This window comes from Battus philenor, unplaced genomic scaffold (genome assembly GCF_028537555.1).
Source record: "Battus philenor isolate CCGP_79_NKW_IND1 unplaced genomic scaffold, ilBatPhil1.0.hap1 SCAF_23, whole genome shotgun sequence".
NCBI lineage: Eukaryota > Metazoa > Arthropoda > Insecta > Lepidoptera > Papilionidae > Battus > Battus philenor.
The window spans coordinates 2252642-2540999 of NW_027181686.1; the positions used below are offsets into that span (position 1 = coordinate 2252642).

The window sequence follows — 288358 nt, forward strand, 5'->3', positions numbered from 1 at the left end:
TCTTCGTCGACCTTAAAAAGATTGTCTGAGCTCTTGATTCCTTATTTAAGCACTAGAAAAATGGAGCTGTGTATCGAAAAGCATTCCATAAATAATTAACTTTTGAAATGTTTATTTAAAATTCAATATTTCATAGCTAGGACAGGACAACGATTGAGTCAGCTAATAAAATAACAAGAAAAAAATACTTGAATTCTCTAAAAAGTTTCAATATGATTATTTGAAAAAAAAAATAGTGGATGACAGAAGAATTATTATTTTAACATAATTATACGCTGTCAAACAATTTCTATCATAGTATACATTTATATATATACAAGAGAGGTTAATAATTTTTAAAAATGCCAACTCAGGTGGAACAAAAGGTCGTTGACCCTGAAGCAGAGCTTAGCAATGTTCAGAAAACGGTTAGTACTTATATCAATTACTAGCTGTCGCTCGCTTCGCGTAGCCCGCTTTATGCTTATAAATATAAAATTACATTCTTGGTATTTTATTAAAATGCCAAAAATATATTCAGGTCATATTATACACCAGAAGTAGCCAAGCGCCTTGATAACCATAGACGTTTTTCAAAATTTGAATAGCAAGCTGCAAGTAAATACGTATTTAACTGAAACACAGAAAAATATATAAAATTGTTCTAACAATAATTCTAAAATAGAATTTATTCTTATTAAATATTACAATTATTTTAAAGAACTTTTAAACGTACAAAGAACGATAGTTTTTTTTAAATATAACAATAAAAGCAAAGTCTACTCGGATACATTTGTCGCGAGCTACAAAAAAAACTTTAAAGAACCATGTATGTCTCACGTGTCCTATGTTGGCCCTCCCTGTTACATACTTTTAAGTATATATATATGTATAAATGGAAATTTAGAATACCCCCTCAATCCCCTTGCAGGTAAAATTTCGTAAAATCCGATCTTAGTTGACTTTTAGTTTACAAAAAAATATCGACTTTCTCATCACTTCTCTTGTTGTAAAGCAATTGTACGAAATGTAAAATGAACGAACGAAAGTAAAGAACGTAAAATGAATGAACTATATTATACCTCATCAGTTCATTTTACTTTATATTTTTATTATTTAATATATGTTAAATTTCAAATCTTTTTTCAAATCCAAAGCTTGTCTTGTAGATATTGCAGAATGCGGTAAAACCGCCAATTGTGGTTCTTCTTCATCTTCTTTTCACCCCCTGGACGCCCACTGCAAGGCATCCCAAGCGACTTCCGATCGACCTTTGATGCAGTGATCTTCACTGTTTCATTAGTCGAGTCACACGAACAATGTATCACGCTCATTGCCACCTCAGCAATTCTTTGAGCAATGTCGGTGATCATGGTTCTGTTGCGGATCTCCTCATTTGTGATTCGATCTCGCAGCGAAAATCCCAGCATAGCCGTCTCCCTGGATGACCTCGAGCCTTCTTATGTGCCAATAAATAAATTGAGCTGTCATACTTCCATTTTTACTATCTTATTGTTGTATATAATCATAATTAAGAAACGAACTAATACATAGCTACTTCCGGTGCTCCAACACCGAGTGGTTTTGGAGCACTCGGTGTTTGGCACTGGTCGATCTAACATCTCCTGAGGATGCCCCATGGAAGGGTGAAACACGTGTAGAGAAAATTAACAGTGGTAGTTGTGTTTCGCATTGTTTACCGCGGGCGCATTTATCAGAGGACTGGTGGGCGGACTTTATTGCACGACTACTGCTGCATAGCGGAAGTAGCTATATATTAGTCCATTTCTTAGTTAGGATGGACTTCCGCAAGGTAACGCTTGAATCTATTAGGTATATAATCTTATTCACTTTCTCTATATCCTGGATATGTTAAGAAATTAGAAGAATATCATTAAGAGACTTTTTGGTATGTGTTCCAGTTTGAAAAGCTCGCGCCACTATGCAGCGTGGAGAAGCGAGCCGGTGGTATACCGCAGCTGGCGCCGCAAGAGAAGCAGCTAGGCATCCTCGCGAAGGAGATGCGTGAGACTCTTCTCTGCATTAATGTGAGAAACGACTTTATTAATTTTAATCTTTTATACATAAACCAAGTACTTTAACAAACTTTTTTTATTCTTAATATATATAAATGAATGTTTGTATGTCCTTAATAATATCGTAAACTACGTATTTGATGATATAATAATCTGTCTCAAAGTTGTTGTGCATAAGTCCACAAAGGTTTCTAAGTCTGTATGACCGACTTTCGACAAATAGTGCGATTGTCAATCCAATGAATTTTATATGTTGTCGTGACAATTCATGCTTATTTTAATTGAAACGAAAACAGCGAACGAATGATGACGTTTCCAGTTTTGGGTGAAGTGAATTTACATAAATGTGAAATTCATGTCCGGCTCACATAAATAAAATAAAAACTAAGCAAACTAAATATTTTTATTCGATTCCAGGTGGACGAAATCGCGAAACACAACTTAATCTATAAACAATAAACGACAATTACTCACAGAATTAAATATTCGTTTATTGACTTTCTTCAAGAATTTAACAATAATGCGATTAAACTTACATTGTGATGCCATGCGATATTTTTTGACCCCACTATTTTGGTTACCTTGTTTAATTTTGATCTGTCTGTCGGTAATTTGAAAACAGATTCATAGATGTGATTTATCGGGGAAGCGTCTTCTCTTGAAGAACATACTATAGAAATAAACCTCATTGGTAAGCACACGGTTGTTCAACGAGAAGACGGCTAAGGTCGCTAATCAAAATAGGGGGGGAGGGTAAGGTAATTCTTAGAAATAACGACCATAATCCAACTGATTAGTAAGTTTAGTGGCGGTGAACAGAGCACATAAAGGAACTGATAGCCGCTGTGGTCTTAAGTTTCTGCAGTGAAGACCACGGATCGGCAAGGGACAGAAACGATAAATAAAGACGCAGATCATAATAAAAGGAAAGGTAACAAGACAAAGGTGTGTTACAAGTGATGATTTACCGCTCTGAAATGTGGTCTCTTACTTTAGACTTTATTGGATCAACTTATAGTCTAGCACGTACACCTATAAGACGGACACTGTGAGGGTCCCACACTGAATACAGGCAGTTAGTTCCCACAGTGGGGCCTACGTCCAGGAGTATACGTTCTTGAGCTGAAACGATGATTTTTGTTTGCTGCAGTTGGCCAAGAAGGGGATGCATGCACTCCGCGACAACAACATAAAGCAAGGCACGAGGAAGTCCATTGTGGAGTACGAGGACAAAGAGGCGCAGCTTCGGGACGAGCGCGCCCAGCAGGCGGAGCTGGACTGCCTGATCTACTTGGCGCAGAAGCAGATGGTGGAACTCTTGAAGAAAGTACCCACGGAGAGCGATGTAAGAATGTGATTTTTTCTCTCTATCTTATAATAGACCGTCAAGAACCGTAACTTAAAGCATGGGGGTCAAGCTAGCGGCCCGTGATGAACACTTTTGCGGCCCACTCAGGTTGTTTTTGAAAATAATGTTGGTTCCTTTGGCAAAACCCAGATAATAGTAAATTTTTTATTTTCCTTTCATGATTTTACAATAGGTCTTTAGTCGGCGAGTGCCGAACGAGACGTGACGTTTACCCACGCGTTTTCAATAATATAAATACATTTAAAAAACTTTTAAGTCAAACGGTTTTTTGATACTCATATTGTGGTGGTTGTGGAAAAATATGTACCTAGTCCGCCATATTGGAACGGCGTCCATCTTGAATTTTAAATTTTGACATAATCATCGTATTTTACTAGTATAGCCCTTTCATTTGATACCCATATTGAGGGGGTTAAGGAAAAATATGTAATCCGCCATTTTGTACCGGCGGCCATCTTAGATTTATAATGTTATTGATTTTATTATATTGTATTGTCATCTAAATTAAATGTGTGTACCAAATTTCAGATGAATCTGACAACGGGAAGGTGCTTAAATTTCAATTTCTAATTTTGATACAAATAAATTCCGTACGGGTCGAACTAAATAAAACCGTTTAATAAGTGGCCGCAAGATCTCAGCCAATAAAATTTCTCTAGAAATGTGAAAGATAGTATCAGATGTCAAGTAAATGTAAACAATATTATAGCTATGTTTATTATAATGTACAAGTCAAAATAAAAACATTTGTTTGTGTAAACATTGATTATTTAGCCTTAGTTAGCTTTTTAGTTTCAACAACAGTAAAACAAATATTTAATAGAATTCTTTAAATTTCCGTAAAGTCCAAGGAAGCTATGAACTTTCACAGCATTAAATATCACTTACAAATAAACTTATTAATAAAGACAAATCATGACTATTCAATGAGGACATATACTTATATGTTTATACTATCACAACTAACGTTGAACTTAATATATGACTAGTAGAATTGGAACCTTAGTATGTAAATAAACGTTTTGCTTAAATTTTATTAAACGTACAACCATTGTATTATATTTAGGAACTGTCCATGATTGAGAACGCTAACAACCGCCTTCGTCGCATGGAAAACCGCTTGGACTTGGCCACGAAACGCTTCTGCGTCGTCAATGCAAACAACAAGGCCGTGCGGGAGGAGATCCACCGCCTGTTAGTAGAGAGGTAGGTTAAAGCTCTTTATATTCATTTTGCGGCTTAAGGAGTCTATCCACTGATCGTAAGCAATGCGTATTATGATAAGAAAGACACCTTAAAACACACACACACACACACACACGTATATATATATAAATCAGTGGCACCGGTTTTATAAAATGAATTTTTGACCAAATTGTAATTCGAACTAGAAATCCTAATTATATCCTATAACAAAAAGAGAGCTATTAGCAAAAGCTAACAGCTTTAATTGGATAGATTATGGATGCACAGACCGCGGCCCGCCGGTAGAATACTGGTGGCACGCCGACAGCAAAAATAATACTCTCGTACATTTGAAAAAACATTGAATTCTATTCCTGAATAAAACCAAAAAAATTTAAATACCGGCCCGCCATCAGTTCATGATTTGCCCGAGTGGCCCCTAGTCTTAATAAGTCTGTGCAACCATGGGTTAGGTGTATAGCTCATTTTCTGTCAATTAATGTAACGTAGTCTTTAAAAAAAAAAAACTAAAGTAATGAGAAATGAATGAAAGGCGATGATACAGAGCGAAAGGGAAAGACAGTGGAATTGTAGAAAGAAAGAAATGAACAAAAGATAATATAAAGTATGAAAGAAGAGAAAGAAAATAAAAAAAAATGTATGTGAAAAAATAAAATAAATGTAAACAAAAAGTCCCTGTCCTATATCAGATAGGGGGTACATAAAAAAAAAAAACTGTTTCAGAAATAATAAATAACATGATCATAATATTGCAAGAATAAGCATTTTCTAAATTAATTTTTGTTTACTAATTGTTAAAAGTTAATGGCCTGTCGTATTTTAATACAAAAATATATTTAATGCGACATATTTCAAGAGTAGTCACTTTATACAAGATGATTGGAAATAGATGTAAAGCTTTACAACCTTTTCTGACAAATATACTTACTAATAACTTTAACCAATCACCCTGTATAAAAGACTGTTTAACGCTACAACCTCTTAATAACGATTTCCAATCATATAAACATACTATAATGGTTTCATGTAAATACATATTTATGTATTACTTAGAAACGACTTCAACATCCAATGGAACCGTACGATTGGGAAGCTGGTGAGGGGAAAGGAGTACCTGATGGATATCTTGGAGATCGCCACTGCTGCGTTCGGTGATCGCGATGAGTGCTGTCGGAAGTTGGAAGCGCTGAAGTGGAAGGGGCTGTTCCAGCTCAACAGAGACATATCGGTATATCCTTCAGTCGTTCTTGCGATGTCTTATAGCATATATGCGCGTACTATGGCTTTAGATATTTGTCTCTGAATAAAGCTATAGATGAAATATCTGACATTCACTACTGGACATATGGCTTCTTTGTATACTTCCAAAAGAACCAGCTGGAAGCTGCTTCTGGCGACTTACTACGACCTTAATAATTTCGATATGGTTTTGGGAGAACGCCTTAAGATGAGCTTGCCGGTCTGATGTCTCCACTTCGGAACCTTAAGAACCTAGTCACTGTCTCCAACTTTCCAATTGGAGTCTGCTATGTCTGTAACCTTCATGGTGTACGGATGTACTCATTCCTGAATCCATCAGAAGAGAAATCCCCAATACAGTTTAAAAGCTTAATAGCTAGTAACACTGCGAAGGTTTTGGAGAAAAGAATTTTCTGTACATAAGAAACCCTTTTATACTTGATCTTGCCATAGATATTGTTACAAAGAAAATCATTCTTGTTTATTGTACGAAACATTTATTACTATTACAGTGTGCTAGTTTAATAGATTAATATAAAACCATTTAAATAAATATAGCTGGTTCGTAGTTATCTCCGTTAGCTGCAATACAGTTATTTAAACATTAAGGCCATTAATAAATTCTACATTGCCAATCGTATAGATTGTTTTAGGGACTGAAAATAATAATGGCGCTAAAAGCAAGCTTTACCCACTAAAACCAACCATAAATCATAATCCAGTGGATTTAGATAGATAGATAAATAACACTAGATGACGGCCAGTCTTCAGCTCTGGTGAAATCTGGAAAATTCGTTTCTTTCGCTCTATGTGCCGCGTCGAATCTTCCAAAAAAAACCGTTCTTGGTTATAGAACAAGGTATTGTTAAGGTGCTTAACTACCTACGTATATATAAAGAAAATAAATTAATATTGATTCAATAGGAAATGCAAGCGTTTGAGGGAGAGCTAAACCATTTGGCAAAGCTGGAGGAGTTCCTCCGCGTGAAGGGTTCGCGGAGAATCTGCGAAGCTGATGAAAAGGAGGAGATGAAGAATCAAGAGGAGATACATCGTTGCGAGCAGGAAATCGCAAGACACGACGCCCTCCTTGAAGAGATATTTGTAAGGAAATACATTTGTATATACCAGTGGATCATATGGAACCGATTGGGTCGAAGTTCGGCACTCTTCGGACGCTCTCGATTCAAAATGTTAAAGACGATTCGAGTAACCCAACTTGAGGTTTTCTCTCAGAGTCCCGGTTAGTTCATGTCGCGCTAGCTTACGTAAAAATATCCTTGTTCCCCAATCCGGAGCACTACACGCTTATTGGTAATAGGTGTAGTAGTATCTATAAAGAGTTGAATTTACAACTCATTATCAAAGATATTTAAAGCTTTTACATCTGTTTTAAATCACCCTGTACAAGCTGAATCATCGTGAAGTATGTTACATTAGTTTATTGTTCTGAATGTAATGTGACAGGGCAATAATTTATGGCAATACAAAGTCAACTATAATTAATTTTAATACGCATTACTTTGAATTTTGAAAGCGATTTTTCTTGCTATGTTATCTCATTTTTGGATATTGGGTTGGATGTACCCTACATTAATTGACGGCATGTGAGGTATATATTTACTAATTTAAGGCTTTTACACCTATAAGCAACCTTGTATATAAACTAAGGGTCCTAACTTAGCTCCTTAGAATAACTCACACTAAGTTACTAAAACCTATCATCTTAAGTCTCTCATGATGTATCCGTATGGGAACGCCACACATCACACGTTGGACAAAATTCATGATTAATTTTTTACAGTTAGCCGCTACATGTTCTACCAACTAATTTAGCATTGACGTTGATTTATGGGATAACTTTATAAGTCTTTAAGAACTGTTTTCATACTCAAAACATGGTAAGTACACTCTAGATCCATCTAGAATGTTTTCAAACTAGAGTTGTAAACGCAGGGCTACGCTGGATCTGACCGAGTTGCGAACATCATCAGCAATTTCAATGCGACGGAGATCAATAATTTCTCGATGTTCGTGCTGCTGTGCGAAGTCCTGCAGGAGTCAATCATCATGCGACGTGAACTGGAGGTGTTGAGGCAGAGGATCGGTAAGTTTTTTTTCACGTTAGCATTCGCAGCTTTACTGTGTTTAACGTTGATCGTCAAAGCAGCTTAACCAAGGGCGTGTTAAGAAAATCTAGATGATCGTTGCAATACAGCTTAAACACGAATATAAGCATAATACCGGAAAATGCATCTAAGGAGGTATCGGTAGAATTGTTTGTAATTTTGGTTAGATAGGGACAGAAGTCTGGTCTGTCAAGATGGACGCTAAAGCATTGCACGGAGGTCTCCTTGAAGCTTGGATGCTGGCGTCAGCCCCGATCACCGTACCCAGCCCCTCTCCCTTCAAGGCATGGAATGCTGAGATGTTACGTCTCATTTTTTAACGACATGCTCACATGGAGGATGCGTGGTAGTTACGATAGATGATGTTTACAGTACGCTATCCGAACTTATCTGTCGATCGGCCGAATGCGGTGTGAATAGTTTCATTTTTGGAGGCTTTCCGTACATTCCTGTCTTGGGTACACAGGGACAACTTGAACTTAATAATTTTTCCATATTCTTTTTTATTTACTCACTCTTCTCGTATCCATCTTTATATATTTCACTCATTCTTCTTTTTTTATGTTATCTCATATTTCTATTCATTCCTTTACCTTCCACAGATCGCCTCTTTACTTCACCATTTCTTCCGGACTGCTACTTTACAATATTTATTTTGTTTTCTATAATTATTTAACTTATTATATAGATCTATATCACATTTATGTCACATAATTTCTTAGTCATAATTTATAATTTATCTCCATTTTCTTTTCCTACCATTATTGTTTTTTATGTTTGATTACTTTCCCTAAAGCCTTTTGGCAGTGATTTAGAAAGATCTGGTGATTTTTCTCTTTGATTACCAATGAGACTTGTCGCATGAACGTTAGAGAAATCTTTACTATTTTTTATCGGACATGTACGGTATTTCGTTTTGGCTCGATCGTATGGGCATTTATCATCGAACATCTAATATTCTTAACAATAGCTTTGTTACAATTTATGAATAGACTATAGTAGATGTTGAAATAGAGATTTTGCGTTGCAGTGGACCAACGCGATATTAACGAAGGTCGAGAAGAAAGAGAAAACAAGAGATTGGAAGAACTAACGGTTGCGTTGGAAGAACAAAGAGTGCGCACTCAAGACATGGCAGAGAAGAATAACAACGCAGAGGCTGTCATCTTGAAAGTTCTTAAAGGGATAGATGACTTAGTGAGGTGATGATTTTTTTATAATTTGTTTTAATTACAAGAAGGTTAAATCTATTTGATATTTTTATACATTAATATCCTGATAAACGAAAGACCAATTGTCATCATTTATCACGAGAGTTCTTTTTTTAAAGCTTTTTGATCGTATATTTTTGTTACCTCTTGTCATAAATGCATTTTTAATTATTAAGTAATAATTATCTATGTATAACAACGTAAATGATATGTGATGTGTGTGTATAAGATTAATTGCAGATGTACTAAAAAGGAAAGGATATATGATGCTAAAAGCAGTTTAAACAACTAATAATTAATTAACCTATCTGATTATTTGGCATATAAATGTTTTAACGCTATCTTGTCCCCGCTTAACCATCAAGTCTAAAGAATAGTGAGATATATTATAAAAATGAATAAATAAAACAAATGCAGGGTAACAGAAATAACGAAAAAGCAAAGATAAAATTATAATTAAATGTTAAGAAAATAAAATAAAGTCGTTTTTGTTGACATATTTTACAGAAAAACCGATTGTTTTTTACCGCTTCGGTATCGAAAATTTGTGTAGTAGATGGCGAAAGGTTGTTGATAACGAAGTCGAGTATATAGTATTAGAAATAAAAACTTGTTGAAAATGTAGTCGTGTGAATTTACTTTTACACTTTAATTTAACATTACTTTCCGGTCCCTCTGATAGAGTGAAAGAAGAAAGATTGGGGTACGTGAAGAATGTTAGAAAAGTATGGATATAAAAAGAAAAGCAAGTGAAAAAATTATTAAGAGATAAAAAACCTCCCTGTCCCATAAACCAGATAGGGGAAACAGAGGTCCCGAATAGCGAGGGCCATAAAAAAATAAAAATAAATAAACCACCAAGTCACCTGATTGAAAGCGACGATGGGGTCAAAGATGAAGCATGCAGACTTGGTAGATAAGAGACCTTGGTTATATTCTCGATAAATAAGGAAGCTTACAGATCGTTCCATATTCGGGCTGTACGGATCGTAAACAGAGTTCTTCTAGCATGTTAATAAATATAGAATCGTACAGCTTCTAGTTGTGGGCAGATCCCATAGCGCGGCGACCTGATACTCACTGGAGCCCTAAGATTTCGAAGCGAAACTTTGGACTAACAAGCGAAGTATAAGACATCCACCTACTTGGTACTTAGGTAACCTTGTTGTGATCATCGGAAGATGGTAGCCACTTTCAACCGTTCCTATTAGGAGTCTAAAGAAAGCCCAATATCCAGCTGTGAACGTTCTATGGCTGAAATTGATCATGATGAAGATGATAAGTATGTTTGGACTAACAAGCAGAGTGTAGGACATCGACCAACTTGTTAGATAGGTGAACTTGTTATGATCATCGGAAGATGCTAAATTCAGGCCACTATCAACCGTTCCTATTAGAAGTCTAAAGGAAAGGCCAAAATCCAGCTGTGGACGTTCTGTGGCTGAAATTCATCATGATGAAGATGATAAGTTTGTTGTGAGGTATCTCTTCAACCTGGACGGACTATTAAACAGCATTGTACACGATTTAAAAAAAGAGAATTTTTCTTATCTATTACAGACTCGCTCGATGTGATTGTACACCGCTCTTAAGCCTCCTGGGCAATCATAAAGAAGTGACCAGGTGGAACGTGTACAAATTCCTGAAGATCCTGGAAGCGGAGGTGAAGAGCCTCATCGAAGTAGCATACGGAGCGGTGAAGGTATGCGTTGTGGAATATCATTTTTACATACACGAAAAACTTTCTAAATCAATATGCTTGCAAAAAATAATTTACTTATACATTCTTTTCAAAGTTAATATTATTTATAGCACACGTTGGTAAATATATACATAGTAGCATAATAGTAAAGAAAAACATACAATGGGCGATCTTATTACAAGAGGCGATTTCTTACAACTAAAGTATAGAATCAGTAGATGTATAAATAACGGATAGTTAACGTGTACATATAAACAAAACATATATAAACATACTTATGCACATGTATATAATATATACACGTATAATAACCGTATACAATACCCGGTGATAAATATTGCACATCGAACTTTGGAAAGAGACAATCGGCTAATTTGGGCTTCGTAGAGCATCATCTCTTTCGCACGAAATACAACGACTGACAAAACGTCACATAGGTAGTGTGGGAGAGAGATAGTGCTCTACGAAGCCGAAATTAGCCGATTGTCTCTTTCCAAGGGTCGATGTACAATATTCATCGCCGGGTACAGTATACCGTTATTTCGATCGCACTAGCATCAGAAGGAATAAAGAAGCAGACATAAAAAAATAATTAAAGGATAAATACTCATTTGTCAAGCAAATATTTTACAACCATTTTCTTAAAAATAGTACAAGAAATATTTTATAGTATAACCTAATAATTTATTGCCTGTTCTTCTGCATCTAATATATCCTTAATACAAATTATAGTCTCAATAAATACAATACAAAATTATATAATACAAAGACGCATTAATATACTTCGGCAATGAGGGAGCAAACACAAAGTCCACACAGCCCCTCTCAATCTATACTATGTTAGCTAGTCCAGGAGTATATGTTATTTCCTCTGCGCCCAGGAACCAAGTTACTCTATCACGACGAAATAAGACCCTGACGCTTCTTGAGGCCCATTCCCAGCCCTCGGGCACGAGTCTGATCTTTGGCTCCGTCGCCAACAAACATATGTTCTATATGCCAATTTAATGTGGAACCCTGGATGGTATTTAGCTTTGAATCAAAAATATGAATATATATATAACCTTGTAACTTTAAGGAAGAATTTTCAAGTACCGATTTCGATCTATCTGAAGTCTTCGAACTTTCTATTAACATAGACTTAAAGAAAACTCAAACGTATATAATTCGCGTGAATTTCAGCCCCCAGCACCGACCCCCAAGGGGCGCAAGGGTCCACCGGCGCCCGCGGTCAAGCTGGTCGCGGACCCCTACGTGGAGTTGCTGAGACCGAACCGAATCGAGAGACTGGTACCGTACCAGCCGTGCGCTTAGTAAGTTTTAAACAAACTCTTTGTACAGTATCCGGCAATAATATTGCACATCGGCCTTTGGAAAGAGACAATCGGCTAATTTCGTTTCGTAGAGAACTATCTCTGTCCCACACTACCTATGTGCGATTCCAAAGCTCGATGTGCAATACTTATCGCCGGGCACTACTATGACTATGTTTAAGCGATATCAGCTTTTCACAAAACCCTATGAAGGTAATTAAAACAATCTTCTAATACAACACAGTTTCGGAAGATTTTATATTCGACTAATAATGTAACAACATCTTATGAGATCCGAACTCTTTAAGTTTAAGTTACAGAAATTCACGTCATAATTAAAAAAGTTATCCCTCGTTTACGTGAGATGTAATTGAAATTTTAAGTAATAAAACAATAATGGTAATTCAGCGATTCGATCTCGATTATGTCGTTGGTCCCCCTATTGAGGGACCTAAACATCCTGTGTCTGCCGACTTGTGATCTGATAAGTTTTCGGTTGTACCAGCGATAGGCCCTATCCACCTGCTACTTCAGACGTGCAATGGTTTCAGCCTTCGTTAACAGATGGCTACAGGGGCCGAAAGGTTCTAGAGTGGCAGCCATTAGCCTGTAGGTGGACGACATAGTTAAGTCTTAAGACCATGTTAGTCATATATCGGGGAGGTTGTATGCTTTGCAATGATCGTCTATTAGCTGACAAGTAGAAGAAAATTACATTATTTGTTAATTCACAGTTGTGTCGAAGATTACATCATGAATCTGGTGTTCGAAACACCACCTGTTCCGGCAGATGAAGAATACGTCCAGGGTATATTCCGCCTCGAGGACGTGAACACTAAGTTTGGAATATATACGTTAACTATACCGACGTAAGTGATATGCAGATATGAACAAATAACTATTATTTAACCATGTTTTAAAGCTACGAGATATACAAGCCCAAATTTGTGAAGAACCCACAATACACTAAGACAGATTTCAATTTAGCAATAACCTTAAAACAACTAGAGCAATTCATCCCCAAGCTGCAAACAATTAAAAATCCTTCACATTTATAAAAGGATTTTTGACATGTTTGTTATTTTTTTTTTACTACATCAAATCAAAGACATCCGTCACAAAATGCCTCCAGACCGCAGTTAAGTCCTATGACAATCGTTCCATAAATAGAGACTCGAAATTAATCCGATAAAAAACGCCACAATGATCTTCTCAAACCACACTTCCAAATCCCATTTCGCTCATGAATAGTCCAGAGCCATGGCTCAGCAAGTCCGTTTTTTAGATGTCGTTCTGGACGGCTAAATTGTAGTTTAGTTCGTCTGCCTCTGTCTGTTACGAAACAGACAGAGCAAAATGTCACTGTCAAATTGTGACACTATAAAGCTGTAATTAGACCCATCCTCGCATATGCAGCCCCGCGCTTTGCATATGTAAAAGTCATGCAAGACAGATTCATAAGCAGGGCCACGAGCGCACCGTGTTACACAATAAAGACTCTAACATCCAGGGGTGACTTAACCTAAAGAAGAAAGGCCGAAACTAATATCATACTTTAAGCTATACCTACTTATAAAATAGCTTGTTGTAATATGAAAAAACTTTCTTGTTACGACGGCAAAGTAAATAGTTATAGCGGTGGGAGGAGCAGCAGGCCTAGGGGGCGCCAGGGTTTCATAGCACCACGGGCACTACACAAGCTAGAGTCGCCTCTGCTAGCATCTACCTAGAACTGCCAAGAATTGCCCAGTTTCTAAAACGGGACTTGATTCATTACTTCGCTCAACACACAAATTTATTGATTGTGGGTGCACCTGTTACATTCAAACGCCACACCGTCAGGAGACCGAGATACGTATTCGAGTCTATTCGGGACGACACAAAGACCTTAAGACAGGCATCGTACAAAATATTTTACAGCCGTTCCAAAGCCAACCAGTCTTGTAAAAATCGACGTCGCGTGTAGCGCAAGAGTGACCAAACTCTGATCGTTCTAGAAAAAAACGTTGTTTCTTTGGTCACTCCTCCCTACGCTAAAGCTTTTCGGTACGAGGTTCGGCCTTCTTAGGCGTCATTGTGTCAAATGCTAAACCGATATCATCGACATTTAAAAAGTAGTACATTTATCACTTCTTAAGGAATAAAATACTAATAAAGGAAAAATTCTTCAGAAATGTACACAAAATAATATTTCGTTATGTAAATATTGCCACAAGCTACGATTAAAATGTAAATATTAAGCAAAATTAAATGAAATATTTTTTCAGGAAACGCCACCCGTATCGCGGATCGAAGAAAGATTAGAGAATATGCTTTTAATCTGTTTTAATCTCAAAATTATATATATATTTATTAATACCGATAATTGTACTAGATTTGTTTATTATTTTATTAATGTTTAATAAATTCGTTTTAAATTATATTGTTGTTCATAAAATTTAATTAAAGTAATAAGTAAATAACAGATTTTTATTTCTTGAAATTGCTCGAGGAACCTATTATGAAGTTCGTTACTTTTAGTTCTCTATCTAATCTTTAATTAATTTGTGTGACATTAATTCATAAATTGAAATTAAGGGGCAATAATATAATGCATTATGTTTTATTATATATTTATATATGTATAGTCTTAACTACACGCTAGATGGCGCGATTCAAAATTTAGGAATAGTGTATTACTGTTAAAACGTTGGTTTAAAATAACAAAAATAGTATAGTATAGTAGCATTAGATATGTCATAAGAAAAATCATGAGAAAAAGTGAACGTATGTAATGGTCTCTCGACGGTTATATTATTGTTAATCAAAAGTCCTAAAAAGATTATGCAAATTATGTTAAATTATATAGTTAAATAGTTGATACACCATTTTATAAAGTATTATTTGTAAACTAAAGAGTTAATAAAATATTTTAATTGTGTGATTTTTAGTAATTACTATTATTTTAATCTCCTAAAAATACTTATTATTACAGGTTATTAGGAAGCACATATAAGTATAAAAATGAGGCAAATGCTTTGTTTAACTTATCTTGCATTTTTTCTTTATGGTAACACTGAAACTAGAACCGATGCTGCCACTGCATTTTATTACCTACAATATGAGGTTTAATAATAAAGTTTAGGGCTTCTCTATAATAAATTTTTATAACCAATTATCAATTTAAATTATGAAATAAAAATATTTTTGACTTAAAGGTTTGGTTTGATGCTTTTTTGTATTCTTACGTTATCGTTTTACATTTATTTTAATATTATATACATTAACATCGTTCTTATTTATCGCTTATTATCCACAATTTTTTATGCAATTTTCACAAAGCCTACAATGGATAAGTCGACTTACTGAAAAGTTACAAATGATTTTTTTGGTTAATTTTATTATGTACATGGGAACACTGATGATGTGTTTCTCTTGTTTGTGTGTGTGAGTGATGTCTTCGCTGTTCGCCATTGAATTTCATATAGCCGAGAATTGAAATAGGTTGTATCCTCCGTAATCGGCTAAAATCCTTACAATCTTTCCTCCTTCACTCATTTTCTTCAGACATATTCCGTGCACAAACATTATATCCAATGGCAGACAGAGACACAGATGAGTTAAACATTGATAACGTAATAAAAAAATTATTAAAAGGTAAACTACAATTTTGTTCCTACAAAGTTAAAATACAAGTGTTTTCTGTATCCACAACAGTGAAATAATTTGTGTGTTCAAATTCTGTGAATGTATTAGTGAAATTGTGTTTAAGTGGTGCAGTTTTGTTTATATTTGATTGTTTTCAGTCCGGGGCGAGAAACCTGGTATGAATGTACAGTTAACGGAAATCGAGATTAAAGGGCTATGCTTGAAATCGCGGGAAATATTTTTATCACAACCAATTCTACTTGAATTAGAAGCTCCATTAAAAATATGTGGTAAGTACACGGACAAATGTAATACAAATATTAAATGAAGATAAACTTTCAAGTCTCGCCTGACACTTTCGAAATATTAGCATTGCATTATGTCCTTTGTTTTGAAAAGGCTTACAGGGAAAATCAATATATTGCAATACGTGTTTTAAACCACTGTTATTTGTTTTGTAACTTAATTTTTTTATTAAAATGGTTACTAATTTACTTATTTACACTTATTAGTAATTCATTTAAGTTATACAATACTATATATTTATTTGTAACTACAGTTTGGTTACCGGATAGATGCCAACCAAATACATTAATGCAACAATATTTTTTTTTGCCTAAAATTATTACAATCTTTATTACTATAGATAATTTCGTAATAAAACTGGCGCGTTAACGCTTGTTCCAGATAAATATTTCATCTTTGTTTTATAAACTGACTAGACGAAAAAACACGCAACATATAAGTTTTTTTTTTTAAATATAAAGGACAGTTGGGCAAAAATGGCAATTTACTTACTAACTTGTAAAATGGCCACCATTTCTTATTAAATGCGCTGTTTCCTGTAAAATTTCGATTTTGTTGATGTCTTTTTTTGTTGACATAAATAATAGTTATGGTATGTGCCATTTTTATAATTAGTACAATAATCTATGACAAATGTGTAAAAATAAATAAAATCGAATTTAACCATTGCTCTGTTTCCATGATAAGTGAAGGTATTTCCAACTGTATATATTTTATGTTTGATCTGACCAGTGTCAAATAATTATATTTGTTTATCTTAATATACAACTATATATATTGTTTATATATAAAATACTATATGTAAAAGATAATATGGTTGTGTAAACAGCTCAATTTGCAATTAAACTGATATATTTGTTATAAATCATGATTTGCCTTTATCTAGTGCTTGTTATTTAGTATACAAATATATGTTGGAGATAATAAAAGGGTAATTAAAAACTTATGTTAATTCTGTTTTTTGCAATTTTTCAACATAAGTGTTGTAAAGCTTAAAGCTTGCTGTATTTCTATAATGTGTATCAATTATAATTTGAATCAATTATTTTGAACTTTATAGGAAACTGTTTAAATGTATGGGTTTTTTATTAATATTATACCTGAATATAAATTAATAAGATGCTTATAATTACAATATGACATACCTATGTACATAGTATCAATTTATAGCTTGTATGTCATTGTATTATATACAAATATCCAATAATAGAATTAGGTTTTTATTTAATTTTGATTATTATTTTGAAACTATGAATTTCTGAAATATGTTTCAGAAGTAGTTTATTAATGTACACATATTATAAACCTCTTTGGATCATTTTAATAGAAACTAAATCAATTTGAGATATAATGGCCTGTTAAAATATGTAACTGCAAAGATCCTAAACAAATCTGCAAGAGTCTACAGCAAACTGTTGTATTAGGGAGACCAGAAAGTAATGTCATTTATGTAGACATATTTTACAGAAAAGCGGATTTATTTTTACCGCTCTGGCATTGATTTGTATACAAAATGGCAAAAGATTGTTGATAATGAAGTTGAGTGAATATATTGATTAGAAATAAAAACTTATTAAAAGTGTAGTCGTGTGAATTTAACTTAAGAAAGTGACATTACTTTCCAGTTACCCTAATATATTTTAGTAAAGTGGCCAGAGAAGTTCATTCCTAAGTTTTTATATTACTTAAAAATTCTTTACATTATGATAACATTTCTTTATTAGGTACTGTTTAATGAAATTCATTTATGTATTGCATAATAATTAAGAGGCATTACTTGAAAGTTTATTGTACAAGCCTACAGTGTCTTTAAATAATTTTTAGAAATTAAAAATGTTCAGAATTTGTTTAGTTTTAATAGGCTAATATCTCTCACTCACTGTTTTCTTCTCACCTGGTCATTTTCTTCTCTATTGAAGATTATGGCTCATTCCTTCTTGGTCAACCAACTGTCGATTGGTTGCATTTTGCTTAATATAGCTGCAATAATTAGTAGTAAATACTTGCAATAACTGATCTAACCATTACATCTTTTGGGACTTGTTTTTTGCCTTTTTCCTTCTATTTTCAAAGACATTTTTTTTAATGTAATGTTGTTTCTATAAGCAATGTAACCTAAACTATGTATTGCACATATTATATTTACTTATTATACATACAAAATGTCTTCTGTATTAAGTAGGCCTTTATAGATATATTGTATGGAGTGATTACATAAATAATATGTTGAAAAAAAGTTGTAGATGGACTTTGAGCGCTTTTGATTTTCATTTCTTTTAGTATTGAGAAAGCATACTGTTCTAGGAAATAATTATGTTTTTAATTAATGCATCAGTTTTTTTTAAAGAAATTTGCCTTAACTATTTTTGCATTTTTGGTGATTGAATTCTTATGATGTATTTGTTTCAGGTGATATTCATGGACAATATTATGATCTATTAAGGTTGTTTGAGTATGGTGGTTTCCCACCGGAGTCCAATTATCTGTTCCTCGGAGACTATGTAGATCGTGGCAAGCAGTCGCTAGAGACTATATGTTTGCTTCTCGCCTACAAGATTAAGTACCCAGAGAATTTCTTCCTGTTACGAGGCAACCATGAGTGTGCGAGCATCAATAGGATTTATGGGTAAGTGCAAATGCAATAAAAATATCAACTAACTTATTGTAAAGCATTTACTTGTGTTTTTAAGCAATATACTAATACAGGGTGTTTAAAATAAGCAGAAATTTACATTTAATTCAAACATTAGAGATATGCATAACTAATTATGGGTGTTGTTTTGTATAAATGAAATTATGACCTCTGTGTTACTGTTTATTGTAATTAAGATTGTAATGAAGAAGCTATTGGGGTTATATCCACTATTTACATAGGGTGCATATGACTTTATGTACTTTAGAAATTTATAATGGCATCTAATAATGGATCAATCAGTGATATCTCAAATAAACAATAACAAAAAATGTATAAAGATGCATCTGCCAAACTGATCAAGCCGAGGTCCCTTTGTGGGGGTCCTAGAGCATAACTTCCCAAAGAGCCCTCTATCTTGATTACCTTCAAAGGGGTTTCAGGCTAAGCTACCTCAATGCCCTGCCCTCTAGAATCCGCAGAATTTTCAAATGTCTCTTGAGCACCAGTATAAGTTATGTTAAAAAAGCGTATATGAGTAGTCATTACACATACATCTAATGTTCTTTATTTGAAATTATCGAATGATCATAAAAAACTTGTTACAAACATCATATCACCGTCATGGGAAATGAACACGAAATTTAAAAATACCCTTTTAAAATGGTGAAGGTGCGGACATGGGCGCGGGCGTTTAGTTCAACCTTGACATTGGCTAACTGTCACGAATAGAAGAAATTATTACCTTGAACTGTGCGCGCTTGCACGTAAATCACGTACCGTAAAGTAACGTAACGTAGTCGACGAGAAAATAAATCACGTAGTACGTTGAATCAATATTTTTAAGACGGCTACATTTAATTTTTTATATAGATGATCGGTTTTTATTGTAAAAGATAAAAGTGAAGGGGCGAATTTATTAGCTAAGTTAGATAGGTTTAGGGTAAGCCCCCCCCCCCCAGCTCTGCCTCCTCAAGCCTGACGTATTCGCTAGTAAGGCAATAACAGACAATGTATAAGAAGCTGTTGATAATAGTCGCAATTCAATTTTTATATATTTACTAGTTGACCCTAGTGTGTTGCCATATAAATTATTTCTGGGGTATTATATATAATAATAACTAGTTGTAATCGTGTGAAGGTGTGGTATGTAAGTCAAAGAGACGGGAAGTTTTGTGAACGACGATGTAATATTAAAAAAAAACAGACGGAGATATTTTTTATTTAAATAAATATATATTAAATTTAAATATAATTATTAATTGCCATAATAAAACATAAAATACATGAACCGTGAGTGATCCAAGAGGAGAAAATAATCAAAGTATTAATTTTACTATTAAAAATAGGGTTTGATAGTTGAAGGGTTGTGTTTTGTAATGCAAAATCCGATAAAAAAAGTAATCGTAAAAATAAAAAAATAGGGTGGCCGCGGTTATAATTTAGGAGTTTGAAGTTTACGACCCATTCTTAGGCATACTAAAGTATACACACGAAATTTCCTAAAAATCGGTAAATTTCACTATTTCGGAAGAAAACGGCTTTAGCAATTACATTGTGACATGAGAATCTTATGTGTATATATATATATATATATATATATATATATATATATATATATATATATATATATATATATATATATATATGTGTGTGTGTGTGTGTGTGTGTGTGTGTGTGTGTGTGTGTGTGTGTTTCGTTAAGATTCATTTATATACATATATAAATGAATCTTTCAAATGAACCACAATAAATTCAAACTCAATTTAAACATTGACTTACCACATATGCATGAAAATAAATAAGTATATATATATATATATTTACATGACCTGTGTGTTTGTGTGAGTGTATAAGTGCAATGATCTTAATATCACCATTCACAAACATATGTTTTACACATCGACAGTGTCATCCGTCAAAAATCTCATGTAATAGGATAAAATTTATTAAATTCGTCATTCAATTTTAGGTATTGTTGTTCTCACTGATAAATATCTTATCGTGCAATCGGTCGCATGACTAACGTATTGTCGATCGAACGATAGCTTAAATGTATGGTTTTACTGGATTATTATCTGTTTAATCGAAATATATCGTAAAACACTGGTAACATTTAACACGTTCCGTGCCACGTAAATTTTTGAAGATGTTCCATATAGGTCGCGTGAGGCGTATACCACCCACACTTTGAAAACCTAAAAAAGTCGTTTAAAACGCATGCTTTACACTTTCAATACTGCAAAGCTATGATTAACAGGAAAAAAGTTATAAATTTTAATATACATTACTGACGCGCATATGTAATGTAAATTTATCTATATTCAACCTTACAATTGATTTTTTAAGACTCCTTTGTTTTTCAACGATAACTGCATATGGCCTGAACGGAAAGTGCAGCGGGCGTCGTATACGCCCATGTCATGAAATGTGTTAAACATATTCTGTCCATCTGTGTTTGGCACTAATCGGTGTAACATAACACCTGAAGATGCCCCGTGGAGGGGTGAAACACGTATTGAGTGATTTAACGGTGGCAGTTGTGTAATTCGTATTGTTTGTCGCATGCGCATTTATCAGCGGGCTGGCGGGCGGTGCGCTTTATTGCACGACTACCACTGCATGTGCGGAAGTGGCTAAATATTGGTCCTTTTCTTACATATTCTGTCCATGTTACTGCTTTAAAAGTAAATTATCTTTTAACCTCATGTTCGCAGTATTATAAATATGAATCGAATAATCGGATGATATACTTACTTTAATTAGTTGATAATAAATTAGAAAGCCGTGTTCACATTAGCCAATCATAGTAAGCACTAAACGAAGGACGCATTTTACCTATTGACTGAAGTGCAATGCATAAGCTAGGTAACAACCTAGATTTACTAGAACAGAGCTAAGGTATTTCCTGTCTATTAGAGGCGATTAAAAGAGCATCAGGTTAGCTAAACGCAAACCTGAGAAGTACAGCAACGCGAAGTGGTCTCGTCTTACAGCGGTATAGCGAGGACGCGGGAGGCGCAGCTTCCTCCTGGGATGATGATCTAGAAGCCCCTATAAAAGTACCGAAGAGCATACAGAGGTGGTTTTAGTGGGTAGGAAGAAATACCACATAACCCTGTCGTTCCCCAGTGGGCAGGGTATCTTAAACATCCGGAAGATTTACGTTGCCGCGACTCTTTGTGTGGAATGATGGTCCACCTAACATTGAATCGTCGTCGTTGCAGTCCATTGACGCCCAATACAAGGCATATGCCCTCTCACAGGACGGTGATGCCCATTTAGAAAAAAAAACTTATTATTGAACAGTGGCAATCCACTCTGTGTTTGGCACTAATCAGTGTAACATAACTCCTGAAGATGCCTCGTGGAGGGGTGAAACACGTGTTGAGTGATTTGGCGGTGGTGGTTGTGTGATTCGCATTGTTTGCCGCATACGCATTTATCAGCGGGCTGGCGGGCGGTGCATTTTGTTGCACGACTATGACTGCATGTGCGGAAGTGGCTAAATATTAGTCCTTTTCTTACTTAGTGGCAATCGGACATAATTAATGCACATAGTGTGAATTACATGAGATTGATATCTCGGAAATCAAACCCGCGACCTACTAACACTGTCCGAATTATTAGACCTTAGATTTAATTAATGAATTTTGAACTTTTTTTTTTTTAAAAAATTATTTTACATAACCAAACTTTTCTTTACTATAGATAAGTATGATCACAGGTTTATGGCAGCTATGAATAATCAATCATCACCGAACATAACAAACGTGGCATTTTATAAACACAAGCGGTCGTTAAGGCATATCTTGCGGTAGCCCGGGCATTTCGGACCGTGTATAAACTTGAGTCACTAATCTGAATCATTGCGATGAAGGTCAGAACAATTCAAGTTCACTCGATTGCGTGTTGTGTTCGACAGTTTCACGTTAATTTCTGGTGTTTAGCTTCCTCTCATGCTAAAGTATGTACGAACATCAACGCGATATATTTTGTTATATATAATTGCAAGGTTCCGCAAGGTAACGCCTGATTCCGTTAAATATATATAATTGCCTTCAACCTAATTACTACATATAGTAACTAGCTGATCCCGCAAACGTTTTGCCATGTATGTTATTTCTAGAAAGCATTAAAAAACAAATAAAAATAAGGGTTGATCGAAGATGGATGAAAATTTAAGGTTGTATTTGTATTTTTTTGTTTGTATTTTTGTATGCTGTCATAAAAAATAAAAAAAAATTTTTGTCTAAAAATTAAAAAAAAATTGGGGGTGGACCACCCTTAACATATTTAGGGGGATGAAAAATAGATGTCCGATTCTCCACCCTGGCCGATATGCACGCTAAGATTCACGAAAATCGGTCGAGCCGTTTCGGAGGAGTTCAATCACGCACACCGTGACACGAGAATTTTATATATTAGATTAATCCGTGCTTAGTAGATTATCACGAACATGTTTGATTAGTTTATTTAATGACGTCATCGCTGTTTTCCTAGATAAACATTACCGAGGTAAAACATACATTAAGCCATAAAACAACATACAACAAGTTTTGATTATATTTCCTTTTTGGATAAAAGGCGTGAATAAATAAACACGTTTATTGTTTTTTAATGAGGTCGTTGGGGCCGAAAGGGTCTCTAGTGTCGACTAGAAGCGTGATTTACGATCTAGTGTACGTCTTGCAAGTAAGTAATGAGCTACCAAATGACAATTGAATATCGCTATGCGCAGGAACGACATTACTGTCTGGTCCACCTGATAGATAGTAAGAAAATAAATAAAAATTAAATATAAGTAAATTGTGATAATGATATAAATAATAAACATAAAATTGAAGAACTCTGTAGGTAAAGTGAAGGATGTGAGGCGATGTATGAAAAGGAATGAAAGATATAGTGAATGACAAAAGATGCGTATGGTAATAAAAACAAACTTTTGTTAAAAAAGACCAGTTTACTCATGTTGTGGTTGAACGGGAGGATCTAAAAACCGCCATAAAAACATGTTGATGGATTATCCGAACGAGACGTAATCAGGTGATACGACATTGTTTGCTTATCTCAAAACACCGACGCAAATCTGGCCTTGATTGGAAAATTCCGATTACCTTTCACACTAGTTTCCATTGTGGGTCGACGCGTATTAAACTTTGTTTATTTTAATAAAAAATCTATTCACTCGATGCTTTATCATATCTTTATCAGATCTACATATAAAAGTTAAGATGTCATCATTATTTTAGACGTCGTTCACTGCTGGAAACGGCCTCTCCCCCTGTAGGCTTTCAATAGGTTGGAAACAGGCCTGTGTTCAACGTGTTCAGACAATATTAACAAGTGGGTAACACCTACACTGTGCTTGCCGGTCGGTGGTCCCAACTATAAAACCTTGACATCCCAAAGGCCAAGTGTTATGTAGGCGTTTACTTTCTTTCGTGTCATTCCTGATTTGATCTCGTAAAGATATTTAGATACGCTTGATCTTTTAGTAGTCATTTATATTTATATATTTACAATATTTTTAATTAATTTAAAAAGATATGGGACGTCCATAGTGTGTTTATAAGGCATCGTGAAGACTGGCTGTATCAAAGTTTAGACTCCAAAATGTCTAACTCATTTATATAAAAGGAATCAAATTTTGTAATAAAATTTCGCAAGACCATGCTTTTCGCATATTAAAAGTAAATTGACGAAAACGGTATATCATTCAATGAGCGAATATGTATTTAAATTACAAGAATCCTTGGCTGTGATGTCGCTTGATTATTTTGTTTACATTTAGGCTATGTTTGATATAAACTATGTTATATACATAAATCGGTATTGTTACACTTTGTTTAAAAAACATGTACTGTAGATTTCTTCCTGCTTCTTTTTCACTACTACAACATTTGCAATTCAGGGTAATCAAAAATGAAAATACTATCAATAAGAGTCCTGTTAAGTTCCAATGTCCAATAAATGAATTTTATTTCATTTAGTCTTTTTTTTTAAACCTAGCGACGATTTGGGGTCATTGTTTTATAATCCAGATAATATATGTTTCACAGATAAATTATAATATTACTCAAGACACTGGAGGCGGGCAGTTTTTAATTAGACATATACAGTAAAACCCTATGTCCAACAGTGGGCGTTTTTAGACAGAAATGATGAAAATGATTACTTATTTTAGGACTAAACTATATTTAACGTGATTTTGTTTTTATTTTATTGGCAAAAATGCTTTTATAATTTTTTAAAAAAACATGTTGATTACAAAACTATTTGCTTTTGATTACGATAGTAATCTATCTAACTTTTTACCCTTAAATGCATGACTTTTATTTATACTTTAAAAAAACATTTTATTATAAATTAAATTGAAAAAAAAATGTATATAATATTTATTATACTTTTTTTAAAAAATTGCAGAATTTACTGCAAATTATGTTGCAGATAAACAAAATTATGTATTTACTTTCAAGTTTAGTACTCATTTTACGTTTAAGTGGTATGTTGCAGTTTTACATCATTATGCATTTGAGGGTTAAGTAACTTGTCTTACTAATATAACCTACAAGCTTGATATTAAAGCATTATTAGCTGTCTAAGTAGCTTGTGTAATTCTTATGTTATATTTTGTTCGCAGATTTTACGACGAGTGTAAAAGAAGGTATAACATCAAGCTATGGAAGACATTCACAGATTGCTTCAACTGCTTACCGGTGGCCGCGATAGGTGAGTACCTTATTTAATATCCAAACAGTTCGCCACGCACAGCTGGTGAATGAATGCAGCTGTCTCAAGGTGTATATACGTGTTTACACCTCTGTTGCGTGTACTGCAGTGCAACCGAAACCGCTATACCGGGCCTTAGATATTAACGCGGCGAAGCAAAGTGTGGAGTATCATCCGCTCATTACCCCCCCCCCCCGCTCCTACTCTTCGCTTTGCTTGTACGAGATCTGTAAAGATAAAATCATCACCTATCTCTATCGGCCCATATATCAATGTGTCCTCAACGTCTACCCTTCTATATATTTTTTAAATATTTATAAAATTTCCAACTCACCGACGTTGTATCTTAGCTGTGAATCATCATTATTTAAGCCGCAGGATGTCAACTCCTGGAGATGGTATCTAGCTTTACAATAAGACTGGTTAAGCCAGTTTCCAGTATTTGCTGACCTATAATCATGAATTATTAATTCGATCTTTATAGATTAATAAAATAATTTCATTAATCCATGACATGAAAATAAATTATTATATCTTTTTATAGTTACATGATAAGTTTGAATAGGATGACGATTATAGCTTTCATGCTTGGAGCTTGATCACGTATGGGTCGACCTTTTTACACCCACGTTCGAATCCCACAAGGGTACAGTTGCGTCGTCATTTCTTAGCGGTCACAATTTATAACATTCAAATACAGCGGCCTAAAAAGCAACTGTAGTAACCTAACATATCTGTCATATATATGTATGACGCACAAGAGTAATTAAGGTAGTTACTATGCCTCCACTACACGGAAAATCGATAATACATATAACCATCTCTAATGTGATTATAACTGAACCAATATTCCTTACACAACACACTTTCTATCATAATATGAAACATTGTTTTCGTAATATTTTGCGAACACTATACAGGCTGATTTTAAATTGGTGTAAAAACTTTAAAACATCGCGAAGATCTTTGAATAGTGTGTTGTCGGTGATGACACACGCTTTTCTGCTAGATCAAATCGGAAATGATTCCGTAGACGAACCAAGATCACCTATGTCAGTATTTCCCAAACTTTTTTATGCAATGCTCCACCTTAACTTTTTTAAATTCTTATGCCTAGCAGCATTTCAAATTTATTTTGTAAGCATTTATATTCAATTAAGAATTATATTATATATAAATAGAATATCAATTAAAATACTTTAAACTTGACACCTGGCATTGCATTTAAATGGCCCAGAGCGTAAGGCTTAAACTCATATTGATTCCATTTTCGAATCGCCCCCCTAAAAAACAAATTACCTCTTTGTGGGACGTGGGCCCCACGTTGGGAAACACTTACCTACTTACTATGTAGTCCAAAGAATTGCTCGGCCGAAGTGGCACTGGGCAGGGAATATTACTCGTGCAACCGACGCCTGCTGACAGCTGGTAAATGTGGCGCAATATGGCGTCATCGTGGCGATCCTTGGGAGAAAGCGTTTGCTTTTCAGTGGCCGTCTATCGGCTGGTGTGATGATTATAGTATGCAGTTATTAAGTATAACATCACTGTTTAACCCTTTCACTGCGGAGTGCCTAAAAATGAATTACTCTCTCAGCAGCTGGTGCGACAGTAGATTGTCTGTACAAACGAAGCGTATTTGGTTATGTGACAAAATATCCGCATAGAAAGCTGCCTATATGCAGCTGTCGCGTTGGTAACAAACAAATTAATGACTATAATCATGCAATTATTAACACGGTCATATAAAACAAATGTACTCCGCCAGAAGGCCATGTTCGCTATGAGAAAGCGCCTATAGCCGAGCGCCAGAAGGCGCTGTTCGCTCTGAGAGAGCGTCTATAGCCGATCGCCGGAAGACGCTGTTCTCTGTAAATAATTGTCTATAGTCGAACGCCAAAAGGCGGAGATCGCAGCGAAAGGCTTAAAAATATATTCACTGAGTAACGGCAATCATCGATTAAATAAATATAAAAAATATTATCGATTAACATAAATGTCAGGGAACACGAAGGGCTTCAAGCTGAAATTAGCGCATTCGCTTTTACAAAGCGCTATAAGCGTGAGTAATACGGCCTGCATCGTGCAGTTTTTCATTTAATGCGCCGATGTCAACGACCCATTTACGAAGGAAAGGAATTCTTAATAAATGAAACCACTCGACGCTCGCACGGCGTTTGCTGAATGTGTGATAAAATGTGATCGAAATAAGCGAACATATTTTTGGTACTTGCCTTTTTGTTTGGCAAATTTTTTTATCATAATTTAAAGATAAACATTAAAGTTAATACGAGATTAGCGGATAAAGGCGACTTGCCACACGAGCACGTGGATGAGGAAGATAATAGTCAAGAGTGATCGAAGGTGTATTCACATATGTACAAAAGCATTTACAATTCACACCATCCTAACATAACGGATAACCACATCAATTATGGCTTCCGAATTCAAATCGGCGTTCGAATTTCAATTCGAACTGAAGAATGATTTTACACAAAAATAATGTGGCCGTAGTGGCCAGTGATACGAGGCGTCAACGCTTCATAACAAACGCACACATTCATCACATTCGTACTTCTAGATCAGAGTTCCCGAAACTTTTTTGTGTCGTAGACCCCTTGCCATGTTTTTCCGATATACTTACCTGATATTGATTACCTGTAAATTTCTAACTGTAGTGAAGTTTAGTGTTAAAAACTTAAAGTAAAAACACATGTTAATTTATACATTTATTAATTCAATTTAAATTAAAACTACTCAAAATACAATTTTGTATCTGTTATGTAAAATATACGTAACATTAAATAAACTATAAATAAAATAACATAAGCAATAAGTCAATATTTTAGTGAGAAAGATGAACCTGATGCTTTAATAATAAATTATCAACATTTGGCGTCAATTTTGTAAGGGTTAATCTTAAATCTCCTCAGCTAATGATGTCCAGTCTGTGGACCCCCATTTTCATTTCATGGACCCCCAAATTTTTTTTCGCTGACGAAGACCCCTTGCAGGTTGTCATGGGCCCCTAGAGGTCGATATAGACCACTTTGGGAATCACTGTTCTAGATATTCACATAGTAATCAATTAAATAATTGATCAGACTAAAAGGTGAAGTTGATATTTGAAAGGGTTTTCCAGGAAATAGAAAATAATCATATAAGTGGACCGGAAAGTAATGTCGCTTTCTTAAGTTAAATTCACACGCGACTAAATTTTTAACAAGCTTTTATTTCTAATCAACAAAATATTCACCCTCGTTATCAACAACCTTTTGCCATCTAGTGTACAAAATCAATACGAGAGCGATAAAAATCAATCGGTTTTTCTGTAAAATATGTCGAGAGAAACGACATTACTTTCCTGTTCTCCTAATTTTTATACATCGCATGATTGCATAACAGGTGGGGTTGTTTAGCTCATTTGTCAGCAAAAAGCCTTAATTTTTTTACTATTATACGCTCGTATAAAATTATCACAAATTTATGTTACATCATTTTTTTTTATTTCAATGCGTCAGGCTAATAACTTCTGGCAGTAGTATATAAAGACAGATAATAAACAGTAATTAATTTTAATTTGTAATAATTCTAATTTTGTTTAATTGTCTAATTATCTTATTATTATACCGTTATTATTTTTGGATATAGCATACGATTCGAATTTTAGTAACATACAGTTATTAATTTTTAATAAAGGTTTATTAATTAAACTGGCCGATAGCGTCGGAATGTTCACGTAATTAAATACAGATGGACTGGCTGATAATTGGCTGGTGTAGATACGGAGAGTAATTGCCATTCGTATCGGCCGTAACCTTTCAGCGTGCCTCTCCCATTTCGCTGTGAGCACGATGCAACGTTACAGAGGAGGGGAGGGCGGAAAATCGATCGCTTCGCCTGCCAGACAAAAGGCTTTTAATTACACGGGAAATGGCTATCTATGTATTAAAATTTGCTGTTGGTAGATATATAACTTGAACTTAATATTAGTGCAGACATCTAGTGTTTCACTGTAAAAGACGGTAGTTACAATGCTAGAAATATTATGTCGTAAGTTAGCAAATGTGATTTTAATTTTAAAAATTTATCACCATGTTGTCATAGGCAAATCGATTTTATTTAATACATATTTGATACAATAATATACAGTAAAGTACAATGGGCGGTCTTATCACACAAGGCAATCTCTTACAGACAACCATAGTAAGAAAAAGATAATAGAACTTATAAAGGGTAGTTCACGTGTACAAAAAATACATATTCACAAACAAATGAACATAAATATACATAAACATACATAGACATACATACATACATACGTATATAACATTTATACTTATAATAAAAAATGTTTAATACATATTATATATATAATACAATAATAAATAAAAACATTTAACTGACTTCGATCAGTATTGGTTCGATCGCACTTGCCTCAAAAAGAAGCGAGAAGAAAAAGAAATGAACTAAGAGATAAATTTTACTTTTATTAGAAGATATATTGTTTAAAAAATTCTAAAGCTCTTTACAAACTAACAGTAAATAATAAACACCTAAGTAGGCATTTAACAGTGGTATATCATGTATAATTCACACTTTGAGCCTTATATAGGATTGTCACTGATCACAAACAAGTTTTCACCGGATAGGCAGAGCAGCGTCTTTTGCGCATATAATAAATACCATACTGCGATCGTCATCCTGTCTGCCAGGCATTGTGCTCAGGCTATAGCTCCCCCATAGATATCTTTAGGGAATACCTAAGTTGTACAGTAGGCTTCTATTGGCTGAAACGACGATATACCCTTATTCTCTAGCGTAATGAGTATTTATGACTCATTAGGTTTGCTTGTGCCAGAAGTCATTCAAGATTTGAAGGGAGAGTACTGATTGGGATTCACCAATTCCCGAGATGTACGAAGCCGAGTGTAAGTCCTGATATGAACAACTCCCGTCAGCAGCCAGTCTGCGAATTCCCCGATGGCACATGGGCAGACGAGACCAGTGCGACACCCAACTTCATATATTAGAACATATATCGTATATATAAAACTATTAGATACTAAATATTAAAATTATAGAGGTAGGTAAAGTATATAAACAGACAATGGAAAGATGAAATCGATTACAACGCAAAAAGTAAATTTTTCACTCAATTTTAGCGAAAAAAAAATTAAATTAATTTACACATTTTTCGCTTAGCTGTCTAAGAGTGTAAACACGGGGGTTTACCACCCCTTCAATAACGCGGGAATTCCCGCACTATGAATTATATACGTTTTTTTTTTTTTTTTTAATTTAAAATGTTCTCCGGTCAGTTTTAATAAAACATATGTCCACATAAATATTTGTTTTAATACCTCCTTAACAAGATACGGTCATCGTGAATAATTTTGACATATGCGTTAGCAGTCATAAGAGTTTATATGAGAACGCTGATGCAACGTGTTTTATATAACACTGAATTAATCAATCGTGTTATATTACTTTAATCATCATCATTTTATCTGTAAGTCCACTATTGGACATAGACCTACACTTATAGTGGGAAGCGATTCTAATTGCTTTAATAGATCAGAAGAGATGATCATCAGAGAATGAACCATCAGAGATGACGTATTTTATTTTTATTGTAATAAAATTATATACGGCGAATTTATTTTGAAATAGTATTGGCAGCTAATGTCCCTCCCTACCTCCTGAGAGGGAGGGCGACAATAAAACGACCTTCGCCTTTGTCGTCTACATTTATATCACGACTCTTACAGATAAAACTTGCTGAGTTTTATGTGTCTATCAAATTATATTGTATGCGAGCTATTTTTGCATTTGATGTAATTGAAGTGACACTCTGAGAGCCGGTTTTGTCTTTGTGCAGGTTTTGTATAGATCGAGCTGACAGAAACAGCGGTTTTTTAATTAAAAATTTTCCCTGGACGATCGTATTCCAGTTACAACGATACGTTTGCATGAAAAGGGACTATACAGAAGGAATATAAACATATATATTTGTCTTATATACAGGTTGATTGGTTATAGGTAATAAGGCTTTAAAAGAGTGAATATAGTGATATAGCATATTTTCTGTCAAATATAGTAACTTCTGATGGTACGCCCTTAAAAAAGCTGTTGTCGCTCGAATTTTTAAAAACTCGTTTTCTTGCTATAAAAATATTATGTTAGTTATTATTTTTGAAACCATTGATTTTTAGATAAAGTGTCGTCCTCGTTTTAACCCATAGACGTTTACTACAAGGCACAGACCTTCCCCAAAAATCCATGGGGGGATTTACAATAATCGCTACGCTTGGCAGACGGGTAAGGGGAGATTGCAGTGTGGTATTAACCAGTTGTGATATAAGATGCTGCTGCCCATTCTCTTGAAACTTGTATAAGGGCAGTTGCAATACATTATAATGCTATAATGAATGCTCAGTGTAAATAATATATAAGACTGAATCCTGGGATTCGAACTTACAATTGCAAGTCAATTATTTACCGCTTGGCTACCACTCGAAAGGGTGTACCATAGCAAATGAGCTATATACATTCATTCTTTAGCACCTACATTCAATTAACCTGTATTTCAATTTTAAGTTAAAAACTAAATGTAAATATAGTCTGATAAAAACATTTGGCATATATTGTAACGCCAAACTGTGCTATGCATAAAAGTTGAGCGCGGAATGCCTTTGAAATCGCCGTGAGATCGATTTATTTATCGCGCGATTCTAGCTTCAATGTGTTATAGCAGTATTGCAATACTATCAATAAGTGTAAGCTTTATATACTGAACACACCGGAAGGCTCTTGCATTATGTTTAACAACATTTGCACATTAATTTAACATGTTCTCTGCCAACGCGGTCAGTGCTGATCGTCAGAAGAGTTTCTATTTAGGCCTATTAAAAATCAAATCTTTTTAAAATTTACTTATTTGTTTTTTTGCTAAGTAAGAAAACGACCAATATTTAGCCACTTCCGCACATGCAGTGGTAGTCGTGCAACAAACAAAAAACACAGAGTCAGGCACTAATCGGTGTGACATAACTCCTGAAGATGCCCCGTGGAGGGGTGAAACACGTGTTGAGTAATTTGGCGGTGGCGGTTGTGTGATTCGCATTGTTTGCCGCATACGTATTTGCTGGCGGGCGGTGCACTTTGTTGCACGACTTTTCTTACTTAGGATGGACTTCCGCAAGGTATGTCTGATTCCATTAAATGTTTTTTTGCTTATACGCTTTCATCTTTTACTCAACCGTTACTTGGTTATAACGAAAGTGAATTGGAGCCATTATATATGGATGGTTTTTTCGATAAATTTTTTTGTATGATAATTGTAATTTCTTAAATTTTCAAAAAACCAACTTGATATGGAAAAGCTAGAGGGTCCACGCGGGTCAACTAATATGAGATTTAGTCTGACAGCACTGCCCAACAGCCTGTAAGAACGAAACGAAAACCCTCGCAAAACGCGGTCATCACTGACTGACGCGGCTTGAACAGAACTGCGACCTGGATAGGAAACTGCGTTTTTTTTTCTCGGCATAGAACGTGTCGAAAATTTTTTTTTAACGTGTTAAATTTTATGAATATTATTTTTTTAACTAGCATGTATAACTCGTTATAACCGTACATATAGCTTAGCTATATAATTATAAAAATAAATGAAAATTGATATTGCTATATGTAAATGTATATTTAATTTTTTGTATGTATGTTTTGTCTTTATGTTCATGTTACCCGTTATTTATCTCTCTACTGTCGTTTCCATACCATAGTCGTCTGGAAGAAATTGCCTCGTGTGATATCTACATTATCCATTTTACTTTTTTCTATACTATTATGCAACTATATATATATATATTACAAGTATCATCCTGTATATACGTTATGTAAGAAATAAAAGTATCAAAATATGCTTGAATAAGCGATAGTCATTTTGTCAAAGTATATACAGACTTCAAGCGAGATAGTAATAACGGCAGTTGTACCCACCCTCAACGGCCTTTATGATTCTGTGGGATAGGTTGACAACGTGGCTCACGCAGTTTCAAACTGAACTTTATTACAAAGCGTATAAGGTTCATTTTTATTAAGTTTCGTATGAAACGACGAAGCTTTAGTGCGAAGTGTCGGCTCGGGAGCGGGTTTATGCGTCTGGCTCGCTCCAATTAGCCCGCCCTTGGAGCTCCCTTGTTAGTGTCAAGGACTTGTGTGACATTAGTATCGATTTCATACTAAATTCGTCCTTTTTATACTAAAAGGTATATTCGCGTAACGGCCTTCGTTACATAAAATATATAGGCCGGTACAATTTGAGCATTATATAGATAAAAAAGAGTGGAGCGATTTATATTTTCATTTCAAATAGGCACGTGTACAGCAATACATATAACTTTACATTTAGTTTTATATAACAAAGTACACAATGAAATATGTTTGTATATCGTACAGCCCTGGACATCATTATCTTTGCATATATCTAAACGTGATTAACTGAATAAAACAGAAAACAATATTAAACGGTTCTCTAAGTAATAACATAACTAGCCGCGAACAATTGTATGTTTAATAACGCCAATAGATGAATATATAGGTCACCGAAGTAACTCGAAGAATTGCTCATCTGAAGTGACACTGGGGGGAGGGGGCACATCGCTCGTGTAACTTTAACTTTAGGTTGTGGCTTTTGGGGCTGGAAGGTTCTCGAGCGGCGGGTAAGCCCTTCACCAGGTGGACCGAGGACATAGCTAAGGTCGCGGGAAGTAGGGAAGAATATGAGCAGCGCAGGACCCGTCGTCGTGGTGATCTTTGGGGGCAAGGTAAAGCCTTGCAGTGAACATTGAAAAATGAGAAGTAAATGATTCACAGAAAATACTTAACCCTTAATAACCTATAGTTTCGATTTTGATACCAATCTTTTAAACCGAATGTTCACATTACTATTATTATTATTTTTATAGGTTGGATGTACGTATTTTACTGTTGTATAATATTCTTTCCAACGAAATTAAAAAAAATCTATTTTTCCCTTCATCTAGACACTCAAGCAAACACAGTAATATTAAAAAAAATCACTTTCGTAAATCAGGCTACTAAAGGTTAGGAGTTCTTCCTGTGGCTCTATGACCCTCTCTTTCATCTGAATATATCCTTGTTTTTTTGACAAAATGTCTTCTTTCCTATACTTCTGAGATCTTACTCCATCCACCTTTTCCTGGGTCTTTTGCCCGTAGTTCACTTGGAGATGTTCTTGACAACCCTAGTATTAGTCTTTTTTTTTTAGTGGCCTGTTACTCTGTCGCCTTTGTGACATGCAAAACCTGACAATCGTTTGTATATGAATCATATCGTTGGTGATACCTCCTTATACGGTTCACGCCCGTTTCTTCTCGTGTTGCTCCGAAACTTGTTTTTAAAATTTTCCTCTCCAACACACTTCATTCAACGAACGCATTCTATCACAAATCATTTCCGGAATATCCAAAATGATCATCTTTAATGTTTACGGATTAAATCAGTTATAGTATTAAATGTGTAGTAGATGCCGTCTAATACTCGTATTTATTATTCATACAAAAAAAAATTACGGTCATTCTCAGTACATATTCGAGTGTCGAAAATTCACGCTGACGCACGAACCGATAATGACCGCTTCGAGATCTGTGGGCAAGGCATAATATGTCCAGCTGTGGGCGTCCTAATAAGCAATCTAAATCATTCTGATTTTTAGGGAGATTAAAATCTGTTTATGGTTTTCTGTGTGTGTAACTCTTTGTGAGAGTTGTATCTTGTTTGCATAAGTACGACTAAATATTATGAGTTTTTATGCTTTCGATTTCTAGCACCGTAGAAGGATGTGCGGAAGCAATTTGACGTGCATACAAAACTAATGTCGGGAGATGTCGCCTCACGAATGCTCGTGATGGGTTGAATTTTAAACGCGTTCGAACCCCGTGGTCTTAGTCATGGTTGTTATTTTGCAACTATCTAGTTTCTTTTTTCACTTTAAATTTATTTTTCGAAAAAAAAAATATCTATACATTAATTACGAACTTGTTATTTCTCATGACGGTGTTGCCTTAATACAATATTTTATCTGATATATACAACCATAAAAATTAACAATTTAATTTGTCACGCGAATTCCACAGGAGTTACAACTAAATCAAAAGAAATAAATAGGTTGAGTAACAAAAACATATATAAGATCGAATCGTAGCACCCGTAGTTATTCGTTCAGAGAAGGCGACGTCAGTGAGGCGAGGTATGAAAGAAATGCAAAGAATGAGAGAGAAAGAAGAATTGATGGATGACATTAAGATCGAAAGAAGAAGAGAAATTGCAAATAAGAAATTTAAATAAATTATTATTGTAACTGTTGTCCTTGTGTATCCGGGTCAGGAGACGAATGTAATGTCTTGGTAAACCTACTCAAGGTTTTAAGACATAATCTGTCATTTATATTGTTAAATAAAATAAATAAAAGAAATTTCCAATATTCGCTCAAAGAAAATAGTAATTACAGAATATCTTATGAATTTTAAGAAAATTACATGTTGTATTAGCAAGATTGTTAGAGAAGGTAATGCAATAGTAGCGATGGAGATGAAACAGTACGTATTGCACTGTATAATCCCATGTTTCATAGCAATAAATCAATAAGATAATTTTGTTAGTAAATTCATGACAATCGTCTAAATGTTTCCCAACGTGGAGCCCAATCCCCACTGTGGGGTAATTCAAAAATGGACACGACACGTCCATAATCCTTTCCCTTTAATATAAAATTATGTATCTTACATGGGATTCGTAAAAATTTTTTGAGAAGCAATGGTACATGGCACAATAAAGATTGGGAAACATTGGCCTAAATCGATATCCTCAAAAAGTGCAAGTAACAGATATCAGTACAAGAACAATGTACTTTTCAAAGTCACAAGAGCCCCAAAAGCGCGTATCGCAACATCTTCGAATCGCTACCGGTCGATAATCTAGAGTCCATTCAACGAACGCTGAGAGAAACGTTCTCGTATAAGGCAAGGAGAAATCTTCAATGATGCCTTTACGAGATGCTGCTCCATCTAAATCGGATATTCAATAGGGTGACAATCATTTGATATACCGGTGGGCATAATGTGGGATTCTAATTTTTAATTTCGTCTTCATTAAGTTGGCCCAAAAGAACTATACCTTAACCAAGAGCAATGTCGAACTGAAAAACTACTCCATGACAGATAGTGTCATATTAAGCCTGCGGTCCAAAAGAAAAGTAAATATAGCGTATTTATGTAATCACTTTTTTTATTGATACCTAGCTTTGTCCGCGACTTCGTCGGCGTAAAATTTAACAAAAAAATTATTTAGCTTAGAGTTGTTTTTGGTTTAAGAATTTTTATAAAGTAAAAGCAGCCTAAGTTACTAATTACACCATATATTACATCGGCTATCTGCCAGTATAAATCCCGTCAAATTCGCTCCAGCCGTTTCAGAGATTAGCAGAAACAAACCGACAAAATTAAAAATAAACTAATTTTGTTGCATGTACCGTATGTCATGTGTATGTAGTAAAAAGGGGCTATTATAATATTACAAACAGACACTCAAAATTTATTTACTTGTAAAGATAACGCTTAGGATCTTATGAAAGAAAAAAATAATTGTCCGAAGTAATGCATATGATTGTTTTTATTTAACTACTACCGTTTAAACTATTAAATCAAAAACAGGTATTCAATCTTCAGAATTTGCAATTCATCGCAAGGTCAAATACAAGATTACATAAATAATGTTTCCGTACCCAAAGCGTTTTACATTCATTACATCGACCATAAGTTCGACGATACAAAAAAAAACATTCAAGGTTAATTGATAACGTAAATAGAATGTGACCTTGAAAATTGTTCACATAAATTATTTAGAAATGTCTCTTGTGAATTACTGCCGTTAATATAACACTATCGCCACTCCCACGTCAAATTAACTGACCTCGAGATATCGTTGTAACTGTTAATTTTAGAAGAAATGCTGGAATTATTCCCGCAAAATGTTCATACACTAAAATTTAACGTAGTGTTAATGTAAGCGGTTGAAATACTTGTAATGCGAAAGTCACGTTGAAAATACGCTCCTTAAACATTTCAACATGACAGCTATTACATGCCCAACGCAAGCTTACACTGCCCCTTACCTTGACTTTTTTCGGTTCGAATATGATAACGACGAAATTAGAATGCCGTGTTCACATTAACCAGTTGAAAAAAGCTACTGCGGGAACTTCGAATGTTTTGTCAATTTTAAAAACTAAATACCTCATCTATTGGCAGTCATTTGGATACCCTCGAGTTTAGGCCTCTTAACATCATTTCAGCCATGGATTATCCATGCTGGACATATCAGTTCCTCCATAGATTTACAAATAGACCTGTTTGAAATGACCTGCTGTTCACGTCATACGCTGAACTCGCCGGTCTGTAGTCTCTACTCCAGAACCTTGAGGACACAATGGCTATCTCTTCTGAGCGACATACAGCCTCCCACCGCCACATCAACTCGCCAATCTGATGAGCTACTTCAGTTACTTGCGTTCGTCTATTGCTCATTCGTAATTCTATCTCATATAAAAATTCCAAGCTAAACCCTCTATTTATGGCAATCCCCTAAAAATTAAATTAAAATGTAAATGTCCTAATTTTTCGATCAGACATATGGTGTCTCTAGTCGGCGTTATCATATAAGGAAACAAACAGACCAGAGACTAACGTCAACCTCGTTTTGTTTGCAATATTCATCTCAGCTGCCGCGACGTGCGGCGAATTATTTGAACGGGGATATGCAAAGCGCCAGTTTAGTTTCCGCATGCGCACATCTCTCTATTGACTCATGTCCCTCGTTAAATATCAAATCGGAAGTTGTAAATTACATGTAATTTAAATTGTTTATCATAATTTATTACAGGAAATAGATTATAGTTTTGTAAAAATTATGTCTAATGTATATTTTCACATGAATACATCTCCAGGATTCTGAAATTTCAAAATATATTTGGAGATTTGTTGTTCGATTAAAGGATATGTAGGCTTCAAGTCACAATTACTAAAACAGCTACATCTCTGATTCATAAAATATTTACGTAAATTAAATCGAAATGGATTTTCGATTACATTATTGGAATGTTGCTACCCAATAGAAGAAATAATCTTTAGTAAAAACAACAATAGATGAGAAGAACGGCGGCCCCCTTCCAGCGAATCTTTTTGCGCTTATTGGCCTCAGTACCGGTCATGTACGCGATCTTTGTGGGAGACTGAACATGATGACATTTTCTTCAAAATACTTTTTCTATTATATTTATCGTACGTTATATTAGTTTAATACTCGATAGATCATAGTAATTTTTGTTTAGTTACATACGTGCCTATTTTGGCTTTAATTGACTTCAAATATTTGAAAATTAAAGAAAAGGTATTTTAAATCGTTTTGTAATTTTCGAGAGTGGAAAAGTTTCGTTATTACAATTTTTCTGTAGAGTATCTTCCTCGTGTTTAAATGTAAATTATGAAAAAAATGTCGTCTTGTTCGAGCCGTTTTCAAACTTATGCGTTTAATAATACATTTGACGAAATGATCAAAAGAAGGAGTTTCATCTGCCACTTCATCAGCTCTAACGCTTTCCCAAGTGTAGCAACCGACCAAGTCAAGGATCGATCCTCTCGGGCATCCTTGTGGCGGAATGCTAAGGGTTAGTAATGACGTGTAACAGCCTAAGCGGAGGTTCTCTCTTGGAAGTCCTAGAGCGTAGTCTCTCTATGGAAGTTCCGCCAAAGTGAACCTCGCAATCCGGGAAAATAGTTGAGGCCCGAGCCGAGACTGCCCACGAAACACACGAGTTTCTTTACCTTAAGAGGTCTTAAACTAAACGCCCTCTGCATTTGCTGCTTCGAATGCGCGAAATATACAAATACCACGTGGGTAGCAGTGAGAGTGTACGTTCATAAAAATATTAGTGAAACGTTTTATTGATTAAACGGTTTTATTTAGTTCGACCCGGACGGAATTTGTTTGGGTCGAAATTAGAAATTGAAATTTAAGCACCTTCCCGTTGTCAGATTGATCTGAAATTTGGTACACACATTTAATTTAGATGACAATACAATATAATAATTCAATAACATTATAAATCTAAGATGGCCGCCGATACAAAATGGCGGATTGCATATTTTTCCTTAACCCCTCAATATGGGTATCAAATGAAAGGGCTACACTAGTAAAATACGATGATTATGTCAAAATTTAAAATTCAAGATGGACGCCGTTCCAATATGGCGCACTACATATTTTTCCACAACCACCACAATATGGGTATCAAAAAACCGTTTAACTTAAAAGTTTTTTAAATGTATTTATAATTCATTCAATTTCCCATACAATTATATGGCTTTATTTTTTATTTATACAAGAGAGACTTATCAATATGGATGTAAGCGTTCGATTGATCAAGATATTAAACATTAGATTCGTATTACGCAACATTGAATCACTGAATGTGTAAGCGAATTCAGTTTAGTTTCGCTCACTGCGGAGCAACGGCTCAGCCTTCAGCCGTGTCGGTGATAATAAGCCACTATCCGTGTATTTATTGATTATAAATCGACGTGTCATGATACGCGTTAAAAATATCTCTAGATAATGTTTGTTCGATCGCCACGAGTGCAAGCATTCAATCTGTTCGGCTTTTAACGTCTGAACAAGATACGAGAGTAACTATTTGCTGTGTAAATACGTTTCCCGTGACTTTGAACAAGGCTTTTTAAGAATAAAGATTTCTTGTTGAATGTATTAGGTTTTTGGGATACATATTACTGAACCATATATAGAGCGAATAGTTATATATGTATAAGCTTATACATATTTTTTCATATGGCTTGTATAAAATGTCCGCTAGCAATAGTTAATTTTAATTCGTAGTAGTTCAAATTTGGAATACGCAAATACATTTGGATAGAGTTCCAATCATTAGTTCACAACAAATGCGTTATACGTTCACCAATTTAAAGCCTTGTTGGCTATTAATGTTTGCCTATTTATGTTACATTTATATATATATATATATATGTATAATATCCTTTTTATTCGTAAACCGGAGCGCGCATGGATCTCACATTGGACATGTGTTTAAATATGAATAACGCAATTTCAAAAAAGCTCAGTCTATGCCGATAATAATATGGTAGGGGTACAGGGAGAGCTCTATGCCTTGCAGTGTACATTTATTAGTCTAAAAGAAGTAAAAGAAAAGTAATATTCATAACAAAATACACACATGTACAATGATATTTTTTCCACATACATGCGTGTCTTCGCCAAACCGTGTCTCACGGGATCAAGGCCCGCAAGACCGCCCGCGGGCGGCGCTCTATTTCCGTGGCGCGCGTGACGTCTGGAAACTCCGCTCGCACCGCTGATTCAACATTGATACGGCTCACGGCCTGACCACGGGACTTGTATAATTAAACATAGTTATACAAACAGCATCCAACCCACGCGGACAAAGATTAGAGAGAGAAAGCAGAATTGTGGTATAAAAGAACAGAATGAAAGATTATGTGAAGAATGAAAGAGAAGAGAATGAAAATAAAATAATTAAGTGAATAAATTAAATGCTAATAAAGTCCCTATCCCACCATAAATAGGGGTACGAGAGGCCCCCAATAGCGGGGGTCATAAAAAAAAAAGATTAGAGAGAAATAAGTTTGTAAAACAAACACTTGACGCAAATGCAAATAACTACTCCGTTGTATTGTTAACTAAAAAGTGTGCTATGCCTGTATGATTTTATTTTTAAATCTAGAACCTCATGTAATTATTTTAATTGATTAATGTCTGAAGATGAAGGTCTTAACAGTATGAGTTGTCGATGATGGCTTATGAATCAGAGGAAATCAGGCTCAAGGTCACCCAGGGATCAATAGAGAAGGCTATCTTCTGAGCTTCGCAGCGTGATACTAACTGAAAAGAGAAGAGTCGCAGAAGAACCAAAGAACGTAACTCAAAAAAATTGCTAACCTGAAGTAGCACGAACATTATTAAAGAAATCAAAGTCCATGTTATAATTATAAGAGAAAAGAATTTAAAAAAAAAACGCCTGCAACCGTACTTTTTTAAATTGTATGTACGTATTATATTGAAAAATAGTAGCATTTAATATATCATAGATATTCCAATTGATATCTATTAAAAATTTCCGTAGTATCACTAATTTCTTTAAAAATCACAGATGATTTTTAAAGTGTCCATAGCAGGTTTTTATTGGAAAATTTAGTCTGTGACAGAATCAAAATGTAAAATGTCAAAATGTCTGAAAGTACATCTGTAGTTCATTAATTCAAGTTCCATCAAATAGATACTTAAGTATTGTGCATTTATTTTATTTGTCCATTGTAAAAAATATCTACAAACTTGGCATGGAGTAAATATTTTTGTATCTCTTAAATTCTATAATACTTGCTAGAGAATGTAGAAAAATGAAAAATGTTTTCTCTCTGCGCAACTTTCAAAGAACTTGTTAAAGGTTCAATTCATTTTCGAATCGTATATGAAAATTCTTGTTGTGTTTATTATATCAAAGTTCTCGTTTCTCATTCTATACGGATAATATTTAGAAAAGTAGCGTCTATTAATTTTTTTAATGGAATCAGGCGTCACCTTACGGATGTCCATCCTAAGTAAGAAAAGGACCCACATTTAGCCACTTCCACACATGCAGTAATAGTCGTGCAACAAAGTGCACCGCCCGCCAGCCCGCTGATAAATGCATGTGCGGCAAACAATGCGAATTACACAACTGCCACCGTCAAATCACTCAACTCGTGTTTCACCCCTCCACGGGGCATCTTCAGGAGTGTTGTTACACCGATTAGTGCCAAACACAGAGTCTATTAAATTTGCTTGTATGTTATTTGTAATGGCTGAATCTTCATTTCAGAAGTCCTAAGATCAGGATCGAGACTAACACTGTTAAAGAATACATCAATTTATATATTGTAATCACATTGGGGTAGAAAGGTTCTCCAGTGACGACCAGGAGTCCTTAGACGCGGCATAAGTACGCCCTCTTCTAGGTGGACCGAAAACATAACCAATGTTGCTGGATACAGGCAGCCCAAGATGTCACCGTGCCCATCTTTGAGGCAGGCTTATGCCTGTAAATAAAATAATTACACAAGATCGCTCATTGATACTAGTCACGGCTATAAATCCATAATTATCCATTGCATCTCAAGATTTATTATTTTATTAACACTTTTTTCTCTATCATAGACAATAAATTGAGTGAAAAAAATAAACAATTCATATGGTACAAGAAGCGGTCTTATCGCTCGAGGCGATCTCAACTAAACATCCTTTGGTATATTGATTTTGAAATGAAAAATGTTAAGTACAGCTATATTTACGTTTGTAATATTGATATCTCAAACAACCGACAGGAACCAGATACCTGATAAGATTTCATTCCATTCAAACCTAAATAACATCTCAAACCACCTTTTCAACGTATTCGCTGATAAGCTGATAAATACTTCCCCGGTTGAAGTGTCTGGGCGATAGAGAAAAGATATAAAATCTTGTTTGTGTACAGAATACGTATAAGACAGTAGCGAAGTCATTATAATTTAATGTAACATACAGGGTGATTTCTATAGATGTGAAAGCTTTAATATACACCACAATTGTCGGCAAAAACCTTCTTTACACATATTTCCAATCACCTTACAAAGCGACCATTTTTTTTTTTTCATTATTCACGTTCCATTATTTTATTATCTCTATTCAAATGCGACTGGCCAATAACTTCTGGCGGTACAAAGTCTGCAATAGCAAATAATATATAGTAATCCGAATTTAAAAACGATATTTCATCCTACAGTATTTGACCAAACCATTGATTTTCGGACAGGGTGTACCAAATATATATTGACAGTAAATGAACTATATATTCATACCTGCAAAGCTTTTATACCACTAACTAGTCAGCCATACTATAGTTTATTCTATGATACGTATATTGTTTATAAGGTACTATACTTTTGGCCATTTATATTTATTTTTCAATTTATTATTTGACCTCACCTACCGTATAAGGTCAACACTGAGTCTCAGATTGCGAGAAATGACTTGACACCATGGCCATCCAGCTTATGTGAAGCAGTACAGTAACAGTGAGGTTTAAATATTAATTGGAATCAGGCGTTACCTCACGGAAGTCCATCCTAAGTAAGAAAAGGACCAATATTTAGCCACCCCTCCACGGGGCATCTTCAGGAGTTATGTTACACCGATTAGTGCCAAACACAGACTCTGTGTGTAACACGTGTTGAGTAATTTGGCGGTGGCGGTTGTGTGATTCGCGTTGTTTGCCGCATACGCATTTATCAGCGGGCTGGCGGGCGGTGCATTTCATTGCACGACTACCACTGCATGTGCGGAAGTGGCTAAATATTGGTCCTTTTCTTACTTAGTGAGGTTTAAATACCTTCAAAATATGATCCGGAAGGTCGTCTGAACCCTCCGGTATTATTATAGTAATAAACCTTTTACACTATAATAAACAGAGTTCACGAAATGAGGAATATAACGTATGAAGAAGTTGAAAAAAAATTTTTCAATCAACATACACGTTAATTACGAGGGTCAAACTGAAAGTTCTTAGAAAATCAAAAACTAAGCATTCTAGCAAGTTATTAGTTTTATTATAACTTTTCAAAATAGCGTCCATTTACATCAATACATCGCTGCATTCGATGGAACCATTGAGAAAAGCACCTTGCCCACTCGGCCTTAGGGGTCTCTTCGACGGCGTTTTGAAACGCAGCCACTGCTTCTTCGGCGTCCATAAAATGTTTTCCTCGAAGTTTTTCTTTTATTTTCGGGAATAAATAAAAATCGCAGGGTGCGAGGTCGGGGCTATACGGCGGGTGACCCAGTAATACCACGTCTGAGGTCGCCAAATAGTCGATCGTTTGCCTGGCGGTGTGCGACGAGGCATTGTCGTGATGAAGGAGGATCCTGCTGCGAGGTCGTTTCTCTCGAACTTTTTCCAAGACAAGTGGCAAACAGTTGTTAGTGTACCACTCTGCATTAACCGTTTTCTGATCCTCTAAGACAACTGTCGCGTAATGACCTGTCTTTCCGAAGAACGAGGCCACCATCTTTTTTCCAACACTTCGACCTCTCTTCACTTTAGTTGGCAACTCTTCGGAAGGAAACACCCACTGAGCAGACTGTCTTTTGGTTTCCGGATCATAACAGTAAATCCAGCTTTCGTCACCCGTTAGTATGTCGAACACAGCATTTGAGTCACCTCCGTTAAATTTTTGGATCATTTCTCGGCACCAATCAACACGGCGGAGTTTTTGAGCCTCGGTCAAATTATGCGGTATCCAGCGGGCACAAAGCTTCCTGACCGCTAAATGTTCATGGAGGATTTTGTGCACTTGACTCATACCTATGCCTAGACTTGTCCGAATCTGCTGATAGGTCACTCTTTTGTCAGTCTCTATCATACGCCGCACAACACTGATATTGTCTTCAGTCGTCGCTGTAGAAGGCCGTCCCTCACGCAAATCATCGGTGAGATTAGTTCGACCACGTTTGAATTCATTAAACCAGTTGTAAACTGTGGCACGAGATGGGGCTTCATCGTGAAAAGCCAATCGAAGTCTATCATAACTTTCTTGTTGACTTATATGACATCGAAAGTCATAAAAAATCATTGCACGAAAATTTTCTCGGCTTAAATTCATTCTGACGTGCACAGACAATTTTCAATTTGCCGCCAAATCGTAAAACAAATGACAAATGAATGAAATGTATACTCAATATTATTGGTAAAGAGTTCTATTTTCAAAATTTAAACTTATTTTTTTAATATAATGCTTTTAAGTTGCCAGTTCTAAAAACTTTCAGTTTGGCCCTCGTACCTTTAACATGAACAAAATGCTTTCGGTGATGACTCATGCGAATTTAATCCATGAGTTAACATTTATACTTGTCGACTATTGCATAATGCATATAAAAAAAAAGCTACAAATCATGACTCTTATAACACGTATTATCTCCCTTATAATGCGGCAGTTTTCTGTATTTTAAATTTTTACTTTTAATGTAATTTTATGTGTGCTGCGTGTGTAAGCACACATAAAATTACATTAAAAGTTAGCATATAAATAATGGTTTTGTTACGTGTTCGTTTATAGGTGACACAACATTAAAAATTTAATATATACAACATTGCAGAAAGATCAGAGCACGTCAATTCAAAATAAACTGATTGAAGAGAAAAGTGATCGCACGTAAGAGGAAACATCTGGCTTACGAGTTTAAACACCAAAAGAGCTTTTAATTTAAAAATGTTCCCACCGGCGTGCAATCTTTCAAGGCTAAGTGCTTAAAAATACTCAGTTATAATTAAAAATATGTTAAGGATACAGTGAATTACTAAGATGGTTTCTAGACTATAAGAGCCGTGAAAAATGTCGAAAATTAAAATTTAGTACAGTCATTTTGCGTAAATTTATACATTTAGAAGAAACACTAACATTAAATTGTTTTTCATTGTAAATAATAGTGATATAGTTAGAAGTAGACCGCTTACAGCACATCCTTTAAGAAATCTATGTAAATAAAAAATATAAGATTTAAATATATCTATATATATGAAGAAAGACTGGCAAGCAATAGACTTACTATGAATTTCAGCCATGATGACATACAATTTTCTTACCGTCAGAAGTTTACTTAGTAGTTTGTTTAGTGTAGTATGGAATATATTTTAGTATGAAGGTTCCTTTTTAATGCCAGTTTTATTGTGTCACCGTGATATCGTAACAGTCTAGCCTTTGACAGGTAGTTACCGGTTCCGGTTCAAGCAAATGCCAGAGGAAAGGGGTTGGCAGGGCTCCAGGCGTTACGTAAACCATAACGCCGGTGCAATTTCCTCATTGGCTCGTTGCTGTAGTAACTCGTTACATCGCGTGCGATACAACGTACTATAAACACTACAGCATTTAAGTTTAGACCTAATTTAACCCTTAAATGCATAATGATGTAAAACTGCAGCATACCACTTAAAACATAAAATAAGTACTACACTTAAAAGTAAATGCATAGTGTTGTATATCTGTAACATAAGGTTTTTTTAAAAAATAAGTATAATAAATATTATATACATATTTTTCCCTGCATTTTAGTGTACTTATCTGCAAGGTAAATATTTTTTTAAGTCTAAATAAAAGTCATGCATTTAAGGGTTAAAATGTAGTCGTGTTTTATTGCTTTAATTAGCCAGACTATTCTAGATAGAAGCGATACTGGAGTTTCTTGTTTAGCTTCTCCCTGGGTTAACGCTTTGCAAAATGGTGATAATGACCTGGTCATTGCTACCGATATACTCGAGGTTCAGCCCTTGAGTGATGATGTTTAACGAGAATTATTAACAAGTGACCACGAAAGCCAAGACTCCGCTTCGCTTATCAGGGAAGAAGACACGTCCTGAATTCCTTAGGTTTTGTTAGAGAATTGCTGCACATGTAATAAATAGGAATAAAAGTAACGAAATTGTAAATAAAATAAAAAATGAGGATATAAATTAGTAAAATAAAATTAAAATCAAAATTGTTAAAACCAAGGAACTAGGTGATAGATGAAAGGTATTTGAAAAGAGGGAAAATTGAATGTAAGGGTAAGACAGACGAAATGTAGAAAACAAGGAAAAAAAATGAAAGATCCTGAGATGCCTGGAAGAAGAGCACAAAAATGAAATAAAATGTGAAAAAATAAAATTCCCAATTCCATAAATCAGAGGTACGAGAGTTTCCTCTAATAGCGGGGGTCGTTACAAAAAAAAGCCAGACTCCTCAAGACCCTTGTGAGATCAGTCATTTCATGAAAGGTTTGCCTAAGCGATCTAATAGCTTTGCTGACTAATACGGCTCAATCCGGTAAAACGGTAGTATGTAGCATCTCGAGTCGATATTCCACACGGAGTCACAGTTTTTATACCGTAAAAGAGGTTAAAACTAGGCAACCTCTGCTCTTTGAACCCACGCAGTATGCAAATTGCCTGTTGGGTTGCAGTTCAAGCCAGATCAATAAAAGAATCTATAAATCTACAAAGTTAATAAAATATGTGTTTTATTACCTTAATTTGTAATATAATATATAATGTGTAGTGGTTACTTTGCAGTTATTGTTTTAGATTCTAGATTCAATGCGTCTATTGTTTTTGATTGCTCATAACGTACAAATTACCCTATTGTGTTGATAAATATTTCATTGTTTATTCAACTCGAGGATTCCGGACGTATAATCTAAAGTAACATAATTCATTATATCATGATTAATTCATTATTAATTGTATTTAGAATATTCATTCTAATTAATAATTGTTAATTGAAAAGTTGAATTCTATCGTAAGAGATAATTATGAACTGGAGAGTAAAGCCTTGTTCAAAATCAGTTCATATTAGGTTTTTAGAAAATATGGACACGTTTTTGTATGAATTTAGTCGACAGTTTCTTGTTATTCCTGTGGTTAAAATATTTATTTGTAGTTATATATATAGATGGTTTGTATAACAACAAATAAGTATTTATTGATTATATAAGATTTTTTTATATATATATAAATACATACACATGTAGATGAATACAGTACTATGAACTTAAACAATTTAAACTGTATCTAGTCAGTGATTGGTTTTGTAAAAATTATTTAAAAGAGATCAATGTACAATTCTATTGCGGACTATTAATATGTGGTACCCGATATAAAATGAATGATTTCAAAAATAATAAATAATGTAAAGATAAAGTTAATTTATTCAATATTGGAACTGTTAACACAAGTCGAATTGAACGTCAACTTAATATTTATTTACTTCTTTAATCTATTTTATTTTTGACTCTACTCTGCTTCGCAAGGTGTTGTAGTTGTGGAAAAAAACGGGAAGTAACACGACGTAATGATAACTATATAATTAATTATTGTTTATTATCAGTCCCCAGCAGAGTTTTCACTGCCAGAAGTGATTGAGCTATCGCATTCATATATAAAAAAAATATGAAATTTAGACATTTCAGAATGGTAACTTTATACTGGTTAATTGGAAATAGACGTAAAAGGTTTTTGCTGACAAATGTTCTGCACATTCACCTCTTTTAACCCTTAGCAGCCTGATTTACGAGTGATTTTTTTTAATATTACTGTGTTTGCTTGAGGGTCTAGATGAAGGGAAAAATAGATTTTTTTTTTAATTTCGTTGGAAAGAATATCATACAACAGTAAAATTCGTACAGCCAACCTATAAAAAAAAACTAATACTAATGTGAACATTCGGTTTAAAAGAATGGTATCAAAATTGAAACTCAGGGTATTAAGGGTTAAGCTCTTACACACATACCGAGCATCTTTATAAACCTACGTTTTAATATTAAAAGATTAGTAACTGTACTCGCGGGTTTATCAATTAACTAAGCCTATAATCTGAAACCGTGTAAGGCGACCGCTGTTTTACCGTTAATTATGACGTAAGCTCTCCGATAAGACAGGATAAGCTGGTCTCAATGTATTCGTCTGCGCGAATCAATTAATTATCCGTGTAATTACACGAATTTAGGCTTTATCTTCGCGTCGTATTAAGACTGGAATTAATTGTCATTTTTATAGCGCATTGGTAGATGGTAGATCTTATTATTTATTATTTACTTTATTGTGGAGATAAACAGTAACAAAAGGCAGTAAGAAAGTACAAACTTAAAAGCTTAGAAATATAAAATTAGTTACAGTTCTTACCTTATAACGATCTCACTGAGAACATATAATGATTTATAGTCAAACAATGAAAAAACAAATAAAAATATTACTAAACAGGGATCAAAGACTATAACAACAAAGAATATATATTTATATTATGTTTGTTTATATATTTATATTATGGTTTAAATTGCATTGTATGTATTCAATAAATTCGAACGAAATTGTTTTTTAAAAGATACGAGAGAGCACGAGAATATATCAATATCACTAATATATGAATTGTGGAGGTCACACATTCTGTATAAGGGTGCACGTTTACCGATATTTGTCCTAGGCGTTGATAAAAAAAGAGAGATCTAGAACGCGTTCTTGCGGCAGGAATTCAAAAGTTTACCTCGGACAACAGTTCCGAACAGTTAACATTGCCACCACAAATATTTTTAAGTGTAGTGGCGTCCATTAGAGAACGTCAATCCTTCAATGATAACATTCGGTATCGGTTTAAACACATTTCATAAGCATCCCGGGGGCAATGCATTCGGTAGTTCAGAAATATATACTATTTATATATATACTAAATATATATATACACTAAATATATATATACTATAGGGCCTTTAAATTCGCTTCAAATATAAGTGCTTAAAAGCATTGTTCTGTTTACCAGTTGACATTAACCTCCCAGTAATAACTTACGTTAGTAAAAGGGATTCGGCAAGCTCACGAGAAGGCTATGCTATGATTGAGGCAAGTTAAAATGACCTTGGTGGGGCAACAAGGTTCTGGAGTGGGAGACCACGGACTGACCGACATCGTAAGACGTCCACCCAATGGACAGAAAAACTTGCTCGGAAAGCTTTAAATGCTGGCAGTCTTCTCAAGGTTCTATTGGAAGTCTACGGTCTACGTCTAATTTTCTAATACATTTTCCACGACGCACCAGTATAAATAGAATGCAAGCGTCTAGTAAACATCCTGAGGAAACAGTTCGACGCTTCCTGCGCGGTGTTATGACAACAGCTGTAGGGCTGCCAGACGCTTCGTCGGTCATATCGATTGCGACGGAAATGGCCGTGTCGGTACAGCCGTCGTGGGCATAAATCAACTCTAGCGAATGCTTTTGTCTGTGAGATAAACCTCACTAGCATATATATTAATAACCTAATATAAAACATTAGTTAATTAAAATACCTCCTCTCACCTTTTGCTTATTTACATTTTAGGTATGTCAAATACAACGTATAATATTTATTCATAGTAAAAAATAATATAATCGGCAACGCAAATCGTGATAGTCCACGTGGAGTTCACTTTATGAGGGTCCTGTCACCATGAAACCTTCGCTTAACGTACTTGGCAGCCTCCCAATCAAGTGTAATACGTAACTTAAAGCCTAAGCCGAGGTTCCTGGGGTAGCTCTGGAGCTTAGTTATGAGCACTATAAACAGGTTTACGCATTTAACTGATAGCGGGGAGAAACCATCCGTGTACGTATTAGTTCCTTGATGTCAAGGAAAATGTAAGCCAAGTGTTATGTATGTACTGTATATTATATGTATACCAAGATTATTCACAAATTGGATCCAGATAATGGCAGCGACTATCTCACTGATGGCATCCGAATGGAAATCGTGCAAGAATAATCTACGTCTAAAAATATAGCGGCCAGTAACACGGAGCCTTCTCACGTGAACGATACAAAGGTCTAGGCTAAGTGCCTTCAAGGCTCTGACATCACAAAGCAAATGAAACGGTAAATATCAACGGACAAATAGTTAAAACCAAAGTAAACCTCTGAAAGTAATCTCGTAATATTTTCTTTTAATTTCTACATTGCCAAAACATTCTAAAATCTTGTAAGATATCTTCCCTTTTTTGGCGCGCTATAACGGATTGCTAGATCTTGTTTAGATTGCAGCAAGGGGTCGAAAAGGGATATTGCATCGCTTATGGACAACGAAGAGAGTCGCAGGATCTTTCTAGAATATTGCAGAAGGGTTATACGAGAGAACATAAATAGGAAGTGTAAAAAAACAAGTGTATAAAACTAGTACTAATATCTGTTAGAATATGTTGAAGATGGGAAAGTAAATTAAATTAAAAATGAATGTAAATGTAAGAAAAAAGCAAACGAAAAGATAAAAATAAAGCAGAACGGAACAAAATGTAAAATTGTAGTATTCTAGGGGGAAGGCGCCTAAAATAAAGTGATAAATGAAAGGATTAGAAAAAGATGAATGACAAAATTACACTGGAAAGGAAAAAATATGAAAACGCAAATAACATGATGAAAAAAAAATAGTCTAGAACGAAAGGCCCGCAAAAAACGGACGCTATGATATACACATCGCCACTAGGTGCCTGCAAAAATTTCCACTTGGAGGCTGTAAGGTTTCAGCGCGTAATTCGATATATTTTCGTACGTCGCCTCCATTAACCGTTCAACTCTGTAACGTTAGGTACAATCTGCGATCGCAAATTCTCCCGCTCGCTCCCCGACTCAGTTTATAGCCTGTTATAATACAACGACCTTAGCGGCGTCACAATATAGAAGGCCGAATAAAAGTACCGTTTTGTGTGTAATGGAATTTGCGACGAGGCCGCTTCGTTCGGCGACTTAGATGATGTTTACAACTTTATCTGTGCCACTTACCGCTTCCGTTGATAGCGCGGCTATGTATCCCATTCGCTTACCATTGCAAATTAAAGAACAGAAAAAGTCACAAGGTACAAGAGAAAGCCTATTTACAAACTGATTTACATTTTTTCAGCGAAATGCTAAGAAATGTTTTCGTAAGAGACTTAATTTTTTGATACGTTATTAACCCTTAGAAGCCTTATTTACAAAAGTGATTTCTTTTAATATTACTGTGTTTGCTTGAGGGTCTAGATAAAGGGAAAAATAGATTTTTTTTTTAATTTCGTTGGAAATAATATTATGAAACAGTAAAATACGTACAGCCAACCTATAAAAAAACTAATAGTAGTGTGAACATTCGGTTTAAAAGATTGGTATCAAAATTGAAACTCTAGGTTATTAAGGGTTAATATCAATAATTTAGCTATACAACCCATGATCATAACACCATGGCGGCGTAGATCCCATCGCGATCCAGTGTTTCACCTAGGTCTTTTGGAAACTAGTGGTGTACACCAGTGTTTTCCAACCTTTTTAGTACCATCCAATAGCTTAAAAGTGTTGTGCCAAAAATATTAAAAATATATATTTTAATATCAAAACGAAAGGTCTAAATTCTTGAATCTTACATAGGTGGAAATCTGCTGTGATGGTTGCCTATAGCAGAGAATATTTTGTCCTTGTTGAAAATACACGGTACATTATTACGGAGAGGATTTCGCAAGGACGATCCCGCTATCAATAAATTCTTGTTTCAGATAGAAGACGACAAAAAGCGAACGCTAGCAAAAAACAAATCTGTTGTCACATTATTTTTACTCTGTATTCGCGTTTTCCAAGAGTTTATTCATCTCATGAATACAGATAATAAACTTACCGTAATTTATTGTTATATTTGAGTACGCTGGTTAATTAAGATTTGTACTTATAAAGAAAAGTTTTCGTAATATAATTTAAAGAACTGATATTTTAAAATAAGGCTTTCAAGTTTGATGTTTAAGGCTCATTTTTATTGGTCTTTAACTCAAACTCCAACGTGGGGCCCACGCCTCACAGTGGGCCAATTACAAAATGGACGTCACACGAGTTTAACCGTTTCGCTTTAATTTAAAAATTATACATGTTACATAGGGGGACGTAAGAATTTTAAAAAGACGTAGATGGAGCTTGACACAAAAAGGTTGAGAAACACTGATTTAAACTGTATTAGATTATTTATATAGAATTTTGTTAGATGAACTTGATGTATTACATACTAGTTCTGCTGCATTATAAATGAGTTTATTGAAAATCAAAGTTTTATTAATGAGTTGTTTTTAGAGACCTAGTATCTCAAGTATATATTTTTTAATATTATTATTTATTTTTTCCTTTAATTCTTCATAATTTCTTTTTTGCTTAAATTCTTTCATCACATTTTGATCATCTATCGCATTTCCTTATTTCTCTCGTTCACATTCCTTGTTGAATATGGTTATTACTACAGCATCTTTTTTATTTTCGTTTCTCTATTAACATTTTTTAATTTAATGAATTTAATTTGTAATTTTACTTTTTTATATATTTATTAAATTACATCGATAGTTGATTGGATATTTTATATCATCTTGCGTTCTTGATGTCAAACTTTACCTGACTTCTTATTTTAGTCGTCACTTTTTTTTTCTACCGATGATCTGCTGCGTCACTTCTTTGCAGATTTTTATTAATGTAGGGCCATCATACACAGTTGCGTACAGAGGAGTAACTGATTTTATGGAGTCGACAGAAAGATACAAGCTTGCTTTTATCGATATTTACACAAGGACGACAAGTTTTTTATATTTATAAACATACATACTTGAAAAATAAACTCTTTTCTGACAATGACACTTTCTCATGTAAAGACTTGCTGCGAAATTCGCGTATTACGCAACTCATCGTGGTACCGGTTCTGTTGCATTGCACAATATACATTGCGTAATTGGTTAGTGTTTTTATGCGTTATTTACGCCGTAGCCGGAGTTAGTCGTGCTTTTTTTATTATAATATGTACTAGCGTTACTCTTATGCAAGTCTTCTAAACAGCGTATGTATGATATACAATTAAATGTTTAGAAAAAACAGCTTACATTACATAATGGCGTAAATAATAATCAATTATATTTGTTTTTAAATGTGTTTTATAATAAAAAAGTGCTTAGGAGTTACTATGTTCCGGTTTGAAATGTGGGATGTATCGATAAATTATAATGACGGAATAATAGATCATAATTATTTTTTTCGATAGAGCTGTTAAAACTTTAAAGGTCGGCATAATTCATTTGACAGCAAATTGGAATATGTAAAATTAATTTATTTTTTCTATTAGATTGGTTCAGACCGAAAACCTTTGGCAATAAAATGTGCAAGGAACAGAGAATCATGATATAGGCTGACACACGCCTCTCCGCCACAAGGCGTACGCCCCCCCCCCCCCCCCCCAGGTGTGAGTAGAGATAGTAAAGAATAATTAATTTTAATATGTATTTATTGTAATTTGAAAATACTTTTTCTTACTCTACTATCAATGCGTTATTTCTTACAGGATAGGATGCACCATACAGTAAGTGATGAACAAATGAGGTATACATTCATGTCTTTAACCCTTAAATGCATATCTTTTATTTATACTTTTAAAAATATATATATCATGCAGATAAATACACTACAAAGCAGGGAAAAATAGAAAAAAAATGTATAACATTTTTTATACTAACTTTTTAAGAAACCTTATGTTGCAGATATATAACACTGCATTGACTTTTAAGTGTAGTACTCATTTTTTGTTTAAGTTATATGTTGCAGTTTTTCATCATTATGCATTTAAGGGTTAAAGCTTTTGAGCCGAAAACCAATAAACACAAGTGAACTATTCTCTCAATTTCATTGTAGTCAACAAAGAGAGTCGCTTGAATAGAGCAGCGGATAACCCCAAGGGATATCGCTATCTATCAATCGACGGAGACACCCGGCCGCTTGATATATTACTGATTAGGCGTATCGGGTTTACTGGCTGTACACTCCCGGAGAGCCTTTTACTTTGTCCGATTGATGAATGGATCGTTTTCTATAAAGGATTGAATATTAACTTAAGTATAGTTCGATACGAGAAAAAATTACAAATATATGCCAATATAAGCCCTGTATACAATATTATTTGTGTACAGGGCTTTTTGTGTGGCTAAGCATCCTCCTGTGCTGGTACCTGTGCTATAATCAGAAAGAGTACGAGGACACCAAACGTACCCACATCTGAAGAGTCCACAAGGAATTCGGACGTGTTTTTTTGAAATCAATAATACAATAGAGATATTACATGGTAGTGTAACGGTAGACGACCATGGGTTCCATTCCCGGAATACTATCTTATATAGTTTGCACTTTAAGCACTGCTCACAAACAAGTTTCCAGAAGATGGGTAGCATCGTATTAGTTTAAAACGTAACAAAAAAAAAAACAGCCAGAAATCCTTATGAACGAGAAATTCTATCTAAAAGTTACACCTGTTTGTCCTGATTTCCTCACCTCATTAATGTTCAAATTCTATAAACTATGGTTTCAATAGAAGATTTATTTGCAACGAGAGCGTGCTTTTTATAAATATTTACCTTGAATGTTATTAAAGTGTATGTTCAAAGGGAATTCACGTTGCGCGCGGCTCCCGTCGATGTATTTATGGCGCTTTATAGTTTATGAAGGCAGCAGTATGCGTTAATTGAAATATCGACCGTCGATTACACTGTGGGTACTTTGTTGCGCGCTACTGAGTTCTCTCAGTATTTTATATAAATTTTAGAAGCTGAAAATGGTTTTGTATTTCTGTTTCTGCATGTTATAAGACCTCTGCTATATATATATATTTGCGACATAGATGTAGTTACGGGATTGTTGTCATCCACTGTTTAATGCCTCTAAAATTATAACTTTTATATTTTTAAGTTTTTCCTTTGAAAGATCAAGGACTGAGATTGATTAGAAAGCATTCTCTGAGCCCCTAATATTGAATAGATAAGTATTTTACAAACTTTTTGTGTCATGCCCCATCTTAACCTTTTTAATATTCTAACGTTCTCTGTATGTAACATACATAATTTTTATATTAAAGCGAAAGAGTTAAACACGTGTCTAAAGCACTTTTGCCCCACTGTATATATGTTTTCCTCACTACTGAGGACATTACGCCATCTATGTTAGTCTTCGCCGGTTTGTGTTGTTAGTATCGAACGTGGTTCGGGTTTGATACGACCACATGACGCAACGGCGTCATCGCCGTCCATGTACCTTTCGAGTTATCGAAAGTTCTAATACAAAACCAAACCCAATAACATGTTCCACAGCGAATACAGCAAAATAAGATTGAAACTCAACGAAAATGATTCAATAACTTAGATACGTAGCAGTAACATCCTTCCCTAACCGAGCGGTAGCGGGGAAAACCGCAGGTATTAATACATGTCGCAGACACGCGACACCGCGGCGCGTCGACGGTGTGTTTGTCTGCTTTCATACGTTATAAACCGCTGTGAACAACACGTGATGCATACAGAAATCATCCCATAGAAGATAAATCACAACTTTCGTTTCTGCTAAAAATGAAGTTAAACTGATATGGATTTCTTTATTTATCAGAAGAAACGTAGTCTTATATAGCAATTATAGCTGGCCATCACAACCTCAGTGTTGTCATTTTTAAATAAGAAACAACAATTACTTATAAAAACGAGAATTGGTAGTGCAGCGGTAGAGGATTGAGACTAGCTATCTTAGGTCGTGAGTATAATTCCCGGGGTAGTCTTATATATAATTCCACACTTTGTGCATTAATTATATGAAATTGTCGTTGCTTACAAACAAGTTTCCAAAGGATGGGCAGTAGCCAACCGTGGCGATTATGATTTATGCTCCTATTGATATCTTTGGTACAGACCTATGTCTTGCAATGGGCCTCTGTGGGCGGAAATGACGATTTACAAAAACAGATTACATTTCGTTTGTGCACCGTAAAACTAGGAATAATATGATTACACTTTTTGATAAAACATGTATTTTGTTTTAATAATAAACATTTTATAACGCGTTCTTCGTTTTGGTTTTGATTGATGTGTTTTACAGCTAAGGACCGGCGTTTTAATTGACTCTGTAAGCACCTCACACATATCTTAACAAAAATATTAAAACAAAATGGTCAAATTTGTCTTTCGAATTTTATTTTGGAGGCTTTTAGATCCATCTTTGGCGATTTATATATATTTAATGATTTAGTGAGCGTTTTAGGGTATATTTGTACGTGCATAAAATATATTTTAATATTATCTACAAGAAAACTAGACGCGTAACCCATTCGGGCTTAATATTCGGTTTTAAACGCGTAGACGTCCTTAAAATTACTGAGAGAGCTTATATGTCCCTTATTTACGAACAAAACAGAAGTCAACAGTAATGCGCAGTGAGTTGAGTTGTTGGTAATACAAATTTGTTTCAGTCGACCTTTGGACTCGGTTTTTAATAACACAACCTTGTTATGAGATTGCGAATTGGGCGAAGATTAAATAGTAACGTGCAGAGCGCGCACGTGGCCCGAATGAGGCAACTGCTCCCGATTTGTTTACGGCTGTTCGTCGGCCGGCTGGCTCGCCGACGTCAGCGGCTGTTGATCCTGAACTATAAATAACTTCTCCATTGCCTTTCTCAGACTCCATTCACACTCGTATCATTTATTGAAAGATTTTAACTACGTTGCGCCAGTCAATTGTACGTTCATACTATTGTAACAATGATTGATACATTTAATAACCATTAATTCATATTTATGCATGGAAATAACACTATAAAAAAATTGACAACGGCTCTATTTACATAACTGTTAATATAACGAAAAGAAGAATGATTTTTTACACCCCATATATACAACGATTTTATACAAAAGTTTTAAACAAAGTTTTAAAACTTAACACCTCGTTTACGTAACTTAGTTCGAAGGCTCGCTCGGGAATCCCGACTTGAATTATTACCAAATTGGCAGGCCGTCGAGCTTTGAGATAGGGCTTGCGGATTATGTAGTGGCTTCAGGACCCTCAAGAATGTTCCTTGGCGTCGGCCATCATTAAGCATTCTGCCTCCTGAAAACCAGAGAAAGGTGAATCTTGATTTGGGCGCTTGAGCTAAAAGAAGTGGCGGAAGGAACTCCATCATCGTTTCTGTTTAGAATGATCGATCTAATGCCGAAAGTAAAAAGAAGAAATAGTAAGCAGGCGATTGTAAAAATCTTAAAAAAAAAAAAAAAACTTTTATTACCTTTATAATCTACATATTTAACGTTGTAGTAGGAAGGTTTCCTAAATCGGTGGATGACAGATATCTTCAGGAGTTTTGGTGCAAGAATTTGTTTTATTCAACGTAGAACGAAATCGAAAAGCCCTATCCTGATTAAAGTAATTTCTTGCACAAATAAAGTGAAATTATTTCCGTTCAAATATTATTAAATATTGTTTTTGCCGCCGGCCCGCTCGCTAACGAGCGGCCACTCAACGGCCCTTGTTTATAGAGAGAATTTATTCCAGCTGCCAAACAGAGAGCGCTTGCAGTAAACAAGAGATTACTCTTATAGCGCCTTCGTACTTTTACTCAGATTGAAAAAGTTTCCATTGTACGACGAAGTTTTCAGCCGGGCCTATACTCCTTTAAGTTCTTACCCATGGCGACCTATATGATTAATATCTATTATGATTTTTTTTTCGGCAACAAATCTGTAAGGATATCTGTAACCAAATGTATTTTTGATGTAAGCCATGAACCTTGGAACGTCTTTATCAAATAACGCGCGAAGTTATGCGGAGAAAATATTTTTCGAGTTAATTAAACCACTCGTCCTTAGCTGTCAACATTTGACACCAAATCAATTTATGCGTAGCAATGAAAATGTAATCTCCTGTTACATTTTTATTAATAAAGACTGAGTAGTGGTAGCCCGGTGGTAGATGACAGACTTGTGATCGTAGGTCTAGGATACAATCTCATTTAATTAACACGTCATGCATTAATGTTATAAGATTGCCACTGCCCACAAACAAGTTTTCAGGGTGGGCAGCAGAGAACGCTGTACCATAATATAATACCACACTGCGTTTACTGTGTCGATTATGGTATATCCCCCCTAGATATCTTTTGGGGAGGCCTATGCCCTACCGTGGGCATCTATGGATAAAAAAAGAATGTTTGTATGGACGACGGAGATATGTTTTTGAATACTTGAATTTAAAATTTTCAGCAAAAGAGTGTCGTAATTATAATCTGATGTTGATCTGTTGAGAAGAGCCTGCAAGAAACTCAACAGTTGTTCTTTTTAATAAAATTTAATTAATTTTGTTGTGTTCATTTTAATATCAATCACGTAAATGAGTCAACAAAACAAGTCCTACACATGTCTACAGGTTTTGTTTAATATTATATTTTTTTACTGTTATATACTATTTGTTTACTATTAATTTTAGCTTTATAACCCTTTACACTCGATTTTTTTTTTGGAGATTATTTTCACATTTCCTTCTCACAACTTAATGATGGCATATATATTTTATCATGAAAAATGTTAGATAACTTTTAAGTTAAAAAATAAACAAAATTTATTGAGAGAATTTATAAAATTTCACATCTAATAATTTTGTAGTGTTATACCGCTTAAAACTCTGGCATTGACCCTTATGACTACTGGGATACCTTATACTTATTACATCCAATTTAACTAATTACCCAATTTGGATTTCGAATTGCCGATATAAAACTTCATGCCACTGCTGGCATTCTAAATTCAAAGAGGTAAGAAACGGAAGGTCTAAAATATCTTGTGGATCGTTCTTATATATGCGTACACCCAGACAGAGTGATTTCATTTTTTGAAAACGAAATTATTTTTATTTCTTATATATTTTATTATTTTTGATAAAAGACAGGCCCCGCTTAAAGATTTTCACGATGACTTGTCTTTACATATAAATTATACATAAGATTTTAAAATACTAAATTATAAACTTCAAAACAATTTGCCTTCTGCATCTTTTACAATTTACCCGTCTACATTTCTTATAACTTACAATGAACTTAAATTTATTTTTTTATACTTTTAGTCAGAAATCAAAAATGAACGTTAAATTTAATATAAGCAAAGTTCTCTCACCGCTCGTGCTGTCTCGAGACAGTAATAAATCGTCTGCTATCGTTAGGTTAGCAAAAGCAAAGTTTCGCGAACGTTGCAAATATTCACTCCCCCTGTATATAGATCGATTCATTTGTGCGCAGCGAGACGTGTACGTGTGAACTTTAGTTACTGAAGCTTTGACTTGACGTGTCGGTTGCCTATTGCTTTTATTAATGGTTTATACAGGATGATCGTTTATAGGTGTAGGCGCTTTAAACAGGTGAATTTATATCTCATTTACTGTGATAAATAACTTTATGAAAAGTGTTTTCTAAGTTCAGATTACTACACAATAAAATTCACTATAGTTTACTATCTGTCTAATATAAAAAATAATAATTATTGTTTTACATATTTCAAAGTGATCACTTTATAAAACTTTAAAGGTTGGTTGGAAGTACTTATAAAGCCATTTAAAGCCTTTTGTTGACAAATTAGCTATAAGCAGTGAGTTTACTTATTTCCTGAGAATTATAACCCTCTTCAGGCGAGTTTGTTGTCAAACTCGGACAAAAAAGCGTTAAAACAAAAAAAAATTACACCTATAACCAATCACCATGTCTATATACTCACGTATACATGAGACCGCGAGCACACATGAGAAAATTTATATACAGAGTTGAACGCACCTCTCCCCAGGGTGTCTGCTATACTTAATGGTCCGCCACGGGCGGTTTTGAACAAAGTCAATTTGTTTAGCTTCGAACAAATTCACAAGAGCCAAATATTGGCTTCGTGTTGTACAAAATTAGTGTTTTATTGTATAAAAATGAAAATGTTTATAGAGCAGGTGTTCAGTGTAGGTCGTAATTTCGGCCGTAAAACGTAGGTAACTGTTGGACATAGTCTTCCCCCATTGGTTAGGTTTCCCACTGGTTGAACCGTTTGGAAGCAGTCGGCGTCCAGCGTTTTTTTAATGATCTTAACAAGGCTTTGTTAACCTTGTTGGCGGATGTGGTCTCCTCTTCAGAAACATCATAGTATATATCGCCGTCGTTGTAATTTTTATTGGGTTTTTAAATATCTGTAATCTCAGAGTTCCAATACATCTTATCAATTTTATTCATAATTTCTTGGCTAAAAATGGCCGAGATAGGCAAAAATTATCTTTTTTTTTAATAAACAAGGTAAAGTACAAACAATAAAAATATTACACGGTGTAAAATTAGTTTTAAAACGAAACAAAAATTATACATTTAATTGTATAAATTTTTGAGATAACCTATATTTAGTTTTCCGTGTCTCCTGAAAAGTTGCATTTTCGAATTTAATTTACTGGAGGTGGCATTGTCTTTGGAATCCTGTTCTATAATTTCATTAATGTCTAGAATTCAGTTTTTATTTACTGTGAATATTTCAGATAGTAAATTCCCTCATCCTAGCAAATTTTACTATTTAACAATTAAAGATTCCAAAGCAACTAATTTACGTAGACCAAATAAAAGGCATAATATCATTCGACTGTCTCGTTGTTTTCTGTAACAATTTATATAGATTATGAGAAGGACGCTACATATGCTGCGAAGTATTGTTTCACAACAAAGCGGATATTAGACTGTACTCTTGAAACATCGCAACAGATCTGTTCTGAACAGAGCGGGGGTGGATTAAAGTTCTCGACGTTAAATGTTGAAATAACTCGAGAAGAATGTTGTTTTTATAACAGTCTCTGTAACATATGCATAAAAATAACGCGAATCCGGAGTTTACGATCGTGGATGGTTGGTTCTTACCTCAATGGTATTTATTGGAAAATCAATAGCATAACAGATTAAAAATATAAACTAATATACATTCAGAAATTCAGAATTCATTCCGTTCCATTCAGAATGATTGTCGTTTCTTCTCTCAAAATATATCTATAGGAATTATATACCATAATCGCCACGTTTGGCAGGCGGATTGGTGATCGAAGTGTGGTATTATGGTACGCAGAGGTATCTGCTGCTCATCCTTCGGAAACTCGTTTTGTGATCAGTGGCAATCATACAAAATTAATGCACTTAGTGTTAATTTTATATAAGATTGTATCCCGGGAATTGAACCCGCGACCAACGATCCCAAAACAGTCCTCTACCGCTGGTCTAACACTGCTCACAGTTAAACTATAGCTGTTTCGGGTCTTCGTCGATTCTTTAATTATGTACTAATAAGTTCTGACTAATCCGAGCGGTGTCCGTATATGCGACTAAATGAGGTCAAGATTAGTCAATACCAAGCGATATCTACCGTCTTCTGAAGTAAAAGAGTTCAGACCGAATTTGAAGAACTTAGGTCTGTATGCGAGATAGATTTAGGAAAAGAGGCTGACAACATCGCCTCACTTGTTGGCGACGACCACAGTCGTCCTCTAGTCCTGAGGATCAAGTAAGGTCTCAATATTGTGATAAAAAAGTGTAAATAAAAAGATAAATGATATATCATGAGAATAAAAATAAAGGAATATACACTAGCCCATTAGTAAGTCCATAGTGCAAATAAATATAATGGGATAATAAAATTACAAACCAAACTGTGAACCAAACAAACATACCTAGGACGTGAAGAAGAGGCGTGGAAGGCGAATTTTTAAAAAAAAAATAAAGATTGATAAGAGAGAGATATTAGTAGGAGTGAACGAGAGGTTCCCAAAAACATTGACGACGAAATAGCGTTCAGACATAAATAAAACAATTTAATAACTTGTTTGAGCATCAGTGAGCCTGCAATGAAGCTCCGATTAAGAGACGACGTATCCGTGCAGGAGCTTTAATGATCCTTATTTATAATCATGTTGTGTATATTTACAAACAATGTAACATAACAAACGTGATGGCTAAGCGAGGAGACATTTCCACTAATCGCGCTTTACGTTCCGCGGCGCCTCAGAGTCGCGCCTGATAACCCGCTCACCCTAGCCGCACTCGGACGCACGCATGCGCGCTGCATACTGCGCTCAGCTGATAGCGATTCAGACTTATCTTCGTGCATGTCACCTCTTGCTTACAATGCCCACGTCTCTTACTTAATTACCTCATAGTTTATATTACTTACAATTCATTAAATTTCTACTTGTGGTACTTGAACTATTATTAAGAAAGTATGATTGCATAGAGATGGCTACGTACAAGATTTTTTTCATAAATCGAATGAGTGAGTAGATCCGTATACCCTTAAACGAATTGGCATGTTGAAATACTTGTGTGTGTTGTGTTATGGTCATGTAAAGATAGATGGACGCAGGCCCCTTCCAATAGGTCCTATAAGTATATCTGCGGGGGAATATGTCCAGCTGTGGACATCCTGTGGCTGAAATGATAATGACGGTAATACTACATTTGTATTTTTATATGTAATCTATATGTAATTTCTTTGTCTAAAGCCTTTGAGTATGAAATTATTAAAATGAATCGCTTTGATAGTGATTTCAAGATCCGTTTCTGGGGGCCACTTAACCACGAACAGTTTAGGTGATTCGAGGTAGGAACCATACCTTTCCTCAGTTTGTGGAATGGTTACTACCATACAACTACACGCGTAGAGCTGCCACCTTCGTACCAACGTCAACGTGCAACTGGAGTACTATTACCCAGGTAAAAAATTTCACGGACCCTCCAGTTCCTTTGCTAACAGCAATAACATCTATAAAAATAATGCTGATACTAATTTATTTTTAATACGAAATTCAATTTATTGTTGCAGTGGATGAGAAGATCTTCTGCTGCCACGGCGGACTGTCTCCGGACCTGCAGGCGATGGAGCAAATCCGACGGATCATGCGGCCCACCGACGTGCCCGACCAGGGGCTGCTCTGTGACCTGCTGTGGTCTGACCCCGACAAAGATGTCGCCGGCTGGGGCGAGAACGACCGTGGCGTCAGCTTCACCTTCGGGTCCGAGGTACCCATTTGCCTGCTCTACTACGACACAACCCTCTGGGGAATAATTCTGCCATCATTTTTATGCTCTTGCTTTATAGCCGTCACTTTCCCTACGCCCACTAGGTAAAGCTACTATATAATTAAGGTTACGGGAAGTCGTTGTGGTGATTTCTAGTGAGGCTTAGGCTCCAATGGCTGACATGATGATGAACTGTTGTATAACCTAATGCTAATGGACATTTGACATAAATTTTAAAATGACTAAACAATTGCATAAGACAGTGTTTCCCAACCTTTTTTGTGCCATGCCCCTCCTAAGCCTAATATAAAATTCTTGCAACCCCCTATGTAACATATATATTTTTTATATTAAAGCGAAAAGGTTATACTCTTGTAGAGTCCATTTTCGAATTGCCCCCGGTGGGGCATAGAACCCACGTTGGGTAACACTTTTCTTTTATTATAATTAGGATCGATATTCCATATACACTAGCGTCCGTGCCTTTGTTTTACTTTTACGTTAAAATTTCTGATTTTTTTCTCTTTGTTCACGTTTTGGCACGTCACAGTGTTTAAGTAAAAAAGTAAAATGAAGACATCTATTTTAACAATGTCCCATTTTTAGGATTCCGTTTCGTGCGACGACCATTTCCTCACCCCTACTCATGTCAGGAAACCCTAGTATAAAGCTTTTGCTGTTTACCCTGCTGGTACGCAAAGGTTCTACGATGCGGGATCAGTGCATATCACATTTATTTGGACGTTTTTTTTCCCTAGGATGTACCGGATTGCTCACGATGTTTTTTTTGTGAGAAGGAGCAACATGAAATCAGTGTCGTGATTAGAATCTTTATCTTAGTCGCGACCATATCTTTAATTAGGCTGCCTAAAATCTCCCGACATGTAATCGTAAAATTTTTAACTTCACAAATAGAAATGTGACTACCCAACTAGTACTAACTAACAGGGTATCATTCAAGAGTCATTATCCGCTCAAGGTCACATAAAACACTCATATTTCAAAACAATATCACAAAGTAAATAATTCCGTATGAAGATCTCTACATCTCTTTATCAAGTCCATTAGACAAACAGTCGGAAACGTCGTGTCGGTGTCGCGTGCCTGAATGTCAAAGAAAGTGTTATCAGGCGATGTGCGGGGGGGTGAGGGAGTGGAGGGCACGTGAGCCGCGCTGATAGTGACGGCAACGTGATCTTAAACATGGAGCGGATGGCCTCCATTGACAATGACAAAGGTCAAGGGCCAACTCGCGCATTTACCGATATTATTGTGATTATTGTTAGTTACTGGTAGTTCTGTAGTAAAAGAACTATCTAGATCTTATCATCAAAGCGACAATATATGTGGCTAAAACAGTAGGAAAATATAATAATTTTACTCGTAATCAGTAAAGACAGTTGCACAAAATATATACAGAGACGTAACTTGACAATATTCCATGAATTCAACGTGCAGGTCAACCGCGCTTTACGGGGAACAGCCGAGTATGGTGTTCTGGACTGTTGACCCGCATAGCAGATTTTAGCAAGCCTCGTTGCAATGATTTAGTCTTCACCGATCAGATTCCCCTCCCCACCTAAATTTTAAATTATCTTAAGAAAAGCTGTGCTTTAGAAACCCAATCTAAAAATTAACTGATTTTCGGAAACGTGTGTCAAAGGTGTAATTTGCTTGACACTGGAATCTGTAAATCACAGCCTTTCTTTCTCTAATGACACTCAAGTCTCAACAGTGCTAACACTACATGATTAAATTTTATTTTTTTTTTCTTTTAGCAAAAACTATAAATTTTTTACTAATATATAGACTGAAGCAGATTGTGATTTTTTAAACATTCTTTCCTCAAACTTTCATTTATCATCATTATGTCAGCCAATAGGCGCCCATTCCAAGGCATAAGCTTCTCCCAAAGATCGCCACGATGGCTCGGTGTGGGTAGGCCGCCAACCAGATGTACCGACCATATACACCGTCATAGTAAACCTGTCGTGAACAATATTTTTGATAAAAAGGTACATAATTACCGAAAATTATTACTTTTGAAGGCAAGTACTTACATATTATGTAAATGCATTATAGGTTGTGGGCAAGTTCTTGTCCAAGCACGAGTTCGACCTCATCTGCCGCGCGCATCAAGTGGTCGAGGACGGCTACGAGTTCTTCGCAAAACGGCAACTGGTCACTCTTTTCTCCGCCCCCAACTACTGCGGCGAGTTTGACAATGCGGGTAAGTTATGGTACCATTTCTTTATTTGATTTCAGGAGAAAATCTATTCACAATATGCTTCGTCCTCTGGGGACATTTGGTAGTTTTCTTCAGTACTTTGGAACTTCAGCTTTTGCAGCGGGATGCACCGGTGACTCCACATGTTTACTAAGCACATCCCAGACAAGGTTGAACCTCTCCCAGTACCCTCAGCAACACGAGATGTTTTTGTAATGCTGGACAGCATTCATCTTTAGATTCCTGGACGATAAAGACCCCCAACCTTTTCCTTTACCTCCTAAACTTTACGACGCTTTTATAATAGAAGACCAACGCTGCTACTGCCTCTTTTTCGCAACTGACAGATAAAGTTTTTTTATCGGTTGCATAGATGAACATCCTTTTCTAAGATGATGTCCATTGACATCTTCGTCAGTCTATAGGTGACATATGTATACTTTACGGAACGAAGTTATGCCTTGAAACTAAACAGAAATGCCCTTTATGTATGTACCAGAAACCCAACGTAAGTCTACTTCTGCTCATGCTCCACAATAATCAATTCTTTTTTTATGTCGGCGGGAACATCTTCTGGATAGTCACAAGATAACCTACTCCCTCGGTGGTTATCATCCGTACCTTTGGAGGGGCCGCCGGAACTCCTGTGGAAATCGCAGGTGTCCCTCTGAGGCTCAAATCCCCTTGCAATAATCACGGTATCCTAGGGTAACTGTTCTAAAAGCCATGTGCTTATTGCAGGCGCGCTGATGTCCGTCGACGAGACTCTGATGTGCTCCTTCCAAATCCTCAAGCCGGCCGACAAGCGTAAGCTGTACTCGGGCCTCAACATGGGCCGCCCCAACACGCCGCCACGCGCCCAGCCCAAGAACAAGAAGAAGTGAGTACCCACACTCACACACGTATACACAGGCACGCATACACCATACTTCATTACCACTTTCATTTTATAATTCTAATGGTATCCCTATAAGGATTACTTTTAAATAAGGATACCTTGATGCATACAGACTAATTAATTTTAATCTACATCTTCCTCCAGTTGCTATTGCAAAACCATATATATGTTATTATAAACTCAATTCTTATATTGAATAGTAATAGACATCTAATAAAAACAAGAAAAATCTATTTGTTTTTCTAAATGTCTAATAGTTCTCTTTTTATTACAAGAATTTTATTAGATTATACAAAATTATTAACCAAACCACACTTACATACATACACCAATGCTCCAAATTACTGGTCAATTATTACATTAAAAGTCCAAAGACTAGGTGTTAAATCAAAAGTTAATGTTAAAAGTTAATTATTGTAAATTAAAAATAAAACTTTTCAACACTTTACATCACAAAGATATCCAAAAGCAAGGCACAACAGACTAATGTTAATATATGTTAATTAAAACTTATTTTGTATGTCCCTATATTTTAATTATGATAATATATTATTCTAATACCATAAATTGGTTACAAAGTCAAACTTACGTTAATAATAGTATAGATAATACTTCATAATTAATTTTTACATGGTCGTTCAAACCGGATTCGGAAACTTCAGGTTCAAATGTTAACATATTAATGTATTGCGTATTATTATTTTTAAAACCAACAAGAATTTTCTATTGAATGTCACCCTACTATTATGTTTCCATGAACTTTACGTATATTTATACTTTTTTACGCACAAACCTGTTTTTGTCTAATGGACAGACGACACATAACAAGAGTCTCTCATAGAAAAGAAATCAAAATCTTGCAAAATAACTAGGTATTGCTTAAACTGAAGATACTATCTTACTTACGAATTGACGTTACCATGTACTTGGCGATAAGTTTTTGATATGGCTGTTGATTTACTAGACAATTGTATGTACGCCTTGGTAATCTCGTCAATTTTGTTACAATTTTATGAAAATTTGTTTATGTACCCCTCAAAAAACAGGTTTGTGTGTATATATGAATGTGGGAATTTCATAAGATGGACGATTTCGAAATTGTTATGGTATAAAGATATGTCTTAGTGTTTACTGCCAACTTAGAGTAAAGCTCCTTTTTACAATTACCCCCAACAAACTTTAGTGCGAGGCAATTGACTGCCAGCGCCATCTATTAGCAACAGTCGGAGTTACAGCATCTCAAACGCCATCTATGTACAGCATATTTCGTTACATGATTTATGAAGATGTTTCGGCAGTTAATTAGTGTTGAGAGATCATTTAAATGTCTCATAACTTGTAACATGTTTTCTATGTAATGGTTATATTTTTGTCGTTGTTTCAAAATCGTCCAAATGGTGTTATATCTGTGTACCTACCGACTGATCTAACCAAGTGTCCGCTCCCCGCAGCTAAGCTCCCGAGGTTGAGCGTGCATCTTTGCCGTCGACTTGCATGGACACCCACGCTGCTGTAGTTTTTACACTTCAATACACATCGGCCGTGCTCTGTTGACGGCTTAGACGAACCTCTTTTTTTATATCACTATATTCACATACTTTTTGGTACCCACATTAGACAAAGACAGGATAGCAAATACTCAATTATCGATAATATTCGACTAAAATAAATCCAATATGTTAGAATTGGTACAATCCCACCGTCAACAGAGTTCGAACGAAACCTCCTGTATATTTAATATGGACGTCTACATTCACTTTTGTATGATTTTAACAAATTAATTAAATTAGCAATCAAGTATTAATAACGGCGTTGTCTAAAGCTCTCTGTTATCAACCTTCGTGCTGCCATACAAAGAATGTGCATCAAATGGCGTGAATTATAAAATTGCTTGCAGAGCTGCAAACGGTTCATTTTCAATGATAGCTTTTCAAAACCACACTTGTGACAATAGCAGTAATGTTTAAGTAAATGTAATTGAAATGTTTTTGTAAGTATTTCAGTATAAGATAACATTTTTTATATTCCAAATGCAGAACTTTGTTTTTCCAATGAGACAACGACATTATTTAAAATTGAATCACATTGAAATGTCTTCTTTTTAATTTTCTTCAATATGATTTGATGTAATTTATTAAATGTGTACGTCTAGAATGCCGGCTGCATGTAGCGACTCTTAATTTTATACTGTATCCACTGAACTGTACGAAAGAATGTTGAATGCTGAAAAGTGAGATTGTATGTTTGTGTGTTTGACTTAACTGAACGCTTGTGTTATTCGATATCAAGTTAATTTAAGTAAATGATTTCGATTAAAATATTGGCGAGTTGAGAAGGGATTGGTCCTTCCATACATTGATTGTACATGCGATAGAATATGTAGTAAGCATAACTTGAAACTAAGTCGTTCCGTCCCTCTTCTAAGTTGGACGAAACAGTTTTTCGGGACAGCGTAGTATGCTTTTGTGAAAATACCTACATTACTTAATTACAATCGCTTGAAAAAGAACCCAATGTTTGTGACTAAATATAGTCAAATTTTAAAAGTTTAAATTTAATTTTTTGTTTAAATGAACTTTTAGAGGCCATTCATGAAATACGTGACACTTTAGAAGGGGACGCCGACTTTTCTTCCTAGTAGTTGTCAATGTAATGTGACACTTTCTGCTAACTATCTTTGATATGTTACTTTAGAAATCTGAGGAAATAATGGATTAATTCTGTCGTTCTATTGAAGCCAACTTCAAGGCTTACCCCAAAGATCACCACGAAGATCGGTCTCGCGCTACCCGCGTTAATATAATGTTTATTAAATAAATTAATCGAAGTATTTAAATTATTTTCATAGTCCGTCCCCCCTCTCCAGTCACCGGCGGAAAGGCGGAGCTTAGTGACGTCACACTAAGCCCCGCCTTTCAGAGCGAACGTATTTAATGAACGGTCTCATATTGCAATTCCCAAATTCTTTGTCAAAAGAAATGTTTAATTTTCCACCGACAGTGTTACCGTACTTGGGAAGTTTAGGAAAAAAATGATAGGACAAGCGCATTGAGCGCACAGAAGTAAACAATTTGAATTAGTGAGAGCCGCAGAGCGATACAGAGGCCGCCGGTCGAACAATATGAATCAATGGTTAATTGTATGAACAATAATTGTATATTAATTTCGTAAATAAATACTTTCTCAATAGTTTTTGTATTTTATTTATCCCTGCAGTACAGCTTGGTAAACTGAAGAATAGAACCGACGCGGTAGTTAATAGAGGTGAGTAGAGATGGGTAAAAGATATCCCCGACAAGAAAAGAGTGATTTATATATTTTCCATCTTGTGATGCCGTCGTTCCCAAAAGTCGTAGTTTAAATTATTAATACAAACATGCAATAGCTATTCGTCTCTCTCTTTTATGTTTATATTGATATAAAAGTCCATCTCTTTCTAATTCTGAACGAGCTGTAACTTATCACGAAAATTGACTAATAATATAAATATATAGAGATATAGTTGAAACATGCAAGCTAGAGAGTAATTATATCTTTATTGTCATTAGCTCGTTCTCTAGAGGGAGTTACTACTGCTTATCATAGGGATCGCCCAATCAAATAATAATCTTGTTGTCTCGCTCGCACAGTACCTGCCACGTAGGCCTATGCGGATTCACTTACCAACAATTCCCAACTTATTCAATTATGATTATCAACGATTTTACCAAAGTTCACGGACCCCTCCATTCCGTGAACTCATACAGATGAAGCTGTAAAAGCCGCAAGGCTAACAGCATTAACTTCTACAGAAACAGTACAGTACTTACCAACGAGTTATGCTACGCAAAATGTATAGATATAGCGGCAAAATAAAGTAATAGAAGCGAGAATCAAGAACCGAATTGATTAACAATATTGAATACAGTATTTCTCACACCTTCAACAAACTTTTACTCAACGACATATCTCCTACTCTATGATAGCTAGGAGTAATCGATTGTATTATGACATATACAGAGATAACAATTTTAGTGCGGGGAGTCTGCCTACTAAGTAGACCGACATAGTTATATTACGCAACTTGGTTCCTAGACAGTGCATAGAAGTGGTATTAGATATTAACAGGAAAAAATATCTAAGAATAAACAGGTAGGAGATTTTAACCCTTTCGTTACCAGCGCCGGAGTTTGCCGGCATACATCCCTGTTTTAAGATTTATCACAGCAAAATAAATTACATAGAATTATCGTAACTTCTATTTTTAATTAATATAGCAGTAAAATCTTTAAATATGTAACAGTTAAATGAGAGAATTCGAACATCATCCTACCCACATGCAATGTGCGGCACGCGGCGCGCTGTCCGGTTTAGTAGCGTCTCTTCGGCGGAACGCACTGCGGTAAGGAAAGGGTTGAGAACTAATGAAGGCGGAACTGAAAGGTGTCGAGTGGCGTGGTTAAGGCCCGCCACTAAGTGGGGCAGAAGTTTTAGGATGCCGGTAGCAGAAAACCTGTGTATAGGGGTGATCTTTAGAGGCGAGGATATATAGAGAGAGAAAATAATAAATTTATGTAAATTTTTACGTGTTATTTCTGGTTACAAAAAAGGTACGTATTATTCCAATTTATTTATTGGCAGAGTTATATTATTTTTGTTTTTTAAATGTTTACTTTGTTAAATTTCCTTTTTAAAAATTAGTATTTCCCTAACCCTAGAACCTATCTTCGATCTTTACATGGTTTGCTATAGAAAATCTTAATTCACTTTGCGGCGTTTCAATATGCGTCGTGTTTTTTGGAACGTAACCACGACGCAAAGTGAGGTATTGGTGTAGTATTTTCGTAACCCTGGAACCTATCTTCGATCTTTACATGGTTTTTTTGCTAAAGGTTATCTTAATTCACTTTGCGTCGTGTTTTTTGTAACATATCCACAACGGAAAATGAGGTATTGTTAAAAACGGAACACATTATACATTAAATACTTTTATTTATCGTCATCAATCATTTGGGAGCATTCCATCGCTTGTGATATTCACTTTTCGTTTACATTTACTAGCAGCGTGTAGTAAGAGAACGATGTTTTGATTATCTGTAAACAATAAATATATTTTAAAGTATATTCTGTTGCTTAAATACCTTATTTAATCTAGTGTTAAACCTGATGCGTGGTTGTATAGGCCACTCGTCCCCTAGTAGGTTATCCGTAAGGAAAACACTTGTCGGATAGTTTAAATGTACTATACAATATCACAGCAAAACAATCTCGATCAAAATAATCTTTCGGTAGCGCAGCGCGTCAGAGAGAGCGAGATACACACAGTCTAAAGAGGGAGTAGAAAAATATATGCGTTCTTAAATAATTAATTTGGTTGCGTTCCAATGAACACTATAAACCTTTTTTATTTGTTGCTAGAAAACAATGTATAGACTAAATTTATAACACGCAGTACTTGGATAGTTTATCAAATGAGCTTTCTTGAGGGTCGTATTACAATATTTTATCTAAGAATAAATTGATTAATTGAGGGACATCGGATAAAGGGTTTCTTTTTTTTTTCAACTGACAGTCGAGCACTGTAAAGCCTAGGCCTCCCCCAAATATCATCACAGTGACCAACACCGCCTTCCCACGAGCCTAACTATGTAGTGGGTTCATCTAGTGGGGAACATGCCCACGCTGCGTCTACTAGTTCGCAGTCGTGAACAGATGTGGAGTAATGTAGGTATGCTATTGTTAAAGCAACAGATATCGGGTATCTAAGTGTCGTTAAGAAATGCAGCCCCAAACCCGGCTGCACTGGTTTGCCAGTTCGATTCGATCCTCCCTACTGTGAATATTAACTTATTTTAACTGCATTATCGTATATTTTATATTATTTTTAAAATCTCATTACATTTATCTCCCCTGTCCATCTGTCCCGTATTTATAAGTTAAAGAGCAGACTGTCAGTAAGAGTTAGGAAGAAGAGTAGGGAGTGGCACCATCGTCCCACCAATGGGAGATTAAATGTAATGGAATCAGGCGTTATTTTGCGGAAGTCCATCTTAAGTAAGAAAAGGACAATTATTTAGCCACTTAGCAAACAATGGAAATTACACAACTACCACCGTTAAATCACTCAACACGTGTTTCACCCCTCCACGGGGCATCCTTAGGAGTTATGTTACACCGATAAGTGCCAAACACAGAGTCTGATATGAGTTGACTCTGTGTGTGTTTCGCATTGTTTGCCTCATGCGCATTAATCAGCGGGCGGTGCAATTTGTTGCACGACTACGACTGCATGTGCAGAAGTGGCTAAATATTAGTCCTTTTTTTACTTAGGGAGATAAAATGTAGCCGCATCTATTTGAGGTATTGCCGAAATAATATAAATGAGGTGATAAGCAAAAATGCTACATATTAGATAAGAATAAGGACTAGTTAACAAATTTTTAATAATAATATAACAAAAGCGTATAATAAAAACTCAACAAGTGGTAATAAAATAAATAAATAATGATCAAATTTGAAAATGTGCTATGATATAACAAATGGGTATGGCAAAAGAAGAAAATGCGAAGAATGGAAATAGAAAAATAATGGAGATAGTATAGAATGGAATAGGAGAGTTATAAGAAAACAAGCATCCCTGTTCTCAATAAGATAGATAGTATGAGAGGCCCCAACAACGAAGCACTTAAAAAAACAAATTTACCTAAGTCATCGTCCTAGTGTTTTATTTATTAAATTCAACCATTAAAGTAAGAAAAGGACTACCATATAGCTACTTCCGCTATGTAGCAGTAGTCGTGCAATAAAGTGCACCGTCAAACAATGCGAATTATACAACTACCACCGTTAAATCACTCAACACGTGTTTCACCCCTCCACGGGGCATCTTCAGGAGTAATGTTACATCGATTAGTGCCAAACACAGAGTGTTTGCCGCATGCGCATTTATCAGCGGGCTGGCTGGCGGTGCACTTTATTTCACGACTACTGCTACATAGCGGAAGTAGCTATATAGTAGTCCTTTTCTTACGTAGGATGGACTTCCGCAAAGTAACGCCTGAATCCATAAGATATTAACCACTAAAAGAATGAATATTGGAGTATTTTCATAATAAACTTACGACAACAAATGTGTGAAGGTCCATGGGTAGAAACCTTCCAGCGCGGACAACGACGGACCTCTGGTTGGCTAATAGGATATTGAGAAGAAGACGCCTCGGTGACGGACCCATAGCGTGCCAAAAGCTCTGGTAAGCCGCCGTGGATACACGATCCGCCTTAATCAGTACACGGAATTAAGATTTATTTGATCATTATACAGGGTGATTGGTTTAAAACTTTTACACCTAGACATATAAAGTGATCACTCTGAAATATGTTACATTATTTTTTTTTCTATTTGAGTGCGACGAGGTAATAGCTTCTGGCAGTACAAAATTAATAATAAATATTTATATGTAGTAATACGCTTATTTTTTTAGGATATTATTACGTCATTTATTACAGAAATTATTATTATTTGGTAATGATCTATAACAGGGATGACCAACACGCGGCTCCCAAGCCGCTTGCAGCTCATTAAACATGTTTATGTGGCCTGTCAAGCATTTCTAAAATTTAATTTATATTATCAATTTTCTCCCGTGAATATATTAAAATGGTAGTACATATTGAACCCAAACAATTTGTTTTTGACGACTTATTGTCACAGCGATTTTTCAAACACGCAATATGAACGTGCATGTGGAACGAAAAGTCCCCAAAAACGGGGACCATTTAAAAAAGGAATGCAACTTAATCTGGAAAAGAAATTTAATGGAAAAAAACACTGGATACATTAGACAAGCAAATATTAGAAAAGCGCGTCAAGCAAGCAGTAGCCCCGTATCACGCCACATGTGCGTATGGTACAATCGGCATAAGCGGAGCGTTTTTAAATGTCCCTATTATAAATATGGCGATGGTCCAATTGGAAGCAGATATCGTACACCACAAGGTATTTTATCTCTATCTTATCATATACAAAAGAAAAAGTATAGGGCTCACCTGTAAAATAATTTGATTACCAAAATAACAATACACATATATATCCAACGCCACTGCCGCTAAATACTCCACCGTTACCATGTCGAACTTCTGAAAAAGACATTTAATACATTTTCATACGTGTTTATACCGCCATACAGTAATGTTATACAAAACATATGTACGAATATCGTTGGTCTAGTGCACACTATCTTCGTATACAGTATAAAATCTGTTTTTGAGATATATATGAAAATTACAATCTATTTGGAATAAAATTGACGAAGTTATTGCTACAAAGCACGAGATACAGAACTCTAAACAATAAACACTGAACCCTAGGATCAAGAATACACGTGACCTTGAAGTTATTTACAATTTTTGTGTACGGTTCTCTTAAATTCTAACCGAGTACTATCTCGAACTTACTAGAACCTCCGTAGTATAAATCCCCTCCCCACGACGACAGTTCAGTGTTGTTTTTCGAGTTACAAGATTAAGATCTACGATCAGTGATATAAAGTGACTCTTTGGCAATTACTTGGACAGGGATTTCTTTAGCGATTTGAAAGCACAGTTTGGATTAAGCGAAAGTATACTTTGTGTTAAAGTAGGGTGACCATCTGATATGTGAATAAAGGACTCCTTGTGAACCAATGGTGTTTCATTCGAGTACAGAACCCACAAAACGTAACATTATTATTAAAAAAATTGTACATAGGATCTTGTATATCATAGTTACCAAGACACAAGCGTCTAACGAAACAACATTCGTTCTTAAAACTAATTACCGAACACATAGTAACTGAAATAAAGTCAAATTTAAACGAATGAGAGCCTAGAAACACCCTACTGGCATCGTTGTTTTCAGCTAACTATAATTTGGGAGTCTTCAAGTCAAGAATAGTCTAATAATAGTAATAATAGGCTGATAATAATCTTCTTAACAAGCATGTAGCATCGTAGACCTCGTCGTCACATAACATCAGACAAGACCAAGGTAAAGTTATTTGCCTACAGTCGATAAAAAAGTGTAGTACCTTCAAGTGACAGAAGAAGAAATTTTGCACTAATTTACCAGTTAATAATATGGTTACATATTTTAGCATTTCCAGAGAAACAGCACCTCAGTAGCAGCGTAGAGCAGCATGCAGAGATAGAGCGTGACCTGCACAACCCTCAGCACCAGAAGAGGTGACACGAACGCCTCGAACTTCTCTTTGTATTGGTTGATGACTTGGCACAGTCGGGCACACTCGCGTAGCGCCTCACTGGTTTCTACGTCGTAGGCGCTCTCGTAAATGTCTATTGGAATTTAACCTTAGTAAATTGCATACTATATAGAAAATAAATCAAAGAACGCCGTTTCTATGCTTATGGCGTAGAATAAAAAATATCTTGAAGCTTGAACTGAAATTTACTATATATAATCTCTAAACAAAATATTACTTTTGAATTTGGAATCTGTCATTTTTATATTGTTCATTGTCTTTCTTAATTTCGCGCAGAGATATTGTGAAATATTTTGTGATGAAATGGAGTGATAAAGTAAATCGAATTATTGTGATCGCATTATAAAGTATGGTGCCAAATACAATTTTTAAAATCCTTCAAATGAGTCAAATGTTTGTGTACCGAACTATAAATAAGTACAATGAAGTCTCCTATGTTTGTAGCAGAGAAAGCTATAAGAAACACATTGGTCGTACGAAAAGGCGATTAAAGTGGTAAGTAAATGAATTCTAAGAAATTCTGACCGAAAGCAAATGTCCTCGCATTTGAAAACATGACTTAAGACTTGTAGAATATAAGACACGCACTGGTCATTTCTTAACAGACAGTTCAAAAAATATACGGCGGGAAAATCAAAACAACTACTTAAGCGGTACGCCACAAGAGGTTATAGATAAATTTTATTAACCAATGAGATGTATTTTACAATTGAGCAATATTTTAATCAAACAAAATGCGGGTGTTTATGTTGAAAGTGTTAACCCTTAATAGCCTGATTTACGAAAGTGATTTTTTTTAATATTACTGTGTTTGCTTGATGGTCTAGATGAAGGAAAAAATAGATTTTTTTTTGAATTTTGTTGGAATATTATACAACAGTAAAATACGTACAGCCAACCTATAAAAAAAAATAATAGTAATGTGAACATTCGGTTTAAAAGATTGGTATCAAAATTGAAACTCTAGGCTATTAAGGGTTATAGAAGCTTTCCATTTAGTCAACAGACAGTACAACGTGGGAATTATCCGCGTTCAGTGATGGTTTGGTAGGGTTTGGACCGAGCTAAATTTGTAAAAAATGTGGATATAGGAATCGGGTCGCATTTCATTCATTTTTTAATCCGCGAATAGTGCAAACGCGAGTAAAAATATTTAACTGTATTAAACAAGCAACGAATTATTTCAATCATCAAAAAGGTTATATACATACATACTTACCATATTTAGTCTTATGTCCAATACAAAGAGTCTGAAAAAAAAAACAATTAAATCCTTTTTTATAATACGAGGGTGAATCAAAAAATTCTTGGAATCAATATTAAAAAATGCAAAGATTTAAATAATAATATTTTATTTTTCTACATAATCTTATTTCAATGCAATGCATTTAGAATAACGCGTTTCTAACTTCCTTATTCCTTGTGAAAAAAAATTATTTTCTTGACTCTCGAAAAAGTCCTCTACGGCAGCTATAACCGCGTCATTATCGTGAAATTTTGTTTCACGAATTTCCTCTTTTAATTTTGGAAATAAGTGAAAATCACTTGGGGCTAAGTCCGGAGAATATGGTGGGTGGTCAAGGAGATTGAAGCCAGCACAGCGGATTGCGTTGAGCGCAACTTCCGATCGATGAGCAGGAGCGTTATCTTGAAGGAACAACACGCCCAACGACAGTTTTTCACGACGTTTTTCTTTAATCGCTTCACGCACTTTCGGGATTAAATTTGCATAATAGGGTCCAGTAATCGTCTGGCCTTTTGGCATGTAATCAATAAAAAGGATTCCTTCATTATCCCAGAACACAGAGGCCATAACTTTCCTAGCGGTAGGAGCAACTCGAAATTTCTTAATGGATGGAGAGGGTGGTCTTTTCCAAGACATGCTTTGTCTTTTAGTTTCAGGATCAAAATGGTGGACCCACGTTTCATCCATGGTGACAAGACGACGGCAAAAATTATCCGAATCACGCTGGAACATTTCGAGATTACGCTTGGAAATTTCCAAACGTCGCTTTTGGTTTTCGTCGGTTAACATTCGTGGCACCCATCTTGCAGACACTTTTTTGAACCCCAGTGAATCAATTAAAATGGATTGAACGCTACTAAAAGATATCTTTAGGATCTCAGCTATATGTTTTATAGTCATTCTTCTGTCTTCCAAAACCAGATTCTCAACCTTTTTGACATTTTCTTCTGTAACGGAGGTTGAAGGCCGCCCAGAACGCGGGTCATCTTTACAGCTTGATCTACCTCTTTTAAATTCAGCCACCCAGTACGCAACCGTAGAATAGGGTAGAGCATCACCCCCTAATGTCTGCTGAATGTCCAAAAAAATTTCCTTCGTAGACATTTTTTTCAAACTGAGATATTTTATCACCGCACGTAACTCACTTTTATCCATAATTTTGACTTTTTAGCAACTCGTTGCACAAAAAAAATTATTACATGCGAACGAACTGACAAAAACAAGTGACAGTCTGCATAAATATAGTGTGATAGACACTCTTTACTTTGAATATCGAACTTGATCCAAAAAGATTTCATATATATGCACTTCTAAGAACTTTTTGATTCACCCTGGTACATTGATGTAAAGCAGAGGTGTCCAGACTTTTTTTCATAGGCCACTTTCAAAATATAACTTGTTTAGATGGACCTCCTGTAGTTATATTTCTACCATATAAAATTCGACAATAAATATGAAAATTGTCTTCGTGTTACATCCCCCTGTTTGTCTAAATAGAAGTTGCAGACAACGGGGCGCCCAAGCTCCCGTCGCATTTACTTGTGTAAGTTATATTCGCATTTTGTTTATTTCGCATTTTAATTAAAGATAATTTAATCCGATTCCAAAAACTTTCATTCCATCTCCCATTGCTTTATAGACCCAGTGAACACACTGAACTCTTTTACCCTACAGATTCATACCTCCATTTTCTTTTCACGCCAACGTAATTGAAAACGGGAGACTATGTTGTGAAATATTAATGTACACTGTAATAATATTGCTATATAAAAAAGCCGCCAGATGTGAAAGTTCCCGCGGACGTCGTCACAACGCTTAACCTTTTGTTTGTCTCGCCCACTCATCTCGCTCACTCGCACGGCGTGCACGATACGCGCTCTTGCTTGCTCTTGGCAGGTAGCCAAGACGCGCAGCACGTGCGCCCGCGGCCGTTGGAGTTCTAGAGAGTCGGATTTGAGCCATGGTTCGATGCGCAACCGCGCGTAGGCGAATTAATCATTTTCCGCGCACAATTTGTTTAATAATTAAATAAACGTGTTTCCACATCACAACACTTAATATTTGATAAGTAAGAAAAGGACCAATATTTAGCCATTTCCGCACATGCAGTGGTAGTCATGCAACAAAGTGCACCGCCCGCCAGCCCGCTGATAAATGCGTATGCGGCAAACAATGCGAATTACACAACCGCCACCGCCAAATCACTCAACACGTGTTACACCCCTCCACGGAGTATCTTCAGGAGTTATGATGTTACATCGATTAGTGCCAAACAGAGTCTAGTGACTAAATATTGGTCCTTTTCTTACTTAGGATGAACTTGTGCAAGGTAACGCCTGATTCCATTAAATAATTAATATTTGATATACTCAAGTTATGTGATACAGTATATAATTGTAAATAGAAGATAATTCGTACCAGTTTATCGTCATAGTTGTAACAAGAGTCGAGGAACTCGCTTCTGTTGTAAATGTAGTTGTGGCGTTCGTCCTCCAGGATATCAGCGTGGGCAGGCATCAGCGCAGCGTGATGGACGCCGCCCTTCAGCAGGGCTGTATAGCGAGCATTCCTCAAACTGCAGCAGACCAAGTCCAGCTGCCCGCAAAGTAGTATCGCGTTCGACGCAAAGAACACGCCTGCATATTTAAATTAATTTCAATCTAAATATAAAGATAAGTTAAAATTTGTTTATTTAACATTGCAAACTTTTAACAGAACTGTTATCGATGGTCAACTTAGTACCTATTTATTTTTTAAATCTATTAGGGGGACCGGAAAGTAAAGTCGTTTCTGCACATTTTTGATAGCTCATTACATACTTGGAAGACGTTGTATAATAGATGGCAAAAGGTTGTTGATAACGAAGGTACATATATATTTTTGGTCGCCTTAATGTTTTATTTTTGACTCTACTCTGCTTGCTGCTGCTCTGCTGAGAAGAAGCAGAAAGAAACTCCACAACAACACATCTTTTAATACGGTAAAGAATACAAATTTATAGAAATACACTTTATCAGACATAGCCTAAATAATAAGAATTAATCAGGCGATATCACGACGAAGGACTCTTGTCATTTAAATATTCGTTTACTGAATAATAAGCTTTTATTGTCAATTTATATTCAAAACACATTATCGACATAAAAAAATAAACATTTTGTACTTTAACGATCTTCTTCAAGTAAAGATATAACCTCTTCGGTGTTATTATAGCTAAATGCAGAGTGAGCAAATAAGACAAACGGGTTTTAAAAATATCACTGAAAAAAAAAAACTACAAAGCTCGGGAAATTACTGAGGTGTGTCTTAAATCTAAAATTCTAATATCGCTGGCACTTGGCTCGTGGAATATCAGATATTTCTTCGTAAATTTAGTTTTTTAACTGGGCAACCGTTCGTTTATTGACTTACACGCAGCTTTTAAAGGACACTGAAATAAAACAATGCAATATCGTCCCACTAGATGGACAGACGAACTGTTAAGTTCCAAAGACTGAATGCAGGTCGCTTCCAACCAACTGTGGACATCTTCCTCCTTAAATAATGATAATGAACTGGACTGTCTCACAAATCTCTTATTAATAACGACTTGCCAGGAAGACGGACAATTACTCACTACATTCTTAATGGGAATCAACTGCAGTTTAGTTACATGTATTCTGTTACAAGAATCACTTATTTTTCCTACACACACCAGGACAATAAGAGGAACACAAAAAAAACTATTTTTTTGACAATTTTTTTTTCGACTAAATAATCACGTCTGCTCAAATTACTAAAAATAATAATTAATTAAGTATCTAATAGAATCAAACGTTACCTCGTGGAAGTCCATCCTAACTAAGAAAGGGGCTAATATATAGCTACTTCCGCTATGCAGCAGTAGACGTGCAATGTGCACCGCCCGCCAGCCCGCTGATAAATGCGCGTGCGGTAAACAATGCGAAACACAACTACCACCGTTAATCTACTCTACACGTGTTTCACCCCTCCAAGGGGCGTCCTCAGGAGTTGTTATGTTTCTAGCGGAAGTAGCTATATATTAGTCCCTTTCTTAATTAATTAAGCTGCAAAATATTTACTTTTTTAAATTTATGCTAAAAGTATAAAAAATACCGATTCATGTATTTTTCCTTTTTAGTTATTATCGGTTTAATTTTAAAGTGAACACAAAAAAACGAAATCAATATCGAGTATTGCCCCCGCGAACCCTTATTAGTGCTTGATGATTGCCCATATTCAAAATAAGGTTGTTGATTAATTCTTAAGGTCACATTCTTCCACCAATGCTAGTTTTAAATCATGAATTGTGCCGGTTAGAGTATTTTAACTGTTTGTCTGCTACGCGGCACAAAATCACTGGTACTTTTAACCCTTTTTATACATTTTTTTTTAAATATACCACAGGTTATTTTCATGGAAACAACGATTTTTCTTAATTGTTTTCTTTATAATACGAAAAGAATTATATAATTGGTTTATATTTGTCTAAATGAGTGTTTAATTTGACAACATCATATTAAAATATGATTTTTTAAATGTAAAAGCATAAATAGAATTGCCCGAGTTAAATTTCTATATTTACTAACCCAACTGTCCAACTGCCAAAGCCACGAACGCTTGCCCCACACATTGCTTGAGAAAAACAAACACAATTACGCTGGTGCTGGAGGCGTCTGAGTAGATCCAAGGCTGCAGCGGTTGTTTAGTCCATACTGGAATCAAAAATAAAAAACTTTCAACTTTATGCGAATGTTACAAAATTGTTTTTTTAATAGCACATGGTCAGTACTTGTCTAGTAAGAATCGGTGACTGAACGCGTTTAGTCTGAATCTATTTACAGTAACTAACTGACTCCCTTTAGAAACATAAGATCCTATGCCCTAGTTTTTATACAGAGTAATTGGTGATTATTGATATACGATATTATTTACTTGTCAGTAAAAAGCTTTAATAACCTGTTTTCAATCATTCTTTATAAATTTTTTATTCTGAAATAAATTACACAACCTTTTTTTCTAATCAAATAGGTCAGACCAATAACTTCTGGCAGTACAAATTCTTTAAGAACAGATGATAAACAATAATTAATATAAAATGTCGTAATCCGAATTGCGAAAACGATTTTTCTTACTATATATATCTTTACGTTGTTTATTATTTCAGAAACCATTGAGATGTAGATAGAGTGTACCATACAATAATTTATAGCATATAAGATATATACATTCACACAAACCAATAACCTAGAAGATTATACATCAGTATTAATTTTAACACCGTATAAAATCCCCTAATGTTTCGATAAAGGAAACTTTTAAATAATAACTGTAATATTATACATGTCGATTGCCAATGCTTTGACAGTTTCACTATTAGTTTCCTTCTTTATTTCAAATTCTGTTTCAATCAATTGTAAAACTTATTAAGGAAACGTCAACCTTAAGTTACTTGCTTGCATTTTTATTTTACCTGACTGTCACTGCTTCTCAAATGGCATTTGCAGATTCTGCGAGATTGGAGCGGTAGAGCGCAGAGTGCTCCCAGCTTAAGACATTTAAAGTAGCGAAGCCGAGCTCTTAGGTAACTTCGATGAACGCTCCATGAAGTGAAGTACAAAGCCCCCACAAGGGGACCACGGTTTGAATTGTCACACGTTTGATAATGTCCGCTTAGAATGTACAACAAGGGAGCCCGAGAGGTCCGAATCTCGGTTTGACCGGCTGCTATTGGCTCGCTAATATCACAACTACCAAAAAGCTACACAGCTAAATATTATATTTAATTTACTATATATATGCTTATTACAATTATTTAGTAAAAATAAAATTGTTTGCTTTTATTGAAACTGATTTTTAGCGAGTCTTAAATTAAGTAATGTTTGACTTTGACATCCCTGGGTTAGATTACTTAAAATAAATTTTTAGTAAGATTTTTTATGAATAACAGGCACATTTAATAAAAAAAATGATCAATATTTGTCAGAATACTACTTACAATGAGCAATAACGGGTAGAATAACATAAATAGTGACGCTAAACAAAGTGCAGGCCGTGTAGAAATAAGCAAAACTCTTTGCATAATTGTAGCTCTTCAACATTGTCATATTAGTGAGACCTCTAGCCGAGTGACTCTTGAAGTTTAAGTTCATGAAGTCAATAAGATCGTATAGTTCGCTCTTGTATATCGCGAAGTAGGCTACAATAGCCACAGACGCGACTAGAGGCAGCCCATCAGCTATCTCCCCCAGGCTGTTCATTACATCCATCCATTCAGTCCACAAATGTACTAACAATGACGCCGACAAATCTGCTAAAACAAAAAGCACCAAAGCTAGATACATATAGTTAACAATCCACTCGTATTCTCTCTTTGGTTTCTTATACCAATCCCAACATGCGACGAATTTCAAAGGTATCTCCAAGAAATGCGTGTAATTTTTTATTGTTTCTATATTTAAAGAAGTTTCTCTAGTTTTTCGGATCATTTTACTCCGTTTCATAGCGATCAGCTTTAGTAAACAATTGAATTGTAATTAAACCAATGTAAAGTTTGAACAATTAACTCTTTCGAAAGTTCGAAGGAGGTAATTAGATGTATTGCAATATTAAAACGTTTAAGTAGAGTTTACTGGAGTTTCAACGCAAGGTAATTGTCGTTTGACTTGCCTCAAGTATATAATAAGCAGTATTCGACGTAGTTAATATTTTGCAAGCTATATATGGCAACATTAATTTTTGATTACTTTTTAATTATTAAAAAATATAGTTTATAAAATTATGTTAAAAAAGAAATATTAGAAGCAATATAAAAATAATAATAATAATTGGAAATGTTAATAATAAAAATCTCTAAGAAATGTGGCGAAGGATGGGAAGCGATGTGTAAATGAATGCTTTGAGAATGAGAAAATTGTGAAGCATAAAAGAAGGAAGAAAGAGAGAAATTGTGAAGGATGAAAGAAGGAAGAAAGAGAGAAATTGTGAAGGATGAAAGAAAGAAGAAAGAGAGAAATTGTGAAGGATGAAAGAAAGAAAAAAGAGAGGAATTGTGGAAGACGAAAGAAGGGAAAAAGAGAGGAATTGTGAAAGACGAAAAAAGAGAAAAAGAGAGGAATTGTGAAGCGTGAAATTAAAAATGTAAAATTAAATCATTATTGATAATAATAGCACAGTCCCTAAAATAAGATAGTGGAGCGAGATGTCCCCTATATAAGGCGCCATAAAAAAATAAAAAATCCTAAACAGTCTTCGAACATAATTTACTTATTTACCCAGTAGAAAGAACTGAGAATTGCGGCCGTAATTGAAACTTTGTGCATTACTTGATTAGAATTGCCACATCTCACAAATAAGTTTTCATAGGATGGCAACAGCGTCTTCTGGCTACCATATTACCATACAGATATCGCCAACCCGCCTGCTAATTGTGGCAATTATAGTATATTCCTCATAGATATCTTTGGGGGAGACCTATTCCTTACGTCTATGGGTTGATATATATATAAAAAGGGTACAGTAAAGAAACATTTTTATAAATACAATTGTGATGGAATTAAAAAAAAATAGTGTTATTTTTTATCTATTTATTTGCCAAAGAAAAAAACATTAATAAAACATTCCAAATATTGTTTCAAGTTTGCGTAGACTCCGTGTCTCTGAAAAAGAAATATTTATTTATTACTATAATATTTACATGCGAAATAACAAATATTTTATTTGCATTATTTTTGTAGTGATCTCACTACCACTAGTCACTTTATTTAAATTGTTATTTGTCAAAATTTTTATTTACATTTATTTTAATACAAAAGATTTTATTTACATAAACCTAAACACCTAAATTAATTTCAAATATATCTACTTATAATTGTATATATGTATTCAATAAATAAATATTCGAGGGTCAAACTGACAAACTGACATTGTACGCAACATTTATTTTAGCAGTCTAGCTGCGACATTTGCTTGCCGGCCGGCTATGTAGGTCACGGCCCGCCGCGCCCGCGCAACCCCCGCTCACGCAGTGCAGCGGCTGCGCCGGCGCGGGATCCAGTCCCGGTACGATTTTGACGCGGAGCGCATGTCAGTTTGTCCCTCAACTTTCTCGCATAAATACGTTGGTTTTAGTATAAGTTTTCCCATTCTGCCCTCGCACCTTCTGTTATTCTAAAAAGCTTGCTACGTACCCACGCACTCACGCTTTAGTGGTGACCACCTTTGGAACAAAATGGCGAATGAGGAGAACAAGAACAAAGGATCGGATGAACACGTGCTGAATCGCGTCGCGGTAAAAGTACCGCCGTTCTACGCGGCAAAGCCAAAACTGTGGTTTGCGACGTTGGAGAGCCAGTTTGTTTTAGCTAACATAACGTCCGATGCAACAAAGTATCATCATGCAGTCTCACAGCTGGAACCGCAGTATGCGGAAATCGTCGAAGATATTGTTGAGGGCCCGGCCGCGACGAACAAATACGAAACCCTGAAAAATGAACTCATCAAGCGGTTGTCAGCGTCTCGGGAGCGACAGGTACAGCAATTACTTCACCATGAAGAGCTAGGTGACAGCAAGCCATCACAGTTCCTGCGTCGGTTAAAGAGCCTGGCCGGTTCTGGTGTACCGGATGATCTGCTCAGAACCCTCTGGGCCAGTCGTCTGCCTAGCAGTGTGCAGCCCATCATCGCGTCTCAGGCCAAAATGACGCTGGATGAAGTCGCCGAGCTCGCAGATCAGGTACTAGATGCGGTGTCACCGACCTCTCAGGTTGCAGGAATTTCGGGTACGTCTTCAGGTGGATCTAGTGAGATAGCCGCATTGACCCGACAAGTACAAGCATTGACGGAAAAAGTCGACCGTATGTCGCGGTCAAAGTCAAAAAATCGGAATTTCTCAAAACGTCGAGGTCGTTCATCAGCATCATCCACTAGGTCTCACTCAAACTATAGAAAGTTCCCAATCTGTTGGTACCATAGCAAGTTCGCGGACTCAGCAAATAAGTGTGTCAAGCCCTGCGATTTTACGGGAAACGCAAAAGGCAGTCGGTGATGGCGACCGACGACTGCTCGACTACCGGTCGCCTATTCGTCACGGATAAACGAACTAAACTACAGTTACTAGTCGATACAGGAAGTGACCTGAGTGTGTTTCCCCGTAAATATTTAAAACAATATCGCTCAAAAACAAATTTCGAGTTGTGTGCTGCGAATGGCTCAATTATTCACACTTACGGTTTTTACAACTTAGTGCTTAATCTAGGCTTGCGCCGTGACTTTTCGTGGAATTTTATTGTAGCTGACGTTACGAGGGCGATAATAGGCGTTGATTTCCTTTCACACTACAATATTATGGTAGATGTACGAAACCAGCGACTCATCGACGGCGTCACAACGCTCGCGACTGTAGCGTCACTCGCGAATACTAACGAGAGTATTTCTTCGGTGAAGGTGGTATCTGGTCACTCGGTGTATCACGACATACTTGCTAAATTCCCTGAAGTCACTCGTCCACACGGCGTTCATCGCACACTGACTCACAACACAGTTCACCACATCCGCACTACACCTGGGCCACCGGTCTCTTGCACACCACGCAGGCTTGCGCCTGATAAACTTAAGATTGCCAAGTCGGAATTTGAGGCGATGTTGCAGAACGGTACCTGCCGTCCTTCAGAGTCTGCATGGGCTTCACCCCTCCACCTAGCCCCCAAGAAGGACAACGGGTGGCGTCCTTGTGGGGATTACCGCATGCTGAATGCCCGAACTGTACCCGACAGGTACCCCATCAAACACATACACGACTTTTCCCATTGTTTGTCAGGTTGCACAATCTTTTCTACCATTGACCTGGTAAAAGCCTACAACCAGATCCCCGTGCATCCGGATGACATCGCGAAAACAGCCATCACGACGCCGTTCGGTCTGTACGAATTTCCTTATATGACGTTCGGACTTCGTAATGCCGGACAGACGTTTCAGCGCTTCGTCGATGAGATGCTACGGGGCCTGGATTTCACCTACGCTTACCTGGACGATTTTCTTGTCTTTTCTAGGGACCAGAAGACGCACGAAGATCACTTGCGACAACTTTTCGCCAGGCTGAAGCAGTACGGCATGGTCGTCAATACGGCCAAATGTGTGTTTGGCGCGCCGGAAGTCACTTTTTTGGGCTATCGCATTTCAGGTAAAGGTACCACACCGCTGCCGGCGAAGGTTGAGGCGATCAAGGTTTTCCCTGTCCCTAAAACAGTGAAAGAACTTCGTAGGTTCCTCGGGATGGTAAACTTTTACCGAAGGTTCATCCCAAGTGCAGCTTCACAACAAGCTCCTCTCAACGCGCTTCTCACAGGATCAGTGAAAGGCTCACATCCTGTTGATATCACTGGACAGTCGCTCGAGGCTTTTGAGACATGTAAAGAAGGCCTATGTCAGGCCGCCTTGCTGGCTCATCCCAGCTGTGACGCTAGATTAGCGCTTGTCACCGACGCGTCCGATAAGGCTATTGGCGCCGTCTTGCAGCAGCAGTCGAGGAACTATAGGTCGTGGGAGCCACTAGCATTTTTCTCTCGTGGGCTGAGTTCTTCTCAGCAAAAATACTCGCCCTACGACCGAGAGCTGCTCGCCGTATATGAAAGTATAAAATACTTTCGCCACATGCTCGAGGCCCGAGTCTTCACGGTCTATACAGACCATAAGCCGCTGATTTACGCTTTTCACAATAGGAAAGAAAACTGCTCGCCCAGACAGTTCCGGCACCTGGATCTGATCGCGCAGTTTACCACCGATATACAGCACATATCCGGTAAAGACAATGTGGTGGCCGATACCCTCTCGCGAGTTGCAGAAATTTTCCAGCCAGTAGATCCGAAGCAGCTGGCAGTCGCTCAGCACTCCGATCCAGAGCTCACTCAATTCGCAGAAGGCTCCACGTCACTGTGCCTGAAAAAACTTAAGGTTCCAGGCTGCAACACGGAACTGTTCTGCGACGTCAGTACCAACGTGGTACGGCCCTTCGTCCCCAAGATGCTACGGAGACGGGTATTTGAGAGCCTTCATTCTCTCAGTCACCCCGGGACTAATGCAACAGCCAAACTAGTCTCCGAGCGTTACGTGTGGCCAGAGGTAAAAAAAGATTGCAGGAGCTGGGTGCGAACGTGTTTAGCGTGTCAGCGTTCGAAAATTACACGCCACACAAGCGCTCCCGTTGGCACCTTCAAACTTCCTGCAGCTCGTTTCAAGTTCGTCCATATCGACCTGGTAGGACCATTGCCTCTGTCACAAGGTTTTAGGTATTGTCTCACCGCCATCGACCGCTTTACGCGTTGGCCTGAGGCAATTCCTTTGGCAGATATTTCAGCCGAGACAGTGGCACGAGCCCTACTCAGTGGCTGGATATCCCGATTTGGTTGTCCTGCTGACATAGTTACCGATCGTGGCAGGCAGTTTGAATCCGCGTTATTTAAGAATCTTTCACGCATTTCTGCATTCAACCACCGCCGCACCACAGCCTATCATCCGGCCTGCAATGGTCTCGTGGAAAGATTCCATCGACAGTTGAAGTCTGCCATAGTCTGTCACGGTGATGTGAATTGGGTAGAATCTCTCCCGCTTGTTTTGTTGGGTGTTCGAAGTGCCTACAAGGAAGACCTGCACGCTACCTCAGCCGAGCTAGTATATGGCGAACCACTACGCCTGCCAGGTGAATTTTTTGACTCAAAGGTCGACTATACCCTAGACTTGATGGAGTTTACGTCAAGACTACGGAGTATAATTCAGAGCTTGAAGCCTTCACCTGCAGCTCGCCATAGTGGTACGCGTCCGACGTTCGTTTTTAAGGAGTTAGCCACTTGCAGTCACGTATTCTTGCGTGACTGTACTGTCGGCGGTACCTTAAAACCCGCGTATACCGGACCGTACGAGGTGCTTCAGCGTGACGATAAAGTTTTCGCTATCCTGGTCAATGGTAAAAAAGTCACAGTATCGGTAGACCGAGTTAAGCCCGCTTACATACTACGTGACACAGACACCACTCCATGCACACCTACTAAACACACAACACACACAGCAACACATTCAACTAATTCCACTCTTACAACACAGACACAATCACATGACACACGCAAACACGATACAAAAACACATGTGACACGCTCAGGAAACCAGAGCTCACCAGATCCTGAGAAAAATACTCACACTACGCGATCTGGACGAAAAGTAAGGTTTCCTAACTATTATCGCCCTTGACGGTCTCAAGGGGGGGCTGATGTAGTGATCTCACTACCACTAGTCACTTTATTTAAATTGTTATTTGTCAAAATTTTTATTTACATTTATTTTAATACAAAAGATTTTATTTACATAAACCTAAACACCTAAATTAATTTCAAATATATCTACTTATAATTGTATATATGTATTCAATAAATAAATATTCGAGGGTCAAACTGACAAACTGACATTGTACGCAACATTTATTTTAGCAGTCTAGCTGCGACATTTGCTTGCCGGCCGGCTATGTAGGTCACGGCCCGCCGCGCCCGCGCAACCCCCGCTCACGCAGTGCAGCGGCTGCGCCGGCGCGGGATCCAGTCCCGGTACGATTTTGACGCGGAGCGCATGTCAGTTTGTCCCTCAACTTTCTCGCATAAATACGTTGGTTTTAGTATAAGTTTTCCCATTCTGCCCTCGCACCTTCTGTTATTCTAAAAAGCTTGCTACGTACCCACGCACGCATGCTTTATTTTTTTTCTCGTGACTTTAATAAGATACGGGGGAGATACGCGGCATATAATTTATGGTTTTGCAGTTTTGGTTAAGAATATATCCAGCATATATAGACAAGACAACTGACAGTTTGAAAATGACATATGTATGACATATATATGTGGGGTAGACAAACAATAAAGGCGGCGATCCCGAACACAAGTCTTTATTTTATCCTTGGCAGCCTAACAATATTTTCATTCTATATTTCTTGTGACATAACATCGACTGAGATTTTCTTTTGAAATTTCTAAAAGATGGCAAAACTTTTATTTCTAATTGCACCATGCCATCAAAACTCGGGGATTCCCTTTCTAACTAAAAACGACGCAATTTGAATACAATTTTATTTTTACTTTGTTTTGCTAATTTTAGAATTCAGTTTCAATTACGTAGTGTTTTGTGGTTTTTTTTAAACGAGAATAATAAATTTATATAAATTTTTATATTTTGTTTCTGGTTACAAACAAAGTTAATATTTTTCCAATTTATTTATTGGCAGGGTTATATTATTTTTAATTTTTTAAATGTTTACTTTGTTCAATTTTCTTTTTAAAAAGTAGTATTTTCGTAACCCTGGAACCTACCTTCGATCTTTACATGGTTTGCTATAGAAAATCTTAATTCACTTTGCGGCGTTTCAATTTGCGTCGTATATTTTTGGAATGTAACCACGACGCAAAGTGAGTTATTGGTGTAAATAAAAACTTAAAAATATTATTCTTTTAAACGGTTAAGAAGAATATATATACGTGATATATATTCTTCTTAACCGTCAAACCTGGAGAATTAAGATATTATTGAGCATAATAAATAAATAAAATTCTCTCATCATCAGCTACATCTAAGTCAATTCATGACTTCCAATAAAACAGAATGAAACCCTGCATCCAGCGCCTTCCTTAACAAGATCATATGTGTTGTGGTTGAACGTCATTGCGGTCTTCATTCCAGAACAGAGTTCCCCAAACTTTTTTGTGTCGTAGACCCCTTACCTTGTTTTTCCGTGTTGGGTAGACCCCCTACTTACCTGATATTGATTTCCTGTAAATTTCTAACTGTAGTGAAGTTTAGTGTTAAAAACACATGTTAATTTATACATTTATTAATTGAATTTAAATTAAAACTACTCAAAATAAAATTTTGTATCTGTTATGTAAAATATACGTAACATTAAATAAACTATAAATAAAATAACATAAAATATATACTTCATAGGTACTTTTATAAATGATGTAAATGTTTTGATATTATAAGATAGTATGATGTAAGTAAATAGGTACTATCAGTGTATGTGTTGAGATCCACTATCGTGGACCCCCATTTTCGTTTCATGGACCCCCATTTTTTTTTCGCTGACGTAAACCCCTTGCAGGTTGTCATAGACCCCTAGGGATCGATATAGACCACTTTGGGAATCACTGCTCCAGAACTTTAAGACCAAAGCAGCCATCTTTATACTCTATTGACCTGCCCAAAAATATTGTAGGAGATACATTACGTCATCGTACGTGGCGCATATAAAGAGGAATTCCACAGAAGTATTATATTCTTTGTGTACATAGGACTGAAAGAATGCGCTTTACAATATTTCTAGATTTGTGATTGGCTGACGATTTTTATTGGTGAACCATTGGTTCCACAGTTAAAAATATAGGCTAAATTTGAATAAATATACACACTAGTACTTCGGACTCCGTGTTGTTATCTCTCGTTACATTTTGTTAATATATATGGTGACGTTTATTAATTTATTCTGTTAGAATGAGACAGACTTATATTTTTTGCCGCTACAAAGCAAGGAGGGACTGATAGCAAAACAATAATTAATTTTAATATTTTGTAATTCGAATTTCGAAAAGGCTTATTACGCAACACGTTATTATTTCTGAAACCATTGACATTTGGACCCGGTAAATACATTAATAGACAGCAAAGAAGCTGTGTTGCCAGTAACCCAAAAAAACCCGATGGAAAATGGATGCCGATATAAGGGTGTTCAAAGGATGAGCTCTTCTAGCATTCTTCCAATGATGTAAAAAATTGGTCACTATGACCATTCACCAATTTAAATCTTTTACTCCTGTAACCAATAAACCTGTATATGTTCATACTTACTTTTCTTTGGACCGCCTCTGCGCAATCCTATAGATCCTTCTTAGCTCCAACAGTGCTCGCATGATGACCACCAGCTGCTGCTCGAAGTCCGACTCCTTGACGTCAAGCGGGATGCCTTTCTGCGTGCAGATCTTGACGTAGAGGCTCCAGACGGAGGCGCGCACATGACATAGTTCCACATGCCGTGCGGCTGCAGCCTCCTTCAGCCGGTTGAGCGCCAACTCCCATTCGATCACACGGTTCTTCACTTTATCATATCGCCACTACGGAATTCAAACCATATCATGTAATGGACGTCCACTGTACGACGTTTGCCTCCTTCACAGATTATAATAACACCGGTTGGAAGCGGTTGGCATGAACTTTCACTTACCTTTTTGTTAGTTATATTGGCCATGTCCACAACGCGTTGTCAAAAAGGGTATTCCAAATGATTTCTTTGATAATATACTCCTAATACACTCTGGAGCCTTAAAATTCTAGACGTAATACGTTCCCCCCCACAAGGTTGATAGACATCTTGTCAAGGTAATTCGAAGATACTGAATGCAGACGGCTTTCAACTGATTCTGTCGGAAATCTATAAGAGTAGCCTATATCCAGCAGTGGACCTCCTATTCCCCTTCTTAAATTATGGGAAAGTATACCAGGCTATTTTAATTACTAATATCATTGCACTTTCTTAAAAAAATCCGTCAAATACAATTTCAAATATATAAGAGATGCAAAACTTATTTATAACTTCGCTTTAAACCAGTATGTCCCAATGATGACCACGCTTCACAGGGGGGCAATTCAAAAGTGGACTCTACACAAGTTTAACCCTTTCGCTTTAATATTAAAAAAATATATGTATATGGTAATCAGGGGGGCGTAAGAGTTTTAGAAAGGCTTAGATGGGGCATGACAAATAAAAGATAGTAGGTAACAGTGAAGTTCTACATCAAATAAATCTAAATCAACAATCCGAATTTTACAGTAATCTGTATATGCGTATATTTAAATATACCATGTATCTATGTCTAAGTTTTTGAATCTAAGAATAAATAAGTTTCATTGTCTCATTGATCATCACCCGCAAGTCAGCGAGCGTGTTATTCAGGCCCATGATGAACAGCTTCTTCTCCTCGGTAAGCGCAGCGATCTCTTGTCGGGCGCTTTCCAGCATTTCCAGGTCTCTCTCCTGCCGCTCCGCCAGGGCGCTCTTTGCGGCAGCTGTGATACTTATGTATTTATTTACGTACACCAGCAGTACATCCAAATCGAAATTACATTAAAAGTTATCGTAAAAATAATGGTTTTGTTATGTATCCCTTTATAGATAACACTACATTAAAAATAAACTGATTGAAAAAAGATTGAAGAGTAAGGTAGGTGATCGCACGTAAGAAGAAACATCTGCCTTACGAGTTTAGACTCCAAATAAAACTATTAATTTGAAAAACGTTTCCTTTGGAGTGCAATCTTCTTTAAGGCTGTTTATATCATATAATATCATAAAATATGTAAACAGAAATTTTATTCATTATTCAACTAACACAGTGATTCCCAAAGTGGTCTATATCGACCCCTAGGGGTCTATGACAACCTGCAAGGGTCTACCTTAGCGAATTTTTTTTTTAATTTTACGTACATTTTACATAACAGATACAAAATTATATTTTGAGTGGTTTTAATTTAAATGTTTTTACTTTTAGTTTTTAACACTAAACTTCACTACAGTTAGAAATTTATAGGAAATCAATATCAGGTAAGTAGGGGGTCTACCCAACACGGAAAAACATGGCAAGGGATCTACGACACAAAAAAGTTTGGGGAACTCTGAACTAACACGTTGCTACTTCCATACTTAATTATTGGTAGCGACGTTATCTTGTCAACTGTTTAGTTACCTAATGCCTCGTATCGATTCAACACGTCTAATGGCTGCTTAAACTCGGGGTAGTCACGAACCACTGACATGAGGTAGTCCTGAAATATAGAATTGTTAATAATAATATTGTATTTGCACAGTGCAATGGTGGCCTAAAGGTACAGGACAAAGTTGAAGGTCGGTTCCATGGATACAATATTATATAATTGAAACTTTGTTCATTAATGATGTAGAATTGTCACTGCTCACAAAGAAGTTTCCAAAAGATGAACAGCAACATCCTCTGCGTATCATTATATCACACTACGTCAACCATCTCTAAAACTTCGTCGATGGGACCACAACCAACGTCAAACATGAGGCGATAGTGCAATTAACAGTATAATATAATATGATAATAATAAACAAAATATGTGTTAAATATTTGAACAATAAATGTAATGTTGCAAAATAAAATAGTAAGGAAACCTAGAATGTAGTGGTTGAGAATGGATGTATGGCTAATGGAATGAAAGAGAAAGACTAGAAAAATTGTAGAATGAAAGAAACAGTACGACAGATAATATGATACATGAAACAGAAGAATGATTATAATAAAAAATATGAATATTAGAAATAAAAAGTCCCTGTCCCACGCGAGATAGGGGAACAAGGGGTCCCAACAGCGGGGATCATAAAAAAAAACATGAGGCGAAGTCTCCCTTTGTACAACAGACTTGTTTCTCATGCGCTTCGCCTACAAGAACACTTCCAGTGAGCAAACGCATCAGGACATTGCATTGTCAAACATCGCAACAAGACTATTTAGTTTAGGTTGAAGTTGATGATGTTATCCCGGGGGATTTTACAGCTTCATCGAAACTGAGTTCACGAATCGGAAGGGTTCGTGAATTAAGTAGAAGATAAATGAAGTAGAAGTATCGTTGATGTTGAAGTTGAGGTTGTGTATGTGGCTTGGGACGCCAGCGTGGACTACAGGCGAGTCAAAGATGGATCAGGATCAAACCCCGATTCGCCCACACTTTTCGCTGTTAGGGAGCGGGCGGCCGTAACAACGGGTGTTGTGGTCGCTACAAGAATCGACGTGCAATATGATACGCCGCGCGACTGTGGGATCTCTATATTATTTCCGAAACTATATGCAATAGAAATGTAAGAAAAGCGCTTTCGTTCAGTTACACATCTGTTAATAGAAAAATATTGTTGATATTTACCTCGTATATAGTGTAATCTTGGACTTGTTGCTCCATCAGTTGCTTTACTTGTTCCATCTCTGCTACGCGCATGCGCATCTCTTCGGTCTCCCGCGTTTTTCGCAGCAGCACCTGTGTGTCCGCCTCCATTTTTCGCTCCGCCCTGTCACGCTTCTCTTGGTTTTCCCTTATAAACTAATAGAAGAGATTTATAGAAATATTATCAAAATATTTATTTTTTACGCATGCAATGAGAAACAGGTGTTGCAAAAAAAGAGCGTATGCCACATAACGAACAAAACAGATGACCACTGAGACCTTCAGTTTTTAGAGCAGTATTTCCCAATATTGGGCTCCCGTCTACAAGAGGGCAGTTTGTCTGCTAAGGGGAGCAATTCGAAAATGAAATCGACACGAGTTTAAACTTTTCGCTCTAATATAAAAATTACGTATGATATATAGAGGGATATAAAAATTTTAGAAAGGCTTACGTGAGGCATGGCACAAAAAAGGGTCAGGAACACTGTTCTATAGTGAAGACAATAGACCGGCAAGCGCAGTGTAGCACGTTCAAAGGCTGCTTCCAGCCTGTCCATTTAGAAATGGGGGGGGGGGGGAAGCCGTGTCCCGCAGTGGACCTCCTAAGGCTAAAAATATGTGGTTAAAAACTCATAACGCCTCACCTTGTTGAAGCTGATAAAGGATTCCTTCAACAGTGTCTCCTTCTGTCGCAGCTCCTGCCACTTGGCGTCCATGATCACTCTGTTAGCCTTCTCCTCTTCGCGCTTTGAGGCTAACTTCTCCTCTGCCTCCATCAGATCTCTTCGAGCCTGCTCCATCAACACTTGCGGTGTTGGCCGGGCCACGTCCCATACCGGATATTTCCTGTTTTTTAATTAAAAAGTAAAAAGTTGTATAAACAACTTGCGGCATTCTTCCTAGGGCCAGTAGGTCTTGAGATAGTAACAACACGAAGTGCAAAGTGGAAGTGTGTATATTCATTCGAGCTTCGCCCGTATACTTATGCCGACGTAAATTAACAATTTAATTTCCGTGGAATTCCCCTTTTCGATGCCCCGCTGACGATGACGCAATGTTGCCACTACAAACTTGTAGAAACCTTAACTATTGGATAATCATTATCACTCTCATATAAACACCTAATCCAAGGCATAGGTCTTCCAGAAACATCGCCATGAGAACCTCTTTTGTTCTACTTGCAACCGCCGACTAGCCACGACCATAGCTATGCCGTTGATCCACCTAGAGGGCCGTCTCCCCATGTCGCGTCTACCAGTTTGTAGTTACTACTCAAGAATCTTTCGGCCGCTATGGCCATCGGTTGCACAACCGATGTGTCTCCCCCCACCGCTACTTCAGACAATTCTTCGAGCCACGTCGATGACCTTGGATCTTCTGTAGATCATCTCATTCCTGAATGAACCTCGCAGCTTTAAACTGCTCTCTTGATTGCTCTCCAGTTAAGCTTCTGTTTGTTTTTATGTAATTACTATTTCAGATAGCAATGTGTAGTAAATATCCTCTGATACTTACCTCGTTATTCCTGCAGTCTCCATTTTAGATTTGAAATATTCCGGCGTACATTCTACAGGTGGCCCATGCGGGATAGCTATAGGAGCTAAATCCTTTAACGTTTTCTTCATTTTGTTACCTTAAAAATTTTAATAAAACGATATACGAAGTAATTTATATCAAAATAATACTGATCTTTTGCCACGTTGCCTAGCAATCGATATATCAATATGTCTCTTTATAAATTTGACTGCCATATGCGTATAACTTTAAAAATAAACGTACAGTAACAACTTTAAAATCATTATTTAGCGTTTTATTTTAAAAATCCATCGTTCCCTTTTGCTAGTATGGATATACGAAACCGTCATTTTAAGGCACAAAAAAAATTCTCTCCCTCTCTCTCTGCAAAAAAAATTGTACCAAAAGTCAACGACGTGCGATTTTGATTACAAATGATTGCTAGTTTTTGTAATACAACTCAAATGTAATGATGAAGTTAAAAAAGAGCGAAACCGCATCGTCACTTATGAAATAAATCGATCCTATGTTATAATACGAAACAATCATCACTATGGCTAATCAGCCATAAGCCTGTCTAAGCAGACTTAAAAGAAACTATTACGCATTATATACATAGACAGTGATTGGTGGACCTGCATTAATACCATCTACTGCAGTCTAAAAAATCTGGATAAATAATAACCACAGATAAGTATCGTTAAAAATGGCAAAAGTTGATAGAAAAGCTAGCCATACAACAACCAAGACTGGCCAATCGTTCTAACTCACTACTATTTCAGGACAACGCATGGCCTCACTATATATATATCATACGTTTGCTTAAGTTAGAAGAGTTGCGACAGGAAACTTCCACTCTGCTCTCCGATTAATTATAACTTCTCGAAATTCAAGTAATTTTTTGCTTTAAAATATATGTGATATTGATGAAGCTGTCAATAACCTATGTAAAAGGGGAAATTCATATGTAGGAACATAAATATATTTTGTTTTTTAATCCCATGATATTAATTTTTTTATAAAGTAACACTATCACGATTAGGTACTCTGTATATAAAAAAAAGATTTCAATAATTGTCACTGTCAAAACATCGCCGTATAACCAATAAATTTCAAAAGCGGCACACTAGTATCGCGGTATAAAACTATAATCAAATTATAATTAAGAGAAATTAATAAGCTTGATTCATATAATAGCAATCATAGATTTAAAACGCAAAATGGAGTTAAACATTTCTTTCCTTTCGGGGCTAGGATGCGGGATATGTATTGGCATATCTATATTTGCTTTAAGAAAATATTTCGGTTTTGTATCAGATACAGCTAAAGCAGTACAAAAGGTATATACTTGGATTTTTTTAATTGGATCATTGATGGAAAAATATTCATCAAATCTCTGTTGCCGGTTTACATACAGTACGATTGGTTATAGGTGTAAAAACTTGAAAGGGGTGAATGTACAGCTCATATGTCAGCAAAAATCCGATTACCCTGTATATAGTAATCACTGTAAACAATGTTACATCAATTTATTTTTCTCTAGGAATGTTTTGGTTCAATAACTTTTAGCAGTACAAAGACTGCGGGGACATATTATAATGCATTTAAATCAAATTCTTAAAGCGCTTTTTGTTACTATATCACCAGATCATTATTTATAAAACCATTAATTCTTTCATAGTGCAGTATTTTTCAACCTTTTGTGCCATGCCCCTCCTTAGTTATTATAGAATTCTACATGAAATGGTTAAATTCGTGTCTTGCCCACTCATCATTGTCCCCCTTTGGAGCGTGAGCCTTACATTTGGAAACTATGGAATAGGGTTTATCATACATTAATTGACAGCAAATGAGCTATGAACTCACCTCTTTAAGATTTTACACCTATAACTAGTCACCCAGTAAATTTATTTCCTTATCATATTCAATGTTTAAAGATGCATTGCTCTTAAAGAACACCCTTCCTATCAAAGATCTGTTATTGCCTATAATCAACTTTATTTATAAACCTTAAAATTGTTTATTTATTAAGATTAATAAAATTTATTCTTTCAGTTTGCATCAGATTCAGAATACAAACTAGTGTTAGTTGTCAGAACAGATTTGAACATGGGAAAAGGCAAAATAGCAGCACAATGTAGCCATGCAGCTGTGGGAGCGTTTGAAAAGGCACAGAGAAAAGATCCAGAAGGACTTAAATCTTGGCAGATGACGGGACAAGCTAAAATAGCACTTAAAACTGACTCTGTTGATGAAATCAAACAAATAGCTGACAATGCAAAAAAGATGGGCTTGATAACATCACTCATTAGAGATGCTGGAAGAACTCAGATAGCACCAAACTCTATAACAGTCTTAGGTGTTGGACCAGCACCTAAGGATGTGATTGACAAAGTGACTGGACACTTGAAGTTACTCTAAATATATATATATCTCTATTAGACATTTTTTTCATTTTATGTAACTTATGTAATTTTTCACAAACCACTGTATGATTAATTTCTAGAAATATGTTCTTGCTTATCTTTGAGAATAAACTTAAGACATTTCGCGAATATCACTTTGGTGTAGCTAAGTTTAGCTTCATAGTCTTGTCATCTTGAATGCTAGGTGAAAGGGCTCTGGAAATTGGAAAGGTTATGCCGTTACTCAAAACATATTAGGCTAGGTTAGGTTAGCCTTTGGGTGACCGAGAAAGCCAAACATTGGTATGCTTTAATTAGGTTATGAGTACACATTAAAATATAAAAGAAGATCTAATATATATGAAATCATTTAACATCATTCATGTTCATAAAACTTTCATGCAGGTTCTCTGTAGACTTTTAATAACACTAGTTGGAATAACCCTTCATCAAACATCTGTTAATGTTTACCTGTTTATTTATTATTATAACTAACATATAAATATATTTACATATAAAACGATAAGCATGGTAATACCTACACCCACACATTTTTAATTTAAATTTAATTATTTAATCATATTTTTCAAACTCTCTATGCAACTTAAAACCAGTACAATTGTATGAAAGAAAACAACATTCTGTAAGGATAGACAGTCCACAATAATTAATTTCAATATATGATAACCTAAATTTTGAAAACACTTTTTCTTACTATATTATTAAAATATTCATTATCTATAATCAACCATTACATTGTGCTGTAAAGGTAACACGCGGAAGACCTACAATAATTCAGAAAACCTTTTTTTCTCATTTTCGTTTAAATAAAACAAGAGTTCTTAAGGAGAAAGAGGGGATAAATTACAAGGAGAATATTAAAATCTTTTCCCAACATTTTCCCATAGATAAATGAAATAGAAAAGAAATAAAAACTTTTTCCTGACTAGCTATACTTTACCCTTTTACACATCTAACCTGTCAACATATATATAAGGGGTGGCCAAACTGAGGCTCGCAAGCCACATGTGGCACATTGAACAATTATTTTTGGCTTAGATTGATTGTCGAATTATTTCAATTTTTAAATTTATATAAAAATTTCTGGGAAATCGGAAGAAATTACTGGTGTGAATAATTATTATTATTACACCACAAAATTAGCGAAATCCAAACACCGATCATATTTAACTTACCGGCATCTTAAGTATTATTAGGAGTGCTGTCATATATGTGTGCCATTATATCTAACTTCAATGCACATATTTTGTACTTTAAAATTCCAATAAATATGTTTTTGTAAAACAAATATTCGTTTGCGTGTTTTAAATGCGTATTAAATTGTAGCAGGCAAAAAATTTTAAATTTCGAACAACAGCTCAAACTACCATGGAGCCTGGCCACCCCTGACATATACATATATATTGTTATTTTAAGAATTTTTGACATAAATAATAAAATAAAAAACTCATGAGGTATTTAAGAAATTTATTGCCCATAAGGCTAATTCCAAAGGCGGATTCACAATAAGGCACATAATACACCAATTATTTTTTCCTTAACATATGTCTTAATCAAAATTTAAAGTTACTGAAAGGCACATAAAAGAATTCCAAACAAAAATCATGATAACAGACATTTTAAAAATCATAGAAAAGAAATAAAAACCTTACATTGAATTGTACTTAATGCCTTATTTCAACATCTAGTAGACAACAGTTTTATGCTGGCTTACAAATAAAACAACATACAAATTATTTCTGGCATTGAATACAGATTGTTTTTCCAGTTTGTAATTTTTGCTATAGTACAACAATTATTAAACCAAGATGATTTATCACTGAGAATGCAATTGTACACAGGAATTAATTTTAAATAACAAAGGTTTCATGTTTATTTTTTGTTTAGTAACCACAAATTAAAATAGAAAATCATGTTCACACTGACCAGTAAGTACAGATGCGTCTCCTAATCACTATTATATAATTAGTCAAGAGGCATGGCAAGATGAGGGACAGAGACAAGTCTACTATTTTTTTTTCTCTTTCACATATAGTTACCTAAAGTTGACATTAAATAAACTGTTGTTATGCTAAAAGATAATATGTTCGCTTGTTTAAATTGGACAACAGATTTTTTTATATTAAAAATAAAAATTAAAAATAACTAGCAACACTAAACTTATGACTACACAAATGAATACTAAATGTGAGGCATTGAGCTTTATATGACGTTAGGAATTTAATCAACTGTTATTTAATTTTGTATATGGAAATTATTAGTCGCATATGACTACATACATACATAAATATTTAAATTCTGAAATAGCAGCATATTAAAATTATAAGGAGGACCAGAAAGTAAGGTTGTTTCTGTCAACATATTTTACAGAAAAATTGATTGCTTTTTACCTCTCCAGCCTTGAAAATTTGTATACTAGATGGCAAAAGGTTGTTGATAATGAAGGTGAACTAACAACTTGTTAAAAATGCAGTTGTACGAGTTTAACTTAAGAAAGCTACAATATTTCCGGTCTCCCTCATAATAAAAATAGCTAGTTATGTCCAAATTGTATATAAATCTATCATGATCAATGTTTTAAGTAGTGTATTACAAACCGAAATATAAACATCAGAGAAAAAGGAAGCAACTTAATAAAAAAAATGCAAGTGGTTATTATAATTAAAAAGTCATTCGAAATATATACATAAAAAAACGTATACAATTTTAAATTAGATTTTTGGTGAAATTAAAACTATGTTATTTAATTTTGGTGGGAGCGGTTTCTGTAGAAATCTCATCATTTTAAATTTGAATAATAAGAGATGACAGACAACTTGTTTTCTTCTTCTCTATCATGTTTAATAATTATTTCTACTGTCTTACTTCGTAAATTTATAATTTAAATTAATTCTGCCGTTTCCTTTAAAGAAATTTCAGTTATTTATTGGTCCATAAAATTCAATACCTATTTAAATTAAATATAATTTTTAATAAAACATTAAAAATTATTCATTTATAATATTATAATTTTTGAGCAATTCTTGGACCTATGAAATTTTTTTCAAGTTAATACTAGGAATCATACATGTGAATCCTAAATACAATCGGTTCCAGTAATTTCAAATCAAAATGTATCAATTTAAAAATATTTAACATTATTGTTTCTCCAACTGTATATAAAACCTTAAATCTAATGTACTTCTTAAACATAACTTAATATACATTAAAATTATAAAACATACAAAGTATGTATTTGTAAAAAAAACATAATAAGAAAAATAAAACTTAATAAGTAACATAGTTAAAGTTAACCAACACTATTTTCAGTTGGAAATCTCAAACATATGTATGACTGGATGCAACATAAGATGGTGGGACCAGGAATTTTGTGGAACATGTCCTCTGATACTCTAACTAAATATTAATAGAAGATAAACTAATTGGCATAGATGGCCACTGGGGCATAAAGGTTCTGAAGTGACTGAAGTTCCATGGAGTGGCAAAAACACATCTTAAGATGTCCAGCTACAAAGGTGAACAGAAGACATTGTTAAGCTCATCGTAATGGAGGTCCATGGCTAGCAATAGATGTCCTATGACTGAAATGATGATTCAATTTCAGCAGGGAATTACACATTACAATGTAAATGTAGCCATTATTATTGATATCAGTGTGAATGTAAAAAATCACAAATGCCACCTGGTGTATAACAAATAATCATTTACATAATGAACTTTATATAGAACCAGTCAGAGATGAAATAAAAAGGAAAATGAAAACTTACAAGAGCAGACTGGACAGACATCCAAACAAAGTAGCAACCAATTTAATGAGTCATGGCTCTTCATTGCGAAGGCTGAAAAGAAGATCCCCATCGATTCTGCTGAAGTAGTACTGGGACACTTTCTATGGCCAGATCTTGCTCTTCATGACAATTCGGGAAATTCAAGACATTTTGCATGTATATTCTTATGAAACAGACATCAACAACATATTAAAAAAAATCTACATATCTTTTGAAATTAATACCAATAATCATTCCATTATATAACATCAAACATCCTAGAGAGGCCTCTCTTATTTCACAGCTCAACTCAGACTAACTTGTCTATTCAGCGTTACAAAATGGAGAATTAATGTCAGTTCCTCCAAGACAGTCCATGTGACATTTACACTATGGAATGGAAATTTACTAGCAGACTCACCCTAGAACAATCAGCTCCCTCAAAGAATCTGGGTATCTATGTCTACTTAGATCGTAGATTCATGTGGAATAGGTAAATAAAAGCCTAAAGAAATAAGACAGGCTCATATATAAAGGCCGTTGTAATCCTTGATAACAAGCTCATAATTCTAAGATTCAAAGTGAACTGAATGGTCCACAAAAGACTGTGTTGGCGTGGCATAAAAATGGGAACTCACCATTTGTAAGGGGGTCAACCAAAATTAAAATAAGCATAACTCAGATATCTTAGATATACTTCCCTGATTTCTGAGAACCGCAGATGATGATGATGATAAGAAACACGTAAATGAGAGACTTTAAAGTCAACTTTACCAATTCATGGTGCAGCTGATGATTCACCTCACAATGTGCTGGTTGAAGAAAAAACAAATTTTGGCCATACCAATATATCTGCACATAATCTGTGGAATGATCGCATGATATTAAAAAAAAACCTAACTTCATCAATTAAAAGCACCATCATATTTTTGTATCAAAAAATACTAGTACTACATTATTTTTATTGTACTCTATGAATAGATTGATCTAATAGTTTGTAGGCAATTTTAGACAAAAACCCTTGTGGACACGAGAGCTTTTCATAGAGGTGGGTGGGTCCATTAACAGTTCTTGAAGAATCTATATTGCTAAAATATTCATCATGTAATGGCGTAAAGGGGGAATCCGATAGCACATTGATATAGCAGTGGGCATGCCACATAGTGCGCAGAACTAATGGCTATAAGCCTAAAGGATGACTTCGTATAAGTTCTTGGAAGAGGTTACAGATATACTGGTTCTATTGTAAATTTTGGGGAAGCCTTTAGACATTGGTCCAACAGTGGTGTTCTTACAGCTAAAGTAATCAGTCTATTCCAATTCAATGTAAAATGGTTAATTTTTGAAAGCCAATCTTGTCTGTAATGCCAGTAATTTGAAGGAAAATGTGAAGGCTTACTTATGGCATTTATTTTACTTCTCACACAGCATGTTTCTTTTAAATTTAAATTAGTTATAGTATCAGAGAACATAGTCATTTAACCTGCAAAAACTTAATTGTAAAATAAAACCTAATTACTTAATTTATATTTAAAACTATGTAAAAGAATAAAATTGAGACGGAATATGGTTATGATCAAAATTTAACATATTCAATACATAATTAACTTCAATTATTATGGTTATAACGGAATTTTGTAACAAGCAACTGTATTGATGAAGTTAAAATAGTACCTCGTTTTAATAACTATTAGCAAAAAACATTGGATAAACATGTGACTGATATCTCTAGCTATGAATAAATATTCAATTACTAAAATTTCCTACAGTATTATACATTTATGTCATTAAGATGTTTTTCTATAAATTCACTATAAATATCTTTTACAGTAAAATATATAGAAAACTCTATAAAAATATACATATACACTTTATTAAAAAATTTTGAACATTCTATAGCACCAATATTTCTGACACATTCCAATAAACTCCCATATTTTTTAAACAGTCTGCCAGAACAAATTTTTATATGAATTGTTATAAACTTTTACTTTATAATCCTGGATTATACGAAATATTTTTTGACATTGACAAATGCTGATTATCTGATGGCATTTTAAATTATCTCCAGGTTTGAGGTAGCAGTGAGCTGAAGGTATTTCAGACATCTTCACTTTACCACAGTTGCCTTACTGCTTTCACTAGATCAAATTTTTTAAGGTGGTACTGGTGATACCCCAGACATCCACAGGAAACTCTACAGGAATCTACATTGGCATGACAGCAAATGGAGGTTATGAACCCCATGATTCGTATGGATCCACAAAAATTTATGTGCTTTCATAGTCATATAAACTGTTGGCTTAACTTCACCAATCAAAAAGCACAATTTAGCAATTAATTCCTAATTATTTAATTCTTAATTGGAAATCAGCCGTTATGCAAATTTTTGGTTAGATTCTACAAATTTTTTTCTAGCTTTGGAAATTTGGTAGAAATGTAGCTGCCAGGGGGTCCACCGGATTCAGGTAAATTTTAAAAGTGGGAACCTCCTGCCTCGAGATATCACTGGATTGAAGTAACATCATTATGTCATGATAGGACCACATACCATCAAGTAAATGTTAAAAAATATACATATTTTGCAAAAACAGATTCAATATTATACTGCATAGAATATAAAATTTACTTCTTACCTTTGTCTTCTTGTTGTAAATTTAAAAAAATATATTTATAAAAAAATATGTTTCACTGTAAAAATATTACACTATGATCCCAATAAACAACTAGTGTCAAAACACCAGGTTTTCACTCAATTGTCACTCATTAAATATGTTAAACTTTGATTATAGCATCACAGCACTGTTTGAGAGAGCTTCAGTTTTTCTTCAGGTTTTCAATGGTGGTGGTAAGAGTTGCAAGGCAGCTGTGGTACTCATCAAACGACGCTTGATCATTCCTCTTGGAGGCTTCGCTGGCACTGAGCTCCATCATCCGTTGCATCACCTCCAGACCGGTAATGACTGTTTTAATACCTTTAATGGATATCTGCAATAAATAAATATTTGTTTTTTTTGAACTGGCCTTCTTAAGCACCTTTGAATACTTAAAACAACAACATAATGTTCATGTAATGTAATCTATTTCAATATGTTTTCATACATACTATTTTTGGTCCCAATATTTCCCTAAAGATTGATAAGACTGCCCACATTTTTTATTATTATGCATTTGTGTATTTCTTTACTTCCAGATGTAAATTAAAGATTAATTAATAAATAAGAAGTTAATTTTACTCAATATTTTATCCCCTGTTTATCAATGAAGGCCATTCCCCGATGTCAAGTCCGAGGACACAAAGGTAGACGGTTGTCACCATTTGGTTGCATAGCGTGGGTTTAGAGGCGGACTAGCTGGCGCAGTACTCAGGCTCACCAGCACATTGCGTAAAAACAAGAGGCACTTGTAATTGGAATGACAGGGACTACATAACAGTTACATTCTCTCAGAGGAAAAGGTACTAGGGAGAAAACCATATACAAATATGTTTTTTATACACAATAGAGTGTGGGGATCTTGCAAATATGTCTTTGCATACTAAAGCACTTAATGTTCTCAGAGCTATGAAGCATTCATTAAAGATAATACAAAAATTTATATAAAAATCAAATTAGTATTTTCCAAATAAAGGCAATTTAACTGAATGTCGAAAAAAATGTCCATTCCACATGGAACGGATTTTTTTCTTCATACATACTATACCAAGTGCAGTGCCGACATATAATGTATATAAAAAGTCGTTTAAAACCATTAACTTAATACTTGATTTTATTTTGTTTATTTCAAAATGATATTCACACAATTTAACTTATATAACCCAAAGAAGTCGACAAAAAAGAATTCTATTATAATAGGTAAAAAATATACACGTTTCCATGAGGATTACACTAACATTTCTACAGATACAATATCAAAGTGTTAAAAAATTACAACAGTTGGAAGAATACCTTTGGCAATACGACTAGTTGATCGTCGTTGTCTGTGACCTCAATCTTGACCTTCTTGAGGTTGGCGTGTGGCGGAGGTTCGATTGTCCTCTTGCCCTTGCCCTTAGTGCGGGTCTCGTCTTCGTCGCGGCGGAGGTCTCGGCGGGGACAAGCGCACACGCGCGCCCCTACACTCTGCCTGCCCAGCACTTCGCCCCTGCATCACATATTCCATGTGGAGATTCGTAGAAGAACCAAAATCACCGACGTAGCTCGAAGAATTGATCGACTAAATTGGGAATGGGCAGGGCACATCACTTGTTTAACCAAAGGTTCCCGAGTGACCAAGAGCTGGTAGACGTGTAGGTATCCCCTTCCCCCACCATGGACTATGGACTGACGGTATAGTCACGGTCGCGGATAGTTATTGGATCCCGGCAGCGCAGGATCGGTCATCAGAGACCTATGCCTTGCGGGCATCTAACGGCTGATATGGTGATAATGAAATTAATTAATTTTATGATAGATGCACCAGTTAAATGACAAAGTAAATTTCTAGCACGTAAACTGTCAGACAAGCGAAATCATAGTCAATTGTCAAATGCGCAGATTCAATAGATATTGCATTTTCTAAAAAAAAATTGAAGAAACTTTTTCAATGTTATTAGAAAACTTATAAAAACTGGTCAAGTTAAGGCATAACCAAGGGAAATGATACATCGTTATATCAATTTCTCATTTTTTTATAATTTAATAAATATATTTATCATAAAGTAACATATCAACAATATTTAAAATTTTTATATAGCAACACATAGCCATGATACATAGCTATGTGCTTGACATTGGACAGATTAAAAATTATAAAAATTAAAACCAAAACTAATTTATCCTCATTTATAACCTTAAGCACTATTTTTTTGGCCAGTATGGTATATCAGTTATGGCCAATCAATAAATATCTACTCACCTCTCATCTTCAAGAGTGAAAATAATAGCTATATTCCGCCTGTTGATCCCTGAAGAACAGGAGTTCTTGCAGACGAACTGGTACGCGTGCACCCCAGGAGCTGGAAACCGGACCACAACGGAAAACCAGGAGTCCGGACTCTCCACTTTCCCGCAGTAGAATACACCGGCAGTGTCCAAAGCTCGAGTTGATCTCAGTACATTCTTCACTGTGACCTTATTACCTGAAATAATTATTCTGTGAAGGTCAAGATGATTACCAAAACATATCAATGGGTATCAATATCCAAATCAAAAATTCTTTATTCGACATTTGATGGATTACATCTCTTGTTGAAGTCTGGTTGAATCTACCACCTGTTTGGATGGAACGCCTTAGATCTGAGAAGAACTGGCGGAAGAAACTCAGCAGGACTGCGTTTTTTTTTAATAATATAATATTTCAAACTAAATAAAAAGTCAAATAAATAGCCTAAAAGCGACCACATCATTCCCAAGGTGTTTTATCTTCTATAAAGTCTTTTACAGTGTAGTAACATTGGCATTAACACAAAAACATTATTTGACAATTTATTTTATAATCTAGCGTCGAAAGGTTTCTATACATTGTATGGGATCATATTGTAAGTGTCAGGTACAAATAATTTGTTTATTTATAGCTGAAGAATGCAGATGAAGAAAATTCATCCATTGTTCTACTATATATATTTAAAAGTAAATTGCCTAGTGTGCCCCTAACAATAAGTGAAATAAAAAGTGTAAAATAACTCAACCCACCGACTATGTCAATATTTATATGCTGATTACGATAGTACAGCTAAGTACATATACCAAAAATACATTTTTTTTGTCTGTCTATTTGTTCTGGCTAATCTCTGAAATAGTTGGACCTATTTTGACGAAACTTATACTGGTATATAGCTAATGTAATAAAGAATAACTCAGGCTACTTTTATTTTAGAACAATTCTTAAACGAAAATAAAAACTAAATATATAAGATGATTATTTTGCTAAATTCTATGTGGGTGAAGTTGCAGATACAGCTTGTTTCTTATTCAAAAAAAGATCATTTAAGGACAACACTATGAATAAAAAAAAATGTAATGTACCAAATCTTGGACCATCTAGCTTTAAGATGAAGGATTCCATTATAAAAGAGCTCAATTGGTTTCTACTAAATTGGACTTTTCTGGCATTCTTCTTATGATCTGCAAATGATCCTAAGCAGAAATAAATTATTGTTATGATAAAATAATATAGTATTACATTAAAAATTAACTTTTCATATACACAATTTGTTTTTAAAAAATATGACATTTGTATGTTGGCAATGTTATTAAATATAATGTTTAAACCATTTCATATGACAGCTCACCAGGGTTATTGGCTTCATGAGTGTGCTGCAGGCACCTCTCCACACGTTTCCCGGCCTGAGACTCATCGGAGAAGACCACTGTAGCACGGATATACATGTCCTGTCCCTTTGGGTACATCAGGCTCTGCTTAATTACATCCCAGTCAAAGTGGATTGGGAAGTTCACCTCCATGTCCACGTATATGCGATTCATAGTTGCAGAGTACTGGAAAGTTATTAATAATAAGTAATATAAATAAGCTTTTAGTATATATTTAGTGTTTTTATGAAGGAGTGACAGGAACAAATGAATGTTGTGGGTCAAAAATTGTAAAGAAATATAAAGATGTGTTTATACTTGCACGATTTTTTTTAATAGGTGTACAAGCAACAATTTAACATGTTCCATGCCATATGGGATGTATACGCTGCACTTTCCATGCAAACAATGTGCAGTTCTCATTGAAAAATAAAGGACATCCTATGGCCTCTTCCATACATTACCTTTAGAGCCTCTAGCGTACAGCCTACATATAGCATCATTCAAGTTAAGAATTTCAACTCCGGATCCTAATGTCCCTAGAAGCCATGGGCTATATGCTGTTTGTGGCCTGCCAATTGCCAATTCGCTAGGCTATATAAGTCACTTCCACATGTCTACGAATCATCTCATTCCTGATTAGATTTTATATAGAAATCCTGACTAGACTGAGAGCTTGCTAATAATGGTGAGTGTGAGAGCATGTTTCAATTGCATAAGTTTTCACTGGTAACGCGCATACTGTTTCTTTTCAGCCAATATATGGCATTAGGCATCTACTAAAGATCGCCACGATGACCTTGATACTGTGTTATCGGTCTACCTAGTGGTGATCCACCACGCATGTACCTTTCAGTACCCCAACCATTGGTCACATAAGCGATGTGCCCCGCCCACTGCCACTTTAGACGAGCTAATCTCCAAACTACGTCGATGATCTTGGTTCTTCTGCCGATTTCATGTTTGATTCGATCTCACAGCGAACCCCAAGCATACCCCCTATTGCTCTGTGGGTCTTATCCTTCTGATGATGCGCGTTGTAAGTGACCACGTCTCGACTCCGTATATCACGCATCAGTCTTATGAGTTTTCAGAATTTACTCACCAAATATTTCTTTTTATCAACTTCAGAACCGCTAATTTCCACTGAAAAATTCAAAGAACCCGCAAAGTTCTCGGTGGGTGGTGGGCCAAGTGGTGATTGCTGAAACAATAACATTAAAGAAATTTATATAAAAAACATAATATTATTTGAAAATATAGCAGAAATATAACTTATAAATCACTATTTCATCTAGAGTTTATGGCACCTTAGTTCGTTAAGAGCAAAGGTACTGGGACTTTTTTATTCTTATACCACTTTTAAAATTTAACTGGTTCTGGTGGACCTCCTGCAGCCATATTTCTACTATTTTTCCAAAACACTACAAAATTGTGAAGAATAAATCAACTATGGGAATATGTGATTTCCAACTAAGAGAACATTTAAAAAAAAGTGAAAATTGATCAGTTCATTGTGAAATATGCAAGTTTGATAGGACTTGGAGTGTCCAAACGCCTAGAACACCGGTGACAACTTGGTAAAACTACTGATCACTGGAAAGGTGACCACAGCCCTATCCGCTAGTTCAATCATATCCAAATCACGCTCGATACCTCATCAGGATAATGGGCAACAAATAATCCAATTCAAACTTCAATTTCACATATTTCTAAAAAACTCTTTAATATATTAACAATGCAATGAAAATAACTTACAGGTATGTAAACTTCATTTTGGAGAGTGTACTTCTGGGGCGCTTCCAATGTATCCTCTTCTATCGCGTAATCAGTGACATATAAATTATTATTTATAATACCAATGTCGCCAAGGTCTAAATTAAAATCCCTAAAAATAAGTATCATTAAATATATATCAATTCATCCTGGTGTGCGGTTTGGTGCTTATGCTTGTAAATATATAACTTTGTGTAAGTAAAATTAATATTAAAATTACCATTCACCCTAATTCTTCATCAAAACATTGTTTAATCTCAGTAGTACATTTATGTAAAGCTGTTTGACTTAACTTCTGAGAAATATTCAAATATATTCACAAACTTATACATTTACAAAACTAATCAGATAATTCCAGTCAAACAACAAAATAAATATAGATACACAAGCTGACCCTGCTAACATTGTTCAGCCATATATTAGGGGGAAAGTAATGTCGCTTTCTTAGGTTAAATTCACACAATTACGTTTTTAAGTTTTAATTTCTAATCAACAACATATTCACCTTCATTATCAACAACCTTTTGCCATCTAGTACACAAATTTATAATGCCAGAGCGGTAAAAATAAATAAGTTTTTGTGTAAAATATGTCGACAGAAACTATATTAATTTCCAGTCCCCTAATAAATTATTTTTAATATAAATATAACAATAATTAACTTATTGTAAGCATGTAAAAATGTGGTGTATAAGTCATAGTTGGCAAGAAGTGCTGTGAAGATATAGATAAGAAAACATTACACATTATTTTTGTTTTCAGTTATTACAATTTATACTATAGAATTCTTTAAATGATAATGATAAGTGTGTTCTTGGTGAATAGAAAATTATTGAAGTACTATTAAAAATAGTAGAAGTAAAAATAGAATAAGAAAATTGTGGTAAGAATAAAAAAAATTGGGGTGGCAATGCTTATCACTATGGAGTTAGAAATATAGTTTACAACCGATTCTTAGACCTACTGAATGTACATAAGAAATATTATAAAAATTGGGAAAGCCTTTTCACAGGAATGTGGCAACTAAAAGTGAGATGGGAGTATTTGATGTATATATATCTAATTACGCAATTATATTTCCATAAATTTAGTACTTGGATTGTACCTTCTGTCATGCACAAAAGATCACTGTATCTCTACACTGTTTAAACACACATTAAGTTTTGGGTCATGATGAGTTGAACAATTCTAAAAAAATTCTTTTATAATAACACAACTTTAACAACAAAATATTTCTCCTATGATTATTGTAACACAATGTTAAATGATATGTTCTCTGTAAAAGTCAAAATTAAAATAATTCCAAAATCAAGAATTCAAGTACAAAATTTAGGTCACATCTTGTAACTATTTTTACTATATAAATTGTAACAGACTGGTGGATCAAAAAAGGACCAAAGGGTCATCAATACCTATCCATTTCACCCCCATACATGTTAGGCAATATTCAATTGTTCAGTTCATGTTTAAGAATTTGAAATTGTTGAAAATATCCAATACCTTAAGAGAACTTACAATACAATGTTACTATTTGGAATAAGGCAAATCATTTTTAGCGTAAGACTAGCCGAAAACAAGGCCTTGAATCATTGCTGTCTAAAATTTTAAATACCATTGTGACAAAAAACTCTTTTTACACAATTAATTTTGAGGGTCTGAATAAAAAAAATCATGTCTTTCTCCTATCTATCTTACACATTACTAGGTTTTACTTATCTTAAAATAATCATTTTACTAGCACATATTAAAAAATAATAGAATAAGGAAAGAAATTTCTGCAATTTATTATATGATTAACATACTTCAAGTGTTTCTTGTTCTCTTCGAGTGTTGTTGTTTTTTAGTTATTTGCCTAAGTATGTAAACAATTGCATTTTATTTTCAAAGAGGCTAATAAATTGCACATTGTAATGTCATTTGATATATCAGTCATGATATATGCTGTATACAGTTTTCCAAACCCACATGCAATATGTATACCACATGTGAAATATATTTTTATTATAGTGCATTACGATTTAAAAAACTAAACTTAATTTGACTATTACAGAAGAATTTAACTATGATTTATTATTAATATTTTATTTAAAATATTATTTAATAACACAAAAGAAAAATACTGCCTACATAAAGGCAGGAAAGTTGTGATATAAAGCTTCAGAAGCAAAAAGTTAGAGAAGGCCTTTGGCATACAAATATGGAGAAATTCAACAGATCATAAATACTAAGCTATCTTGAGATAACATAGCCTCTGATAAAAAGGCTTCTTTTTCACAAATGTTAAGAATTCAAGTTCTTAGCTGTTTAAAGTAACAAATACCATATAAATTTGAATATAAATCTTAAGTTGTATGCTATTGATCTATTTGGCCATCTTCTTGCAGATTCATTTATTTGCAAAAAATTAGGTTCAGATACAATATGAACATTAATTCCTTACTGATTGACAGGGTCATATTCCCCAGCGAATTGAAACATTTCAGGAACTTGTACTTCTTCTTGCATTTTCAACTAATTGTTCAGTCACCTGAAAAAAAAGGTTAGCATTTGTTATAGTAGTGCAGTGGAAGCGTGCTGAGCCTTGATTCAGTCCCTTTTTGTTACATAATTCTATTAAAGTAGATCAAGAAATTGTTTTAGTTAGAACATCTGTCAACTGATCCTCTGAACTCATTTTTACCACATTGAAAGTGTCCTCAAGCACTATTTCTCTCACAAAGTAAGATCTCAGGTAAATGTGCCTCATCCTTTAATGAAATTCACGATTGTGGGCATGTCTGATAGCAGCTTTATTGTCTACTCTCAATGATGGCTTATCATATATGAACATGCTGACTTACATGAAAGAATGTAAGAAAATGGAACTGAATCAAGCAACTTCCTCATTTGTTAATCAAGGGAAGTGTTATAGTAATCTCATTTTAAATAGTTAAAAAGATAGAAACAAGAAATTACTTAGTTGCTAAGTTACAGTTCTGTTTTGTCAAGTGTGAAAGTTAGAGGGTGATTTCTTGTATAGTGATTATTATTTTTCAGCAATTAATGTTTCATTGATTGTATTATATATCTGGTACTTTATTTTTAAACTAGAACACCCTACCACCTTGCACTGCCATAACATTATTGAGGGAAAAACTCGTACTAGTCTTATATATCATCACATTTCTATTAATGCACTTTATCCAAGAGTTAAGGTTACAGAAAGTCCCTGGATAAAGGCAGCACAAGACCATTCACCATTGTAACCTTTAAGAGAGGCCAATGCCTTGTAGTGGGTTTCTATCAGCTGACATGATGATACAAGAGTTAGTAGTATTCTTTACATTTGTAAGCAATAGAAAGCTATAAGTGATTGCAGCAACCCACATTGAATTATAAAAAAATTATGATGATAATTTTTAAAGTGCAAAATGCAGTAGTACTAATTCAAGTTTTTATCATAAATTGAGATAAAATGCCAATCTCTCCGTTTGCGAGTTTTCATTTTAACTATACTTGTCCAATAAACACATGAAGCCGTATATTTAAAAAAAATGCTTAAAAAATACACAAAGTCGTAGTTTAAATAGAAACCAGTCCAGAAACTCCTAAAATAAACCATAAAAATCAAAATAAGAGCTAGAAGATGCTTTTGCGTCGTGCTAGCGATAATATTTATTCTATGATTTTAATAAAAAAATGACAATATTTGGCCTCCGTGTAAACAACATTCTTAGCCCTAATCAAGCAATGGCCAAATGGTAAATTATGGATTTTTGATACTAACTTAACCTTATAAATATTGTGTTGATTTAATGGTTTCTTGGTTACATTCTTCTCAAAAAAATTACCAAAATGATTAAGAACAGAATCATCCAGATATTATAATGGTTATAAATACAATCACATTCTTCATTTTTCTTTTGAAAAGTAGTAACTGTATAGGAAAGTCACTCACAGTTAAGCCAATACTTGGAGACACGGCAGACAGTATCCTCAAATCTACCACTTCTCTGACACCAACTATATAGCTAAAACGTACTCGAGCTTATCTTCTCATAAAAAAAAGTTTTTTTTAACTAACTTTAAAGATGCGTTGTGAATAAAACGAAAATTTACACATTCGTATAAACTCGGACAAAAGCAACGACCGATACTCCTGAACTGCGACAGATGATATAAAAAAATAAAACTTTTATATAGACTAAAAATTGTTTTATAATCACATTAACAATATTAAATTATTATAAATGCAAAATTCTTTTTTTTTAATTATACGGCTGTAAAAACACTTTAAATAAGGACACACAAACTTCAAACAATTAGTCTTTCAACGAGTTCTTCGTGAATAAAATGTCAAAAAATTTTGTATTTAAAAATATAATACAAATAACAAATTATAAACTTTCTAAAATGTTGGAGGAAATTTAACAATGGTAATGAATAAATATATTTAAAATCCAGACACACCATCACCATTCCATACAGTAATGGATTTATAAAATTTTGATATGATATAAAATCCGTTCTGATAATAATAATTTATATCAACCACATCTTTTGTAGTTTATTCATTTTCATTAATAATATCTTTATACAGAAAGAATAATTCACTTTTTTAGTAACACTATTTACACGTGTTCATTGAATTAGTTGGAAGACGTAAAATTATGTAATTTCGTAGCTATTGCGTATTATGATATAACTAATTAAATAAACGTTAACTTATCACATTCAAGTAAAATACACAATTGCTTAGAAAAGTTGTTTAATTTTGTATTCTCTTTAAAAATGTTCTGCAATCTGTATTACCATACAAAAAAATAAAAGTTAACATTGAATGAAAAAAATATACGAATTACGAACGCTTCACTTATGTTTTTTTCTAATTTTCCTGTCACTAAAACTGATAATTTGATGCATAATTCGTGTGCAACAGTTATTTTGACATAATATTGTGGTCTATTATGTGCTGTTATATTGTATCGAAGGCTTCGGGTGCTAGTTGTAACTAAAATCAATAATAATCAGTGAGCAACAAAGGTACGCTGTGTTTGATTTAACATAGCATATAACCTGTGTTTAACGCTGGCGTCCGGTTGGCGTCTGTCATAGTTAACACGAAAGTGTCTAATAAGTGTTATTTTGTTGCGATGTAGGCGTGGAAATGGACATTTGTACGACAACAGACGGATCAACTCTAAGCAGTTTCTGTTTTTAGTGTTCAAGATGAATTATGAAGCAGAAAGAGCTATGAATCAAAAGCGATTGAGGATGGAGGGTGAACCGGGGCACGGTGTCGTCCAAGGGAATGGATTGCCGCTCAATTATATAGGTGAGCGGAGTTCACGTACATTTGAGCGGGAAAAGATGTGACTAAGTTTTTATGTGTACTTTGTTTTGTTGTAGATAACGGTCATCAAATTCCGTATCAACCATATGCGGGCGCGTATAATACGCATTATCCGCCACCTGACGCGTTCGCGGCTTACGGTCCGCCCCCGCCCGGAGGCTATGCGCCACAGAATCTGTCGTACGCGCCGCCGGCACACCAAAACTACGCGCATCATCAAACCTTCCCGCCACAACAACCACCTCAGCCCCAGTTACATATGCCACAATCACATATGGGTATTCACCTATTAACTAATTTATTTTTAATAAAACCTTTTTTAATTGACTATACAGGTTAAAACAATTGCAAAGTTATCTTAGAATCTTTTTTAGAGCTTCTTTTATTCTTTCAATAAGGATTGAGGAATGCATTTATGTATAGTATGACATACTTGAATTTAAGAAATGTTTGCAGTTAATTTTCTACTCGACTGAGATAAGAAAAGAAATTTGATTGTCCAATAAATCTAGTTCTGCTAGATTGATTACTATTCTTGCTTGGGTAACTCTACTGGATATTGTGAATTAAACTTGTACCTTTTGTTTTTAATTCTTTGAAAAAACATATGATAAACATTTAAATAGAAACCCTGTTGTTTTAAAGTCCATATAAAAGAAGCTTTATGTTTTAATTATCAATTCTTACATTATTGAAAATATTAAAATTGTAGTAAAATATTTTATGTAACTCTCACATTACAGTGCAAGGATATGGTCCTGATGTGGTGCATAAACCGGCCTGGGCACCACAGCCACAGCTTCTTGCCCCATTGGATGCACAGAAACCAATAGATGTGAAACATCTAAAACCCGAAATAAAATTGGAGCCGACAGACGCACAAAAGAGATCACATCCTGAAGCAGAAATAATGGTGTGTTCTGGAAATATATTTTTATAATTCACTATATGTGGAAATTTTGAGGAATTGTATAAGAAGCTAATTTCTTAATAGCTAAGGCATCAACACATCTACTCAAACACACACACACACACATATATATATACACACACCCACGTATACATATATATATATGTACATATATATATTATGTATAGTATATACATATGTGGTTAAAGCAAAATAAGTTTATTTTGTTCATAGCAAGAAATTATTTAATGTATCAAAACAAAAACTATACAAAATGTATTACAGAAATTACTTTAGAAAACTCTTTTTTTATATTATATCGTGATTTGATATATAAATCAAAATTTTAACCCTGATGAAATTAACAATTTCAAAACATAGCTTAATGGAGTACCTCCAAAAGGTAAAGCCTGTTGTGTAACATTTTTACTTTAATAAGCCCGACTGTATACTTGTAATGTTCTGAATAAAGAGGGAAAACTCTGATATTATGTTGTGATTTTGGTTTAAAGTGTTTCTTTAAGTTTTTTATGTATTACAAGCATGCTATATATTATATAATATCTTGAACAAGAAAAAAAGGTGACTATATATTTACATGCTTATGATATTGTCAATTATTCCAGGGCGGAGATCTTGACCAGCCCAAAATAAAAATAAAAACCGACATATTCAAGCCGGATGATTTAGCTCATAGACCGGATATAGAAAAACCACACGGTGAGTTGTTATTTATTTTATTAAAACTATTTTCTGAATCAACCTTGCAGAGAAGCTCTACATAGCACATAGGGTGACCTTGATCACTCATAAGGCTGATAAATGACCTGTTCATGGACCCAAAGATGAATATGGTCACCAATGTAGCTAAAAAATGTTGTATCCAAAAATCTATAGATGCTTCTTGGGTAATTCTCCCCACTAGTTATGATTGTTGACAACATAAGACTAGCCATTGTAACAATCTTTGGGGGAAGCCAATGTATTACAGCATGTATCTGTCAGCTGACATAATGATGATGCTATTTTTCAATGATCATCCATCTTTTAATGATTGTGGTTAGCAATTATTTACCCTAGCTAATTTCATGTATATTTTCCTGCCACAATTCAGATTATTACCTTACCAAAACTTTTGCTAGATTCTTAGTTCCCATGGATATAAGCAAATAGGCAGATAGGTGTGCATTCATTTTAGAGGAAAAAGGAGAATTTCCCTTACAGGTGCCACATAAGTTGCCATCACTGTATTTGACACTTTGTTCAAAAGTCTGTGAACTTGCCAATTTTTAAATTGGTGTAAATTCATTGTTTTAGCACAGATGGGATATGTTTGTGTAGGTTTGGAGATAAGCACTTCCTCTTGTGTGAAGCAAAATTTTGCATGTATTTACTTAATTTATACTTGGCTAAGATTTTCTTATTTTAATTTCAGACATAACTCAAAAGCCATTGGAAGTCATACAGAAACCTCTAGATCAGCAAATTCAAGGTGAGATTTTTTTATTGCCCTAGAAAATATTGGTAATGATAGCCATGTGTAGATCAGTGGTGAGCAACCTTTTTAATTAACAGGTCAATTTAAATCATGAAATTATTTGCTGGACCGCCCATAATGTAAGACTTATTAATGCTGTACAAAACTTTATTATTATTAAATATTAAACTAAGAAAATATACAGATTTTAATGCAAAATAAAATTAAACAAGATAAGGGAAAAATATATATATGTGAAAATTTTAATGAGAAATTCTGCACCATTTTTTCTATACAAGAAATTTTGTTATAATTATTTTATAACAATATATTGGTAAGAGAAAGTCAATAAAATTAATTCAAATTTAAAAAAGATTGAAGGGCCCTATAAAAAAGTTTAAGGTAGATTATTTATATTAGTACAACCAGGAATGCCTATAGATATATAAAAGTTTATATATATTTATAAATATATATATATACAGAAATTATATAAAAATAAAAAAATCACTTTTGTTTGTCTAAGAAGAACACAAGAACACATGTAACTCGGAGATAATTAAACCTTTTGACAAACAGGCCCAAACTAGGGAAAAAAATTACCTGCCTTCCTTATGCTCCGGATGTTCAAACGACAATTTTACCTTACTTTTTAATCACAGTGGTATATATATAAATATATCATTATCAGGTCAGCCTATAGATACTTACTGCAAGGCAAAGGTCTCTTTAAAAGATCGCCATGATGACAGATTTTGCACTGTCCGTATCTTACGACTTTAATTATGTCTTTCGTCCACCTTGCTGGTGGTCACTTCCCGAGAACCTTTCAGTCAGTAGTGTTACAGAAACCGCTGTACCACTCCTTAGGTGAGCGCGCGGTGAGACAAGAGGTAGTATCGGTTACTCCATTCCATTTCAAAAGTAGTAAAAAGGACTGTATATGATCTATTTTTATAATTTTCAGATGATACTCAACCAAAACTAATTACAGACAGCCTGACAGGGGATAAACCATTAGGTAAGTGTAAAAAGTATTATTTATTCATGAATTCAGATTTCATATATTTTTATCATTAATCCCTTATGGAGTAAGTTAATCTTGTTGTAAATAATAATTGTTGAAAAAAAAAAACTAATTGGATTCATGTTTGAATTACACTAAAGTATGGAGGTGGCTTTAATGAATTATTCATAAGAGTAGTTTGTCATCTTAAACACCTGTTAACATACCAATTTCTTTTTATACTAAATTTCTTTCCATAGTAGGCCAACAACAATTTTATTGAATCTCAATTTCTCACATGGATGTGAATAAATGAAAAATAAAAACTTTATCATGTATTTGAATTAAAAGTTACATTTAAATCAAATTAAAAATATTGTGTTTAAATAAGGAAAGCATACAAATATAAAACCTTTACATTCATATATTTTTACTGATCCTGTTTAAAGATGAACAAGTTGATATGCTATCCAAAAATAATTTTACTTTTTAGTTATATATGGGTAAGATTAATATTAAGAAAAACTAATAGTTGAGATGAATTTAAATAGGTGTATATAAAAAGTAAGGTGAAATTTTCACTTAAAGCTCCCGTGCATATAGGAAAGCCATATAATTTTTTTCTTAGGTTGGTAGGACTGACTAAAATATTTGCCAAACATCTGTCAGTCATAAGTTGGAATATCATTTAGCTCAGCCCAAACCACTTTGAAGAATGTTTTTTGTCTCAAACTCGTCAAGTCTCCATTTGTCAATGTCATGTTGCACTGGTTCTTCTAGACTTTAAGAAAAAGTTACTCATATTGTACCCCAACCATCGTATTCAACTGATTTGGCTCCATGTGACTTCTCGCTATTCAGCAAAGTCAAAAGGCAAATGCGGGGACGAAGTTTTGTCATAATTGAGGAGATAAAAACTATATCGAAGAAGGTATTAAGGCTGTACTGGAAAAAGACTGTTCAAACTGTTTCATGGATCGGAAAAATTACAGATTTGAAAGAATAAATAATTTACATTTTATAAACAAATTAACTTTATCTTTATAATAGTATATCTTATGCTCCCATGCAATGATTTTTAACAAGTAAAACTAAACAGTTGATAATCTAAGATAAAGATATGTAGTATATATTTCTTTTAGTATTTAGTATTTTTAGTAACAGTTTTTAATAATATATGCAAATGACACTGTGCTTATTGCTTATTCTCGGTTGATGTTGATGCAGTTAGCCCAGGGGCTTTTGATTAATGGGAGTTGAGTTCAGAAGCGGAAGTGTCTGGGAACTTAAAATGACACTGTGGTGCATTTAGTGTTGATGTTGTAGGGCTCCATGTCTGACTGACAATCAAATACACCCACTTCATTCATCATACAATATAGTCCCACATCTGTTAAGTTTAGAACACAAAGTGTCCTATATATTATTAAAATACAGATTCTACATTTATCTTTTCTATCTCCCCCATTTTTGGGGACCTCTTGTTCATACCTATATGTTTGTATGTTTTATAAGGGTCAAAAATATTTTTTCACTTTTAATCCTAATTTAATTTTATTTGCTTTACATTTTCTTTTGTTCACAGTATGCATCATTTATTTACATTTCTTTCAGACATTACAGTACATTAAAATGTCGATATGATTGGTTTATATAATGAGAGTGTTTTTATAAAATCACTGTGTCTCTCTGTTAATACAGAAGCGGCAAAATTGGAGGGTGTGGATAAACTACTACCTGGTGATTTAACACGACCTACGGAACTGGGGCCTAAACCCGTAGACAAAATGTGAGTTTTTGAAAAATTAAAATCTATGTAAAATGAAATTGAACAATCCGTGTTAAAATTAAAGAACGGTACAAGTATAAAATTTAGATGTTCTTAAATTAGTAGTCTTGAGGAACCACATAGCAAGAAACAACTTGGCGTGAATTACTGAGCGTCAACTAGATTTATGTTGGGATATATGTGTGTGTAAATGTTTTAGTACCTAGGCATCAAGATAAAGAAAAAAGTTTTGATATCTGTATCCTACTTTGCAACATATATGGCTCCAAAACTTGAGCTCTAATAAAACCACACAGAGAGTAACTGGCTAGATCTCAGTGAACAATGGAAAGAAGTTTCCTGGGGATAAAACTAAAGGAGAAAGTCAGGAATTTATTGTACATCATAGACAATTAATAGAGGAAAACAAGAAACAATTCATATGGTACAAGAGGTGGTCTTGTCGTTCGAGGTGATGTCTACCAGAGATAACCTTTGGATGGACATGAGAGATATCAAAGAAAGGGCAGTTTAGTGTGGACATACATACAAACACTTACATTAATATACACACATACATACAAGAATACTTATATATTACATAAATACCAAATGCCACACAACATCCTATTTTAGAGGCCAAGTATTCCTTTACCATTTTTTTGACATATGATGAAGAACAAAGTTAACCAACGTCCTGACTAGGATTGATCAACAACAATGGAGGATGGGTTACATGCTCTGAAGAAAAGATGAAAAATGAAGTAAAAGGTTGACTGTCTGGTACCTCTGGCTATAGAAGCTAGAGGAGGATGACAGGACGAAATTATAACGACGTAAGGCCGCCTGTGGCTCAGGGTTGCAGCTGACTGGAGGCATACACATACTCCATGTTGGAAGAAAGGCCTCCTCCAACATACCTAAGGCACACCGGAACTAGAGATACTTTAATGTTAAATAAATTAGTTGAGTTAAAAAATTTGTGTCGGATCAATCAGACACTTCGCGACGTTTAAATCATGAAAAATACCTCAGATTATGAATAGAAGAAAACTTAACAGGGAAACTATAACTTTTTCCTCAGGGGCTTTACGGACATTATCAAACTATATTCCAAACAAAGTCCCATAACATACAATATGTTAATTAAATCACACCTGGAATATATTGTTGAAATATGAGGATTGGGTGTTGCTATTAACTTTAAACTTCCTGCAAAGAACGAAAAATAATTTAAACATAAAACTACCACAATCACACTAACAACAAATTGAAATTTTGAAATTTTTCGCGAGCCGAAATTTAATACGCACTTAAAACACGCAACGTATATTTTTTTAACAAAACTATATTTATTGAGATTATATGACAAGTAAAAAACAAAATATGTGCATTGAAGTTAGATATAATGCCACATGTATATGACAGCACTCCAAATAATATTTAAGATGCCGGTTAGTTAATTAATATGAATTAATAACAATTATCAACAACCAAAAAATGGACGCAAGTTAGTACTGCATATAACGTAAGTTGGTGAACCCAGTATGGGTTCCCAGGCAGAATCTAGTGTGCGAGAGAGCACGGTATAGGAATGAGGGAGACAGACTACTGTCACGCGCTCCCATATTCTAGTTAAGCAAATCACACACACACACACACACACACACACATATATATATATATATATATATATATATATATATATAAATATATGCAATTTTTACAATGGACAACAAGCAGGATCTACTAGATTAGACTCTGAGCACAATTTTTTTCTACCTACATTAAGCCATTGTACTATGAAAATATAAGCACATTATTAGTAAACTCTTTGTAGGAAATATAAAACTAATTAAAATAATTATAAAGACAATCACAATTTCTCTAAAATATTTTTTAATTTTTTTCTTCTTACTATTGGACTGCGACAGACAGTAATTTTTTATAGACTGTCCAAGCAACTAGTTGAATATTAAATGCTAATTGAATATTGAACATTATGAAAATGACAATTAAATTTAAAATATGTCAATTTTTCTCTTTTACAATTTTGTTGCAGTGATGAGGAGAGGAAACCGTTCAGTAGTCCAGAAGCGCAGAAACCAGGCCTTACACCTGGAAAGGCACTTACACCTGGTCTAGAGGTAAATTTTTATTATGGAATATATCTGTTTTAATGCAGAGGTTTACAACCGTTTTTCTCTTTGATCAGTTTCAAATTTTAGCTTCATTTGTGCCATATTTCAAGATGCGGCAGAAATGTTGGTTAATTATTGATTGTGCTGTGGGTGTTAAAAGATAAATTTAGGGACTTAAAAAAGTGATTCCATTCAATTTTATTTTTTTGAGACCTACTCACACCATATTTCGTTTGAACAAGTGTTGCGGACGTGGGTGGTGCCTTTCAAGTTTCGTAAGATTAGAATGAATATGGAATATGTAGATTTTGAAGTTAATAAGTTCAAGTGATGAATTATGGATTTGGAATGTTAGTTGCTTCCGATAGGCCTTATCAGAAGGCTTAAGTTCACCCAAAGAGCAACGAAGAGAGCTATGCTCGGAGCTGCGATCCGCAAAAGAACCAAGAATATTGATGTAACTTGAAAAATTGTTTGTCTGATGTTGGAGTGGGCATGGCACATCGCTCGTTCAACAAATGGCCGTTTGGGCCGAAAGGTTCTCGAAAGACGATCACAAGCAGATATACGCGGTATGGGAAGGCCTACTAAAATTTTTGTAATTTATGTTAAAATTAATATTTCAGCCAAAGAAGAGGGGTCGACCAAAGGGCTCTACAAATAAACCTAAGCCGCCAGGAACGCCTGTGCGACCGTCGAGTGGAATCCCTGGCGCTCCTCCGCTGCGAGCTAGTGCTCCGGGCACTCCCGGCCCTCGAGCCTCCGCACCTTCACCTCGTCCGAGACACCCCACCTATCAGTACGCTGTTAGGCCATGCAGAAAGGACTTCTCAGGGATCCAATTTAGAAGGTCACTATTTTTTTCTTATATTTATGCCCAAAAAAAATTAAAAAAAACCTCATAGGTCTAATGTCCATATAAAGTAAAGTTCCACAAGATTGTTTAAATAAATCTTATAGTGTTCAAGATTTTTTGATTGATCAAAACATATGAAGCTTGGTTCGTTGACTCATTTACATGACTGATATCATACTGTACATATTATACATTAAATTTCATTTAAAAAGAGCAACTGTCGAGCTTCTAGCTGTCTCTTCTTAGATCATCATCCGTTATGTCAAAATAAGTATTGATTCAAAAATGCGTGTAAATACCTACTAGAATAAAGTATTTTAAATTTGAAAATTTGATTTTTGGGCCAGTTCGTAATAAATGTACAATAGTTGCAACATTGTTTTTTATTTGTTTTTTATGTTTTGTACTTACGGGTTAAATTCTCCTGTACAATTTTTTGTAATTATTTTTTCTTGTTTTATAAATACTTAGGTATTGATTTTATTGGTACTTTTTTGTAGTTTTTTGGTCAATGTCCTAAAATACCATATGTCATGTGTATTTTACACGATTTTTTTAAACATTTTTCTAAGTTACGTATGTAATCTGTAAATAAATTGGTTGTATTATATTTGTATACGTTGCGCTTGCACAGGCGGTGGAGCGACGACTGCCTGGATTCGTCGCACATCCCCAACGAGGTGTACTTCGGCGACGTGCCCGTGTCCATGCAGGTGCTGTTCAACTACTACGACGCGAACGCCGAGCGCGAGCGTCTCGCCGCGCAGGCCGCGCACATCGCCGCACAGAAGGCGGCCGCCGCCAAGCTCGCAGCGGCCAAACTGCAGGCCCGTGGCCTCATCTCCAACGAGGTCGGTCCGCACCGCCCCTACGCTCGTCATCTACACGCTTGCCAACTACACGCTCACCAACTACTCGCTCGCCAACTACACGCTCACTAACTACTCGCTCGCCAACTACACACTCGCCAAATACACACTCGTCAAATACACGCTCACTAACTACTCGCTCGCCAACTACACGCTCACTAACTACTCGCTCGCCAACTACACACTCGCCAACTACACACTCGCCAAATACACACTCGTCAAATACACGCTCACTAACTACTCGCTCGCCAACTACACGCTCACTAACTACTCGCTCGCCAACTACACGCTCGCCAACTACACGCTCGCCAACTACACGCTCGCCAACTACACGCTCGCCAACTACACGCTCGCCAACTACACGCTCGCCAACTACACGCTCGCCAACTACACGCTCGCCAACTACACGCTCGCCAACTACACGCTCGCCAACTACACGCTCGCCAACTACACGCTCGCCAACTACACGCTCGCCAACTACACGCTCGCCAACTACACGCTCGCCAACTACACGCTCGCCAACTACACGCTCGCCAACTACACGCTCGCCAACTACACGCTCGCCAACTACACGCTCGCCAACTACACGCTCGCCAACTACACGCTCGCCAACTACACACTCGCCAACTACAAACTCGTCAAATACACGCTCACCAACTACTCGCTCGCCAACTACACACTCGCCAAATACACGCTCACTAACTACTCGCTCGCCAACTACACGCTCACCAAATACACGCACGCTACCTACACACTCGCCAGCCACACTTACACTAGTTGTCACCTTGACCCACATTTATCGATTTGTGATAGTCACCACATCAACTCCTCATAACATTTCTCCCTCAACACATTCCTTTTCCGCCACATCGCTTACTGAACACTTCTCCACATAGCCTACTAGAAGGCTATGTGTAGTAGGTGACATGGAGCCGTCTCCTCGTCACATTGCTTTCATTGCACACTCACTACAACGCTTTTTTGCTACATCGCTACCTCGAATATCCTCTATCTAATTCTCTCTTCTCCATTTCATCACATAGTTCCTTTGGTCTTCCTAACCAAACTTTTAGAACAGAAACAAAAATAATACGTTTATAACATTTTGCGTGCGTCGTTTAAATATTTATTTGACCTGAATCGTTTTTACTCAGCAGGTGACGACGGTGGACTCTTCATCATCGGATGACACGAGCGGTTCATCAGGCAGCGGTTCTGAAGAGAGTGATGATGTAAGTCAATGTAAACTTGAATAAGGAATTTTCCTAGTGATAGAATCATAGTTTCAGCCCATAGACGCACACTGCAAGGCATGTGCCTCCCGCAAAGATATCAATGGAGAGATATGCCATAATAGCGACCCTTCACACGTTTGCTATCGCACTGTGAAATTATGGTACGCAGAAGAAGCTGCTGCCCATTCTTGGAAATTTTGTTTGTGAACAGTGTCTAAACTGTATTCAAGGAAAAAAGGTCTGCAACCTTCGATCTCAAGTCTCCTCTACCGCTGGGTTACCACTGCTTATGATGACAGAATATCCAATGGAAAATTAATAAATACTATTATAATTAATTTTTTTTAATTGCTGTTTGCCTTTTGGCATAAATACCTCTCTACTGGGTGTAAGGTTTAAATTAGAAATTTAGGCGTAAACTCATATTCAACGCTTCACAAACAAAATAGTTTTTATTATGATATTTGTTGTAATAGTCTAGGAGATAATTTGTAAAAAACCTGACGTCATAATTGTTGCTTTATTGAAGGCCATGTTAAATCTTCTGAAGAAAACAGGCAGTGCTGAAACTACAATGTTATCTAAGATATGCATGTATTATAGCATCAAGATGTTTTTAACAATAATTTATACAGGACTTACCTTTAAAACGCGGTCCGGGTCGACCGAAAGGCTCCAAGAACTCAACACCTCGTGTCCCGGGTACTCCTGGTACTCCAGGAACGCCTGGCCGCCGAGGCCGTCCACCCGTTCCACCAGAGCTCCGTCAACCCGGCATTACTGATATGAAAAAATTCTGCAAGGCAGCTGGTATACGGTTTGACTACAAGAAACTTGTCGAAGGTAAACATTTAGTTTTTTTTTATGATTTATATGAAACAATGGTTTAGGCTGTTGGTCCCGAAAGGTTCTCGATCTACGAGAATCGGAAACATAGTGAAGGTCGCCGGAAGATGCTGAATGCGTGCCGACCGGTCATCGTGGCGATCTTTAACGGAGGACTATGCCTTGCAGTGGGCTTCTGTTGGCTAGAAACGACAAGGCATAGCTCATTTATGTTAACCAACATTCACTAAGTTATGATCAATGACTTACCATGAAGTTCCGTAAAAGTATCAAGCATTTGGTATCTTCCAGGATGGGATTTTGGGTTGTTCGGTGTCGAGTGTACCTGGCATATCATCGCACTGGTCGCATCCTCTGTCCCATTTTTTAAAGATGAGTATGGTATGCAACCTTGAGCTTAAAAGACCCACCGCCACAGTGAGAGGGACTGCGGGTGGTCTTTAACCGGGAAATACAAAGCGCACAAAGCGACCACCCGGTGGCTTTTAATGGATAGGAATCCCACATAACCCTATCTTCCCCCCAGAAGTAGGGTATCTTGAACATCCCAAAGATATCCCCCCATAACCAAAGAAATAGGTTAAGTTAGTTATTGACTGTATATTGTAGTAGTCCAAAGTAGAGTAAATGGCTGCTAAGTCTTCAAATGTCTTCTTTCTTCTACATAAAGTGATCGTAACATTATGAAATCAAATTAAAAAAAAAACATCCATTATGGGTTCTTCACAAGATGTTTTTCGAAATTCACATAACTATAAAGGTGCTCAACTTGATTCTAGTTATAATGAAACTAGATTGTTCTAAAAAAATTATTGGTGTACTCAAGTGATGACAGTGTATAAGTGAAAAAATAAATAAAATTATTTTTTATACAGGCTGCACAAAGAACAAGGAACGTGTGGCGAAAATGTTAGAGCTACTCACAGCAGCTGGGCTGGAGGGTAAGCCGACGTTGGAAAGTTGCAGGGCGTTGAAACAGGCCAAGATGGACAAGAAGGCGCAAGAGAAGCAGGCCAAGAAGGAAGCTAAGGTCAAGCACAAAGACGACGATGGTGAGTGAAAGAGAGACTTTATTATATTATTGATAGTTTCTGGATATGTGCTTTAGATTTCATAGGTTATATGGAAACGTTTAGTTTAGTATCCATAATGTAAAAAAAAATTGTAGATGAAATAATATGTTTGATAGATGGCGCTAGCAGATATATAGATGTATAAATAAAAAAATATTATATCAAAAAGGACTTCTCAGTATAAAATACCCTTTTGTAGGCAGAGGGGTCAAGTATAGTTCACAGAATTCTCCTACAGTTAATCATCCAGTTTATATTTTTAGAGTTATTGTGAAAGCCTTATATAAGTTACTTGGATTCCTCAATAATTGAGGATTTTGCCAGATCCATATCTGGCACTTGCCGTTGCGAACCCAGTGCAATGATGTCCCTGTTAAATAACAGCCATGAATTTATACTAAAAAGTTACTAAGTCCTATTAAAATGAAGTTGGTAATACTCTATTTAAATATTGGTATATTTTATATTATAATACACAAGGCAGTATTTCTTGTAGTTAATGTCGGATGTAACAGTATGAACTGTGTTTCAGCTGCCTACATCTTCGACTCTTATCTCTTTCTCGCATTATTAAGGCTTTCTTAAAAATATACAGAAAGTAAATAAAGAAGAGAGGTTTAAACTAAAACATAAGGGTAATACAAAAATGTTGATATTCATAGTGAAGACCATGTTCAAGCCATTTTGTGTATCTGGTTTTCTTTTATACCTTTATTTGACTGTTATGTCGTTAGATGCTGTTTGAAATTTGGATCTGTCAGATGATGATGGAGTCTTTATTAAGACTGGGACAAAGCCCTCCGTCATTGTATGCTATTCATATAATGACCTTTCATTATTAAAACATTACAAGCCATGAGAAGGTTACATGGTCAAGGTTATAAAAGGTTGGTGTCCAGAAGTAGTGGGATTTTAACACTTACATTGAAACACGAATACCATTTCTGAAAATTTCAGTTTCAATATAAATCAGAGAATAATGGAGAAGGCTGTGTTCTGAACTTCGTTGTGTGATTGAATCAGAAATTAGGAGATCCGTAGAACCTAGGTCACCCATGTAGAATTGCATGTCTGAATTTGTCGGTAATGGGAGAGACACATTGCTCTTGAAACTGTGGGTAGTTTGGATTGAAACTATTTCGAGTGGCGACCAGGAGCTAGTAGATGTGGCATGGGTTGACCTTCCACTTGGTTTCTTGGTTGACTATGCCCGTAGGTTGCGGAAAGTCGGTCATAGTGGCGATGATGTCTTACATGATGGTGATAAGGATCGTTTGGTTCAGCAGAGTCAGCGAGCAGCATATCTCGGCGAATGACGCGCGGCGCGACCGGTGTGAAGCCGAGACAGCGCATCGTGATCTCGTCGGACGAGGAGGACGACACGCCGGCTGCACGCCGTACGCTCTCCAAGCTGCGTTCCAGCGTTAACGACGATTCCGATTCCGACTAGGTGAGCTCCTGGAGAACCTCTAGGCAGGATACCATCACAAGCTGCCCGAGATTGAGTCTTATTCCGTGATAGACCTATTCAATACATTAATTTTACAAAACAAAATTTTTCACATTCAGAGAGCCAGGTGTTTTATTGGTCCTTAAAACCCACATCTATTGTTAAAAGTAACAGTTTATTATTACCGCTAATTGTATTGTTAAATGGATAGTTTCATTTTAAAAAATGTTTTGTGATGTTTACATGTTTAATGGGCATGCCTCATCATTTTGACCAAGGCTGTATGTCATTCACTGTCAATTTCTAGATTTAATACATTAATAAAAGTATTTTGCGATTACATAAAATAACAGACTTATGACTGTTTATTTCTTTGAGAGAAGCTGGATGCTGGCGTTTCCAACTGGTCTTATTGGAAATCTGGGCGGCATATATCTAGCAGTTGACGTCTAATTACTGAAATGAAATGATGATGAACAAATATTACATTGTTACGAGTCTTAAAGTAGCCACATATAAACGCATCTTTACAATTATTGATGTCTCACTACAATAATATTTCTCTTTCATTTGCCTATAAAAATGATTTAGTCTGCTATTCATTTCAACTTTCAACCTAAAACAGTGTTTCCCAACGTGGGCTCATGCCCCACAGGGGGGCAATATGATTGTTAAGTGGGGCAATTCGAAAATGGATTTAAATCCTTTCGCTTTAATATAAAAATTATATATGTTACACAGGGGGGTGTAAGAATTTTAAAAAGGGTTAAGTGGGGCATGGCACAAAAAATGATAGGAAACACTGCCCTAAAGTGTATTATGTTTCATCGATTATTGTTTATGTGGACAAGTCGTGTAGCCTAATTTTAAAATTTTAAGTACAAATTATCAAAAGGAAAATATTTAAAGAGGCAAAACAAAATGTAATAAACCAGTGATTGTTTAATAAATATACTTGTTTAAATTTTAGTAGTGTTTTTAAATATTACTTTTTGACGCAGGTAACACCGGGCGAAAGTGTTGCAATAGACAATATACGCCGACCGGCAATTGGCAAGTGATTACGTTAAGTGAAAGAAGAACCTTCTAGAAAGTGCTTCGACGAGGTTCCAGAGGTTTCTCTAAAAGAGACTATCGCAGTGCGATCGCTCGCGCAACTGTTTCCTACTAATTTTAGGTTTTACGTCAAAATTTTAGGACGAACATGGGCGAATAAGAAATTAGCTCGTAGGAAATTATAGATTCGCCTTTGTTCATACGAGGAGTTAAAAAGAGAAGATAAACTTCTTTTGCAATGACTTCTTATTCTTAACTTCATTGCTTGATCATTGATCAAGACCTTCTAGGATACCTTTGGTTGAGGGCTTAACGAGTTGCCTCCACAAGTCTCTATGATCTGCTTATCTGAGTGCTTCCGTTATTGTGAGACTTGTCACCCCTATACAGGGTCCACCCATCGGATTGGTGAAAGCCTTCTTGGTCTCTTTTCCTCCGTCAACCAGCTTTTCAAGATAGGTTGTGTTGTGTGGTTGAAGTAGCCTAGACAATGTTTTTTATATAGAGTTGAATGGGAACATATCAACATTGGTTCTCCTGGCTATTCATAGCGTTCTTCACCAGCACCACATTTTAAAAGCATCAATTTCCTCCTATCTGACGTACGTTAGAAAAAGTGAAGGTGGTCTAATATGACATGGGGTGACAACAATAAAATTTCACAACTGCTAGATGCTTCTAGAACTAATTTTAACATTCATATCAGAGAAGCTTCTGTAATATATGACTATAATGAAAAAAAAATAAGATGTCATGTCTCGATACTACAAAAGAAGTTTATTTTCCCGATCTTATATAAGTACATGATCACATTAATTATGATTTTAATTACATTTTATTTATAATGATTATTTTAATTTGCATTTTAATCGTTACAGACAGAGATACACTGCTTGTATTTTACTGGTCTGTTTATTTGATATGTGAGTATAATACATTTGAGTGACCAATATGACCTATGATAGCTTCATAGAAGATAGCGTTAATTTATATTAAAATAAAGGCAAGCCTTTTTCATTTTTGGTAGCTTTTAGTAACGTGCATATGGCAACTCAGGAATTATAAAATAACAATTTTTTATTACGCACAAAATTTTCAATATCTTATAAAATTGACATTTTTAATAGTTTCGAAGATTACATGAGAAATATACAATATTGATTTTATTATATTTATTCTTTGAAAAATAAATATTAATGATTTTTTCCATAAATCAACGACAGACCATAATCTGGTTATGGTTCAGAGAATGGTTAGTTTGATGAATAGTGTTAATTTATTTTAAAATGAAGCAGCCAAACCATATACAATATCCGACGATAAATATTGCATATCGACCTTTGGAAAGAGACAATCGGCTAATTTCAGCTTAGTAGAGCGTTATCTCTGTCGCACGACTGAAAAAACGTCACATAGGGAGTGTTCACGGAAGTTCCAAGGTTTCTCATCGTAACATGACAGTCAAAATAAATTAATTAAATTCAAATTCAAAATATTTTTATTCGAGAAGGCAATTTTGAATCGACAATTATTTTAACATAAGCGGTGCCAATAGCTTGGAATGGTAATCTGAGAATAGCCGGTCAGAAACATAACAGTTACTGTTTTGTTTTATTTGATTGAATTTAAATATTTTTAATGTGTACATTCTAATATAGATCATAGAAATGTGTCAAAAAATCATGTTCCACATGTTTCGATCAATTAAAAACTCTTGAATGCTATAATAGGATTCATTTTATGTTTTTTTTTTTTCAATTTTAGATTTAGCATTATGAAAAGAAAAGTGTACGATATATTGTGGAATTTTATTATATATGCCTATGAATAATGTTATTATTTTTTAATAGCAACAATTTTTTAAATAAATTCTCTGGGCAATACCAACAAATACAACAATTGCATATCAACGGTAGGTTGGTAGATTTTGGCTTGACGTTGATTTATGGGACGCTATGCATAAAATAATGTTTTGGGAGAAACATTTTATGATGAGACTGGATCGTTTCGATGTGTCTTTCTGTGGTGGAGAAAAATTGAACATTAGCGGTGGTAAAGCTCATATGTGAAGTAGAAAAAGTTATTTATAGATATTACATATTTGTTGACGCCATATGGGTACATAAGGAGTAGAGTGAAAATTAGAGGTTTATAGACAATGCTATTCATGAGGACGCGTCAACTTTCGTATTGTGTTGTATACAGAATGGCCATTGGGACCTCAAGGTTACAAGGTACAGACCACAGACGGTTGCGTTTTTTTTTTATCTTATTCGTTCCCCCTTTTTGATATAGGACAGGGATATTTTTTTCTCTTTCTCTTTTAAACACTCTTACCTCGTCTTATTTTCGGGACAAGGATATACACTCTCCTACTTTCACTTTCCCTCATCCTTCACAATTTCTATCATTCAGCATACATTCAACATACAGCATTCACTCATATTATATTTACGCATCGCCTCCCATCCCTCGCCACAGTTCTTGTTACACGGTTTCGTTTTGCCTAATTACGTCACCCACCGCCCTGCAACAAAATCGCAAGAAAGCGTGGCGGCTTTCCTCCTCTTCCATAAGGAAAGCGTTGAGACAGAGATGTTACAATTTCGGTTAAGAAGTTCCTCAGACATTGTTTCTATTATTATGTCGTTTTTCCTCCTTCACAATATCTTTCAAGCTCTTTTTTTTACCCACCACAAAATATTTCACTTCATAAACATAGTTATTCAGGCATCGCCTTTAATCCTTCTTCTCCATTCCCAAAGCATCACAAATTATTTATCACCTTATTTCTGGACGTAAGCCTCTCTCATAGATTTCCAGTAGGATCGCCTCGAATAGGCCTGAATCCAGAGTGTTTCAATGACGTTGCTATGTGACCTGTTTTCTGCCATCAGAACTTGCCTATACGCCCGGTGATGTCTTTTATCCTTCTACGGAACTCATTCCTAATTCGATCTACAATAATTCTGAGCAGTAGTAAGATCAGACATATATAGCAAACACTAGTTAGAGAATATACATATGTATATATGTATTTTTTTTACACAAATGGCATATAATGGTAAGCATATATATTTGGGGCCTTAATGTTCTGGAGGCAACAATCCAGCTATCCATAACGCAGGATGTCTACCCACAAGGTGTCTACCTTGTTAAGGTTGTTGGAAGAAATTGGTGCAGGTTATTTCTAACCGGTTCTATTGGAAATCTATGAAGGTCTATGTTCATCAGTGGACGGTGATGTGAGTTAAAAACCTGTTTACGTTTCTTTCTGGTATAATTGGAGGGAATTTTTTTTCTTATAGATGAGGGTATAAAAAAATCTTCAATAGAATATTAAGTTGCTTTCATATGATTAAAATAACCCTACATAGTTTATGTTTACCTATGTTTGTTTAATTTTCAATGAAGTTATAATTTGTTAATGGTTTAGTTAAGCAATTAAAATGATTATCATCATGTTAGGCCTCCCCCCCCCCCACCTAAAGACATCTAACACACTTTGTTTTTGGTTTAATCAACTAGTTAAATTGATCACCAGATTATGTAGACATTCTTCATCATCTTCCTAGATTGCTGGTGTAATGCTGCCCGCGTCCAGCTACTTCTCAGCTACCTTGAGGACATAGGTCCTTAGCCCACCTAGAGGGGGGAGTACCTACGCCGAGTTTATATCCTTTTGGTTACCACCTGAGAATCTTTTGGCCGTAGATTGCATATCATGTGTCCCGCCCACTGCAGACGTGCAATTGTTCTTGCTACATTTTGACTTTAATTTAATTGATGATGATATACGTTTGGTAGTTTTGTATGATAAGACCGTATGTTTGGCGTGGCGTATCTTCATGAATGGCGCGATGATGGTACTGTATGTAGGATTTGGTACGTTGGTAACTTGGTAGCTTCGTTTCGTTTAGTTTTACAAGACATTAACAGGATACGTTAAGGCGTAGCGTAAGTGCATTTCGTTTCGTGCGTTTTTGCGTGCGACTCCATTATTTTAATGACTAACGTCTAGATAAATTCTAACAGCTGTAGGAATTTACCCTCGCCTACTCTAGGTAGTGTTAGCGTGTGAAGCTTTTGGGCGTTCTATAAATTATTGTGCCTACACAATAGTATATGTAAATTTGTAAGGAAGTGCGATCATTATATTGTATTTGGAGTGAAATAAAATTTTATACTGTGTAGTTTTTAATAGAAATGAGATATTATTTAAGATATATCAATAATATTGATAACACCAACACATATACACTAGTGACCTTTGTCTATTGTACATAATGACGTAATATCTAAGCGACTGTGTCCTAACATTTATTTTTGTACAGATTGAGATGCTAGTTAGTTTTAGAATTTGCTTTGTAAATAAGCACTAAGTCTGTGTGAAATGCAAACGGTGTAGATTAAGTAAAGTGTTCATAATCTAAGATTATCAGATTATATGTAGCGAATAAAAGGTGTTGCCTTTACATTTGGAGCCTGTTAACTTTCATTTGTTCCTATAATTTTCACATTATTCTTTCATTTGTTATATGAAGATCTTGAATCTCGTTGATTATATATATGATCCTTAAATGTACAATATTATAAAATTTTATTTTGTACAATCAACATATACTATACAAACGGTCAAAATTTACATTTTTATTAATAACTAACAAATATGTTTAAGACATATCCACAATGCATTTTTAATGAAAACTCTAAAAAAAGACACCACTATCTCTTTTATACGTTGTCTGCTAATTTAAATTGAAACACTTGGTATATATATGTATATGTAATAGATACTTAGTTTTTTTATTTTTTCTTCACTGCCTGTTTATTCTTTCTTCAAATGGGAGTTCAATTTTATCATTTATTGTCAAAGTACCTCCCATATTTATGTATATCAGTAAACAAAACGAATAATTATTTAAAAGAGATATATTGGACAGATAAATCTGAAGATAGGTAATTAAATAATCCATAGATCACATACTGTGATGACTTGAGAAGTATGCCTGAAGAGCACAGACAGTAGAATCAAATTGAGTTTAAGCAAAAGATGTCATCATAATGGAATACCAGATCGTTTTTGATGGGGGATTATTCATATATATATATATATATCTATGTATACATTACCTTTCAATGATTATGTAAATCTAATTTTTCTTTTTAATATTTTTTTTTAATTTTATCAGCAAATGTTATTCGTTAAAATATCCTTAGGCTGCTATCACACTGACACATGAAGGTTTTATTTAAAATATATTATATAAAAACAAATGTCCATGAAAGTAAATAAATATATTTTAGATTACGTTCGTTGTATATTTCACTTTACGATTATTCCTATATAATTGTGACATATTTTCTATACGTTTGTTACAAATGTATGAAACTTGTATGACGTATGTATGATTTATTTTAAACTACGAATCACAATATCATAGTATATGAGATGTGTACATATTAGTTTATGTAGACGTAAGACTTATATAAGATATATATATGACATATAGCGACGATGTATTTTGTAAGATATGTTTAGATGTGTTTGTTTTACCATAACGAGTTTTTGCTGCGAGATATGTTGTATATTCATCGAGTAATGTAACCCCTATATGGGTGCCTAATATGTTCGATAATATGTTTTGTGATTGCATATATTTTTAGAATAAGAGAAATGCAATTTATGGACAATTGTTTTTTTTTATTGCCATCTAATGAGGCGTAATATTTACTCAGTTTGATTTATTCTTATATTTTTTAACATTGGCAATTTATACCGTGGTATTTATTTAAGATGATTAAGTGATAGATTTTAATTTTATTTTAATCAAATTATGCGAAATTAAATTATTTGTGGCGTTCTCTATAACCCGAACCTTGCGGGTAATTTTTATATTTCAGAAATGTCTCGATAATAATGATGAATAATAATTTATCAATTAACGGTTCAGTTTGATTTTTAAATGTTATAGTTAAAGTTTTATAAGCATTTTTTAAGTGAGAGTCAAATAAAATAACTCCCATTTTGATATGGCAATAATTTACAAGCGCTTTTTTCGGTGTTGTATTGAATCTGTGGTAATTTTTGTTCATGCAAAATGTTATAGGTGGGGTATATTATAACATTATGTATAGGTCATTCGCGTTAAGAAAATTGTGACTAATATTTGTCTCTAAAGACACATCTATACTAGCTGAATGGTTTACTTGAAATGCGCAATGTGAAAAAATCTGTCCAACTTACTATAAAATTATTGGTTTTCTTAACGCGAATGATCTATAATCCGCGTTAAGAATGCAGTAACGAATTATTATTGTCCGTTGACCAGCTATTGTGTTTGGAAATATGGCTTCAACAAATCACTGTAAAATTTATTCTTTTTGTCACCACAGGTGTAAGTTATGAGAACAATGCCAGAAGAATCCAATTTAATAGAACGAAGAATCATATTAAACTCCCCTATAAAGATATCCTTCATTTTAAAGCAAGGGGGTTCCAAATGCGGTCTTATCTGAGAAAACTTATAACAAATTCAAGCTGGTATTATTTGTCGTCATTTTTACAATATGCTTGATGTAGAGCGATTCATTTTCAAGCTTTATTATTACATCAAAATCCTTTTTTGATTTTTACTTTAATCAATTTCTTAAATTGATTGTCGAATAATATAGAGACATTCTTCATCATCATCTGCCTCAATGACTGGTCTTGCGTTGCTCGCATGCAGCTACTTCTCATGATCTTGACTATATCTTCTGTTCATCCAGTGGAGTTCGAGGTTGCCACTTGAAACTTTCGGCATCAGCGGCTGGCGCATGAACGAAGTGTCTAGCCCATTTCAGACGAGCTCGGTGACCATAGACTATAAGGCCCATCGTGACACACTGTAAAGACGATTTGATTGATATTGCATTTTTAACGCGGACAACCTATATAAGTGTCTTCGTTGTATAAGAGACGCACACGCACAGAGAAGCAATATTACCTGTAATAAATGTTCGCCGTCTGTCCAAGGCGAGCTTAAGTGCCCTGTTTATAATATTTGTATGTGTTTTGTAAAGATGATTTGAATAAACGCGACTGAATTCTAAATTTGCGATATTAAAGTGATAATAAAGTGTTTAAGAGCGTGGCGGAAGGCGCACCTTATTTATTTGATAGCGATTTTTGTAATATACTTTTCGTTTCAGACGTAGAATGCCATATTGTGATTAGATTATTAGTTCACGAAGTATTTTTCAAATAAAACGTCTATGTATACATGAGTGCTGTTGTTTTATTGTTTGTCTAGATTAAGTTTCCGATCCAAAACGCTAGGGTTCCTTAACTAGACGGCTTTTCTAAAATTAATAATGTAAACAGCTAAGGTTATAGAGGCAGGTATCAAGCTATAGTGCTACCGAAACCGCTGTACCGCGTAGAAACCTACCTTAAAAGAGGTCCGGTGGGTAGACGCTAGGCGTCATCTGTTTCGTGCCGCCATGAACATAGAAATCTGCAAATGGCACTTGGGCTAGCAAACTGTAATCTGGGAATGAATATGAGGAAAGGTGATGCGCGGGAGATGATTTGAATGAGAAGAAAGAAAGAGACTGAAGGATAAAAGGGGTAAGTAATATATAAGAATAAAATTGAAAAATACTTTACTCGAGTTGTAATGTCCCTGTCCCATACATAGCAAAGCAGCAGAGGCAATAAAAAAATGCGTTTTTGGATGCTTTTAAAGTGGTGGGATCTCGTGTATGGTAATTGTCCATTTGATAATTGATAACGCATTGTCGCCGGTGTGACGAATGTCATTACGCATCATAATAAAGTACGCCCACGTATTTTCTATATAGTCAATTAAATATTTCCTGAAACGAGTTTCCCCAAATGTTTTTCCCGCAAAGTCATTGGGCTATGAAATTATTTTATATCGGGTTTTTTGAGTTCATTTGTACTTTAATATTTCGTTTATATATATAAATATATATATGTGTGTGTGTATATTTTTAAATACGTATTTTATGAAATAATTAATGTTAATGAAATGATTTTATTTATGGATTTATGGCGGCATTAATTGAAGCTATTATCGCGAAATTAAAAACGTGTGAAGTTGGCATTTGGTTGGAACAACCTAACAAATTGTTAAAAAGTTCTTACGTATTTTATACGAAAATTCGCAATATATTTTAATACTTTATTTACATATAACTAACTATAAGTGCCACTTTCTTTGATAACTTTCAGTGATCATATTTTGACACTAAGAATATCTTAAAGTAAGTCTACTTGTTTTTTTTTAATGTGTACCAAATCCCGCCAGATACAAATAGTACAGGCAAAGAGATTGTATTAAGTTTATCAATGCTATTTTTAAAAAGACTTTTTCCCTAACACACTCAGCGGTCCAATAGAACTGACAAATATTAACTAGATAATTTGCACATATTTATAAATTTACATGTTTTTAATAAGTCAACCATAACAAATATATTTAGGTAATACACTTCTAAATTAAATATGTTACAAAATAACTACATATTTTTTCATTATTTATAGTTTTATTTATCTAATAAAAATAGTAGCCAAAAGTGCAGATCTACTGCCAAAACCTTGGACGTATATTTGTAACTATAAAAAATTAAAAAGGCGGGAAAATATTAAAAACATGATTATAAAGGAAAACCCAATGTCAGATCGGGACAATTTTATTACTCACGAGAACCCTCAAGAACTTGACAACTTATTTTATCGTGATAACAGATTATACAAGGAGTACAATATGACAACGTAATTAAAACGTTTGATTCATAAATATTAAAACGCTGTGCGGTAATATGGAGTGGGTAAAATGCTTGAGTTATTACTAATTTGTTTCATACTTTATTTTGCTATAGATTTCTCACTAATAAATTTATTTAAAACTCTCTTCGTCTCGATATTTCTGTACGCGTGTAAAATCTGGGCGCTTAAATTTCGTACAAGGCAAAGGATGGAAGATCTCACCCAGTCGCACTAACTCATGTGTCCTCAAAGAGATCAAAATAAGTTCCCGACTATCCAGTCTTCGTAGAAACTTCAAGTAGTTTGGCCACATTTCACGGAGAAGCTCGGATAATCTAGATAAACCAATAGTTGTCATCACCTACTCGCTGGACAGCCATGGTTCTATAAAACTTTGATGCCTAGAGAAAACTGGTAGCGTAATTTGAATCGGCCATTACCCTCTGTCATGAAACGACTAAGAATATGTTTTTTTATCCGTAGTTACTATGTTCTCGAGTGGCGACAAGGAGTCGGTGGACGTGGCGTCGGAATGCCGCCCACGTGGTGGACTGACGACTTAGTTCGAGTCGCTGAAAGTAGCTGGATGCAGGCAGCGCCAGACCGGTCACCGTGGTGATGTTTGGATAGGCAGTTTTGCAGTGGGCGTCTATCGGCTAATATATTAATGAATGTACCAACCTATACAATATAACCTAATATAAAAAAAAACCTAATTTGCATAAAAACTTATCCATAAAACAGAAAGTATTTACCCTGCTCTGTCCAAAACTGTCGCAGATTAGTCTAAGTATATTATACACCTATCCCCCGATTTACACGGTACTTGTTTTACACGTTTTTGCTTTTACACGGTTTTCCAAATAAGTTTTTTTTTTGTTTTAATAACCGATTTAATTACCATCTCTCATAATGTAAATATTTTTGCTTCAAACATCGAATCGGCACGAATAACTTCGAGTGATGAAAGTGAATACGAACCTTCGATTCCGAAAAAAGAATGAGAGCAATTTTTGACAGTGATAAAGGATCATAAAACACCTTTGGTTTTATTTTTTGTTCTTCTGTTTAATGTATTGTAATTAAATAAATAAAAAAAAAACATTGTTTCCGTAATATATTAAATATTTTAACTTGTCAATGCATTTTATTTTTATTTCTGTGTACACCTAAAAATATTGAAAAAAATCACAACTGTTAAATAGCAAAATTATGCATTTTCTGCAAGTTTTTCGATTTACACGGTTTTGACTTGAAAATTTTTAATTTTCGATTTACACGTTTTTTTCAGCAACGTATCTACCGTGTAAATCGGGGGATAGTACACCTATCCCCCGATTCAGGTCATAAATACTGTTATAATTAAAAAAAAATAGTTTTGAATTTGGAATCTGTCATTTTTATATTGTTCATTGTGTTTTGTTATTTTCGCGCCAAATATTGTAAACTATATTGTGATATTAAAATGGAGTGCGGTGATAAAGAGAACTGAAACTCTGTGATTTCATTACATAAAGAAGGTATGGTGCCAAATATAATTTTTAAAATACTCCATACGCTTTGTATTTGTCTAATATTTATGTACCGGGCTGTTGATAAGTACAATGAAACATCCTGTGTTTGTGATAAAAAAAGATCTAACCATCCACGTAATGTTCGTACGAAAAAGGCGATCGCAGCAGTAAGGGGAAGAATTCGAAGAAATCCTGTTCGATAGCAAAAAAAATATTTCGGGAGATAAAGATAGCACGTACCTTGTACTATGTCGGCCATTTTAAAAGATGACTCAGGACTTGTAGCCTATAAGAGACGCACTGGTCATTTTTTAACTAAGAATTTATAAAAGAATTCGGTGGTAAAATCAAAACAACTCTACGGTACGCAATGGAGGTTACAGAAAAATTTTGTTTACGGAAGAAAAAATGTTTTCAATTGAACAATATTTTAACAGACAAAATGACTGTATTTTTGCAAAAAGCTCCAAGGGAAGCTTTCCAATTAGTCATCATAGTACATCTGACATCAGTGATCGTTTGGTTATGAAGGGTCGACCTAGCCATATTTCTGTAAATATTTCAAAACTTCAGTGTGTTCAAGTGTATGAAGATACCATTCATGGGAAAGTAGTTAAGCTCCTCAATAACAACATGACCAATAACCAAGAATGGTCCTTTCAGCTAAACCTGGGTAATAAAGCTCGATCCACCTAATCTCGGTTAGAAACGAACTTTCCGAACTTCATCAGAACTGAAGACTGGAATCATCTGGTCATCTTAATCCACTGGATTATGATTTATGGTCAGTTTTGAACAGAAGGAAGGTTTGCTTTTAACACCATAATAATTTAGAATTATTATAACAATCCATACGATAGCCTTATCGAAGAATTTTCCCATAAAAGTAAGTGCTATTGTTAATAACTCACCTCAATGTTTAAAGTATTGTATCGCAGGACTGTATAAAGGTTGTCTGGTAGAGATCGCCTCGAGCCATAAGACCGCCTCTTGTACCATATGAACTGTATCTTTTTTTTCTATTTATTGTCTATGATCTACAAAAAAGTGTCGATAAATAAATATTAGATATCGCAGCCAATGGAGACCTGATAGTTTTTTTAAGTTTTATATTAATGTATTAAACTAGTAGCAATGAATTTTACGTAAAATTATAAAATGTTGTTTTTCTTTGCAGCATTATTTATGACAAGACTAAATATATAATACATAAACATCGAACATTGTACCGGCAACAAAACTTTAAACACGCTTCGATTGCGAATGTGCGTTGTTCTTTTGTTCATGACCAAAAACCCTCAAGAATAACAAATCTAGTGCCGCCCTTTCTCCGCTCCCTGACAAACGGTAACGGAAAAATTTAAATTTGAAATTCGAATTCTGCCATTGGACATCCTGTAAAAATAAGATACACACAGATTATAATTGTAAAGCATAATAAATAATCAATACATAGTAATAAATAAATATCAGTTCAATAAACCGCTTAACACTTTTAAAGTATAAATGAATGAAAATTGATGTTATAGCAAATATTGTAGTTTCTATGAAATAAATAAATATAGAAGGTCCCTTCCGAGTAACGGAAGGAGATTTCAGGTGATGGTAAAAAAACTCCGGTTTCGTCACTAACGAGATTTATAGACTGTGGGAGATAAAAAATATTATATGCAATTAGAATAATATTTTTTATACTACATGTAAAGTGCGAAATATTTGTACTATAGGCCCATTGCATTAGAAATTACGCTGAGGTTTTGCCTCCGACGGGGCCATGGGTTCATCGACCCGACCTCATAGAAGTACGGTTAACCGCACAATGCACGCGGTGCTCTTTGCCGCGGAAAGGGGAGCGTTGTCGAGTTTCACCGTTCCATTTGTTCTGACGACTGTACATTGGCTTCTCTTGCAAATTGATTTAGTGACGCTTTAGCTCTCGTGTATCGGCAGGCAATTGTCTTGTTCGGATCGAAGGACTATTTCCACACTTGTATGTCCTCTTGACGTACGTTATCAATGTAACCAGACAATATTATGTTTTACACGCGACGATCCTTATACACGATGATTGGTTATATGTCTAAAACTTTTTAAAGGGTGAATATAGAACTCAATAACCAACAATTCATTTACGGCACGATATACCTATTCAAAAGTCAATGTCAATAAACGTTTAGAAAGAAAATAGTTTTTAAAATTAGAATTACTCCATATTAAAATTAATTATTTATGGCCAGTCACATTCCTACAGATAAAATGAATTTATCTTACAAATTCCACTTTACATTTATATAATACGAGAAGTATTCCGAATAGCAAAATTTAGTTTTGAACCTAAAACGCCTACGCCTGCCTACAAAACTAGTATTGATCACGTCTCTCGACATACTTATTGGAGAATCCGTGCCAAAAACAATCCGCGAAATAGAATTTTTTTACTTGTACTAAGCAATTCTCTTATAACGTAAAAAATTAGTTTATTTATAAAGAAACATTATGTATTTATTACTTTATTACACATCTTTTAAATAAAACATAATTTCAATAACAATGCGTAAATACAATGGCGGTTTTATCGACTTCCGTGATTTCTCGCATCTGGATGGATTGAAAAAGATTTGTATTATACAGAGGTGTTGTCTGGTACGAAAAAAAAATTATTATATGATGTATAAAGAACAGAGACGCAGCTAACGTAAAATTATGATTATGTATAATTAATAAATATATGTAATTAAATACACATATGTGTATTTAACACATACACAATGCAAAAACCTTTAATTTATAAACATAGTAGTACATATGTTATAATATAATACATAAAAAATACATTCATTCATAAAGATAATTTTGAATTAACTGTCTCCTTACCATTAAATAAATAAAGAACGAAAAAATTAAAGAACGTGGTATCACGGATGGTTACAATTTTAAAAAAATTATAATAAATTTTCTACAATATTTGTTGACAAATTATGTAAATATCTATGCCTATTTTTGAGTTATTACGTCTTTTTTATTTGCAAGCACCAAAAATAAAATCAGTGCCTTTATATTATGTGATTTTACACATAATTAATCAAGATGTAATAAATGTTTGTACAATATGAAATTAAAAAGATCCATCATTGTCGAAATCACGTGTGCTGTGTGTATAACTTTGGTATGGTAAAAAAAAAACATTTATAAAATGTTAACAAAATTTCATTGCAAAAATCATCAAAATTCATTGCAATTGTTTTTAGTTACAATAGTCTGGAGTTGTGCTACGAAGTCTTTTACTAAAAAGTTGTTAATAAACTAATTATATTAGCCCAAATCGAAGTCAATATAGTGTTTATTGCATTTATTGGTCTGATAACGACGATACTTTGCATGAAACCTACCGCAATTGCAATCGAGACGATCCATAGTCGCTTTGCAGTCGTTAGTTACGTAAGTTGGATCTGACAAGCGGCGGGAATTCCAACCAATGGCGGCCCCCGACAACGACACACCTCCGCGCAATTTTAAACTGGAACGTTGCGCGCGCTGCTCTATCGAGCGCCAACGTCACTGTCACTCAGTTGTCAGTCGGTCGCCGCGGTGGGCGGTTGTGTCGTAGTCGTGAACAGTGCGCGGAGTTTCTCATCATGGCTCTGCTGAGACGACTGGCCGTTAACGCGCCTCGTGGCGTTCGTGTTCTCTCCACGCCGCCGCCGACGCGCGACGACCTCGACCTCAGCTTCAACAGCCCCCGAGACGCTTTCAAAAGCAAGAAGACCAGCGAGCTCGTCCGCGCTTACCTCGTCTACCAAATATGCTCGATCAATTGGATCGTAGAAAACAACGACATGGTGAGTAGATCGATAGTTTCTTCTTACGTAAGTTACTACATAGTGCGTATTGTTAGCACGGTAGACCGGCTCTAAAATTAACCGGCAGTCGTATCCTTGAATTTGATTCGAAGGTGAATTGTGCGTATAGTGCGGTTTTTAACTGGTTATACATTCCATGTATTTCGTGGACGGATTTTGTTGCGGCCGGTGGCAGCATGTTCATACAATCTGTGCCTCCCATACAGTAAAAAATGTTACGTAAACGATAGCATTAAGCTAATTTCGATCGAAGATGATTAAATTTTTACATAACTACCTTCCCTGTACACGTGTTCTACTTTATTATTAAAATTTAAAAATGATTTCTGTCATAAAATGATATTTAATAGATATTGAATGAAAAATGGATTCTTAAAAAGGCGTTCATAATGCGCATGCGTATATGATATAAGCGCCACCGAAAGGACGATTGAGTAAAAAAAAACCTAGTATTAATTTATATATAAGCTCTAAGTAATTTCGAATCTAAACAACGAATGTCTGTAGGTATCACTTTAAAGTTCGTGATCATAACGAATGGCATGTCGCCATTATTTATACCAATGTCTTTTCTTTGAAAAGCGTGCGTCGAGAAGTTGTATAAACAGAGGACTTGTACAACTGTTCTATTGTACTGTTCTAGACATTGATGAAACAAAGTAAAGTCGGTTTTAAAAATTTGCATTACAGGTGTTTCGATTGAAGTTATAGCGATCGATATACAATATGTTTTTGTTTAATTTTTACGAACATTCTAAAAATTGCGACGAAAAATAATTAATTTGTATATTTATTAAAATTATAGACAATTTAGTTAATAAATATATCAAGAATGTTTGTTTACTTTTTACGATTATACGCTATATTTTTTTAAAATAAAATTAAACGTTTTACATTTATATATTTCTAACGAGTTAAAAGGATATAAGTTTTTGTCTCTATTTTATACTGTGTCATATACAATGACCTTTTTTCCTTTTAAACTTGCATCCGATTTACGTAAAAACGTAGTTTATGTAACACCGTCATTTTTACGTCGGTTCATCTTACGTAAGGTGATCTCTATGAAGGACACCTCCGAAATGTTTAGTATAGATTTATTATCAATTGTTACTTGAAGTTCATAAAATTCAAGACCTAAATCTGCTTCAACAACACACGGTTTGATAGAGAGAATGCTTAATTTATTATCCTTTGACATAATTTTTTTAGGTTATAATTAATATTAAGTAGATACAGAGATTTTTTCAATACTTAGACCAACAAAGCAAAGTAGTCGCCCTAGCCCAGCGGATTGTTTTTTTAAAGTTAAAGTAGCAATGGGCAGACCATAAAACACGTGGAACAGATGGAGACCGATTCCAAACGGTCTTTTTGGAAATCTCTGGTGGAGGCCTATGTCCAGCTGTGGATATCATACGGTATAAATGATCTTGATACTGGTTTGTAGAGTTAAATACGTTACTAATTCGTGATTAATAAAATTATTCATACAAATGTATATTTTAGATGTCGTCTAGACGCAAGCTAGACAAGTTTGATATAATTCCAGTGTCATTATGAGTCACCCGTGTCGAGGTATCTTAACATATTCGAACGACTATTTACTATTCAAGTTTTTATTGCTATTGACTATAATAGCTATATATAGTTATTTAAATATTAATTTATTTTATTGTGTGATGACATTTAATTATTTTTTTGGTACTGAACGATTTAAAATTTGTAAAAAAAAAGACTTAACATAATCACTTGTCATCTGCTAGATATAATATTACTTTAGATCAGCGTTTCCCAACGCAGAGCCCACGATCTGCAGGAGGTCAGTTTGGGGGAGGGGGGTGGGGTCAATTCGAAAGTGGAATCGACACAAGTTTATCCCTTTCGCTTTAATATAGAAATATTTTTGTTACATAGTTGGCGTAAGTATTTTAGAAATACTTGAGGCATGGCACATACAAGGTTTTTTTTTTTATTTCATTCACCTCTATCATGGGAGGGATAAGGGTTTTTTGCAATTCGTTTCTTTTACTTCTATTAATTTTTTATACTTCATCTTATATTTTTTATTCCCCTTTTTTCCGCCACAATCACAATTACACATTCCTCCATTTTTCTTCACAATATCTCACATTCCTTTGGCTTAGTCTTCTTCTATACATCACCTTTCTTACTTCTCCTTCACTCCTAAAATATGACTGTAGATCTCCTTTTATATGACAGTACCATTTAGTTCTTGTCTTTGGTTATGTACCTCCTTTTTGTCCAGCACATAAAAGGTTGAAAAAATATTAGTTTAGACATTTCATGGTTTCATGGTTTTCATGGTTTCGGATGGAAAGTATCAAGTAAATAACTTTTATTTACTCGCATAGTTTCATCTGTACTTTCGAGAACTTTCCTTCGCAATAAGCAATACAATGTGACGAACATTAGAAATAAATACTTTATAAGAAATAAGGCCGACTCGATGGCATTCACCTAGAAAAGACCAGTTCTTGTCGAGTTCTTTTTTCCTTATGTGTTTATTCACGTGATCTAATTAGTTCCAGCAGGTTTATTACGTTTTGACGTTTTCGAGCAATCATTTTAGATGTTTTGGTATTTTTGCAAATGTTTCTAGTTCCATGAAACTTACAAGTGGCTGAACATGTCCTCGTCAAAGGTTAGATTCTCTTGAACTTGTAGGTGGGTCCAACGCGTTTCGAATCTGCTGGCAAGGTCAATGTTATGGAGATTGAAAAAGGGCGTGGTTCATTCTCAGCTTTTCTGATTGAGGACGAGAAGCATATTAATCTCTTCTTCTTCCTTTTTCACTACAACTAATTCAATTTATCAAAGAGATTATAGAAATTGAAGTTTTCAGCATATCATAGAGCAGCGGTAGCCCAGTGGTAGAAGACTGAGACAAGCGATCGTAGGTCGTAGTTTCGATTCTGGAATACAATCTTATGTAGTTCACATTTTGTGAAAAAAATATTTTGCCACTGCTTAGAAAACAAGTTTCCAGAAGATGGGCAACATACTCTGCGTACCATAATACCATACTGCGATTGCCAAGCGTGCCAAGCGTAGCGGTTATGATATAGACAGACGGATATTATATTTTGCAAGGCATTAGTCTCTTTAAAAGATATCAGGGTCATGGAAACTTGTTTGTGAGTAGTGGTAATTTTATTAATGTATATACTTCTCGTGGGACTATGGTAAAGATAGATAAAGAGTTGTGAAAATCTAATGAGATTGAAGAAGGGAGGTTGAGGTCGCCGACCTAGGTCAAAGAATTGTTTGTCTTAAGTGACAGCGGGCGGGGATGAAGCTCTTGGACCAATGGCGGATGGGGCCGAAAAGTTCTCAAGTGACCATCTCGACCCGGTAGAATCAGCGTGGGTAAGCCCCTACTAGGTGGATCCATGACATAGATAATTAAGATCGCGGGAAGTCCTGTCGTTGTGGCGGTCTGTCGGGTAGGCCTATGCCTTGGAGTGGTGTCTATAAGCCAGGGGTGGCCAAACTGCGGCTCTTTGAACGATTATTTTTGGCTGCGATTGATTGTCAAATTATTTCAACAATTAAGTTTATATAACCTATACCAGCTCCTGGGAAATCGAAATAAATTTCTGGTGTTAATAATTACTATTATTATTCCACGATGAAATTAGAGAAATCCAAACACCGATCATAATTAACAAACCGGCATTTTATGTATTAGGAATTCATTTTAAGTATTAGGAATGCTTTCATATACGTGTGGCATTATATCTAACTTCAATACACATATTTTATACTTTTGTCATATAATTTCAATAAATATAATTTTTGTAAAATAAATATACGTTTGCATATTTTAAATGTGTATTATATTGCGGTTAGAGAAGAAGTTTAAATTTCGAACAATGGCTCGAATTTTGAAGTAACTTGGCCATCCCTGTTATAAGCTGATAAATATGATTTCTTGTGGGGTTATGTGAATGGTAAATATGGAAGTTAATCAAATCGATTGAAGCTAAATTCAAAATCTATAACGTGATTAAATAAATATCGTTCTATATGCCAATATACATTGCCAAAATGTAACTGATTTTTAAAAAAAAAAAGAATGGACATTTGTAATCGAATCTAAAGGCCGTTTAATATTTTTTTTATTTTACTCTACATGTGTTATGTTATAGATGTTAAAACTTTAAAGTTTTTTTTCCTATTTCTCATATATAAACTGATCACTTTCAAATATACTACATTAATTTATTATTTTTATTGGAAAGCGACAGACTAAAAAGTTTTGTCATTATAAAATCTACAGGAACAAATAGTAAAGAATAATTAATTTTAATATGTAGTAATCCTAATTTTGAAAACGCTTTTTTATACTATATTATCATCAAGTTTTTTATTATCTGTGAACATATTTTTGGATAGGTTGTACAATTAATTGACAGCAAAGGAACATTCACGTCTTTAAAGCTATTACATCTATAACCAATCACTCTGTATATGTATATAAATAAATTTATATATATACATATACACAAATTTATATATACATACATATATATATATATAGAGAGAGAGAGAGAAGTATATTTAATTAATTTCTTTAACCCATTCTCTGCTTTTAAGTTCTTAAATTTTTCAAAAAGCAACTTGATATGGATAAGATAGAGGAACTCGTGGGTCAATTAATATGAGATTTAGTTTGACAGCACTGCTCAATGGCATGTAAGAATGAAACGAAAACTTTCTTAAAATGCGGTCATCTCTGTCTGACGCGGCTTAAACTGAAAATCTATTTGTCAACCATCACTAACCGACACGGCCTGGACAAAAAACTACGTTTTTTTTGTCAGCATAGAAGAAGTTGTTTTTATGTTAGTGTGCATGTTTAACTTCAGTACGTCTTTTTTTTTATATGACCCCCGCTATTGGGGGCCTCTCGTACCCCTATTTATTGTGGGATAGGGACTTTTTTAGCATTTATTTATTCACATTGTCTTTTATTTTCTCTCTCTTCTTTCATTCTTCACATTCTCTTTCAGTCTATTATCTCTCTTTCATGCTACAGTTCTTCTATCTTTCTCCTTTGCTCTGTTCAAATTTCATTCTTTCCTCTTTTCTTATTACAATTTCCATTTTTTATTTTTATTTTACATTTTTATTTTCACATTATTATTACTTATTCTATAATTATTTTCTTTACCAGTTTTGTATATTGTTTCTATTTTAATATTTTATTATCTAACTTAAGTACGTTAGTGTGCATGTTTAACTTAAGTTGCGTTCAATATTACATTTGTGTAAATATTTATGCCGCCACATGCAACTGGTTTGCGCCGGTCGACCGTCTCGTATGCGAGCAAATAAAAACATACACATTATTATGTTGGTCTTCCCAGACGAATTGGACTACTGACATGACCTTGGAATATAAAGGTCGCTTTTTATAAACAATATAAAACCTTCGTAAATATATCAAGAAGTTAGATGTATAATCGTTTTATTCTTAATTTAAAGAAGTTGAAAAACGTTGGAATTGTGTGTGGTATATATGTATATATATATATATATATATAGGATTTTATAATATATATATATATATATATTTACACATGCACATCGATCGTGATCGTGCTGGACTGAAAAGAATGGTCAGAGAGTCGAGAAGGGTCAGAAGTCGATTAGAAAAGTTTATATAAACTTGTAATAAAATTTCTTTGGCTTTAATTTTTTTGTTTTGATGACATTAAATTAAAAAGGTTACATTAAAATCAAAACAGATTATTAAAAAAACAAATTTTGTTTTAAGCCAGTTTTCATTTGTTTTTATTTCTGTAAAATGAAAATGTGCGATTCTATTGGAGAAATATCATGTAATTTAAAGCGAATCGTACGAAGCATGAGTATGGAATAAAATTAAAACTTAAACAAAAAATGCAAAACATGATGTCTATACATAATACGACATTTTTAAGTTGTACTAATCATCTAATTACACGATAAACGTTTTAAGACGCGTTGTTTAAATAAAAATAGAGATATTTCACAAAGTCCTCCATTTGTACAATGTTGGGAACTAACCCTCTATTTGGGTAAATTTGAACAAAAGTAATCTATACCGCAACCGAAACCCCTGTACCGCGCCTGTATACGCGAGACGAGGGGCAGTATCAACCGCTCCGTTCTGTAAGTACGGGGCGTTTCCTTTTCGCACATGCGTTTCAAAGGCGCGGCACAGCGGTTACGGTAGCACTGAGTACAGGCATAATTTTTGGCTTTGGCAAATAATTTCTTATACACATACTTGACCATGTTTCTTTAAGGTCAATTCGTTTAGCACGGATACGTGAATTTTTGGCTAAATAATAAAGCGTGCAAATTCGGTTTATCTAGAAAAAATATATTGAATCTGTACACATTTTACTGGTTTGTCAATCGAGATGGAGTCGTGACTGGCCTTTTTCGTGGATCGACATTTTTTTAAAAAATCGAATGCAAATTTTAAGTTTTTTTCATTCATGTAGGTAGTCAGATAAACAATGAATATATAAAACATTATATAAATTCATGGTAATTTTGTAGAGATATTTACTTATACGGGGTGTTTTTTTTTAAATGTCCCCTGTAATTGGGGGCTTCCCCGTGAACTTACAATTTTTAATTAATTATTTCTCATCCTTCTTTTTATTTCTTTACTACTCTTTCATTCATTCGATCTTCTAACATACTTCACATGGTGTTAAATATACATCTTTTTTTAGTTTCATCCTTTTCATCACCTTACATCCTTCACCTCACTTCTCAAATATCACTGGTTACTACCTTTTTTTATCACAATTCTCTGCTGCGGTGGGTGTTATTTAGTTTATATCTTTTACTGAGCATGCAAGTGTCCTAGCTGTGGCAGCTTACCAGTTGCCAGTCAGCAAGCCACCGCTAACGTTCACTCCTAACCTCGCGATCACCCACAACGCGGCCAGTTAGCAAGACTGGTGACATGACCACTCAATCCGCGCGAAGCCGTACGCCCGGACACAAGCCTGGATAGGCCCACGAACATGTCCTACGTCATGAGTAGCCACTTCGAATTCTTCACCAATGCTGGCCCCCGTAGTACTCCAGTCCAAACAACAAGACCCGTAGTTCTGGCTGTGAACCTACTGATGTCGAGTGTCTCTCCAGCCGTGGTGATTGGTACAGTCATCATATTAGCCGTAAGAAGTCCACTGCTGGAAATAGGCCTCCTCCAGAGATATAGGATCAGATGGAAGCGCCATGAATACAGCGTGTTGCGACCTTAGCATAATCACCTGCCCACCTTCAACCTTCTGAGTAAGAAAAGGACCAATATTTAGCCACTTCCGCACATGCAGTGGTAGTCGTGCAATAAAGTGCAGCGTCCGCCAGCCCGCTGATAAATGCGTATGCGGCAAACAATGCGAATCACACAACCGCCACCGCCAAAATACTCAACACGTGTTTCACCCCTCTACGGGGCATTTTCAGGAGTTCTTACTTAGGATGGACTTCCGCGAGGTAACGCCTGATTCCATTAAATATTCAACCTTCTGCTCTTTGTTGGATTATTTTTCCGTCTCTATAAACATCTTTAATTTTAAGTAATTCAAAAATGATTATCACGATATTTAAATATCGAACAACGTTAACTAACAGCGTAAGAAAATTACTGATTACTGATGTCATCAATTATTTATTAAATTTTAAAGAATTATCAAGTGAAGTAAAATAAATGTGTTTAATTTTCAATAAATAAATTCATTTGTTCATTTATTTACTTTATTGGAGATAGACAGTAACAAAAGGCAGTAACAAAGTACAAACTTAGAAGCTTAGAAATATAAAATTAGTTACAGTTGTTACCTTATAACTATCTCACTGAGAACATATAATGATTTATAGTCAAACAATGAAAAAACAAATAAAAAGATTACTAAACAGGAATCAAAGGCTATGGTTTATATATTTATATTATGTTTGTTTATATATTTATATTATGGTTTAAATTGCATTGTATGTACTCAATAATAATCATATTAAATTCAATATATCTGTTTTGTATTTTTATTTATATGTTGTCAATATTATTTATGATTTAATATCAACTTGCATACCCTTTATGATATTTAATTGCGATTAAAAATTACGTAAAATAAATAAAAGTTAGGACTATCAAAGAGCCTGGTCACCCTTACTAACTACCAATGGTGACCTATAAACACATTGGAGCGCTTAGAAACATTGACGTCACAAATAGGCGCCACGACCGCAGAGACGGCTTCGTGCAAGGAAACCCCCTAACTGAATCTTTTCCTTGTAAAATATCAGAACTTTTTACTAGCATATTATTGTAACAATTCCCAAACAGAAGACTGCTGAGACCTTTATTTTTGTAGACACTTTACCTTCTACTTTCATCTTCTCTTATCCTTCACAATTTCTATCATTCAGCATTCATTCAACATACAGCATCCACCCATAGCCTTCCATTCCTCACCAAACATCTTGTTACACGGTTCTGTCTTGCCTTATTACGTTACCCACCACCCTGCAACACAACCCCAAGAATGTGTGGCGGCTTTTCTCCTTTGCCAAAAGGGAAGCGATGCTGCCGCAAGTAATGCTCCTCGCAAGCCTTCACGGTACAGCAAGTAATTGCGTGCACCACGGTCTGGTCCAATAAGTCCAAGTCTGCTGGGTCATACACGAGGAACTCCTTAATGTTCTAATGTGGAGACGATTGACCAACAATGCAGCAACATGAGGTCAGTAAACGAACCAAGTGCCTCGTAAAATGGCATAATTAGTTTCAATTTATTTGTAGTACTTTGTATGTAAGTTAGAGTTAATATTCAGTTGTATTTCTTGCGTACATTCAAAGTCAATAAACAAACAACAAAATGTTTGTTCACGCTACAGTTCATTAAATGTGAGTGGTTTATTTGGTACTTGATATTTGAAATATGAAATATCAGGAATCCCGTTATTAAAACCGGTATTATTAAAAAAAAATATTAGCTGTATTTTTACTTACCTCAGTAGTTATATTAACTTAATTATAAAATAATATATGAAATCCAATAAATTAATTTTATTACAAAGAGTAAATAGTTTTTTTTATTAATTGTAATTTATATCGCTAGGGAGTTTTGTTTACAATATTTTTTTTGCGAATTTACTGAACAAAGACAGTTAAGAAAAGATTTGCCGCTATTTGATACGAATCTTCTTCCAGCTGCGAGTCAGGATAGCGTATTATTATTATTTACAATTTTTCTTATGGTCACCCTATGACTTCATAGGGGAGCTCAATTTGATTCTAATTTCTATTATATTCTAAAAATGCTCATTTGGATCTTTATAGCTGACACAAGTAGTCCTATAAAGTTTTTTTGGGAGGCCTGTTTTCACCAATGGACATCCTTTAGATGAAATGATGAACTTTCCTATATTTATATACCGACTTACATATAATTGAAAACGTTCATTTATCGCAAAAAGACAACAAAGTCGTACATAAAGTAAAATTATTCTCTAATCGTATATTGACGTCAATACTTATGTCAATTCTTGTATTGTTTTAAGTATATGCCAAGAGCGTACCCGTCAATAAATGTCAAAATATTTTTAATTAAATTTAAATTATTTCAATTATTTAACATTGTACACAATTTTTGTATAACATTAAGATATAAAGGTACGTATAATAAAAAGCTTTAGGTGGTTGCGTACCGTTGGTAAGCTGTGGACGACAATGAACTTGGCATCTGCAACCGGTTTCGCATACGACGATCTGACAACATACAGATGCAACTGACAAGCTATTATGTTCCATAATTGTATGAAGCTAAGGTTCACCCTTACTGAATGTACATGAAAAGCATTTTTATAAAATTTTGAAACATGCATAGCACTGGACAGTAATAATAAGAAAAAAAAAACAAAAATATATCATTGTATTAAATTTGAATATCGAAACTGCTTGATGTATGATGTAAATTCTATCCAAAAATAACCTAATGATTATAAAAAAAAGAACATTTTCAAAAATAGAATTGCAAAATATTAATATTAATTATTATTTGCTATCTCTCTCTGCAATTATGATTTTTATTGCTAAGGGGTTAGGGTCAAATTTTGCACGTTAGTAAATCAAAACGACAAAACATTTTTAACGGTTTCGAATCGGCCGTTTGGAACCATAATGTAACAACATAATTCTGTATGTTGCTAACAATGTTACGTTTTATGACTAAATCACGAATGTCCGGGAAAAATTACGCCATATGAATTTATGCTTCTCTCGATAATTAGATGCCGTAAAATGAAAAAAAATCTTTTCCTTAGTAAATAGTACAAACATTGCCCTTGTTAATATAAAAATCTGGTACAAGAAATGTCCATATTATTTGTTCATTAAAACTACATCAAATGAAATAGGCAAAATATGAAGTACAAACACCACTTGTGGTCTTGTTCCAAACGTCAATTTTTTATAGACTACCATGACTGAGACTGCAAGGCATAGGAATATCGAAGAGGGGACATACCATAATCGCCAAGCTTGGCAGGTGGGTTGGCGATTGCAGTAAAGTATTATGGTACGCAGAGAACGCTGCTGCCAATCCCCTGTAAACTTGTTAGTGATCAGTGGCAATGCTATATAATTAATGCACAGCGTGAGTTATTTAGGATTATATACCGAGAATCGAATCCGCGACCTACGATCGCAAGCCTTACTCCTTGCCGCTGAGCTACCTTAAAAGCCTTAAAGGGGTGCATTGAAGCTTATTTGTATCAACCTATCGAAAAATCAATGTTTTATTATATGGAATAATATTATACATAACGTAATGACAATGTAGTAAAAAAGTGTTTTCAAAATTCGAACTAAAACATATTAAAACTATTGTTTACTATCTGTCCTTGTATATTTTAATGCCAAGATTGGAAATAGGTGTAAAGGATTTTAAATTTCTGTTGATAAAAGAGATATAGCACCATGGATAACTAGTGTTGCTACATTGAAATAACATCTAAACTAGAGCAAAATCAAATAAAAAACTGCAGTCATAACTTTAAAAAAAAATAGTAGGAAAAGTTGCCAGTTCTTAAAATAGGTTGTTCGTAATCGATCGTACATCCAACTTATCAGAAAGCACAAAGCGGCAACGTATTTGTTACGTAAAGTGATTATAATATAATATAAGTGTTCTTTTCGATTTATAATTATAATAATTAATATAATTTCACGTCACGTATGCGTGTACGTACTGCATTTAACGACTTTTTATAATTTTAAAAGTCCGTTGTATACGCCCCATGCAGCCTGAATGGAAAATCTACAAAAATTGTCGCGGCACGGAACGTGTTAATTGCTTTCGTAATTTTATGATAGTAAGAAAGTATTTTAATAACAAATTTTAATATTACGCGGATATTTGATTATTTTTAAATCAGGTTAAAAGCTTGCGGACCGCCAGTTGACAACACCTGGTGTAATGAATAATGTTACCACTCGCCAAAGTCATTCAACTGCGGTTTAATTTCGTGTCGAACGCACTAGCAGTTTCTCCGTTTTCTATTTTTGAATCGAGCTTAACGTATGAATTGTATGACAGCTGTTGTAGTTAGTTATTGAATTTAGACATTTAATAAATCATCCGGATGTTATTTATTGACGTTATTTTATCCTAATTATTTTAAAATATCTGACACTAAACGGTTCACGATTTTTTTAGTTAAAATTAAATAAATATAAAGGATTCTAGATGCATTAATGATATAGCTGCAGGGAGGCGAATGTTTAGAACTCTTTGATTAGCAACTTCCAACCTTTATCTTATTTATGGCGAAAATATTGAGATATTTTATTGTATTAGATAAAAAAAGATTGGTCGAAATTCATAATATAGCTATTATGTACCAACTGTTATAAGAATATCTTTGAAAACATTATATAAATTATGAATTGATAAATTTAAAAAGGAGTTCCTGTAGTAACTCTTAACAGAGTAATTGGTTACATACTATCTGTTCTTAGGGGGCGGCCGCCTGCTTCCTTATCGCGAACAGAGGTTATATCCGGATCTATCCTCGGCTCGCCTGTGGTCCACGCTGCCGTCCCAAGCTGCATACACAACATTAACCCTACACAGCTCTACTCATGTAGAGCGGCGACTTACTATGTACGAACGTCATTGTGCAACTAGAATGCGTCTGTCCAGCTTCTGTTTTATTTTTAAATTCACGGACCCTTTCGCTCCTTGAAGTCAGTTCCGATGGAGCTTTAAAAGTTCCCGGGCTAGCATCAACTTTAACCCAAAGCAAGCAGTAATTGGTTATGAGTGTAATCATCCTGTATGTCTGGGTTCTAAGCAATCTTATTGGAAGTCTTTGGGGTAGGCTATGTCTAGAAGTGGATGTCCTACGGCTGAAATGATGATTACGTTATTAATTTATCAGCGATAAGAAGAAATTTCTATCCCTACATCACTCCTTTGACTTGATGATCTGTTGTAGATTTCGTTATTAATTAAATCCATCTAATGATTATCTTGAAAAGGTCACAGTTTGCGATAAAAACGTGGTTAGTACTTTGTACTTCGTCTATTCCATCTGTTTTTTATTGTTTCACGTGTTGATGTACAATAAAGAGAAAAAAAAATGAAAAAGTGTTAAATTTATTATTTATTTCTTTGTGATTGATAACCTGATTATTTTTTGTATTATTTACTTCGCAGAAGTAATAATAGACAAATGAAGTTTAAATTTATTATGATAGATATAGCCCTGACATTCGTGATTTAGTCATAAAATGTAACATTGTTAGCGACATGTTGAATTATGTCGTTGCTCCGCGTTTCAACGCGGCGCATTAAGAACCGTATTACGTGTTGTCATATTGATTTATCGACGTGCAAAATGTGCACTTATTATTTGTGTAATAAATATGATAAATTAACCTTAATTTTTTAAATAAAATAACCAACGAAGACAATTTAAAAAGTACTTTTACTTGAGCCGCAATCAAAATATAATTTTATCATTTATTTATTGATTTATAAGAAATTTCATTTTACAACGGCACAGAAGGTGACCATAAAGATTTAATGTTTTGGGATAGTCTACAGCATGGTTGCACAGACTTATTCAGACTAGGGGCCACTCGGGCAAATCATGAACTGATAGCGGGTCGGGCGCCAGAAGTATAGGTAATTAAATTTTTTTGGTTTTATTCTGGAATAGAATTCAATATTTTTCGAATGTACGAGAGTATTATTTTTGCTGTCGGCGGGCCACCAGTATTCGACTGGCGAGCCGCGGTCTGTGCATCCATGGTCTACAGAGTCATTGATCATTTAAAAAAAGCTTCAAAATATATACACATACTTCCAATCAACCATGTATAAAGTGGTTATTCTGAAATAAGTCACACTAAGTTTTTTTTATTGGAATACGACAGCCACATTTTTGACGGCCAATGTCCTCTTTTAGACTGATGTTATGCAGACTGTACTTCTTTTACTAGTACAGTCTGCAGAGACAGATAGTAAACATTAATTAATTTTGATATGTAGTAACCAGAACTTGAAAAACGTTTTTCTTACTACATAATAATTAAGTTATTTATTATTACTGAAACTTTGAAATTAGCTTTATACATTCACCACTTTATAAGTTATAACCTGAAGTTAGTAAATGAAGATGGTGTAAAACATCTACCTCTTGTTGCAGTTGATGAAGAAGCTACGTCAGATGGTCGGCCAGAGGTTGTTCGAGGCGATCATGAAGGCCACCTTCTATGGCCAGTTCGTGGCAGGAGAGGACCAGAACAAGATCCGCCCCACCATCGAAAGGTAACATTGTATACATCGTATATATGTATACTAGATAAAACTTGGTTAATATAAACATTTTTTAAGCGTTAGCGTTTATTATCAACCACATCGTAGACTATTACTATTTTACTGAAATCGGAAGGCATGTTATCATGAAAGTTATCCTTGCAATCTTAACCAAAGTTGTCTGTTCATCTTGTGGACAGATGTCCTGCACTTGTTAGTCTGTGGTCTCCACGCTAGAACTTTTGAAGTTTCAGCGTTTTTTGGATCCGCTTGGATATCTTACTTATCTTCTTTTATGGATCTTGTGGGAATCTTTATGGGAAATCCCGGGTATTCTCGTCTTCATGGCCCGTGGAACGGTGGTACGGTACCCGGCCATAAATATTGCAGATTGCCTAATTTCGGCTTCATAGAGCACTATCTCTGTCCCACGCTACTTGATAGTTTGTCAGTCGTATTTCGTGCGACAGAGATAAAGCTCTACGAAACCGAAATTAAGCGATTGTCACTTTCTAACGGTCGATGTGTAATATTTATCGCCGGGTAACGGGCCTGTAACACATTGATAGACTTTTGTCTTCATTTTCGTATTATCATATTCGTTTTTTTGGGGGTGACTGTACCTACAATTGGCGAGTTGTTGTAGTTATCGATAGATTCAACTACAGACCTGATTTTTAAATAAAGAATTTCACTAGTATGAGTACATACGGACTTTTGTACTTCTGCTTAGGAGCCTAGACACTAGAACCTTGTGAAGTGCTGCACTGCATCTCAGCGAGTTCTGGATACGGATATCGATCTCCTCTTCTCTGGTGTTGTCATCCGTTATGGTGCAGTCTAGATACCAGAACTTCGCCACTCCCGCATATGAAACGTTTCCAACATGAAGGTCATCTCGTTGAACACGCTTATTCTTGTATCGTTTCATGTGGAGGTACTCGGTTTTTTTAGTGTTGATCTTGAGACCCACCTTAGTGGCTTCCTCTTCAAGTGCTTTCGCGGACTCCTGGATTTCGTTGCGGTTTTCACCCATTAATTCATGGCAGACGATGGCGCAAGATAGAGGAAAGTGGAAGTCTCTCGCTTCGGAGGCCAAGACCCACTTTGGGTCATTGAGCCAGCGGAGTAAGTAAGTAGTACTAGTATGAGTGTTTATGTGAAAGTTTTCATTCCGTTCGTAACAAGGAACATTCATGGCACTGCGCATGAATCTGTTGTATGACTTGTTTATGGATGGTAAGTGGTGAAGCGTGGGAAGACCGAGTTTGTGCACATTGGAGCTGGACACGTGTGTGTACCAAATATTCACGATTCACAATGGATTCCCAGAGTACCTGTATAGGTTTAAGCTCAAAGGGAGTCCGAGCATCTGTGACCCAGTGGTGGACCAGACTAGGGCATGCGATTACCTGCCGTCCCGTGTAGGTCTTAGAGTGGCTTGTGAAGTGGAAATGGAAACTATTGCGGCAACATCGCTTCCCTTATGGAAGAGAAGGAGAGCCGCCAGTTTCTTGCAGTTCTGTTACAGGGTTGTGGGTGAAGCCAGCATAACAAAACGCTGTAAAAAGAAATATGAATGATAAAAAACATGAAGAATGAAAGAGAGAAATTGTGAAGGATGAGAGAGAGATAGTGAAAATAGGAAGGTATATATGTGTCCCAAAACCAAATGACCGGGTTTGTTTATTTCGTCTCTTCAGTTCAATACTGTCAAACTAAATGCTCGTGATTTCAATAAAAAGAAAACAATTTTCTTACCATTACATACGCTAATGAGACGGAACAGTTTTAATTCAAGGTTGAAACGCTTGTGTCTAATGTGACCAAATTTTGAGCATCTATTGTTTCAGAAGTTCTTCCGTCAAGGTTACGGGATAATATCGCGGTTATTGGATGCCTTTATCTTGAATAATTTCGTCATTATTTCGTCTGCCTTTTGACTTGTAAGTTACCTTTAAGCAGAGGCATTTCAAGTAACTTTTCAGAAAGGTCTTACACCACAACCAACTAAGGCTTCGATATATCATTTCAGCCGCAAGACGTTTACTGCTAAATATTGGCGTCTTTGTGTTCAGGGGGCACGGGGGATTCGCTGAGTGATATAGTTATTTAGTTATATAGGTTTAAGCTCAGGGAGAGTCCTTCATGCACCTGTGACCCAGCGCTGGATCAGACCGTGGTGCATTCAATAACAAGCTGTCCCGTATACGGGACGCGTCCACAATATACCAGAAGTCGATTCAAAAGCCTTGCTCTTTTTTTAAGGGAAACCTTTTTTTGACACATAATATGGCACGAATTGTTGCGTCAACTTCCTACATTTGTATGTATGTGTGTGTTTGTGATACTTGTCTATGAAATAGGTGTTACCATAAAGATTGGCCGTCTTTCAACGTTGTAGGTGTGTATTTATTTTAGTCTGGTAACACCTACATGTCGAATTCTTCAGCCAATTATTTATTATCTGTTTTGTGTTTCAACATTTTGTAAATATTACGTCTGTAAACTATTGCATAACATATGCGTCTAGGTTATGATCTAAAAGTGACGTATTATTTATACAGGATGTTCGGAATAAGTAGTAAATAGGTTTTTGAAAATTCGTATTACTACATATTACAATTTATTATTGTCTACTATCCTCTTGCAGAATTAGTACTGCATAGTAAAAATATGTGTAAATAAAATGACATTTAAAATTTGTTTTCGTTTAACAATTTGAGCTTATAAAGAAGTTATTTTGTTTTATCTATGTTAACGATCCCTCCCTAATGCAATTGTTAAACTCCTGTTTGCGTTCCAATGCCTGTGGGTATATAAAACATCTTTGTTTATGGTGACCGATGGCAATTAACGACGGCATTGTACAGGCGACACGTGTAAAGTTTCGTTGCACCGACCTCGTCTCGGTTACGGTTGTTACGTTTGATCAATTAGGAATTGTCTTTTTTTTTTCTTTTGACTTATTTGAAAAACGAATGGTCTGTCAATTATAAAATCATTAGGGATACAAGATTCTATTTTGCGAATTCGTTAGGCGCTTCCGAGTTAGATTCCGGCAAAATATTATACACGTGATGTGACAATCGTATATTATATGATATATTATATATATATATATATATATATATATATATATATATATATATATATATATTATATATTTATATTAGTAGGACCGGAAAGTAATGTCGTATCTGTCGACATATTTTACAGAAAAACCGATTGATTTCTCCTTTCTTGCTAGATGGCAAAAGGTTGTTGATAATGAAGGTGAATATATTTGTGATTAGAATTAAAAACTTGTTACAAATGTAGTCGTGTGAATTTAACTTAAGAAAGCGACATTACTTTCCGGACCCTCTGATGTATGTAAATTTATAGATGAGTCAGTTTCTACGAAACTTCTCAACCTTGACAACCGCCGGCGAGTAGTTTGTCAATTTTTCATATTATTCGTTTTGGGGAATGCGTTGCGAAGTTTCACGACGTTATCCCACCATCGTGGTGTGGACAGGAAAAAGCGTTTACAGAAGTGGGTTTTATCGGTAGGGGATCACTTTAAAGGGGATTATATTTATTTGGAAGAATAAATAAAAAAAATACATTTTATTGACTTACTTTTTCATCACCGTAATACATGACAATTTGAAAGAAAATCGATTTAATAAGTATAATAATTATTATGATAAAAAACATTTTTAATTTGTTTCAGGCTTCGGTCTTTTGGTGTGAAACCCATATTGGATTACTCCGTGGAGGAGGATCTGTCGCAGGAGGAGGCTGAGAAGAGAGAAGTCAGGTGAGCTAGTTCTACAACCTTTCTAAGATCAACGAGCAAGTTTTTTTTGATTGGAAACACTTAGACCAAATCTACGTAAGATTTTTTTTAACCCTTAATAGCCTGATTCACAAAAGTGATTTTTTTAAATATTACTTGAGGGTCTAGATGAAGGGAAAAATAGATTTTTTTTTAATTGCGTTGGAAAGAATATTATACAAAAGTAAAATTCGTACAGCCAACCTATAAAAAAACTAATAGTAATGTGAACATTCTGTTTAAAAGATTGGTATCAAAATTGAAACTCTAGGCTATTAAGGGTTAAGTCTTAAAAATGTTTTCTTGGCTCGCGGTGAAATTGTTCCTATTTTAAATTTATTGATTTGAATTTATTCATTAGACTTACAAATTTTTAGATAAAAAAAAAAAAAAAACAAAATGTAGCGTTCATTTAAGAACGCTTCATATAACAAACCACTACGGCTCCATCTCTTGGTTTAAAAATAATACTTGCGCATTCGAATTCAAATTTGAACGAGTATTTAAAATCAGATGCCACCAACAATGATGGGCTAATTTTTGAGTAGCAAACATGTAAAATAAATAGTTTCCAACCACCCGATAAACACATTTATATGAAAAAAGTTCTGAACAAGATTTTACTAATTTTAATTAAAATTAACTTTTCTGATGTCAATCAGTTAACAAAAAAAATATAAATAATAAAGCCGAAGTAATTTTGTAAGAAGTTTATACATATAAGACTTTCTTATAGAACTAATCTCCGCCACACGGTCCGTATTAAAAGTCTGCATTCCGCCCCCTAAATGCGAACAGCATGGGAGAACCAGAGCAGGATCTGGCTCCTTCCTTGGTTTCCTAAGTGGCCCACGCTGCCGCCACAAGCCGCATACACAACACAACTCTACTCGGGCAGAGCTGCCTTTTACTCGCGAACGTCATCGTGCTTCTGGAGAACGACCGCTTAAGCCTTAATTTTTTTAACCAGTTCAGTGTACTCAATTCAAACGAAGCTGTAAAATCCCCCGGGCATACAGCATCAACGTCATCAGAAACAATATTACAATGGCCAGCATATGTACAGTCTCCAGCCTTTTTATTCTCATAAAGGCGTTTTGCATGTACGATTGAGGCCGAACGAGAATTTTTCTTTACTTGTAAATCGCCTAAATTGACTCATAATTTAGGCCCGCGGCCATGTAGCTCACAGCGGCGTAAAATGAATTATCTACCCTCTTAGAATCAGTACAAACGCTTAAAGAGTCGTTAAGAGAGCTTTGATAGGAAATTATTTGAGAGATCGTATCAAGAATGAGCAGATATGTAGACAAATGAATGTAATTGATACAGCCCAGGAGATTGACTAGTTGAAGCAGCAGTAGACAGGTGATATAGAGTGCTGTACAGAATGCCGGTGCGGTCTGAAGGTTCTGCAGTGGAAACTGTCGTCTATAATGTGGATGGATGTCCTACAGTTGCAGTTCCGTGGTCTCCGCACCAGAACCTATAGGTCTCGATATGGAGCTGAAATTTCTAACATATTTCTCCATGTCTCTTTGAGCGTCTGGCTTGCTAGTATGACTCGAAGGAACCATTAATATAAAAAACGAAAATTGATATATTTTTTTCAAGTGTAAACACATCCTTTCCTTGAGGTTAAATTATGAGGTAAATAGTATATTCTCTGGCATTAACAATTCGAATACAACGTAGCAACTAATTATGGTATGCTAATATTGTCAAATCTTCTTCAACCATAAAAGAAGTTAAGAAAACACATTTCTTAAAATCGCACGTATTTTTAAGGCAATATGCTATTTATAAAATAACTAAATAATTCAATACAAATGACTTTAAGTAAAAAATAAGTAATCAAGTTAATGCGTTTTGTAATAGATTTCAGCAGTGTATCTATTAACTTGGATTTAACAAATCCTTGAATCAGCTTTGTATAATATAAAAGGTTTCTTAAATGGAAGCAATTTGTATACATGTAGACGCGGACTTACTTAATGTAATTTTATGGCTTCGTTTTGTTAACGAAACAATGTTTATTTTTAAAATAATATATGGGCGTATGGAATACGTTGCTAAAAGATTTTAAAGGGATACTCCATCCGCCCTTCTCCCCGCCCTTAAAGCGAAGTTTAAATAATCTCCGCTCCCCCGTATCAACGTCAGGATATATGCCTAACATCGATCCCCGGCGGTCTCAATGCACATGTCATGCACCACCCACACATGACACGGCGGCCGCGTCCGCCTAACCCGCGTTCAAGCGAGGGCTGTCCGGAGAGACTTGTGTCTCTCCCGACCGCCGAGTAGTCCTCGCTTCGTGCTACATACACTACACCTCACTCACTACACTATACACCTACACGGGTATAGTTCTCCGCGTGTATACGTTGTAACTGGGGTACGATCGCCAGCGTAAAATTTTTTTAGTTCATGGACCTCTGTTTCCACGGGCTCAATTTCTATGAAGCTGCACAAAGCCCAGATCGGCTAGCAGCATAACTTTCAAATACATCACAAGCAAAGGGATACCACACTATGATCGCGAACTCGCCTGCCAAGGATGGCGATTATGTTATATCCATTCATAGATATCTTGCTAGAAGTACCAATGCCTTGCTGTAGTTATTCACCACTAAGGGCGACGTCCACTGCTGAACTTGGAACTCCTCCATAAATGTCCAATAACTCCGATAGGAAGCGACCAGCACCTTGCGACGCTGTGGTTGTTGACCGTGGTCTTCTCTCCAGAAGTCATTTAGTTTATTAATTTTTTTAATGTAGACATTTTTTCATGCCTGAGAAATAAATGTTCTATAATATATTTAAAAAATATATAAAGGGGTATTTTGATTTAATTTTATAAGAACACGATTGATGCAATGTGCATACGTCAGCGAAAATGGTTACTTATCCCTATACATTTCACATCAACGTGGTAATTTCCTTGCCTTATAGAGGAGAAGGAGGAGGAGGAGGGAGCACTTGATATACGGACACGAAATCGCATGAATACCATTTTAATTTTAGAATGTTTCAAAAATGGAACCAAAAAAGATAAACAAAAAAAAAAACAATTTAAAATAGACTTTTGGCGTAAAGCACATTGCTTTTAATGTCTTTAAACTGTACTTACTGAAAAAAAAAACCGCGAGAAAGCACTCCATTTTCCACTAGACGCTAAGTATTGAATATAACGACCTAAAAGTCATAAAGCTCCACGCGACATTAAACGCTATTTAATAGTAATGTGTGTTATATTCGCATGCAACATTAATTCGGATATGTCAGTATTTATTGTTGACGGTACATCGAGTCTTATCTTGTAAATTAATGTAGATGACACAGTATAATATATCGCTTGACAGGAACGAAATTATATTTAATTTATTATATACATGCTAACATTGGATACACTTTGCTCTGGCTAACTCTGTTAAGAAAATATTTATTTTTATACTTGATACTGCATCTTGCATTGGCAAGTTGAAAAAGATATTGGTCGAGTCGAATAGTTGACCTCTGGGACCTTAAGGTATTGGAGTTTGGACTATAAACCACAACATATAGCCTACCATTACAATAGGAGGAACGGATTACGCGACCAGTGGTTCAGTCTATTAGTGTTGTGGCTGGCGATCCGCCCTCAAATCTGTCGCAATACCTGACGCATTCCAAGCTCTAGCGTTAAGAGTGAAGAACATCGTGAAAACTAGTGAAGGAGAGATTAACGGGGCTATAAAATAAAAAAAAACCACAGAGTGGACAGGTAACATTATTAAGTTCGTTGGAAGATACTAGATGCGGATCGCTTTCAACCAGGTCCATGGTCCAGATCTATTTGGGAGTCTTATTTTCAGCAATGGACATCACACATCTGAAAAACAACACTTAGTATCCCATACAAAAACTAAAACATTAGTCGTCAAGTAAAACAAAAGAAGACCCGTTAAAATTAATCATATAGTTACATAAGTTTCGCAATATATGAAATATTGAAAATAATATTTAATATTAGGACATTTGAGCAGCGGTAGAGGATTGAGACTTGCGTTAGTGATCACGGGTTCGATTCCTGGATATACAATCTTATATAATTAACACTTTGTGCATTATTTATATAGGATTACCACTTCGTGCAAGTTTTCAGAGGATAGACAGAAGCGACATTTGCGCCTGCCTAGCGTGGCGATTTTGATATATCTGGCCGTTGTCTTCCAGTAGGTGTCAAAAAAAAACTCCCACTAGCTTCGGCGACTCTGAGGCGGAAGATGGTTCGACGTGGTCTTGAACCATCGTGATACCACCACGAGGGTTTCGGGGGTAGCGTATCCACGCATACCCCGGAACGGGCTATCGAAAAATAGCACGGCGCAAGGGAAGAACGCGTGGCGATCCCTGACCGGGAGATACCGCGGTCCCCCGTTCAGCGCAGAGGGCGACCACCGGGGGGGGTTTTAGTGGGTAGGAATCCCACATACCCCTGTCCTCCCCTCAGAGGCAGGGCATCTTGAATACCGGAAGATTTCCCCCACCGAAAAAAAAGGTGTCTAGGGCTAAAACGTCGTCCAATGCGAAGCGAAAGTAATTATGAACTGTAAAAATGACAATAAATTTCACTGCAACGTGTTATTCCTCGCGTTTTAGGGGGTTGTACAAGCATTGTTGTTATAGAATCCATCACTGAATACCAATTTTATTTTTGAATCGGCCTGCCAAGTGTAGCTATTAAGGTATATCCCTCGTAAATACCTTTTGGGGGGTCTTTGCCTTGTAGTGGGCGAAAAGGATAAAGATTAGGGCATTAAATTATAAATCATCAATAAGGAATGCGTTTTATTTAATTTTTCTTTAGGACTGCGATACGTTTGTAATTCTTTATGACGAATGTGATAGAAATAAAATGCATAGTGTAACGGTATTATTTAAAAAATTGATTACTTTGTCATGGGTATAAGAATGACATAAGGTGATTAAAAGTAGGTTTAACCCTCAATAACTTAGTTTCAATTTTGATACCAATCTTTTAAACCGAATGTTCACATTACTATTAGTTTTTTTATAGGCTGGCTGTACGTATTTTACTGTTGTATAATATTCTTTCCAACGAAATTAAAAAAAAATCTATTTTGCAACCCTCAAGCAAACACAGTAATATTAAAAAAAAATCACTTTCGTAAATCAGGCTACTAAGGGTCAAGAGCTAGAAAGAGTTGTATAGCTCATTTGTCAGGAAAAAGTTTTAACGCCTTTTAAACCTATAGCTTATATTAAGTGATCATTCTGAAATGTCATTTTGTTTTTTTAATTTTCCTTGTATTGAAATACGATCTTTAGGCCAATAACTTCTAGCAGTACAAAGTCTGCAAGGACAGATAGTAAACAATAATTAATTTTAATATGTAATAATATAAATTTTGAAAAAGCTTTTTCTTACTATATTATTATTATTATTATGTTATTTACAGTTTCTGAGACAATTGTTTTTTTTTTTTTGGATAGGATGTTGCATAGATACCCCCTTAAAGCCTTTACATCTATTGAAAATATATTTATTTAAAAAGGCATTTACACACACTTTTATTCGTCAATTATTTTAATATCATAAGCTACCAGAAGCTTCGTATGCTAATTTGCTAAAAAGAGCCGACCAAAAACTCAACAGTTGCTCTTTTTAAACGTATTTTATAATTGTTTGATTTATACGTTATAATATTAACCATGTAAATGAGAGAATAAATCAAGTTCCACACATTTCTTTTAACTAAAAACTCTTGAATACTGTAATAAGATTTTTAAGCGATATGATAGCTTGGATTAGGTTTTCTATCCGAAGTGTTGACCATATGGCTGTTCAGACGGAATATTTAGGAAAAGAGTTCCCATCGCCACTTCAGCTGTTGTTCAGTCTGTCATCTGCCATTTTGTTATCGCTCGGGACTGGTTAGCAAGCGGTCAATATGATATGAAGGTTTAAGTGGCAGCTACATAACTAATTAACGTGTATAATCAGTAAAATCGGCGCGAGTAGGCCTCCATCTAGATGAGCCGGCGATCCATAAGTTGAAAAAGAAAAAGAATCAGTACATAACGTTGCAAAATAACCTAGCCAATCATGTTATTTTTAAAATAAAATGTTACAAGGAAATATTTTTCTACGCCGGAGAAAGTTGTATGGGTTCGTGCCAAAATATTCCTTTTTATAGTCCAGTTCATTGTTTGCTAATTCGATCGCCCGTGCTAATACGTTCCGTAATGTTATTAGTAATAAAGTGTAAATTTGTTTGCGGTTGTTTTCTAGGTTACCTTGAAATACAAGATGTCAGCCATTTTTTTGCTATTTTAATTTAGGTTACACACTTATATGATTGGTGTTACTGGGTCGTAGGACTGTATCGATTTGAAATAATGTATATAAGTGACGTGTTTAGTCTTAATTTTTATTATGGAGGCGATTCTTGGGGGAATTTTCGACCTTGTAGTGGGCAGCAGACTGATATTATAATGATATATTATTTAGCCAAACATACACTCAGCATTTTATAAGCTGAATGAAAATAAACGAGTGAATTAACATAACGAAAAAGTACAGACATAATAAAATTAGTTGATACACATGGTTTATTATTAACTCACAGACTTATCCTTAATCTATTTATAATTTATTTTAACAAAAAATAAAACAATTTATACATAACTCGTTTTTTGTTTTAATTTCACGACCCATCATTTGTTTATTTTTTCGCTATTCTCTTTTCGTCATACGCCAACCAATTCCTGCCAATGAAAATAAGTAAAAAAAGCTCATCCCATTTCTAACGTCACAGCTTCTCGAAGTAAAGAAAAAATCTTCGCCATCGAGCTTTGTTACTTCAAAAGAGGTTAAAGCTAGGCACCATCTGCCCAGTTAAACTTCGCACCCGAATTTAAAAATGCCGCCGATGTGGCATTTACAGATTAAGTCAGGTGAATAAATAAGTAAAATAATGGAAATATAAAAATAATTTAAATCTGGTCAATATAGTTTACGTTTATACAAAATTAACAATACATTTTTAGAATATCATGTTATTCTTAAAGTGTAAGTAGTGATGAAGGATGACGTAGTAGGCGACTACGCCGATAGATGATGGTGAAGAAAGATGATTTACAGCATGGTTGCACAGACTTATTAAGATTGGGGCCACTCGGGCAAATCATGAACTGATGGCGGGCCGGCCGCCAGAAGTATAGGTAATTAAATTTTTTTGTTTTTATTCTGGAATAGAATTCAATATTTTTCGAATGTACGAGAGTATTATTTTTGCTGTCGGCGGGCCACCAGTATTCGATTTACAGTGACTTATGTACTTGACATTAGGGATTACAATACCGAACTAAAATCTTAATATCGGTATTTGATATTTGAAATATGAAATATCAGGTAACCCGTTATTAAAACCGGTATTATTAATAAAAAATACTAGTTATATTTTTACTTACCTCAGTTTTTATATTAACTTTGTTAACTATAAAATAATACATGAAATCCAATAAATTTATTTTATTTGATTACGAGTAGATAGTTTTTTTTAATTATCCTAATTTGTATCGCTAGTGTTTTTTTTTATAATATTTTTTTCGTATTACTAAACGCAGACAGTTGGGTGAGGTTTGCTCCTATTTGATACGGATCTTTCTTCTCCCAGCTGCGAGGCACGACAGCGTTTTATAATTTTCTTAAATTTTTCTTACACAATTTTCTCTTATGAGTAAATACAGCTAAAATTTATACATATAAGAGAGTAGGAGTAGATAGATACAAAATAATGTGCAAGTATAAATGTACATATTAAATTGTATGTTACATTTTACATATAATAGGTTCGTATGGAATTATATAATTAAAGACTCAAAAAATATAATAAAATTGAAAATATTTATGAAATAATTTTTATAACTTGCGTTTTGTTTATTAAAATTTTGCTCTTTAAAAACATAAACAATCAATCGTTTGCAAAATGAAACAATCTAATCTAAACTATTTAATATTTTTTGTGTTATATACTTTATGTATTTGTATAAACAAGACCTGTTCATTGGGCAGTACACCTATCTCCCGATTTACACGGTACTTGTTTTACACGTTTTCGCTTTTACACGGTTTTTCAAATAAGTTTTTTTTTTTCGTTTTAATAACCGATTTTATTACCATCTCTCATAATGTAAATATTTCTGCTTCTAGCATCGAATCGGCATAAATAACTTCGTGTGATGAAAGTGAATTCGAACCTTCGATTCCGAAGTAAAGAATGAGAGTAATTTCTGACAGTGATAAAGGATAATAAAACACCTTTGGTTTTATTTTTTGTTCTTCTGTTTAATGTATTGTAATTAAATAATAAAAAAAAAACAGTGTTTCCGTAATATATTAAATATTTTAACTTGTCAATGCATTTTATTTTTATTTCTGTGTACACCATAGCAAGATTATGCATTTTCTGCAAGTTTTTCGATTTACACGGTTTTGACTTGAAAATTTTAAATTTTCGATTTACACGTTTTTCTCAGGAACGTATCTACCGTGTAAATCGGGGGATAGGTGTACACGTAAAACATAAACAATCGTTGTATAATGCCGACATCGCAGCTTCTCGATGGTGCCATACTCGGCGCCGTTTGTGTAATAAATATGCCTGATACAAATTTTAATACAATGGAATTGTTTGTATATCTTCAGAAAAAATTCTTGCAATTAATTAATATTATTTTAAATTAAATTTTATAAACTAATGTAATACCGAAATATCGGTATTTTTACATAAATACCGGAACAAAAATCGTCAGGGATTCCGGTTTTCGGGATCTTGGAATCCCGATATTGTAAGCCCTACTTGACATAAGGAAAAATACCAGAATAACCCAGTTTCATAGAAACAACAGTCTGATTGAGTTACTCTCAGTTGAAGTACGATTTAAAGATTCGGCTAGACATAAAAAGGTATATTGATAGAACTTCAAATTCCACAGCGCTTCCATCTCAGCATGCGGCGACAAGGAAGAGGAAGGTCAACTCAAGCAGTACCACGTGGAACAGCGTTTCGCGGACCGGCGGTACAAGGTGACCAGCGCCCGCACTTACTTCTACCTCAACGAGGCTGCTTGCGAGAAGAACATGGAACATTTCCTCAAGAGCATTGACGCTGTCGCCGGTATGTACATTGCTGGCTTTGAACTTAATTTGCAATCATTGTAACATACTAAACTTGTAATGGACGATAACATTTTAATATTTAATGGAATCGGGCGTTACCTCGCGGAAGTCCATCCTAAGTAAGAAAAGGACCAATATTTAGCCTCTTCCGTACATTACTTACTTACTAGAGTAATTTGGCGGTGGCGGTTGTGTAATTCGCATTGTTTGCCGCATACGCATTTATCAGCGGACTGGCGGGCGGTGCATTTCATTGCACGACTACCACTGCATGTGCGGAAGTGGCATATTGGTCCTTTTCTTACTTAACATTTCAATATTCACTCAATAATGATTATAGATATTAATTTCAGTCGTAAGATGTCCTTGCTGCATATAGATCTCCTCCTATTTTAATAAAGAAGTTGTATCTGTCATAGTGATAGCCCAGCGGTAGAGGACTGAGACCTGTTCAATCCCCAGTTAAAATTTTGGTCATTAATGTCATAGGATTGCCACTACTCACAAACAAGTTTACAAAGGATGGGCAGTAGCATCCAGTTCGCCAACCTGCCTGCCTAGTGTAACGATTATGATATATTTTCCCATAGAAATCTAGGGAAGTCTTTGCTTTGTAGTGGACGTCTATAGAAGGAAACTAATGTTTCTATGGTGAATACTTATCTCCACTAGTGCCAGTTTTCTGGCTGCATTTGTGATGATATTTAAATATACGTAAATTATTACGTAATAAATATACACAACATAATTATTTATATTCGTTGTCAGAAAAGATTCTTGCAGGCTAGGTCTTGTTCTTATGGCCCCCGCTATTGGGCGCCTCACGTACCCCTAACTAATTGGGACTTTATTTACAAAATGAGTTTTTCAATTATTTTATCTTTATTCTTCACTCACTTTCATACATTTTTTCCTTCACAATATCTTTCATTTTGTTCTTTCATTCCTTCTTGCTTTCATCGCCTTCATTCCATCATCTTATTACTCTTAGGTGGTTAGGTACATTTTTTTTTATACTTTATTGTATTATTTACATATTCTATTTTTTTATATTACAGTTTTCTTCGGGTTATGCTTTCTTAATACATTACTACACTTTTCTTATTCTATTTTTTCTATTATTAATTGACTAGTTATTTTGTGCAGTTTATTAGGTACCTACTTATCTATACTGTTTTGTTGTACAGTGTCACTTACCACCCTACGAGCAAACGATAGAAATGATGGGCGAAGGTTGTCGTCGTCCATCATTAAGGCGATGCTCTCTAAATCTATCTTTAACTTCACCTCCGTTTCCAAGGTACTGCGCATCCTTGCATGTGCGGGACAATAGGTCACAAGGTGGGCCATGGTCTGTCCCAACAGGCTAGGTCTTAGGTACTAATTTGTGGGCCCGCCAAGAATGAGTTTGAATTTACGAAAGTATCTCACTTGCAGGTATCACAAAGAGCACTGGACTAATGGCGATCAAACTTACCGCTCTGGGAAGGCCTCAGTTACTTGTAAGTTATATCATATTTTTTAAATAATTCTCGGCTGTTACTGCCAAAGGATTTTCGAGTAGAGTCTACCAGCTGTTAGACGCGTGGGTAAGGCCCCCTCTAGATGAACTTACGATATAGTCAAAGTCACGGGTAGTCGCTAAATATAGTCAGCGCAAAGCGTGGTCATCGTGACGATATTTAGGTGACTATACCTTGCACTGGGCATCTACGGGTTGAAACGAAGACGCAGAAAAGGGATGGCGTAGCATCATCAGCTATAGTGGTAACAAAACTGCTGAACCGCGATATTGCGTTCCACTCCGCGACCACTCTGTTCCGTCAACAAATTATTCTTCCAGTACCCCCCACCCCATCTCGTTTCCTAAGGCGCGGTACAGCTATTTCGATAGCGCTTTAGAAAGCATGTGAAATTATAGAAATTCAAGTAAATCTTATTATTCTTTCCTTTTTTACGGGTTTAATGACCACACGTGTTGACACTACAAATGTAATATTCAAGGAACCAAAAGTTATCATAGATTTGCCCGTAACGATTCTGAGTATTATAGTCACTTTACTCTAAAAAATGGAAAAAAATTCGAGAATCTCAGTCAGTCGTCATCGGCAAGATGTATGTGAAAAAAAAAATACGGGAGAGGAAGTTATTGCGTTGGACAGACTAAAGTAAAAGAGCATGATCTTGGCCACTTTTACTTGTTTAAAAGGAAGAAAAATGCTCTTAAAAAGAAATGTTTCAATGAGGTTATTGAAGGAAGTTGATTTCTTGGTTTCCAGCTGCAGTTATCGGAGGTGATAATGCGCGCGAGGAATTACATGCAGCAGATCGCAGGCGGCACCGGCAACGTGCTGACCCACCACAAGACCATTGAGGACTTCCAGCGGTACTTCGGCGACCACGGCAACAAGCCCGAGGTCCAGGAGTTCATGCGGAAGATCACCTCGGACAAGGAGGGGTAAGTGGTCATCCCAAAATTAATGTAAATTTGTGTTCTTTATTTGAGGTGATGGTCTGAAGCAGAGGTTCATGGACTTTGTTATAGGACCCCTAGCTGGTACAGTTCTATCATACTCACATAAGGCGATAAGATTGGATTTTTTTATAGAAATTTCAGTTGTAGCGACCACTTATCAATAGTTTTTGAAACAAAAGTGAGAAATGATTTTCAATTCAGGCCGCGTGGGGCGTATACGACCCACACCTTATAAACTTAAAAAAGTCGCTTAAGACATATGCTCTACACTTTTTCAATATCGCAGAGCTATAATTAGCGGGAAAAGGTGATGTGATGTAGTCTATATTTGACTACAATTCATTTGTTTAAGAATCTTTTGGTTTTCAATGAGAACTACAAATGATCTGAACGGAAAGTGCGGCAGATCACAAAAAAAAAACACATTTTCAATTTGCATTTAAATGAAATACACGCTTTACTCATTATGGATTTTGATTTTTTTTAACTGTCATAAACACTTTTATAGACAGCATTTACAATTGTGAACTATATTGTATATTGTGCAATTGAAGTAGTAAGTAGTAGCTGGTGGTGGAAGGATTTGAGGGTCTCGTGGTGTTTCAGTGTGCTGCACATTTTCCCGTGGGACCGGTCAGTGGCGACGGCTTGTATATTCGTAAGGGTTGACTCCTAAAGTCGATAACTTTCGACATGCTGCTCTTGTATAGAAATTCCGATTGGCATTCAATATCTATTTCATTATAATATTTATATAGGACTTTATAAAATGGCGCATAAAAAAATATTAACCAAAATTTCTTAAAAAATCTTATTAATATTGGATGAATTTATAAATTAATTGCTGGTGAAAGTAATGACAAAAAACCATCATCAGGTTTCGTTTGGAACCCTCGTATTTTGATTGCCATTATAACTCATGGGCTAACAAGTTCCGTAGCTAACAAAGATAAAAATTTGGCTTTTCAGGCATAATTTTATGACATAATTAAGTGATCACTGTATCCTTAGTATAATAAAATAAATAAAATGATATCTATGTAAATAGATTTCATTTCAGCTATGTAATGACTCATCACGATATCTCAGAAACTGAAAGACTTATAAACTTAAAATTTAGTACATACATTCCTTTCACCAAGTAGATTTCAGCTAAGAACGCATATTTACACTTATTTATACTACTATATTTACGAAATTACAACCTCCCCACTTTTATTGAAAGAGGCTTTCATTAAGTATGCGAAGCGGGGGACAACTAGTTAATATATATTTCAATTGGAAAGAATAACAACAAAGCTTACAGTTATAAATTATAAATAAAAATTCTTCATTGTTTTAGAAAGCACAGATACCTTAAACTTTTTAGATACAGAAATGATTTTTATAGATTTTAAAAGCTGTAAATGTGTGGAATGTGTAGATAATTTTCTGTTAATTAATGTATTGTACACCCTTTACAAAAACAATGGTTTTCACTACACAATAAATCACGTATATTAAAATATATGGTTAAGTACCTGTCGTATTCCAATAGAAGAAATAAGAAAATCCATGTTATTACTTTATATAGAGTTATAAGTGTATAATATACAAAGCTTCTTTTATATTTATGTTATACACTCAACAATATAAAGATTTATTTTTTACTGAATTGCTATCGGAATTCCTATGCAAGTAATGTTTGACTATCAAAACTTAATTGGCTTGAAGTGTGACAAAATTATCGTGAAGTGGCTGACAACCCAGGGCTCTTGATCTATTTGATAGCTAGAAGTCATGGGCAAACGTAGTGGGCTTTGCTTCTATATGTTTCCTCTAAGATGGACCAATTCTAAAGTTTTGAGTGATCCAGACAAAACAGACTTTCATAGAACATACAAATTTACTGCTAATAAAATAATCGTATTTAAAAATAGTAATAGAAATCTAAATTATATAATCAATAACTGACTTAAAATGTCATTTATTTTTTTAAAAAATAATTAAATAGCACTACTATTTCTGTTGCATACATGTGACTTAAAAAATTTAAATAAAAATCGCTTTCCTCTCCCCTCTTTTTCTGGCACAAACCATGAAAATGGTCTTTATTTATGATATACTATTTGTGACTTTACTATCTCATTACTATGTCAACGTAAATTCTAATAAGATAATGAGCAGTAATAACTTTAGCGCAATAGCTATTGTAAAAATAATCATGTTATTTTGTTATAAAAATAACCGAGACATAGCTTGAAGCTATTTAATTAAAAATAGCAGCAGCTAATTTTAATGTTACTGGCACCAATCGCTGAGGCAAAACAAGCGAAATCCCGAGTTCAAAATGCTTCGTTTTACGTGTTTCTTCATTGGCTATTAATTGGCGTTTGTATGTGTATTCGTATATAAGTGTGCTAATAGTAAACTAAGGCTATTATTAACAAAATTAAGTAATTAAAATGTTAAAGTAATTTGTATTAAAATTTTAAAAAATATAAAAAAATAAATTCTAAATTTAAATTAGGTTAGAAGATTGAAATGCGTACGTTGAAAATATTTGATTTAAAATTTTCAAATGTAAATTGGAGATACTCTGTACATTTACTTATTTGTCATGTCTTCATTTATTCTTGTTGATAATATAAGTATTGTTTCAATTGCGCGTGTCAGCGTCAAACTATAGCGCTAGGCAATGGACTACTAGCGCCATCTATCGATGCCATTTGAAGCTATAACGTTAGATTTGTAATCTGTTGTAACTCCGAGGGTAATTTATACCAAGAAAAAAATAAAAAGAATGTTCCAGAATCATGTTTAAACTGAAATTACAGAAAAAAAGAAATTTAACGCTCTTATTTCCAGCATCGTCCATCTCTTCCCCTGGTCGAACATTCTGGACAAGGATATGAACCTCTCCGACTCCTTCCGAGTCCCGGATCCGAAGACCGGACAGATGCGCCGTCTGATCTCCCAGATCTCACCCAAGGAGGAGGAAATGTTCCGGAACATGCTACGTCGCCTGAACCACATCATTCAGGTTGCTAACGAGGCCGATGTACGGGTGATGATAGACGCGGAACAGACGTACTTCCAACCCGCAATCTCGAGGATATGCTTGGAAGTGATGAGGAGATACAATAAGGTAATCATCATCATTTTACTGCTGGAATTAATTCATAAAACCTATTACGCCATTTCCTATATAATATCTATATATATGTTATCTATACTTGCATTAATTACAAATATCTAACGCGTTTAATTATGAGTTGTATGATCTAGTATTAAAATAATCATCATTCCAGTCGTAGAACGGTCACAGTTAGACATGGGCCTGCACCATAGATTTCCAATTACACAAGTTGGAACCTGACTTTTCCCAGAGTTTCCGATATCCATTAGGATAAAAAAGAGGCACTGATTTCAGTCGTTAACATTCAGCAATAGACATAAGCCTCCACCATAGATTCCAATAGGACAGATTGGTAGCAATCAGCTTTCAGAGTTTTTTGACGACTTTAACAGTCATCTGTCCATAGACTGAGTTTGTTTCGAGTCTTTCCCAGCTGAAGGCCTCTGCGGGTATTAGTACGGGCTATTTCCTAATTCGATTACATAGAAAATTTTCGAGCATGACCTGTTCAGTAAATAAACACTTGTTATGTACATAACATGTTACCAACGTAATACGTTAGTTTAACAGTTCCTTCTACGGGCTGATTGTTACAGTGTCTTACGATGTTGTCCTAGTAATACCGACAAAAACTAGTAATATTAAATAATTGTCACAGAAGTTTGAACTTTAAAAAACAAAAACGAAGGACTGAATTTGTTGTGGCCCTTTAGATATATCCCCAGGCCCTAGAACACAGTCTGATTTTAGTTTCTATCAAATTCGACTTGTTTGGTTATTATTATGTATACAAGTGATCTTTAAATCAGTGGTTAGCAACGTTTTTAATCAACGGGCCAATTTAAATTGAATTTTTTTTAGCAAATAGCGCTAAATAAATACTAGAAAAAAAAATTATTAGTAAGATTTATGTTTATGTAAAATTAAAATAAACAAGAAAATAACACAAAAACGAAAATAATTTAAATTTTTAACCAGAAATTTAGCAGTGTTTTTTCGATACACTTTACTGTGTCATGGTCGATGGTCATTTTTTTAAGCCAAAAGTGGAAGTTTCTCTGGTCTAAGTTTTTTTTAATTTTTGTTCACTGACAGATGTACGTTAGTACTTTCGGAAACCAATTAATTATATAATAATATTTTAGTGTGAGAAAATCGATGAAATAAATTAAATTTTAAAAATGCCTGGTGGGGCGCATTTACTTGTTTTACGGGCCGCGTGTTGGTCTGCCCTGCTATACCTGACTATCGTTTGCCTCTACTAGAAGGTATAACAGCTTAACACCGACAATTAGATACGAACTATTTACAACATTTCTTTTCCTAAAAACGGAATATCATTACAATTTTCTCTCAACTTTTAGGTTAGCTTTGAGGTTATATAGTATAAAAATAAAAATTTGTACAAATTTTCTCTATACAGGAGAAGTTCCTGGTTTTCAACACTTACCAGACCTACCTTAAGAATACTTACAACGAAATCCTGACGGACTTGGAGCAAGCGCAGCGGCAGAACTTCTACTGGGGCGCCAAACTCGTACGCGGCGCTTACATCGAACAGGTGAAACTTGAAGCTATTCTTAATCATCATCATTAACATCATTTGGGCTTTAAGAAGTTCATTTCTTGCCATAACAGAATTTTAATTAAGTATTTTTAAACACGCAACCTTTAAGTTTACACGTCGGAGGACACATTTTTAAATTTAAAGTTATTTTGTTGTCTAAAGTCGTAAGTCTGTTTCCTCTCACGTGCGATCAGTTTTCTCTTCAATAAGTTTATTTTGATTTGATGTGGTCTAATCTTTCTACGATATTGTATAAAGTATTTTTTTTATGTTGTGTCAAATATAAAGGAATAGACAACAGAACCATTATTTATAAGAAAATTTTTATTGTAAGTTTAATTAATGTGTACTGCTGGTGTACCAAAATAAATAAGTTGTTGGATACAGGCCTACCACATATATCTAATAAGAATGTTATGTTTTCATTAAAAATATGACAAGGAAAAATTACTGGTTGTCATTATCTTAATATATATAAATCTCGTGTCACAATGTTTATACTCAATGGACTTCTAAACCACTTAACCGATTATAATAAAATTCGCACACCATGTGCAGTTCGATCTAACTTGAGAGATAGGATAGTTTAAATCTCAAATTATAGTCGCAATTTTAATTTATTGCTAATTATTGTCTGTTATTATTTGACAGTCACAATTATCTGTTAACTCCAAATGATTCTAACAGATGTCGATACCTTTCGACTGGGTTGAGTAAGTAATCAATAGATGGCGCTGCTATGGTAAATCTACGAACGTGTCATATAAGCTACATTTTAACAGCATAATTACCACGTGTTGTTGACGCTATAAAATTAATTAAATTTATTTTGTAGTGAACGAAATACCGTATAATTCAATTATTTCCACTTTTTAAATTCACAGCAACGCGTGGCCGTGTCAGCTAGTAAATATTATATAAAACAATGTAAAATAATTAAATAAAAAATCAATTAAAATTAGATATCTTATATGGTAATAAATGATGTGTCAATATATTAACTGTGGGACTTCCATTCTTCGCCATAGCTCTAAAAACATTACTGAAACCATTTCTGAAAGGAAAATTAAACTTCTGTGACATAGCAGATACATTTTTTACGTCGAAATACAGAATGATCGGTTATAGGTAAAAAGTCATCTGTCAACACAAAGCTTTAAAGTTTTTACACCTCAAACCAATCATCCTGTATAAATCGTTACCGACAGGAGCGCGCTAGAGCTGCTGCCATGGGCTACGAGGACCCAACGTGCGAAAGCGTGGAAGCGACCACCGCCTCATTCCACCGCTGCCTCAAGGAAATACTCGGTCGAGTCAAGGTAAACGACATTTTATTACTCACCATCATCAAGTCTGCCACTAGACGGCCACTATAAGACAGTCTCATTTTCAAGCGAAGCAATGATGGTATATCCATCCTTTAGATATCTTTACAAGGCCTATTCCCTGCAGTGGGTGTCTATGGACTGATACAATGATGTGTTAATGATCTTGATTCATCACAGGCGAGCTGATGTCCAGTTTAGAATTCATCTAAGGTTTTAACTTTCTGGGACGCCGTATCAGCCTATGCACATTCCGCCAGTCAAGCTGGACACCGTTCAGGTCACAGAGGGTTCTCTGTGTATTTTCACAGGTTCGAACACAAAGAAACTCCCTCATGCTTTGGTGGACCAGACCGTGATGCACCTGATCGCCTGCTGTCTCTTGCTTAAAAAATCCAGAATGGGATTCCAGTTTGAGTTAGGAAAATATACTGTGATAGACTAATCGTGATATTTTAGAAATGGTGAAGAGAAATGAAAGGCGATGTGTAAAGTAGAGGAGAATGCCAAAGGAAATAAAGATACTGTGTAGGATGAATAGAAAGAAAAAGTTTAAAAGATATTAGAAGAAAGAAGGAAAATACAATGTACATAAATGTTATATCTGAAAACACCTGATATTGTAATGTCCCTGCCTTTACGATAGGGTTGAACGAGAGGTTCACAAAAACTAGCGCCATAAAAATATGTTTGAATTAAAATTAACATGTGTACTAAATGTGTTTACTTTTACAGCCGGATAGCAAAGACCACCTGGGCATTATGGTGGCGTCCCACAACGAGGACACGGTCCGCTACGCCATCCAGTTGATGAAGGACCGCGGTATCCAGCCCGGAGACAAGGTGGTCTGCTTCGGACAACTGCTGGGCATGTGCGACCACATCACCTTCCCCTTGGGTGAGTTATTTACATATTTAACGCAAATAACACGTTCGCACTATGCAAAAGACAGAGATAGACTGACTCAAATATTATTTTTAAGCAGGATTCCCTATTTGAACAAAACACATAACTAACACAAGGAATTGTTGACAACAATGACAGATGTCATAACTACGGCTATCTGTCAAACTTACTTAATGACTTAGAATAAAATAGAGTTTACATTGTTTGTGAATGTAAACACATCTTAATATTATATCCAATATGTTGTGAGGCACTATTATGTTCTCCAAAGGTTCGTGTTTTTAAACAACAAGCGCCATTTTATTCAAATGCAGTTTGTATTATCTTATCATCATTTCAGCCACAGAATGTCCTCTGCGGGATATACCTCTCCCCATAGATATCCTGTTGGACAGGTTAGAAGCGATCAGCATCTGGCATATTTCATAGAATTTAGCAAGATGGTTGGTCCACCTTGTGGATGGATGTTCTATATTACACTTACCGGTCCAAAGTCATTTCAGGACTTGTTCACTGCCATTTCAACTTGCTAATCTTCTGGGCTGTGTTGCTTTCATTTATCTAAGGATGTCATTTCGGATTAGTTCTTTAAGGGAAATCTCGATCATAGCCATCTCCATGGCATGAATGTCGGCCTGCCAATGAGGCGTAGTAACAGACTGTGTTTCAGTGCCAAAATTATCACTGATTGAACACAGATTGGTGGTAATAAGCATATTTTATTTTACTTAATATTAATATTTGGTGCCTTTTAACAGGTCAAGCCGGATACTCTGCCTATAAATATGTACCGTACGGCCCAGTGACTGAAGTATTGCCGTATTTATCTCGGCGCGCCAACGAGAATCGAGGATTTCTAGCTAAAATCAAAAAGGAGAAAGGCCTCTTGCTGAAGGAAATCATCCGTCGAGTTGTCACAGGCCAGCTGTTCTACAAACCCGTAGGAAACTACACCCCAGTCTAAAGTGGATCTTGTTCCGAGGTGTTAAAGTCCAGTTTGCGTAGCGTCAGTTTTAGTTAGTACGCTTCAGGTTGCACGCGATTCTTAATTCGAATGCGTAACAACGTAAGTCGCCATCTTGTGATAGTTTTGGCGGGAAATGCGACTAAAATGAAAATAAGATTAAATCTGCTTGTAGAACTTATTTGTGCTGGTCCAAATGTGTTGAGAACACAAAAAAATGATAGCAATTTAAAAAAGAACTAGTCTTTATTTTGATTATCTTAATTGAATTTCAAATGTAAGGATTTTTAAACGAACGGTTTTGTATTTCAAGCTGCTTCGTTTTTTATATTTTTTTTCTAAATACAAGATTTACTTTAACAATCATTTATTTATAATTGTGTTTTATTACAGGTTAAATTAATTTTCTTAAATAACGTATATTTTGTGTATTTATTTTACATATAATTTTGACTTTTGGATTGCGTTATTAATTTGATATGATATATTTTTTCTTAAGTGCTATCGTTTGAATTCAGTATTAAGTATTTCTCGCCGAATTTTATAATAACAATATCAATTATTATTGCTATGTTTACAACATTTTCAAAACTCGCATTGTTAACGGGTATGAGGTACAGTTGTGTTGAAAAGTATATACATATGTGACATATTTTTATTTTATATTACTAACTAACAGAATATTACAAGGAAATTTGTTTTGAAATATTTTTAAACTGTTTTTTTTCTTTTTTGATGTCGAAGTGTTTACAACTAATTGAGAATTAATTAAAGTACTCTGACATATTTATTTTAATATTATTTTTGAAAACACTTTTTAATATAACTGTACTCATGGTCAAGGTTTTAATTGTTGTCACAGCATGTTTATTGTAATCGACCAGTGAATTTTAAAAATCGGCTTTGATTAACAATTTACACTTTGACTGTATCAATTGAAGGTGGAGATTTGAATGCATTTCTCTGTTTTCCAGATCTTAATGTTAATCTCGTTAAGTTATTGTTTTATTTATTGCGTTACGTCCCTTTTTAAATAGAAATTAAGTTATTGTTTATTGTCCATTTGTGTACTATAAAACTGTCAGTAATTTTGACCTGTATTTTTAATCTTTATTGTGTCTATGGCAAGTAGTGATGTAGAGCGCCTTCCTAGTGTTGTCTATAGCCAATTGTTTTAATAATGTATGGATTATTAATTCTTTTATGTATCTTCAACTTACCAATTATGTTCGGTTGTTCGAAGACAATACTCTACGCAACGAGTTTACGCATTTTACGAATTTGTTAAGTTCCTACAAATATTTATAAGCTATTTGCTGCATTGTCATGATTAAAAGTGAGATATTCGGATGCACATTTATCTAGAATTACCAATAAATTATAGAAGAGGCTTCAATAAGTTACTAATACATAAATTAAAATGAAATATTTTTGCACACAACAAGTCTACACACAAAGACAGAAGTTGTTTGACGTTTCATTTTCCCGCGATTTTTTCCATGAGCGTTGAACCCAACATGTCAACTAACATAAATGCATCCGAATATCAATGACACATGGCGAAAAGGTTTGAAACTAGTAGCAATTATTTTTTTTTCATTTTTAAATTTAGTAATACAATTAATTTTGATTATCTTCGCTAATTATTGTGATGCTAATTTTAGATTATTTTACGAATAGACATGAAATAAAGACATGATTGTTTTGATTTTTTTTCTTTTATTTTCATTTCCTCTTTTTTTTGTTTATTCACCACAGATGTTCATATGTAATATGGTAATTAATAGTTGATATATTGAATATTTAAACAAAGGACAGGTATGTGATGAGATTTGACAGTAACAATTTATACTTAATGTTTATATGAAGGAAGACATTTGGCCCTGTAACTTAAGCAGCAATAAAATGAAACCTTTTAACAAGTTAACGGAATATATATTTAATGCAGCTCTGAATTGGGAATCGCTTGCAATAGTCGCCTATATTTAAATCCGTTTTGAATTTAGAAGTAGATAGTTTCGACAACGTTGTCAAATTGATGTTAACTAATATATTTACAAATAAGGTTATTTTCTGTTTTGATTTCAAAATGAGGTTTTAATGCCTCTGTCATTATGAATAAAATTTTTGAAAGATAATAATCAAGACTCATTATTGATTTTGTATTTCTACTGATTAAATAACTTTTACCGTGGATGTTTATACTCATGTATCTAATTATAATTATTGATAATATCGAATAATAATGTAGACAGACAATAATGTAGTGATGATTGTATGTATCGGTCCATATTGATATAATCACAGGCGCCATATTGTGTAGACGAATTTTGGAAACAATATTCTAATTATAAAAATTAAAATAAAGGCTACAAACCATTCATTGACCTATGAGTACAGACTTATATGTTTTTTCTCCTAAAGTTAACATTGGCTATATCATGGAAATACTTTAGAAAAATATACAATAAATTTTCCGTCGGTGTTAATGAAAGTCAATGGATAAATTGGTAATGTAATTTTCTGTATACTGCAATGTTTGAGAAATATCACTATGTCCGTTATGAAGCTGAAATTATAAAAAAAATAAACGAAGTTAAATGTATGAAAACAATTTAATCTTTACATCAGACATTCAAGCCATCTTAGTTCATTGCTAATAAAAAAAGGATTTGTATCACATGGGTTTTTGAAACATTTATGAAACTATCTTTTAGGGTGAGCAGTACAATAATTTTGTTATTAATCTGTAGCTATTTTGAATAAATAGTCTATATCTAATACATTGTTCAAAAAGCCTTATGAAAGTTTACAATACAATTCTGTTCTTGTTTTATAATGAGCTTACTAATATTCTTGTAATAAAAAATATAAATTTTACTTTGTTATTTTTTAGGAATTTTAATTATAATTAAAATTGGTCGCTAAAGACTGGAATATTTTATAATCTGTAGTCTGATGTCTATACAATGTGGCGCGTGTTAAACTGTTCTTGTCAAATTACTAATTATGTCATAGAAATTAGGACTTAATTGTTCAGGTATAAAGTCTGTTTTTGCGTAAATGACTGAATGCAACGTCTAAGTTTCGAACTTATATACATTATATAATTGCCATCGTAGATTTTATGGATTTTAATTCACGGAAAAAAATCAACGTGAAATAACCTAATGCGTTGTAAAAATATCTTAATTTCATACATAAAAATTACAAATATTATGTAAACTGTCTCATTTTATTTTTTATTATATTTTCAATTTAATTTACATATGATTTCTTTCGAAATTTTTAAGACGGTGTTATTTATTTATTTTTTTAATTTGTTTTCATGCAATTCCTTAGATCGCATTTACATTTTTTGCTATTTTTAATTTATTCTATTGTTTTATAACGAAGTACTTTCATAGAACGGAATTTCGATGGTAATATATGGATGGATCTTTAATCTGTCGTGAATAAAATGTTGATGTTTGAAATGTGATTTTTATTTCCAAAATCTCATTTTTTCTTAACCTTAAATAAATTATATGTTCACTTTTATAAAAAAAATATTTATTATCTGTGATATGGTAATAAAAATTAATCTCTTATAATTTTGCTGTTGATTCTTTGATTACAAAATTTCATTGAACCATAACTAATACATTAGTACTTATATAAAATTTTTAATAATTAAGTTTATGTTCGTATTTGACAATTAACGAACAGAATAGAAGCATTAATTAATTTTAAAGTGGAAACCGAAAATTGTTTAATTATTAAATCAATATTATTCGTCTGCCGTAATGTAAGTGGCTGTTAAAATTGTTCCACTGTTCAACTAAAGGTTTTCGTCACCTAAAATGAAAAATTGCGTTTTAAAGAATGACGGCTAACAAACTATCGATTGGAGAGAGACAGAAGAAAATTTTTGACAGTTTACGAACGCACGGTGTCGTAACGAAAAAAAGGGCGCAAAAGAAATACAAATGAACCGTCAAATGTATTGTTAAACGCAAAAATTGAGAACGCCTCAGCCAATTCGCCATTTTTTTAAAAATATTTTTGTTAAAGTTCGACGAAGGTTTTTATCGTAATAAAAAATTAAGAAAATGCGAAAGAAAAAAACCATAAACCGCTTTCAGTTTCCTAAAAAATCCGCAAACTAAATTGAAATAACTGTCCCTAGATTCGTGTTATGATGTAATAAAAAAAATATCCACAAGCATTACAATTAGAATATATGTTCATATTATTGTCAGTCTTGATGTGGGCGAAAAGTGAGTTTTATTATTTGACATGAGTTTTTTGATAGTTGATAATTATTACAAATTATAATAAATCAAGAAATAAAATGATTAATACGAAACATGATTTATTTTTCTTTTAGATTGCAACAAGTCAGCAATTTTTGCCAACAAAAGTAATCGTTGTAGAAAATCGGTGTAGTAATAAATGAAATATGTCGATTTTAATAACTTATCTTGTTATGTTTTATGTAATTAATAAGTAATAACAGTTAAAAATTATATCATAATAATAATTAAATATTGTCTCTGGAAAGTCTATCAGATTAGCTATTTAAGTTACGAAGTGTTTTTATACTGAAAAATTACCGTTGTCTATATAAGTTTTTAAATTAGTCTTGTCTAATGGAACAATAAAACAGGCAGCAAAAATTATTGTAATACTAGCTGTGGCTGCGACTTCGTCTCCGAGGAATTTAACCAAATGTCTAGTATTTTTTTACGTTTAATTATTTTTATAAATCAAGAATAATTCTAAATGACTCGTTATCAAATCAGCTACCAGAATGTCTTGTTAAAATCGGTAAACCGTTTTAGTGATTAGCCGGAACACACAGACGGACAGAGAGATAAATTAAACTTTAGTATGTATTGACATGCTTTTAGTAAAAAGCGGTTATTTTAATATTACAAACAGACACTCCCATTTTATATATTGGCATAGATGATTGGCTTTGCATTAGCTTACAGTTGCTCAACTAGTAATGGAGGACGCGTCGAATTAGGCAAGAGGAAATCCGTAAACGATCAAAGATAATCGACATAGTCCAGTGGATAGATAGAGAAGTTGAAGTGGCAGTTATATAAAATACCCAGAAGTGATGGCCGTTGGGTTCTATAACCACGGATCGGAGGCCGTAGCGTAGAACATCCATCTAGAAGGTAGGCAAAAGACTTTAAGGTCGTCAGAAGACTCTGGATTCAGGTCGCTTTCAATTGGTCCTATTAGACTATGGAGGAAGTCTACGTGGAAGTTTTACAACTGATATTTCGATGTATGTAGTTTTGCTTATAATTCTCCATAACTTTCTGTGTATTTATGAATAAAGCACCATCCTATCAACACAATAAGGGTGATAATCGCGAGCACCATCTGTAGTTCTGATTCCAAATTATTTTCGTATGTTATTGCGCAGTCTTCACTCCAATTATATGGAATAAGTTTATGGACTATACTCTTTAACTGTCTCAAGTAGCAGCGATCGCTACATCCGGGTAGTTTGAGACGAGTCAATTCACCAACAGGTCCTTTTCTATAAAAGAATTGAACAGTAACTTCTCCTGCGTGAATTCTATACTCTACTATAAGGGCTGAAGTAAAACTTGGAGGTTCAATCAAGTCGAAGCCAAGCGATCCTATCAAGCCACTTAAAACCGAATCGTGTGTGCAGTAAAGATGAATATTGTATGACTTGCTTTTATGATAGCTCGTTATCTTTTTTATTAACGGACCGGAACGCAACCTTTTTAGTTCTAATGTTTGAGTCAGTCTCATTAGCGCCTTAATTGTGTAGTTTGTCAACTTTCTGTATATCGGCTTCGTCCAACTTGGTAATTTAAATCCTGCTTGAGATTCGATGTCCAAACATGTATACAAATTAACCAGGGAATTTGATGATGAGATATGTTTACCAGTGTACATAGATAGTAAGTGATACAGTAAACGCTTTTCATTGTCGCTTTTGTTCGGCAGATTATTGAGTAGATGATCATATCGCGGGCAATAGGGATGTGGACCTAAAATATTGTCGATTTCTGGTGGCGATGTATGTATCGCGGCCGGTTGCCAAGTGATATTAGACCATATATCTTCAGTATAAGGTGGTATTAAACCTGCCAGTACTGCTGCTGTAGTCATAAGTGTTCTGGAGGTGTCAGATGATGTTGCTTTGATAGCTTTCCAGGCGCGTACTCTTGGTAATAGACTTTTGTATCGGTTTCTGAGTTGCTGTCCCAAACGGTATGCTTGCTGCCGTCCCAGTATGGTCAATTGGGTGGGACCATTTGTCCAAATATTAGAAAAAGCGTGTGGATCATATGGGTAGAAAGATTTTGGCTCTCTATGGCCATGTCTAAATACAACATGAACTTGTACTAGCTTGCCGTCCGCATCTCCTTTTACCTCTGACAAGATATAACTGTAGCAAAAGGAACAATTCAACAGCGCGAAGATTAGAAACATATCCAACACTGTCTTCAGTTCTATTACCTCTTTACTTTTAGTTAATATATTCGATCGTTTAATTATAATGTAGCGATTGTAATGGAAGGTAACAAACAACTCTAGACAAGCTGGTTAACACGAGATAATTATTTTGTTTATTGTTTATATTCAAACGCAAATTAAACAAACAATAACACAAATAAATAAAGCTTCGATTACAGACATACAAAAGTGATTATTAATATTATATTTATCATATGATAATTATTTTATTATCGTATTCTTTTCATTCTTCAGATATTGTCGTAGCATTGTAATGTATGACGTCGTAGAAGGTAATTCTATCACCACAAAACCATATCGACAATCAATTTGGTAAAAATAATATCTATGTAATCATTATACAATTTTATAGACTTGCAATTAGAATGACATATCTATGTACTTTATTTTCTCATTCGAAATATCTTTTCGTCCAAAACACCGCAATGCCCGAAGACGATGGTCTATAACCAGTTTACATTACTGACTTATCGATTTAAGATGTGGTGGTATAAGATGGGCCTTATAAGAAGACACGAAGGTACTCAAAGAGAAATAGCGATCTATAAGTCATTCGCGTTAATATGCACTGCGTTATAATCAATCATCAATCGATACTGTGTGCGGTATACAGTTCGATGTAATGTCTTACAATGAGCTTTTATGAAGGTTTATGGTCATTGAGAGGGGTATGATATATAGCAGATATAAAGGTGATACTCAGAAGAACCAAGGTTACCAATGTAGCTCGAAGAATTGCTCGTCTGGTTTGGTAGTGGGTGGGGCATGTTGATCTTGTAACTAACGGCCGTTGGGGTCGGAAGGTTCTCGTGTGGTGACCAAGTGTCGGATGACGAGACGTGGGTAAAGCTCCCCACTAGGTAGACTGATGGTATAGTTAAGGTCACGGGAAGTAGCTGGATGCGTGCAGTGCGAGACTGGACATCGTGGCGTTTTGGGTTGGATTGGGGGAGGCTTACGCAATATGGTGAGCGACTCAGCTGGTCGGTGTTCGAGAAACTACGAAACATTTTCTCGTCCAACATCCATTAATGCTTAAAGCCCACAACCTATATGTTGTTACTGATGACTTAAAACGTGGTCTCCATTATGGACCTCAGCGACAAGCACACAATTAACAAGCCCCAAAGAGGGCCATTCTCAGAAATACTTTAAGAGATTGTATTAGGAATAGGGAGATTCTTAGATGATCGAATGTGATGGGCACAGCCCAGCTTATTGACAAGCTGAATCGGCAAGTAGCTTGGGTAGCGCGACGAACAAATATCTTATGAGACCTCTAGGTTCTGGAGTGGAAACAGGGACAAGCGTAGAATGGAACGTCTGTCCAAAAGGTCAATGCATGACTTTGTTAAAGCCGGGAAAAAATTAAAGTGGGGTGCCCTCTATCCATTAGGGAAACTTCTCCGGCTAAAATGATGATGATAATGGACACGTTTCGTTCAATGATTGCTTCGGAGAATGTTCGCCCTTTCCACTAAGTTCGCAGTTTCCATTTTATCTGTAGCGTATTTTAAATGATTTCTTTGTTTTGCTCCTGTGTTTCGATGTAGAATAAAAATAAAAAATAATAGATATTTTATTTTAAAAACCATTTATTAAAATACCATTGACATTTATTAACGTTTACATGATCTTAACATTTATATGTCTGCATTACGAGATTTAGATATGTCGATTAATTTTCGTACACTTTATATGGATATTTATATTTTGTTGTTCCGTGATAATAAAGATACTTATATGAAATTCGGATGTATTATGTAATTATTTATATTATTACTTTACTATTGTAATATATAAATACAAATACATCGTTGATACTTTCTGAGACTTCAAAAATAATAATTAAAGAAAGTTTCATCTACTTGCATACATTGAAATATAACATTAAATTACACAGACAAATATACATGGCGGGCTAGAAATGAAAGCTAATTTAAAAATCGTACGACTATACAGTAATATGCAAATTTTCCTAATTGTAACAGTAGGACCTGGTTCCAACAAAATGGCGACATCTCATACATTCAACGAGTATTTAACGATTGTAAACAAAATGATTAGTGGAAAACTAATACTGCGTCGAGCGGAAATTTCGTCATTACTTCGAGCCTTAGTCTCACACCACTGAAGCGAAGACGGTTGCCCAATTCAGAAACGATATTTACGATTTAATGTCCACTATCCCACCAGCGACGTGCCAGTGACTTTTCAGGAATTTACAGTCTAGATTCGTAGAGTTTATACGTTTAGATGGCACATATCTTAGTTATGGTATTTAAAAAAATATTAAATAAGAAAAATTAACTATATTTTAAATAAAAATTTCTTTCTTAAGCTTTGTAGAGTTTTTATGATTTTTCTAAAATTCGCTCAACTATTGAGTTGTATGTTGTATGTAGTATATGTTTATACATAGTGGGCCATTGAGCCCACTATGTATAAACATATATTACAAGAAAACCAGTTTGTATTTCTTGTAAGAATAAATTCTACAGTCGGTTCGCGTTAAAAATGCAGTATTGTTGTTGTACGCTGACTTAGTCACGCCCCTTAACCAATCAAATCGTTGCGTAGCAAACCCGATGGACAATTATAATTCACTATATTTTTAACGCAAACGAACTATAGGTCTAAGTGATTCTAGTTTGGGAAAATTTAAAAACATACGCTTTGCAATTCAAAACAGTAAACTTTGGCAAAGGTACTGTCTAAATATTTGTAGAAGGTAATTAATTATGAAATCTTTAAAGGATGAATGTATAGCGCGAATTACTGTCAATTAATGTGTGATATCTTATATTCAAAGTGGTTTTAGAAATAGTAAACAACGTATTAGTACTACAGCAAGAAAAAAAAGGATTCTAGGTTTGGATGAATAGATATTAGAATTATGTACTTATTGTTTATTATCTGTCCCTGCGGACTTTGTACAGCCAGAAATTATTGCCCGATATATTAAGGAGGTTATACCTATACTTTTTATAAATCGTAGAGCGTTCATGTTATATTTGTGAAATAAATTCACGAAAGCCGTGTTTTAGATAACGAAGCTAGCTTAAATGGAAAATTGTCTTTATTTATATAGTGGTCTTGTTGTGCACCCATTTAATTTTATTTATATGGTACAATAAAACCAGCTGATTATTTTCTGGAAATTAATACACAGACTAAACAGAGAAAAACGAAGACTGTAAAGAATAGGCTACAACAAAATTTCGACTACAAAAAATCTCAAATTCATTTCTATTTAATAGTAAATTAAATTATTCTTTATTAAATAAAAAAAGACAATTTAAAAATAAATTGACAAAATGGAATATTATTTTGTAAACAAATATTTAAATGACAAGAATCCTTGGCAATGGTGTTTCTTGATTATTTTGTTTTTCGGCTATATCTCACAGAAAATGTCTAAATATATCTGTATTGTAATTTTTTGCTTTTTCTTCACAACTATAATACCGTGGGAAGAAAGTATTGTAAATAAAGTTGTAGAAAATTTGACAATCAATAAGAGTTATGTTAAAAGTTCCAATGTTGGATAGATAAATTTTATCTTTATCTTTTTTAATAGATAATGTCCACTTCTTAGACATGATCGTATTGAGTAAGCATTATTAAGTACTGTAACAACATCCGTTAAAATGAAAAACAAAGGAATAAGTTGACTACATTTTTTAACATAGACACGCGGGGGACTGGTCCTCACCAGAAGAGTTTATTTAGACTCACGGAGAAATTTTCCTCACCAAATTCATCGAACTAAAAGAGTAAAAATATCTTTTTATGTGGTATCTCATTACAATTTAGTTTAGAATTTTAATTAAAAAAAAAGACTAACTAATTTAGTCCATCTCTCATTATCAATAAAGTGTATTATTCTCTGGTCAACATGAAATCTACTATAAGTTTACAATTAAACAAATACATTTATAAGGACACGTATATTACAATTACATTTGATTGAACACTAGGAGGAGGAATATATTCTTTAAAATTTTTATATTTAGGCGTTGGAAAAATAGTGTGTGGATTTACTACATATATAAACATACTAGTGATATATTTATGTATATCGTCCAATCCTTAGAAATATCTGATACTGGTTATGTATTTGAACAATATCTTTTTAGTCCAAGAGCCTGTGAATTCTAGACCATTTATGTTATAAAATGTGTAACTTTTTCAGTGCATGCTGCCAACACAGGTAAAAACGATGGCCTATTACGTTTTAATTGTCACAAAGGAGAATCATCATGTAATAAATCCAATTTTAGTGTCAATGATATTTTAAGGTACAATAAAGGATACTGTAAAAGAGATAACAAAAAATTAAATTGTTTGAGTTAATTGTTGCTTACTCTGTGTTAATATGCATAACATAGTTTTAAATTGAAAGAGGCCTATATAATGAAGTTCAATTTGATTATTATATACTTATAAAGTACGCATGATGTAGTAGTCACTGTAAATAAGCCGAAGTTGATATGAATATGAATAAACTGAAGAACCTTAATTTGTTCGGCGTATTGGCACATGGATTACAAGGACATTCACAGAAGTAATTGTAAATAATATTTTAAATCATGTCATATATTGCCCAACATTCATACAAACAAACTGTAACATTACTTACAACTTATGATAGAGTGCAAAACTGGAGCTATAATTATGTTATTCAGATAACTAATAGAAGATATTTCCTGCTGAAGCTACAAAAAGTCAAAGTTTACAGCTGGCCATCACTTCTAAGTTAGTTATAAGCATGCGCTGAGAAACTGATAGATTTTATAAAATAAATAAATGTTACAGGCTCTTGGACTATTGTGTAAAGGATTGTTTAAAAATCGAACTTCGTAATTTACTCGTAACTATTATTCTAAATAACATTTTCAATTACAAAACACTTTTCTATGTACACATTCTTATATGTCAATGTAAACAATCATTTAATATTTAGTGCCACATATAAAACATCTAAATTTATTTGTTTTAAAAATATGTGTATATTTTTGATTTTCCGGTTTTATTATTATGTAAACTTTACTAAAATCTATATCGTTCAAGTATCATAAGTAACACGTAAATTCACAAACATTTCATGATTCGATTTTATTTATATTTTAAATGTGTTTTTAACATGAATGTACATTTAATTTATATAAACTGTGGTAGAAAACCTAGGGGAACTTACGATATACAAACGAACATTCACACAACACTATGAAACAGTTACGTTAAGTCTATTTGTCGCTGGGTGAGTCTTTTTCCTCCGTGTGATTTTCATTTGTTTCTGTCCCACGGTCGTCATCTAAGTCTTTTTCCTCAGGAGTGTTTTTGGATTCGCTTATTATAGACTCTTCATTATCATCCCTTGATTCTGGTTTTACAGGATCATTTGCATCTGGTTCGTTATCGTTTGAAGGATTATGTTCATTGCAACTAGAGCAATCGGGAGATAATTCAAGTATTTTAGGTTCGAATTCATGCATCTCCTGAGCGATATCCTCTACCATCGCGCAGTAGCTTCTTCGTGGTACAACTGGGACAGCTGGGGGAGGAATTGTGTGGGGTTTTGCCGGCGAAGTGTGCCGGTCGTGGTGGCGCTAGGAACGACGTGCGTCTGCTCGTCGTTGGCGGAGATCGAGTGCGACGTGAGACGCAAGCGCTGCAGCAAATGTTAGGGCAAGTCCTGCGAGCTGTGCACGCACGCATAGCACGCGGCGCGCTGCACATGCTAACGCCAACCCTGCATGCCTCGCTGCTAGGGTCAGTGACCAGGGACCCCGCCAGCCTGGTCCACCCACACATAGCCCCGACTGAAATGGTAAACAGAAAATAATTGTTCGTTAACACAGAGCTATGACTAATCTCCTTTCGTAGGTGAGGTATTTTGGTTTGAATACGCCATGATTTGTGTAATTTTAATTGCAAGGCCAGACGTGGGACGTCCGGTGCTGGACGTCTCCTCCATAGATTTTCTGTATGACCGGTTGAAAGCGACTTTCGTCTTACATCTTTCAACAATTTTAACAGAGTTGTCTGTTCCCCTTATGGGCGGACGTCTTACATTACGCCTGCAGCCCATTCAGCCATGTTCTGCACACCACGTGGGCTGCCCACTTATGATTCAACTTGCTAATCCGCTGGCCTATGTCTATTGCGTTCACCTATGGGTCTCTTGATTTTGGTGGTTCGTTGAAAGCATTATCTCTCTCAGAGAAACTTTTATCTTGTGCTTATTGGCGAAAGATATGCGTATTCTACCGTTATCATAGACTTCATGCTATTGATTATTTCAGGCCGTTTTTCCTCAATTGTTTTTATTATAACTCTGGAGATTTTATTTCAAAAATATCTACAAATCATTACGAAAAGATTTTTCGCTGGCCTTTTATTTTATTGTGTGTACATATATTAGGCAAAATTATTGTAAAATTAAGTTTTGTAGTTGGCTTATCTATTTAAAATAAATAAACCGAGACAAGTTGCATCCTGCTTGTTCAACATCATCATGATAGACGCCCATTGCAAGTAAAGGCGTCCCCCAAAGATCACTATCATCGACTGCGATTATTTCCTCTGTCCTTCTAGACGGTACCCTGCTCACGCCACATCTACCGTCTCGTTTTCGCTTCAACGCCACTCAAGAGTGATATGCCCCGCTCACTGTCATTTTAGACGCGCAATTTTTCGAAGTACATCGGTAACCTTGGTTCTTCTGACTGTTCATAAAGTGGAGTTACCTGCAATACATCCCAGAGGGCAGCGCAAGCTCCCCATGCGGCGGCTGCGACAGCTGGAAGTGCTAAGTCTGAGCGTGCGGCTCTCCAACGTAGTAATGCCAGTAGAAGAGAGCCGTGAGCGGCGCCTCCGCCGGCAGCCAGGGCTCGACCAGCGCCTCCGGCACGCGCTGCTGCCATGCTCAGCGTTGCAGCTGCGAGAGCTTGCAGAGCACCAGCTCCGCAAAGCGCTCGCCATGCGCCACCCCATCCACCCACACATACTCCATACCACTGCCGGAGAGTTGTAATCATCAACACATTAGAATTCTTATTACATATCCGCATCTAAGAAGCCACCGAATGACCTAAACGAGATTGTTTGACTTTCTTCGCCGCGCTTGCCGAGCGTATTTCTTCACTACAGAATAAAATGAAGCCAGAGAAAGGATATCTAAAAAAAGAAAACATACCTTCATGTAAGACGTATAAATAAATCCTTGTTGGAGACCAATAAACAGTCCCATTGGCGCGGCGAGGGTTGCTCTGGGGTCTCTTCTCGAGGCCTTGCTGTCTGGAGGAGCAGCGGCTGCGTTGGCTCCGACGGCGGAGAGTGCAGCCCCTGCCAGTGCGAGTGCTGCCCACCCCGCAGCCAAGGCCCTTCGCCCCGATCCACTTAGTCCTGCGCCCCCGGACACCATCCGGATTTGCGGACAACCGGCCGCGCCACATGTATGCTCCTAAAACATGTGTTTATTTCAAAGTTCTATTTTCAAAGCAAAAATAAAAAATGTAATTTCATTGTTTTACTCTTTTGGATCGTCAATTATTTTAAAATTATATGCAGTAAGCTACCACTGGTCAGAAACCGAGCAGTTGCTGTTTTTAAACAAGATTTAACAATGTTGGATGTATATATTGTTATATCAACCATATAAATGTACCAACAAGCCGGGACTACACATTTTGATCAACTAAAACTCCGCAATGGGATTTATTAAACAATATACTTATAATTTTAGATTTGGAGTGATACTAGAAAAATCCTCCTAGAGCCGAGAGCACTTAGTATGTAATAGTTCTGCTTAATTTTTAATTAGTATATTTTGTTAATTCTTTAATTCAGTGCTGTCTTTTTTAATAGAAATAAAAATATCGGTTATTTATTGTGCTGTATGTGTATTTATCTCACGTCACTTATATATATATATATATATATATATATATATATATATATATATATATATATATATATATATATATAAACATATACAGGCTTGACAAACGTAACACTTTAAATATAAAGAATAATATTATTCTAGCTTATATTTTTATATTAATAACTGAATAAAATAGTACATAATAATAATAAACGTCTATCTAATAACATAACAAGACGCGTACTATCTATTGTGTGGTAAATTAATTATAGCAAAGATTATATACTTTCTTCTTCAATGATATTATAGGGAAAAAGTAAAGGTTATTAAATGATTTACGAAAAGTGTATTCGATACTTAAAAGCATCTGTCGTGTGTAGAAAAATATTCTATTTGTATATTTTCGTATGAAATAGACTGTAGATGTTTTTAAAAAATAAATTCCGCATAATTTATCTTTTTTAATTCTTACTAAAATTAATGTTTCATTTTGAATTATTTATTTAAAATTTGAATTTAAAATACAATTCTGTCACCGGACAACTTATATAATAATGTTATTATTGGCCTTAACGTATTGAAAATATTAAGCTTATTATTATAAGTAATCTTTGGTTAATATGAAAATATTAAATAAATAAATAGAGTGATCATTCTAAATGCGTTTTATTTATTTAATTCTTCTGTTGGACGGGTAAATAACTTTATAAAGCGTTACGTCTGTTGTGGCAACTGATTAAAAATAATAAATACATTTAAAAAACTTTTAAGTCAAACGGTTTTTTGATACCCATATTGTGGTGGTTGTGGAAAAATATGTACCTAGTCCGCCATATTGGAACGGCGTCCATCTTGAATTTTTAATTTTGACATAATCATCGTGTTTTATTAGTGTAGCCCTTTCATTTGATACCCATATTGAGGGGGTAAGGAAAAATATGTAATCTGCCATTTTGTATCGGCGCTCATCTTAGATTTATAATGTTATTGATTTTATTATATTGTATTGTCATCTAAATTAAATGTGTGTACCAAATTTCAGATCAATCTGACAACGGGAAGGTGCTTAAATTTCAATTTTTAATTTTGACCCAAATAAATAAACAAATAAATTCCGTACGGGTCGAACTAAATAAAACCGTTTAAAAATGTATTGATTACCTCGTAATCGTCTTCTAGATAATAATCTTCCAGCGGCGGCAATCTTGGCATGGATACGTTTTCAGCGACCGATGACACTTCGAGTACGGAGAGGTCTTCCGGCCATATCATAAGCGCGCCGCCGAGGAGGAGGGAGCCGAAGACCAATCCCAAATCTTGAGACGCTCGTAGACCCCTCAGTGCTCTTCGTAACGCTATCTTCTGTCTGCATTCATCGCCTGCTGTTTGTGCCAATGACGTCGCAGAAACAGTAAGAGCTAGCGACATTGGTGATAGAGTAACACCGCAAATGCCGTAGAGAAGAAGCAAAACAGAGAGGGGCATTGCTACCGTATGAGCACTTAGAAGTACACAGACCAGAACATAAGCGACAGTTACTATTAACCTCGGCCCGGTCTTCTGAAGAATAAGGGGTGAGAATGGGGCGACTATAGCAGCTGCTGCATGCATGATAGCCAACGGTATTGCTCCAGCTTCGGCTCCTGCGAATGCTGTGAATGGTAGCAGAGCTGTGGAGCAAAGTCCGCTTGCAACGCAAAGTAGGGTAAACCGTCGGACCACGGCTTTGGGAACCTTGGGCGGCTGCCTCGTGATCAGTCGTCGAACGGACGCGGCGCCGACGGATGAAGTCGCGGAGTCCCGGCGACGGTTTGCAGGGAACCCTGGCGTCCTGATCGGACCCTTCGGCTTCCGCCACGGCCATTCCTTTTTGTATATAGTGCTGACTGGCAACTGTGAATAAGAAAATATTATTAGTAAACAATAATATTTATAATTTATTAAAATATTTGGAAGGTCATGTAATATCAAGACTAATAAGCGCAGCGTAGCATGACCACCCGCATGAACAGAACACATTGTTAAGGTCTTCGGAAGATGCTGGATGATTACCGCTTCCAACAGGTCTTTTTGGAATCCTATGGGCGAGTCCTATGCCCAGGAGTGAACGGTTACCCACATAAAGAGAACACATTGTTAAAGTCGGCGGAAGATGCTGGAGGCCGCTTATAAACTGTCATTCGGAAACCTATGGAGAGGCCTATATCTAGCAGTGGACCCGCTACAGCTGAAATGGTGAATGTATCGCTTATTCATTCATATAATATATTACAGAATGAACTCTGCCTGGTACAGATAATTATTTGGTTGTTTCTAACATTCAATTCCAAAATGGAATGTCGACCCACAAGGTTGGGCAGATAACCTTGTTAAGTTCTTCGGAAGATGTTAGATGAAAGCCGCTTCCAACTGATCTGGTTGGAAATCTATGGGAAAGCCCTTTGTCCAGCAGTGGGTGTTTAGTGGGTGAAATGCTAATGACGGTGATGATACCGTGTCGAGACTTGATATCAAACCTGTTGTGTTTTTATGAATAATCATCTAATTAATCGACAGGGTGGTTACTGTGAAATAGAGAGAAAAAATATTTAAAAAATTAGAATAGTAATAAAGGCTTTTAAAGAAAAATCAAATGGAAATTGTAAAAGAAAATATGAAGGAGGATATAAAATAAAATGTATAAAAAATATAATATTGTAAAAAATGTGGTGAAGAATGGCAGGCGATGTATAGAATGTACATAAATAAAAGCAAGAAGAATTAAAGAAAAAAAATTTTGACGGACGAAAAAAGAAATAAAACTTTTTTAAAAAACTTAGTCAAATCAAAGTCAGGACTTCCAGTCCCAAAAAATGATAGTTGAACAAGAGAAAAAAACCCCAAAGCCGCTTCAAACCGATATTATTGCATATGGGGGAGGCCTATATCAGGTGGAGGTTCTACGGCTGAAATAATGATGATGACGAACCTGTGCAACGCAGGCGCGGTGCCGATGGGGGTCGGAGATGGTGCGCGCAGCTGGGCGCGGGTCCAGCGGTCGCGCGCGTTCCGTCAGCTCCGGTAGGCTGCCCATGGACCGGTCACCTTCTCTTCCTTACGATCTCATACCAACCACCAACCACCGGTTCTTACACCAATGCTGAAAGAGTGAAGAACACAGTAAAGTATTACCTCTTCGTCCCACCTTTCACGGACACGTTCTGGACCATGTCAGCTGATAGACGCCCATTGCAAGGCATATTCCTCCCCCTAAAATTGCCACGATGACCGTTACACGCTACCAACATCAGGTATCCGTCCACCTAGTGGAAGGCCTTTTTTTTTCGGTGGGGGAAATCTTCCGGTATTCAAAATGCCCTGCCTCTAGGGGGAGAACAGAGGTATGTGGGATTCCTACCCACTAAAAACCCCCCCGGTGGTCGCCCTCTGCGCTAAACGAGGGACCGCGGTATCTCCTGGTCAGGGATCGCCACGCGGTCTTTCCTCGCGCCGTGCTATTTTTCGATAGCCCGTCCCGGGTTATGCGTTTATACGCTACCCCCGAAACCCTCGTGGTGCTATCACGATGGTTCGAGACCACGTCGAACCATCGTCCGCCTCAGGGTCGCCGAAGCTAGTGGGAGTTTAGGGCCCCCACCCTAAACTCCCGCGACTTTGAAGGCCCCGTTTATGGTAGGGGAGCACCATTCACCGCAGGGCCGTCGCGAAGCACGTCTCTGCGCTGGCGGCGTCATCTCCGAGCGGGATCTGCTCTTTGCCGATCCCGTTCGGCCGCCTCCTTCTGGACCATGACGGTCTCACAAAAAGAGGCCACGGCCCTCCACGGCGATGACCCACTGCATCGCCGACTGCTGGCAAGGAAAGGTCCTGTCCGTTCTCGTCCACCAGAATCCGACCTAGTGGAAGGCCTAGCCTAGTCTACCGTTTCGTGGTTATCACAGGAGAGCTTTCGGTCGCAGCGGTTGCACTAGTGTCGCGACCTCCTAGATGCTATGTCATAATATCTCAGGACCAAACTAAAAAGCGACAACAACGACGATAACTTTCTTTGGTTAATACGGGCGTGCCTCAGGGTTTATTGTGTGTATATAGGGTGTTTTTTCTAATTAAAAAATTATAAAGAATAATAATATGCCTGTTGGTAAAAAAAGTGTACATGTTTTTGTTGATTTAATTTTGAATATATCAATCTATATGTTAAAATAAATGTTTATCTCTTGATAACGCCATATTTTGGAGGAATAAAAAAAATAATTTAACACCATACCTACTTTATATAATGCAATCACAGCGATTAGGTTCTCTTTATCACCGCACTCCATTTTAATACCAAAAAAATATTTTACAATATATTGGCGCGAAAATTTAAAAGTAATATTTTGTTAAAAATTATAATAATCGACCGGCTCAGTGCCTGTCTTACGAAGTACATAAATACCTCACTTTGCGTCGTGATTACGTTCCAAAAAAACACGACGCAAATTGAAACGTCGCAAAGTGAATTAAGATTTTCTATAGCAAACCATGTAAAGATCGAAGATAGGTTCCAGGGTCACGAAAATAATACTTTTTAAAAAGAAAATTGAACGAAGTAAACATTAAAAAAGTGAAAATAATATAACTTTGTCAATAAATAAATTGGAATAATATTTACCTTTTTTGTAACTAGAAACCACAAGTAAAAATTTATATAAATTTATTATTCTCTTTTATAAAAAGCACAACACACTACGTAATTGAAACTGAACTCTTAAAATTAGTACAACAAAGTGAAAATAAAACTGTATTCAAATTGCGTTGATATTTACTTAGAAAGAGAACACACAAGTTTTGATGGCATGGCGCAATTAGAACAAAAGTGTTGCCATCTTTAAGAAAAAAAAAGAAATTTAAAAAAAATTTAAGATTTAAACTCGAAACAACGCAACCTCGATTAAAATTATATATAAAAAATAATAAACTCTTTTTCAATTAGTAACTTTTCACAAGTACTATCATTATTATTCAGTATATATTTTCAACAGCTTTAAAACGGATTTCATTTTACGTTAAACGAAATGATGTAAATAAAGCAAACCGTAATATGCGATTGCCTAATAAAGTTAATGAAACGTGGGACAGTCGACATTACCGCTACGGGATACAGCAAACTCATCTTGATTAGACAATTTAAATACCTATATTAACAATTCTATTGCACTTACATAGCATGTTTATTTTTAATTTAATTTAATTAAAAATTCTTTAATGTACACGCTAGAAAATATATACATATAATCATAGCATGGAAACAGTAGAGATATAAATAACGGGTAGTTTACGTGTTCTAAACATATAAATACAAAACATATATAGACATATCTATAAAGCATATAAACTTATAATAAATACGGTATAATACTTTTTATAAATACAATTATAAATAAAAACATCAAAATGACATTTTAACTACATATGCGTCCATATATATAGTTAAAATGTTTAAATTAGTTCTTTTGATAAATCAGGAAGGGTTTACCCAATGTTACATGAAATGTAACATAAATACTTTTGAACATGTTTGCAGTGGCGAGTTTTTCTACTGTTTCATTTCTTCGTACAGGGCGTCATCAACCTGGTACTAAAACAATCATTATGGCATTACAGAGTATTATACTCTTAATGTTCTATAACCTTAAATTTATTTTATTTTAAATTAATAAAATATAGGAAGGTTTGCATTGAAAATTATCTATGAACTATTTCAACGAATCTGAAGGCATGCGTCAACAAGTTATTGAGTTTTCTGTAGCTAATATAAAATCCGGGTCTAATAAACACTGGTATAAAATACGGGTGTTTTACGTATATATTAGGGTTGGGAAATAAAAATATCGGTAGCTTTATTTAATAATAATAACTGTTGATATACACAACAAGCTGTGACAACTTATAATGATGCCTTGGTTTTATTTAATATTTTCTGTTTAATTGCAACGTTTATATAAATGTCCTTGCTAGATTCAAATAAATAAATAAATAAACAACTACGTTGGCTACGTTATGCGAATGAAAGACGATTCAGAAGAGAATTTGGATTCAGGATAGAGTGAATGACTTAAGATATAAAAATCGTATATAGCTATGTGATGGAATTGCTTCAAAGTATCTCTGCAAGGGAGACATAGTGCAAATATGCGGTGGACAGTCAGAAGGGCCTCGACTATGACCTCGATTGCTATCCCAAATGCACAAGAATAAGTTAGTCACTTAATTGTGCACTAGTATATAAGAAATAAGTCATTCCTACAACCAGTCCTCTTTAGGTTTAGGCTAAAAAAGAGTACCTCGTGCATCTGTGGCCCAGCTGTGGACTAGAACGTGGTACACGCAATTACTAGCTGTCCAATATAACTATAATTTTAGAATTAAATTATGTCTATAATTAATTTAAGATAGAGAGCTAGTTTGCTATTTTTAAATATTCCGAGATCTGTTCGATTTTCTCTTTTTTCAATTATTAACGTTTTGATATAAGCAAGCATAAGCTAGGGCTGTATTCGCCTACAATATTTAAAACATATTCGATTACGTACCATGTTGTTTAATTTATAAATCAAAGTCTCCGGGATCTATAGCAACAAGTAGCGTACCGCAGAGTTCAATAGTGTCATAGGCCTGTTTTTATCTCTAATGTGTTTAAATGACTTGCCATTCTTAACCCAAATTCTTTTCAAGATAGTACTGTTCGCAGATGACACATCTCTTTTATTTAATTTAAATAGAAAGGCGAATACAAAGGGCAAAGCTCTTTTGCGAATATTGAATTGGTTCCCGATTAACAACTTAGTTTTAACTAATAAAACTAAATGTATAAAATATTATTTATTGAATGCTAAAACAAACACCCCTATAAACTTAACAATAAATGGTGGTTTTTTGAACTATGTAAACTCTACAGGTTTCCTGGGTGTCACAGTCGACTCTAAACTTCAATAGAGGCCTCAAACTGAAGCTCTTGCAGTCAGGCTTAGTGTTGCAGCTTATGCTGTTGGGAAGATAAAACTGATAGTGTATTTTAATTATTTCTACAGAATTATGTCATATTGATCCTTTGGAGTGAGGTACGGATATTGAAAATATATTTGTTTCGCAAAAGAGATCCATCTGAGCTATTTTCGGTAAAGTGCCGCAGATCTCCTTGAGAAAACGGTGTAAAGAAATCAGTATTCTTTTTGTGGCCTCACAATATATTTATGATTAATAAAAAAAATAGTATAGTAGTGTAGTAAATAGTATAGTAGTGTAGTGCATAGTAGTGTAGTAAATAGTATAGTAGTGTAGTGCATAGTGTATTTATAAGGCACCGTGAAAAACAGGCTGTACCAAAACATTATTCATTATTCATATGTGATAAACGGTATCGGATTTTTTTTTTAATTTTCCGCATAACATTATTGTACTAACATTCACAAAATTCAAAACGCACGTCAGAAGTAAATTGACGGAAAAGCCTTATTATTCAATAAGCGAATATTCAAATGACAAGAATCTTTCGCAATGATGTGGCTCGATTATTTTGTTTTCATTTATGCTTTATCTGACAAATTGCGTATTAACCTCTATTGTTAAACATTATTAAAGGATATGTTATTGTGGAGTCTGCCTGCTTCTTCTCCACAATTATGAGATCTTTCGAAGCAGATTAGAGTCAAAAATAAAAAACATTTAAAAAAGTCGACGATCATATAGTTCTGTTAAAACGTTTCAATATTGAATGAATTTTATCTCTATCTTTATAAGAAAGTAATGTTTACCTATATTTGCTGTTGGCGTACCTATATTAAATAAATAAAAAATGTTACCGAAACCACTGTACCGTTCCTCAGGTATACGCGTGGTGTGACCGGAGGGGTAACAGCCGCTCCGTTCCGTCAGTTCGTCATCAATGCTCGTGGGAACGGGATTCTCGCTTTTTTTGGTTCTGCCCCGCCCGGCCGCCCTTTTCTAAGGCGCGGTATAGCGGTTTTGGTACTACTATACTGTCTAAAAGTCATCCAGCCTGATTACTTATATTTTCAAATATAAGAATTGTATGGCAGGAAACAATACTCTTTTTCAAATCTTCGGTGTATTATACAGGGTGATTGTTTATAAGAGTAAAAGTTCTGAAGGCGTGAATATATAGCACATTTACTGTTTTTTAATATATGGTACACAGTATAAAAAATCATTGGTTACAAAAATTATAAATAAATTAATGCTAATTTAGTAAGAAAACGCTGTTAAAAATTCTAATTATTACATATTAAAATTAATTATTGTGTACTAATATCCCTATAGACGTTGTACCATCAGAAGTTATAGGCATGTAAGTTAATGATTAACCTATTTTGAAGTGATCACTTGATAGATGGTGATTGAAAATAGATGTATGAGCCTTAAAGATTTTTGCTAACAAATAAGCTATTCATTGATCGTTTTCAATCTTTATACCTGTAACTATTCATTAAATGTAATATTATTTATGGAGAGATAACTCATAGGACTAAATGAAATTAATAATTTACATGTACTGACAACATTTTAACTCACCTGTGCAAACACACATTTGTTAATCACACACACATGCACTATCTATATAAAACACACTACAGTAGGATAGCTTTAAGATTTTTATAATATCACGATTAATGGCAACTTTAAAATTGATTTAATAATCTAAGAGTTGTTTTACCTTGCGATTTTACAGAGAACGTATTTCGATCCATCGACCTCAGGGGTCCACGGTCATGACGGTACTGGGATTTTGTAGCGTCAAGGGGATGAAATAGGGTGACAATTATTTTTGCAAAACGAAGACCATCGGATTGTTTTCAATTTTCTGGCTTATATCAATAAGAGGTCTTATGTAGAATCTATACACGTAATTTTTAGTAGCAGAATAGACAGTCAATTAAATGATAATTTTAATGAATATTTTATCTATATACAGCTAGATTACGTACAGAATATTTAAGTGTATGCATATTTAAGTACATAAAATCTAATAAAATTTAATGTGTGTATATATCATATGAACCAATAATTTTTGTACACAATCCTATAACAATAATTTAAAATCATTATCATAAGCTATATATAAATATATATATAGATTAAGACAAGAAGATTAAGACCATAGTTGGACATAAGCCTCCTCGGATTTCCAATAAGACCGATAGGAAACATCCTATATTCAGTGTCCTCCAACAACGTTAACAAGGTCCTATGTCCAATTTGCGTGTGGACGGTCTACGCTGCACTTGCCGGTCTGTGGTCTCCACTCTAGAACCTTAAGGCCTAAGAGGTTGTCTGTTTTGCGCGTTATGTGGCATATCTGCTCCCACTTCAACTTTGGCTATTCGCTGGGCCATGTCGGTTACTTTCGTTCGTCTACAGATCTCGCCATTCTAGATTCGATATTTTAGAGAAATCCCGAGCATAATCCGTATCATGGCTCGTTAAGTGACTTTGAGTCGGTCTTTAGTACTAAGGTTTATTAGATGAGAAGATATTTCGTAATTTTCCGAGCGCTGTCCTGCCGAATTGGATTTGACGAATTTCGATCGAGTAACGTGGTAAGTTCCACATCGAATATATATATGTATATATATATATATATATATATATATATACACACATATTTATATGTAAAAAAATATTTAAATTTAATTTAATAAGTCCGCACAGTAAACATATTGTCGAAAAAATAAAAAGTCCATGGTCACCCTACACTCAGTGCAACTCGTGGGAGGAGGCTGGGGGTGTCTCATTTGGCGCATGCGCACCGCCGTCCGGGCCGGGCAGACGGGAGGCTGGGATGAATTAGTCATAGCCACTACATATGCAATGAACAATTCGCATGTCAATAAATTAGCTGCCTATGTGTGTGTACAGGTCGCGTGTATATCGTGATGGAATTCTGCGGCCTGGTCTGTGCGAAGACGTCTGTTCTGAGGTCAAATAAAGCCGTGTCAAGGTCCGGTCGAGCTAGAAACGTGACGTCCTGCGAGGGGAAGGTCGCAATAACATACGACCTTGGATCCTATGAAAACTCCTCTTCAACAAACTAAGGAAGTATATTTATGTAAATAATCGATTCTGGAAAGGCTGATTGGTTATAGCTGTAAAAAAGTATAAGGTTTTATATCTTGCTAATTTATTGGCAAAAAACTTTACAGCTTTTATACGTATCACTTTTTTTTTAATTTTATCTCTCTGTAATATGTTACATTAATTTGTTTAACTTGTAGGGACTGATAGTAAACTATAAATAATTTTAATAAATTTTAATATAGGCATGGAATTCACATGGCAGGGGAACAAGAGGTCTCCAAACAAGCGCCGTTTTAAAAAAAAGAACCTTCAGGTCCCAGCGGCCATCTGTTCGCGCTATGTTGCTCCCTGTCACTTCAACCGGTGTTACTTGAAATTTTTAAAAGGAGGCCTATGTTACGGTGAAGGTCCAACGACTGAAATATGATGACGATGGACGGATGGGAAATAGATGGACATCTATACACATCCATGATTTTTGTTTTATTTGCTCATTGTTTTCAAGTGTATTCTTATGACAATTATTTATATCGTGTAAGGTTTTGCTATGAATTTTGACTAAAATATTTATGGTTTGGTGTATTAAAATTTAGTATTTCCACTGTAATACATATAGCATTTATGTACCTCCAATGGGACCCCAATCTCCTTAGGTTGAGTATCATTGTATTAGATGAACAATTTACAATTATATCACCACCTTGAAACGTACTAATTTAAATAATTGAAAATTCATTTTGAATGAAACGAAATATTTTATGCTTATTCATTCATTTACTCACTTTTTTAAAAAATATTTTCATTTTAAAAATTTGCCATGAAAATATTATTGCGTTTCAGGGAGATTGGTGGAAACAAAAAGATTGTTTTTTTTTTTTAAATGTACATAGAGAGATATTTATAGGAGTGAATGCATAGTTCATTTGTCAGCAAAAATAATTTACACCTATTTCCAATTATCCTGTATAAAGAGATTAAACTAAAATAAGTTGCATTTTTTTCCATTGGACCAACTTCTGATAATTTTACCTGCAGGGATATATACTTCATCTCTTCAAAGATTTTACATTAAAAGCATTCATCCTGTATAATTTTCACGTACCTTCAATGAGATCCACAGGTTGAGTACCATTGTACTGTATGAACATTTTGTTACATTTACCTTAAAATGTAATTTATAAAAAATAAAAATTCATTTTGAACGAAACAGAATATTTTTTTTTTATTTATCCCTGCGTCCACTTTTTATAATGCGTATCAATTGCAGCGAAATGTCAAGTACATTTTATGTTTTCATAAATTTTTGCCATGAAATATTTATCGTTGCGCTGAGGGAGAGTGGTCTAAGTAAAGAGGTAATGGCGGTTTAGGTGTATATATTTATTGCACACTCTGACTTTTCAGAGTAGGACTCGATACCGTACATCTGAAAGTCGTCAAGCTGCTTCACGCTGATGATATTATTATAAAGAAATACATTTATTCCTTTGTTTACTATAAAAACATATATTTGTCAAAGCCTAACAAGTATTTTTTTTATCAAAAGCTTACAAAATACTTGATGGCGGAAATTAATGTATGGTACCCGGCATTTGATTTGGCACATCGACACAAATATCTGTGGCTAGAACTACTGTACTTTATTCACACAGCGTCAGTATGTTCACGAGCTGTTGGATTACTACACGCATATTACACACTAAAGTCATAGCTGTAAGTCTTACCTTACTGTACCATGTGCCAAATCAGATGCCGGGTATTATAAAATGAGATATGGCCAATATATACGGTGTAAAAACTGTCATATGACCTGTATGCATTATAACGCTAAACCTAATCGGCTTGTGGTAGCCACTCGAGAAATTTTCAATTTTAATAATAAACATAGTAAATTTAATATTTTTTTCTTTTTAATCATGTTTTAATTATTATTTTTAATCTTTCTATAAATTCATGGTATTGTCGTACCTTTATTTTAAAAATCAGATGATATTTTATGATCATCAAGAAACGTTATTAGAATTTATTTCCAGCTGATCAGAACGACGTATGAACTTCAGCATCACTGGTTTGGTAGACGCCGTGACGATGGCTGTGGGGTCGAAGAAGATCTTGTCAGGGGTGTCACTAGTCGTCTCCACTCGATATTTTCTGAACAGCGCCACCAGCCCTGCCAGCATTTGCATCTTTGCAAAACGCATTCCTGAATGAAAGAGATAACAATATATAATTTTCAAAGAAACATTTGGACATAAATTATATCATCATTCATCGAGTAAGCCTATAGACATCCACTGCATGGCCTGAATGCATGGATTTGTTAAAATTTGTTAATCTATTTGCAGATAACGCTATTTATCAATGTATTGTAGCTAAAAGTGTTTAAAAAGCAAAACTAAAGATCGACCGAACAGTTCAAATATTAATTTTACATATCAATTTTAAGGCACGTTCAACATTTTATTAAACAAACAAAATAGAAAAATTGCAAGGGAAATAGTAAAAACGAAGGTTTTGTTTTTCAAACAAACTCCTATGTAGCCAAGCTTCCAAGTATTTGACGTCAATCAAAACCAAAAGGCATATCCTAACCCATCCTAAAGCAACAAAACAAAAAATTTCGAGTTCCATACAGCATTACAATGAAAATAATACTAAAATCTTATAATTCCCGGCAAAGGTTGTATATCATTAAGGCATTAAATTAATACATAAGTTGATCACTCTGGAACTCCTTTTTATATTTTTAATCGCATTACAATAGACACAATTTCCAACAGAGGGACATCTGTTAGATCAAGTAGTACTGAAAAAAAAATAGAAATGCAGACTACGTGAAGTGGTAGTCCAGCTATAGACTACTAAAACTTGCGATTGTAGGTAGCGGATTCGATTCCCGGAATTCAATCTTATATAATTCATACTTCGTGCATTAGTTACATAGGATTGTCACTGTTCGAACAAGTTTTCTGATGACGGGCAGCATGTTCCCTGCGTATCTACTTATTTCCGATGAAGATATAAAAGCCTTTCAGGCTAAGCGAAAACATTTTCAGAAACAACAGGTGTGTTAAGCAATAAATAAGTCCACCTGGTAACCCACTATCCCGCATTCGGAGGACTCCGGGTAGCCTCCGAATGCCGGTTAGGCAAGATCTGCGAGGAATTAATGACCTCGCTAATAAAGGAAGACGAAAAGAGACCAATATTCTTCGAACTTTGCAGGAAAATTGCAGAAAAAGCAATCAGTTGAAAATAAGAAAAAGTGGGAACAATAAAATAGCAAATAAAGGAAAATAAAATCAAATAGTATAAAACTGAGGAATTAGGTGAAGAATGAATGATATCGAATGAAAGAGAAAGGCAGAAGAAATGTGGGAAGAAAGATGAAGTACGGAAGATTATAATAAGAATAAATAAAAGGACTCTGTCCTTCCCAAAAATAGGGATACGAGAGATCCCCAATAGCGATAGCCTATTAAAAAAAGCAATAAATGAATGAAATGATTAATTTACCTATACAAATCCTCGGTCCTTCTCCAAAAGGTAAATAGCTATAAGGCTTTATCATCTCCCTCCGTTCTCCGAGAAAACGTTCAGGTTGAAACATTTCAGGTTCCGGGAAGTGATCTGGATCGTGATGAAGATGATATACAGGAATATGTATACGCATTCCTTTATCTAGCTGCAATCCTGTTGGTAGTACATAATCTTCTACTAGTTCTCTAGTAATGACACCAAGTACTGGATATAGACGAAGAGTTTCATCTAATACTGCTTCAGCGTATGGCAGTTCCTTGATACATTCGTAACCTATTTTTCCATTATGACGTCTAAGATAATTATCAATCTCCTGAATCAACTTCTCTTGAGATTTTTCATTCTTTGCTAGTTCGTATAAGGAGAATTTCAAAGTGGTTGCAGATGTTTCGTAGCCCGCTGCAAAGAATAGAACACACTGAGCAGTTAACAACTCATCGTTGATTTCCAGATGCACTTTTTTATCACCACCCGTTTTAAAATTGCTCATGCTATCACCGACAAGTGATTGATTTTGTTTAAAACTCAGCACTAGATCCACGAAGTCATTTCTCGACGATGGTTTATTTTGTCGGCTTTTGAATACGTTCAATAGTAATGATTTGAAGAATTGGATAACTTCGTATGGAAATACTTGGAAGCCAAATGAATAGAAGAACGCAGGCCACATTGCTCGCACGACCAATTTGATGCCTCTATTAATAGATTGCTCAAATATTTTACCTCCAATTATTCCAAATGCATTTGGTTCTTCTGATTTATTCATTGTGTTCGTTTCTACACCGAAGGCGCATGAACCTATAGAATCCATAGTGTATCGTGCCATTAAGTTATGCACGTCTAGTACAGGAGACAGCGATGTTTCAAAATCAAGCATAGCTTCCAACGAATGCGTACATTTCTCTATCAAATAAAACATGTTCTTCATTTTTGACGTCGTGAATAATGGCGTTAGATTCTGCCGCACAACTCTCCATTTATCTCCTTGCGTGAAAAAGAGATTCTGCGTCAAAGGTTCCTTGTCTGTATACTCTCCGACTTCCCGACTGTTGAAGTAGTAGAAGTTCTTTGTGATCACCGTTTTGATCAACTCTAGATCCTTCACAATAAGCGAAGGTTCTGTACCATAGAACGCTCCTATTATAGGTTCATTTGGGAACAGTTTGCATATTCTTTGTGTTACTATCGGTCCGGATTGCTTCAGCAAAATAAAATCTCGATAATTACCGAAAAACGAAAGAGGTTTAACATAAGGAACGTTTCTTATCTTCCAATAGTTGAATTTTCTATTCGAAAAATAATAAAGTATAAATAGAATCGTTAAGATTAAAACTATGGTAAATAGGTGTAACATTGTGTTTTGTGTAGCAATAATGTATTTAAAATGAATTAACATTTGCGTGTTGTTGTATATATATGAAATTAATACCGTGTGTTAGGTGGACAATACTTTAGAACGTTTATGGATAATGAATAAATAAGCTTAGGGTGTCCAACTAAAAGGTGGACAGAGGTCTTAGGAAGGTGGAACTCAGGCTGCTTCCAATCGTGCGTATTGAAAATCTACAGGGAGGCCTGTCTATCAGTGATGTTCTATGGCTAAAATAATGATGGTGAATGAATAAATTGAAACGTTTACTTTACGTTAAAAATAATTTATTCTTTATGGTAACACTTTTTTATGTATGTCCGTTGATAAAAACATGTTGTTCTGGAAATGAACCCACCATTATATATGTATATATAAAATGTAGTGCTTTAAAATTAATTCTATAATTATATTTTTGATAATTTTTCACAAATTTTAGTGTTCAAAAACTACAAACAAGACCTTTTTACAGGTAAAAATACCTGCATATATACTTTACGTGTTATATTTTATCTTTAATTTCATTATCGTCATCTCAGCTATGGAAATTCCACAGCTGGATATAGAGTTCGCTCAAATATTTCTAATAGGATCGGTTAAAGTCACCTGTCATCTTCCTATGACTTTAACATGAACGCGTATATTCTTTGAAAAAGTCAAGATAGCCTTTTTTAAATGAGATCGTTACAATCATCTATAATCGTCCGCTTAAAATTAAGTTAAAAAGCTTAAAGTTAGTTCGTAACGCGCCACCTACTGGCAATAACTAATAACAAAGTGGGGTCTTGCAATTCTTCCTAATGATTGTTATAACAAACATGTTCTTTTGAATTAAAATTATAACAATTCTATTCCAAATATCTTCATCGTTATTATACTCTGAAATAGAGTAATATAACTTTTGGCAGACCTGTGATTAATATGTACATATGTATATATAAGTATGCTTGTATGTATTTATATTGTATATAATGTACATATACCATAAACTATCTTCTCATTCATGTCTCTCATCTCCATCTAAAGGTTGTCTGATAGAGATCACCTCCAGTGATAAGACCGCTTCTTGTACCTAATTTTTTTTAGTTATTATCTATAGTGTAATAAAATGTAGATGTTAAAAAATAAAATATAAATTTACCGAGTCATTTGGTAGATATTATAAAATTTATACAATGATACATTTCAAGGGGCCTAACTGCGGGCACAGTAAATAAATTTTTATTTTGAATACGCAGGTGGATGTCGTAGGCTGTGTTTGCAGGGCCGCGGTCTCCATACTAGAACCTTAATGACCTAAGATAGCCGAGCTATGTGGCCAACTCATTGGCAAGCCAATCTGCTTGGCTAGATTATCTATTCGATACTTTGTCCACTATCTACAGAACGTGTGGTTTTTATTAAACACGACTATTATTATAATTACAATAATGTATTCGAAATGACGAATCATTTCTCGTTTACATGTTTTTTTACAATAATATAACAGTAACAAAATCAGGAAAACATTATCTTATTATTATTAAAATAAATTATTGCAGAAATCTTACATAATTTAATTGTAAACAGTTTAAAAATCACAACATAACAAATGTGATGCTATTTATTCTAATTGCAATAACAATATAGCATTGAATGTATCTCGTTGTCTGTTCGTTTTAAGAATAATTAACTTGATATAATCTTTTAGTAAAGTATTTAAATTTAAATGGAAATTTTATAAGATCAAAATACCCAAGGATTTGGCGGAAGCGCCTGCAAATTCATGTACTATAAGAAATGAAAGAGTGTGTGATGGGAAAAAAGAACTTGAGTAAAATCTTATTAAAATAAAAATAATTAAAAAAATATTATTTATTCCACCCATGACAGGGGAGGTACGGGAGGCCACAAATATGGAGCCATCGTAAATAAACACAGAGACAAATGACACTAACTGTACTATGTTGCGAGGTCGTTCAAATATATTAAACTTTGCAGTATGCGTGATGAAACTGACCGACTAAACACTGTCTAGTAGTCAGATAAAGAGCTGTCCTCCTCTAGCTACGTCTACTTCTGTTCCATCTGGCAGCCACATTGATGACAAAATCATGCGTCAATAAAAAAAAAACTAAAACTTGAATATCTAGTATATAGTCCGCAACATCACGATGTGAGTGCTTCACGGATCCCATTCAGTATAACTTCCGAACGAGTAGTGAAAGTAATTAATAATTTTTTTTCTATAAGATCGTATCAGTAATGAGAAGATCCGTAGATGAACGAAAGTGACTAGCCTAGGCCAGTGAATTGGCAACTTGAAGTGGGAGTAAGCAGGTCACATAGCGCGAAGAATAGATGACTACTGGCCTTAAGATTCTGCAATAACATCATGTTTATGAAGGTGGACAGGTGTCCCTGTTAAGACGCTGGATCAGACCTCAGATTCTATTGGAAATTTATAGAGGAAGCCTTTGATTGATATCCTAAGTCTGGAATGATGATGAGGAGAATAAAAAAATTCGTCGAGGCATTTTTTAAAATGATTCTTACATAACCGCTCGTTACGAATTTCGTTCATACTTCGGTATTAGACAGAAAAATGATGGTGCGAGTGTAAATTTAATTCGTACATGGGTGTCAAGATTTCGCGCAACTGCCTCAGATATAACATGCCCCTACGGCCAGGACCCAGTTGCTTTTAAAAGACTCCTGAAAAAACGGAACTGTGTAAAAGCAGTTTAATCTACGACTTTTAATATGACAAGGATGATAAGTTCCATCCTTTTAAAATTCGAATTGTTCAAGAATGATAGAATATGACCTTGTTTTACGTAATTTTTTGTCAAGAGTATCACTGTTACTGATCTCCAAGGTCCCGTAACCCTCTACTGAAACATTAAAAACAGTTGCACTGTCCCAGAGTAACTGTTCAGTTCGTCTTATCCACGAATGGGATAATGGGACAATTTTAATTTCGAAAATGTTTGAGATTAGGCGAATAATGTTAGCAATGAAAATTATCGACGCATGATTACGAATTTCTTTTAGCCGAACCTATGAGCTTATTCGTCACAAACGTGGTTTCATCAGGACTGTGCGACTGCATTTCACGACCAGAGCTTCGATGAATTTACTTCGGGGAGCTTTCCTCCAAATGTCAATCGCTTCGGGTAATCCCGTGGCCACCGAGGTGACCCGAACTCCATTGGGTTTTTATAGGATTACATCAAAGTGTGAATTTAAAATACCAAACCCCGACCTCCTGTGTATTTAAAAGAAATTATTCATTTAGAAATCAGCTTAATTGAATCAAGTTTTCTGCAGCGTGTGGTAACTTAGGTTCTGTTTCGAACAGTGTGTGTAACTCGACGAAAAATATTTAGATAACATAATTAAAAAATATAATCCGCATTATTATTCTACTATTCAATGTTTTTAATAATACTATGTATCAAATATTATATTTTTTATTTAAAGTTAAAAATATAAATCTGCCACCAGACATCCTTTACATATCGGAATAATATTTATTTATCGGAAGTATTTTTTAAAAAGAGCCTACGTTACGAGTACAAAACAAATTTTCAATACGATAGTTTTGGAAAATCTTGTATTTGACTAAGAGCGTAACAACGTCTAATCATTTAACAATTATTTTTAACAATCAGGTTCAATCCAACAATAGTTAATTTTTAACAATCAAGATCGCACGAAGACACATCGCGGTCACGTCGGTGTATAAAAAAAATTGAGGAGGAATAAACGCCAAAGGAAAAGTTTGTTAAGACATCTTTCTAGACTCCAAGCTAAAATTTCTTTTAAAAAGGTTGACGAATAAGCAGAGCCTAACCGAAAAGCTAACTTAGTAAAATTACAAAATTAACTTAAACATATAGTTGGTGTTACATGTCGAAAATTACGGTCACACGAAAAAACATTAGTACTTATAATTATATATACATACATTTTTATAATTGACTTTAAAATAGCGTATATAATCAAGTTTCAAAATAAATTTTCTGTCTTTTAGTTGACTTCGCTTACACTTCTTTTTATATCTGAAGTCTTCTTTGGTACAAACTCCTGAAACAACCTTATTTGTTCTAAACGATGGTACGGGACAATCGAATAGAAGTATCTTCACTTCATTTATATATTATATGGTCTATGTATATTTATATATAATGCAGTGTATATTAGTAATTATATATTAGGTGTAGTATTTATCGTGTATAAAATATAATTATTTATATATTAGATTTAAAGGGATATAGCCCATTTACTGTCGATTAATAAGTGGTATACCCTGTGCGAAAATTGCTTATTTCAGAAATAAAACATAACATGATGATATTATAGTATAAAAACGTGATTTCAAAATTTGAATTACTACAATTTAAAATTAATTATTGGTTACTGTCTTCCCATGCAGACTGTAGTTATTGGATGTCGCATTCCTATAGAAAAAATAGATGAATGTTATATATGATCACGTTATAAAAGATGGTTGTAACAAATGAGCTAATATTTCAACACCTTTAAAACTTTTATACCTATGAATAATCATCCTGTACATTACACAGTATGTTAAGGGTTTTATATTATTTTTCTATCACATTTACGCACCTACTATATGAAATACTCTAGGTGGACTAGTAGAGAACGCCTATAAGACAAGCAAATTTAATGAATCAATTCGTGTAAAAAAAGTAAAATAGATATAATCATTTGCTCTTGGCATTTACGGTATTAACCAGTGTAAGGTGATAACATTGATGGCGCTTGAACAAGACATCTTATTAGTTACTAAACTCTAAATTTCCTTTGTGAGTCTCGGCTTTGGGCAGTGTAGTTTAGTTTATTAGTTTGGATCCAAGTTTATTGGATGCTCCATGATGTAACTTGAAACTCCTTTAAAGGACATCGGTTTAGGCTGTCGACAATACTTTTGCTTGTCAATTTGACGCCTAAGAATCTTGAAACTTACATTTTTTTACAACTTGCGTTGCCAATTTAAATAGAGAGACTTTTAGAGTTTATTTGGCTGCAGGTTCCGTACCATTTCCCTCGATGTCCCATGAATGCCATCCCGATTGAGCCCCATTATCAAACGTTGGGTTACACTCTCCCATATTATGAATGTGTAATTCTTAAATATTAGGGGGTCTAGAAAGTAATGTCGCTTTTTTAAGGTAAATTCACACGACTACATTATTAACAAGTTTTTGTATTTCTAATCAACTATATTTTCACCTTCGTTATCAACAACTTTTTGCCATCTAGTATACAAAATTTCAATACCGGAGCGGTAAAAATCAATTGGTTTTTTGTAAAATATGTCGACAGATACGACATTACTTTCCGGTCCCCGCAATATATTTACACTATTGCCTTGCCATCGATGTCTTTCGCGGTTCGTATAGTCTTTAAAAATTATCTTAATAATTCATACGATCCATTAAAGATTATCAATTTGAATTAAATCTTTTTAAGCACACAGTCTTGATGATTGAGCGTTGCACGAAACGCTTTCAAATTAAGAACTCTTTTGGTGTCCTGGCCTAGTAGCTTATCTTCAATCTTTTTTTTAAATGGTCTCTTCTTTCGACAATGATGTATAAAGTAAATATTTAATGTTGTGTCGCCTACAAAGAAACACGTAACAAAACCATTATTTATACGGTAACTTTTAATGTACTTTAAAACTTATGTTTACTGCAATAAATATACGGTAGATGTCTTATGGTTTAAATAATGGAGATTTACGTTCATGACTAACAGAGAAGGGTGAATCACAGATATTTGTTGTTGTTTAATTATGTAAAGTACATAATATAAACACCAACGTAACAGAAGTCATGGCATAGAACTGGCTCTCTATAGCTGCCTCAAATTACTAACGGTACAAGAATTCTTTGAGGCTCAGAGACTTATTTTGAGACAGCATCTTTACACTCAAACCCTCTCAAAGCGAGTGCTTTTTGCTACTCCCCCCGTGCCTCAGCAAATACCAAGAGACATCTTAAAGACGTACTCCTCACTAAACACGCATCACACCACACCTGCTGTAGACACTCACAATACTACAAGCGCTAACCACACAGCATCAGCAACCACTTCACCTGCGACACTTCGCACAGGACATCGCGTCGTTTACAATAGAACAATACACTACTCACCATACCACAACACCCGTTCTTAAGGCCGCCCGCTCCCTAACCGTGAACAGCGTGGGTAAACCGAGGTTGGATCCGAATCCATTCTTGGCTTGATTCTGTTATTGAAAAAAGTTGATTTGAAAATGATGAATTTAAATGAAAAAAAAGATATTGCATAATTGCGCTCGTTTAAAGACAATATGATGCTTTCTAAAACTCGCTACACGTCGGCAACAGCAGCGATGTTCTCTGCGAAAAGAACAATACGAGGCCGACCACTTCTTGTGATATCTCCAGTTTGCAAGAGGCGCTCAGTCAGATTTGATTGAAAGTTTGATTGTTGAGTACATGGAGCACGAACAGGAAAAAGACCATAAAATTCATGCTCCATTAAAACAACCGACTGAATAATTGTCAAATAAGCAGTAACAAAAATCCCTCGTTTTTTAGTATATATCGCTCCATTGCTTATTGACACCTAATTCTTTAATATATCTGCGTCATAAATTAAGCACAGTGATATTAGGCGCTATTTGTAAAAATTAAAGCTCGTTTACATTATGACATTACTTTTGCGCCACATGTAAGAATGAATTCTTATTCCCTTTGTTCACGCCATCCTTATCTTAACAACTTACCGATTTCATTTATTTTTATAAGTTAATAATCTGTCCAAACCGCGTTTAGTATTATCCGAACAATAACCTGCATGAGCCGAATCGTCAATTAACACAAAACATCTTTTTTTAGATGCATAAGATTGCATTTATAATATACAAATATTAAAAGCCAACTTACCCCTATCCCCCTCACACCCCTTAAATAATAAACGTAACAAGATATCAAAATAAAGAGAGATCGCTGCAAATAATCGGTCTTGTGAACACGGGTAACTCATTGGAACAAAGCGTTCAATTTCATAGCAAATATTTGTTTCGGGGATCAAATTGAAAGGTTTAATTATAATAGGAGAACTTTATTAATTAATTCACACATATGGTTTCTCACTCCGACATGTGAGCGGTTTGTTTGACTAACATGGAGTAATATCCTGTTTGGAAAAGTCAACAGAGCTATCACGTAATATATTCATATAAATGATCAGTGTGTTAAACTCCCGTTAATCTGCATTTAGTTTCTAAGTGGTTGTCGGTGTCGATTGGAAGAATGTTCCCGAAGATCAGAAAAATATATTTCTATTTTTAAAAACTAAATTACGTTAGGTATTGTTTAATTAAATATATATATATATTTGTCATAGATATGTATTTCATTTATATTTTAGAAAAACAAAAGTGAAGTTTTTATAGACCAACTGTATAAAGTAATATAATAAATTATAAAGCTTTTTAAATCTTTGTAAATAACACCGTAGTCTCCAGGGGTAACAAACTGTTCCATTACAAAGTTACAAGGTGTCCAAACTTTGTAGGCGGCGAAGGTTGCGGTTGGGCGGTAATAGGGTACCATCTAAATTATATTAACCTTGAAAGTTTAACGTTACGTACGTAGACGAACGAATAATAAACAATATTACTAAAGAAAATTCGTGATTCTTTTCCGGGAGTAGAACGTGAAATTTTTAGAGGACATAGATTCTTTCTGTCTGAGAACAAAAGAGATTTCTTATTTTAAAGACTTTCACTATTTGCACATAAAATTTCCAGAGATTGACAGTAAACAACATAGATGTACATACCATACAGATTTATGGTCACCGTTCCTTCTTTCTGAGCGTCGTGATCCTTTGAATACGTATAAACCTATGACTTATCACTATATTATCAAAACACATTTAATTAGATAATCATCATGTCAAGTGATGGGTTGCCACGATGACGGGTCTTGCTGTATCCATCATCCATTCAGCACTTCCTTTGACTATGTCTTCAGTTCACCCAGTGAGCGCCTTCTTACAACGCGTCTACCTGAAAAGATAGCTCTCATAAATAAAAACAGTTAAACGACGAAATATAATCTAAAAAAATTCGAACTGTAATTAACCTAGTTTTATGGAACTTTATTATCTTGATGTTTTCATAATAAAATGTTTTTATACTAAAATTAATAGCAAATTCCCTGATATAAAAATAAGTAAAAAAATTAAAAAGAATTAATATTTAACGAAGGCTTTTAACAGGATTTATTATATTAATCCTAAAGCCAGATGAAGTTTGCTTTAATAACGGATTAATTAATTCCGAGCAACGCGCAACGCTTAGAATAATTTGCTATGAATTTATGAACAGGCGCCTAACGACGTTCACGGAATTTTAAAGTGGATCACTTAATTTATTGACATCGGTTCCGAAAATAGATTATAGATTATACAATGGAAGTTTACTATTTAACTAACTGATATTTAAAGTGTAAAAACAGTAAGTGAGATTTACAAAACGTGTGTTGAAAGACTTTTTAGATCATTGCATCTAGATACATAAAATGTTCTATAGAGGCAACACTATCGTTGTGATGTTTTCTTACGGCTTTTCATCTTCATTACCGTCAACATATATACTTTCAACCGAAAGTCGCCCACTGTAAGGCATAGGTAAAATGTTGGCGAGTGTGTAGACTGTATAAACGGATTAAATAAATGAAAATAATGGTGATAATTTATTCATAATAACAAAACTAGGTAACAGTAAAATAATACGTAACAATATACTAACGGAACAAACGAATAAGCAAAAATGCCTCGTGACGCAAACGTCATTATAAAAAGTATAAAAAACAAGTAAAAATGTAAAAAAGTTTTAAATGACCCAGTCACTTGCCAACATTCCGGGACACTAGCGGTAAGGTAAAGTTTACGGACTGGTCAAGGTGTCACCTTTAGTAGCCACGTTGGCGACACGGACCACTTCATCACGTCCATTAAAAGTTTTGGCTATCCTACTAAGAAGTCAAAGCCCCTTGGTAAGGAATTGTCCGCGATCGATCGCCACGAAGTCCGGTGTTGTGTTTTCTCCAAAGTTCGCCACAATGACTCAGGACAGTATAATTGTTATGACTCTCACTGCAAGGCCTCTCCAAAGTTTGCCACAATGACAGGTTTGCGCTGCCAACGTTCATCGACTTCCCGGGACCTTATTCATCATATCGATTGGTAGATTCTCACTGCAAGGCCTCTCCAAAGTTCGCCACAATGACAGGTTTGCGCTGCCAACGTTCAACGACTTCCCTGGACCTTATTCATCATATCGATTGGTAGATTCTCACTGCAAGGCCTCTCCAAAGTTCGCCACAATGAAAGGTTTGCGCTGCCAACTTTCATCGACTTCCCGGGACCTTATTCATCATATCGATTGGTAGATTCTCACTGCAAGGCCTCTCCAAAGTTCGCCACAATGAAAGGTTTGCGCTGCCAACTTTCATCGACTTCCCGGGACCTTATTCATCATATCGATTGGTAGATTCTCACTGCAAGGCCTCTCCAAAGTTCGCCACAATGACAGGTTTGCGCTGCCAACGTTCATCGACTTCCCGGGACCTTATTCATCATATCGACTGCTAGATTCTCACTGCAAGGCCTCTCCAAAGTTCGCCACAATGAAAGGTTTGCGCTGCCAACTTTCATCGACTTCCCGGGACCTTATTCATCATATCGATTGGTAGATTCTCACTGCAAGGCCTCTCCAAAGTTCGCCACAATGAAAGGTTTGCGCTGCCAACTTTCATCGACTTCCCGGGACCTTATTCATCATATCGATTGGTAGATTCTCACTGCAAGGCCTCTCCAAAGTTCGCCACAATGACAGGTTTGCGCTGCCAACGTTCATCGACTTCCCGGGACCTTATTCATCATATCGACTGCTAGATTCTCACTGCAAGGCCTCTCCAAAGTTCGCCACAATGAAAGGTTTGCGCTGCCAACTTTCATCGACTTCCCGGGACCTTATTCATCATATCGATTGGTAGATTCTCACTGCAAGGCCTCTCCAAAGTTTGCCACAATGACAGGTTTGCGCTGCCAACGTTCAACGACTTCCCTGGACCTTATTCATCATATCGATTGGTAGATTCTCACTGCAAGGCCTCTCCAAAGTTCGCCACAATGAAAGGTTTGCGCTGCCAACTTTCATCGACTTCCCGGGACCTTATTCATCATATCGATTGGTAGATTCTCACTGCAAGGCCTCTCCAAAGTTCGCCACAATGACAGGTTTGCGCTGCCAACGTTCATCGACTTCCCGGGACCTTATTCATCATATCGACTGCTAGATTCTCACTGCAAGGCATCTCCAAAGTTCGCCACAATGACAGGTTTGCGCTGCCAACGTTCATCGACTTACCGGGACCTTATTCATCATATCGACTGGTAGACTCTCACTGCAAGGCCTCTCCAAAGTTCGCCACAATGACATGTTCGCGCTGCCAACGTTCATCGACTTCCTGGGACCTTATTCATCATATCGACTGGTAGACTCTCTCTAGAAGGCCTCTCCAAAGTTCGCCATAATGACAGGTTTGCGCTGCTCACATTCTTCGACTTCCCGGAACCTGATTTCTACTATATAAGCCGAATTTGCGTTTGTAGTGTATGATAGTTGAGTGTGTTCACTAGGCTATGGAGGGTGGAATGAAAACTTTTGAACAGTTTAAATTATCTTTACTTAATACACGAAAACAAGTTAAACAAGTACACCTGACAGAAGTGAGGGAACGACGGGTGATGCAGTCTGTCTGCCGCTCACGCTTCGCTATCTGACAACATAAAATGTTTATGCCCCTACACATGTAAAGTGGGATAATTTTAGTTATTTTACTCTCGTTTTACAATTGCAATTTTTACGCGTTAATCTTGACAGTGAATCGTGACGATTTCACATATACTCTTCTCCAACGACATTGTTGTATAAAATATAAAATGCTTTATGTCACAAGCATTCGTTTTACTACTCTCTGAGGAAAGGGGGACTTTCCCTAGTGTAATAACGCAGCGATCCATAACCTGCATTATAAATGGAGCAATCTTTGTTTTCAAAAATTAATAGAATTGCCCGATTACCCGCGGGAGTCGTCACAGCGACAAGGGGTATATTTGACAAAAATTCATGACTCAATTTTAAAGTTAATGTATGGTTACGTTAGACAAATACAATCGTGAATATAGAAAGGTTATTATCTTATACACTCTTCTGCACACACTTCTTTACAGACTACTACTATTAGACTACATAGATATATATACACACACACACATATATATATAATAACTTTATTAAAAGGTGTGTTTTTGTGGATATTCTACCTCCTTCTTCTCCACAACTATAACACTGCGAAGCAGAATAGAGTCAAAAATAAAATAGATTCAAAAAAATTGTTCGAATGTTAAACAAATGAATTTTTTCTTCATCTATATTGATGAATAACATCATTTCAAATTTGTACAAAATATATATAAATATGTACAAATATGTATATAGGTATAATTATTATTTAAAACTTCTGAGAATTCACTCTTTATAAGTTTTGTGGGCAGCAATGTCCTCTGCGTAACAAAATACCCCGCTGAAATTGCCAACCAGGTAGATTGATAAAAGACTGAGACTTACGATCGAAGGTCGCGGCTTCGATTCCCGAGATACAATCTTACATATTTCACAATTTATGAATTAATTATATAAGTTTGCCATTACTCACCAACAAGCTTCAACTACTCAATAAAAAAGCTTACATGAACAGCAACGTCGTTTACTTACTTTAACACTATATTGCAATTGCCAACTAAACGTGACAATTATGGTACATTCCTCCCGTAGATATCTTCATAAGAGGTCTATACCTTGTAGAAAGGCGTCTTTGGGCTAAAACCACGACGACTAATTAATTACTTGCTCTCCATTATGTATGCCTCACAGCCTTCCTATTCAACCACACACTTGCAATTCCTTAACTTTAATCACGAGAGACATATATCATCAAATAATCACTTATTATATTTTTCTTCTTACAAAGAATCTCCTTCGTTCATTCTTATTTTATTGTCAGCTTATACTACTTTTAAATAACCTGGCTTTAGAGAGAAACAATTCGTAAATGTTCATCAAAAAATCTTAATATTCTTTATTTGAAAAGGTAATAATAATTTTATTACCATCACTTTCACGAATATCAACATAAAATGTCGGCATTGTTTTCCTTACAGGAAGCTACCACCAGCTCGAAAAGCAATTTCGCTGAGTCGGTGAGAAATTCAATAGTTGCTCTTTACAAATCTAGTGTTATAAAGAGCGCTTGACAATAATTAGCATCCAGAGTATAAACAACATTTATTTTCACGCATTAACATCAGTATAGTATTCTTGGATGCAATAATATACTTTCAGTAATATTTTTTATAAATATTGATATTGAATCTCTTCAGTGACAGTTCTGGAGTTAGTTGAGGAGTATTATTGTGCCATAAATGGTTTATCTATTCTAATTTTAAAAGAAAATTTAGTATCTATTTGCGGAAGTTTTATCGCTGCTTGTATAGAGATAAGTACATATTTAACCATGTATATATTTCACGAGGTAAATGAAGTCGCATAAATATGTTACAGGTGGATTACTATGTAAATGTTTGCTCCATGTTACTTCACATCACAATCGGTCCGAGTCATCGAACCGTATATCGTTAAACCGTTGAGACATCTTCACGGCTTCCCGAGCGCCTCCCGTGAACAAATCATTCCGGAATATTCCAAGGCATATATATACATTAATCATTCTATTTTTATCTTACAAACAAATTACTTATATTTATTCCTTATTTCACTTCAATAAACACTACAAGAAATCACATGGCCAAAACAAAATTTAGTACAGTGGGCGGTAAGAAAAGGACCAATATTTAGCCACTTCCGCACATGCAGTGGTAGTCGTGCAATGAAATGCACCGCCCGCCAGCCCGCTGATAAATGCGTATGCGGCAAACAATGCGAATCACACAACCGCCACCGCCAAATTACTCAACACGTGTTTCACCCTACACGGGTGCACTACTACCACTGCATGTGCGGAAGTGGCTAAATATTGGTCCTTTTCTTACTTAGGATGAACTTCCGCGAGGTAACGCCTGATTCCATTAAACAGTGGACGGTCTTATCGCAAACCGATATATCTTTAAAACAAACATTGAATGGATTAGGTTGATAAGGAAAAGATAGAGCGGTCTCATATCTGAAATGAACAGATCGAGAAATGAACTACGATCACCGACGTAGCTCGAAGTATTGCTCGTCTAAAATGGCAGTAGGCGGGGCACAACCAGTAGCTGTTGGGGCCGAAAGCTTCTCGAGTGGTCCAGCATGGATCCAGCAACTTCCCGTGACCTGAACTATGTCACCAGTGTACCTAGTGGAAGGCCTTCCCACATCACGTCTACCGGCTCTTAGCATGAGATATGTGCCCACTGCTACTTTAGACAAGCAATACATATATACACATATTACTTATAATACCAAATACTTATACAATAAAATATATAGCAATAAATACATTATATATTTATATCTAGTGATATCAACACCCATTCTTAGGGGGCGACCGCCCGATCCCTAACCGCAAACAGCATGGGTGAACTGAGGTTAGATCTGGATCCCTCCTTGGCTCGCCTGTGGTCCACGCTGCCGTCCCGAGCCGCGTGCACAACATCAACACTACACAGCTCTACTCGGGTAGAGCGGTTTACTACGTGCGAACGTCATCGTACAACTTTAATGCGTTTGTCCTACTTCTGTTTTATTTTTAAGTTCACGGACCCTTCCGCTCCGTGAATTCAGTTCCGGTGAAGCTGTAAAAGCTCCCGGGCAAACTGCACCAACTTCAATCGAAACTTACCACCCAGTGATAAGTACAAGCAGAGATGTGTAAATAGAATCTTTGCTTGATATTGTAGTATACAAAATGCTATGTTGTGCTTATTAGGATTTCGAAAAAGATTTAGTTTTTCTAACCGACATAGGCTACTCGTTTAACAAACGTACAGCGCGAACAGTAATTGATTTTTAAAAATAGAACATATTCGTCTATATTCTCTTGACGGTTTTAAGACGTAATTGGTACATTTACTCATTTATATATTTATTACTATTCTCATAAATATAGGATCATTAAATTTGACCTCTTTTTTCCAACATGAAAGAAAATAAAGAAGTGTATAATTTTTTTATTATTATTAGGATCGATATTCCATTAGCATCTGTGCATTTGTTTTAAAATTTACGTTAAACATTTCCGAAAAAAATTTTTTGCTCACGTTTTTGCATTTTACAGTGTTAACTAAATATCTAAATCAATTTACTAACTTAACTCGTAAACTATTTAAAACTAAGTTGAAATAAACTAATTATAATGATTATTTTTTTAAATCATTGATGTCTTGTTTATTTTTAACGACGCTTTAAGAATAAGAGAAAGGATATGCCTAATCAGAAACTAGAATGAAATAAAGCATTTTTCTATAATGGCTTTCAAGTTAAAACTTTGAGTGTTATGTAAAGAAGTCCTGATTTAAAAACAACCCACAATAAACTCAATCACTGTTTTATGTCTCTTGAGTAGCAGAGAAAGTCCGTTAAAAATATCATAAGTCAGGATCTGCTTCTAGGATCTTCTTTCATACTTCTTTCATACTACATTCTCTCTATGATATATAAAATATCAAAGTCAAAGGGTCTTTAAAATCAAAGTATGTAGCTAATGTATTTCATATCATTGTTATTAAAGCACGAGCAATGGTCATATAAGAAGTAACAATAAAAATATTTCTTATGTGGAAACGTGACATTGACAACGTGATTAAAGCTCTAGATAGAGTTTTATAAGTATAAAACTGTGTCTGACTTTGATTCATTTTGTATAAATGTATAACCGGATTAATACAGGATGATTGGTTAAGGGATGGATATATATATATATATAAATATATATATATATATATATATGTGTGTATATGTATATTTATTTATTTACTTTATCGGAAATAAACAGTAACAAAAGGCAGTAAGAAAGTATAAACTTAGAAGCTTAGAAATATAAAATTAGTTACAATTGTTCGTATAAAACACCTATATATAAACACCTATTTTCAATAAATCTGTATTAAAAATCATTATGAAATGTGTTACAATAATTTAATTTTTATTTTGGAATACAACATACTAATAAATTCTAGCAGTAAAAATTCTGTAGAACAGATAATTAAAAATAATAAATTACGTAATGCCATTATTCGAAATTTGAAAAATACTTTTTCTTTAAATAATATTGTTTATTATTTCTGAAACCGTACCTTACAACCCTTTAGAGCTTTTACAGCTAAAACAAACAAATCATTCTATATAGTAACATAATAAAACAGTACAATATATAAATACGTGATAATATAATGTATGCAGCTTGCGGATACAAACAAGGTAAGGGAGCGGAGGGTGTGTGACGCATTTCCGTTTCCTCTACAGCCCGCTTGACCTTGCTACAAGCAAATGTACTTTAATATACGTGTCAATCCACACACGGTCAAGGCCCCCGAGACTGTTTTATTATCAGAATATATTTATCGTTTCATACATTGTATCGTTTATATTGTTAATTTATTATAATAAATCATATCTAGTCACTGGCCGCCTTGACGGACTGCATTACCCCAGTTGCAGATCAATCGAAAAAAAATAATATAAAATGTACTTTAGAACCATGACTTTATTTATATATATATATATTATATATCGTGCATTAACTGCACCCATTTCTTTTCTTTCACTTCACCTGCGTACTCAACAACTCGATTCCAGTTCGTAGCCAGTAAAAAAAACACTTCAATCCTCGTGCAATCGTCTATCTAGATGTCAAATATAATGCTACTGATTTTACTCACTCCTGCGCAATACAATCTATTATTTTCTGGATCGCGCTTCCTTTTGATATAAGAATCTTCAAGGCACTTTCAAGGCACGTGGAAGATGTTGCGGCCTTATATTATTACTTATATTATTGAAAACGCGAGGGTAAAATGTCTCTTCTAGTCCGGCACTCATAAAGCATTATCTGGGTTTTTATTCAAATTTAAAGACCACAAGAGTCCCAAAGGAACCAACTATCTATAAGTACAAAACATGTAAAAACAAACAAAAAATCAATTATTCGTCGCCACTTAAATAACAAGAAACGATTATTGGACTGGTCTGAAACCGTGGGTTGTGGTATTCCCCCAATTGCATTTTATTATATTTTATATGTTTCTATAAGAATTGCTAAAATTATATTAAAGGCATTCATGCCAGAACAAAAAATTCGTGTGAAAGTGTTTAGTGTTTTATTCGTGTTAGTGTTTTGTTTTTGATTTAAAAAAGAGAGCCATTCAGGCAATTTACGGCTTAGGGCAGCGATTCTCTTCGAGAAAGCGGGTTAAAGAGGGCAATATTCTTACAGTATGTTCACAATATGTTTATGATAATATTCTGGATCTTTACAATAATTATAGTAAATTTAAAAACTAGATCCATGTCTATAATGTATGTACAAGGCGCCATGAAAAACTGGTTGTATCAAACTTTGTACTGCAAAAAGTCTCTAATTCTCTTGTAATAAACGGAATCAATTTTTTTAATTAATTCAGCAAAACATTTTTGGATTACCATTTATAAAATTCAAAATGCATATTAAATTGACGGAAAAAGCTTATTATTCCAAAAACTAATAATTATATGACAAGAATCCTTGGCAGTTGGGGCAATGTTCATGTTCATCATTATCAAGTATAATATTATAATATTCATCTATAAAGTGTATATTTATATATACGTATTGTTTAACTTTATTAAAAGATGTGTTGTTGTAGTTGTGGTGTTCTTTCTGCTTCTTCTCCACAACTATAACACTTTGCGAAGCAGGGTAGAGTCAAAAATAAAATAGATTTAAAAAGGTGTTCGAATGTTGAATAAATGAATTTTTACTTTTTAATTTTATCTATATTGATGAATAACGTCATTTTAAATTTGTATAAAATGTATGTATATATGTATATATATATATATATATATATATATATATATATATATATATATATATATATATATATATATATACTTATTAATCATATTTTTTATTATTTATATTTTTAATTCCTTTTTATGTTTTATTGAAATTAATGTTGTATTATAATATTTTTCAATTTGAAATTCGAATTCTGTCACCAATAACCCTTAATGTATTATGGTAAAGCTCTCAGACACCAATGCGTCTTGGCGTAGCGCGTCTTGTGCATGTGTATTGTGTATCTGTGTGTATACAAAATGAAGGAAAATTGTATTGGTGAGAGAAATGTGTATCACATGAACAGACACACATTCTCTTGGCTAGTCATCTCTTTAGCCCGGGTTGAGTAGGATAGGGATATCCCTTCCCTGTAGTAGAAGGAGATTAAAAAGGATATCTGGTTAACAGGCGTTCTGTGTAAGGACATTCATCATCCATTCATTGCGGATGCTAATGGGGTAGCGCAGTGGTCTAGTGTTGCTACGGGGAGGTTCAGCGTCTCCTGGGATATCCTACTACCACAGTCGTGACTGGCTTGGCCTGCTTGTCCCGTAGAATATCTAGTGGCTCCTCCAAAGGTGTGGAGACAAGACCAAAACAGAGAAAGACAATAATAAAGGCAAAATAAACTATAGAAAAGTATATATAATGAAATAGTTTGTCGAAAAAAGATGTTTTAACAAAACATTCAAATTTAGTACTGGTTGAATTAAAAAAAAATCTAATTCACGTTCGATTAGCGACAAAAAGCACGAGGAGGAAGTGTTTCTGTTGTTTTAGTGAAAGTTTAATTTATGTCGTGTTGACCTTGCGGCAGCGGCCAGTGCGTATCGACCAACCTCGCACGTCCTCGGCTACGGGCTCGCCCTGCCCGGCAGCGCTTCTCAAACTTTGCGTACCCACAATTAATTAAAATATTTGTGAATACCAACTTTGTAATCTTTCTATTTTCCCAAACGTTCAATCGGAGAAAACCTACGAACTAAACCATCACACGAGCTCTTAAGAGATCAAGTCTTTAGACAATTTCGTTATCAGTGTCAATATATTACACTATTCTCCGTTTCATTTTTCTCATTCTAAGTTTGCTTTCGTAATTTAAATGCTAAGTGATAATGATGTGTTAAACAATAATTGGCTTAGTCTATCTATTAATTTTTATAATGTTCATGTATGAATCTGTCAGCTGTGAAGGAAACCGGAATAAATATATAATTTTGTAATAAAATCACGAATTAAAAGTGACATTTTTTTTCTTAACAGTAGTTTTGTTTTACAACTTTAAGTTATTTCGATATAAACAATGTAGTACTACTTATGCTATATGATTTTTTTTTAATTAAGGCCACTGAACCATGAAAAAGTCCAGATTTTTATTTATCGAGTTTAATGAGTTTCATTTTGATCTGGCTTACATTGTTGTCTAAGTCGTATTTGTAAATTCCGCGGCTGCAAAATTCCCTAAGAGTGCGTAGCCTAAACCCCTTTTTAAGGTAGCGAAGGTCAAGGACGCCCTGGATACTCTCGACTAGTATTACAATTGCGTCTTGGGAGGCCACCGAGCTCTTAGATCACTTCAGATTCTCCATGGAGTGACTAGGCTCTAAGGCCCCGGCGGGGGTACTTCGGTTTAGGCTGTCATTCTTCAATAATACCCGTTCCTTAACGCTAAGTGAAGCTTTCCGTATATCGGCGAGTTCAAACCTAAATTTGTTTGGTACCTTATCTGTTCCGCATGCATATACATACTAATTCCTGGAAATTGATTCTGTTAGCTCGGGGGCTTTATCGGAGCTATGTTCACGGAGCTGAAGGGTCCGTGAACTTAAAACACATTTAAGACGCGGTCTTTACTGTCCGACGTATTTGTGGAATTGAAAAGAAAATTAGTTTTAGAAAGTAAAATTTATATATAAGTTCTATACGTGTCAAATGAACTTTGATACTATAATTATCTGATGATTAAGGAAAGAGAACAAGGGAAGGAAGGAGATGTTACACACACACAGAAGATATGAAAGAGAAGGGAAAAAGGAGATTGTGAATGACAGAGAGAAAGTATATTTAAAAATAAATATATTAAAATATTGAAAAGATAATTATCCGCTAATGTGAAGTCCTTGTCTGAAACACGGTAGGAAGAACGACAGTCCCCGAAAACAGAGCCATACAAAAAGAGAAAAGTAACTTTACGAATAAGTAAAGTCAAATAAACACACTTACACATATTATCACTACAAACAATGCATTTTATTTTGGCGTATCCCATTATATATATCAGCAACATATCAGCTGATAGACGCCCACTATAAGAAATAGGCTTCCACATCACACACTTATGCCCATGCCTATATTTCCCTACTCGCATTCAGTAACTTATCGCGACCTTGATGTTGGCATTGGTCCATCCAATGAATTCCTACCCGCGCTACATCTACTGGTTAGTATAATTGTTGTTAAATTCACACAAAATAAATAATAAAGGTAGATATTCCGAGAATTTCTAGAAGTTTGAGAATCGCTGGCCCATTTAACTAGTGATTAGGTACGCACAGGATTAGCATAATAAATATAGATGTAGTTGTGTCATTGTCGGATTATCTTACGCGTATTTGAGACACGTGCCGGGCAAAACTGTGTAAAGCATTTATAATATATATATTGTCTATCTCGTATAATTGAATATGCAATGTTCAAAATTTTAATATTTTTGTGCAGGTGAATTTATGTTTATCTTATTTATCAGCAAATTATTTATTTATTTACCCTTTTAAACGAATTTTGTAAAGATGGACTTAATACCATTATCTACCAGTCGACCTAAAATTATCATCCCTTTGAAGCTACTTATAACTATTTCCAATCGCCCTGTACGAAATTATCAAAGAAATATATACTTTCAATTGGAATATGGCCAATAACTTTTTGCATTACTAAATCTGTCCCTGACAGTAAAAATTAATTAAATTTAATTTAAAAATTGTAAAACGATTTTCTTTCTATATTATTATTACGTTATCCATTATTACAGAATCCATTTTATTATGGTAATTGATAGATAATGAGTTACACATCCCTTCAAAGTTTTTGCACCTATTATCAGTAATCTTGTACATGTCTTGTATTGTCTTCTGTCTCTATGGTTGGTCTTAATCGAACCAACCCAACGCCCCGAGAAATCCCAGCAGACCCTGGATGTTGCCAGCGATCTCGAAGAGGCACCTTGGCGATCCAAAATTGGTAGCCTTGTAGGGTTCAACTCCCGTAAACCTAAGTTGTACGTGAGCAGAAATCTCGTTCTCCTCCGGGAAAGTTCTGCACAAAGGATGTCCGAAACGCCTAATGTAAATAGATGTTTGTTAAAAAGACTTTGACTGATTAAAGAACCTGCCACCAAACGCAGTCGAAGTCGTGACAGCTGCTGCAGGTCTTAGAGAGTCGGCAACTTATGGTAGAGCATTACCGCTTTTACTTGTCGGCACTCGTCATGGCTCGTCCATTCCTATGTTGACTCCTAGTACGCTCCACTACTAGACATTCTGGACTTACCCATTGGTAGTGGGAATAGGGATCACAAACGACCATGCTGGAGTCTCTTCGGGCCAGCTAATCTGCAGCATCGTTGCCTCTGGAGCCGCTATGTCCCTTTATCTACTGTAACGTAACAAGCTTGTTACTACTTACCTCCATTATAAGTCTTCTCCTGTACACCTATTCCCCGATTTACACGGTACTTATTTTACACGTTTTCGCTTTTACACGGTTTTCTAAATAAGTTTTTTTTTCAGTTTTAATAACCGATTTTATTACCATCTCTCATAATGTAAATATTTCTACTTCAAACATCAAATCGGCACAAATAACTTCGAGTGATGAAAGTGAATTGGAACCTTCGATTCCGAAAAAAAGAATGAGAGTAATTTCTGACAGTGATAAAGGATAATAAAACACCATTGGTTTTATTTTTTATTCTTCTGTTTAATGTATTTTAATTAAATAATAAAAATTAAAATTTTCGAAATACTCGTTTTTCCCAGGAACGTATCTACCGTGTAAATCGGGGGACAGGTGTATATACATATTTTTTTAAAATCCTGTACATATATCGCATACGCGAATAATCGAGAATTGAATAAATTGAAACATCGTGATATTAAAACAACAGTTTTATAATATCCCTTTCGTAAAACATTTATAACAGTGAATTAAAATGTCTCTCTGGTGTAGATAACAAAATTCTCCAATGTATTTAACAACAAAACTTTTAAATGATATCTGTGATACTTGTATAATAGATACGAATTATCAGTGTGATTTAAAATTGAAAATTATCATTTTATACACTGAATTTTTTTCTTATGTTTTGTTCTTTTAAATTATGTTTTAATCTGTTTTAGTACATAAAGTTTTTAATCGTTAATTAAGTTAAACCTAAGTTTAATCAGTCTTAAGTTATAAACTTATTGTTAACGCAAGCTGTGTTTGCCTATGAATTAGTTTGTTACTTTTAATTAAACTATACGAGTCAAGCTATCATAATTTATCAATCACTGTCTTAACTCAAAACATAAACTAACTTTTAAGTAAATAGTGTACATATGATTTTGTTATAAATTTGATATTGTGTTATAAGTTTAATTTTAGATTAACAATATATTTGAAGACATGTAAGGAATATTTCACATTTGCTATTGTCGAACTTTTGCAACCAGAATTTTTCACTTTGTTCCCTTCTGAAGGATATATGTACAAGCTTAAAGAGACTTGTTACGCTATATTTTCACTGTTTTTTTGTATATGTATGTATAAATTAATATTTTACTACTCCTAACAATTGTTATTGTTTCTCTGATGTGTGTTTTTGTAGTCAATAAATATTATTTTTGTAGTTAATTTCCCTTTGCCATATTATTAAAAAGGTTATCTAGTGTGCTTTGACAGAATTCGTTTTTTTAATCAAAATTAAGTAATAACTGCGTCAATTAAACTTTTATTTTAGTAACAATTAATAAAAAATTTTTGGAGATTTTATTTTTTTTTTTAATTATTGTTTAGACATTGACCATCATGTCTGACACACTCTTGGAATGTCACCGCAGGATAGCACAAAAATTACTGGAATGGTTTCGTAGACTTTATCCTTCAGATACCCCACAAAAAAGTCTATGGGGGTAAGATCTAGTATCCTGGGTGGCTTGGCGATATCACAAAACCGACGTTTTCGGAGCTGATTTCTTCCTGAAAAAGCACCAGGGTTTCTTTAGCCGTGTATGGTGTGGCACCATCTTGTTGTAGCCATGTATTAGTACTAAAGGCTAGATAATTTCTTAATAGTAAACATATATAACTAAATAAGAAACAGAAAAATTTAATGCGCGAATTTCGAATATGGAACATTTGTAACAAAAGAATAAATTAGTGAAAAGCTTATGCATGTGTTTGTTATTGCTTGAATACTTGTATCAGTGTATGTATGGATTTTAGATTATACTATATACAATATCTTCAACTCTGAATCAACGCAGCTGGATTAGCAATATGTTATTTATGTACGGAATAATACGCTCTAGATTAGAACGTTGTCGATAATCAAGGCAACATTTCTGCAACACAAAGCTATTTAGGCCTAACTTTGTTACGAAAATTTCTATAGCTTAGTATTCGTGGTTTAAAGACAGCAAATACGTGACCAGGGTGTCATTTTACCCACAGATAACAGTACGAACTGGTTTACGTATGTAGATAGTACACCTTGGCAATGATGAATTCTTCTCCAGGCTATGTTATATATATGTTATATAGGCTATGGTATGTTTATTAAAAAAGTCTCGCTGAGTTTCGTTTGTTTGTTCTCAGGTCTACGGTATTACATCCGAACAACTGGTAGGCTCAATTTGACGCCAATAAGAGATATACCCTCTACTTTATGTTAATAAAAATTATTTTTTTGAATTTGATATTCTAAAATTGTAATTTTTTTAAAAATTCATTTAACAGAGTTGAGTTGACGAAATGTCAAATGAGATCATATATTTGACCTAAACAATTGTTAAATATGTGTTAATATAAAAAAGTACATAAATGAAGACCCTGCATGGTACAACCAGTACGTCCTTGTGTCTGTGGACAAAATGTCCGACGGTAAAATGTCATGGTATCGAAGACCAATACACAGCTCTTCTGTGGATCTTTGGTCTTAAAGAATGTTTTTATTGTACGTTGTGATTAATGTAATAATAAACCAAAACAACTTAATAATACCAATTCGTCATCATCGCCAAATTCAAAATAAACATGGCGTCGATTTGATATTTCGATTGAATGCGGAAGGCGCCGTGGTTTCCTAACATGTGTTTTTGAAAACCCGTCCGAATTTTTATGGTTAATTAATTCAATCTGTGTACTTGAAAATATTCAAAATATCGATTAGGTACTATCGCGTCTCAAGGTGAGGAATGCAATGGTCGCGCAAGGTTATAACTTTGAATCTTCTTGCCAACTTAGTTTGTTTTACGTTGCCATTTCATTGCCATAGATTGCCACATATTGCCATAATTTACCATAGATTCCCAATGGGACCGATTGGAAGTCGCCTGCGTCCAACTTCGACGCACAACATTAACAATGTTATCTCTACCTTTTAAGTAGATGTCCTACTCTAAGTTTACTGGTGTATGATCCTCACTCCGGAATCATAAGGCTTGCCAATTCATTAGTCTCGATAACAACAGTTATCTTCAGCGACCAGCAGTAACCTGAGGTCAGTAAAAAATAAAATAAATAAGACGTATAACAGAGTAATCACTTTATTTATTGATGTCTACAATAAAGAAGAATAGCCCACAAAAATAAATTTACTATTTCGTGTGCGGCGCTTCTTTTGTTATTTTATAATTTAAATCACTGTTTTCTAATTTGCACTGTCAAGTGGGATGTGTTGGAATAATTTATTGTAGTCATTATTAATATTATAAATACTGGTATTATTACGTGCAATACTAATTGAATTGAATTAATAAATAAATAAATATATTATAGTAATACACTTCAAAAGTAATGACAGCTCATTTCAATTATACTTTAGCGAATCGTACGTGATTTTGCCATATCTATATACCTGTGTCAAAATCGCGTGTCGATAGCTTTTTATTTCTCTGTCTTTTGCCACGACTTTTTGATGTGTTTTTTATATTCTATTCTATTTAAATTCATCAAAAAGGTTTTATTGTAAATCGTGTAAACTGTATAGCTACAATAAATTTAGATTTTAATCTTTACTTTAGAGCGTTGAAAATGCTTTTCAACTTTTAAAGGTTTTAAAGTAAAATTAAAATGATAATTTTATCCATTAAACTTATGTTCAAGACTGTACGCTATTGACAAGTGTTCCTATAAACTCGGAACCTTTCGAAATGTGATTCAAGCTAATACAATGCTTTACGTTATAGGATACTAGCACGACTATACAGAATGATTAGTTATATGTGTAAAACCTTCACAAAAGGTAAATGTTAGTCTCTTATTCAGAAATAATAAATAGCGTAACGATAATATAGTAATAAGAAACGTTTTCAAAATTAGAATTTCATATTTAATTATTGTTTATTATCTGTCATTGCAGATTTTATATTGTAAAAAGTTCATATTGCAATCCGATAGAAAAAAATTATTGATGTTACATATTTCAGAGTGATCACTGTATATGATTGAAATACATGGCACATCACTCTTGGAACAGATGACCGTTGGGGCCGAAAGCTTCTACAGTGGCGACCGCCGGTAGACATGGGGTAGATAGGCATCCCACTAGGTGGGCCCACGACATAGTGAAGATCACGGGAATTAGCTTGATGCGGGCCAGCGCTGGATCGGTTGTCGTGGCGATATTTGACCTATACCTTGCAGTGGGCGTCCATCGGCTGAAAAGAATAAATACATTTAAAAAACTTTTAAGTTAAACGGTTTTTTGATACCCATATTGTGGTGGTTGTGGAAAAATATGTACCTAGTCCGCCATATTGGAACGGATAATCATCGTGTTTTACTAATGTAGCCCTTTCATTTGATACCCATATTGAGGGGTTTAAGGAAAAATACGTAATCCGCCATTTTGTATCGGCGGCCATCTTAGATTTATAATGTTATTGATTTTGTACCAAATTTCAGATCAATCTCACAACGGGAAGGTGCTTAAATTTCAATTTGTAATTTTGATCCAAATAAATTCCGTACGGGTCGAACTAAATAAAATCGTTTAACAACTAATCACCCTGTGTAACGAATAAATATAAAATAACAATTATGAACTTGATAACCAAGAAATGAGGCCACAGTTATTATATTTATAAGAGTGATAGGAAACATATGTTTCCTATTGTATGACCATTAAAGGTTAGTTCGGACGGCACTTGAGGCATTGTGCAGATTGACTTATTGAGGGCAATTAATTCCTAAACTAATGCGAGTCCCGGAGTACGGGAGGCATTGAGCTGTGTCGCAACTAAAAATATTTATTTTATTCTCTCTTAGTTACCAATAAATCTAACAAGGCTAGGATATGTCTTGTCACTAAATCAAATGAATGCAAAACACATTTTTATTAGCTATTAATGTTTATTCTATCATATTCTATTTTATTTTAGCTTATTGTTATTGTTTTGTATATTTATTTACAAGCTGTGCCCGCAACTGCCGTCCGCGTTAAATTCATCAAAATAAATATTTGGATTATTTAATTTGTTTTTGTTAAAGAATTTTTCTTAAATAAAGGTGTCGAAGTTACTCCTTATTACACTATTTTCCATTATAAGTCCTGTCAAAATCAGTACAACCATTTCTGAGTTTAGCCAGAACAATAGACAGAAAATAAAAAAATAAATATTTTGTTAAATGTATATCGTAAATAATATATTTATCTACGTATAGTAAAAGGCGGTCATTTTAACAAACAGACGCTCACAATTTATGTATATATATGTATGATGTTGATTCAGCCTTTCGCTTAGTAGTTATTTATTTATTTATTGTAACAACAGCTACGTGCGTCTTAATAGTTAACAAAAGAATAACAAGAGGCTATTTATAGATTTTAATATTTATGTCGTACAATCCTCCTTCTCGGATCACTTTTTCCTTGAACGAACCTGCGCAATCAGCAATGATCATCAGATAATTGTATGTTATCATAAACTTTACTATCATTTTAAAACCGAAAACTAATAATTATTAAAGAAATCAAAATTCCTATTTCATGTAAGAATGGCGTTCGTTCTCCCTATTAAAAAAAATATATTATCAAGAGTGGTTCGGTTTTGTGCGGAAGGTCTCATTGCCAATTTGAGTCATTTAAGTATCGAAACGTTGGTTTGCATCGCCGCCCACAAGCGCAGCACTAAGTTTTTTATTATTAAACGGTTTTATTTAGTTCGACCCGTACGGAATTTATTTGGGTCAAAATTAGAAATTTAAATGTAAGCACCTTCCCGTTGTCACATTGATCTGAAATTTGGTACACACATTTAATTTAGATGACAATACAATTTAATAAAATCAATAATAATATAAATCTAAGATGGCCGCCGATACAAAATGGCGGATTACATATTTTTCCTTAAACGCCTCAATATGGGTATTAAATGAAAGGGCTACACTAGTAAAACACGATGATTATGTCAAAATTTAAAATTCAAGATGGACGCCGTTCCAATATGGCGTACTAGGTATATTTTTTTTCCACAACCACCAAAATATGGGTATCAAAAACCCGTTTGACTTAAAAGTTTTTTAAATGTATTTATTTATGAATGCAGTAGTATAGTGATTTAATTTCTGAGTATTCTATAGATTGCGGGTGCCATATCTATTGTCGTGCAGGGAGAGACGCCGCGTACAATGCTCGAAGCTGATGGTCCACGTAGCATGTTCAGAAAAGTCTCCTTGCAATATATAAGGTGACTTCACTAGACTCCTCTATCTGCTTCAATTTTAATAGACCCTACCAATGTTGCTTTAGAAACTCGTACTAAAAATGAGCTGGTGTTTTCTGTGGACTGTACCTTCGTTGAGTACAAGGTCACTTTGAATTTATTCCAGTTTATTTCGATGACTAGATCTTATTCACTTTAATTATAGTCTTCTGATATAATTGTTTCACAGGTAATAGTAAGTTATAGTGTAGAATTTTAAATGTTCTTGATCTAAGAAAAGTAGTGCTGCCAACATTCCGGATATCGATAATTACCTATCGACATTTCTGGCATGCGCTTCCGTTTCTACAATAATTATGCTATAATAAAATTTTATTATAATATGCCGGGTGATTAGTTATAGGCGTTAAAAGTTTAAAGATAGTAATGTAATTGCAGTCATGTGTGATACACCTTTCGAGCAGAAGTAGTCCAGCGGTAGAGGACTGAGACTTGACTGTAGATCGTGGGTTCTATTCCCGGGGTACAGTCTTATATTGTGATCACTTTATGCATTAATTATATAGGATTACCGTAGCTCATAAACAAATTTACAGAGGATAGGTATCAGCGTCCTCTGCGTACCATAATACCACACTGCGATCGCGTACTCGCCTGCCAAGCGTAGCCACTATGTTATATCCCCATATGGCCTTGCTTTGGACGTCTTTGGGCTAAAACACCGACATCCTATCCAAAATTATTGAGTCCAGAAATAATAAATAACGTAATTATAATACATATAAATTTAATTATTGTTTACTGTCTGTTGTTACTTATACTGCCAGAAGTGATTGGCCTGTAGAGTATCAATAGAAAATAAATAAATTAATGAAACGTATTTCAAATTTAACTTCATACAGAGTGGTTAATATATTAGTGTAAAGACTTCAATGCTTTTTGCTACAAATGAGCTATATATTTACCTTTTTAAGGCTTTTAAAACTAAAGACGATCACCCTGTATAAAGAGATATACGATAACAAAGATATTTTTGGTTAGATCAAATTATATGCCTTAGTATAACCAATGCTACATTTATCTTAGTAGGTTTAAGTATACAAAAAAACAATATACAAACAGCTCCAATGCAGATATCGAAAGGAAAAAAAATATTGTAATAACTACTCCACGTATTTCTAGGCAATAAGCATATAATACCACACGCATGCACAACCCGGTAGCGCTCGAGTAATTCTGAGAATGTTTATTATTATTACCCTTAAATTGTGCGACACCAGAGGTGACGTGTGGTTTTTCCTTCGCTAATGTAACCATAACTTTCTTGTCCATAAGGAATAAATCATGATTATCATCATTTAAGCCGTAAGAGGTCTACAGCAGGACATAGGTCTCCCCCATAGATTAAATAAAGGGCCAGTTAGAAGCTATTGCATTCGGCATCTTATGATGACTGTAGCAAGGTCGTCCAAAAAAAACATCCGTAGTTGGACGTCCCACTTTGCGCTTGTATATCCTTGGTCTCTATTAATAAGTCTTAAGGTCCATCCAATTCGCTGGACTACGTTGGTTACTTTTATTCGTCTACAAATCTTCTGAGACAACTTTTATCTTTATGAAAATAGATGGCGTTCGTAACGCCTTAATACAAATCGGCGCCGATAGGTGGCGCTGACAGACGATGTCTTCGCGGTATAGTTTTACGTGAGTGGTTGTATGAAAGTACTTCACTTGGACTTTATAATCCAGTAATGAGACAGCCGAAGTCCCCTCTCGGGGTCCTTGCGTCCAATCACTCCGTATATCTTTAGTTCAAGCAAGTTTAAAGTTCAGCGGCCTCTGAATCTGGTAACAACTATGTGCATCAGCGCGAGCAGTGTTCTGAAAGAAGCCCTAGGCCTTGGTTAATTGAAGCGAGGTTTTGACTCATACCTGCACTCTGTTCCCTCAACCAAGCAGCATAAGATAAAAGAATCATTTTAACAAAAGACAATTGATTTGGCAAATTTAATAAAGAAAGAACGAAGACCCGACATTAAAAACGTTAGAGTTACATGGTGGTATTAAAAGAAAGGACGTAGCCATACCTGTGGGGCCACCAAGGTGGTAGACCTGGTCACAGGTCAGACCAGAGATATGCTTCATGATGATCCTCCGGAGAATACAAACCCAAATAAAATGACCTTTGTGTTCGCGAGAGATTAATAGACTCTAAATTCTTACAAGCTTCAGCTACTCTAAGGCAAACGGTAATTCAACTTGGTTACAAACCAACGTAATAACAAAACGAGAATTTCAAATGTAAACAAAATAACATCGCAAAAGAGGCGGGTTTCATACGGTGTTACTGAAGTATTTCACCACTGTAGATACCTACTAGGTTTATGAGTTAATTAGAAATTTCCTATTACTAAATATTTAATAAATTCTTTTCAGTTGAACAGTACAGGCGGCAGTATAGACAACCTTGACAGAACTGTCAGAATTTATTTCCTATTATGGTCACGTCTGGATTGGACAATTTTCTGAAGTTACACTCTATATTAATTAAGTATATCATAGTGTGTTCATTCCGGCGCCAATCCTTCAAGATAAATTGTGACACACAAGGATTCCCAACGAAGCAACGATTCAATATCTCGTCAATACGAGAAACGATGTCTCACTTTGGAACACGGATAAATGGTCACCACATCCGTTATCCATTGAATTGTATTAACAAGAACTTGAAAATACACTCGACGGTTTTACCTACAAGCTACATACATCTTTTTATTTGATTTCCATTTTAAACATTTTTGTTTTTCCATTATAATTAAAGTGTTTTTCCATCAATTCGTGTCTCTTGGAATACTGCTGTGAGTGTACAGAATATTTGATCTTATACGCAGTCTACTTAATTGAAGAGGTAAATATGTAAAACAAACAAGGCACCTGATGACAAGGGAGGGAGGGCTACAAGTATGCAGTATTGCTTAAAGTTATTATACTAATAGCTACCTCAATACACTTCGTACATACTCTCTCTAACCTATTCCTAATGTGTTGATTATACTGTCCTCAAAGTTACCAAGCGTTAGGATGTACCAATGGGTACCGTACACCTGCCCGAGGGCAGCAACCTGCCTACTGTAGGTATTGTCTTCACCGTATCTGACAGCAGTACTCTGTGATCAAACGCACTACCACACTCTTTAAGCAGGTGATGGAGTTATAAGGCTCACTTCACGTACATCACTAAGAAGGCAGTAGCAAATCAATTCGGCTCAAGCTCGGGGCGCCAGATGAGCTGGCTCTGGATTATCCGGATATGGTACCATAATCGTTGGCACAATTACACCCCGATTCCCATTACTATTACTTTACCCATTATTATCACTAACGATCGTTCCTAATTGCGCGATCACCTATCATAGGGCCCGTTTGTAAGATCAGTGAAAACCATTCTTTCCTCCCTTCGATTATATTTTAATTGTAACGTTTGGAATGATAAACTTTTTCGTTTGATTACATCCTAGCACGAATATTTGGGTTTTGATTGTAGTCAAAATTCACAACAAGGGATAGATTTTCATTTTACTCTGCTTTATTTACGTATATATGGGACACAAAAGAGTTGTTGGTTAGTTATTTTCAAAGCGATTTTCTCCTTTTTTATGAAAAACCCTTCACAAGCCTTGACGAAAACATGAAAAAAATAGTCGAGTTGATTCAGCCGTTTTCTAATTTTGCAATCAGCAAGAAATATACATTCTATATACAGCATGATTGGAATTAGGTGTAAAACCTATAAAGAATTCGAATTTTGAAAAATCTGTTTATTTTTTATATTATCATTACGTCATTTATTATTATTGAAACCATTTATTTTTGGATTGTGTTCAATACATCAATTGACAGCAAATTAGCGATACATTCACATCTTTAATGATTTTTTTTTGTGACTATGATACATCACCTTTATGTTCTATGTATAATGCAATAGATAAAGTATCGTCGCAACCAGATGAACGAGGTATAACATTTTATTACTTGTAATTAAAAAAATTCTTGGTTAATAATAGGATACCACATTGCAAATACGTGTTTCAATATAAATATTAAAAGAATGCTCCATTGAACATATCAATAAATGTTAGTTATGTCTAAGTATTTATAGCACGTAATTGTTAAAATATCAATTACCTTTTGTTACTACAGCTGTTAAAGGATATTTACGTCGATTATTGTGGTACCAGTGACTTATTTTTGTTGTCATCGGGGGCGGCTTAACCTATAGTGCAGGGTATGCAATGCATACGGGCGCCGCCCCCTCAGGGGGCTCCCTGAGACAGCTAAAAGCATCGTCTTGGAATCTATCGCGGTTCGCCAGTTTGTTTCGCAACAGAGTACAGGCATAAAAACACTGAGTGTCATTCTGCCGTTATAAGAAGAAAGGCCGTAACTAATACCATACTGTAAGCAATACCTACTTATAAAATAGCTTGTTGGAATATGAAAAAACTTTGTTGTTACGACGGCAAAGCTAATAGTTACAGCCGCGAGGGAGGCGGACAAGGTCTAGGGGGCGTCAGGGTTTCATTGCACACGGGCGCTACACGAGCTAGGGGCGTCCCTGGTTGTCATACAGTAATTTGTACACAGGTATTGGAGTGCAACATATATCAAAACAGAACATCGTTATATTAGGTAAGGGTTGTGTTTCGCATTGTTTACCGCACGTGCATTTATCAGCGGGCTGGCGGGCGGTGTACTTCATGCACTACTACTGCTGTATAGCGGAAGTAGCTATATATTAGTTCCTTTCTTATCTATATATTTATTTAATATATTAATTAAATGCTTATTTTTCTGTTCAATATAAAACAATTGTAATCATTTTGCTTTTACTCTAATTAACTTATCTTTAATAAAAAAATATGCCATTATTATAAGTGCGATTTTTATTTAAAATTCTTTTTAATTTACTTTCCTATATACGTATTCACACAAAAAATATTGATATAAATAAATTGTCAGTATTGCCAGTCTCACAGGAAGCTACCACCAGCTCGACAGGCTGTTCAGCTGAAAAGAGCCAGTGAAAATCTAAAAAATAATTCTTTTTAAATATAAGTATACAATGAGTCCACGAAAATTATTAGCTTTCTGAGCATCAACAACTTTTAATTCCACACATTAACATCAGTATAGTAGTTTTGGATAGAATAATATACTTTTTATAATATAATTTTTCAATAATATATTATAAAAAAAGATTTTTAGTTTTTCTATTGGCTTATCTAAAATAGTTTCTGGAATTTTAATAACTTGTACTTTTATAATATTATATTGTATATTATTAATATTTTAATATCTTTAATGAATTGCACATACGTATACTTTGTGACATAAAAAACTTATATCCTTCCTTATGTTTCTATTACTGTTTAAATTCTATCTTTATAAATGTTTTTTTAGGTTAAGTTGATTTTTGATACGTCAATGTACAAATAAACAAGAGAACAATCGAAGCGCCTTCAGAGGCTTGTCAATCAAGGAGCTTGAGGACACTGCAAAAAGATATCAAGGAACATTACAAGATACATTACCACCATCTATGGTATCCTTAAATTTTTTTTTTTAAATTAGTGTGACTGTTGCTTTTTGATACAAAAATGTCCAAAAAAATATGAGTAGTTATATAAAAAAGTGTGTGTCGGTACATGATAAATGCAAAAAATCAAAAATAATCTCGCAAAGCTTAAATTTCGTATTGAAAATTTAGCAAATCCTTCGTGGGTCTAAGTGTACGGATATATAATAAAGTTCCATAATATATCTTAGACTTTCCTTTTCTTAGGTTTAAATCAAAATTAAAAGTATATATTATTAATAAATCTTGAATCATTCACATGGTTGATATTATATTGTACACATTAAACATATTTCAATTCGATTTTAAAGTGCAGCTATTGAATGTCTTGTTGAGTTTTTCAGATTGGCATTCCGAGGTAGTCACTTACTACTTATGATGTTAAAATAATTGATGATTCAAAAGTACTTGTAATTGCATTCTAGAATAAAGATATTTTGAATTTTAATCAATGTTATTGCTATGTATACTTATATAGTATGTTATTGTTTGTTAAAACAATTACAGATAACCAATTTTCAATTATCTAATTACTTTTTGTTTATCTAATTAAATCCTATACTTCCTGTATCTTGTTAAATTTAATTGTGTGTTAATTTGGTTTTATATTCGCGTTGTCTTATGTTTTACTTTAAACGTTTCCTCTACTATAGGTGATAAAACATAGTGCTTATAAGTATCACAAACGGTTATTTTGACTGCGTTTAACTGGTTGTACAAATCTAGTGAAATAGTAGTAAGTAGTGATATGTAGTGGATGCTCCCCCAGAAGCCTTTCAGCTTCACTACGGTAAAAGAGGTCTTAGACTAAAGGTCCCCTGCGTCAGCGGAATACGCAAATACCATTTATGCAAAAGTGAGAATCTGTTCCATTAAAAGGCGATACAATAATATTTTTATAAAATCATTATTGTTTGTATATGTAAATCGAAACCATTACTGGCGGTTCTACTTGAATAAATAAATAAAAAACACCCGCAACACTTTGTAAGAGAATAGAATGATTTTAAATAAAAATCTAAGTAAAATGTTCTATAACCTTAATTTATATTGTTTAAAATTAATACCATCATCATCATTTTCGCCGTGGGACATCCATGTTTGATTTAATATGACCGGTCAATAGCGGCCTGTATTCAGGGTCTTCCGATAATATTTACAAGGTCTGTCCAACCTGTTGGTGGACGTCATTACTCCAGAACGTTAAAGCGCTAGAGACCACATATTTATCGCGTTATTTAAACTGCCCACTGCAACTTATTTAATATCGATTATTTATTAAGTTTTACTTTTTAACAGAACCTTTTTAGTATTTATTAACGTTTAGCTAAAGACTAACATAATTATGGCGCGAAAATATTCCTACAATGTGAAGTTTAAGAAAATGTTTATTTCGTTTTGCAATTGACGGGAAAAATTAAAATAAATTTATAAATGAAACATCATTACGAAACGATTGCTTACTGAGCTTGTTTGGGTTTGTTTTATTAATTTATTTTTGTTTATTAGCAGGTTCCGCGGGTTTTAGAAGGCAGGGAGTAGAGAACGCTTAATGTAATACCTTTGTTAAGGTAGCGAATCTTGAAGGCTTTACTGAAATAAATTGGGAGGCCGCAGAGTTCTTGTATCACTTAGACCATGGTTCCATAGACTTATTAAGACTAGGGGCCACTCGGGCAAATCATGAACTGATGGCGGGCCGGCCGCCGAAGTATAGGTAATTAATTTTTTTTGGTTTTATTCTGAAAGAGAATTCAATATTTTTCGAATGTACGAGAGTATTATTTTTGCTGTCGGTCGCGGTCTGTGCATTCATGACTTAGACGAAGGTTTCGCGAAGTCACAAGGCTCAAAAGCCTTGAAGAGACCTCGATTTGACTGTCATTCGTACATAATATATATTCAGAATCCCAGCTCAAACATATCTATATTAACTGCGCAATAAACAAAGTCTTTGTTATGTGTTTAATAATAAAAGCTATTCGAATATAATATAGCAATAATAAATGAAAATGATTGACGTAATACTTAAAGGGGACTATGAACCAGTTTATTAACTTGGCCGCATAATGGGGTACTCGTTGCGGAGCCAGCGAGCGGGAAAATTGGTCAACGACACGTAAGTACTCGTCGGCTGTGCGGGAGATACTGAACGATCAATGCGTTTTTTTTTTTAAACTACCAATTCAAATTTAGAACACTAAGCTTAGTGTACACAATTAAAAATTAAAAACAATTGAAATAAAAGAGAAAATTTGTTTTTTTTTTAACTGTCGTGATACACATAAGTACCCATGACGAACAGATTTTAAGCACATAAGATTTTAAATTAGACGGGAAAATAATCATTGAATGAAAGCATTTCATTTTTCTAAGACACATACAAAAGACATAATGCATGTCTTTATCTGAAAGGAAATTTTAATTCGTAAGAAACATATTTTCTACATTTTTTTTTTCGATATACATTCTCAGTGAACCGGTATGTTGTATGAAGTATTATATTTAAAAAAAAAAAATTATTATATTTTTTATCTGTTACTCTATAATTATTGCATCCGTTTCATTGGTAATTAACTAAATGTTAAAATAATTACCTACGCTATGTAATATATAAAAAAATGTATTTATCCCGTCCATATATGTGTAATTTTTTATATATTTATCTTGCTTATAATGTGTAAGTAATAACTGTTCCTTTAACACTATTCCTACCGACACTTAACGTATACCTATTCCTACCGCGGCTGGTCAAATGACCGGTCTTTCACAACTTATATTTTTCAATATTAAATGCAGACCATTAGCCAGCTTACCAGTATAAAAATATATTTTAAGCATTACAATTATTTGACCGATAGAGTTTGGTTGAAAAAAGTGCCATGTCCTCATTTTTCAGTTTTGCCAGTCTTTTATTTGCTCTAATTGTCCCAACAATCGTAGTTTTTTTTGATAAAAGTTTTGTTGCTAAAGGTAGACTCGTAAAAAAGTTGTCCGTGGTTATATTTCTTCCGCATCCTACATACGGTTCTGCTAATTTCATAGTAACAAACTATCCAAGAGGAACTGAGGGTTCTCTACTTTCATCTTTTCCCAAATAAGGAAAGTCGTTTATTATATATTTGCTACGTACATCGGATGCTTACCAAAATTTAAGAACAAATTTGTCCGGTTTAGTGGGCATGTATTGAGTGAATCTAAACCTTGCTTTCGTTGGAAACAATTATTCGTCAATAGTAATATATGGTCCGGGTTTATAACAATTTTGACTGTTGTCAATAAACTTGTACCAAACTTCGGAAATCATAGCAAATTTATCTGTTTGTAACCGTTGGCTTCGTGGATTTCTGTCGTCAAATCGAATAAATCTCATAATCTCCGTAAAGTCATGTCTACTTATAGTATTTGAGAAAAAAGGCGGGCCCCAATTTTTATTCCATAGAAGTGCTATATCTATATTCTTAGCCTCATATGCGCCGCGTGCATACAGAATTGCAAAAATATGCATATAACTTTGCAGTAGACCGTTCCCATTTATATTCCAATACTCTAATGCCTCTACCTCTGTGCACTTTCTTATAAGTTCGATTATATTCTTATCAATTATCACAGAAAATGCCGTCCTAACTTCGCCTTTCATAATACTACGTTTACTGTACCCAGTCGGGCCTGATTTTTCCCTAAAAATCTTATGACCAGGTGCTCTTCCAGGATTAGACCCTATTTTTACTTCCTGCCAAACAGTTCCGTCCATTGCAATTTCGCTTACTTCTTCCTCATTCTCACTATCGGAACTAACTACAAATCTCCTTCTCTTTCGTTGTCTACGTGCGTTCGAAATATTCTTGGGGTTCTCACCAGTGTTCGAATCTGTTTCAAGTGGATCATAATTTTCCGTATTATCATATTCCATATCCATAATTTCCTGATCATCTTTAGAACATTCTGCATCAATGTCATTTATTCTCTCTAATAATACATTCGCACTCCTCAAACGTCTTGAAATTTGGGGGACAAATATTCTACAAAAATTAAAACTAAAGTATAAAAATGTAGATCAAAATAGATAAAAAACAATAAAACATACAATGTGAAACTTTATAGTTTTGGAATTAAGTTTTAGAGAGAAACTATTACAAAAATGTATAAATCGTACTACCGGTCAAATGATCGGTCGTGATAGGTAAGACAGACTACAAATTTTTCTCGGAAAATAAACAATAAAAAAATAAGTGAATATTGAAAAATATATCATACATATGAGTATATATGAGGAAAAGTGGTAAAGTTTAAAAGCGATTCACATACGTTGAATGTAGGAAATTCCAATTGAAAATTTAAAAACGGTCATTTGACCGGTCCTGGTAGGAATAGTGTTAAATCATAGTTACGAGATATATAGATATGAATATGAGGTAACGTGTGAATGATGATCAAAATGTGATAAATGAAGGAGATGGTGAAGAATGGAAGGAGAAAGATAAGTTAAAAATATACGGAATTTTTTTTTTAACTCGATATTGCAACGTACCTGTCCCTTGCTTTGTAAGCAAAGCAGTAAGAACAAAAGGCCCCGAAAACGGGGACAAAAAACTTAATTTCTAATATTTCAAAATAAAATTTTAAGGTAAATTTCCTATTATTTCACGTCGAAAAGTATAAACTGTCTTCAATGTTAAGAAAATCAAGTGTATTAAGTATACACTGCCTAGTGTTATAGCTGGTTTTCGTTTTCTTAGGCATTGCTTTGGATAAAAAGCTTCAATGGAACTCTTCGACTCAGCTCTGCCGTCTTTGCAATTATAAAAGTAAGACAATTAACAGACATTAATACAACTCGATTCGTATATTTATATTATTTTCATAGCGTTCTCTTTTACGGTATTTTATTATAGGGCAGTGCTGCCAGTATTAATTATATATTTATATTAAATAAAAGAGCTGTACGGGTTTACTTAGAGCAAGAGATTCCCTGTGGGATGTTTTAAAAGAAATAGATATTCCAATGGTAACTTTGCAATACATATTTAATAACAAATTATTTATGCGTCTTAACTTAAAATCTCATATCAATAGTAATGACAGACACGTGATAAGTACTAGAAATAAAAATATACATGTAATGCCTAAATTTCATCTTCAAAAAATTAACAAAACATTCTTGTACGCATATATAATACATCACCACAAAATATTCAAGAGTTTTTAGTTGATCGAAATGTGGAAGAACTGTTTGTTTGTTGGTTCGTTTACATGATTGATATTATAATGTACATACTAAAAATTGTTAAATTTCATTTAAAAGATTGACAAGACAACTATTTAAGATTGAGAAGACAAATATTTAGTTACCGGCTAGCTCTTCTCAACGGATCATGGTTCCCAACTGGTGGGAGCTTATTATTTATAATTTTAAAATAATCGACGATTGATAAGCGCATATAAATGCCAATTTGAATAAATTATATTCACAAAGAATTTTTCGTTCGTTTTGGGCTTTCGTGTTAAATCAAAACTTAATATTATAATTGTTACGTGACAAGCATTTTTATTTTGAAATATAGCGCGATAAGACTGATAGGAGACGCTAGATGCCTCTACCTATAATACAATCACATGCGATACATTCAAACGTCGCATCGTTCTGACACATCAACAAATACTAGTTTCCGGACGATGCGAGGACAATAATACTAGACACTTAACACCATCATCGTCGCCATTCGAAAATCAATCAGTCCAGATCGTACGTCACAGGAGACGCCAACTTCCTATCATACCAGACAGAAACGCTACTAGACTTTCTTTCGCTATTTCTTCTGCCAGCGCTATCGTTTTGCAGAGTCAAAGTAGTCCTACTACTCAGGCAACAGCAACCGACCAAGTCGAGGTTCAGTTCTTCTATGTACCATTTTGTCGGAATGCTATGCGAGTATTATTGACGAGTCACAGCCTCAACCAAGGTCACCTCCTGGAGTCTTATAGACGCTTGACCCTGGTCATTCCATGGAGCAGCCGCAGAAGTGATCTAAGAGCTCGGCACTCTTCCTGTAAAAAGTTAATAGGTAGCAACCCGTGACATCCCCGGAGGTCCTTGAGCGAATACTAGAAAAGGAGTTACAGGCTAGACGTTCTCTGCGTTCTGCTAGCTCGGACCCACAGTATCTGCACATGACATTTTAACTAATATGAATCAATTTTTATTTCTTAATTTTATCATTATTACTATTAAAGTATTCCATTATTAAATAATTCAGTTGAAGTACGCGTAATTAATGCTTTAAGAGTTATTACAAATTGTAACTAAAATCATAAAGATATAATCTACTATAACAATCGCGCCTGAAGTAATTATAAACAACAAATAATGGAAAATAAATGTTCACAAGACGTAAACGTAACAAAGGAAATTTACTGAATTTTAACGGCGTAATATTTAAATGTATTTGTATTTCCCCGTGAAGGCAGGAAACGTAAATATAGCGGTCACCTACAAAATGTTTATTGAAAAGGTTCAAGAAGTTGGTATTACTAAAAACAATTACAAGAGATATCCTAATTATAGTTTTGTAACTACTGCAGAGGTTTTTATACTGCAGCTGGCTTGTTCTCCTCCTCTTTTCTCTCTTCTAACCGAGACTGGTATTCAGTCCTTATCACACCAAATACGACAGCCTACCATTCGCATACTGGAATGTTGCCAAACAAAAATTTTGTTTATCATAAAGCATTAAAATGAAAATATAAACATGTTAGTCTGCAAAGTACATGAAATGAAAAAGAACTCATTGTTGAATAATCTTTGTTTATTATTAAGTCATTAAATAAATTAATAGCATCACTCTAAAGTGTCTTTTATTTATTTTTTACACTGAATGTCAGCTGCCATCATTTCAACTATAGGATGTCCATTGCACAGACTGCCCTAATAAATTTGCGGCCAGTTTGAAGCGACCTATAATCAGCATCTGCCAATGAATATAGTTATATAATACTAAATAAAAAGACCCAGCAATAGTAACAGTCGAGTGGATCACAGATCACATTTTCTTCTGTAAATAATCGTAAAAAATATTGAATAGCCTTTTGATATAAATAATGTTTTGCCAGTGCAGCTTTTTTTTTTCTAATCATTCGTTCTTACTCAAAAAATTGCGAACTAATAAGTTTCGTTAGCAAAAAAGGTTTTCCCGGAATCTCGGCGACTTGATTTTGTTCGATAATCGATGTCCGTGCAGGATCTGACGTGACAGCTGTCATTGCCGCCAAAATAACTTTTTCAATATGGCCGACCAGTATTCAGTATATTTTTTCGTGACGAAACTTAAGCGTACAGAAAAAATTTGCTTTTAAACTTAGTATTAAAAATTGTTTACTTTAATTTAAAAAGTAATGAAAAATAATTCATGCTTTTTTATTCGAAATTGAGATAAATAAAACTGTACATTTACGTCGTTATAAATATAGATAAACACAATAAAGGAAGTCTTTATTCACAAAGCAACACTTTCGACATTAGTTTGTTTATTTTTCTGACGTAGATATACTGACATCAGACGCATCCAATTTGCGTTACTACATTTTTTTACAGAACAAAAATATTCGATTAAACACAGCATCAGTTATTTTGACAGAATTTTAAAAAATAATCCTCGTTTGGTATGAACATCACTGATACGAAATATAACTTCGGAAACCGAGTTTACAGGGTAAAATCTAATAACGAGAACAAATTGAGAAACTTCTGAAATGCTTCTTTTTTATCTTGTATTCGATCGGGCGTCGACGGCGTTGTCTTGTCTGGCTGGAATTTACGATATAAGAATCAAGAATATAGAATATAACAAGAATTAAGAATCCAGAATGTGGAATTCCGTAGACAGTGAGTGGACTGGCAATCGGATAGGTCATATTGCGCGCAGAATTGATAGCTGCTCGTGCATTAAGGTTTTGACGCATAATGAGCGCAATATTAATAAAACAAGACATTAAGTTGCCTTAAGATGGCGTTAAGGCCACTTCTTAACCATCTTATTGGATATCTATGAGAGAGATCGAAGTCCACGAGTGGACATCCTATGGCCGAAATCATAATGATAATATTGTCGTGTCATTATCAAGTCGACAATGTGTCACTGTTGAAATTACTTTGTAGATGGCAGCACTAACTTCAATAACTAGAATTCTCTTAGACGGTACATGACTATTGGCTGTGCATATAAGCTGTGGTAGCTCTGCGGTAGAGGACTGAGCCTTGCGATCATAATTCGCGGTTTCGATCCCCGGGATACAATCTAATATAATTCACACTTGCGCATTAATTACATAGTATTGCCACTGTTTTCAAACAAGTTTTCAGAGGATGGACAGTAGCATTCTCTATATACCATAATGGAAATGAATACTTTTTAATATTTACAAACACCGAGCAAACATTGACAACACACCCGTCTGGGTCTATAGAACTGTATATTAGCTTTTTACGTCACTGGACTGTCGACCATAGGTATTTTTAGGTGAGGCATATGCCTTGCAGAAAGCGCCAATCGGCTGAAAAGAGAAGAAACTGGTATAGGTAACTGGGCTATAATAGTTTTTTGATATTTTAAATATTTAATGACTCACCTAGAAGTTTTTATGGGCAGCAACGTCCTCTGCGTACCATATTGCGATTGCCAAGAAATGTGGTGATTATGGTATATCCCCCATGGGTTATAACGTCGACTATTGTCGGTATTATTCTCTTAGCACACAAGACTCGTATAACGTAATAAACTCAATTTAAAAATATGATGGGCTTTTTCAAATTTAGAATCTCAGCTACCATAGACATGAATGGTTTTAAATTTAAAAAAAAACCGCGAGATATTGTTGCGCTGCCAAAGACAATGCGACGCATCCCATTAGCTCAATAATTTCGCTATCTAAAGCGACCTTTAAAATGTCCTCTAGCTACTCAGTACCCATAATTTAATAACAAGTGAATGATTTTATTCATACTTAACCTAGATTTCTAACTATAAATTGTCCTTCCTTGTTAAATATTCATAACATATTTTAATACTGGCCGCCGCGACAGACTTCGCGTTAGTAAACAGATAAAAAATATTTCAGATTCACATTTCAGAGTGATCAAATTATTTATTGATATTGAACATCTTTACAATAAAATAAATGTTACTAATTTTTTTCGTTTATGTAAATACATTAGTAAAATGTTATTATATTTTCTTTGTTATGCTTAATAACGCATATTTTTCTGATTACATTTTAAATACGTTTGTTTCTGTTGATGTTAATGCCTGGTAGGATTTTGCAGCTTCGTCGACAATGAAGGTCACGGGGCGGAAGGGTCCGTGAACTTGCAAAAAATTTTTACTGAGCAGTCGTAATCCAGTTGCTTGAAGACGTTCTTAAGAAGGAGGCCGGCAGCTCTTGACGTGTAGAAGTGTGGAGTGTTGAGTGTATGGCTTGCGACAGCAAATTAGACAACTAAGCATTCGGTATGAGGATAAGAATCCTACTTCAGGTACAGAAACATCCGGAAACAGATCGTGCTACATTATTACACGATTGTTTTTTTACTTAGCGTCTTATGTTTGACAGTTAGTGAGAGTTATTATAATATAATCTGTGGTTTGTATTGGAAGAGAAAAGCATCGTTTTTACCGTTGTCCTCGCAATTTTTCCATTTTTTCACTTAGTAAAAACCATTTTAAAGCCTTAAGGAAATTTGAAAAATTAAATAGCCGAAACTAGTTGAACTGTTCTCAAGTTCTCAGCTCGTCAACACATTTGATAATTCGATTCTAATTTTACATAATGATTTGTTGTAATTGAAAATCATATTATATAACGTGATAATCCTATAATATATAATATTATTTTGTTTATTCTATTCGAATGTTACAGACCGGTAATTACTGTCAGTACAAAATTCGGGTGAAAATAATAATTAAAAAAATGAAAATAGCCTATACTAAAATCAGATAGGAGAGTATGAGAGGTATAAAAAAATTACAAAATTTACAGGTAAATAAACAATAATTATTTAAATTGTGATTCTAATTTTAGAAATATTTTTCTTACTATATTACATTACGTTATTTATTATTTCTGAAATTATAAATTTTTAAATAAGATTTACGAGATATTAACTGACAGCAAATAAGCTATACATACCTTATAAGTTTTTTTATCTATAATCAATTCCTGTACAGACTCCACACAAAATAGCAATAAATTATGAGACGAAATGGCAGATATATTTTATTCAAGCATAAATAATCAGTGATTAAAAATAACTTTAATTTGCATTTGAATTTTGAAAAATCTCTACCTTGACCTAGTAATTTTTTTTATTATTAATTCTAATTTGTATCGCTAGTGTTTTTTTTACAATATTTATTTTTCGCTTAAACTAAACGCAGACAGTTGGGAGAGGGTTGCCGCTATTTGATACGGATCTTTCCTCTCCCAGCTGCGAGGCACGACAGAGTTTTATAATTTTTTACAATTTTTCTTATACAATTTTCTCTTATGGATAAATACAGCTAAAATTTATATTAACAATACAATTTGGAATACTCAATCACATATTAGATGCTACATTATTTTATTACAAGTCGCTGCCCAAGCGCTACAGACCGTTAAATGCCTTGAGATTTAGGACAGTGTGCCGGGCCAACTCATCAAAAGATTCTGCTGTAGATTTTTTTCTTGAGAAGGTTCGGTAAGCTGAACGGAGGTATATTAAGGTTTTCACATAAGGTCACGTGGTGACCTGGTAATACTTCATATATTATTTTACTTTGTGCGCCGTGCCCAGGACTGACTTAGACCGTGCCTTAGTCACCTTTTGCCACGTTGATTTATTGGACATACGATTCGTGGATGCCCGAGAGAGTCAATCAACGACATGAAAGGGTTTTATTTTTGCCTTATACTATCGCTTAATCGGTAAAACTACGACTCCAAAACTCTTTGGACAGCTACACAGAAATGTTTACACACTCCTTGATCTCTTAGTATTGTTTATTATGTTTTTGTTATATGTTTTTAAATTAATTATTTAAGAATCATTTAAAATATTGTTAGATAAACTTTAAAGCAGGTTACTTTATAACGCTAATATTAAAACTAGCTATCTTATTCGCAAAATGGAATTTCGAAGGCTAAATTTAATAACAAAAATATGTCACATTGACATTCAAAATGGCGGACGTCGCGTATGACCTTAAACTACTAATGATAATTTTTCAAAATATTTTATTTGAATTTTACAAAACATTTATTTATGTTAATTTAATATATATTACACAACGATTATTTTAAAAGTATTGGTATATTCTTAGAGATGAAAATTAAAAGTTAAATTTGATATCTAAAAACAATAAATTGGAATGAGTTTTCGTAATACAAAAACAAAACTTACAGAGAATATCAATTTAGCGAAACGTAAATATGGAGAAACATCTTAATAGATTTCTTTCAGTAAAATATAAATAATAAAATTATTAAATATATGATAAACGTTTCTATTATTCATTTTTTTAAACATATAAAATGTCAGTGAAAGCGTATTGCGTACGACCAGCTTCAAGACTTTATTATTAAATAATAAAAAAATAACAAACGATACATCATTTACAAAATTAAAAGGACTGCGTGTTTATAAATTTTAATTTGATTCCTACTGTTATACTATTTGACTAGGTAATAGATTAAATATAATTGTATTATTAAATAGTAAATAAATTAAGTCGTATATAAGTTTGTCGATGGACAAAACCACAGTTGAAAAGTTATCAATTATTTATTTATTAAACTTCACTATAATAAGTAAATGCAAAGCGTGAACGTAATGTTTTTTAACATTCGTCGTCGTCGTTTTAGCCAATAGACAATAAAACAAGGCATAGACCTCCCCTAAATCTATGGAGGGAGCTGTGATACTGCAATAGAAAATACAACTGAAGTGTTTGAGGATGGATCAAAGGAATGGAATGATTGAGAAAGCAAGATGGAATTATGGAATGATAGAAGAAAGAAAGATATTGTGAACTCAGGAAGACGAGGGCGAAAATAAAAAATTCATGTGAAAAATTGTTAAGAAATAAAAAACCCTGTTCCCAACAAAATAAGGTGGAAAAAAAAATCTGTGGAGGGCTATACCATAATCGCCATGCTTGGTGGTTGGGATGGCGATTGCAGTGTGGGGATATAGTACGCAGGTGATGCTGCTACTCATCCTCTGGAAACTTGTTTCAGAGCAACAGTAATCCTATATAATTAATCCACAAAGTATGAATTACATAAGATTGTATCCCGGTACTCGAATCCGTTACCTTCGATCCCAAATCTCAGTCCTCTTCTACTAGGTAACCCACTGTTCAGCGAATATGGTATAAGAGTTTAATAATAAGGTGGACAGGGTTAATATTAGAAAAACTGGTGTAATGTAAAATATAAATATTTTTTATTACACTAGTACCAAAAAGTTTTTCTTATACAGTCGCAAAAATAAAAACATAAGGAGTTAGTTAAAGATGAGCCTGTCAGAAACTTAGCAGTTGCTCATTTTAAATTATATTCAACAATTTTTGATATACTCTGTGATCAAAAAGTAAGGCAAAATTGTCATTTAAAACTTCCGTGCTTTAGGAAGGCGGGTACATTTTTTTTTCTAGGTTGGTAGAACTGTCTATGTCATTTGCCAAACGTCTGTTTGTCAAGCGCTTAAATATCATTTAGCTTCGCATTTAGTGTTTTTATGTCTTAAGCGCGTCCAGCCTCGATTCGAGCCAAAATAACTCAAATTTGAAAAAAAAACCGTCAAAAACCTAATTGATATCGTTTCACAAGCACCTGATTTGTCTCCGTACGACGTCTAGCTAGTCAGTAAACTCAAAACGCCAATGCGGGGACATTTCTATCAACTAAAAACTCTTGGATGCTCTAATGATTTATTTAATAATATACTCTCTCTCTCTCTCTTATAATTTAGATTTAACGCTAAAAATCTATTCTAATTTATTTTGTTGAAGTTTATTATATTTGCGTATACTTAGACCCCTGATTGATTTATTATTTTTAGTCGAAATTTAGGCATTTCGAGTTTAATTTTATTTCGCATTTTTTTCATGTGTTTGTCACTTTTTTTTGTAAAAGAAAATAATTATTTAAATTTAGGCTAATAAATAATATTTATTGAAAGAGATCCATCAGAATACTTCTTGTCTAAAAAAATCTGTCAAAGAAATCTCTAACTTTTAAGTTATAAACAGCCAGCAATAAATATTTGTTTATAGATTAAAAAGAAAAAAAATATGTACTATATTTTATTATCAATGCAGTATAGTAACCTATAAGTTAAAAACCGTTAACCAAGCATTTACAATTCATTGATAAACCTTGAGTTGTAATCTAAACTGTTATTGTATATATAATATTTATATTCCAAGAAAAGTTAGGAAGCCTTTGGCCCTCGCGTGTTTAAAGTGGAGGCAATTAATTTTAATTTGAAGAGCAATTCGCGTGATGCCTACAATAAGATTCTACAGTCCATTGTCAATCATTTGTACAGAACCTTAAACCGTTATATCATTCCCAGGGTTCACTAAAAATGAACTCACAATTTGGCTTAGGATTTTCGTTCAATTTATTCATGTTCCTCATACATAAGACCAAAAGAATCAATGACATCATGCAAGGTGTATATGAAGGTTGTGTATTTTCTCCGCTTCTCTTCAATATCTACTCGGGGACAATATTTTATAAAGCTCTATTAAACTTGGCAGCGATGTTAACAATAAATGGTCAACCGATAAAATAAGTAATCTTTTTCAGTAATATAGCTGAATATTAAAAAGGGTATTATCGACTGGTAACAATTCAAGCAGAGGTCTACTCGTGGGGACACTTGGTCTAGGTCACTTCATGGAGGGCTCACCGAATAATCAGGTAAAATAGTATTATGTAGAGACCAGAGCTGGGGCTCTCTCGGGAGCCCTCGAGGTCTTAGATTAGGTACTCTGCGACCTGCCCCTACATACCAGCGAAATCTTCAAATGCCACTTGGACAGCAGGGAAAGTCCATTAAAAAAAATTGAATAAAATCCAAAAACACCGAAAACCAGATCGAAGACCTGCACCAGGATTTGGTTGAATATCACCTCCGACATTAGATTCCTCTATTAGACGAAAAGCTAATCATACACAATTTCTATGTTACATATAATAATAATATATGTAACAATGAAAGCCTATGATTTATATAACACATACACAGCAGTGACTTACTGCTCGGAGACATAGTTTATCACTTCGGGCCTCATTGGTAAAGTCACAGACGTTCAATGAGATATGTTGTCAGATATGAGAAAATCCATAGACAAATGAAAGCGACATACATACTCCAGTGGGTTGTCAGGTTGAAAAGTGAGCAGGACAAATAGCGCGCAGAACAGTTTACTGGAGCCTTATGTTTCTGCAGAAACCACGGACTGTACGAGCAGCATATGAATTAAGATTGGAAAGGAGTAATGTGGGCAACCCCACATATGTCATATAAATTTATGAGTAATGTGAATGACATAAGAACGTTAGTTCGACATAATAAGCATCGGCCGAATTAGTTGCGTTCTTCGAATATTATTTATATTAATTGGAGCACTCTCCACAAGGTCGACGGAAGACTCTGGATGCCAGCCACATCCGATTAGGTCATTGGAAGTCTACAGGGGAGGATTATGCCCAGCGGTGGACGTTTTACGACTTACATAATGACTAGCTGCCCTGATAGAGTTCGTACTGTCATAGTTAAAGGGCCAGCCGCAGTCCAATAGTAAATAAATAGTAACTGAAACGTATATCAAAGCAATCATCTTATCTATTCAAATTTTAAGGTATTTTAACAAACGAATATTTTAAAAATGTGGTTTGTGTAGGGAAAGGAAAATTATGTTTTACTAATTTCCTCGCAGTTTTCTATGTTTTTTCTCAGTGAGAACCTCGTTCGTTTTTAACTTCTCCAGCTTACATAGCTATACATTTAGCGATAACTTATTTTTGTTTACATGGATAGTAATTTTTTATATATATATATATATATACATATATACGGCGAAATCCGGTTATGTTAAAAGTAAATGTTTGAAAATCTTAACGATGAAGGAATTAATAAGTAGTTTAATGGTGTTTCTCTACGTAAATGTATAATCAGCTGACAAAATTAGACTTATCAAACCTTTTTTTGGTTTGGGAGGGGGGGAATCTTCCGGACGTTCAAGATGTCCAGCCTCTTGGGAGAGGACAGGGGTATGTGAGATTCCTACCCACTATCCCCCCGGTGATCGCCCTCTACGCTATACGGGGGACCGCGGTATCTCCCGGTCAGGAATCGCCACGCGGTTTTCCCTCGTGCCGTGCTATTTTCGATAGCCCGCCCCGGGGTATGTGTGTATACGCTACCCCTCAAGACCTCGTGCTGCTATCACGATGGTTCGAGACCACGTCGAACTATCGTCCGCCTTAGAGTCGCCGAAGCTAGTGGGAGTTTAGGGCCCCCACCCTAAAATCCCGCGACTCCGAAGGCCCCGCTTATGGTAGGGGAGCACCATTCACCGGAGGGCCATCGCGAGGCGCGTCCCTGCGCTGACGGCGTCGTCTCCGAGCAGGATCTGTCCTCTGCCAATCAAGACCTAGACCAAGGTACCAAGAGATTCACAGCTCATTTCTAGAATTAGCGTATAAGCAACATTGCTAAGCTTATTTTAAATTTGGCTTAGTAGGAAAAGTTAGTTTGTTGAACTTATTACTAGGAAGCCAACCCATGCTTGCTACGCGGTTCGTCATTCTCTTCTAAAAGCGCTATGGACCCGACAACCGCACGATAAATACACGTAACGCTGAAAAGTTACGTCTCCTTAACTTTAAAGGACCCTAGTAATGTTGCTGAAATCCTGGTAAAAATGCTTTTATTTATTTTTACATTTCATCAACTTTTTATTTGTATATGTACGTCTATATTTAATAATAAAGTTTCAAGAGATATCTTAGACCTTCATTTTATTAATTTTAAACAAATTTAAAAGTGTATTACAAAAGACATATTATCGTTCAATATTTTTAGTTAATAAAAGTGTGTGGAACTAGGTGTATTGACACATCAATATGGTAAAAAAATATTTAAAAAAACTGTTTAGTTTCTCACCGACTCTTCTCAACAAATCATCTAGGCTAGAATTCCGTATTTTAAAACCAAGTGTAGCCTCGCAATATATATGTCATCACTTACCAACAAGATAAAAATCGATAATACTTTTTTTTAAATTTATTAATACTTAAAAAAATCACTGAAAATAAGTATTTTACAAAAACATTTTCTTGGTATATTTTGTTTTATTTAGAAAAATATTAGAGAAATATAATTAAAAAATTTCGAATCTGGCAGTACTATATGGAGAAATTAAGACCAGTTAAACAGTGTATTAATATTAAATGTACATTGTATGTAACAAAATATTACTATTAGAAATAATAAAAGAAATCATCGGCAAATTCGTAAAATTCACAAATGTTTTAACATGATTCACTCGCTGAAATCCTGGGCGTAGGTTGACAATCACAATGGCGGCCTAATTTTTTTTTTTAATTCCCAGATCTCGCGGCAAAAACAACTCGAAGGACTATGTCACTGGAATAAATTACAATAATGACATTGGATCTAATTAATAGAAGAATGCGATAGGCGGGCGGTGCTTTCAGTAGCTTTCAAGGTTGGTTAAACCAACGGCAAAGTTAGTAGCCGACGCGCAACAAGACCATGCGCACGCGACAGCCGCAACCTAGTAAATAACTTTAGAGGTTGCACAAAATTAAAAAAAAAATTGCAACGACGCGGATCGAAATCGAATTTCTTATTCGTATATCGTAGTCGATTCGAACGCGCCAAATTTAAATTCCGCGCGCTTAGTTTTGGCGGGATTTAATTGTGTTGCACGTTAGAAAATTTGTGCGATTATTCGTGTGCTGCAATCTTTGGGTAAGTCCTTTGTTCATTTTTTAATCTACATAAATTTTAAAAAAATTCAATTGTATCTATTCAAATAGGCATTTACACACATTTTTGAATTGTCAATTATGTTAACAATATAAGTAATAAGCTACCACTATATGCTTTACTAAAAAAACCGGCCAGAAACCCAACATTTGCACTTTTTATATGAATTATAATAAATTTTTATGTGTATATTATAACATCAACCTTGTAAATGGCTCAACTGACAAAGTCATACTCGTACCTCGTACTTCGATCAAATAAATCTTAAATGCGATTATAAGATCTATTAAATATTGATCTCCTAGTTTAGATTTTTAGATTTTTTAGTTTAGATTTTTGAAGCTAAAAAGAAAGATCTAAGTTATATTGTGATTTTTTTTTATATATGTGTACACTAAGACCTATAAAGGACTTATTTTTTTTTAGACGAAATTTACGCGTTACGAATTTATTCTTATCTATTGTATTTACCGTATATTTGTAAGTTTTTGTATAAAAGTAAATAAGTTGTTAAATTTGTATTGAGAAGCATTCGTCAGAATACTTATATTTTTACAGACATCACTCAAAGATTTAATTTATGTATAGTCTGCACATATTATTTTAATAAAATAAATATAGAATAATTTCGGTGGCACTCCTCTCTAATAAATAAAATTAGAGAATAATTTATATTTTGTACCATACCGACAATAATTTTCTTTTAAATACATAGCAATCGTGAATGGACGCCATTTAACTTATTATAACATAAAGTAGACCGTGTCCAATTTCTACGGGTTCCCTGTCTGTGAATAGGGTCCAAGAAAGTGAACCGGTTTCCGTTTAAAATTTTTTTACGAAGTCTCCCTTGGTTCCCTGCAAATAGGCAGTGAAACCTGTTTTGGCGGAAGGGCAAAAATATTTGTATAGGCAATTCTATAGGCTGTTATAGGTTCATGGTTAGGTTTACTTCGTACGTAATTACGTGTACAGTACATTGAAATGTAAGAATTTAAACTAAATGATTTAATTTAAATCTTTGCGAAATTGTCAGTAAGAAATTATAGACGATTGATTATTAATTTTTATTGTAGTCGTAAATATAGGAAAGAGTTAATATTTCTTAAAAATACTTAACGAAATCAAAAGAAAAAAATTTGATATTCATATATATGAACAATAATAAACATTTACGTACATATATATTAATCATATTTTTTATTTGTTAAATGCATTTTTAGCAGTGATAGTTCAGCGACTGAGACTTGCAATCATAGGTCGCGGGTTCGATCCTCGGGATGCAATTAATTTCATGCTTTTGCATTAATAATACAGGATTGTCACTGCTCATTAACAAGTTTCCAGATTATGGGCAACACGCTTACAAAGCGTGGCCATTATGTTAAATTCCCTTTCCATAATCATATTTGGAAAAGGCCGCACTTTTGCTGTGGGTGTCTGTTGAAACAACAAAGACTACATTAAAGATATATCTGAAAGTGATTAGATAATAAAATCCTTTGTTGTGAGCTTTTCTCGGATTGAAGCTTTAACACATTCGCTGCGTCAGCATTTCCTAAAAATTTCGAGATTGCTATATAGATTTCGTTCGTCGTATAAAACAAAAGTCGAGAGGTCTTTTAGACCTCATAACGCAATGTACGTGTTAAGTTAAATAATGCCATTATATGTAAGCTCTATGATTCTAAATTTTATCAACACGGTCTTTTCTATTGTACCTTTATTAATGATAATATGAATAAATTTTAAAATTATTAAAACCCGATAAAATCGTAAATGCCAACAGACAGACAAGCCGCAATGTCAAAACAATAACATAACATAAAATGTTTTCTGTAAACATGCCTAATAGAGACATTCGATAGAGGAATAAATAAGAGAATTAATGTCAACCAACTCTATTATTATCTATTAAAAGTTCCCCGTAGTTTGATAATATACTTGCATAAATAAATATTATTTGAAACTGGTTTTTTATACAAAAAACAGACCATTCATGCGAATTATTTACACTAAAGAGATGTACAGATTTAGAAGTTATAGGCGTGAATGTATAGCTTATTTACCTAAAAAATATCTTTAAAGTTTCTATTTATGTTTCCATTCATCCTGTATAAAGTGAAAATATCTTTTTTTCTATTGGACTACAACAGACTATTAATTTATCGCAGTACAAAGTTTGCAAGGAAAGATAGTACACAATAATAAATTTTAATATGTAGTAATCCGTATTTTAAAAACGCTTTTATTTACTATATTACCTTAGATTTTTGATTAGGTGTATACATTAATTGACAGCAAATAAGCTTTATTCACCAATTAAAAGTTTTAAAGTTATAACTTATAAATTCAAACTATAAGCTATAAATGCCTAAAATCAGCGACTATTTGTAACAAAAATAAATTAAAACTATACTTATCTCGGTTCAACCGGAGGCTTTGTATTTCAGATATAGTTCCCACAAAAGCTGCGTGCGCCTTTTGTCAGTTGAATCGAAAAACATGTACGACGACTGTGTTCGCTCATGCGAAACATTGAAATGATTCTATGTCTAAAAAAATTTTTTTTCGTTATCCGTCCAATGATTAGTAATTATTTGAAATGTTTATTCTCTATTGCCTTTTTATATAAACACAGATTGGATTTTAGGATATATTTATAAAACTGAAGAGCTACTGTTGAGTTTTTGGCCGACTCTTCTCTCTGTTCTCAACAGAACAGTGTTCTCAACAGAACTGCCTTCTGAGCTGTTGGTAGCTTCCTGTAGGTACAACAATGCCGACATATTATATTGATTGATAATTAACAATATATTGATTTTGACATTGATTTATTGTAAGTTAATTAATTAAAATCAAAAACTTTAATTTAAGTTTTTCATCTGCAATCTGTGGCAAAAACAATTGAATGCGTTAAATGAACGTTGATTTAAATAGAAAATTGTTTCTCTTAAAATTTGAACCATAATGATTAGAAAGATGGTTGTGAAGTTTATTTAAAATTTAAATGATAAAAACAGTGTCAGTAAAATTGTAAAAACTCTGTGGAGAAGGCGAAGGAAGTGAGTCGATGTATAATTATGAAAATCACTTAAAATTAAAAAAAAAATTGTAACGTAAATAAAGACCGTGTTCACCCTGATATTGGTTGAATAGAGTATTGATAGAGCATGATAGAGTATTACATCTGTTAAAATTCAAAACACCAAGCGTCCTTTAGTATTTAAGTTACATTTCGTATCCCGCGATGTCTTCAAAATAATTGGTTCACATTTTATAATCATTTATAGTTTAATAACGTATAAATAATTTTATTGTACATATGTGTACAATAAAATTATTTATATTTATATATATATATATACATATATATATATTTATATGAATATATATGTATATAGTTTATAAAGAATCTCTATCAACGTATTGTTAGGTTCGCATTGTTATATTAGAACTCTCTTTAATTAGATTGAAAACTCTCAACGAAAATTATTCGAAGAACAAATGGAACTAAAGCTATAAAATCTTTAATTAGTTAATTGATTCTTGGTACATAAATAAAAAAAATCATTTACAGTTATATTATTCAAATCGATTCGTTCAATATTTCACAACTTTTTTACATATTTCCCATTACATAGCTAAATTTACAAATTATAAATAATTTTTAACTTATTCTCTTATTGTCTAAGTTTTATGTTACGCAATTAGTGCACCGGTATATAAAATAATTCAATAAATATGGCACATAGGCTAGTTACTTAAACTGTTAAGACAGCTGTTTGTTAGCTGGCCATTCTGATTAGTGTTAGTATTGAAACACTAAGCTCTGTTCCAAATACGCAACAAATTGCTATAAGTCGTATATAATATAATTTAGTAAGACTTCTATTAAATTTTCCGAGAAAACATAATATGGTAGTGGTAGTGTACGATGGACCTTATAAGATCAAGTTCACCCAACGAGCAATAGGGAATGGTCAGAACTTTGCCGAAGAGATCCACAAAGAATCGATTGTGCAACCGATGACAGTAGACTGTAGGTAAACCTGAATGCAAGCAGCGCAACATTTATGACGGATACCTCTGCCTTGCAGGGCATATATCTACTGAAATGATGATATATAATATATAAACATTATATACATTCCACGACATCAAATAAATTATATATATTTTAAATAATAACATAGACGTTGGACAGCGCAAATCACGGCAGTGGTAATATCCGGTATCATGCTATTGACGTACTTCGAAAAAGAAATAAAAAGTTTGACAGAAAAAATGGCGGCAAACGAGAGCGCGACAGATGTCTACATTCTTTTTTTTTAATTAAAACTACATTCATAAATTTCGTGGTTCTCATTCTAAAATTCTTAATCATAGATCATCAAAAACTTTTTTTTAATTTACTTAAACCAACAATATTTATGAGATTTATTGTGATTGGTTATAAGTGTAAAAATTTAATGGGATATATCGCTCATTTACTGTCAAATAATGAACGGTATTACCGAACCTAAAAATCAATGGTTTTAAAAACAATAATGTATATAATGATAATATATTTATAAATAGTGCTTTTTCAATTCGGAATACTACTTTGGATAGGTTAATGTCACATAAATTTCAGTGGTAATCCGGTAAATGATTAAGATTTGTGGTTGTAGGTCGCGGATTCGATTCCCGGGATAGAAGTCTTACATAATAATTCACACTTGTGGATTATTTTAGGTTATACCCCATAGATATATTTGGACTGAGACGACATTGCGTTTCCTCTCCGATAATGATATTATGGTTCTTAAATAAAATATCAAGTTCTTTAAAAATAATTTCTGAAAAAAGTTAAAATAAAAAAAAGCTAAATGTCAAACATACTAAAAAGTTTTTAGTCTTTTTTGGCACCTAACAATGACATTGACGATGTGAGAGGCGTACTCGAATCGTGCTTATCGACTTCCAGGTCAACATCCGTAGCGAAAATATTAAACGCTCTTGAACCGTCTCGCGATCATTGAAGTAAGCGCGGGAACTATTTACACTTCTGAACGCAAATGTTTTTTTTATTCTTTTACTTTTTGCGTTTATTAAATAACAGCAAAGAATATTTATGCAAGACATTAAAAACAGATAGTAAAATAATTTATTTCGTAATGATAAACGTTGTATTTATAAAGATAGGTATAGATATAAATATAAAGAAAAATAAATAAAAAATATAAACGTTTTTTATCTATGGAGGAATATACCAAAGTTGTCAAGCTTGACAGGCGTATTGGCGATCGCAGTGTGGTATTATAGCACTAAGAGGATGCTTCTGCCCATCCTCGGAAAACTTGTTTATATAAGATTGTATCTCCGGAATCGAACCCGCGACCTACAATCGCAATTCTCTGTCATTTACCCCTGTGCTAACACTTCCCTTTTTCATTATATTTTAATACAAATATAAATGTATGTAACAAAATATTTGTTAATAAAAAAATTACTACACTTAAATTATTTCTAAATAGAATTATATAAGGTTCAAAAGAAATGACATAAAAGTTTAAAAGTCGTAAATAGCGGTAGTAATAACTTAGTCTATAGCCGGCCACTTTGTACGGTGTTACAAAGCAAACCTGTATGTAATGTCCCTGATATAACTTAATGAATTATAGAAGTCCTATAAAGTAAAACATTTTAAAGTGTCCTATTTTATTTTGTAGGATTTTTAAGTTATAATCAAGCTTATGAATATCTGTTATTATAGAGGAGACAAATCTGGTTGTATTTTCCATCAAATTATGCTCCTCTTGTATTCTTCTTCAACATCAACACCAGGGGTGAACAACATTTTTACTTCACGGGTCAATTTAAGTTTGAAATAGATTGGCAGAATAAAGTAACACTTATTATTAATCTAACAAGTTACATTTATAATAGACTTTACAATAAACAAATATAAAATTAATAAAGTAAAGTTTTCTTATACATACTCAATATATAAAAACTTTAAGAAGTCGCTGTGAGAGTAACTCGTCAAAAATAAATTGTTTTAGTTAGCAATATGTACGTATGTATGTGTAAGTCGATAAAATAAATTAATTTTTTGAAATGCTTGGCGGGCCGTATAAACTTTTTATAAGGGCCGCAAGCAGCCTGTAGGTCGCGTGTTGTTCATCTCTGATCTCAATCATTGGTTGTTGTAAATGATAGTAAAATTAATTAATAAATAAAAAATACTTGAAGATTACAACAAAGAAAACAAAAGATTACAACAGATTATATTTACAAAAGATACGAAAGATTAAATGAATATAACCGTATAGCATTCAAAATAAATCGAATCATTAAGCCAACTTTTTTAATCACGTAATTAATATATTTTGATGACATTATATCAGCTATACATCTAATACCGTGTAACAGTAACCTTCTTCGTTATTTTTAATTATTGTTTTAACTTTATGGTATTTTAACATGCGATACTGATCAAGTCAAGTAATTATATGTTGTATTTTTGACCTACGACGAACAGATGGCCTCTAGATCCTTAAAGTTTTGGAGTGGAGACCACAGATCTACAAGAACTGCGTAAGAAATCCTCCATTAAGGTGATACATGATTCTGTATCCAAATAAGCTTGTGATTATTTTTAGTGCTATGTAAACAGATATTCTATGCTCCCCCCCCCTCCTGTTTTTTAGGACATGGTTCACGTTATCCTTGCCATGTGTGGATCAAGGATGTTACAGATTTTGATAAATAAGTTTATAATATTAATAAAGTTTATTTCACATTTTCTTTTCGCAATCTTTTTATAAGTTCACTTTATCTACTTTTCCTCAATAATATATCTTTTTTTATACTTCGCTTTTCTTCGCTCATCTACATTCCGAGATCATAATTTATATCGTAGTTTTAACATTAACACTACTATTGAATTATTTGATTAATTTATATACATTTTAATATATTATAATAGCTAATAATTGGAGAGAGCTTCGCCAGGAATTTCTCTACGAATTCAAATCAGGAACGAGTAAACCCGTACGATCTAAAATAAGCGAAATCGCCTAATGAATTGGCAAGGAGCAGACCAAATAGCGTGAAGGTTGGTGACACCTGGTATTTTAAGTGTCTGGAGCGGTGATCATAACGTGGACAGACCACGTTGTTATGCTAGCCCGGTGAAGCTGTAAAGGTCAAGGAACTAACATCATTACCCCATTATAAAAGTAGGCAGTTACAATAGAGTAAACAATCTCTGTGAACGTGTTCTTAAATTTTGTTTCTTATCCTATAAACATAGAATTAGAATTTACTTGCATTTAAAAACCATTGTCAAAATAAACAATTATGACACTGATATGCAGTATTCCTATATATTATTTTAATCTGTGGCCCTTTCACCTATTGAGACCATTCGCTTGAAGTTCAGGGCCGTACCGGAGTTTTGTACTTATTCTGTCGGCTTTGAATTACAGCTAAACCCTTGTATTATTCCAGTTTCTGCAAAAATATACCCTTTTCCCTTTTGATAAGAAATACAATAGTTTGCCGCACTATTGCTAAACACTTTTAGTTTTATTTCATATCCTGGTTCTAGAGCCTGGTGTTATTTTACGTTACAAAGAGCTGATATAATGTATGCCAAGCTCTTTTGTTCATTCTCTTTTATTCATCGTTATGGTCGAAGTTTGAGAATCCAATTAGTTTCATAAAAACGTAGAGACTATATTAAAGAAAATATTATGAAATAAGAAGACTGAGACATATGATCTTGGGTCGCGAGTTCGGTTCCCGGGATACAGTCTTGTATATAATTTACACTTTGTATATTAACTGTATATGATTGCCAAGCTAATTGCCACTGCTAACGAACAAGTTTCTAAAAGATAGGCAGCGACGTCTTCTACGTACCATAATACCATACATTGATTACACACCTTATTGTTGGGGGAAGCCTACGCCTTGCAGTGGGCGCATATATTAGAACTTTGTATTTTATAACGATTTTATTTTATTTAAATATTTACTGGAATAGCGTTACCTTGCTGAAGTCCATCCTAAGTAAGAAGAGGACCAATATTTAGCCACTTCCGCACATGCAGTGGTAGTCGTGCAACAACGTGCACCGCCCGCCAGCCCGCTGATAAATGCGTAGGCGGCAAACAATGTGAATTACACAACCGCCACCGTAAAATCACTCAACACGTGTTTCACCCCTCCACGGGGCATCTTCAGGAGTTATGTTACACCGATTAGTGCCAAACACGGACTCATTCTGTGTTTGGCGGTAATCGGCACTAATCTTTTTCTTATTTATTTAAATATTTAAATGACTTAATCTAATATATAAAATTCTCGTGTCACGGTGTTTGAACTTGAACTCCTCCGAAACGGCTTGACCGATTTTTACCAAATTTTACATGCGTATTCAGTAGGTCTGAGAATCGGCTACTATCTATTTTTCATACCCCTAAGTGATAAGGGTGGTCCACCCCTAAATTTTATTTTTTATTTTTTAGACAATTTTTTTGGTTTTTATTTTATTATGATACAGCATACAAAAATACATACAAACCTAAATTTTCACCCCTCCACGATCAACCCTTATCTTACATTTGTTAATTAAAAACTTTAATTATTTTTGCAAAACAACGTTTGCGGGATCAGCTAGTTCTCGATAAATTTTTATTTAATCAGCCTTTTAAATTTATTATATTATAATTCAGAGACATTACAAGGGTCAAGTCATCCGTACTCTCCCAAAAGTAAATTATAAAGGGGAAGAAACATTAGTTGGAAAAAAAACCAACAACCTTGTCCACAATTATGATTATTTGCCATTAGATTGCCAATTAAAAAAAAATGTTATTCCTTATGCAGCAAGAAATTATTAAAACGGTCTTATGTTTTTTAATTGTGTAAATCGCCTTCTAAGTGCGTACGCAGGTGATATAATTTATAAATATGCAAGATTGACAGAACTGTATCAAGTACAAGGAAGCCGTGAACCAGTCTGGTGCAGCACGAACTAAAGCCAATTGCCTACATTGTTAGAATAAATACATAAATCAATCATAATTATCTGCGAAATAACGAGTACGTGTGCACTAGTTAGGGTTGATCCACACTAGAACGGAATTGATTTAATTTTAATGAAATTTATTTATATTATAATAATGATTTTTTAATCATATAACATAGACATTCAGGAGTCGAGAATTTTAACTAGAGTTTTTTATTCTGAAATAAAATTCTGATGATGTTCCATACAGAATCCTTGTATTAATAAAATTACATGGTAGGGTTATACACATATAACTGTAAAAATAATATTATAAAGGATTCCCGTAGTCGCGTATATGAGTGACTCGTTGTAGTGACGTCTGTCAAAGGTAAGGTTTTTTAGGTTATATTTTTATTTACAAATTTTCTTATCACTAATTGGTTAACTATTTCTTTTGTTACCATACCATATATTGCTCTAGTACCTACAAATGTGTTCCATTGTAAAGGTTACGTTTAAGTAAAATATAATTTATTCGGGATATAATATTATTGGCTTCAGCCAACTTTGCGATATTCATGAACCTTAACTACCATTGCAGGTGGAATTTTGTAAAATTCTAAATGAATATTCCAAATTTCAAATCTTTAAGCCTTATAGTTACAGAGATATATTAGGTAGTACATAGGTAAACATCTCTTATTTATATCAGTCTCAGATTTAAAACAGATTTGTTTCATTACCTTTATCTTTTATAAGGCGCTCTTAAGCAGGAAATACTTCCTCCATCACCATTTGTCACCAAGTTTTTGTATCATAGCGTTTCATTCGTTTAGAGTTAGATAATATATTATATAATTCTTCCTTTTTCATACCAGTCGAAATTCCGACAAATCTTTTCCAATCCATCCAAAGATTGTCTTTAAGAAACCGGAATGCGATAAAACTGACAATTGTACTTTTGTATTTTTATTATAATATAATATTACATATGTAATCAAAGAAATTCCTCATATTTGTCAACAAGCGTAACGTCTTCAAAGTTCAAAAAACAACGCTAATGCCATAGCCATTGCGTCTTTATTTATTCACACCGATATAAAAAATCCATATTGTTAAGGATCTTATGTTTACAAAATAAGTGTTTGTCATACAATAATTACTTATTTACAATTTATTTCACTTCGCGTTCACACTAACAAATATAAAAATGTCCTCCTTAATTATTGTGGTGGTGTGAACACACCTTTACCTGTTGCAGTAATTACAAACGCATTTCAAGAATATTTTCAATAATAATTTAATATTGCGCGCGCTTTGTAATAAGGTATTTGTTTCCCTTATAAGGAAGATAACAATGATAATTCTTTTGATTTTTTCCAATTGTTAACATTGTATTGTGTTTATAGCACTCGGCATTTGATATGGCACGTCGGATATTTTTTGTCAAAAGTATATTTTTTAGTTATATATATATAACATTCATTCGTCCCTCTATAGACGTCCACTTCACGGCCTCCCCGAAAGATAAAGATATAAGTAAATCTAATTTTCCACTTAGTTACTGACTCATCAAGATATCTCTGAAACCATAATATTTAGAATATTGAAATTTAGTAAGAATATTTCTTTTACTATGTAGAGCTCAGCTAAGAAGTGATTTTACAAAATGCCACTCAGCTAGTTAAAAATAAGCGTAACTCGCAGTCCGTTAAGCTATTACATACAAATTACTTACCGAATGATTAATTAATTATTGATTTAAATGTAATTTAATGTACTAGCTCCAAAAGGCAAATTGAATAATTATATACCACTTCTAGTTCTGTTGCTCTTCCGGGACACGATCGAGGTCAATAATCGAACTTGACCACACGGATAGGCATCTGCGAAATTATTAACTGTACGCGAAGGTCTTCAGAACCCACGCTACACTATACTTCCTTTGTTTAGGTTCTGCATATTAGTTAAGCTCATATCGTAAATTAAATCAATGTTAAGATTTTTCTACAACAACTTCGTTTTTCAAATCATACAGCCTAAAACTCTTTACGCTTATAATTTTTTCACATTAAATTTTACACATATGTAATAAAGTTTTACTGCACATCTAAAACCTTTATTTTGACTTAAGTTTTAAATCTAAAATTAAAAGTATATTGTTAAATATTTCTCATTATAGCATTCAAGTTTTTAGTTAATCAAAATGCGTGAAACTTGGTTTGTTGAGTCATTTACATGATTGATATTATAAATTATATATCAAACATAGAGATTTATTTTAAAAAGAGCAACTCTTGAATTTCTGGCCGGCTCTTCACAACTGATCAGCTGATGATAGCTAGTATTCATAATATTAAAATAATTGACGATTCGAAAGTGCTTGTAAATGTCTACTTGATAAAAATATCTTGAATATTAAATTTAAAAATGCGCATAGCTGAAACACCAAAATTATATTAGAGCCCGAGTGATATTTGCGTTTAATGGAATCAGGCGTCACCTTGCGGAAGTCCATCCTAAGTAAGAAAAGGACCAATATTTAGCCATTTCCGCACATGCAGTGGTAGTCGTGCAACAAAGTGCACCGCCCGCCAGCCCGCTGATAAATGCGCATGCGGCAAACAATGCGAATCACACAACCGCCACCGCCAAATTACTCAACACGTGCTTCGTGCTACGTGGCTAAATATTGGTCCTTTTCTTACTGATATTTGCGTATTACGCGGGTTCGTAGCAAGGTGCTGAGGACATCTAACCAAAGACCTGTTTCAAGGCAGCTAAACTCGAAGGCTCTCGGGGGATACGAAGTTCTGGTCGCATACTTCAGTTTCACCGGGAGGCCGTTGAGATCTATCGCTTTGACGGACGCTCCATAGAGCTTTTCTCTCTTTGTATTTATGGGACGCATAATAAGGTGCCTTATCTAGATTTGATTTCACTATTTTATTCCTTCACGGCGTATTCTTGGAGAAAGAAATATCCCATCCAAATTCCAAGTTGCATGCCTTGTACTTCCAGATATCATAATTGATGTACAAAGATCTTTTATTATGGACGTTGACTGCTGAACATAACACCATCGTCTCCTTTAAAGATCGTCATGATGGCCTGTCTAGCTTCCTGAACCCAGCGACTTATCGCAACTTAAATTACTTCGTAAGTCTATTTATGCCTATCCACGCCCCGTCTACCGTCTCGTGGTCGCCGCTCGAAAAACTTGTGTAAAAATAAAAATAAAACAGGAGTGTAAGTGTTAAAGCACAAACATAGAAATAAAAATAAAGCAAAACAGAACAAAATGTGAACCTGTAGTATTCTGGTGATGAATAAAAGGATTAGGAAAAAATTAAAGGATTGAGGGAAATTATAAAAAATAAGAGATGAATGAATTATGTATACGTAACCTATATTCTCTGACCTACAAAAAAATTAATAGATAATTACACAAGAGACGAATATAATTAGCAGGTGTTTGTTATTATAAATTATTACTCTATTGTCGTAATCATTATATCTTTGATCAATTGAAAATAACGTGACTCTTCTTCCAATATTGTATTGCGACTTGATTAATTAATGTTCACAATTACATTTACCTTATAATTACATCGCGTATTGTTTAAATAATAGAGCTGTGAAGTCATTTGGTCATGTAATAACGTACGGGTTAAAATACAAAATCATTATTAAAAATATCTATGGATATATTTTTAGATTTGTTGGTTATGTCGTCCCTTATTTTTTTTTCCTTTACAGTTGTACAGTGTTTATATTTTATAAAAACATTCACAAATTCTGATTACTACATGTCAAAATTAATTATTATTTACTAAATACAGTCTGTTTATTGCCAGAAGTTATTATCCAGTCACATTTTATTAAAAAAAATTAAAACAGTAACATTTTTAAAAGCTTCTCTCTTTATTTATGTAATTGGCTGATCCACAAGCCATCAATAAAATCGTAAATGAAAAAAACTAAATAGGCACAATTTAGCTTATTGGTATTATGCTACATTACATATATTTATTTATTTAATTACTTTATTAGAGATAAACAGTAACAATATGTTCACATTCTGTTATCAACAACCTTTTATCATCTAGTATACAAATCAATGCCGGAGCGGTAAAAATCAATTAGTTTTTCTGTAAAATATGTCAACAGAAACAACATTACTTTCCGATTCCCTTATTATTCCACAGATATTATCGTCCGTGCCTTTGCTTTTACATTTACGTTTCATATTTCCAAAATTCTTTTTGCTCTGCTTTTCTTTTTTTGCTTTCTCTTTGCTTTTGCTTTGCTTTGCTTAACTGTTTACTAACTTAAACTTTGAACTATTTAATACTATGATGAAGTCCACTGATTATAATGATTTTTTTTTTAATCAATGGTGTCTCGTTTGTTTTTAATGACGCCATTGTTCGAAACTTGTTTACACTCAAAGTGTGAATTATATATTTATATACGCATTTGTGTACCCCGGGATTGGAACCATATGACAGTCATCTACCGCCAGACTGTCAATAATATATCATAAAGTTATTACAAAGGCGTCAAATATAAATCATCATTATTTAACAATTGACAACGTAGCACTTCCTCAACACAGGTCGAGCTGTGCCTAACCTTTTTCAAGTCCAGCCGGCTGGAGTCCAGTCACGAACAAATTGCGTGAGGCAAGCCAGCTGTTTATTATAAATTATATTCATATATTTTTTTATTCTTAATCATAATGTAGGTATAAGTATTTATTAGCTTCATTTGCGGATGGTTTAGAAACCAATTCAACATCTATCATCATCTAGACGCCCACTGATCGCCTTTCCCAAAAATCGCCTCCATGATCAGTCTTACGCTGCTGTATCTATGGATTTCTCGCGACCTTGACTATATCGTCATACCACCAGGATAACAATTTTTTTTTAATAAGTTTTTCATATAACACTTTTATTTCCGCGCTCTTCTTTCATTCATCTTATGTTCTTTCGTATTTTTCCTTTCTTTCTACATTTCTTCAACAACTTTCCCTTTTATTCGATTCTTTCATTCCTCACCTCGTTCCTCAATTTTACATTTCTTTATCTTTTCTTATTTTTACACGCTCTTTTTCTATTCACATTTCTTTTTTATCTTACCTTATTTGCTATATTACTATTTACGTTTCAACTTTTGTTTCTATTAATTGCCTTTGCCGCGATTTCCCTGCAAAAATGAAGGAATTTTGGTCACTTCTCTTCGTTATTTTTCAGCGAGGCCATTGACTCCTCTCTTAGCTCGTGATTGCTACTCAAGACTCTTTCGAACATTTGTATTTATTTAGTCAATATGTACATAATCTCATTAATATTATATAATAATTTACACAAGGTAGATATAAAGACAAGCTTAATATACATTTCTCTAGGCTCCCTAAAATTAATAACACTTTTTTTGGTAACTGTACGGTGATACAATATACTCTCATGTAATATCACTGAATTATCACATAATAAATTTAAACCAATCGTTCATACTGTAGTATTTTCAAATTAGTTTTTATCAGTGGTGTACCAAGAACTTTTGCCGCCCGGGGCGATCTCCAGTTTGCCGCCCTTTCTATTATAAGTCAATTAAATAGTGGTTTTTATAAAATAATACATTACATAAATAAATAATTAAGTTATTTAATCAATATTAATTAATACACAGAGTAAATTTTTTTTAGACATATTTGTATGCACTCGTAAACATATTTATATAATATCTACTCTTCTTTCTAGCTTTAATACTAGAAAAATCGTGTATAATGCTCTCAAAATTTATATTATTTGTAATTTCTTGTTCTATTGACAAGATTTTGCAGTCTTAATTGACTCATTGTAGAACGAAGATAATTTTTAATCAACTTCAATTTTGAGAAGCTTCTTTCGCATCTAGCGACACTGATTGAAATTGTTAAAAAAATTCTTAACAAAATTACAATGTTGGGAACAGAATTTTCATTTATTATTCAAGAAAGACAATAAATATGAAATGAATAAGTTAATTTTTACAACTGTAAGTAAATATAAAAAATGCCGCCCCAAGATAAGTGCCGCCCGGTTCGGACCGCACCCACCGCCCCCCCCTAGGTACGCCACTGGTTTTTATTAAATAGTTATTTTATACTTAGCCGTCTACGTTTCAGCCCGTAGACAACCATTGCAAAGCATAGATCTCCCCTAAAGATGTCTATGACGGGATATATTATTATCGCCACGCTTGGCAGGTGAATTGGCGAACGCAGTATGGTATTATGGTACGCAGAAAACTCTGCTGCCTGTCCCCTGAAAACCAATCGGCAATGACAATCCTATATAATTAATGCACGAACGTCAGTGCTACCACTGGGTTATCACTGCACGATGATTACTTATTGATTACTAGTTGCAAATATTATGTTTAATACGGAAGTTTAATGAAATAATTTACCGATTCGATTACCTTTATAATTAATATACGAAGAATATTTTGGATGCGGTAAAGTTCAGATGAGTCATTCTTTAAAATATGTTCTCTTATTTCATGAACCAAGGTTATTGTGATTATTAGAAATCGATTTGTGCTTTATATTTAGTTTTCATTCAGAATTTACAAAATATTTTTGTTTTTATAACTCTATTTCAAAAAGAACGAATACACTGGCCTCATAGCTATTTACATTAAAAATCCTACCTCTAACTTTTATAATTATACTACACTTCTTTTTCTCTTTGAACTCTTTTTGCTTTCTCTTTTGCACTCTTTTTAGTCGTGGTCATGCCCTGATCGGTTCTGGTGCCCCGGTACCCTCGCTATGCGTCGACATGTAGATCGGTGTTTAGCAAAATGTGAGCATTCATCTACAGACTTTTTGGTGATAGTTTTGATGATGTCTTTCCATCTTGTTATAGAGCGTCCATGAGATCGCTTGCCTTGCACCACCAACCTTCCATTGAGTCCTCATTACAGGTTTTATGTATTATAGATATATTCTAAAGAACTTCAAAAATCCTGTTTTCACAGTTGAAGATAACCACTCTTTTATGTTGATTATTACTTACTAATTTATAAATGTGCAGTTGCCGACAAATGTCGGTTATTTTCGTGACTCTACGGATTTACTTATTCCTGGTTTATTCTCAGTATTTATCTTCAGTAAAGTCCTCTCCATAGCTTTTTCAGAGACTATGATTTTTCCAATGAGACCTAGAGTGAGAGGCTAGGTTTCAATGACGTAACCTATCACTGGTGACAAATAATGATCGGACACGTTCGTTACTAGACACTAAAGGTTACGATTTTCCCAGGGCTTCGAAGTTAAAAATACCTAATTTGATTGTTTTTACCTGTTTGCCCTAGAGATACGTATGAATCAATAATTTTAAGAATCGGGCCTGCAACTTACTTAACTAAACTTACTTGCAGTAAACACGACAAGGGCGTTTGACATAGTTTTTTGTTGTAAACGTGTTCAGTTTAAAACTTGCCATTGCACAGCTATAGTGGTACTGCAACCGCTGTACCGCGCCATAGGAAAGCGCGTCGAGGGGCGGGGGAAGGATACTGATAAAGATAGCATGAGTGCCGTAAGCTTTGACGGCGAACGAGCGTCTACTGATGCGATCTAAAAGCTCGGCGACCTTCAAACCCGGTAAAATTGTATGCGACCGAGTCTACCCTGCGAGCCTCCAACCTTCACTACTTTAAAAGAAATTAGGCTAAGCGCACACTGTCCTCTGCTACCTTATGCCCGCAGAATTTGCAAATGAACAGCAGTGAGAGACAATTAAAAAAATCAAAATAAAATCCAAAGAAGCCGAGAATCAGAACGATGACTTACCTCAGGTTGGTTGAACATTAGTCACAGAGAACTGTTTTGCGTCAAAGACATTCGACTATCGCTAACCTTCGAATAGTAGCAGCCCGAGTCGAAGCTTCCTAGGTAGCCCTCGAGTGCGAGTACCTTTAGGTAGCAAAGCTTTTAGCCTGCTCAGGCCCACAGCGACCTGCCCGCTCGCACCTACGGAATCTGCAAACGCTCGATACAACCTTCCGTCTCGCCGCGCGCATATTAAAACGCACAGCGGTTTCACTATACTCAAAACCCAATCGAACATCTAATTTGAACTTGAACCAAAGATTCCAAGTATACCTTGCTATTACTATTAAAAGGTCTAGGTTAAGCAGCTTCAGCACTATTACATCAAATCCGGTGAAGTATGAAAAGCCAACGGCCAAACAGAATTTAAATGACAAAAAAAAACATATTTACGTTTTAATACTAAATTTAAGCGCAAAAAAATTTTGTTAAGTATGTTTTACAAATAAAATACGAATGCAGTTTATTTTATATATGTATGGTTATTGTAACGTGTATGACTGTTGCGTGAGTTGTAACTTAAAAATAGATATTCGCATCAGCCAGGAAACATACTGACGGCACTAGTCGATTTTGTAATTTATCTATGTAAGGACGACATGAGTTTCGTTAATATTTTGCTTTAACAAAATCCATTGAGTTGGCAAGTTAAAATGACAGTCATTTTAACTGACTGGTCACATAACGCGCAAAATGGAACGCCATTGGGTCCTTAAGGGAAGTCCTCCCCCTAGATTTACAAATGACCTTGTGAAGATCGTTGGAAGACGCTGGAACCAGGCCGCTTCCACCCGGTCCTGTAAGAAATCTCTAGAGAAGGCCTAGGTATAAATAATGAACAAAGCGTGAATTAAACCCACGGCCTACGATCACAAGTCACAGTTCTCTACCACTGGGTCACCACTGCACGACATTGTCAACATTTAAGTACAGAAACACTTGAAAAACTATTGTATGATATGAACCTCATAAATGTTTATATTGATTGAATTACGTTACTATTAACACGTACACTTTTAAGAAATATATAAAAGATTCCCACAGTGGCGCGGCGCATAAGAAGCTTATTGTCGCGACTTTTCTCAACCCGTATCGTGTTATACTTCAGGTATTTCAAAGTGCGTAGTCCGTCGATGACGTCAGTCAGAACCGTTAGTAATAAGGCTATAAAATAGTTCCAAGAGTGCCAACTACAAACATACATCTCAGCTAGTCTAGTCGATCTTGTACATGCTTCACAAATTTTATCGCATCACAAAGTGTGTCAAGGATTCCGACTGACAATAGCCAGCTGACAAGAGAGTCATCATCAGAAGTACTTATTTACAACTGTAGACTTTAATTACGCAATTGATATGTCCCCTAATGAATTTGCAGCGTCATTTTGTCATACTTGCTTTAATAAAATGGTACTCTTATCACGGTTGAGTTTATTGTGGTGGAGTTTAAAAGGTTCGGTAGGCAATGTTAGAGACAACGCCTAACGAGATGGAGCACAACAATTAAAACGCTTGGATGAAAGATAGACAGTTTATTTTAAAAGTCATCCGCCTACAACTTCAGACACACCAACGTCGTAATAAATTGTCATGCGAATGAAATAATTTTCACATAAAACTTTCACCATTCATTTGTATATATTAAACATTGATTCAAAATTAATATAAGATAGTACTTACATACTTTAATTCAATATTTCATCAAGCACTAAAGATTTAATACAAATTCACAAAACAACAACACATATGTCACTTGACGCCGTTCGCCATTATCATATTTCATAAGATTTTTTGGCCGTTAGACGCGTTTTTGACATTCGCGTCCTTAGTTTTTGCGCATGCGTAGACCGACTGCGTAGATTGACAGATAAGCGAAAGCATTTTGACAACTGTGATTATTTTGCTACAATATAAATTTATAACCAAGACAACAATGTAAAAAAACTTTTATAGCTCATTTCTTATTAATATATGCGAGCAGACTTGCGATCATAGGTCGCGGGTTTAATTCCCTAAATATAATTCTACATAATTCACACTTTGTGCATTAATTATATATTATTGCCACTGCTCACAAACAAGTTTCCAGAAGACGGGCAGCAGCGTGTTCTGAGTACTATAATACCGCACTGCGATCGCCAACTCGCACGTTAAACGTTGCGATTATGGTATATCTCCCATAGATATCTTCAGGGGAAGCCTTTGTTTTAAAGTGGGCGTCTATCTGCTGAAAAGACAAATATGTGATACACCGTAACCAAAAATCAATGATTTTAGAAATAATAAATAACGTAATTATAAAATAGTAGAAAAAGCGTTTTAATAAATAATTATTGTTTACTATAGGTCCCTGAAGACTTGGTACTGTATGAAGTTATTATCCCTTTCAATTGAAAAAACAAAGGAACGTTTCAGAATGATCACTTCATATTAGGTGATTATAAATATGAGTAAACGTTTTAAAACTATTCCCCGCATACATGTTTGTATAGATCAAGTAATATTACGATTTTTCTCAGCTCTGCTTACCCCAATTAAGTATAAAGGTTGTAATCAATTTATTGTTTGATTAATGAAACATGAGTGTCGAGTAAACGCGAATTACCCGCTCCATCGACGAAACAGGTCATCGAGTATTTGGAATGTGTATCATAGCATGAAACGACAATGTATAGTGTTTCTTATATACTTGTGCGTAAATTTATGTACATTTACTAAGTATGCTATCTACCTATTTTTAAAAAAATGGTTAAGAAGTATTTACTAAAGCTATGATTATTTATCCGTTAAATCATTTATTTTTCTTCCTCTGTTTCTAACTGACTATAACTACAGTTTTAATGTCTAGACTGCGTTACTCACGTGTTTTAATTAAAGTTACATTTATAAATAATTAATTTTAAAATAATATACACTGAAATCTAAATTTAGACCTCACATAGTTGAGATTTCAACAAACAAATTAATATTTAAAATTAAAATCAACAAATTAGAATCTAATAAACATAATTACAGTTAATAAAAGAATTTCTAATTAAAATTAAAATCAAATAATTAATATCTAAATTATAACCAAAACTGCAGTTAAAATCCAACCTATAATCTATAATTAATATTAAAGTTAAAAAAAATAAAAGAGAAATAGAAGCATAATCCAAAATGAATTTAAAAAAAAAAACATTTTAATTGAAACCAAAATAAAATATAGAAACTATTAAAGTTACTGTTCCGACTACAATGACGATGATAATTATTGGAGGTGGCAGAAAAGTAATGTCATATTGTGATCATGCCTTAATTATTACAATTGACACCAAATGTCACTATGCTTTGATATTTATGATGTATGATATATAGAGAATAGTTGTTAATAAGACATGAAGTGATACACATCTCAAAACTGTGGAATTATTCTTACCGCTTTTTTTGACAAACATGCAATCTGGTTGCCAGCGTTATTGCCAGCGGTTGCAGTTGCCAGGTTAGCAAACGCAGAGTTGCCATTGTTTTCCTCATCGTTGTGCTCCATGTGCTCGAACAATGAAGGGTTTTTCATAATAAATCACCAGCCTTTCAAGCCTTGAAAACGAACATTGAAGAAGATATCGCCAAGTTGGAGCCAGACGATTTCCGAGGAACATTTCAAAATGCCATGCATCAACACGGGAGGTAGCAACTTGATGATCTATTTTTCTGCAATATGTTATCAATATTTTTTTTATTTGCAACAAAATGGCTGCCGGTTGAAATTATGCCGTTACTTTTGCACAACCTATTCTTTATATCTAATATATAAAATTCTCGTGTCACGGTGTTCGAACTTGAACTCCTCTGAAACGGCTTGACCGATTTTTACCAAATTTTATATGCGTATTTAGTAGGTCTGAGAATCGGCTACTATCTATTTTTCATACCCCTAAGTGATGAGGGTTGTTCACCCTTAAAAAAATTTTTTATTTTTTTTACGAAATTTTTTGTTTTTATTTTTTTATGATACAACAAAAATACATACAACCCTAAATTTTCACCCCTCTACGATCAAACCTTATTTTTAAATTGCAAATTAAAAACATTTTTTTTGCAAAACAACGTTTGCGGGATCAGCTAGTATTATATATACTTACGAGTATGTTAATATGTAATCAATTTATTAGAACTATGTGTATATTACGTGTAGATATTTATTTAAATATATACTTATTTTAAATAATAATAGAGAATTGATTGATTACGAGGAAATATGCTGAGATATATCATCGATTATACGAAGATAAATGCCCGGAAATTATGTATCATTAGTCATTAGTACATTGACGTGTCACTAAAAAAAAAACGATAATACACTCTCTAGAGCGAAAGAGACAGCGCGTTATATGCGGGGAAGTCCCGATACTGTCATAATGAAAAATTAAACCATTTATAATTATACAAATGCATTCTATAAATATATTAAAATCTCGCTTGTTTTTTATATAATTACCTGCACTTGGAAAAACCACGGCATTCAATTTGCACTGCGAAGACTGAGTAACTAATTGTTTATGGATATCGTTTATTCCAGAAACTTCTATAGCTAACGGAAAGTAATATTTTCAATTTTATAAAGAAAAAGTGATTTGTTTTGAAGTGTAGTGTAGGACACACAAGGCGACTGTCAATCGTCATTTTAACAGTAGAAGGCCCACAGCTGGACATGGCCCTTCTAAAAAGTTTCCAATAAGATTGGTTGGAAGTGGCCCGCGTACAGTGTTATCTGACGATCTTAATACTCATCACGATATCAAAGTAATTATTATATTATCTGTACATGCAGACTTTATAATGTCAGAAGTTATTGGCATGTCGTATTCCTAATACATTTAAGAATTGTGATTTTATACAGCTGATTGGAAATAGGTGCAAAAACTTTAAAGCTTATTACTGATAAAATTATTTTAAAATCTTACAAGTGTAACCAATCACCCTGTATATCCCATGAAATAACGAAAAGTGGTATCTCGGAGATAATAGCCAACAACCCTCACAGGGTCCGCCTAGTCGGTAGGCGATTACATATTTGGACTTCTTCTCTCTACTTTTCCTGCAACAATCAGCTTCTCGTAACTCTCTTGTTTTCCAAGCTATGTGGTCGAAGTGGCCTAGAATACGACGCTGAACGATAACAGATCTGTTGATTCTCCTGGCAGCTCGTTTTTCCCTATCGTATTTATGGGACAGGGCATTACAATCTTATTCATAATATATAATATCCTTAATTAATATACATATTTAATTTCCCATTTTATCACAATTAATAAATATTTGCTTTTTTGCATAATTTTCTGTTTTATTATTTAACGGAATCAGGCGTTATTTTGCGGAAGTCCATCCTAAGTAAGAAAAGAACCAATATTTAGCCACTTCCGCAAATGCAGTGGTAGTCGTGCAACAAAGTGCACCGCCCGCCAGTCCGCTGATAAATGCGCATGCGGCATACGTGTTCTCACTTCTATTTTATTTATTTCACATTAGTGTTTTACTTTTCCTTTAATTTCTTATCAGACTTTACTGTACTTCCTCAATTACCGCTCTGCAACATTTGAGGAACGCAGGCCTGTCTTCATCACTGTTCATCAGTGAGGCGATGGTGTCCTCAGTTCTTCTTTCTTCTTCTCTCCTTATCTTCTTTCATGTAAGGAGTTCGAAATCGCGATGGAGTCCTCTGAATGCGGGAAAGTTCGCCCACGTCATGCTTAGCATTCTTCGCGAGTACTACTTTTTAAAAGCGTCGATATTCCTTCGGTCTGCCGTACTAATTGTCCAGAGTTCAGATGCGTATATATATTAAAAATTACTTGTCGTATTTCTATGGAGTTAATAAATGTTTTAATTTTTTTCGTCTTCCTACACTAATCGTTGCTTCGTTCGTTATGACCATATATTATTGTTATAGCAAGATTTATGCAAGGCTACATCAAGTCATATTAATCACTTTAAAATTGCCAGACAAATTGGTAATGTTTAATTTGCCGTGACGGGACCTATGCAATTTGTCTTCGTACGTCCGTACAAGAGGATACTTCTCTGTTAAAAAAAATATCAATCAAAATGTGTTATTTTTTAATTAAAAAAATCTTTGAGGCAACATTCAATAGTATTAACACGCTTTAAAGACTTTACATCTATAATTTTTACAATTACACGAAGCAGAAGATTTCCACCAATGTGCCTTCGGCAGAGGATTGCGGCTTTCAGGTCACGGCTTCGATAGTCAGAATAATGTCATATGTATAATTCATATTTTGAGCATTAATTATAAGGGATTGGCAGTAACATCCTCTGCGTTCCATAAATCCTTATTGCGATCACCAACCCACATGCCAAGGGTGATGATTATGGTATATTCCTCCATAGATATCTTTGGTAGAGATCTATTAGTGTATATATTAGTGATTGAAACAACTCAAATCAAAGTTCAAGGATTTAATTAAGGTTGCATACATGGTTACCTAATTTGCATTTGTATTTAAAGCCTTGATATCAAACCCACTTTAACATCCATAACCAATCCTGTATATTGAAAAATAAAAAAAAAATCGTTGCAACACATGATATATATATGTATGTTTAATGTTCCATATATTTTAAATCGGCTGGTTAAAATTCGAGATATTAACAAAACGGTAAACATTAGGCTTTTGTCTACAATGAAAGGGGGATACGCGAAACCTGACTGACTGCGTCGGCTATAAAAACCTTTGTTTACGTCATTGTCTCGCGAAAAGGCTGCCGACACACGATCGCATCGAAATAGGTCGCATCTAGACCGGCTTCGCTCGCAATACGGCGCAGTAAATGGGCCGAGCTTTCGGTGTGCTCGAGTGTGTATACAGGTTTATATAAGGCCGGGTACAAACTGCAACTGTAACACGTCCAACTAGATTTTTTGTTTGATATTTAAATACTCCATTTTTATATACATTTTTATTAAGATGACAGAGTGAAAACTATAGGTGATAATTTTTAAATAAAAATATAATAATACATGTATGTATTTCCATAAATTTCCGAAAAAATCTAAAAAATCGTCTGTACATTAATCAATAATTTTCTTGAAGAGTATATAGATAGCCAAATCTTTTTTATGTCCTTAAAACACAAAGGCAATGACATAAATAACCATTCCGCCATATTTAAAATTTTATCAATAATTTTGATAAGAGAATCGACTTATATGGTCGTGATGACATCTATCCTATGTATTTTTACCAGTTCAGAACAGCGGTCTTTTTAGACAATGTCTATGTGTTCGAATCGGGAATAAGGACATCCGTAAACGAACGATATTGCCCTGCGGATTGACAGGTCAAAGTGGCAGTAGACGGGTCACATAGCACGCAGAACAGATAGCCGCTGGTGCCTTGAGGTTCTGGAGTGGAGACCACGTAACTGCTGCCGCAGCGTAGGACCTGACAAGGACATATGAGCTTTTTAAGGTCAGGCCGCCTCCATTCGTTCTTATGACGAATCTTTCAGGTAGACCTATATCCAGACGTAGATATCCTAGGGCTGAAATGGCGATGATATTTTTAATGGTTACCAAATATTTCCAATTTAAATACAAATTTAACAATTTCAATATAAATACTTCGTGTAATTATGTCTTAAACAACCAAGTTGTTGTTGCAGGACATTATAATTAACGCCTTTATAATTTCATGTACCTACGAAGTTAGCTTGTACACGACTCTCTGGGTAATAAAAATGATGGAATCTTTATTCCACTGAGACGGACATACTTAAACGTAATATTGAGTCATCCGGAGGCCTCTAAACCCAAAGTTAGTAATTTCATTGACATTTCTTACATCATTACGCTTTTGTTTTTGAATAAATCTAGTGTCCAGTACATTGCATGATGCACATTGGTAGGTCGCGGATTCGATTCTCGAGGTACAGACTTATATAATTCACACTGTGTATTAAATATATAGGATTGTCACTAATCACAAATAAGTTTTCTGAGGATGGACAGCAGCGTCTTTTGTGTATCACAATAGCACATTTTTGATCACCAACACGCTTGACAAGCATGGCGATTGTAGTACAATCCTGAATAGTCTTTAAGGAAAGCCTGTATTTAATCTTTGAGGAAGGCCTATACCTTGAATCTAAAATCGTTTCAGAAATTGTAAATAACGTAATAATACGGTAAAAAAAGGCGTTTTATTTGAAATTTCTACATATTAAAATTAATTATTATATACTATCTGTCCCTGTAGACCTTGTATTGCCAGAAGTTAATGACCTGTCGCATTTCAATAAAAAAAAAACATATTTTAGAGTAATCACTCTATATAGGTAGATTAAAAAAAAAGGTTTAAAACTTCTTGTTCACAAATGAACTCTTTATTCACTTTTTATAGCTTTTACACATACAACCAATCAACCTGTATAAAGTTTTTCATGTCTGTCGAGAATCGAACCTTGAACAAACGCTCGCAAGTCATGATACACTAGGCTTCCTCTGCTCATCAAATTGTTATGGTTACTTACATCATTTTACTTATTACTTGCAAGTCATAACTAATAATGTGTATTTAAACGTAAAATTTTTTGTAATTACTTTGTAACGTAATTAAATCGATTTTAAAGTTATCGAATCGAAAATATTACTTAACAAACATGGTTAAGGTTTAATGTAATTGGTTGAATTCATGGCCACTATCACTTTTCGCAATTAAAAAAAAACGAGCGAAACGATTCATTCCCGCGTAAATCTTCCGCCCATTCTTTCTATTGTCATGGTTAGTTTTTTAAAAAAAATGCCGATAATTAACGTTACCATAGCTAAGTCTATGCGACTTTTAGAGGCCAACTGAAATCAAGGTAATTATAATTAACGTGTACACGAAATTAATAAAGACAAAGAGCCAACGCTTATCTTATTTCTATATTCGATATCTGTATCTGTAATTTGTGGCAATTTATAATATCACATATTTAATCTGTATTGTCTTAAATTTAAAATCAGATTAAATCATTTTTAAATAATATTTTTTGAAACCGAATACAGAATTATTGGTTACAGGTGTTAAAGCTTAAAACAAGTTAATATATAGATAATTTATTGTCAATAAATGTATAGTAAATACTATCCAAAAATCATTTGTTTCAGGAATAATAAATCTCATGAAAGCATTTTCGAAATTCGAATTGCTAAATATTCTGTTCCAGCAAACTTTGTAATGCCACAAGTTTTTGGCTTGTCGCATTCCAAAAAAAAAATCAATGTAACATATTTCAGTGTGTAATCACTTTATACAGGGTGTTTGGAAATAGATGGAAGCTTGAAAGCTTTTGACTGAATAATGAACTAAACATTCATCCTCTAATATAAAGTAAAAAAAATTGTTTTTAAATTACGTCGTAAAAATCTTGAATGACTGAAATAATTATTTTAATTTTTAATAATGGTTCTGTACTTCGTATATATAATTATTAATAGGGTTT

The 288358-nt window shown here is 34.6% G+C and overlaps 11 protein-coding genes across 12 annotated transcripts; 5 read left to right on the top strand and 6 right to left on the bottom strand.

Annotated features, from left to right (window-relative positions):
- The first annotated feature begins 341 nt into the window (after window positions 1-341).
- Window positions 342-14488, top strand: LOC137923927 (coiled-coil domain-containing protein 63-like). The gene is made up of 12 exons (XM_068767173.1): window positions 342-407; window positions 1902-2027; window positions 3166-3360; window positions 4451-4590; window positions 5644-5818; window positions 6754-6933; window positions 7786-7936; window positions 8989-9160; window positions 10730-10871; window positions 12054-12184; window positions 12919-13053; window positions 14452-14488. Exons 1-12 carry the CDS (start codon window positions 342-344, stop codon window positions 14486-14488), a joined length of 1650 nt encoding a protein of 549 aa, XP_068623274.1.
- Window positions 14489-15588: 1100 nt separating this feature from the next.
- Window positions 15589-70348, top strand: LOC137923929 (serine/threonine-protein phosphatase PP1-gamma catalytic subunit B). The gene is made up of 8 exons (XM_068767174.1): window positions 15589-15820; window positions 15970-16101; window positions 18527-18743; window positions 25393-25481; window positions 63837-64033; window positions 66116-66263; window positions 67002-67140; window positions 68610-70348. Exons 1-8 carry the CDS (start codon window positions 15760-15762, stop codon window positions 68611-68613), a joined length of 987 nt encoding a protein of 328 aa, XP_068623275.1. The 5' UTR covers window positions 15589-15759; the 3' UTR covers window positions 68614-70348.
- A 5916-nt stretch (window positions 70349-76264) lies between these two features.
- On the bottom strand, window positions 76265-84128 carry LOC137924346 (putative odorant receptor 85e). The gene is made up of 5 exons (XM_068767740.1): window positions 83639-84128; window positions 82230-82355; window positions 80059-80276; window positions 77614-77644; window positions 76265-76467 (listed from the first exon to the last, which is right to left on the bottom strand). Exons 1-5 carry the CDS (start codon window positions 84126-84128, stop codon window positions 76265-76267), a joined length of 1068 nt encoding a protein of 355 aa, XP_068623841.1.
- Window positions 84129-85232: 1104 nt separating this feature from the next.
- On the bottom strand, window positions 85233-97247 carry LOC137923954 (coiled-coil domain-containing protein 42 homolog). The gene is made up of 7 exons (XM_068767216.1): window positions 97138-97247; window positions 96267-96468; window positions 95605-95778; window positions 94410-94488; window positions 93593-93732; window positions 92518-92780; window positions 85233-85298 (listed from the first exon to the last, which is right to left on the bottom strand). The coding sequence occupies exons 1-7, from the start codon at window positions 97245-97247 to the stop codon at window positions 85274-85276; spliced, it is 993 nt and encodes a 330-aa protein (XP_068623317.1). The 3' UTR covers window positions 85233-85273.
- Window positions 97248-98222: 975 nt separating this feature from the next.
- LOC137924263 (peptidyl-tRNA hydrolase 2, mitochondrial-like) lies at window positions 98223-99563 on the top strand. The gene is made up of 2 exons (XM_068767645.1): window positions 98223-98477; window positions 99193-99563. Exons 1-2 carry the CDS (start codon window positions 98358-98360, stop codon window positions 99556-99558), a joined length of 486 nt encoding a protein of 161 aa, XP_068623746.1. The 5' UTR covers window positions 98223-98357; the 3' UTR covers window positions 99559-99563.
- A 2654-nt stretch (window positions 99564-102217) lies between these two features.
- On the bottom strand, window positions 102218-115524 carry p53. Its single transcript, XM_068767209.1, has 8 exons — window positions 115334-115524; window positions 113837-113923; window positions 111379-111508; window positions 110726-110824; window positions 109602-109806; window positions 108227-108449; window positions 107278-107473; window positions 102218-106318 (listed from the first exon to the last, which is right to left on the bottom strand). Exons 2-8 carry the CDS (start codon window positions 113899-113901, stop codon window positions 106148-106150), a joined length of 1089 nt encoding a protein of 362 aa, XP_068623310.1. The 5' UTR covers window positions 113902-113923; window positions 115334-115524; the 3' UTR covers window positions 102218-106147.
- A 757-nt stretch (window positions 115525-116281) lies between these two features.
- Window positions 116282-132488, top strand: LOC137924347 (collagen alpha-1(XXVII) chain-like). Its single transcript, XM_068767741.1, has 16 exons — window positions 116282-116418; window positions 116597-116710; window positions 116785-117006; window positions 117472-117641; window positions 118265-118358; window positions 119074-119130; window positions 120083-120136; window positions 121823-121910; window positions 123952-124036; window positions 124657-124880; window positions 125521-125737; window positions 126913-126987; window positions 127626-127833; window positions 128712-128888; window positions 130196-130359; window positions 131361-132488. The coding sequence occupies exons 2-15, from the start codon at window positions 116605-116607 to the stop codon at window positions 130357-130359; spliced, it is 1941 nt and encodes a 646-aa protein (XP_068623842.1). The 5' UTR covers window positions 116282-116418; window positions 116597-116604; the 3' UTR covers window positions 131361-132488.
- Window positions 132489-145267: 12779 nt separating this feature from the next.
- On the top strand, window positions 145268-184161 carry slgA (proline dehydrogenase slgA). Of its 2 annotated transcripts, XM_068767247.1 has the most exons (12): window positions 145268-145544; window positions 159315-159436; window positions 163143-163229; window positions 172254-172435; window positions 173875-173939; window positions 174717-174895; window positions 175520-175546; window positions 177761-178040; window positions 179455-179592; window positions 180807-180917; window positions 181659-181821; window positions 182589-184161. In XM_068767247.1, the coding sequence occupies exons 1-12, from the start codon at window positions 145341-145343 to the stop codon at window positions 182792-182794; spliced, it is 1764 nt and encodes a 587-aa protein (XP_068623348.1). In that variant the 5' UTR covers window positions 145268-145340; the 3' UTR covers window positions 182795-184161. The 2 variants fall into 2 exon arrangements, with proteins under 2 accessions (XP_068623348.1, XP_068623349.1); XM_068767248.1 differs by lacking the exon at window positions 175520-175546.
- Window positions 184162-188089: 3928 nt separating this feature from the next.
- Window positions 188090-189262, bottom strand: LOC137924348 (testicular acid phosphatase homolog). The gene has a single exon (XM_068767742.1). The coding sequence runs from the start codon at window positions 189260-189262 to the stop codon at window positions 188090-188092; it is 1173 nt and encodes a 390-aa protein (XP_068623843.1).
- Window positions 189263-194919: 5657 nt separating this feature from the next.
- LOC137924349 (protein unc-93 homolog A) lies at window positions 194920-200268 on the bottom strand. Its single transcript, XM_068767744.1, has 5 exons — window positions 200164-200268; window positions 198357-199088; window positions 196509-196775; window positions 196060-196329; window positions 194920-195132 (listed from the first exon to the last, which is right to left on the bottom strand). The coding sequence occupies exons 1-5, from the start codon at window positions 200266-200268 to the stop codon at window positions 194920-194922; spliced, it is 1587 nt and encodes a 528-aa protein (XP_068623845.1).
- Window positions 200269-209275: 9007 nt separating this feature from the next.
- On the bottom strand, window positions 209276-218708 carry LOC137924350 (cytochrome P450 6B2-like). The gene is made up of 3 exons (XM_068767745.1): window positions 218663-218708; window positions 210789-212117; window positions 209276-209475 (listed from the first exon to the last, which is right to left on the bottom strand). Exons 1-3 carry the CDS (start codon window positions 218706-218708, stop codon window positions 209276-209278), a joined length of 1575 nt encoding a protein of 524 aa, XP_068623846.1.
- Between the last annotated feature and the right edge of the window lie 69650 nt (window positions 218709-288358).

What these genes read in the sequence shown, in the direction of transcription:
- LOC137923927 (XM_068767173.1), top strand. Translation starts at nt 342, where the DNA reads ATGCCAACTCAGGTGGAACAAAAGGTCGTTGACCCTGAAGCAGAGCTT. An exon ending in AGACTCTTCTCTGCATTAAT is followed by an intron (nt 2,028 to 3,165) that starts GTGAGAAACGAC and finishes TGTTTGCTGCAG; the next exon opens with TTGGCCAAGAAGGGGATGCA. An exon ending in AGCTCAACAGAGACATATCG is followed by an intron (nt 5,819 to 6,753) that starts GTATATCCTTCA and finishes TTGATTCAATAG; the next exon opens with GAAATGCAAGCGTTTGAGGG.
- LOC137923929 (XM_068767174.1), top strand. Translation starts at nt 15,760, where the DNA reads ATGGCAGACAGAGACACAGATGAGTTAAACATTGATAACGTAATAAAA. An exon ending in AATAAAAAAATTATTAAAAG is followed by an intron (nt 15,821 to 15,969) that starts GTAAACTACAAT and finishes GATTGTTTTCAG; the next exon opens with TCCGGGGCGAGAAACCTGGT. An exon ending in CGGCGAGTTTGACAATGCGG is followed by an intron (nt 66,264 to 67,001) that starts GTAAGTTATGGT and finishes TGCTTATTGCAG; the next exon opens with GCGCGCTGATGTCCGTCGAC.
- LOC137924346 (XM_068767740.1), bottom strand. Translation starts at nt 84,128, where the DNA reads ATGATCCGAAAAACTAGAGAAACTTCTTTAAATATAGAAACAATAAAA. An exon ending in TTTGGCAGTTGGACAGTTGG is followed by an intron (nt 80,277 to 82,229) that starts GTTAGTAAATAT and finishes TTAAATATGCAG; the next exon opens with GCGTGTTCTTTGCGTCGAAC. An exon ending in ACAACTATGACGATAAACTG is followed by an intron (nt 77,645 to 80,058) that starts GTACGAATTATC and finishes TTTTTTTTTCAG; the next exon opens with ACTCTTTGTATTGGACATAA.
- LOC137923954 (XM_068767216.1), bottom strand. Translation starts at nt 97,247, where the DNA reads ATGAAGAAAACGTTAAAGGATTTAGCTCCTATAGCTATCCCGCATGGG. An exon ending in ACACGCTCGCTGACTTGCGG is followed by an intron (nt 92,781 to 93,592) that starts GTGATGATCAAT and finishes TGAATTCCGTAG; the next exon opens with TGGCGATATGATAAAGTGAA. An exon ending in CAGAGGCGGTCCAAAGAAAA is followed by an intron (nt 85,299 to 92,517) that starts GTAAGTATGAAC and finishes TTTCTTTTTCAG; the next exon opens with AGACACGGAGTCTACGCAAA.
- LOC137924263 (XM_068767645.1), top strand. Translation starts at nt 98,358, where the DNA reads ATGGAGTTAAACATTTCTTTCCTTTCGGGGCTAGGATGCGGGATATGT. An exon ending in CAGCTAAAGCAGTACAAAAG is followed by an intron (nt 98,478 to 99,192) that starts GTATATACTTGG and finishes TTATTCTTTCAG; the next exon opens with TTTGCATCAGATTCAGAATA.
- p53 (XM_068767209.1), bottom strand. Translation starts at nt 113,901, where the DNA reads ATGCAAGAAGAAGTACAAGTTCCTGAAATGTTTCAATTCGCTGGGGAA. An exon ending in GAATATGACCCTGTCAATCA is followed by an intron (nt 111,509 to 113,836) that starts GTAAGGAATTAA and finishes ACTTATTTTTAG; the next exon opens with GGATTTTAATTTAGACCTTG. An exon ending in AAAATGAAGTTTACATACCT is followed by an intron (nt 110,825 to 111,378) that starts GTAAGTTATTTT and finishes TTATTGTTTCAG; the next exon opens with CAATCACCACTTGGCCCACC.
- LOC137924347 (XM_068767741.1), top strand. Translation starts at nt 116,605, where the DNA reads ATGAATTATGAAGCAGAAAGAGCTATGAATCAAAAGCGATTGAGGATG. An exon ending in ATCCTGAAGCAGAAATAATG is followed by an intron (nt 117,642 to 118,264) that starts GTGTGTTCTGGA and finishes CAATTATTCCAG; the next exon opens with GGCGGAGATCTTGACCAGCC. An exon ending in GTGGCCTCATCTCCAACGAG is followed by an intron (nt 125,738 to 126,912) that starts GTCGGTCCGCAC and finishes TTTACTCAGCAG; the next exon opens with GTGACGACGGTGGACTCTTC.
- slgA (XM_068767247.1), top strand. Translation starts at nt 145,341, where the DNA reads ATGGCTCTGCTGAGACGACTGGCCGTTAACGCGCCTCGTGGCGTTCGT. An exon ending in TCGTAGAAAACAACGACATG is followed by an intron (nt 145,545 to 159,314) that starts GTGAGTAGATCG and finishes CTCTTGTTGCAG; the next exon opens with TTGATGAAGAAGCTACGTCA. An exon ending in CCACATCACCTTCCCCTTGG is followed by an intron (nt 181,822 to 182,588) that starts GTGAGTTATTTA and finishes GCCTTTTAACAG; the next exon opens with GTCAAGCCGGATACTCTGCC.
- LOC137924348 (XM_068767742.1), bottom strand. Translation starts at nt 189,262, where the DNA reads ATGTTTCTAATCTTCGCGCTGTTGAATTGTTCCTTTTGCTACAGTTAT.
- LOC137924349 (XM_068767744.1), bottom strand. Translation starts at nt 200,268, where the DNA reads ATGGGCAGCCTACCGGAGCTGACGGAACGCGCGCGACCGCTGGACCCG. An exon ending in ACCGCGCCTGCGTTGCACAG is followed by an intron (nt 199,089 to 200,163) that starts GTTCGTCATCAT and finishes TCTTATTCACAG; the next exon opens with TTGCCAGTCAGCACTATATA. An exon ending in CCCTCTGGGATGTATTGCAG is followed by an intron (nt 195,133 to 196,059) that starts GTAACTCCACTT and finishes TTACCATTTCAG; the next exon opens with TCGGGGCTATGTGTGGGTGG.
- LOC137924350 (XM_068767745.1), bottom strand. Translation starts at nt 218,708, where the DNA reads ATGAATTTTATGGTCTTTTTCCTGTTCGTGCTCCATGTACTCAACA. An exon ending in CGTGCTCCATGTACTCAACA is followed by an intron (nt 212,118 to 218,662) that starts ATCAAACTTTCA and finishes TTCTATTTATAC; the next exon opens with TTTATTATTTTTCGAATAGA. An exon ending in AGGACCGAGGATTTGTATAG is followed by an intron (nt 209,476 to 210,788) that starts GTAAATTAATCA and finishes TCTTTCATTCAG; the next exon opens with GAATGCGTTTTGCAAAGATG.